The sequence below is a fragment of the Ascaphus truei genome, chromosome 2 (assembly GCF_040206685.1).
Source record: "Ascaphus truei isolate aAscTru1 chromosome 2, aAscTru1.hap1, whole genome shotgun sequence".
In the NCBI taxonomy this organism is placed as follows: Eukaryota; Metazoa; Chordata; class Amphibia; order Anura; family Ascaphidae; genus Ascaphus; species Ascaphus truei.
The window spans coordinates 172,643,936-172,932,293 of record NC_134484.1 but is presented as its reverse complement, the minus strand read 5'-3'; the positions used below and the strand labels follow the sequence as shown (position 1 = coordinate 172,932,293).

The 288,358-nt window shown below is 42.8% G+C and overlaps 1 protein-coding gene and 4 non-coding genes across 5 annotated transcripts; 1 reads left to right on the top strand and 4 right to left on the bottom strand.

Annotated features, from left to right (window-relative positions):
- Nucleotides 1-100,178: 100,178 nt before the first annotated feature.
- LOC142488604 (cytidine monophosphate-N-acetylneuraminic acid hydroxylase-like) lies at nucleotides 100,179-259,079 on the bottom strand. The gene is made up of 15 exons (XM_075589053.1): nucleotides 258,963-259,079; nucleotides 224,096-224,299; nucleotides 212,061-212,152; nucleotides 200,640-200,749; nucleotides 198,912-199,102; nucleotides 187,903-188,050; nucleotides 187,254-187,335; nucleotides 173,059-173,196; nucleotides 161,706-161,841; nucleotides 157,992-158,132; nucleotides 154,652-154,826; nucleotides 126,567-126,683; nucleotides 121,884-121,999; nucleotides 117,752-117,875; nucleotides 100,179-100,535 (listed from the first exon to the last, which is right to left on the bottom strand). Exons 1-14 carry the CDS (start codon nucleotides 258,971-258,973, stop codon nucleotides 117,764-117,766), a joined length of 1,773 nt encoding a protein of 590 aa, XP_075445168.1. The 5' UTR covers nucleotides 258,974-259,079; the 3' UTR covers nucleotides 100,179-100,535; nucleotides 117,752-117,763.
- TRNAL-UAA (transfer RNA leucine (anticodon UAA)) lies at nucleotides 240,644-240,727 on the top strand. Its single transcript has one exon. It is a non-coding gene; the product is annotated as a tRNA-Leu (tRNA).
- TRNAL-UAA (transfer RNA leucine (anticodon UAA)) lies at nucleotides 248,513-248,596 on the bottom strand. The gene has a single exon. It is a non-coding gene; the product is annotated as a tRNA-Leu (tRNA).
- On the bottom strand, nucleotides 257,600-257,683 carry TRNAL-UAA (transfer RNA leucine (anticodon UAA)). The gene has a single exon. It is a non-coding gene; the product is annotated as a tRNA-Leu (tRNA).
- A 6,026-nt stretch (nucleotides 259,080-265,105) lies between the features above and the next one.
- On the bottom strand, nucleotides 265,106-265,189 carry TRNAL-UAA (transfer RNA leucine (anticodon UAA)). Its single transcript has one exon. It is a non-coding gene; the product is annotated as a tRNA-Leu (tRNA).
- Between the last annotated feature and the right edge of the window lie 23,169 nt (nucleotides 265,190-288,358).

Sequence of the window (288,358 nt, the reverse complement as noted above, 5' to 3'; positions counted from 1 at the left end):
GCCAAGACATTGTTCAGAGAGAGGTGTGTGTCCACATTCTGTCACCACCGTTCTGCGGGCATCAACGTAGTCTTGCCCGTGCTCTTTGTTGGTGCACGAGTTGCCCACTATTACACATCCTAGGTCAAGTCTTTGGGTGTATGGCGCGTTGTGGGGTCCATTATGCTGTTTACGGACTTTATGTACCCTCATGATGTCCCTACCGAGCAGCAGCAGGATCTTGGCGCCTTGTTCTACCGGCTGGATGTGGTTGGCTATTCCTTTGAGGTGGGGGTAATGGAGTGCCATGTCTGGTGTGGGAATCTCGTCCCTGTTTGTGGCCATGTGGTTGCACTCGATGAGTGTGGGAAGGGGCATGTTCACTTTGCCGTCTATTGAGCATATGGTGTAGCCATTCACTCTTCTCCCTGTGGTCTCCATTTGCCCTGCGCACGTTCTGAGAGTGTAGGGGGAAGCACCGTCTTGTATGTTAAACATGTCGAAGAACTCTGACCTGACCAGCGATCGGTTGCTCTGGTCGTCGAGGATTGCGTACATCCGAATAGCCTTCTCAGGTTGTCCCTGGGGGTGCACTGCGACAAGGCATATTTTGGAGCAGGACATTTTGTCACCTTCTTTTCTGCATACCTCAGTGCGCTGAGATGTGTCGGATGTTGACTCTCCTTCTTCTTTCTCCCCGCCATGCTCCGCTACGGAGGATGGGTTCTTGAGTTGGTGGAGTGTCATCGCCTCTGGGTGTAACGCTGTCACGTGCTTGTCACTTTCGCACACTGTGCATTTGATCTCTTCCTTACAGTCCCTGGCTAGGTGAGTCGTGGAACCGCAGCACTTGAAGCAAACTCCGAATTCTCCAAGTAACCTTTTGCGTTCCTCTAGGGACTTCATCCTGAACCCAAAGCACTTGTTGAGTGGGTGTGGCTTCTTGTGTATGGGACATTCCCTGTTTGGGTCCCTTGGTTCCTTGTCTCCGGCGACCGACTGATCGGGAGTAGTTTGGGCCGTGAGGGGCACGTCCGTCCTGCGAGTCGAGATGGGTGTTTGGGGGTTACCATGTCTTGTCGCTGGTCTCTCGTTCCTCAGGTTGCTTGCACTGTATGTGGTTTGTGCACCTAAGAAGAAGCTGGGGTCGTTCCTCGTCCTTGCTGCTTTGCGAATGAAGCTCAAGAAAACGGAGAATGGGGGGTAGACGACTTGCTTCTCCCTTTTGTATTTGGAGCCTTGTGAGATCCATTTTTCTTGGAGGTTGAAGGGTAGCTTCTCCAGGATGGGTCTCACTCCACGAGCTGAGTCTAGGACGTTGAGACCTATTAAGGAATGGTCTTTCCTTGCGAACTCCAGTTCTTGCAGCAGGTCTCCAAGATCTCGTAACTTCGAGTAGTCTTTATTTGTGATCGTGGGGAAGCTGTTGACTATTTTGAAGAGCGAATCCTCGACTGCTTCGGGGCTGCCGTAGGACTCTTCTAGCCTTTCCCACACTAGGTCGAGACCTACTTGGGGTTGATGCGCGTTTGCTGCCCGCAGTCTTTTTGCATACTCTCTGGATTCGTTCCCCAGGAACTTGACTAACAGGTTGAGCTCTTCCCTTGCTGAGAAGTCCAAGCTGTTGATTGCATCTTTGAATGTGAACTTCCACGTCCTGTAGTTCTCAGGGCGGTCGTCGAAGCTGATGAGTCCTGCGTGCACCAGGTCACGGCGGATCATGTACTTGGCCATGTCTGTCAGACCTGAGGCATCGGCGTGTTTGTCCCGTTCTGAGGTAGTTGCTGGGACGGTCTGTGCGGTCGCCTCTTCCTTGGCGTGGACGTGTGATGGCTGCTGGCTAGTATGAGGGGCTGTTTTCTCCCACGTGGGTGTACCTGGATTGCGAGCCTGTTGTGATGCATCCGTGTGCGCTCTGGCGTGTGGATCACTGTTGCGGCTGTGGCTATCCCAGGCAGCATGTGCCATTGACGGAGCAGCGTCTTCTCCTCGTGGTACTAGCGAGTCTTCGGTGTTTGTGGAGTCGCTCCATCCGTGTTGAGATGGTGCGCTGGTGTTCACACTGAAGAGGCTCCTTACGTAGTCTTCAGTGCGTTGGACTGGATCCTCTGAGGCGATCCGTCTGTACGGTTGCTCCCCGCCGTCCTGTTGCGCGGCTGCTTCTAGGACTTCAGCTTGGGCTATAGCGGCAGCAGCTTCTCTTTCTTGATTTAGGGCCTCTAGGTTGACGTCCACCTCTGCCTTTTTCCGTGCAGCGGTGGCAGCGGCGGCGGTGGCAGTGGCGGTGGCAGCGGCTGTTTGCTCCTCCTCTTCCAAGAGGGCCCTTTCTAGTTTCATGACTGCCTCTTTCTGAGTGTATTCGGCCCTGGCACGTGCGGCCTCTGCGGTTTGCGCTTGCGCTAGACGCGTGAGATTGCGCTGATCTTGCTGACCTTGATGAGTGTCTGGATGTGCTGGAGCGCTGTGATGCAGTTTCCAGCAAAAGGTCTTTCCTCTTACTCTCGGCTTCCGTGATAGAGGTTCGCACGCGGCTGTCACGTGTCAAGTCTTGCAGGCTTTCACCGGTGTTAGCCCTGGCCAGGTAAGTGACGTATGCCTCTGACAGTCTTTGGTAGCGTGCGTGATCTATTTTTAATTGAGTTATTGCCTGCTCGAGCTGTTGTACAGAATTGCCAGCGCCGACGACATTGCATACCTCAAGTGCGGTTGTTTCCCAGGCCAACTCTAATTTGGCGCGGTGCGCTTCAATGTCAGTCTCATATTTTTCGCGGGCCTTTTGTGTCAGTGTGACTGTCCGTTTGGGCCTTGTGCCTGCCTGCGCCTGTTGCGGTTGCGCGGCATTCTCTGTGTCTGAGTGATCGCTTTCCTGCGTGATGTCTGGTGAGGCTCTGAGTTGTGCCATGCTGTAGGTGTGTGTAGGCCTTTTGCCAGTGCGTGTGGCGTGCAGTCTTTTACCTTGTCAGCGATGGGCGTCTGTCTCAGATGATGCCGAGCGGTGTCCTGCAGCGTGCAGCGTAGGGGTAGCTGTACTCACAGGTGTCTGGTGGCTCTGACCCGTGTCCTGGCGGGTGTCCGGCGGCGTGGCCCTTGATGGCGCTGGCCGTGGGAACATGCGCAGGGGTAGGTGGGAAGGTGGCTCCTCACTATGGGGCTGTGCAGAGGGTGAACTCAGACAGAGAAAAAGGCAGTTAGGTTTTGTGTAAGAAGCACTGTATGTTGCAAGGCTGCTGTGCAGTGTAGGCTGCTGCTTGTCTGTTAAGGCTACAGGCTACTTGCAGTTTGAGCTACTTGGTGCTTCCTTTGTGTGCTGTAGAGGCTGCTCTGTATTAGCTGTGTAAGCTGCTTGCTTGTACTGCAGTAGAGGCTGCTCTGTATTATCATGGAGTCTGGAGTAGCAGCTCCTGTAAGTGTCTGTAAGGCACACGATATCTTTTCACTATTCTGGAAGAGAGAGGGTCACGTGGTGATGACTTAGCTCAGATAGTGTCAACTCGCCCTCTTTTCCAAGCACGACAAGGTCTGTTTCTTTTCTAACTTTATTTTGGAGAAAGTAGGTAAATACAGTTTCTTGTGTATAGGTTTAGGTCTAAATCTCTGTGTGTGCTTAGTAGTAAAGGGAGGTGAAAAGATAATCCTGCAGCACCATTACAGGGGTTACAGCGAGGTACTCACGAGTCCAGGGAAATGGTGGAAAGGAAATGGCAATGTATGCTGGGTAGTAAGATAGTCTGGGGACAGACCATCTGTGGGCAGAGCAGAGGGGGAGAAAGCAGACTAGCCCATTAGAGAGAAAGGCTGGGGCTGCCATGGCAACTCACAGGAGTGTCTGGGGAAGCTACAACATGTAGCAATAATGTTGCATCTTTAATGCAGCAAGCTGTTGGGAGAGGGGAAATGGCACTGTATTTATCACACAAGCACTGAGTTTGTGTACAGAACCAAACACATACAGCTGGCACTAATAAGCTGACAAGCAGGGCTGCGAGAAAAAGGGGGGGGGGGTGAAACAGAAGTGTAGACAGGGGTATACCTGTTCCATGACAGCAAATATATAAAAAAAAACTGCAGCTACACAAATGTCTATGAAATGTCACACAATTGCATTGAGTGTGTACATGATGCAAATAATCTGTGCATCATATAACACTATGCAAAATATATGTAACAATAAAATACACTATGAACAATGTCCCCTAACCACCAATGCCATCCTGAAAATCAATTAGAAAGTAACCAACATCAATACAATTAGCATCAATCAATTAATCCATTTCCTCAAACAATTAAAATACAATACAAATCAATTATACAATTCCCTATTCAATTGCTAAAGCCAAACCATTGCCAAAACAATTCTAATTTAAAGTAACCACCATCATTCTACTCTTACTACCATAAAGAAGCCTTTAGCTACATACAAATTACATTATTCACAACAATGACAAAATAAAGATGCTAAATACATTATCCATACTTGAAAAGAACCTAAACATGAGGCAAACAATCAATTATTATCCCTGTATGTCTATCCATACAGATAGATAAACATAACATACAGGGGCAATAATACAGCATAAAATACAATGCATTTACATACAAAATTCACATACAATACACCCATTCAGTGTCCGTGAACATAGATACATTAACGGGCATTAAAGGGGATGAAAAAATAAATGACACGCATGAAAAATCATAAATACCTGTAAAAGTAAAAATAATAAACTTTTCTTTTGTTTACTTACCATTAGATGTCCACTCTCCGAAATCCAAGCGACCCGGAAGCACAGGAACCAATCCACAGGTAAGCCATAAAATAAAAAACCATAACAAATCCACTGTGTCTTCTTTCTTCTTTGGGGTCTTCTGGGGTCTTCTGAGGTCTTCTTCCATCTTCGTCCGGCTTCTTCCGTCTTCTTCCATCTTCTTAGGCCACGCTCTTCTTCTCTTCTTAGGAGGGGAGATGTTCCCTCCTCGGTGACTAGCTTCAAAATGAGGCGACATAGTTTTTTTTAGGCCTTTAGACCGCATTGATTTCTGCCTCAGAGACCCCCTGCTTCTTGAGTTACAGGCCCCGGTTTGGGGCATTGGTGCCAGTGCGGACGCCATCTTTATAGAGCCCACGTCGCGTCTTGGACGCTATAAAGATGGCGGCGGCACTGGCACCCGAGGCCCCATACCGAGGCCTGTAACTCGGGAAGCAGGGGGTCTCTGAGGCAGAAATCAACGCGGTTCAGCTCAGGGGACCCCCTGCTCCCGCACACTATTATTTAAAATACATTAAAGCAGCTTCATTATCATAGCGGATAGCCGCTACGGTAATGAATTATTGTTTATTGTTATGTGTGTTTTAATACTAGTGTAGATGTGCAGGGCAGACTTTCCTAGCTTCAAAACGAAGCCGGTTGCTCTGCTCTTTGGGACAGAGCAACTTTGAAAAGCCCACCAAGCTTCATCCACTCAAGCCACAAAATTGTCTGGTTCTATGACTGGTTCCTTACATACCCTCCGCTGAGCTACAGTATGTTCAGCATGGAGGAAGGAGGAGCAACCAATCAGAGCATGGGAATTCCGCCCACCAGCCAATAGAAACAGGGGCTTGTCTCTGGGCTGACGTCAGAGGAGGAGGCGTGCCAAGCAGGCTTGAAATGCCGAGTGAGCTGGAAATAGTATTTAGCCAATGGGAGAAGCGCATACGAGCTGTATCTCCCCCAGCTATCTCATTGTCACCTGCTGGGCAGGCTCCACCATGTCTGGCAGAATCAAAAGCGGCCCCACAGGGTGCCTTTTGTTCTCCGGACTTGGCAATTTGCCCTTCCTCGCCCACCAAACGGTCTTCTCACCTCTGGACATCCTCTCCTCTTTGAGCTACAGACTCTATAAAGACATGCCGGCGTCTATGCTGATGCCCTGGCTGACTGTATAGAGTCTTATAGCAAATGTCTATGTAGCGCACTTTCCCCCACCCCCTGGGAGATGTGTGGCTACGGTGTATGTGGTGCGGTGTGATACCTGTGGCTCACAGGAAACCTGAGCCTTGCTGCTGGGAACCTGGGGTGTACCTGAGTTGGTGATCGGAAGCGCCTCCACCTATATGGGATTCCGCTGTGTGTAATTACCCCGTTACAGGACACATATAAACAATACACAATCGTATAATAGAACAAGTTTACTACTGTCATAAGGATGATCATAAACCATATACAATAGTGCCACAACTGTAAGACTGGCCTCGCAGGGCCGTAACCCCTCACCATGCCTCCCCAACACCGTATCCATATCACTGTGGGGTTTACCCCAATATACTGAGGAGCTTCCAGCACCGAACCATCCCAGTGTCCCCCCAAGAGCCAACCCACCCCAAATGTGTGAGACAGCGCTGCCCCACTAAAGTGTTGAGTTGGTGCACTGGTGAGTTGGGTACCTACCGGGTGCTCCCACAGCCGGGCGTGCCGATGATGCAAATGGGATCCATGGATCCGTTGATGAACCGCGATGCCTCCGCCTCTACGGTGGGTGGTGTTCCGCCTGGACGGTGTCACCATGAAGAATGTCCTTTGCTGTAGGTGATGGTCCGGTCCCAGATCACCTTGACGCCAGAGCGCAGCCACGTCCTGTCTGTGTCCCTATCTCTGGTGCTACAAGGGCAGTGTCCCTAACTACTGGGCCTATCCCTGCAGCAACCACAAGCTGAAAGGGGAGTCTGGGCCTAGCTGGGGCCTAACAGGGGGTATCTGGCCTAGTGCAGGTGCCACAGACAGCTGCACACACAACCTACCCCTTTTGTGTCCCAGCTCTGACTGGCGTGGTGCAGACGCGCCAAAAGTAACAATCTCAGGGAGCAGGGGATTGCTGCAGCCCTATTAGCCCTGTCACGAGAGGCCACTAAACGCACATACTCATTGGCTGGGGCAGAGCAAGCAGGGAAGCTTGGGTGGAGAAGCGATCTACGCTACTGGTGCAGTCACGCTTTTCTGGTTAGTAGCTGTTCCCCTCAATGTTGTTTTCATCACCCTGTCTTTGCATCACACTATACATTTTGTTGTGGTATTGTGAGTCAAGTGGGTTTGGAGACTTTAGTGTCTCATTATATATGTAATTGTGTTTGTTTTGTATTTACAGAGTGGGTATATACCTTCCTCTGATTGCGGTATCGATACTGTGTGTGTGTCACATTTTTTTTTTTTATAACTTTGTTTTTATTGGGTGATACATTACATACGTGATAACACTGCCCATTGGCTTAAACAAGACCACCGTATTTTCTTCTCCGACCGCTGCCAAAACAAAAACTGACCGGCAAGACTTACAAGAGTGACAGGGAGACGGGGACACGGGGAAATTGAGAAGGGGAGGGGAGGGGAAGTGGGATAAGGAGAGGGCGACCTCGCCGGAGGGAGCTGCTGTTCCAACTACCTGCTTTTCCAGTATGTGCTCGAGTTTCATTGTAATTGTAATGATACTGGCCTATATCTCTACCTCTCAGAGGAACCCCGTTATCTGTGGTTTCTAGAATACCGTCCGTCGTATGAGACCCCTACAGTCCAAGATCCGTTTAGTCACTGGAGAACGCATCTTCTCACTATTATTGCAGTATAGTGGTACTGTCCACTCCTGGGATGTCTGTCTGCGCCAACCATGGTGACCAGACTTTTAGAAAATTTGTGCCGGAGTCATTGACCAGACTCGTCAACTGTTTCATCCGGCAAACAAACCAAATTCTGTTTCTGATTTTGGGTATAATTGGAATATCTGTTTGCTTCCACAACACTGCGATCTCACATCTGGTGGCAGTGGCAAAATGTGTAATTAATTTATGCGTTGCGTTAGAGAACCCCCGGACCCGCCTGCCCAAAAGGAACAGCCACGGGTCAAGAGGGATCTCCACCCCAATCAGCCTCTGCAGCCACTCTTTAATTTCCGCCCAAATCGGAGCCACCTTTGTGCAGGACCACAGCCTGTGGTGCAGGTCCGCTCTTTCTCCACACTGCTTGGGGCAGAGCGGAGAATAGCCTCTCACAAATTTAGATAGTTTAGTTGGGGTGTAGTACCAGCGCATCAGGACCTTATATGCGTTCTCCTTTAACGTGGTACAGATACAGCTTTTAGCTGCTGCCTGCAGGATCTTATCCCAGTCCTCGTCCTCTAGAGTCTCCCCCAAGTCCGCTTCCCATTGTCTCATGTAGCTAAGTCTGGGATCGTCCTCTGTCCCGGAGCAGATCACTTCCCTGTACATTCTAGAGGTTAGTCCCCTCGTGTCCGTTCCTCTTGAACACAGCTGCTCAAAATTTGTTCTCTGGGGCCAAATAGGGGCCTTGTTATAGAAAGCCCTGATCTGTAGGTATCTAAAGAATTCAGCGTTAGGAATATTTTTTTCCTCTTTGATATGAGCAAAGGTTTTGACTACCTTCCTTCCTTCCAGATCATTTAGTCGGAGATACCCTGCTTGAATCCATTTTGAGAAATTAGAGCTATCCAGGCCTGGAGCAAAGTCCGGGTTACCCCATATGGGGGTCATCAAGGAGTTTTGCGTTGTAAGAGAACTTCTAAATTTGGTGGCCTCCCAGACCTTCAAGGAACTCAGCATGGCCTGCAGAGGTGTTTGCATTCTAGACCGGCTAATCTTGGGCAGCCAGATCAGATTTCGCAGTTCTACGGGTGCACAGCACTCTCTCTCTAGCGCCACCCATCTCCGGAGAGTCGGGTCAGCATGCCACTGCAGAATCTGCGTTAATTGAGCTGCTTCGTAGTAGGCGAGCAAACACGGCACCCCAGCCCTCCTCTCGAGGTCGGCCTCCTCAAGATATCTTTTCTAATTCTGGGGCCCTTTTTATTCCAGATAAACTTCGTTATTGCGGACTGTAGCGAGAGGATCTCATCTTTTGGCAGGGGGATCGGGAGGGCCTGGAAAAGGTATAGCACCCGTGGAAGGAGATTCATTTTTACGCTATGAATTCTGCCTATCCAAGGGATGCCATACTCCGCCCATCTCCTGAGATCTTCCCTTAAAGTCTTAAATAACCTGGGATAATTTGCTTTATACAAGGCTTTGTAGTCCTTGGTTAAATATACCCCTAGGTATTTGATCGTGGAGGGCTGCAATTTAAAGTTAAAATTTAGTCCAATTAGTTTTTCCACTGGTTTAGGTAAATTTAGATTGAGGGCTTCCGACTTGCCCTGATTAATTTTGAACCCCGAAATTTGGTTGAATTTCCCTAGAATTGAAAACACATTGGGCAGAGAGGTAAGAGGCTGAGATAATGTCAGGATCACATCATCTGCGTACAGTGCCACTTTGTGTGACTGCTCTTTTAATGTTATTCCCGTAATATCCAGGCTGATCCTCAGATGCGCCGCCAAGGGTTCTATACAGAGGGCGAACAACAAGGGTGACAACGGGCATCCCTGCCTTGTGCCACTGCGGATCTGGAATTGTTCTGATGGAAACCCCTGGTGTCGCACCCTTACCGCTGTCCCCTCGTACAGTGCCATTAAGGCTCCCAGTAGGCATCCCTCAAAGCCAAATGCCCCTAGCGTCTCTCTCACGTAGGGCCAGTCGATCCTATCAAAGGCTTTTTCCGCGTCCAAACTTAACACCATTGACGGAATGTTTTGCTTTTGAGCCAGATCAATCAAATCGATTATTCGTCTGGTGTTGTCTGTGACGCTTGCCTTCCTCCTATGAACCTCACCTGATCTGGATGTATCAACCTGGGAAGAACGATACCCACTCTATTAGCTATAAGCTTAGAGAAAATGTTTATGTCCGTATTGATTAACGAGATGGGCCGGTAGCTCTTACAGTCTGCCGGGTCCTTTCCAGGTTTATGGATCAGAGAGATCGACGCCTGAAGCATTTGTGCTGGGAACGAGGCCCCTTGTAAGACCGAATTAAATAGTTTCAGCAAATGCGGGGCTAGTATTTTCACATATTTTTTGTAGTATAAGTTTGAGAAGCCATCTGGGCCGGGCGCCTTGGCTGGCTTAAGGGACTTTACAACTTCCGTTAACTCTTCTAAAGAGAAGTCTTTCTGTAACGCTTCTCTCTCCGTTCTGCTCAGTGTCGGTAGGTTAGCCTCTTTTAAAAATTCTCGGAGATTGTCCCTCGTTCTCTGATTGTGTATGACCTTACCCCTATCATAGAGCGATTCATAGTAGTTTTTAAATTCCGCTACGATCCGCTTAGGATTCGAGGTAAGTTTCATCCCCCCTGCGTGCGAATAGATTGAATGTGGTAGGTTGGTAACTTGTTTCTGAGTCTATTGGCTAGAAGGGTGTCCGGCTTGTTCGCCTTCTCAAAGAATCTACGTTTAGTCCAGCTCATCTCTTTTTCAGCCTGGGAGGCCAGTCGTATATTTAACTGTCGTTTAGTATCTAAATTTGTTCAAGGATAGATTCACTTTTGGAGCTTTTATGTTGTGCGGTGAGGGATACCAATTTCTCCCACAGCTCTTTGACCTGGCTCTCTTGTTCTCTTTTGCGTCTAGCAGCTAGCCACATAAGAGATCCTCTGCGGGTAGCCCTATGGGCCTCCCACAATGTGGCAGGTGATGACACACTACCCTCGTTCTCCATAAAATACTCCTTCATCTTATCTGCGATCTCTATTTCCAATTTTGGGATTTTTAAAAGCAACTCATTTAGTATCCAGCCCGCTCCTGGTCTGTCTAGCAAATTTAGTGTGCACCACAGCTCTATAGGTGCGTGGTCTGACCACGAAATGTCGTGTATTCCCGAGTGGGAGACCACTGGGACCAGTCTATTGGAAACAAGGAAATAATAGATCGGTTATGGGGGTGGGAATAAAACGTATAGTCCTTGGTCTGTGGATGTTGCTCCCTCCAGATGTCCAGTAGCTGGCAGTCACGGAGTCCTTGGGTAATGTTTAGAACGTCCTGTCTGAGGGGGGGGGGGGGGGGTTAGGTGGTGTGCAGCGGTCTAACTTAGAGTTTAATGTCCTGTTCAGGTCCCCTGCCACAATCATCTGTCCCTTTGCTTCCTGCTGCAACCGCCGAAAGAAAAGGGAAAAAAATTCTGCTGACGGCTCACACGGGGCATATATTGAGACCAGTGTGAGGGAATGACCCTGTACTGACCCTACAAGTATAATGAATCTGCCCTCTGCATCCACCACCCTCTTGTCTAGTTTGAACGGTATGCTATTATGGATAGCAATGGCCACCCCTCTCTTTTTTTCGTTTGCCGATGCTAGGTGTACCGTGCTAAAATCTTTGTCTAAGAATTTTGGGAAGCTAGCTTTAAAAAAGTGGGTCTCTTGGAGAAAGAGAATGTCAACTTTGTGTCTTTTGTAATCCTTAAAGGCCAACTTACATTTTGCGGGACTGTTAAACCCTTTAACATTGTGGGAAATGGACCTGATCTCTATTCATTGTGTTTGTCTCGAGGTGACTCTCTCTCGGTGCTCATCCAGTTTGTTATGGTCTTCTGCAGCGGTGCGCTGTTCGTGGCCCCAGCGTGTCCATTATCGCCTCTTCCTGCTTTGGTCACCCTTGGGGAAGGAGGGGAGGGTGTAGGATGGAGGGGTGTGACACAAAAGGGAAGACCAGAAGGGAACACAAAGGGAAAAACAACATGTAAATACATGCACATCAAAAACATTATGTACTCTGCTCCAGGACCGCCTCGCCCTGTAGCAAAGTCCAGCGCCTTTGGGGTGTTGATTCCTGTGGCCTCCGGACCACTACCCTCTATCACCCCCCAAAGGACTTTGACATGCTCTAGGGGGACCCTCCGCCTCTGGCCCCATCTGCAGCGCATGCCGACCCCGAGGTATGAAACTCCCTCACCACCCCGTGCCCGTGCTCTCTGTGTACCCCATTTAACTTTATGAACCCATAATCTGAACCTTGATTGCCCTAAGTTGCCTGTTTGAGCTCTAGCCTGAGCTGCAACGGGACTCGAACTGCCCCGCTAGCGTGCCTCTTGAATAGCCACTCTCTAACCCCGTCTCTCTACGCCTATGTGCTCCTATCTCCCCTGTCCTCCTGCCTCTCTGCAGGCTCCCTCCGTGTACCTACTCTCTCTTATCTGCTCCCCTCCTCAGTCGCTTCTCGTCTTACTTTCTTCCTCTTTTTCCCCTCCCAACACTTTCCTAATTAATGAACCCCATAACTTCTCCCCTTCCGGGCGGCCCGCTGTCCGTCCCTAACCCCCCCTTTTTACCCCCGGCCCTCCAACCCCCCTTCCCCGCCCTTCTGCCCATGTCGCACTGTCCGGCGCCGGGCTGGGGTCTTGCGTTGGGATTGTCTCCTTCCGATGACGCTTGCCGGTGCACCCCCGCCTGCTGATGGTGTCATCTGCCCCACTCAAGATGGCGTCAATCCGTACGGCTCCAGATGACGACTTCCGGTTTCCGGTGGCCGCCATTTTGGATTGTCTTTTGCCTTGTGCAGGTCGGAGCGCGCTCTCTCCTCCCGCCTGGTTACCTCTTCCTTGTTCTGCGCTTCACGCTGGATCTCGAGGAGCGCCATTTCGCCCGCCATCTTCCTGCAACCTCCTGGGCCGGAATCAAAGGTAAGTTTTTCTCTTTTCTTTATCAGGAGCTGCAGCGAACTGTGCTGTTTAATGAGGGGTATTCGAGCCTCGTCCTGGGGCTTCCAGATTTCCCTTTCGACGGGGCATTACAGCTACTATGCCTTCTCGTTCCACAAAGGCCGGCAACCTATCTTGGCACTTTAACTGGACATCTTTTAACTTGTTACTGTGAACTTTGCATGAGCCATTCTAGTGGCTGTTATCTTCTTTCATCGCTTTCTCCCCTTGGACTTTGGTGAGCCCGCTCCTCCGCTCCATTCAGGTTCCAGAGAATCTGCCTCGTCTGCTGCCCTTCAGGCCCAGTTTGGCTAGAAACTCCAGCCCCTCTGTAAGGTCTTTCATCGTGAGGGACCTCCCATTCCGTGCCACCTGCAACAAAAAACAGGAAGGTCCAACGGTACCTCACATTTTGCTCGCGTAACACTTTAGTGACCGGCAGCAGGCTGCGGCGCCTCATTAGGGTGACGGGGGACAAGTCTTGGAAGATAAGCATTTTATTTGTTTCGAATTCAACGAAAGGCAGGGCCCTAGTTTGGCGTAAAACCGCCTCCCTTGTAGTGTAGAAATGCAGCCGGATAATAATGTCACGCGGCTGTTCGCTTTGGACTGGCCGGGAGTGCAGGGCTCTATGGCAGCGATCCATAGCGAGCGCCTCCTTGCTACAATCCGGCAGCAGGGATTCCAGCCAGCGTGCGGTGTAGGCTTCGCAGTCTCCCACCTCCTCGGAGACCCCCCTTATTCTGATATTGTTCCGCCTGTCGCGGTTCTCCGCATCTTCCTGCCGCTCCTTTAGTTCATCTATTTGTCTTTGTAAATCTTCTGTCTTCTTCTCTGTCTTTTTCCCTGCTCGGATGGTGAGATCCACTTTATTTTCCAGGTCGTCTGTTCTGGTCCCCAGCTTTACCACTTCTCTTTTGACTTCCTTGATATCAGCTTGTAGTAGTAATTTGAGATCATTATATAGTCTCTCAAAATCACAGCGCCTTACTGGGAGCAGGGCTTGACTGTTCATTCCTTCTTCGTCTCCTTCTTGCTCCGTGTCAGTATCCGGATTTGAAGTCGGCGCCATTTCTCCTGCTTGCTCACTCGCGCCCGAGCCTCCAAAGTAAGCCCTGACATCGGCCAGCTTTTGTTTTTTTTGCCCTACCGGCTTCTTCGGGGCCACCCTGGAATGTTTATACGGGAGTGTCCGTAGATAATATCAAGATTCTGCACTTTTTTGGGGTGTTTTAACGTTATCTTCTTCGAACGCGGGACGGAGCTAAACACTTATGCTTCCATACCCCCATCCGTCGCGCATGCGCCTCCGTGTGTGTTACATTTTATTATGGTCTGGTAAGATCTTCTATTAAAGGGTTGTACTTCTAGTCTGACTGATTTGGATTTTATTTTATTTTCATATATTCTATGCTGAGTATATGTAGTAATCCCTGGTGCGCTTTGTGTGTAACTTGTTGTCATTTTTCTGAGGCTTCCTAGCTGTGAAACCTCTTTCTTAGGAGCCTTTGGTGAGGTGCTCCACACACAGAGCTGCAAGGGGATACTAACAAACGAAGGTACCTGACAGCACGAGAATCTCTTGTTGTATTCACCTTTATTTTTGTTCTATTTTTGTGGAATAAATCGTATGTACTATGAGAGTTGTCTCTGTGTGCTTTTCTATTTTTAAATTATATATACTGTGTATATATATATATATATATATATATATATATATATATATATATATGGAAACACAAAAAAGAAAACCTCTAAAGTAGCACTCAGACAAATGTTTGCAAAGAATAAAAGGGGTACTTTAATTAAATTTGAAAAAAATAACAGACATACAAACAACTAACTGGAGAGCCTGCCTGACTAACGAATAAAGAGAAAACCAATGGACAGGAAAAAGCAAAAAAGCATAGAATGCAACACAAAATAATAGACCCAAAAAAATGAAAATATGATGCCCTTAAGAAACTGGCTTTCTGTGGGAACAAAAGTTCCCGCAACAAAGCAATATAGACCGGCCGGTCACCACATGTATAAGAGACTAAAGAATATCACAGGTCTACATATATAAGCATAAAGAAATACACAAAAAATAACGTAAGTGTTATGCTGATAGCAGTAAAAAATGTCACTAGCAAAGTATAAACCTATTGCAACTCAGGTGATGCTAGGGCAAAGGAGACATATAAGTATGTATATTTAGTGACCCAAATACATATATTAAAGCAGATGGGAAACAAAAAACAGGGAGGGATAAAATAACCCAAGATACTCAGCTCCTTGATGTAAAGATACTGCATACATAGATCAGCACAGCACAGTCCACTGAGAAAGTCCAAAGATATAGGACTTGATTAGTTGTCCAAAATAGGGCAAAGGCAGGCAGGATCAACAGCAGCAAAAATTAAAATTAGCCCACTAACGCGTTTCGGCAACTAAGCCTTCCTCACGAGTGGTATTAAGGCTATGTGGCAGGGGCATTTAAATAGTAAGCAGACAATTACAAAATTTGCGCCAAAGAATCATATATAACACATGAAATCAATTACATTACTTAATACATGCTCTTAATTAGTATCGGCGGTGTTCTGGCAGCTGTGTGGTAAGGTGTATTAGTGCTGGGGTAATCCCAGTATCCACTTCCTGAAGCGAGGTGTCCTCTCAAACTCCCGCGAGAGTTGTGCACCAAGCTCCACACATGCGCACTGTAATATAGCTGTTGCGCCCGCCATCTTTGTTATGGTATAAGCTTTTGCCATTAGTGACGTCATTGTAACGAGTAAACGGTCTCACGAGACTTGTCCCTTGCTTCCCGCACATGTGCAATACATATTGCTCTATTGCGGCGGCCATTTTTGAAAGGGTGAAGTAGCCCTCAAAAGAGTTCTGATCTTCATTGAACAGTAACATAGGGGCAAGTCCTCGCGCATGGGCAACATGTATTAAAGTGCCCAGACACCTTATTCAAAGTGTCACATCAAAAGAATTAGACCACTTTAGATAGCAGTGGCAGCGTCCTTTGTGTCTTCATAACACCTTTAATTCACAGTGCAGCAGCCACCTATTAAAGTATTTGTTTGGTGCATCCTTGATAGGAATTTCATCCTTAAAAATATCCTCTTTAATTGGTTGGGATCCTGGTCTTTTTGTAGGTGGATACCCATACACATGGGGGGAGTAGTATAACATCTGGACAATAGGGTAACACCTCAAGCAAGTACAGAAGCAACCTGCATATAGGGAATAAAGGCTGATCTATGATGATGAAAAGAAAAAACGAAGGTTAAAGCAATGTTTACAAAACATCCAGCAGCTTGGTCAAGACACATCATTAATAATATAGTTGGGAAACAGAGAAATAAAAGAAAGTGTTAATATACCAAAAGTATCCAAAAGTATAATAAAAGGAGGACGGTAATCACGGAAAACTGTCGAGACAGCTAATAAATTAATTATAAAAAACAAATCAAAACCTAATTCCTTTAAACCAAGAAACCTCCATAAAACGTATATACCACTTTTACTTAAATGTTTCCATAAAAAATCCGCAGTAACTCCTATATTTGAAAAACAAAATAATTGTTTAACATGCAGTGAAGACAGAAATGGTAGATGATGTAATAAACAGGTCACATTATAGGAACATAGAAAAACCCAAATAGTCATTAAGACCATTTGGGAGCATTGAACCTAGCATGACAATCCACCTGCATTCGTGTTGTAAGAGTGTTCTCTCCAAATCTCCCCCGCGTATTCCCAGGGATACACGCTCTATTGCAAATGCAGAAAGAAGCGAATTGTCTGCGTTGTGTTCCTGCAAAAAATGTTTGGCTACCATTGTGATTTTTTTAAGAGATTCTAGGTCCCTATGGGCTGTCTTAATGTTCCTACTATGTTCCATTATCCTAAAGCGCACCTCCCTAGTTGTCATACCTACATATATCTTATTGCAGGGACATGTAAGGCAGTAGATTACTCCTTTTGATCGACAATTCAGAAATTGCTTTATTGTGAACTCCTTTATGCCCTTGCTATCCTTAAAAGTGGGTGTGGATTTTGTAAACTTACAAGCAGGACAGCCACCACATCTAAAGAAGCCCTTCTTATCAAAAGAGGACAAAAATGTGGTAGTGCTCGATATGGAGTAGTGGCTGTGAACCAATTTATCTTTTAAATTTGGTGATCTTCTGCTTGTAAGTTCCACTTTGGGGCCTAATTTCTGTTGAAGATCTGAATCGATCATAAGAATGGGCCAATGTTTTTGAAGGATTTCACGCACCTGATTCCATTGTTGATTGTACGTGCCTATAAATCTTATTTTGTTGGAATCTTGATGTTTTGATTTTGGTTTCAAAAGAGATACCCGGCTCATACCTTTACTACGTTCGTATCCTTTCTTGATAGTAGAATGGCTATATCCTCGATTCTTAAATCTACTTTTCATTTCAATTGCTCTTGATTCATAAACAAGGGGATCAGAGCAGTTTCTGTGTGTATATATATATATATATATATATATATATATATATATATATATATATATATATATGCATATATATATAATGTATGTATGTTTGTGTGTATATATAATGTATGTATGTTTGTGTGTATATATAATGTATGTATGTTTGTGTGTATATATGTGTATATATAATCTCTTCAGCCATTGTTGATCCACGGCTGGATGAAGCTTCTTCATGTTGTACCAACAACGTTTTTTATTTCTTCCTACCATCTTTTGGTTTCTTGCTCTTTTGATATTCCTTGGAATCCAGCTGAATATCATCTTATTCCAACAATGGTTATTAGTTCTTGAAATATGTCCGACCCACTGCAATTTTAATATCTTCACCCTTTTGAAGATGTCAGACATTTGGGATTAAGGCGTTCGTGAGCGCCACGCGAAGGACACAATAGAGCATAAAGAGACTCTGGACATTGTGAGATCGTATGAGGAAAACTGAAGACTACAAATTGGCGATTTTTGGGGGCGGATTTGGATTGGCTGGTTCCTTTGGTCTGTGGATTTCTGCTGATCAATCTCAAAACAGGCGATTCGCCTTTTCTGGATTTTTTCTATTATTGATAGAACAATCCGCGGATTTTAAGAACCCAATGCACGATTCAGCAATAGGCACGCAGATTGGATTCTTAAAATCCACCAGCGGATTGTATCCAATGATGTTTTTTGATTAACAATTTGTCAACCGATTTTACACAGCGGAATGGATTTTGAATGGAAAGCTGGGGATCTCTGCGAAACTGATTTCGACAGTTTCACCCATCTCTACTGAAGATGCAGGGTATATGGAACCTTTTTTCCACGATGGCTAACATTTATTGGAAAAGCATAGCACCTAAATAGAATTCTATACACAAGCCAACTACAGCTTGAATAACACGGACACATGGAAGAACCTTAGGGTTGTATAATGTGGAGCAGGGGGCCCCTAACAGCCTGGACGTGGGAGCGATTATTCATAGATTCGACATAGTTACATAGTAAAAATGTTCTGTTTGCCTGCTTAAAACACTAATTTCGTGTTTCCCATTGTTTATCTCAATTTCTGAGCAAAATCCCGTGCGCTGAACCAACCCTCCATTTCCACTGCTGCTACAAGAAGATTCCGGGCTTTATTTTCTCTACTGGTCCAGCAGCAGAAAAACAACAAGGGCAAGTATACACTTCCCCTTTTTTTGGTTATACATTACCTTACAGGCAGTATTACAAGCTTGAATAAATAGGGAGCGCCCCAGCCTTTCTCTTTTTGTCAAGATTGTTTTATGCCAGTAATTTTTTATTACACTTTATTATGCCATGTTTATTTCTCTTCTTTTTTTATCAAGATATTGCTATCAACTAAAAATCTGAGAGTAGAGACATAACCAACTATAGAACGTGTACGTGTCTTACATTTATTTAGTGGAGCTTGGTATTTATTAGCCATAATACACTGCTGTGTTTTCTATTTTTTCCATGTCAGGAATCATCACCTGAGTCTACGCGCCTGAGGACATCTTCTCTTTTTCTGCAGGCCTTAAAGGTTGCTGCAGCACCCGGGAGAAACACTCTGCCAGCGGCTGCAGTCCATCTCTACACTCTCTCCTATCTCAGCCCAGCACAGAGAATAGAGTGGAAAACAGATTGCAGCCTCATCGCCGTGAATGTGGAGTGTGTGGAGGAGGAGGGTGAGCGGAATGTCATTTGGATGTAGCACTGGGCACCTCCTGTGTTTGCTATATTCACTTGCCACAGCCCTCTTGCACTCTTTGGGGGTTATGCACAAATCAGTGATAAGTGTTTTTAAGTGAGATAAGTGCTTTATGGCGCAATTTATGGCGCATTTTTTTTAGCAATGACTGTGTTTTGATGATAAAAAGCATTTTAAGTGTGATACTGCAGTGCTATCACTGGTTTGCGAATCACGCTGCACGCAATATTGAGAAATAAAGACATTTATCTCACTTAAAAACACTTATCACTGCTTTGGGCATAACCCCCTTTGTGACATAACATATAGTCAAGATTAGGTGGGTGTGGGCGTTTGAGCTTGCTGGGCTTGTGTGTTAATTAATGTATAGATGTAGCAAGATTTACTGTTTTCGATAGTGTTGGACCGGGTCCTACTTTAAAAAAAAAAAAAAAAGGGTAACGGGTACCTGGCCAAAATCAAATGATCTACCCGGCCGGGTACCCGGTTACCCAATTGGCACTTACCTGGGGGTGGAGGAAGATGGCGGCACATCTAGGCAGGACAGCAGAGGTCCTGCAGAGGTCATGTGGCGTTGGCTGTCCAATAGAAGTGCTTCTGGTCATGCTCCGGTCACATGGTTCCCAGCTCACACTGCTTTGGAGTCCTGCAGCTCCACGCGGGCTGAACACACACTGTTGATGCTGCAACAGGACCTCTGCTGACCTGCCTAGATGTCGCCACGGGCTTCCTCACGGGTCTTCCTCGCCTTCCATCGCTAACAGCAGGTAAGTAATTATGTATTTTTCAGCTACCCTGACATTACCCGGCACCGGGCATTACCCGGCGCCGGGCACACTTCTCAGTTGCCGGGTCCGGGTAATTTCCGGGTAGCTAAAAATCCGCCGGGTAACGCCGGGTAACGCCGGGTAAGGGGTAGTTTTCGAAGTAGCAATAAACCAAGTGTAATCCTCTGGAGTTTCATTGCTACCGTAGTACGTACTTTGCAGTAACAATAGGTGGTGCTAGTATGTCTTTAAACTAAATTCAATGTAATTCACCACTGATTCCCATACACTTTTTCACTTTTTCAATGCAAAAAAAAAAACTTCAGGTGACTAAAACTTATTGAGAAATTATGACATTTTATTAGAGTAAATTGTAGAAATAAATATACTTTGGATACAATCATGCAATCGTCTTACAGTAATACAAATAATACAATCTCCTTTGACCAAAATCATCTTTTGGCTGTTTCTTGCACAGTTTCACCTGTAAGATAATTGAGAAGAAATAGATGCATTAATTAGACTGTGCTGCTGTGTCGGTACACTGTGCGCATGCGCGATCTATGTGAACTGTATGGAAGGTGAGTGAGAGGAAAGAAAGAATCCCATTGGTATGGCACTAGAAGAAATACACCCTAATTAAAACTTAACTTTATTATAACTGATTAAAATAAATTGTTTGGAGAAACCACATACATAAAACAAACATACAAAAAATATTTAAAAGACGGAGAGGTGTGATAGGGTGTTTAGTGGAGGTGAAATTATATATAAATACCTCTCTATTAATACTTAATAAACCCTAGGGAAGGGGGTGGCGACGGTGAGGAAGATGGAGCTTTGATTTCTGAGCTCCTCTCCCACCGGCATTAATAAAGCTAATTACAACAACAGATCCCATGTTATAACTATATAAACTACAAAGAAAAACCTATAAACACCCGAGGATGCCTGCAGGCAGAGTGGCCCGAGCTAAGAGTCAACCGGTCACTACATATTTTAGAAAGAAGGCAGAGATACCAGCGGAGAAACCAAAGCTTCCCGCTCTGCTTGCTAGCATGGACCCCGACAGTGATCCTTCTCAAGAGGATGACAGGGACGAGGAGATGGTCCGACGAAAGGACATGAAAGAATTTTGTGCCCAGATGCAAAAATTCTTTAAGACTGAATTATGGGCTCTTAGGAAGGATGTTGACGCACTTGGGGAGAGAACTGACACCCTGGAGAGAAATGCGGATGAAACTACAGCCACCATTGCACAGACACAGGATCAAGTCTCCACAATGAATGACAGAATCAAATTTCTGGAAGATAAAGTGGAGGACGCAGAGAACCGTGACAGAAGGTGTAATATAAGGCTGAGGGGTATTCCAGAGAGTGTCCTCGACCCTGAGGATTTTACAAATAGCTGGCTGGAACATATCTTTCCTGATAAACCGGATTCTGAAATCAAACTGGACCGGTGCCATAGAGCTCTCCGTAGCAAGCCTCAGAAAGGTGATCCCCCAAGAGACATTGTGGCCCGCTTCCACCATTTCCGTACTACGGAAGAGGTATGCAGGCTTGCCAGAGAGGATAACTCCCTAGCATTTGAAGGAGTTAAAATACAAATATTTCAAGATCTGGCACCAGCCACCTTGGTCAAACGGAAAGCCTTTGCACATATCACTAAGGCCCTCAGGGATAACAACACGAGGTATCGATGGTTGTTCCCTTGTGCCCTTCTATCCATTAAAAATGGAGTAGCACACATTCTGCGCAGCCCTGAAGAAGGTGAGGGATTTTTGGCCAAACTTGGACTCACCGGAGCTAATCATAACCCACCCTAGGCCCCTCCGACCCGTTCCAGCATCCCAACACCCAGCTGGAGTCGAGCTGGCACCTCTGGCATCAGAAAACCCACCAAAGACGGCGCAGCTGAGATGTCACCTAGATCTGATAAAGAATAACCTGCCCTGCTTACTCTATCATATCAGATCCCGCACTCCCATATCCTTGCCCTGCACCGGAGGAGCCGTAGTACCACAAAGATGACGCCCCGACAAAGACCAGCCTTACCTGGATGTCTCCTGGCTGAAGGAAATCATATCCCGCTCGGAGCAGACGCACACCCAACTTTAGCAACGCAGCCATCTTGCCAGGCTCCTTCCTGGTCTCACGCGGGAAGCGGAATAGCTTTCGCGCGCTTTGGAAGATGACGTCATTGCCGGGCGCTCTCCTCTCGCGAGAGCTCGGACGCCCCCGGATGACGTAGCATTAGAATACATCAAGACCTAAGATGGAGGTCGGGGGTTTTCCAGGGCGGTCGCGAGGGGGCCGGAGAGGTGCTAAAACCGTGGAACACCCCTCCGACCGCCCTAACCATCCCTGAAGTTCAGCGCAAAATCCACAATAGTCTAATTTGCCCTGTCTAGGACATATAGGTATATGTATATTTAGTTACAAGATGCCACATTGAATAAAGAGTTCCCCCTGCCCGCCCTTTATTTCTCAAACACCTATCAAACTGTGCCTCATGCTTAATAATTCCCCCCCCCCCCAATATATATAATTGACGTGGTGTATGTAATTGATTGTATTATATACTATATATATATATTCTATATTGCTTATATTATATTATATGGATTTTATATGATTATATATAATCAATTAATATGGTTAATAGTATAATTAAATATGATATACTATCTACAATATATACATTCCTGGGAGGGGATACAGGTATTAAGCACAGTTGTTATATTATAAGCATGATATATAAGGGATGTATAGTATAGTAGTTGTAGATATATAATACAATATACATAAGTAAGGGCATATTGCTGACGTATAAGCTATATATGTTATCATATATGATATATAGGCGGTTATATGTATTTTTAGGACTATGGTTATGGGTATATGTATGTATGTATGTATGTATGTACGGGTGTATGTATATATGTATATAAGGGTGCGTATGTATACGCGTATAGGTATATATGTATGTACGGGTGTATGTAGGTATGTGTGCGTGTATGGATATATATGTATGTGTGTATATGTGTGTCCATATACAGGTTACATACCTGCAGCAGCGACTACATATATCCGTGATACATGTTATGTGCCATTTGTATATGTATGAGTATATTTTACTTATTTAGTTAGGGATATAAATCATAAATCATATTGACTTCATAAGATTTATGTTATATGGATGTCACAGAGATACATATACATATATGGTTGGGCTGTATAGTAGGCTATAGAGTTGATAGAATGGTTAGTTAATCTAGGACAACAAGAAGCTCCAGCTCTAAGGGATGTCCATACAGTATACCGAATGGAAACATCACATCCCACCCCATAATAATTTGGTTCACTCCGCAAGATCAAGAGAGAGCGATACTAAAGAACCAATAGGCATATACTAGGTTCCACGGACATGAATATAATATTATATTATTAAAGGCATATATTTAGTCACAGTTATTCAAATGACAAGTTATATAAATTATATACTAAGAGACAGTGGACGGTCTAGACAAATCTGAAAGCTGACGGGTGGAACAAACAATAAAGTTGACAAGTTGGACGAGTATGGAACATTGACGGGTCTGACAAGGTTGTTAAATTAGTTTGTTAAATTAGACAAGACATATAAGTTATATATGAGTTATATATATGTGATACCAGTTTTACAAGTTGTACAATATTAATATAGTGCCGGGGGAGTCACTCTCCTTCGCGCATGTGTCCCCTTTTTTGGTCCTCAGATCTGAAGGACCGTTTCCAAGACCCAGGGTGGTCGATCTCCACATTAGGAGACTGGCTCAACATTAAGTCGGAGTCAGACGTCCCACCCTCTGGGCGCAGGAGCTACTCTCGGGGGCCCCCGAGATACGCTCTTGTATCCTATGTTTCTCTTTTTTATTATTTATTTTTTTCTCACCTTTTATTTTCCCTCCCTACCCTTTTCTGTTACAGTCCTCTCGTTACTTTCCATGTATTGTCTACCTATCCCCACCCTTTCCCTCACCCTTCCCTCCCTAGGATGCATGGTTTCCGTCCACCATATCAAGCTGGCATAGCAGGTATGAATACAGCTATAAGAAACCCCAGGAATAACATCAAGAGTAAGTACATTGTTCACTATACATATTTTCTCTTACACATAGAAAATGGCGCTCACATGTATTTCACATAATGTAAAGGGCTTTAATAGCCCGATCAAAAGAAAGCTCGCTTTCACCGATTATAAGAGAAAAAAAGCGGAGGTGTTGTTCTTGCAGGAGACGCACTTCAGCAAGAATAACTCTCCTGGGTTTCTAGATAAAGGCTTCACTCAATTTTACACAGCTTCGGCATCTGTCAAGAAAAGAGGAGTGGCCATTTTATTTAATAATACTATCCCTTTTGTAGCCCAGACAATTAAGAAAGACGCGGAAGGTCGCTATCTCATTCTCACAGGAACAATTCACGAGCAGCCCATCACATTGGCCTCCCTATATGCTCCCTGTGTACAAGAGGCATCTTTTTTTGACAGGTTCTTCCGCTTGTTGAATTCAGTAGCTAAAGGATATATCATATTAGGAGGAGATTTCAATATTGCGATGCAATCTTCCCTAGATAGATCAGGAGGGGGCGACTCTGATAATAAAAGAGCTCAGGACACCCTACGCAGTGCCTTGAAAGACAGTCAATTAGTAGATATATGGAGGGAGTTCCATCCAACATCTAGGGACTACACCTTCTACTCCCACCCACATACCTCATACAGTAGAATCGATTATCTCTTCGTTTCATGCCACCTGGTTCCAAAGGTCACTAATACAATGATCCATGATATTTCATGGTCTGACCATGCACCAATTGAGCTCAGGTGCAACAATATTATGACCAATCGACCAGGCGCAAATTGGAAACTCAACTAATCTATTCTTAAAATACCTGAAATTTGTACTACAATAGATCAGGAAATAACTCAATTTTTCGAGGTTAACACAGGCTCTGTGGAATCCCATATGGTCCTATGGGAGGCTCATAAAGCTACTTTACGGGGCATAATAATCAGTATTACTGCCAAAAGAAAACGAGTCAGAGATTGTAAAATTCGGATGCTCCAATCCAAATTGCATTCCCTGTTATCAGACCATAAAACCAACCCAGATCCAAATACAGCACGGGAACTGAAAGACACAAAAATCGAATTAAATATATTATTGACTTCCCGAGCAGATAACTCCTTATGTTGGTCAAAGAGGAAGTTTTATGAAAAAGCTAACAGGCCGGATACGATGCTAGCTCGAGCACTAAAGGATAGGCAATCTAAGTTTAATATCCAAGCTATACGCTTAAAATCAGGTATACCCACGGCCAACCCTAAAAAAATAGTAGAAGAATTCAGTTCATTCTATGGTTCCCTATACAACGGAAAGAAAGTGGCACACAATAATAACACGAGCAGAGCACTGAGAGATTTCTTGGCCAACTCAAAACTGGAGAGATTGACAGAGCATGACAGAGAAGCTATGGGCGCTGACTTCACATTGGAAGAAGTGTCGCAAGCCATCAAGGAACTGAAACCATCAAAAGCACCAGGTCCTGATGGCTTTTCGGGGTTGTACTACAAGAAGTTCTCTGAATCACTCGCCCCACGGTTGCTCCATATGTTTAATGCTATTTTAGCAGGAGCCCCTATTCCCGAGGATATGCTATGGGCGTCTATATCACTAATAAATAAACCTGGTAAGGATCCGCTCAATTGTAAAAGCTATAGACCAATTTCTCTAATCAATACCGATATAAAAATATATGCCAATCTTCTGGCCAATAGATTGAGTCTAATCCTACCCAGACTAATACATCCAGATCAAGTTGGGTTTGTTAAGGGGAGGCAGGCAGCGGATAACACCCGACGATTCATTGATCTGTTAGAATTGGCAAACAAAAATAACATAAAAAGCATGTTGTTAAGTCTGGATGCAGAAAAAGCTTTTGATAGGATAGACTGGCCATATCTACGAGAGATGCTCGCGACATTTGGCTTCGGAAATCGGGTGAGTGGAGCGATTAAGTCGCTGTACTCAGGCCCATCTGCCAGAGTCTTACATCAGGGCTTCCCATCAGACCCTTTCCCTATCCAAAGTGGCACGAGACAGGGGTGCCCATTATCTCCCCTCCTGTTTGCCCTATGTATTGAACCCCTTGCGGCACGTATTCGAGAAAATCCGGATATCACAGGGTTAAACGCATACTCCCAATCACACAAAGCGGCCCTGTATGCAGATGATATCCTATTAATCATATCAAAACCCCTCACATCATTGCCCAATCTATTTGACCTTTTAGATAAATTCTCTAAGGTCTCTGGGTTTAAGATAAACCAATCCAAGTCTGAGGCTCTGAATATCAATCTCCCCGGACATATAGAGAAACTACTGAAATTGAACTTTAATTTTAACTGGCAAAAGAATTCACTCAAATATTTGGGGATCCATATCACCAAAGATGCAAAACACATCTATAAGGCAAATTATCCCAAACTAATCCGGACTCTAAAACAAGACCTAATCAGATGGTCCTCCAAGAAGATTTCTTGGATAGGAAGGATACATAGCGTGAAGATGAATTTACTTCCCCGTATCCTATACCTCTTCCAGACATTGCCTGTGCCACTCAAACTGAAGGATATACTCTCACTTCAGTCTAAAATATCCAACTTTATCTGGGGAGGTAAAAAACCGAGAGTAAATAAATTAAATATGAAGAGACCTACCTTAGCAGGGGGCTTAGCGGTACCCTGCCTGTTGTCATATTTTAGAGCAGCTCAATTAAGCCAGATCATTCAATGGCATTCCGACCCTAAATTAAAAAGATGGGTGGAGCTAGAAACTGCTGCTTGCTCCCCATTAGAGCTTAATAATCTGATTTGGCTACCTAAGTCGTCAAGGAAAGACACTTTGTTCCCACTCACCTCAACGACTAACTCTTTATCTATTTGGGAAATGTCAAGACTGAAAAACTCACTCACATCAGCAAGCTCGTTGATGTCACCTATTTGGAACAATCCTAATTTTGCGCCGGGTGTTATTGGTCATAATCACTCAATCTGGAGACACAAAGGATATGATAGACTCAAAGATCTGGAGGGCTTCGATCTAAAAATTAAATCATTTGACCATCTCCGATCAGAAAATGATATCCCCCATGCTGAATTCTACAAATACCTTCAGATCAGAGCATTTTATAATAAATTCGCCCCATACCCCCGATTGACGAATTTCGAAAAGCTCTGTCAGGCAGAAACCGACACAAAGGGACTCATATCTACAATATACGGAGAGGTAGTCGAACCTGCAAATTCAAAGCAACAAATGCCCTCATTTCGTACCCAATGGGAGAGAGACCTTGGGGAGACCTTAGAGGACGAGGAATGGAATACTATATTCTTAGGAGCCGCAAAAAGCTCGATGTGCACCACACTGAAGGAGAACGCATATAAAGTCCTCATGAGATGGTACCTCACCCCACTCAAATTATCTAAGTTCATACCAGGGTCCTCTCCATTGTGCCCTAAACAATGTGGAGGAACAGCTGACCTGTTACATATGCTGTGGTCCTGCCCGCAGATATCCCCGATATGGGAAAAGATCAGAAATTGGATCCAGAGAATATTTGATCTCACTATTCCCCCAGACCCATGGCTGTTTCTCCTAAACAGACCTCTAAAGGGCCTTTCAAAATCCAACAACAAACTAATTTCACACTTCGCAATCGCCACGCGGTGCGAGATCGCAGCATTATGGAAACGCCCCGAAATTCCAATTATCCCAAAGATTCGGAACCGTATTTGGTATATCTGCCAGATGGAAAAGCTAACAAGCTTAGTTAATGATACTGGCGACAATTATCTAAAAGTTTGGGCCCCATGGCTAGCTCAGACAGACATCCCCGGGGTAGAGCGTGACACAATTTGGCTATAATAGTAATAGATGCGTTCTCCTTGGGTAGAGTGGAAACTAAGTTTATATTTAGAACAGCACTTCCCCCTTTGAGTAACTATTTATATTTCCACACGATCTTATACGAGGTCCCACAGCTCATGAGCCGTCTCAGTAAACCCCAGAAACCATTACATCCTCATCCCTTCCCTCTCTCCGTCCCCTTCTGCCCCCCCCTCCCTCCTTTTTTTTTTTTAAATTTTAATTTTCCTTTGTTTGTAACAAGTATTATTTTACCTTGGATACACATAACACAAAAGACGATCTTCACCCACGCGGTTGAGTAGGGCTCGAAATTCCGCATGGGCTCAATAGATATGTTATGCTTATGTCATTGTGTGATCTATGCTATCCTGTTCACCATGTATTGGATATGTTTTTTATGTATACGATGTATTTACCAACAAATAAAATACAAGTTAAAAAAAAAAAAAAAAAAACCTAGGATGTGGGTGATCTCTATACTAAATAGGTATAGGTACATATATCTGGACCCCTAAAACCAAAGCAATGGAAAGAGGTAGAAGCAGGTGAATGTGCTTAACTGCTGAATGGAGAGGTGAGGCTGAATATAATGGTGGCTGAGTTGAAACAGCCACTACACACCTCACTTAGTATATCAAAATACACTGTTGTAAGCTCTATTGCGACCAGTCTGTTGTAAGACCAGCCACATTCACTGCTGATATATACTAGATCAACCCTGAAGTCTGAGGGTCCCGTTGCTATAGCAGCAAATCTCAGGTCTCTCCTGATTGGGTGCTTCAGCCGGCCTATCGCGCGGCTTGGTGCGCTGACGCTCCCACCTGTGTGTAGGGGAGGAGGCTGTCTTCCTCTGTTATGCTGGCTTATTGTCTGATTGGCTGCTTGGGAAAACCTAACAACTCCTCCTCATGTATGGGGGCGGGAGCTGATAATGAATAGAGACGAAAATCTTTAAATATCATAATAAGAAACCACAAACCCAAGAACAAACTACTGTTCCGAGTGATTATTCAACTGATTGGAACTTCTCTGATACAGACAGTTCATCCCAACTCAAACAACATCAAAAAGAATACACAAAAACACAAATTACTACTAGATCCAAAAAGGCACAAGAATTTTCCAACATTACACCCTCCACCTCTTTTTTTAAGGCAGGAACCTTTGTCAGGTCCTCCAGACCCACATTTAAGAGAACGAGGAGGGGCCAGGGGGGGAAGAAGAAGAGGGCAAAAGAACAGAAGGCAATGGGGTTTCAACAGAGGGGGCTATCACTAAATCAGTTGATGAGTGATAACTTTATCCGTGCACCCCAAAACTGGAACAACCTACCAGAGACTCTCATAACCACCACCAGCTTAAGTTCTTTCAAATCTAAGGCTGTCTCACACTTTAATCTGGTCTGTAACTGTTTCATACGCTCATTCTTTAACTGTGCATGCAATGTCTTGTATATAATGTATACGTTGTTCATTTATGTAACTGTATTTGTAACCATGTATTATTTTGTTTTACTCTGTGCCCAGGACATACTTGAAAACGAGAGGTAACTCTCAATGTATTACTTCCTGGTAAAATATTTTATAAATAAATAATTAACCTTAGCCCATTCACCCTTACTGATTCCCACATTAGAGTCCTAAGAAAGGGCCTCTCCTACTCCCCCACGACCAATATGGATCTATTCGAAACTGCTAAAGACACTCATTTATTTGCAAGAAAACTCCTACTACATAAACATTTCAAAAGGTTTAAGCTCAATCAAGCCATACAAGCGGGAATGGAAGATCCAAGTGATCTGGATGCAGCCTGCTATGATACACTCCTAAACCTATGGGAAGAGGGTGATGTCACACCAGGGATGGGACCATACACAAAATTAAGACCATCCAGCACATTTACACCAGGAATGTATGGGAACAGTAATGTCGATACTTTTGTCAAACTTGTCATACAAGATCTGAGTAAAATACAAAACACCAGATATAATGGGAATATGAGTCAGCAAGAAAGGACAACTTTGAAAGAATTGTCAGAAAACCACAATATAACGATAAAACCCTCTGACAAAGGGGGAAACATCGTTTTGATGGAAACTGACAACTATATCAAAGAAAACATGAGGTTATTAAGCGATGTCTCCTGCTATCGTGTCCTTAATAAGGACCCTACTGTCCAGTTTCAGACCGAATTAAAATCAATTCTGGATAGAGGTCTAGAAAATCAATTAATATCTCAAAATGAACATCAATTTATGTTCAACAGGACACCTCAAATAGCGACCTTTTATACAATCCCCAAGGTACACAAAAATAGATCCCATCCCCCCGGACGTCCTATTGTATCCGGGATAGGGAATATTACAGAAGGACCAAGTGTGTACCTTGATAAGGTCTTTAGACCTTTTGTCCTAACTCTCCCATCCTATGTAAGAGATACCCAAGATGTGCTAAGTAGATTAAAGGGGGTAACTGTGGATAAGGGCACCCTTTTGTGCAGCCTGGACGTAGAATCATTGTACACCAGTATACAACATCCGGTTGGTGCACAAGCTACATCATATTTTCTACGGACCAGGGGCACATTACACACCAACCACAACCAGTTCATTTGTGACCTTTTGAATTTTGTGCTAACACACAATTATTTCTTGTTCAATGATAAGGTTTATCTCCAGGTACATGGTACCGCCATGGGGACAACGTGTGCCCCCACGTATGCGAACCTGTACCTGGGGTGGTGGGAGAAACATACCATCCTAAGTGATACATTACAGGAATACACAGATAACATCATACTATGGCTACGCTATATTGACGATGTGTGTATACTATGGAAAGGGAGCCAAACTTCATTTAATAAGTTTGTGGAAATCCTCAATACCAACACACACAATCTGAGACTCACACATGAGATTAGCAATAAAAGTATTGTATTCCTAGACTTATGTATCAGCATTAGTAGTGAGGGTGTAATCACCACCTGTACTCACACCAAAAAAACTGCCACCAACAGCTATCTCAGAGCAGATAGCCATCATCCTGTTTCCCTTATTAAGGGAATACCGACAGGACAATTCCCACGTATAAGAAGGAACTGCTCTGAGATAGCTGATTTCAAACTACATGCAGAGGCTATGCGCCAAAAATTCCTACAACGGGGGTATAGCCATAAAGTCATTAAAAAAGCATACCACAGGGCGCTCGTGACACCGGGAGAATCCCTTTTGCATGTAAAAGAAAAACCAGAGGACAAGAAACTTGTTCGTTTCATAGGCACCTACAATGCACAATGGAGGAGTATCAAAAGCATTTACTCTAAGTATTGGCATATACTAATCCAAGACCCAGATCTCAAAGAGGTTTTGAATAATGAACCCATTTTGGTAAGCAGACGAGCAAGAAATTTGAAGGACACTTTGGTCCACAGCCACTTTGTCAAACCTAAGAGTGCCTCCCCGAGTACATGGCTTCCATCTAAACCACAGGGAACGTACAAATGTGGTTCATGCAAGGCATGTCAGTATGTAAGAACAAGCAAAACCTATACAAATAATGGTAAAGAGTAAACCACACGGGGTTTCTTCAATTGCAAATCAATGAAAATTGTGTATCTTATTACATGCTACTGCAACCTACAATATGTAGGAAAAACAGGCAGGGAATTCCGCCGCCGGATCCTAGAGCACATCAGCTCCATTAAAAACAGTGCAGACACCCCAGTATCAAGGCACGTGAGAGAGCATCACAAGGGTGATGTCAAATCAGGGCATTGACAGGGTTATCTCCACCAACAGAGGGGGAGACTGGAACAAAAAACTCCTGCAAAAGGAATCAAGATGGATCTTTACATTATCCACCCTAACTCCAGGAGGACTCAATGAGGGGTTTTTATACACCCCATTTCTATGAGTAACATCCTGCATTTTTAAGCCTGCAAGGATATTTCCTTTCCCTCTGGATAGGTACCCTGTATGTAGTCATCTATGTGGTTAACATCATAGGAGCACTTGGTGTGCAACGCATCCATGTTTATCCTACTTTCCTTTTAAAAGGTTTTGGAGATAATTTTCCTAGTAGGTAATAATGAATCACACAGAATTACATTTACATCAATGCTTTATTAACCCCACCAATATACCTTTGCTATGCAACATCACCAATCCCTATGGGTACTATCATATAAGCATTAACTGTGTAACATCTATCCTATTCCCTGGATAAGGTCTTTGTAGATACCTTTCCCAATAGGTAATAATAAATCACACAGAGTTTCATCTTTGCTTTATTAACCACAGGAACACACCTTTATCATGCAAGATCCAATTCAAACTATACTTACCTTATTGCATGGATCGATAGGTAATTTGAGATGCAGTACCCTTCAATGTGTACGTGCAGAGATATATGTATACAGGAGTTACTCTACACATATGTCTTTCCAACATTTTGGTTAACATATCTGCACTCTATTAACCATTTATAGTAGCCAAGGGATCCCTGACCTCAATTTGGCAAGGTTCGAACGGCTCAGGAACATGACACATACCTTGTAATATATATTTTTCAATAGGATGCCGTCTCTATTCATTATCAGATCCAGCCCCCATACAAGCCGCGCGATTGGTTGTTAGGTTGTTAGGTTTTCCCAAGCAGCCAATCAGACAATAAGCCAGCATAACAGAGGAAGACAGCCTCCTCCCCTACACACAGGTGGGAGCGTCAGCGCACCAAGGAGCGCGATAGGCCGGCTGAAGCACCCAATAGGCCGGCTGAAGCACCCAAGACCTGAGATTTGCTGCTATAGCAACGGGACCCTATAAAAACACAGCTAGACCACTTGGAGCCAGCCCCCGATGAAGCCAGTTACGGTGAAACGTACGTAGGGTACGTCTGATGTCACAGTCACATGACGTCAGCTCATCGGTGAGGTGTGGGACATACACTGTCTGAGTGCTTCGTAGACTGCGTCCGTGGGCAGCAAGAGCACTCAGACTTCAGGGTTGATCTAGTATATATCAGCAGTGAATGTGGCTGGTCTTACAACAGACTGGTCGCAATAGAGCTTACAACAGTGTATGTTTATATACTAAGTGAGGTGTGTAGTGGCTGTTTCAACTCGGCCACCATTATATTCAGCCTCACCTCTCCATTCAGCAGTTAAGCACATTCACCTGCTTCTACCTCTTTCCATTGCTTTGGTTTTAGGGGTCCAGATATATGTATCTATACCTATTTAGTATAGAGATCACCCACATCCTAGGGTTTATTAAGTATTAATAGAGAGGTATTTATATATAATTACACCTCCACTATCACACCCTATCACACCTCTCCGTCTTTAAAATATTTTTTATATTTTTTATTTTTTGTATGTTTGTTTTATGTATGTGGTTTCTCCAAACAATTTATTTTAATCAGTTATAATAAAGTTAAGTTTTATTTAGGGTGTATTTCTTCTAGTGCCACACCAAAGAAATTCTTTCTTTCCTCTCACTCACTGTGCATATATTCCCTGTGAGCACCCCCCTCCCAGCAATTGTTTGGATTAAATTCCCTCCCCAGCTTGAGCAGAGTTAAAATCTGCAGCTTCCAACTGCGTGCAGATTCCCTTTCTGTGAACTGTATGGAACGCATATATGCGTAATATTGACTTTATGTGCATGCATACTACAGGTATATGCCAACTGAATATAACACATACGTTACCTTAATTATCCTATAGTGATGTTCTGCGTTTCTGGATGTGGTTACTACAGGAATAAGGTGTTCACGTTGATCAACCTGCAGAATCTGCCAAAGAAAGATGCGAACAAGGATTAAAACAAGGATTAAAACAATGACAAAACAATTGCACACAATTTAACAATTGCACACCACCCAACTTATTATTAAAAACTGTATGTACACTCAACCAGCACCCACCCACCCACAAGCACCCACACCCACCCAGTGCCCCCACTTACCTACGCACCCAAATAAAATACATACAGTACTGTATAGTATGAGTACAGCTGTGAGTAGCTTCAAACGTGAAAAAAACAAGACAGTGCTCCACATGGTACACAATGGTTAGCTACATATACTGTATACATATGCAGAAACAAGGGGGGAAATGGTAAACACTAAGGGGCTGGTTCTATACTGTATGTGCCGAAGTAGCTGGTCAGGCTGTTTTCAGCCAAAACTCCTCTTTGAAGTCAATGGGGAATTTGGGCTGAAAACAACCTGATTGTATGCTCCAACACTTATAGAATTATAGGAATCTTATGGGCTGATTCTATTTGTGACAAAGCCGCTGATCGGGTCATTTTCAGCCAACACTTCCCCAATGCAGTCAAAAGCTGGCAAAACTGGAGCAAAGTAGGGATAGAAATAGATACAGTCACACACAATAGTATTTGCCACAGGTGTGTTGTATTTCAAGAATAAATAAAAGTAATACAGGCACTCCTGCGGGCTTTTGAAAAACTGGGGTGTAACTTTTTTCAAGGATCGACGTTTCGGTCCCCACATGGACCTTTGTCACATCTTGACAGTTCTTGAATCAGGCAGATCTCAGAATAATGGAAAGGTAACGGACAAGAGTGCATGCAGTCTATACAACTTTATCTCAAGCAAAAAATATTACAATACATCAAAATGTGCACTTACAATTTGCACAGAGATAATATGCATATATAAAATTCGATCCACCTGAAATCCAGTTTTATATATGTGTGTAACGGGTTTCCCCCCCTCCCCCAATCTCACATTGGCCCGGGTACTCTAACAACCAACCCCCATTACGTGTGTGTTTGGTGGTGCACCTGTAGGCAACAGAACTCCTGAGTCTCCCGTTTGATGGTATTAGGGGATTTCCAGCAGGACAGGTATCTGAGGTAGTGGGTGCGAGTTCAACTTACATCATGTGCAGCGCTTCCACCTCATCAGGGTCTATGCTTCCGCAGGGAGATGGTCCTGGTGAGGAACTCCTTCTCAGTGGTGCCATCCACTGTTGAGTAACTTCACACTCACACAGTGGGGGTATCGTTAACAAGGTCATCTTTATTGTAGACGGTGATGTAGCAGACTGCCACATGCAGCTGCCGGCTCTAGCCGCACATCTCTCCGTGCTGTCCCTTCGCCAGGTACGCCCTCCTGAATTGAAGTGGGATTCCCCCTTCTCCTAGGGAGACCCTCTCTGTGCCAGGTCCCTGGTCACAGAGTGGCTTAGACAGGCTGATTGGTCAACCTGGACCACTAGTCACGTCACTAGGGTCACAAAGTGTTCCTACAATCCCTTATGCAGGACAATACAACTTCCCAACAACTTCCCACAGCTTCTGGAACACACTGCTAGAACACCTATAACTAACTGTGTTGTGCCTTATATACTTCAGGAGGCAGGCGCATCCCTGATGTCACTATCCAGGGACTCAGAGCATACAGCCACTCCCCTTCATACATAGGGCACATCACCATTGGATGAGGGAAACCTCCATAACTACTGCTGGCATACCTGTTCTTAACAGGACTTACTGCCAACAGAGAGGAAAGCAATATACCATTATTATGCATGGCTCTATACTCCCCCTGGTGAATCCCCACCGTCCCGGCTGGGTCCTAAATTTGGTGTACCTTGCTCCAGGAAACACTGAAAAAGAACACACAAACTTAGCATTTACTGCACCGACACACTTTATTCGAGCAAATACCCAGTATGTACCTGGCAGATACCTGGAATGCGCCGCTCCTCACCTCTGACAAGCCCCGTTGCGTTTGCCTTCCCAGCCTGGGTTCATGCCTGGCTGACGGGCGGCTGATCTGTTATATGATAATGATTAGGATTTAATAGGCTGCAATGCTTCGCGTGTCTACCAGATGGCATAAATTCATGAATTGTAATGCAGTATATATATATATACTGTGCAGTATTGCAGCCAGCGGGAATAAAATGCTTCAATCCCTGCCTGGAAAATACCTCAATGCACTCGGGCAGAAAACAGTCACAAACCTCAATACACCCGGGTATACCCGAATTCGTGGGACTAGCCGAGCTCGAATAAAATGTGTCGCCAGTGTAAACATTGTCCCATCCTCATAATAATGACAGAACATCCGCTCACTGACCAGCAGTAAGCAGCAAAGAAAAAGGCAGACCACTCGTTGACGGACCTAATAGTAGTGCCAAGGGTCTGGTTTCTTCACCTCCCGCCCCGCTGCATCATGAACGGTTACACTATACTCTCGTGGCAATCCCCGCTCATTACAGTATACCACCTTGTGCATATACACGCTGTGCCCTATCTTCCAGACCCGCATAAGTTGGGAGACCCTCTGCTCAGCCTGAACTCCCTTAATGGCTCCTCCCTTATTAACTATGTAATATTCAATATCATTTCGGAGCCACCTCTCTCGATTCTCCTCTCTTTTCCTCATTAGAGGTTCGGGGACATAGGGGTATTCGAGCCCATGTCACCTCTTATATTTGGCTGCAATAGCCCGTTCAGCTCGGCAAGTCCTGGTCAATTTAGTTTGCCCAGCCTTTCCCGGCAACACCCATGACAGGGGCTCATCTGACTCCACCGGATCATCTAACCCTTCAGATCCCTTTGGGGTAATAAAACCCCCTTGTATTCCGTCCCATCTTACCCTTAGCGCTCTAAGGTATGCCTCATTGTCGAAATCTCCGGGAGCCCACCAGTGGTCAACCACCCCCTCCCTTTCTAGAAGAAAATGGGTGCGGTCGAGCCAGGCGACATAACCTTCATATAACGGTGCCCACCACCTAGTTTCCCGTACTTCCTCGGAGTTAGGTTCTAGTGGCTCCTCCTCATCATCAGGCCCGCCCGAGGATACCCCTGAAGTACCCTCAGATCGCATAACCTTTCCCTTACTTTGTGACCAATGTCCACCCTCACGACTCAGCGCGCTAACAATCGACCCTCGTGGTGAAATCCTCCCTCCACCCTCAGATCCATCATCTGAAGTTCCCCAGTCCAGACTTCCAGTCCGTTCTGTGGTAGGACCCCGGGAATCCCCTGACATACCCAGACTAGAGGTAGACCCGAAGGAACAGGTGACAGGGACAGGGGCTTGAACTAGGGCCTTGGGGCTAACCCTGGGGATGGACGGGGTTGGGGGACGGGACTGGACGGTAGGTTCCGGCAGGGTCACGGCAGGGTCACGGCCTGCTCCTCCGCAACACCAGACTCACGTTCGCCACAATGTTCACTCTGTCCTTCGGTAGTGGATCCTCTCGTTCTCCGATGCGAGCGCCCACTCCGTCTGCTGTCCGTAGGGTATAGACTCCCACTGCTCGACCGTAGAGGCGCAATCGCCTCCCACTCAACACCGCTCAGGTTGTCCGGAACTGCCTCGGGATCCGCATGTGCTGTGACGCCATCTTGGGTTGGGTCCCCAAGCGAGACCTCTTCCTCCACGAGGATATCCGGCAACGGCTTTCTGCTACGCGGTCCAGCTTGACCCCGGTTCCGCTCTTCGCTCACCTCCACTTCCGGGATCTGCGATGAGCATAGAGTTAACCTACTGCTCCGCAGGGTCGGGGTAGATCGACCTCCTTCCGACTCGCTAGTCACCACGGCAGTGGGACTCCGGCGATCGGGTTGTCGCGGCACTGGAGACACTCGACTCCGTGTCTCCACACCACAAGGAATAGCATCTCGCCACGGAATACCAGTAGCATGGTACTCCTCTAATAAGTCCTGTGCCTCTGCCAGCCTGGCACACTCCTCGTCCGAGGACTCTAATTTACAGTTCGGTCGGGGTATTCCAGTAGGGGACCGTCTATGGGCTCCTTTCCGGTCACCTCTACGATGACTGGGTTTCTCCTGTTTGAGAACCCGGCCGGGTTCCTGCTCAGCGGGATCTGCACTCTCCCTCCACAGGGCACCCGGAAGCTCCGCTGCCAACGTCGGGGTAGGATGTCTCATCCCTACAGCTTGTACTGGCACAAAAGTCGTCATGGGCCACATGTACTGCAGGCTACAGTGAGGGCATCGAGCCTCACTGCCCACGGCTCCACCAGGCAGTCTGCACTGCAGGCAGAGACAGACCACTGTCTCCACACCTTCTACTCGGATAATCAGGAAGCCTCCTGGAGCCGAGTAGGGGTGGGTTGATATCAAGGGACTCTGTTCCACTTTCTCCGCTTGCTCAGCCATGGTCACCAACGGGAGCACTCGTCCTAGCGGTCTGTAGTGATCAATGGCTCTTCGCAACTGAAGTGCAGGGGATGGTTGAGAAATCCTTCCCCCCACTTCCTCCATCGGCATCCGGTGAAACTTTAGACCACTCCCCCTGGTTGAAACTAGGGGGATGTCTCGCCGCCTTGTAGGCTGACCCATCACAGGGGCTGAGTGAGTCATAGTCCATGAGGGCGCGGCTCCAGCTTTCGCGCCAAACTCCCCAACTGGGTGGAGTTCTCTCTTTGCCGCCAATCCTGGCCAACAATTTGCAAACTGCAGAGTTGCAAGACTTTCTGCAGCTGGCCCACGCCGTGCCCCGGGAATGCCCATTTTGGTAAGCACTGTCCTTCTTTGTATTTGAGGTAGCGTCTAGCTGTTTGTTAATTGGGGTGTAACAAAGTCCATTTCGTTCCTCATATCTCGCAAGGCTGTCATCCTCACTATTCTCAGGGGTATCATCCCGAGAACATAGGCATGACAAACACGGCGCAGCCACGGCTTTCACGCCATTCAATAGCAAACACACAAGAGTCTCTCCTGTAGCTTGTTCTCCTTCCTCATCCCGGCATCCTGGACCTTCTGCTCTTTGCAGATCCTCAATTCCGACGGTCACTTCTTGCTCACGGTATACTGGATTATTGTACATGGAGCTCCGCTCTGCGGGGCAGCTACCACATCCGTACAATAAACATGCCTTGTGCACCGCCTCGTGTACCTAACATATGTTTAACTCGTGTTTGCACTACCTCAGGCTAGGCTCACTCTCTCAGTGTCTACTGTATCTCCTTCCTCCCAGTCTGTGCTCCCTTCGGTAAGTGATCTTTAATGGCTAGAGTACTCTGGGGCTTCCATGCAGTACTTGGGCGTCTACCTCTCTTAGTCAGCCTAGTGCAGACCCTCTCCAGGACACCTGACCTAGTTAACAAGCTCTTCCTTCTGGCGTCATACCCCTAGCGCGACCTCAAGGTGATTCGGACAGCTATAGCCCCTCTCCAGACCCACTAACTCCTCTCAGGTTCCCAGGCTACTCCTGCGGTTCCATCCCAACGCAGCACAAAGTGGCAGCATACACTTTCCCTGTTTCCTAGCGTGTGCCTAGCAAAAGCCTGTCCTGTTGAACAGATATATATATATCTCAGCAGAGCCTCCAATTGTAACGGGTTTCCCCCCCCCAATCTCACATTGGCCCAGGTACTCTAACAACCAACCCCCATTACGTGTGTGTTTGGTGGTGCACCTGTAGGCAACAGAACTCCTGAGTCTCCCGCTTGATGGTATTAGGGGATTTCCAGCAGGACAGGTATCTGAGGTAGTGGGTGCGAGTTCAACTTACATCATGTGCAGCGCCTCCACCTCATCAGGGTCTATGCTTCCGCAGGGAGATGGTCCTGGTGAGGAACTCCTTCTCGGTGGTGCCATCCACTGTTGAGTAACTTCACACTCACACAGTGGGGGTATCGTTAACAAGGTCATCTTTATTGTAGACGGTGATGTAGCAGACTGCCACATGCAGCTGCCGGCTCTAGCCGCACATTTCTCCGTGCTGTCCCTTCGCCAGGTACGCCCTCCTGAATTGAAGTGGGATTCCCCCTTCTCCTAGGGAGACCCTCTCTGTGCCAGGTCCCTGGTCACAGAGTGGCTTAGACAGGCTGATTGGTCAACCTGGACCGCTAGTTACGTCACTAGGGTCACAAAGTGTTCCTACAATCCCTTATGTAGGACAATACAACTTCCCAACAACTTCCCACAGCTGCTGGAACACACTGCTAGAACACCTATAACTAACTGTGTTGTGCCTTATATACTTCAGGAGGCAGGCGCATCCCTGATGTCACTATCCAGGGACTCAGAGCATACAGCCACTCCCCTTCATACATAGGGCACATCTCCATTGGATGAGGGAAACCTCCATAACTACTGCTGGCATACCTGTTCTTACCAGGACTTACTGCCAACAGAGAGGAAAGCAATATACCATTATTATGCATGGCTATATGTGTAACCCCTCCGCCCCCCTTTGGGATTACCAGGGCCTTACGGGGTTAACTGTGTAGGCCCACACAGAGTAACGCCCCTTCCCTATCATATGGTGCTGGGGTGACTCAGCAGAAGTTAAGCGCCTCTTTGGAGCACTGTGACATCCGACTGGGCTATAAATAGCCAGTGGGATGCTTCTGGAATTCAGATCCCAGAAGGAGTTGAGGAAGAGGGATCTCACTGTGAATAGTTACAGTTGTGTGAAAAAGAAAGTACACCCTCTTTGAATTCTATAGTTTTACAAATCAGGACATAATAACAATCATCTGTTCCTCCAGGTCTTAAAATTAGGTAAATACAACCTCAGATGAACAACAACACATGACATATTGCACCGTGCCCCTTGTGTGTATACACGTGTTTGTCCCCCTTTTTACAAAACAAACACTAGACGACTGTGTCAGGAAGAGCCTGGGCAAGCGGCAGCGCTACATAAAGGGAGCAGTTTGCCACAATACATAACGTACGTACATTACACTGTGATCATTGTATATTGACACACACACATATATATATATATATATATATATATATATATATATATATATATATATATATAGTATATATATTATGTGGTATGGTTTTAATAAAAATAATTTTTTTAAAGGTTATTGTGATTATATATTTATATAAATACAATTTTAATATTTTTGGTTCTTTATTACTGATCCCATTGCATTGAGTGCAATTTTGTGGGGTTTCTTTCTGATTCTTCTTGGGTCAAATCTGAGATATAGATATATTGTACACCACAATGCACCTGCTGTTATGTATTTTAGGACTAAATCCTAGGAGAGCGGTCTGATTCATCTGTTTCAATGTTAAAATATTTCAACAGGACTCATTCAAACTAACAATGTCATTGTGCACCTAATAAAGTAATCTGACTTGTTTGCATTTGAAATGTATTCATACTCTTTTGTTACAAGACAATGCAAAATATATAAAGTGGACAAGAATTCACTCAGGCCCTTAATGAAAGGTCTGCAAGTTTGTTTAATACAATGAATCTACAAAGATGCCATTTCCCCCACTCCACGCTCCCCCAAATTCATTATTTTGTTGTTACTCAGAAAGAAATACAATATACTGTAGAGAGAAACAATTTTGGATAGTCACAAATGGGTTATGTATATTAAACAATAAAAACAAAAATTGTGAAAGAGAAAAATAATAAAAGGAGGCACGAAAGCAAAGTTATGGTCGAGGGGTATACCCTCATAATAGTATGGTAATAGTATAGTTAGACTGTGTGACAGCATTCAGATCCTTTAATGGTATATAGAGTGGCAGATGCCGGAAATCAGGAAGGACTGGCGCATGCTCCTCCTAGGCCGTTGTCCTCCTCCTCTGCTCTTGCAGCCCTTTTCGCTCCAACCACTGCCGTAGTCCTCCGCTCCCACCGTCCCCTAAAATGTTTTGCCCTCAGCGATCGTCTATGTCGCCTAGTCGTTGCACTGGCCTTGGACCCTGGATGTATAAATCTGCCATGAGAGTCAAGTCTCCTCAAACCTTTCAATGTTGTTCTGCGACAAACTAGCCAATATTTCCATAGTATATATGCTCCATGTTTTTGTTAGACAGCTGTTTTTATGGGGCAGTTTGCTGTTCTTCCAAAATTAGGGTATTAGGCATCTAGCTGCCTTAAATACATGGAGGGACGATTATTTCTTCAGTTTATATCCAGGTCTCTGTTAAAGAGTATGATCCATGGATCCTTATGTATTTTGAGTTTAAGTATGTGATGTATTGTTTTTAGGACTTGGCTCCAGAAAGGTCTGAGGAGTGGGCCATCCCACCAAATATGCAACATTGTCCCTTTATTCCCACATCCTCTGAAACATAATTCAGAGGCTGTTGGAAACATGTTGTGTAGGTTAGAAGGGGTATGGTACCAATTAAACACAATTTGATATGTGTTTTTTTTTTAAGTTTGACTGATACAGAGGACTATTTGAACGTTTCCCAAATAATTGACCCTTTCTTTGACTCCAATTGTTCCCCTAACTCTTTTTCACATATTAATGCATATTTGGGTTTTGCTAAGATTCTGTATTTTTCTCTAACAGTATTCTATAAATGGCAAAGAGGTTGTGACCATGGAACTTAGATTGAGAAAAATTGTTTCAAAAACCGTATTCTGCCGTAAAATTGATTTTTTTGCTTTATGTGAATGTAGGAAATGTTTAATTTGCGTGTAGGGCTAAAACACCCTGTTAGCCCACTACAAATTATCTTGTAAGAGTGAAAAAGATTTGTTGATCCATAAACATAATGTTTATGACTCTGCGAATTCCCATATCACTCCATTTGTGAAATTCTCTGTTAAATAGCCCATGGGCTAGAGGTGAGTGGTAAAGCTGAAGTTGCATTCCTTGGCATACAGTACCCTACTTTCATTACATCTGGTATCAGAGGGTTATTATTCATACATGTAGGATGATATGCCCCTTCTAACCAGTGAAAGATATCCAGGTCGGTTGGCTCAGAAAGGCTTCTCTCAATTTGTACCTATAACTTATGTTTATCATTTGCGTGCTAGTCGATCAAACTGGTCAATAGTGTGGCTTCATGGTGTAGCCTGAAGTCCGGCATACCTAGACCTCCAGTTTCTTTAGTAGGGGTTAGAACTTTGTTCTGAGTTCTGGGCTGTCTGTGACACCAGATAAATCTATTCACCAGAGTTTGTAGGATCCTGAGGAATGAGAGGAGTAATCCAATGGGAATCATTTGGAACAAATAGAATAATCCTGGTAGAATGTTAATTTCTATAACGTTAATCCTCCCTATCCATGAGATAGTTAATTTGTGCCATATGCGCAAGTCTGGTTTTATGCTCATCCTGCCACGACCATGTCCCCGCCGACGTTTAGCTGCAGGGGGACCCTCTGGTCCAGCTGCTCCGCCCCTGGTCGCTTCTATGAGAAGGTGCATTTTAAGGTAGGGGCCGGGGATTAAATGGAAAGGTTTTAGTGGTTAGGGTAGGGGGTTAACTTTAGGGATTTCAGTAGTTAGGGTAGAGGTTAACTTTAGGGTTTTAGTGTTTAGGTAGGGGGTTAAGCTTTAGGGGTTTTAGTACTTAGGTAAGGGCTAGGGTAAAGGGTTAAGGTTTTCAGGATGGGGGATAGCGTTAGTATTAGGTGTTAATATTCATGCATCAAATACACAAACACACACCATGTATGTATGTATATCTTTATTCATATAGCGCCATTAATGTACATAGCGCTTCACAGCAGTAATACACATGACAATCATATAAATAACAAATTATACAAATAACACATAAAAGTGAGAAGTGCAAGGGGTCCTTGCCCCGAAGACCTTACAATCGAATTGGTTGGTAGGAAGAACGTACAGAGACAGTAGGAAGGTGTTCTGGTAAGTGCGTCTGCAATGGGCCAAGGTTTATGTACGAGGTATAAAGTATCCGCCACAGAGCTACTCATATGCTTCTTTAAGGAGGTGTGTTTTATGATGGGTCTTAAAGGTGGATAGAGAGGGTGCTAGTCGGATATTGAGGGGAAGGGCATTCCAGAGGTGTGGGGCAGTCAGTGAGAAGGGTTTAAGGTGGGAGAGACTTTAGATACAAAGGGGGTAGAGAGAAGATATCCTTGAGCAGAACGCAAGACTCGGAATGGTGTATAGCGAGAAATTAGGGCTGAGATGTAAAGAGGGGAAGAAGAGTGTAAAGCTTTAAAAGTGAGGAGGAGAATTGAGTGTGTGAAACGGGATTTGATAGGAAGCTATGAGAGGGATTTCTGCAGGGGAGACGCTGAGACAGATTTAGTAAAGAATATCACATATTTATGCACACACCATTCATGCATCAAATAAACAAACACACACCATGCACATACGCACATAACATTACCAGCAGCATACTGCAAAAAGGAGCCAGCCCAGGACAGGAGGAGCTTCTGGGATCTGCAGCGCCACCTTGTGGCCAGTGTGCCGTAAGGGGGTAACCAGGCTATACAATAAAGGTTAAGCCCATCTGGTTACCCTTGCGAATCGTGGGTCCCTGGCAGCTACCTAGCACCGTAAGCCAGGGGCCATGTATCATCACATCTAAACGTTAAAGTGTCCCTTGCTTTTCCACTTTTCATGTTACCTTTGCTCTAGAGCAGGCCTGCACTCACTGTGCGGCCCGCGGCAGCTTTCTGCTCTCCCCTCCCTCCCGAGTCCACTCTCCCACGCCGCCCCGCGAGCCCGCAGTCACCATTCCCCACGAGCCCGCTTTCACCGTCCCCCGCGAGCCCGCTTTCACCGTCCCCCGCGAGCCCGCTACCACCATCCCCCGCGAGCCAGCTGTCACCATCCCCCGCGAGCCCGCTGTCACCCTCCCCGCGAGCCCGCTGTCGCCCTCCCCCGCGAGCCCGCTGTCACCATCCCCCGCGAGCCCGCTGTCACCATCCCCCACTAGCCCACTGTCACCACCGTCCCCTGCGAGCCCATTGTCACCCTCTCCCGCGAGCCCGCTGTCACCACCTCCCGCGAGCCCGCTATCCCCCTCACAGGGTAGCAGCGCGCTCTAGCATTGAGGCACTTCCTGCCTGCTGCTTGCTAGAGCGTGCGTGCACTCCTGCTTGCTCTTACGCCGCCTCCTCCACCTCAAACCAAGGTAAGGTAGGGTAGGGAAGGGGGAGGCGATTTGAAGCGCAGGGGGGGGCGATTTGAAGTGCAGGGGGGGGCGATTTGAAGTGCAGGGAGGGGTGATGTGAGGTGCTGGTTGGTTAATGTGAGGTGCTGGGGAGCTTGATGTGAGGTTCTGGAGGGTTAATGTGTGGTGCAGGGGGGGTCGATGTGATGTGAGTTGCTGGGGGGTTAATGTGTGGTGCAGGGGGGGTTGATGTGAGGTGCTGGGGGTTGATGTGAGGTGCTGGGGGGTTAATGTGAGGTGCTGGGGGGCTTGATGTGTAGTGCAGGGGGGTTTTATGTGAGGTGCAGGGTGGTTGATGTGAGGTGCTGGGGGTTGATGTGAGGTGCTGGGGGTTGATGTGAGGTGCTGGGAGATTGATGTGAGGTGCTGGGGGGTTAATGTGAGGTGCTGGGGGGCTTGATGTGTGGTGCTGGGGGGTTAATGTGAGGTGCTGGGGGCTTGATGTGAGGTGCTGGGGGGTTAATGTGAGGTGCAGGGGGGTTGATGTGTGGTGCAGGGGGGGTTGTGTGGTGCAGGGGGGGTTAATGTGAGGTGCAGGGGGGTTTATGTGAAGTGCTGGGGGGTTAATGTGAGGTGCAGGGGGGTTGATGTGAGGTGCAGGGGGGTTGATGTGAGGTGCAGGGGGAGGTTATGTGAGGTGCAGGGGGGGAGTGATGGGAGGTGCAGGGGGAGAATGATGGGAAGTGTAGGGGGGAGAATGATGGGAGGTGCAGGGGGGAGAGTTATGGGAGGTGCAGGGGGGAGAGTGATGGGAGGTGCAGGGGGAGAATGACGGGAGGTGCAGGGGAGAGAATGATGTGAGGTGCAGGGGGTTTAATGATGTGAGGTGCAGGGGGAGAGGGATGTGAGGTGCAGGGGGGATGGGATGCGTTGATGTGGAGGGGGAGTATTATGTGTGTGGGTGAGGGGGAGAGATGGGGGTATGAGAGTTATATAGGTAGTATAGCAAAGGTTGATAGTGAGGGGTTCTGGGGGAGATATGAGGATGATGATGAAGGGTGCTGGGGGAGATATGAGGATGATGATGACGGGTGCTGGGGGGAGATATATGAGAATGTCAGCGTGTTTCCCATTGGTCAATTCATATGTCCCAGCCACGGGGCATCCCGAGCCGACTTGGCACGCCCCCTCCTCTGACGTCAGCCAAAGGACAAGCCCCTAATCCTATTGGCTAGTGGAAGGGAATTTCCACGCTCTGATGCTAAACATAGAACAGCGGAGGGTATGGAAGGAGGGAACTGTCTCAGAGAACCAGACGATCCTGTGACTTGTGTCGATAACGCGAGGGCGGGCTTTTCAAAGTTGCTTTGTCACAAATAGCAGAGCAACCGGCTTAGTTTTGAAGCTAGGAAAGTCTGTCCTGCAGAGACTTAAGTCAGGCGTCAGGACTAAGTTCTGAGAATTGAACACAGCGGTCGCAGCTAGGCTCTTTAGCTGAAAAGAGGACCAGGAAGCCCGGGTGTATATCCTGGTCAGGGTAAGCAGGCACCTGCACCTTTTTGAGCCTAGATTTCACCCCCAGACCCCTAGTAAGTGTGTTGTATCTGTATTTTGTGTAATTCTTTGTGTTGTATGCGGGTTTACCCGAATAAACTGCATTTTGTTTTACTACCTTGTTTGGCCTAGTGAATGATCCTGGTACAAATATAAATAAGTTTTAAAAGTCCTGGTCTCCCGTGACAGCCAAAATCTACAGCGAGTCACACACAGCTCCCTGCTGCCTAATGGACCATTTTTTTAAAGATATGACTGGCCCAGGGGGGAAACTTCCCTCCTGCCCCCAGACCAGCCCTCCTTGGCTATAGTGTTCGATTTGAGCCAGATCAGCTATTTTAGTAATGCTTCTTACCCCGAAAATTACTTTCTCAAGGAAGTACCTATAGTAATAAACTGAGTGCCCATTCCAAGCTTTAGCTAATGCTACCATAAGTTTTTATATTAAATAAATCTGGAATGAGTATAGTTTGCATCTAAAACACTAGATAGTGTAAAGTGACAAGGCGTCCCCTTACAATTGAAATGGACCTCCTCGGACTAGAGTGGATGTCGCAATGACATCATCCACACGACCTATTTTATAGTCCAACAATGAGTTCATTTTGCCTCTGAGGTTAGCCAATATTGTATGTGTGGGTTTGTCTAAATGGCTTTTTTTGTTGTACTGTATCTCTAACTTTTGTATTTGATTTATCTGGTCACGTGTCTCTTTAGTTCATTGTTTCTTTTTGTGTAAAGCTACTATTATTAGTTTACCGCTGATAATTCATTTATGAGCTTTGCATACATGTCTCAGAAGCTAATCTAGATTCATTGTTTTTAAAAAAAACCTAATCAATCATACTGTAGCTAACATTTTGATCTTTTAACAAAGATTCGTTGATTTTCCAATTCCATACTGGTCCGACCAGAAAATCGGGCCAATGTGTGTTTGTTTGATCAAATGAATATTAGGTTGGTCAATGGAAAGTTCAATCCTTGTGTATGAGCCATGAGGGTGAGAATATAAAGTAAATTTGTAAGAGACATGTGCAGAGGTTCAACCAGGGAGACAGATTTGAGGAAATTAAACCATGGCTTTATTCAGCCGGTCACTTTAAATAACATTAGTGTTTGGGTCTGGGTTGGTGTCCATTGAGGGGCCTGCCTCTGGTGTGTTCCAGAGTACGCTGTGTCCTCAAATAGAGGTCTGCAGTCGTTGTGTCTTGATGTCCGCTCACAGTCCTCCTGTGTGTCAAGTCTCCCTTTCAGTTTCCACAAGGAGGCTTTTTCACTTGTCTGATTAACCAGGTGGAGACTGGATAATTGTCTAGCTGCAATTAACCATCTGCCTGCTGGATTACTCAGACCACTGAAGATTTCTATTGAAGCCTCTTTGAGACAGGGTTAATTCCATTTTACAATAATCCTTAGAACTGAGGTTGGAAATTCTCCAAGAGTCTAGCGACTGTGATTCACGTAATAATAGATTTAATTTGTTTGTTCATTTAGGTCTCCACCCATGAGAACTTTCCCTTCCTTGAAAACTGGTAATTGTAGAAGAGTATTTTCTAAGACTAAGGGCTCTATGCAGTAAGCGCCGAAAAAGTGCAATCGCCAAGGGTACCTTATCGGCATGATTATGGCGATTTTCCATCTCCATATGCAATAAGTGCCGAATCCCTTCCGAATCAAGCCGAAAACATTAGCTCCCACTCTGCCGATGATTTGCCGATCACACACAGGTGTATCGGCGTGCATGGCAGGGTGGTGTTAGGTTCCCCAATTAAACTTCTTTCCGAATCTGGCGAAGCAAGCATGTTTTGGATTGAGCGGCCCATTTAAAGGCAGCGTGTATTTTTATTCATTCTCTGTGTTGTTGGGAGTGAGAGAGAGAGAGAGAGAGAGAGAGAGAGAGAGAGAGAGACACACACACACAGAGCTGGCCGATTTGCATATTTCATATTGACTAAGACAGTTGTGCTGTATTGTGAGAGGTTTGTCCTGTGTTGTTTTTTTTTTCCAACTTTATTTTCATCGTTTTCCAAGCATACAGCAGTGTAATGACATTTTTTGGCCAATATTAGCTGAGGTTGCCACATAACTTGCTGATTCTTTTACACATAACACGTCGACTCAGGGGGGAAAGGGTAGTGACACATCGGGGAAGACACATGTGGGAAAAGGGGGGAGGGTAACACTAAGGGGGGGCAGAGGTGGGGTAGGAGGGATGGGAGGGGGGGTTGACCCGTATTCCACAACTTCTTGCAACTCCTTGGAGCTCTTGGCTCATGTTGTGCAGCCCAGTTTGGGCTGTTCTTGCCACGTCACCTCTCTGGTCGGTGTCTGGGGCTCGTACTCCCCCTGTTACCGTCCGGACCACGTCGAAGGAGAACTCACCTTCCATTATTACAGCCAAATGGTGGCATTGCTCACCCCTGTGATGTCAGTCGGTACCAACCAGGGGAACCAGACTTTTTGGAAATTTGCGCCAGTGTCGTTGACCAAACTAGTCAACTTTTCCATCTGGCAAACGAACCAAATTCTATTCTGAATCTTTTCTAACGATGGAGTTGCATTTTGCTTCCACAATGCTGCCGTCTCACACCTCACTGCCGTCGCAAAATGAGCGATCAATTTGTTCCCTGCTCTTGACAGGCCCTCTAGTGGCCGATTCAGGAGAAATAGCCAAGGGTCTAGAGGAATTTCGAGGCCCAAGATCCTCTCCAGCCAATTCTGAATCTGTTCCCATATTGGGCGCAGTCGAGGGCAAGACCACAGCATGTGCAGCAGGTTTCCGGGCTCTCCACATTGTCTAGGGCACAAGGGGGAGTAACCCGCGACAAATTTTGATAATCTAACTGGGGTGAGATACCACCTCATTAACACCTTATATGAGTTCTCCTTCAACGTCGTAAAAATCGATGTTTTTGCTGTCGCCTCGAGTATGTCTGTCCAGTCCTCGTCCTCTAAAGTCTCCCCTAAGTACCTCTCCCAGTGGGTCATGTAGTCAAGACGTGTGTTGGGGCCGGTCTCAGGATTGACTATCTCTCTAGATGTAAGTCCCGAGATGTTGTGCCCTCGTGCACAGAGCGGTTCGAAATTCGTCACTTTAGGACGGTTCTTGTATTTGGTGTAAAATGCCCGGATCTGGAGGTATCTAAAAAATTCTGTGTTGGGGATGCCTTTGTCAGCCTGAATTTGCGTGAATGTGTGAATAGTGCTTATGCCCTCCAGATCCCTCAACCTCCCGTATCCCTTCTGCTTCCAGACTATAAAGTGTCCCTCGTCCAGCCCTGGAGCAAAATCTGGGTTGCCGAATAATGGTGTCATCAGAGAGTATCTCTTGGTTAAGGCGCATTTAAATTTAGTAGCTTCCCAAATCGAGAGTGAGTTAGTTATTGAGGATAGCGGTCTCGAGATTTTCTTTAGCATAAGTTTTGGGTACCAAATAAGATTCTGAATATCCAATGGGGCACACAGCTCGCTCTCCAGCTTCACCCATCTACGGCGCTCCGGATCTAAGTGCCATTGGATAATTTGGCTCAATTGTGCCGCTCTGTAATATCAGAACAAGCAAGGTACCGCCAGTCCGCCTGCTGTTTTGGGTTTAATCAGTGTTCTTGCTGGTATCCTAGCTTTCCTATTGTGCCAAATAAATTTAAAGATCTGAGCCTGCAAGTCACTGATCTCCGCTCTATCTATGGGTATGGGGAGTGTCTGTAAAAGGTATAAGAGTCTGGGCAGAAGGTTCATCTTTACGCTGTAAATTCTTCCAATCCAGGATATACCGAACGTCGCCCACTCCTTCAGCTCCCTTCTCAAAGATTGTAAGAGTTTGGGATAATTTGCCTTATATAGTGATTTGACCTCCTTCGTGAGATTAACTCCCAGGTATTTAATCATCTTGGATTGCCAATTCAAATTGAAGTTAATCTCTACTAGTTTTTCGGTAGTTTTGGGGAGGTTCAGGCTTAGCACCTCTGATTTTGACTGGTTGATTTTAAACCCCGAAACTGAGTTGAATTTGTCCAAGCGGTCAAAGAGGTTGAGTAGGGAGACTAGGGGCTTTGACAGTGTCAGGATAACATCATCGGCGTATAACGCGGTTTTGTATTCCTGCGACTGTATGTGGATTCCCGTGATGTCTTTAATACTACGAATGTGGTTTGCAAGTGGTTCCATGCATAAGGCGAACAACAGTGGCGAAAGGGGGCAGCCCTGTCTTGTACCACTTTTAATTTGCAGCGAGTCTGACGGGTACCCTTGATGGATTACCCGCGCTGTTGGATTAGTGTACAGCGCTCTGATTGCCCGTATCACTGTGTCCCCCATTCCAAATGCTGCAAGCGTGGCATCCAGGTATGGCCAGTCGATTCTGTCAAAGGCTTTTTCTGCGTCTAGGCTTACAATCATCCCCGGGATCTTGTTGGCATTTATGTAATCTATAGTATCAATTATCCTTCTAGTATTATCGGCCACTTGCCTACCTGCGATAAAGCCAACCTGATCTGGGTGAATCAGCCTAGGCAGAATCGAACTCAATCTATTGGCCATTAATTTGGAGTAAATTTTAATATCTGAGTTAATCAAAGATATTGGCCGATAGCTTGGACAATTGGTGGGATCCTTGCCCTGTTTATGGATCACTGAGATGGACTCCTGAAGCATCATGTCTGAGAAGGAGCCTCCTGTCAAAATATGGTTGAACATCCTCAGCAAATGCGGGGACAAGATTCCTATATATTTTTTATAATACAAGTTAGAAAATCCATCTGGGCCTGGAGCTTTAGCAGGTTTAAGGTTAACAACTACCTCTTTTAGTTCCTCCGCTGTGAACTCCTTGCCTAGGAACTCCCGCTCCAACCTTGTCAGTTTTGGTAGGTTTGCTTTGGCTAAAAATTCGCCTAAAGCCTTACTTGTTATGGCTTTATGCCGAACCTTCTGGCCATCGTATAGCTTTGCTTAGTATGCCCTTAACTCCTCGACTATGTGTTTGGGATTGGCTGTTATCTCTCCCGTTCTAGTCTTAATCGCATGTATTGTGTAGTTGTGTTGTTTATTGCGAATTTTCCTCGCTAGCATGGTATCTGGCTTGTTCGATTTTTCAACAAATTTCCTCTTTGTCCAACTCAGTTCTTTCTCAGCCTGGGAAGTGAGGAGGAGGTTAAGCTCTATTCTTATGTCCTTCAACTCCTTCAATGTGTCTGCGTTCCCGGATTGGGTATGCTGTATAGAGAGCTCATGGAACCTCTCCCTTAATACTTTTGTTTTAGCTTCCCTCGCTTTTTTCTTACCCGCTGCTATGTTTATCAGGACCCCTCGCATAGTAGCCTTGTGAGCCTCCCACAAGGTGACGTGGGATTCCACACTGCCGGTGTTAGCTTTTAAGAATTGTGAGATCTCGGCTTTAATTTGTTGCGCGGTCTCTGGGATCTTTAATAAAGACTCATTTAGTTTCCAGTTCGCTCCAGGGCTGATCAGCTTGATCTGGGAGCACCTCAGCTCAATCGGTGCATGATCAGACCATGAAATATCATGGATCTCTGAGTAAGTGATCTGGGGGACCAGTCTAGCTGACACCAAAAAATAGTCGATCCTGCTGTAGCTGTCGTGTGGGTTTGAGTAAAATGTTTAACTCCGCTCCCCAGGATGTTGTTCCCTCCAAATATCCACCAGCTGATTCTCTCGGATTCCCTGTCGGAGTGCTGTGACCCCTTCCGCTCTGTCTCTATGTTTCGTCTGTGTTCTGTCCATATCTGGGTCCAATCGTTTATTAAGGTCCCCAGCAAGTACTATACTGCCCTCTGCGATCCTGTTTAGGATAGCGAAGAAAGATCTAAAGAACTGTGGGTCGTTCTCGCACGGGGCATAGATTGAGGCCAATGTCAGTTTACTGTTTTGTATTGTCCCTATCAGAATAAGATATCTGCCTTCCACATCTCTTTTAATCTTATCGATTTTAAATGGGAAGTTGTTGTGTAAGAGTATAGCCACCCCTTTCTTTTTTTCCCTTGCTGGGGCTAAATAGAACTGCCGGTATTGGGCATCTAGATATTTGGGGTTGTGTCTGGAACTGAAGTGTGTTTCCTGTAGGAACAAAACATCTATCTTCTTTTTCTTATACTCAGAAAAGGCAACCCTCCGCTTCTGTGGACTATTAAAGCCTTTCACATTTTGAGATAACCAGGTTACAGACATTGTGGTGTGTGTATAGATCTGCTTACCCTATTCTGTGCACTGATACGGGTGATTTTGCCAGATGATGACTGAGATGCCGTTAGACCGTTTGGCTCCGCCTGCTCCTGTAGTCGCTCCATGTGGGGGGTCGGGATAGGGGGGAGGGGCATACGCACAAAAACAGACAGGGGAGACAACATAACATGTGGTATAGACAGCATCATAATTGACAACAATATCAAGTGTTCTGAGCTTTTACCAGACCTTGCTGGTCTGCGCTCATGGCCTTGCATCCACCGCACCATTCGTCACTGCAAGGCTCCAGTTCTGGAGAAAGTCCACATTCCCCGGGTCTTGCCCAACTGACTCCAATGTACCCTGGTCAGTGTGGTTGAGGCCCATGCCTACTGCCAGGAGAGCGGAGCTACCTCCTAACCCCCCGCGCTTTGGAGCATTATCCTGTGTAAAACTAAATACTCTTATTGTGTATGCCATTGCGTAACTCTTCCACCCAGCTTTCCTGGGAAACCCAACTTGTTGTGAAACTTCAACTTAAAACTTTATCTTCTTTCCCCCCTCCACACCTGTGTATGTATTAATTAATTAAGTAACCTGTTGCTCTAACCCTGTGTTAACTCGTTTAACTGCCTATCCTCTTTCCTGTGTTGTTATTTATTTTTTATGTTGTACCTTCTTTTGTAGTTGTACTCCTCCTATGCTTTGTCTTACCTCCTCCTTCCTTTCGGTCGCCAATCTAACTGTGCCCTCCCTAGTCTCTTGTTGGTCCTCCCCCCCCCGGTAAGCTCCTCTTCAAACTCCCCTTCTACTCTACTTCTCCCTCCCTACTCTCCTTCCACTCTCTACCCCTCTGCACCCTCGTCGTGCCCTCTCTCCCCCCTCTTGTACTCTCCTCAGCTGCCCCCTTTCTTGTCCTCCTTCCACCTCCCTTCCTTCTCCACCCCCTAGATATGGAGCCTAATGCCCCGTATGATAGCCGCTTCCGCAATCGCAACCTACTATAATATGGGGTTGCCTTGTTCATCTTGCCGCCAAGCCTCTCCTCTGGCCCCTTCTCCCCTTGTCTCCACACCCCTCCCCCCCCCTCCACTGTCCGTCGGGACCCTCGGCTGAGGAATGCGCGTACCTCTGCCTCGGGTCCCCGACAGTTCCCCTCTTCACTTCCGGGTGGCGCGCCGATGACGTCATATGCGGGCGCACCAATGACGTCATATCCGGGTGCCCTGCCTCCGGCCGACGTCAGATCCTGCAGCCTGTGGATCGGGTAAGTGGGGCCTCCCTCTTCCTCCTCTCCTCCCGGAACTCCGCCCCGCCTCCTCCCCTCCCGCCCACTTGCCTGGCAGCAGTCTGTTCGCGCCATTTGCAGGGGCGCCATGTTTACTGTCCTGTGTTTTTTTTTTTATATCTTTGTCTTGTTTTCACTTTGTAAGTGTTCAGTGCGATTGTCTTTAAATTTCTTTTCTGTTCTTTGTGAGTGCTAGAGGTATGGCCGCAAGGCGTGGGAAGAGTGATGCTGGTGTGAGTGGTACTGGTAGTCGTGCGAGTACGCATCTGAGTGAACGTAGGATTCATGGGAGTGCTGTTGCTGCGAGTGCGAATGGTGTTGCTGGGAGTGCGAGTGGTGTTGCTGTGAGTGTGACTGGTGTTGCTGTGAGTGCGAGTGCTGCTGGTGGCTCTGTTGCTGGTGCTGCTGGGGTGTCTGGTGGTGGGGTGGTTGCTGCTGGGCCGCTTTTGGAGTCTCTTCCATTGGAAGAAGGAGAGTCCAGTCAGCAGCAGGCAAGCTCTGGGCCTGCACGTATTCGGAAGAAACGTGTGGAGCGGCCACGTAATCCTCGGTTCAATGAACAAGAAAACACAGTTCTTGTCAAAGGGATTCTGGAGCACTATGACTGTCTGTATGGCCATTTACTAGGTAAGTCTATCTTTGAATTAATTCTTCAAAGACATGTTATCCTACGTCATGTGAGATGTATTAATATAAAAATATTACTCAATAATATCTATCAATAAAAGTTAATTGTTACACACATATTCCTTCATGCTTTAGAAAGACCATAACAATCAGTCTCAAAATGTTGCCAAAGTTCATACAATATTCATGCAAGCTTCCTTACATTTCTATGTTTACACGTACAGTAAATGCTCATGTGGTACACATATTACACCTAAACCAGCATGTTTGATATCTCTTGGAACAGGTAGCAGTTTAGGAAACTGATCGTTTTTATAATAAAAAATTCACGTCATATATTTTGTATGTATTTCAAGGGCGGACAAGTTCAGCATCAAAAAAAGAAATGTGGAATCAAATAACATTGGCTGTGTCTGCGTGTGGGAATCATGTCAGGGACCGGACGAATTGTCAGAAGAGATTCGATGATATCAGGGCAAAATTAAAGAAAAAAATACAAGCACAACGGATGCATGCTTCTGGCACTGGAGGTGGACCGCCAGCACAAGCTCTAATCTTAACACCATTGGAGGAGCAGATGCGGGAAAAATTTCTTCCTGTCATCGTGGAGGGTTTGGCCGGGGACAGAGATATCGGAATTTATTCGGCTCCATTTCCACCAGGTGACAAATGTTACTGTACTAGGCGTGTCGTAGGTTAAAATTCTTATCTATATTTCCACTGCTTATTATACTTTCTTACCAATATAAGCATACCTACATATATATCTGTATATATGTCTCTCTCTCTATATCTATATATCTATCTATATATATTTATATCTAGTTGTGCTACAAAAAGTAACAATTAATATATATGGTGGCAAAAGGTGGCACTGAGTGCTCATTTGCATGTCATTTCCCAGAATACCTTGCTGCAGTGGAAGCGCTGTATGCTGGCCAATGATGGGGAAAGACAGGGTTGCAGACCTGTCAAACACATGCAAATGAGCATACAGTAATATTTACAGTTGCTATATATTGCTATAATTATATATACATAATTTAGTGATAATCTATGTTACACCTATAAACAGGACATTACTGCCTCATAAAGTCTTGCATGGAAGATAGTGCATTCAAAGGCGAACATACATAATTTGCACTAACACATGTCGTTATGTTTAATTAACGTTTGTTTTTTGCTTCATGAGAGCATAAATAGGAACATGTAGCATATGTTATTTAATTGTGTTCATATGTAGCTCACTTCAGATTCTTATTTCGCTCATGTACCAGTGTGTGAAACCAGCTGCAATTAATATGTAATCACAGCATAGAGGAGAACACCGGAGGTGGGGTTGGGCACCGAGCCACATCACAGGGTCATGTTACGGTCAAGTTATTTGGGACGCCATGTGGTAGAAACAAATAAAAGGTCAGGGTGCTCTCACGTCTTGGGGGAGGGACTACAGTTGTTAGAAGCTGACAAGGTGAACAGAAGTTCATCACATTCATTTGAAATGGTAATTCTATGTAGATTTTCACCCACCAGCCCACTATATATGAAAACGTACGTTAGTCATTCGTTCACTCATATCTTCTTTGAAGCTTATAGAAACACCACATTATCACACCAGTAGCATCTGTGAGTGACACACTGCATGTGTTGATGAGTGTCAGGCACAGTGAGCGCTACACCTGCTTCTCTTATTTGTTCATACAGATCACTAAAAACATTCATTCACATTTCCACTATTAGGTACTGAATTTTAAGCACAGAACTTTGCTGTCATGGTACTGATGTACATTATTATTTTTAGATTACTACACAACATATGCAGTGTATGTACAACAGAACACTTAATTTAGCAACGCTTTCCTGCATGAACATTGTATGTTGTATGGTGTATGGTTTTTACAATAAATGTGCCAATTAGGTTCAGATGTACCTTGATGTTAAGATGGATAATGAACAGCTTGCCAGAAACATCTTGTCATTTCATTAAGTGATGCTGATATTTATCCATAAATACTCCAACTACACAAACTTTATGTTCATTATGTACACATGTCAATAACATTCTTATGTTATTCTTCTATATAGTTGCTCCTGAAGCTCATGTGTCACCTCACACTGAACAAGTCTCATCACCTGGCTCATCCAGCCCATCATCAAGCCTGGAAGATGAGTGTATGAGGTGCAGGACATCTAATGTGTACATTTCTAGATGTTATTTTGCCATGCTAAATAAATGCCTTTTACATGTAATTAACTTCACATCAATTTTTGTCACAGAAAATGTTGTTTGTAATGACAGCATGTATTGTGTGTGATGTAAACTATCAGCTAGGAGTTGTGAGGTTACAACAAACTTTCATTCATTTTTCTTTCACACTGAGTCGAAACATCATTGTTACTTCAAGCTAAATTTTAATTAGACACAACAGAAAACGTATGGAAACATGTTATGTGTTACACTGTGAGAACAACTCTTATTATATTGATAAACAACAGAAAGTTCCATGCCAGTTCATAATATCTTCATTTATTTGTAGAAGCAGATGTTGCCACTGAAGGACAAATTCACTCAAGTGACCATGAAGATGTTCCCAGTCGTCCATTAACCCACCATTCAAGTCCGCCTGCTCGTGACACCTACTCAGCTATTGCAGCTTCTGAAGAAAGAATTTTGGTTGAAGACAATCGTCGCCATTCAGAAATGATGTCAGTGCTTGAAAGGATGATATCACAGCAGGAAAGGATGATATCACAGCAGGAAAGGACAATATCACAAATGTCACAACTAGAAAGAGTCATCATCCAAGTTCCTAAAGAAATAAAAAATGTTAATAGGACATTACAAGCAATAGTTGTGAATCTAAGCCAAGCTAATCAGTTGAGAATGAGTGCAAGAGAACAACAATTCCAATTTACCCCATCTGAGGATGGATCTTTACATGCTGCTAGTTTTTCTCCAGAGTCATCAGTTCTTCATTCCCCAGTTCTGGATGATACCGGTACAGTAGGTGCAAGTTCTGTGCAGGTCCCTGTCAACATCCAACTGCTTACATCTGTTCAAAATCTGGAAGGGACACCTACAAATGAAACACGAAAAACAAAGTTAGCCCAACAATTACTACTAACCAGCTTTTGGAACAAGGTTAAAACACCAAAACAGGAAACGGCTCCACCATCAGTCGTGCAATGTTTACCAACTGGTTCACAACTGCCACAGGCCACACCCAGTGCCCCTGAAGTGTTCACAGCCCACACCCAGTGCCCCTGAAGTGTCAAAGCCCACACCCAGTGGCACAGAAGTGTCACAGCCCACACCCAGTGCCCCTCAAGTGTCACAGCCCACACCCAGTGCCCCTAAAGTGTCACAGCCCACACCCTGTGGCACAGAACTGCCACAGGCCATTACAAGTTGTACAGTTAAGGCCAAAGTCGTTGGTAAAAGGAAAAGGAAAACACAACAGCCAAAAACCAGGCCTGTGACTCGCTCTCAAAAGGATAAACAAAATTAAATAATCACATTCACTAAATGTGCTGTTGTCCTGGTGGTGTTTACTGCATAATATTTCATGCACACTGTATGTATGATCATGTACAGATACTTCAATACATTCTAGTATGTCCTTGTACACATGAAGGTTTATACATGTTCACTGTCTGAATTAAGGCATCTTTTATAACATATGATTATGTATTAATCATCAGTTGATTAATGGTACAACATTACACAGTTGCCATGTTTATAGAAGCTGACATTCACTTAGCTGTAGTTCAACATTTTATGTATGTGGGTTTGTTTGGTAATGTAGCTAGTCATTGCATGGTAATATTATTTACATCCAACTTTAAATAACTATCTATATAACAGCATACATGTTTAATTTTTGTTTTCTGGTGTATTAAGTCTGTAACACATAACTTACCTTAATCTTCTTTCATACTTCATAATGTTGGCATGTCATCATGTATGAGTTGTGGTTAGAATAACAGATCTGTTAGTGTGTATTAATATATCTGTAGTCTGTATGGATATATGTACACACACACACACACACACAGTGTGTGTGAGTGTTTGAGTATATGTAATATATATATATATATATATATATATATATATATATATATATATATATATATATATATATATATATATTTGACTCTGCCAATGTTGTCAGCAAACAGGCCTTGTGTTAATGAGATATATATGTTAGGACAATTGTTTATATTATGGGATCAGTATGATTCAGCCCATAATTCACTCACCGGTATTAAACTTTGATTATGATTACAACAAGGCCTACTTACACACATCAATGGCTTCAGTTCAGCACTCTATAAAATATATATATTATCAGAATTAACAGAACAGGCCTTCATGGCTCAAAAGAGGCCTTGTTTGCTGTTAACTGCTACTTATACACAGCTGACTCAAATAGGCCCTCAAACATACTCACCCAGTCATTTTAAAAACTGTAATGGACTGTGAAGATAATTACACAGTTTGCATAGAAGGCCTTCAATGTACACACATATATATATATATATATATATATATATATATATATATATATATATATATATATACACATACACACACACACACACAAACACACAATATATATTTTATTATATATATTTTTTTATATATATATATCTATCTATATATCAAGAGACTGTCAAAGAAAGAGAGAGACAACCAGAGAGAGAAAGAGAGAGACAAACAGATAGGGAAACATAGAGAAACAGAGAAACATAGAGAAACAGAGAGAGAGAAAAACAGACAAACAGATGTGTGTGTAGGTCATTATAGGCAAGTGTAAGGTGAAATCTGTTCATTCTACCACTGTAGAAGATTTCACACACATTGTTATTGTAATTATAATCCTAAACTTGATTTGCACATGTTGATTGACTAAGCCGAAATAAAAGTTTCGTTTACTGTGAAAAGAGTATCTTAGAAAAAGAATTTCTGCCAATAATTGTAACACATTTATAGTGGGAGAACACATGGGCGTATAACAGTGAGGTTATATTGTAACCTTGAAAGAAACCACGAAGATAACATGTAACTATTCTCACATTCAGCAGACATCCGTATGCGCTCAACTTAGACACTGTACAGTTCTACAGAGAAGAAATGGCAGAAGCTTCCACATTGCACAGCCATCCACGTAAATCATACAAATTTATGATTTCAGAAGCAATCGAATCAACAGATGAGAAGAGGGCAACTGTGGGCCAAATATATGACTTGATCCAAAAGAAATATCCATACTACAAAGAACCAGCCAGACAATCTAATTTTAAAACTTCTGTACGATTCACTTTATCAGCAAATGAATGTTTTGAGCGTGTCCATGATCGGCTAGATCAACGATATGGATGTTGGCATGTTGCGCCATCATTTAAAATTACCATGGAACATATCTTCTGCTAAAAAGCATATTATTGCCTAATACCAGTTACAATGAAGCCGCACCGACTGTCGCGTCTGCTGCTATACCTGCACCCTCCATTCATCAAGCCCACATGCAAGATGCACAAAACTACTATGATATGTATCCAAACTTATATGGCCAATACCAATTTGGATGGGAAAACAACCAAGAACTGTACGTACCTCCGGACGTCTTGTTTGAAGAAGCCACTGCAGATCCATATGACCACCTCATGGAGATGTGTGTGATTCAGGATTCAACGGTTGCCTCAACCATGGATGATACTGTTGTGCCTTCCTGGAGCGAGCAGTTGCAGCCAAACCAGTTTTGACTTCTACAAGAATGGTAAATATAAAATTCGTTATGCCTTTACTCACATTATATATGTGTACATTTTTAATATACACCATTTGTTAGCCAAATGTGTGGATACAGCGTAACATTGCAGACAGGCTTACATGTAGCGTGCACTAAAACATTATTCCTTATAACAATATAATACATGACGAAGCATTACTACACATTGTTGACGGACTCACAAAACCAATATTATTATCACTTTTAAAGTATAATTTCAACATGTTACACTAACTGTAACACACACACCTCATAGTTTAGCATGCAACATAGAAAAACAAAGTGTCGCCCACATATGACATTGGGACGGTTGTCATGTCCCAAGGTGTCCTTAAAAAGGTTTACGGATGCAAGCCCCGCCCCCAACCGACGTGCGCGCCTTCAACCGTATTGGCTGTGCCGTAGCTTATTGTTACGGTCAGTGCAGTGTGTCATGCGCGTGCGTCGGTGGGGTGGTGCGTGCACAGCGCTGGAGGTCAATGTTAATTCAGTGGGAGGAGGGTTTGCGTGCATTTCACGGTGCCTTAACATGACGTCACACGTATTTTGTGTGATCAATGGCTGATCGTCCGTTGTTTCCGTGGACACACGTCCGTTTAAAAAGTTTAGATATGTACGTGTGTAAAAGTGAATTAGTTTCGCTTCCATATCATAACTTCCAGCCATGATATGCTTACTGCTAGCAGCACCATGGAGGGACATGTATAGAACGCACAGCGTACACATCGTTTAGCGCATGCGCTAAGACTTAGTCCACACAATCGTGAAGTGCGCGCGCAACACACATTGTGCGTGCACATTATTATGTATACAGCCACCGGAAAAATCATATCCGTAGTAATGCCAGCAACGCAATTATAATAATGACAGTTCAGTATCTGTGGTTTTAACCTTGCACTTTAAACATATACGTTACTTATGCGTGAATATCCACAATCATATAGAGTTGTGTTACGCATTGTCATGCTGAGACATATATAAATGTGCCATCTTTGAACATCATGTGTTTGCTGTATTTCACAGATGTCGCGGATGAATATATGGGACCAATGTATGATTTCAGATGAGCCAATCGTTATATTACATGATTGTGACGACTACCGAACAACTATTATAATACATATGTAACAATGCTTTCAATGCTTGGTGCGCAGATTAACAATAAATACATAATGTTATCATGTTATGCCAATATTTACTATGCACTTAATTAACATAATGATGTTGCTAAGCACTGAATGTAGAAATGTAATTTTTTTTTGATTATTTTCTACTAACATTATATGTCTTGCTCTGTGATATATGCAACCAACATTCACACTCAGCAAACAAATTTTTCTACTATATTGTATAATCTGACGTGTAACTTGACAAAGAATGTAAATGCTACATAACAACTCGTAGACATTCTATCTGAACGTACACAATAACAATAGGGAGGTTAAAGAAAGTGTTTAGTAGTGTGAACATTTATTTTTAACCTAAGTTGTAGTGCTAACCTAACATGCATGAGCTAATGAATGTTATTTAAAGATCATGAAAAGTTTAACATTTGTGTGTAAATTTGATTCTCACGACTAACTATAGATTAGTGTTTTTAGTAAACGTTAAACACATACCCTGTACATAGCGAAGTGAGTCCAATTATACAATCAACATTGTAAATCTTAGAGATTTACATTGTTTAAACTTTATATATCTCCGAATATCAATTGGGATATATATTTAAATGACACTGTTGCTCAATACTTTCAATGAGGGTTTGTTATTCAATTTTTTGTTTTATAGTTTTTATTACCATCTTTTATTGTTTTTCATTTATACACTTTATTTGGTTTAGACTATATTATTATTATTATTATTATTATTATTATTACTATTGTCCTAGTTTTTCACTTTTTGATTTAATCATAATTTTTTCATGTTTTATTATTCAGTATTATTATTTATTTATTTTGTATTTTTTATTAGTTGTCACGTTATTTTTTATTTCTTTATGTGTTTGATTAAGATTGGTTCACTACCCTTAAAGTGGATACATAAAGTGTATTTGTCTATCTTTAGATATGCTGCATGTTTGTTATGTTATGTGTTTTTAACACAGTTCTATTCCTGACTGAATAGCGATCAGCTGTGAAATGGCAACCCTGGGCTTAAGGTTTGATATATCTGTTGCTCAATTTATGTTGTCTTTGATCTTTTGATTATTTAATTGAGACCATTTGTTTAGTAGGTGTGTACTCACATTAAGATCACTATATTATCAGTCAGGTAATGAACACTAGCACTCTTTGATAAAGTGCCTCCACGGCGGGAAACGCGTCAGAGTTTCTTTTTAATTGTGTCTGTCTAGTTCATGGCATAATGGCCCAATAAAATAGTTCATTTTTTTATTACATTTTTTGCCTCCAGCGCTTTGTTTCTGCAGTGCTCTACCTCTATTTCCATTTTTCCTCTACCCATCATGGTATTGTAGCACGCTTGTCCGGACTTTTTTTCAGCTATTCCAGCAGGAAGATTTCCTCCAGAGCTGATATGTGGTGCTCGTGCAGCTGGTGTGTGGTCTGCGTTCACTTCCCATCTACCTCCCTCACAGCGAGAATATAGTGCTGACCAATGGGACCGGTTTTCAGCTGCTGTCGGTGGCCGGTCATCCCTCTATCTCCACCCCCTGCACGATTGTGGTTTCATCGCGCGGGGGTGTTCACGGCACCTGAGGGGGGCAATAGGAGGCTCATCCTCCAGGTCCCTACCCCTTCTTCCAACTGGGGCTGCCCAGGTTGCCATCCCCGCAGACCGAGGTGGGAGGTTCCAACTCCCTCGGTTACCACTCCGAGGTGGGAGAGGTTGCTCCCTCGGTTGCCATACCGGGGTGGGAGTGTTACTCCCTCGGCCACAGTACCGAGGTGGGAGCTAGGCTCCCTCGGTCTCTGTGTGTGCAGGGGAGACGGCCAGCTGGAGATGTGAGGATCTTTACAAAGAGGCACAGGTGAGGGGGTTGCAGCGCAGACTGTACACTTCTTGGGCTTCCCTGGAGGAGCCACGGAGTTTATACATATTTATTCCGGCATTAACCATTAACTATTATTAACTAATTATTTATTCATTTGTCCTTGCAGTGTTGGAGCATCAGTGTGGGGGCTTCTCCCCCATTTTTCTCTTTCTGGACTTATTTACATTTGGTGGCTCACACTAGCCTGGATTGTGATTTATTCAAGATTTCATGTGATTTATGTGCAAAGGACTGGGGAGGCTTTATATGTAAATTATTGGTATTGTTATTGATTATTGAACTTTCAGTCACATTTACACCCCTTCTTTTAACTTTCATTTAATTTTTTTCTCTCTTCAATATGGAGGACACTGAACAAATTTACATTGAGGATACACATAGTAATATTTTTGTACAAAATTGTAGTGATAACACTAGAAGAACTAGGCGAGCACAACATGCTTTTGACAGTTCCACAGAATTTATATGTGAAGAATCAGGTGATCTCACTGCACATTTTATCAAATTGGAGAAACTTCTAACACAAAATATTAGACTCTGGTGGGACATCACTACTTTAGAGAACTATGTCAAAGTAAAGAGAATTCCAAGGGGATTGAGAATTAAAAAAGCCCCAACTTTTGGCTTTAGTAGTAAGGAATTTGAAAGTATGTGGAAAACCACACTTAATGATTGTTCTTTTAAACTTATAGATCTGATTATAGACCATAAAATGAAGGAACGAGTAGTACTGGGCACTGATATTAAAATGTTACAAACTAAACTCCAAGCTTTTGAAAAAATGGAGCATTTTGCCAACAATGATCAAGTTTTACTATCAAATATAGAAGCTATGGAGGATGTTTTGATGGAGAAGAAACAGTCTAAATTTGATAGGTATCTCTTAGATTATGAGCGTAACCAAGTTTACGCATGGGAAAAACCAGGGTTCACAACTAACACGAGAGGGAGATCTAGAAGCACCTCATGACCACATGGCCACAGGGAGGAAACATCTAGCACCCCCAAAAAATCTATTCTTAAAACTAAATATACGGATACTTCAAGCTTTGAATCAGACAATTCTGAAAATGAAAATAGATTTCCCTCGGTATCATTTGATATCACTTCTGATACGTGGAGGGGAAGGGGGGCCACAGGTATTCAGTCCCGAGATCGAATCATCCCAGGTACATCAGGACATTTGTCCCAAATTAACACCCAGGAGTGAAAAAACTACACAGGACGAGGAGGTCAAAGAGGAAGAGGGGGTACAAGAGGGGCAGAAAAACGCAAGAAATATGCTTAGATAATAGTGATGACAATGTGATTAACATCTCAGATAAATTATTAACGGAAGGACAATTGTCATTACTTAATAGAGGTCTAAATTTTGCCCCGCTAAATGATTTCCAACTCTTTGACACCTTTATAGATTTGCAACGTTTCACTCGCAAACTGAACCTAAAAAAGTTTTTTGTAAAAAAACAGAATATTGTTACACCATCATTGGGAGATTCATTAGAATCTCCAACCACTGCTTCTAGGGATGACACGTTAAAATCTAACTGCCAGGATTCAGAATTTACATTTAAAGAGGTCTGCACCATTTCAGATTTGGATGACCTTTATTTAGAACAAAATGTTGAGGATGAGTCACAAGAGATATCACTGTCCAATTTTGTAAGTTTTGAGCACACAATATTTAGGAAAAAAAACAATTTCTGTCCCTCAGGTCTTAATAGTCCACATATTACAACTTTTGAAAAATTGGTGGAAAGAGATCTAAAAAATTTGGCCGAAACTTCTATACATAATTCATCAAGATATAACAATCTTACCCCTTTGGAATTGAGGGAACTACAGACCCTTAAACAAGATAAAACTATTATAATCAAAACCGCCGATAAAGGGGGTGCGATTGTTATACAGTCAGCTGATAATTACAAGAAAGAAGCCATAAGACAACTTTCAGATACAATGGCCTATCGGAAACTCAATTCAGATCCTACCACCAATTTTTCAAAACAGTTGCATAGATTACTTGATATGGGTAGAGAACTCTATGTGTTGAGTAAGAAGGAATATGACTTTTTGTGTTCCCCCAGTCCAGTGGTACCCATCTTTCACCATCTCCCAAAGATCCATAAATCACTTACTGACCCTCCGGGGCGCCCGATTGTGGCCAGAATTGGATCTTTGGGAGATGGTCTCTCTCGCTTTATCGATGTATATTTACAACCATTGGTACAAACATTGCCTTCTTTTCTTAAAGACTCTAATCAACTATTATTTGATATCAGGAATGTTCGGTGGCGAGAGAGTTACAGATGGGTAACAATGGATGTTACATCCTTATACAATATCATCAATCATGAGCAAGGTATCTCCGCGGTACAGCATTTTCTCAGATTATCACATTTGTCACCAGCACTTTGCATGTTTTTATTAGATTCCATCACTTTTTTATTAACTCACAATTATTTTTCTTTTGATGCACAATTCTATCTTCAGCTTCGTGGCACTGCTATGGGCACATCGTTCGCACCTTCATACGCTAATCTTTTTATGGATCTGTGGGAGTCCATTTTTATTTTTAGTGATCACAATACCTTTAGACACCAAATTATATTTTACAAACGTTATATAGACGACCTCTTATTCATTTGGGATGGGGAGCTTATTTCACTTAATACATTTATTCACCAATGAAATACTAATATTTACAATTTAAAATTCACGTTTCAAGAAAATATTAATCACATTTATTTTCTAGATCTCATGCTGTACGTGGATATACAGGGGAACATACAAACCGACATATACAGAAAACCCAATGCCCGTAATTCATATCTAAGAGCAGATAGTAACCATCCAAGATTTTTGAAAAAAGGCATTTTGAAGGGACAGTTTATTAGACTGAAAAGATTGTGCTCCACAGATGAGGCCTTTGAAATACAAGCGAGAGATTTAATTTCTAGATTCAAGGCTAGAGGTTACCAAGAGTCTCATATCAGGGATGCTTTTGATTCGGTCAGACATTTGGACAGAATGGATTTTAAACTCAAACCTAAGAGAAATTCCAGACAGAAATTATTCAAAGATGAGGTTACAACTCCTTTATTTATTACACAACAAAGCAGACAATCGGATCAAATTAGGTCCATAATACATAAACACTGGGACACGTTAAAATTGGACAGTGATCTCAATACCATACTTGATAGTAAACCTAAGTTCGTTTTTAGAAAAGCCAAATCCTTGGGTTCTTTTCTTTCACCAAGTCTATTCAATTCCGGGACACAGCAAAGGCGTATACACACTATCCCCAAAGGCTTTTTTACATGTGGTCAATGTGTTATATGTAAGTATGCCACTCCCATCAAACAAGTGACTTGTATTTTTCCCAAAACTATTCGAAAAATTAAAAAAATTCTGAACTGCAATTCAAGTTATGTGGTTTATGTCTTGAGATGTGGGTGTGACAGGGACTATGTAGGCAGAACCATTAGACCATTAAAACAAAGAATTATGGAACATGTTCGTGCCATTAAAAGACAAGACCTGTCACACCCAGTCTCAAGACATTTCTCTATTTTCCCAAAAGGTACTGTTCAGAATTTTTCTTTCTCTGGCATAGACCAGATAGAACCCCCAGTACGGGGAGGTGACAGATTACAGATGTTGAATAAGAAGGAGATGTATTGGATTTATACCTTAAACACTTTACACCCATCAGGCATCAACATAGACTGGGAATTTAAACATTTTTTATAGACTGATTATTTTTCATTATTTATCATTATTATATATGTTTATATAGTATTTTTTTCCCAGCTGTTGCTTTTCAGGTGTCCTTGATTTTTCATATTAATGCATTTGACTTATTAGCTATGATTACCAATATACTCCTTCTTGTTCAATATCTTTTCATTATTTGTTGAACAATCTGTTTAACTCAAAATGTATGTGTCTATTATATGCAATGGTATTCCTCCTTCATGTTTTGTTTGATGAATTAATATGATGTTTATTTATATATGTGTCATTTATTAGGCTTTATATGTAGCATTACAATTACGGATGTATTTCTTTATACCAATTGTTATGATATCATTATTTTTCTTAGAGATTTACATTGTTTAAACTTTATATATCTCTGAATATCAATTGGGATATATATTTAAATGACACTGTTGCTTAATACTTTCAATGAGGGTTTGTTATTCAATTTTTTATTTTATAGTTTTATTACCATCTTTTATTGTTTTTCATTTATAGACTTTATTTTGTTTAGACTATATTATTATTATTATTATTGTCCTAGTTTTTCACTTTTTGATTTAATCATAATTTTTTCATGTTTTATTATTCAGTATTATTATTTATTTATTTTGTATTTTTTATTAGTTGTCACGTTATTTTTTATTTCTTTATGTGTTTGATTAAGATTGGTTCACTACCCTTAAAGTGGATACATAAAGTGTATTTGTCTATCTTTAGATATGCTGCATGTTTGTTATGTTATGTGTTTTTAACACAGTTCTATTCCTGACTGAATAGCGATCAGCTGTGAAATAGCAACCCTGGGCTTCAGGTTTGATATATCTGTTGCTCAATTTATGTTGTTTTTGATCTCTTGATTATTTATTTGAGACCATTTGTTTAGTAGGTGTGTACTCACATTAAGATCACTATATAATCAGTCAGGTAATGAACACTAGCACTCTTTGATAAAGCGCCTCCACGGCGGGAAACGCGTCAGAGTTTCTTTTTAATTGTGTCTGTCTAGTTCATGGCATAATGGCCCAATAAAATAGTTCATTTTTTTATTACATTTTTTGTCTCCAGCGCTTTGTTTCTGCAGTGCTCTACCTCTATTTCCATTTTTCCTCTACCCATCATGGTATTGTAGCACGCTTGTCCGGACTTTTTTTCAGCTATTCCAGCAGAAAGATTTCCTCCAGAGCTGATCTGTGGTGCTCGTGCAGCTGGTGTGTGGTCTGCGTTCACTTCCCCTCTACCTCCCTCACAGCGAGAGTATAGTGCTGACCGACGGGACCGGTATTCAGCTGCTGTCGGTGGCCGGTCATCCCTCTATCTCCACCCCCTGCACGATTGTGGTTTCATCGCGTGGGTGAGTTCATAGCACCTGAGGGGGGCAATAGGAGGCTCATCCTCCAGGTCCCTACCCCTTCTTCCAACTGGGGCTGCCCAGGTTTCCATCCCCGCAGACCGAGGTGGGAGGTTCCAACTCCCTCGGTTACCACTCCGAGGTGGGAGAGGTTGCTCCCTTGGTCGCCATACCGGGGTGGGAGTGTTACTCCCTCGGTCACAGTACCGAGGTGGGAGCTAGGCTCCCTCGGTCTCTGTGTGTGCAGGGGAGACGGCCAGCTGGAGATGTGAGGATCTTTACAAAGAGGCACAGGTGAGGGGGTTGCAGCGCAGACTGTACACTTCTTGGGCTTCCCTGGAGGAGCCACGGAGTTTATACATATTTATTCCGGCATTAACCATTAACTATTATTAACTAATTATTTATTCATTTGTCCTCGCAGTGTTGGAGCATCAGTGTGGGGGCTTCTCCCCCATTTTTCTCTTTCTGGACTTATTTACATTTGGTGGCTCACACTAGCCTGGATTGTGATTTATTCAAGATTTCATGTGATTTATGTGCAAAGGACTGGGGAGGCTTTATATGTAAATTATTGGTATTGTTATTGATTATTGAACTTTCAGTCACATTTACACCCCTTCTTTTAACTTTCATTTAATTTTTTTCTCTCTTCAATATGGAGGACACTGAACAAATTTACATTGAGGATACACATAGTAATATTTTTGTACAAAATTGTAGTGATAACACTAGAAGAACTAGGCGAGCACAACATGCTTTTGACAGTTCCACAGAATTTATATGTGAAGAATCAGGTGATCTCACTGCACATTTTATCAAATTGGAGAAACTTCTAACACAAAATATTAAACTCTGGTGGGACATCACTACTTTAGAGAACTATGTCAAAGTAAAGAGAATTCCAAGGGGATTGAGAATTAAAAAAGCCCCAACTTTTGGCTTTAGTAGTAAGGAATTTGAAAGTATGTGGAAAACCACACTTAATGATTGTTCTTTTAAACTTATAGATCTGATTATAGACCATAAAATGAAGGAACGAGTAGTACTGGGCACTGATATTAAAATGTTACAAACTAAACTCCAAGCTTTTGAAAAAATGGAGCATTTTGCCAACAATGATCAAGTTTTACTATCAAATATAGAAGCTATGGAGGATGTTTTGATGGAGAAGAAACAGTCTAAATTTGATAGGTATCTCTTAGATTATGAGCGTAACCAAGTTTACGCATGGGAAAAACCAGGGTTCACAACTAACACGAGAGGGAGATCTAGAAGCACCTCATGACCACATGGCCACAGGGAGGAAACATCTAGCACCCCCAAAAAATCTATTCTTAAAACTAAATATACGGATACTTCAAGCTTTGAATCAGACAATTCTGAAAATGAAAATAGATTTCCCTCGGTATCATTTGATATCACTTCTGATACGTGGAGGGGAAGGGGGGCCACAGGTATTCAGTCCCGAGATCCAATCATCCCAGGTACATCAGGACATTTGTCCCAAATTAACACCCAGGAGTGAAAAAACTACACAGGACGAGGAGGTCAAAGAGGAAGAGGGGGTACAAGAGGGGCAGAAAAACGCAAGAAATATGCTTAGATAATAGTGATGACAATGTGATTAACATCTCAGATAAATTATTAACGGAAGGACAATTGTCATTACTTAATAGAGGTCTAAATTTTGCCCCGCTAAATGATTTCCAACTCTTTGACACCTTTATAGATTTGCAACGTTTCACTCGCAAACTGAACCTAAAAAAGTTTTTTGTAAAAAAACAGAATATTGTTACACCATCATTGGGAGATTCATTAGAATCTCCAACCACTGCTTCTAGGGATGACACGTTAAAATCTAACTGCCAGGATTCAGAATTTACATTTAAAGAGGTCTGCACCATTTCAGATTTGGATGACCTTTATTTAGAACAAAATGTTGAGGATGAGTCACAAGAGATATCACTGTCCAATTTTGTAAGTTTTGAGCACACAATATTTAGGAAAAAAAACAATTTCTGTCCCTCAGGTCTTAATAGTCCACATATTACAACTTTTGAAAAATTGGTGGAAAGAGATCTAAAAAATTTGGCCGAAACTTCTATACATAATTCATCAAGATATAACAATCTTACCCCTTTGGAATTGAGGGAACTACAGACCCTTAAACAAGATAAAACTATTATAATCAAAACCGCCGATAAAGGGGGTGCGATTGTTATACAGTCAGCTGATAATTACAAGAAAGAAGCCATAAGACAACTTTCAGATACAATGGCCTATCGGAAACTCAATTCAGATCCTACCACCAATTTTTCAAAACAGTTGCATAGATTACTTGATATGGGTAGAGAACTCTATGTGTTGAGTAAGAAGGAATATGACTTTTTGTGTTCCCCCAGTCCAGTGGTACCCATCTTTCACCATCTCCCAAAGATCCATAAATCACTTACTGACCCTCCGGGGCGCCCGATTGTGGCCAGAATTGGATCTTTGGGAGATGGTCTCTCTCGCTTTATCGATGTATATTTACAACCATTGGTACAAACATTGCCTTCTTTTCTTAAAGACTCTAATCAACTATTATTTGATATCAGGAATGTTCGGTGGCGAGAGAGTTACAGATGGGTAACAATGGATGTTACATCCTTATACAATATCATCAATCATGAGCAAGGTATCTCCGCGGTACAGCATTTTCTCAGATTATCACATTTGTCACCAGCACTTTGCATGTTTTTATTAGATTCCATCACTTTTTTATTAACTCACAATTATTTTTCTTTTGATGCACAATTCTATCTTCAGCTTCGTGGCACTGCTATGGGCACATCGTTCGCACCTTCATACGCTAATCTTTTTATGGGTCTGTGGGAGTCCATTTTTATTTTTAGTGATCACAATACCTTTAGACACCAAATTATATTTTACAAACGTTATATAGACGACCTCTTATTCATTTGGGATGGGGAGCTTATTTCACTTAATACATTTATTCACCAATGAAATACTAATATTTACAATTTAAAATTCACGTTTCAAGAAAATATTAATAACATTTATTTTCTAGATCTCATGCTGTACGTGGATATACAGGGGAACATACAAACCGACATATACAGAAAACCCAATGCCCGTAATTCATATCTAAGAGCAGATAGTAACCATCCAAGATTTTTGAAAAAAGGCATTTTGAAGGGACAGTTTATTAGACTGAAAAGATTGTGCTCCACAGATGAGGCCTTTGAAATACAAGCGAGAGATTTAATTTCTAGATTCAAGGCTAGAGGTTACCAAGAGTCTCATATCAGGGATGCTTTTGATTCGGTCAGACATTTGGACAGAATGGATTTTAAACTCAAACCTAAGAGAAATTCCAGACAGAAATTATTCAAAGATGAGGTTACAACTCCTTTATTTATTACACAACAAAGCAGACAATCGGATCAAATTAGGTCCATAATACATAAACACTGGGACACGTTAAAATTGGACAGTGATCTCAATACCATACTTGATAGTAAACCTAAGTTCGTTTTTAGAAAAGCCAAATCCTTGGGTTCTTTTCTTTCACCAAGTCTATTCAATTCCGGGACACAGCAAAGGCGTATACACACTATCCCCAAAGGCTTTTTTACATGTGGTCAATGTGTTATATGTAAGTATGCCACTCCCATCAAACAAGTGACTTGTATTTTTCCCAAAACTATTCGAAAAATTAAAAAAATTCTGAACTGCAATTCAAGTTATGTGGTTTATGACTTGAGATGTGGGTGTGACAGGGACTATGTAGGCAGAACCATTAGACCATTAAAACAAAGAATTATGGAACATGTTCGTGCCATTAAAAGACAAGACCTGTCACACCCAGTCTCAAGACATTTCTCTATTTGCCCAAAAGGTACTATTCAGAATTTTTCTTTCTCTGGCATAGACCAGATAGAACCCCCAGTACGGGGAGGTGACAGATTACAGATGTTGAATAAGAAGGAGATGTATTGGATTTACACCTTAAACACTTTACACCCATCAGGCATCAACATAGACTGGGAATTTAAACATTTTTTATAGACTGATTATTTTTCATTATTTATCATTATTATATATGTTTATATAGTATTTTTTTCCCAGCTGTTGCTTTTCAGGTGTCCTTGATTTTTCATATTAATGCATTTGACTTATTAGCTATGATTACCAATATACTCCTTCTTGTTCAATATCTTTTCATTATTTGTTGAACAATCTGTTTAACTCAAAATGTATGTGTCTATTATATGCAATGGTATTCCTCCTTCATGTTTTGTTTGATGAATTAATATGATGTTTATTTATATATGTGTCATTTATTAGGCTTTATATGTAGCATTACAATTACGGATGTATTTCTTTATACCAATTGTTATGATATCATTATTTTTCTTAGAGATTTACATTGTTTAAACTTTATATATCTCCGAATATCAATTGGGATATATATTTAAATGACACTGTTGCTTAATACTTTCAATGAGGGTTTGTTATTCAATTTTTTATTTTATAGTTTTATTACCATCTTTTATTGTTTTTCATTTATAGACTTTATTTTGTTTAGACTATATTATTATTATTATTATTGTCCTAGTTTTTCACTTTTTGATTTAATCATAATTTTTTCATGTTTTATTATTCAGTATTATTATTTATTTATTTTGTATTTTTTATTAGTTGTCACGTTATTTTTTATTTCTTTATGTGTTTGATTAAGATTGGTTCACTACCCTTAAAGTGGATACATAAAGTGTATTTGTCTATCTTTAGATATGCTGCATGTTTGTTATGTTATGTGTTTTTAACACAGTTCTATTCCTGACTGAATAGCGATCAGCTGTGAAATAGCAACCCTGGGCTTCAGGTTTGATATATCTGTTGCTCAATTTATGTTGTTTTTGATCTCTTGATTATTTATTTGAGACCATTTGTTTAGTAGGTGTGTACTCACATTAAGATCACTATATAATCAGTCAGGTAATGAACACTAGCACTCTTTGATAAAGCGCCTCCACGGCGGGAAACGCGTCAGAGTTTCTTTTTAATTGTGTCTGTCTAGTTCATGGCATAATGGCCCAATAAAATAGTTCATTTTTTTATTACATTTTTTGTCTCCAGCGCTTTGTTTCTGCAGTGCTCTACCTCTATTTCCATTTTTCCTCTACCCATCATGGTATTGTAGCACGCTTGTCCGGACTTTTTTTCAGCTATTCCAGCAGAAAGATTTCCTCCAGAGCTGGTGTGTGGTCTGCGTTCACTTCCCCTCTACCTCCCTCACAGCGAGAGTATAGTGCTGACCGACGGGACCGGTATTCAGCTGCTGTCAGTGGCCGGTCATCCCTCTATCTCCACCCCCTGCACGATTGTGGTTTCATCGCGTGGGTGAGTTCATAGCACCTGAGGGGGGCAATAGGAGGCTCATCCTCCAGGTCCCTACCCCTTCTTCCAACTGGGGCTGCCCAGGTTTCCATCCCCGCAGACCGAGGTGGGAGGTTCCAACTCCCTCGGTTACCACTCCGAGGTGGGAGAGGTTGCTCCCTTGGTCGCCATACCGGGGTGGGAGTGTTACTCCCTCGGTCACAGTACCGAGGTGGGAGCTAGGCTCCCTCGGTCTCTGTGTGTGCAGGGGAGACGGCCAGCTGGAGATGTGAGGATCTTTACAAAGAGGCACAGGTGAGGGGGTTGCAGCGCAGACTGTACACTTCTTGGGCTTCCCTGGAGGAGCCACGGAGTTTATACATATTTATTCCGGCATTAACCATTAACTATTATTAACTAATTATTTATTCATTTGTCCTCGCAGTGTTGGAGCATCAGTGTGGGGGCTTCTCCCCCATTTTTCTCTTTCTGGACTTATTTACATTTGGTGGCTCACACTAGCCTGGATTGTGATTTATTCAAGATTTCATGTGATTTATGTGCAAAGGACTGGGGAGGCTTTATATGTAAATTATTGGTATTGTTATTGATTATTGAACTTTCAGTCACATTTACACCCCTTCTTTTAACTTTCATTTAATTTTTTTCTCTCTTCAATATGGAGGACACTGAACAAATTTACATTGAGGATACACATAGTAATATTTTTGTACAAAATTGTAGTGATAACACTAGAAGAACTAGGCGAGCACAACATGCTTTTGACAGTTCCACAGAATTTATATGTGAAGAATCAGGTGATCTCACTGCACATTTTATCAAATTGGAGAAACTTCTAACACAAAATATTAGACTCTGGTGGGACATCACTACTTTAGAGAACTATGTCAAAGTAAAGAGAATTCCAAGGGGATTGAGAATTAAAAAAGCCCCAACTTTTGACTTTAGTAGTAAGGAATTTGAAAGTATGTGGAAAACCACACTTAATGATTGTTCTTTTAAACTTATAGATCTGATTATAGACCATAAAATGAAGGAACGAGTAGTACTGGGCACTGATATTAAAATGTTACAAACTAAACTCCAAGCTTTTGAAAAAATGGAGCATTTTGCCAACAATGATCAAGTTTTACTATCAAATATAGAAGCTATGGAGGATGTTTTGATGGAGAAGAAACAGTCTAAATTTGATAGGTATCTCTTAGATTATGAGCGTAACCAAGTTTACGCATGGGAAAAACCAGGGTTCACAACTAACACGAGAGGGAGATTTAGAAGCACCTCATGACCACATGGCCACAGGGAGGAAACATCTAGCACCCCCAAAAAATCTATTCTTAAAACTAAATATACGGATACTTCAAGCTTTGAATCAGACAATTCTGAAAATGAAAATATATTTCCCTCGGTATCATTTGATATCACTTCTGATACGTGGAGGGGAAGGGGGGCCACAGGTATTCAGTCCCGAGATCCAATCATCCCAGGTACATCAGGACATTTGTCCCAAATTAACACCCAGGAGTGAAAAAACTACACAGGACGAGGAGGTCAAAGAGGAAGAGGGGGTACAAGAGGGGCAGAAAAACGCAAGAAATATGCTTAGATAATAGTGATGACAATGTGATTAACATCTCAGATAAATTATTAACGGAAGGACAATTGTCATTACTTAATAGAGGTCTAAATTTTGCCCCGCTAAATGATTTCCAACTCTTTGACACCTTTATAGATTTGCAACGTTTCACTCGCAAACTGAACCTAAAAAAGTTTTTTGTAAAAAAACAGAATATTGTTACACCATCATTGGGAGATTCATTAGAATCTCCAACCACTGCTTCTAGGGATGACACGTTAAAATCTAACTGCCAGGATTCAGAATTTACATTTAAAGAGGTCTGCACCATTTCAGATTTGGATGACCTTTATTTAGAACAAAATGTTGAGGATGAGTCACAAGAGATATCACTGTCCAATTTTTTAAGTTTTGAGCACACAACATTTAGGAAAAAAAACACTTTCTGTCCCTCAGGTCTTAATAGTCCACATATTACAACTTTTGAAAAATTGGTGGAAAGAGATCTAAAAAATTTGGCCGAAATTTCTATACATAATTCATCAAGATATAACAATCTTACCCCTTTGGAATTGAGGGAACTACAGACCCTTAAACAAGATAAAACTATTATAATCAAAACCGCCGATAAAGGGGGTGCGATTGTTATACAGTCAGCTGATGATTACAAGAAAGAAGCCATAAGACAACTTTCAGATACAATGGCCTATCGAAAACTCAATTCAGATCCTACCACCAATTTTTCAAAACAGTTGCATAGATTACTTGATATGGGTAGAGAACTCTATGGGGCCTATGCAGAGAGCAGCGCTATTTCGAAATTCGCCATTTTTTGGAGAAAATCGCGCAGAAAGCAGCAGAAAATGGCGAGTTCCGAAAAACGCGCCAATTTTTCTTTTCTATTTGTAAAACTCGCCTCGCGGCTGGCGAGAACCTCAATCTCGCCAGTTTTAAAAATATCCGTATGCAGAGAGGCGCGAACGGCATCTAGCGGCTGTTCGCGCCAATAAAATGGCGCGATTGTCTCTGTTTTGCCTCGCCAGAAAAAACTGCCGCTCGCGGCCATTGCAAAGGGAAAAAAAAAGGCGCGAATTTGTTTTAACACATTTCTGAAGCGCGCATCTCGCCAATTTAAACTCGCCACTCGCATCCATGTTAAACATAGCAGAATTCGCACTTCTCTGCATATGGAGATTAAAACTCTCCAAAAAAGCTACTTTTTAATAAATTCGCCAATTTTAAAATTCGCTGCTCTCTGCATAGGCCCCTATGTGTTGAGTAAGAAGGAATATGACTTTTTGTGTTCCCCCAGTCCAGTGGTACCCATCTTTCACCATCTCCCAAAAATCCATAAATCACTTACTGACCCTCCGGGGACCCGATTGTGGCCAGATTTGGATCTTTGGGAGATGGTCTCTCTCGCTTTATCGATGTATATTTACAACCATTGGTACAAACATTGCCTTCTTTTCTTAAAGACTCTAATCAACTATTATTTGATATCAGGAATGTTCGGTGGCGAGAGAGTTACAGATGGGTAACAATGGATGTTACATCCTTATACAATATCATCAATCATGAGCAAGGTATCTCCGCGGTACAGCATTTTCTCAGATTATCACATTTGTCACCAGCACTTTGCATGTTTTTATTAGATTCCATCACTTTTTTATTAACTCACAATTATTTTTCTTTTGATGCACAATTCTATCTTCAGCTTCGTGGCACTGCTATGGGCACATCTTTCGCACCTTCATACGCTAATCTTTTTATGGGGCTGTGGGAGTCCATTTTTATTTTTAGTGATCACAATACCTTTAGACACCAAATTATATTTTACAAACGTTATATAGGCGACCTCTTATTCATTTGGGATGGGGAGCTTATTTCACTTAATACATTTATTCACCAATGAAATACTAATATTTACAATTTAAAATTCACGTTTCAAGAAAATATTAATCACATTTATTTTCTGGATCTCATGCTGTACGTGGATATACAGGGGAACATACAAACCGACATATACAGAAAGCCCAATGCCCGTAATTCATATCTAAGAGCAGATAGTAACCATCCAAGATTTTTGAAAAAGGCATTTTGAAGGGACAGTTTATTAGACTGAAAAGATTGTGCTCCACAGATGAGGCCTTTGAAATACAAGCGAGAGATTTAATTTCTAGATTCAAGGCTAGAGGTTACCAAGAGTCTCATATCAGGGATGCTTTTGATTCGGTCAGACATTTGGACAGAATGGATTTTAAACTCAAACCTAAGAGAAATTCCAGAAAGAAATTATTCAAAGATGAGGTTACAACTCCTTTATTTATTACACAACAAAGCAGACAATCGGATCAAATTAGGTCCATAATACATAAACACTGGGACACGTTAAAATTGGACAGTGATCTCAATACCATACTTGATAGTAAACCTAAGTTCGTTTTTAGAAAAGCCAAATCCTTGGGTTCTTTTCTTTCACCAAGTCTATTCAATTCCGGGACACAGCAAAGGCGTATACACACTATCCCCAAAGGCTTTTTTACATGTGGTCAATGTGTTATATGTAAGTATGCCACTCCCATCAAACAAGTGACTTGTATTTTTCCCAAAACTATTCGAAAAATTAAAAAAATTCTGAACTGCAATTCAAGTTATGTGGTTTATGTCTTGAGATGTGGGTGTGACAGGGGCTATGTAGGCAGAACCATTAGACCATTAAAACAAAGAATTATGGAACATGTTCGTGCCATTAAAAGACAAGACCTGTCACACCCAGTCTCAAGACATTTCTCTATTTGCCCAAAAGGTACTATTCAGAATTTTTCTTTCTCTGGCATAGACCAGATAGAACCCCCAGTACGGGGAGGTGACAGATTACAGATGTTGAATAAGAAGGAGATGTATTGGATTTACACCTTAAACACTTTACACCCATCAGGCATCAACATAGACTGGGAATTTAAACATTTTTTATAGACTGATTATTTTTCATTATTTATCATTATTATATATGTTTATATAGTATTTTTTTCCCAGCTGTTGCTTTTCACGTGTCCTTGATTTTTCATATTAATGCATTTGACTTATTAGCTATGATTACCAATATACTCCTTCTTGTTCAATATCTTTTCATTATTTGTTGAACAATCTGTTTAACTCAAAATGTATGTGTCTATTATATGCAATGGTATTCCTCCTTCATGTTTTGTTTGATGAATTAATATGATGTTTATTTATATATGTGTCATTTATTAGGCTTTATATGTAGCATTACAATTACGGATGTATTTCTTTATACCAATTGTTATGATATCATTATTTTTCTTAGAGATTTACATTGTTTAAACTTTATATATCTCCGAATATCAATTGGGATATATATTTAAATGACACTGTTGCTTAATACTTTCAATGAGGGTTTGTTATTCAATTTTTTATTTTATAGTTTTATTACCATCTTTTATTGTTTTTCATTTATAGACTTTATTTTGTTTAGACTATATTATTATTATTATTATTGTCCTAGTTTTTCACTTTTTGATTTAATCATAATTTTTTCATGTTTTATTATTCAGTATTATTATTTATTTATTTTGTATTTTTTATTAGTTGTCATGTTATTTTTTATTTCTTTATGTGTTTGATTAAGATTGGTTCACTACCCTTAAAGTGGATACATAAAGTGTATTTGTCTATCTTTAGATATGCTGCATGTTTGTTATGTTATGTGTTTTTAACACAGTTCTATTCCTGACTGAATAGCGATCAGCTGTGAAATAGCAACCCTGGGCTTCAGGTTTGATATATCTGTTGCTCAATTTATGTTGTTTTTGATCTCTTGATTATTTATTTGAGACCATTTGTTTAGTAGGTGTGTACTCACATTAAGATCACTATATAATCAGTCAGGTAATGAACACTAGCACTCTTTGATAAAGCGCCTCCACGGCGGGAAACGCGTCAGAGTTTCTTTTTAATTGTGTCTGTCTAGTTCATGGCATAATGGCCCAATAAAATAGTTCATTTTTTTATTACATTTTTTGTCTCCAGCGCTTTGTTTCTGCAGTGCTCTACCTCTATTTCCATTTTTCCTCTACCCATCATGGTATTGTAGCACGCTTGTCCGGACTTTTTTTCAGCTATTCCAGCAGAAAGATTTCCTCCAGAGCTGATCTGTGGTGCTCGTGCAGCTGGTGTGTGGTCTGCGTTCACTTCCCCTCTACCTCCCTCACAGCGAGAGTATAGTACTGACCGACGGGACCGGTATTCAGCTGCTGTCGGTGGCCGGTCATCCCTCTATCTCCACCCCCTGCACGATTGTGGTTTCATCGCGTGGGTGAGTTCATAGCACCTGAGGGGGGCAATAGGAGGCTCATCCTCCAGGTCCCTACCCCTTCTTCCAACTGGGGCTGCCCAGGTTTCCATCCCCGCAGACCGAGGTGGGAGGTTCCAACTCCCTCGGTTACCACTCCGAGGTGGGAGAGGTTGCTCCCTTGGTCGCCATACCGGGGTGGGAGTGTTACTCCCTCGGTCACAGTACCGAGGTGGGAGCTAGGCTCCCTCGGTCTCTGTGTGTGCAGGGGAGACGGCCAGCTGGAGATGTGAGGATCTTTACAAAGAGGCACAGGTGAGGGGGTTGCAGCGCAGACTGTACACTTCTTGGGCTTCCCTGGAGGAGCCACGGAGTTTATACATATTTATTCCGGCATTAACCATTAACTATTATTAACTAATTATTTATTCATTTGTCCTCGCAGTGTTGGAGCATCAGTGTGGGGGCTTCTCCCCCATTTTTCTCTTTCTGGACTTATTTACATTTGGTGGCTCACACTAGCCTGGATTGTGATTTATTCAAGATTTCATGTGATTTATGTGCAAAGGACTGGGGAGGCTTTATATGTAAATTATTGGTATTGTTATTGATTATTGAACTTTCAGTCACATTTACACCCCTTCTTTTAACTTTCATTTAATTTTTTTCTCTCTTCAATATGGAGGACACTGAACAAATTTACATTGAGGATACACATAGTAATATTTTTGTACAAAATTGTAGTGATAACACTAGAAGAACTAGGCGAGCACAACATGCTTTTGACAGTTCCACAGAATTTATATGTGAAGAATCAGGTGATCTCACTGCACATTTTATCAAATTGGAGAAACTTCTAACACAAAATATTAGACTCTGGTGGGACATCACTACTTTAGAGAACTATGTCAAAGTAAAGAGAATTCCAAGGGGATTGAGAATTAAAAAAGCCCCAACTTTTGGCTTTAGTAGTAAGGAATTTGAAAGTATGTGGAAAACCACACTTAATGATTGTTCTTTTAAACTTATAGATCTGATTATAGACCATAAAATGAAGGAACGAGTAGTACTGGGCACTGATATTAAAATGTTACAAACTAAACTCCAAGCTTTTGAAAAAATGGAGCATTTTGCCAACAATGATCAAGTTTTACTATCAAATATAGAAGCTATGGAGGATGTTTTGATGGAGAAGAAACAGTCTAAATTTGATAGGTATCTCTTAGATTATGAGCGTAACCAAGTTTACGCATGGGAAAAACCAGGGTTCACAACTAACACGAGAGGGAGATCTAGAAGCACCTCATGACCACATGGCCACAGGGAGGAAACATCTAGCACCCCCAAAAAATCTATTCTTAAAACTAAATATACGGATATTTCAAGCTTTGAATCAGACAATTCTGAAAATGAAAATAGATTTCCCTCGGTATCATTTGATATCACTTCTGATACGTGGAGGGGAAGGGGGGCCACAGGTATTCAGTCCCGAGATCCAATCATCCCAGGTACATCAGGACATTTGTCCCAAATTAACACCCAGGAGTGAAAAAACTACACAGGACGAGGAGGTCAAAGAGGAAGAGGGGGTACAAGAGGGGCAGAAAAACGCAAGAAATATGCTTAGATAATAGTGATGACAATGTGATTAACATCTCAGATAAATTATTAACGGAAGGACAATTGTCATTACTTAATAGAGGTCTAAATTTTGCCCCGCTAAATGATTTCCAACTCTTTGACACCTTTATAGATTTGCAACGTTTCACTCGCAAACTGAACCTAAAAAAGTTTTTTGTAAAAAAACAGAATATTGTTACACCATCATTGGGAGATTCATTAGAATCTCCAACCACTGTTTCTAGGGATGACACGTTAAAATCTAACTGCCAGGATTCAGAATTTACATTTAAAGAGGTCTGCACCATTTCAGATTTGGATGACCTTTATTTAGAACAAAATGTTGAGAATGAGTCACAAGAGATATCACTGTCCAATTTTTTAAGTTTTGAGCACACAACATTTAGGAAAAAAAACACTTTCTGTCCCTCAGGTCTTAATAGTCCACATATTACAACTTTTGAAAAATTGGTGGAAAGAGATCTAAAAAATTTGGCCGAAATTTCTATACATAATTCATCAAGATATAACAATCTTACCCCTTTGGAATTGAGGGAACTACAGACCCTTAAACAAGATAAAACTATTATAATCAAAACCGCCGATAAAGGGGGTGCGATTGTTATACAGTCAGCTGATGATTACAAGAAAGAAGCCATAAGACAACTTTCAGATACAATGGCCTATCGAAAACTCAATTCAGATCCTACCACCAATTTTTCAAAACAGTTGCATAGATTACTTGATATGGGTAGAGAACTCTATGTGTTGAGTAAGAAGGAATATGACTTTTTGTGTTCCCCCAGTCCAGTGGTACCCATCTTTCACCATCTCCCAAAAATCCATAAATCACTTACTGACCCTCCGGGGACCCGATTGTGGCCAGATTTGGATCTTTGGGAGATGGTCTCTCTCGCTTTATCGATGTATATTTACAACCATTGGTACAAACATTGCCTTCTTTTCTTAAAGACTCTAATCAACTATTATTTGATATCAGGAATGTTCGGTGGCGAGAGAGTTACAGATGGGTAACAATGGATGTTACATCCTTATACAATATCATCAATCATGAGCAAGGTATCTCCGCGGTACAGCATTTTCTCAGATTATCACATTTGTCACCAGCACTTTGCATGTTTTTATTAGATTCCATCACTTTTTTATTAACTCACAATTATTTTTCTTTTGATGCACAATTCTATCTTCAGCTTCGTGGCACTGCTATGGGCACATCTTTCGCACCTTCATACGCTAATCTTTTTATGGGGCTGTGGGAGTCCATTTTTATTTTTAGTGATCACAATACCTTTAGACACCAAATTATATTTTACAAACGTTATATAGGCGACCTCTTATTCATTTGGGATGGGGAGCTTATTTCACTTAATACATTTATTCACCAATGAAATACTAATATTTACAATTTAAAATTCACGTTTCAAGAAAATATTAATCACATTTATTTTCTGGATCTCATGCTGTACGTGGATATACAGGGGAACATACAAACCGACATATACAGAAAGCCCAATGCCTGTAATTCATATCTAAGAGCAGATAGTAACCATCCAAGATTTTTGAAAAAGGCATTTTGAAGGGACAGTTTATTAGACTGAAAAGATTGTGCTCCACAGATGAGGCCTTTGAAATACAAGCGAGAGATTTAATTTCTAGATTCAAGGCTAGAGGTTACCAAGAGTCTCATATCAGGGATGCTTTTGATTCGGTCAGACATTTGGACAGAATGGATTTTAAACTCAAACCTAAGAGAAATTCCAGAAAGAAATTATTCAAAGATGAGGTTACAACTCCTTTATTTATTACACAACAAAGCAGACAATCGGATCAAATTAGGTCCATAATACATAAACACTGGGACACGTTAAAATTGGACAGTGATCTCAATACCATACTTGATAGTAAACCTAAGTTCGTTTTTAGAAAAGCCAAATCCTTGGGTTCTTTTCTTTCACCAAGTCTATTCAATTCTGGGACACAGCAAAGGCGTATACACACTATCCCCAAAGGCTTTTTTACATGTGGTCAATGTGTTATATGTAAGTATGCCACTCCCATCAAACAAGTGACTTGTATTTTTCCCAAAACTATTCGAAAAATTAAAAAAATTCTGAACTGCAATTCAAGTTATGTGGTTTATGTCTTGAGATGTGGGTGTGACAGGGGCTATGTAGGCAGAACCATTAGACCATTAAAACAAAGAATTATGGAACATGTTCGTGCCATTAAAAGACAAGACCTGTCACACCCAGTCTCAAGACATTTCTCTATTTTCCCAAAAGGTACTATTCAGAATTTTTCTTTCTCTGGCATAGACCAGATAGAACCCCCAGTACGGGGAGGTGACAGATTACAGATGTTGAATAAGAAGGAGATGTATTGGATTTACACCTTAAACACTTTACACCCATCAGGCATCAACATAGACTGGGAATTTAAACATTTTTTATAGACTGATTATTTTTTATTATTTATCATTATTATATATGTTTATATAGTATTTTTTTCCCAGCTGTTGCTTTTTAGGTGTTCTTGATTTTTCATATTAATGCATTTGACTTATTAGCTATGATTACCAATATACTCCTTCTTGTTCAATATCTTTTCATTATTTGTTGAACAATCTGTTTAACTCAAAATGTATGTGTCTATTATATGCAATGGTATTCCTCCTTCATGTTTTGTTTGATGAATTAATATGATGTTTATTTATATATGTGTCATTTATTAGGCTTTATATGTAGCATTACAATTACTGATGTATTTCTTTATACCAATTGTTATGATATCATTATTTTTCTTAGAGATTTACATTGTTTAAACTTTATATATCTCCGAATATCAATTGGGATATATATTTAAATGACACTGTTGCTTAATACTTTCAATGAGGGTTTGTAATTCAATTTTTTGTTTTATAGTTTTATTACCATCTTTTATTGTTTTTCATTTATACACTTTATTTGGTTTAGACTATATTATTATTATTATTATTGTCCTAGTTTTTCACTTTTTGATTTAATCATAATTTTTTCATGTTTTATTATTCAGTATTATTATTTATTTATTTTGTATTTTTTTATTAGTTGTCACGTTATTTTTTATTTCTTTATGTGTTTGATTAAGATTGGTTCACTACCCTTAAAGTGGATACATAAAGTGTATTTGTCTATCTTTAGATATGCTGCATGTTTGTTATGTTATGTGTTTTTAACACAGTTCTATTCCTGACTGAATAGCGATCAGCTGTGAAATAGCAACCCTGGGCTTCAGGTTTGATATGTCTGTTGCTCAATTTATGTTGTTTTTGATCTCTTGATTATTTAATTGAGACCATTTGTTTAGTAGGTGTGTACTCACATTAAGATCACTATATAATCAGTCAGGTAATGAACACTAGCACTCTTTGATAAAGCGCCTCCACGGCGGGAAACGCGTCAGAGTTTCTTTTTAATTGTGTCTGTCTAGTTCATGGCATAATGGCCCAATAAAATAGTTCATTTTTTTATTACATTTTTTGTCTCCAGCGCTTTGTTTCTGCAGTGCTCTACCTCTATTTCCATTTTTCCTCTACCCATCATGGTATTGAAGCACGCTTGTCCGGACTTTTTTCAGCTATTCCAGCAGGAAGATTTCCTCCAGAGCTGATCTGTGGTGCTCGTGCAGCTGGTGTGTGGTCTGTGTTCACTTCCCCTCTACCTCCCTCACAGCGAGAGTATAGTGCTGACCGACGGGACCGGTTTTCAGCTGCTGTCGGTGGCCGGTCATCCCTCTATCTCCACCCCCTGCACGATTGTGGTTTCATCGCGCGGTTGAGTTCACGGCACCTGAGGGGGGCAATAGGAGGCTCATCCTCCAGGTCCCTACCCCTTCTTCCAACTGGGGCTGCCCAGGTTGCCATCCCCGCAGACCGAGGTGGGAGGTTCCAACTCCCTCGGTTACCACTCCAAGGTGGGAGAGGTTGCTCCCTCGGTCGCCATACCGGGGTGGGAGTGTTATTCCCTCGGTCACAGTACCAAGGTGGGAGCTAGGCTCCCTTGGTCTCTGTGTGTGCAGGGGAGACGGCCAGCTGGAGATGTGAGGATCCTCACGACGAGGCACAGGTGAGGGGTTGCAGCGCAGACTGTACACGTCTTGGGCTTCACTGGAGGAGCCACGGAGTTTATACATATTTATTCCGGCATTAACCATTAACTATTATTAACTAATTATTTATCCATTTGTCCTCGCAGTGTTGGAGAATCAGTGTGGGGGCTTCTCCCCCATTTTTCTCTACAATCAACATTAGTATGTTTTTCATATTATTTGACATAGAAAATCATGCATCACACAAAAACTGTTGCTGAAATGTTTGAATATGCAAATGTCCACGTCATTTACGTTCATATGTTGACATTAGTTGTAAAGGATCATGATCATTATGAATAACTAACGTGAATGAAATTAAAATTGTATTAACAACATTGTCATTGTGTCAAATGAATTTGGAAAAGTTGAGAATACAAATAACTATAATTTGGAATGGTGTTAACATTTTGACACATGTTACATGTACGTCAAATCAACACACATCTTTGACTTATACATACACATGTGACAATGTAGTAATCAACATGAAGATGCAGTGATACAACAACTAATCACATACATTGCAATGTAAATGATGGAGAAAACATTGGTGTGTTTTCAGGCAAACATGCATTGAGTGTTAAGATCGCTCATGTGCATCAGTGGATGTTCTCCTCCCATAATCAATAGCTGAGCAGGGTTTACCACCTTCTCTCCCCCACCCCTATATTAAATGAATGAAAATTGTAACGTTTGATACATTACATGTTATGTAATGTCCCTAATGATTTTAACATACACTGCACATTAACCACCAAGTGTAGCTAAACGCACGTACACTACACAGAAACGACATGTTTCAAAAGTCACATTTTTAAATACGTTCTGTTTATACATCCTGTAACTATACCTGTATCGAGGTTGGCACATCTTATGACAGATGTGAATTGAAATACATACCATGAGCAGTCATTGAAGTGATATACCTTTAAAAAGAAAACACGAATGAATATAAATCATTGTCATTACATGTTCATTAAGGTAATCAACACACAAAATGTACCATTTTGTTTTACATATGAAACTCCAGGTAGAATTCCTTAAATATGATATGAAATAGACACTGGTGTACACATCATTGTGACTCACATGTCACACTGCACAAATAACATTGTATGTAACCATACTGCACTAACTAATGACTATGGACATAGTAGGTTTATTGTGTATGCATAACCAAAAAGAGCATGTACATAAAGTATAACTTTAGTACACAATTTTTCTTCACGTACACACAACAACTGTTATTGATAAGAAGTATAATACAACCTGTGGATGAATGACATACCGGTGCCACATGCATTTGTCCACACAGCAGAGAAGAGAAAGGTGTGAGAACCATATTCATCTGTTTCCTAAGTGAATGGTATTTGGACAAATGTATTCATCATAACAAAAAATGAATACATATATGTAGTACTATGAACATATATGTATGTGCTTACATGAAAAAATGTGTTTTTGACATTCAGACGTGTCTCAACACCACTGGCTGTTTGCTCTGTGTCAGCTGGTAAATTGACAGGATGCTCCTCCTCCAAACCCTGACGTATTTCTGTTTGAAAATTATTTCTGAGTGCCACATTGTGCAAAATGCAACATGCAATTATAATATCAGACACTTTAGCAGGCTCATATTGAAGTGCCCCACCAGTTCTATCGAGACACCTAAATCTTGTTTTGAGAAGCCCAAATATCCTCTCTATGACGGATCGCGTAGATATATGGGCAACATTGTACCTCTCCTCTGCTTCTCTTTGAGAGTTTGGCACCGGGGTCAACAGCCACGGCCTAATTCCGTATCCTGAGTCACCTATAATCCATGGTGCACACATATGAAATAATTAGTGTTAACATTATAACATACAACATTTATTAGAAAAACAATAGTTCATTTTTACACATCATAATATGTACTCACCCACCAGCCAACCAGGTCCAAAATAGCCTTCTTCGAAAGCATGGAAGACTGATGAGTTTCTCAGGATAGAGGAATCGTGACTGGAACCAGGGAATTTGGCACCACATGCGTAATCTTCATCGTGGCATCGCATACCACCTGTACATTCAGGGAATGGTAGTGCTTACGGTTGCGGTAAGCATGCTCACTCTGACTAGGCGGGATCAAAGCAACATGGGTACAATCTATTGCACCCATCACACATGGTATCCCGGCTGTGGTATAATAGCCATTCCTGATTTCCAGCCACTCTGTGTTCTCTGTAGGAAAATGAATATAATTCCTAGCGCGTCTATTGAGTGCACATAGAAACTGGTAAAGGCCCGCGAGAATGTAGATTGCGAGACCCCACCCACTATGCCCACAGTTGTCTGGAATGAAGCGGAAGCAAGATAATGTAATGAGCACTGCATTTTAACAAGCCCAGGGACTGCACGACCTCTGGCTGTCACAAAATCTAAATCTCCCCGTATCTTTTCATAAAGAGCTAAGATTGCTCCTGAACTCAAACGATAGCGACTTACAATCTCCTCCTCACTCATCCCATCTAACAGGGTTCTCTCCCTGTACAAACGAGGACGAGGCACAACTTCTCTCCTCTCTCTTCTCCTCTCATCTCCTTGCCCTCTCCCTCTCCCTCGACCTCTCCTTCTCCCTCTCCTGTCCGCGTGCCTGTCCCTGTCACTGTCCCTGCCACTGTCCCTGCCTCTGTCCCTGTCCCTTCCTTGGCCTTTGACATCCTCTCCATCAGCAAGCCTCTCGTGCAATAGAATGTTCCTCCGTCTCATAAACATTCGCATCATTTTCAGGTCTGTAGCTGTGAATGCGCAGGTAATTGTCCTCCTTTGAATACCTATGTGATGATGTCAGGTGACTTGCTAAAGTGCTAGATGTTACATTAACATATCCAAGTAGTTCACTCCCAACGTATATCCATTTGCAATTACAAGTATTATTTATGTGTGTTCACAAGGCAATCATGATATTTGAGATTGATGTAACGTTAAGCTTTGTACAAACATTTATTGGAAAGTATTTGTGGAATGTGTAATGCATGTACCACTTCTGAACGCAACATTCAGTCATCTAATTAGTATACAACCATTACATTGACGTTGAAAAACTTCGTTGCAACATGTCTAATTTGGCATGTTATTGTCACATGTTCACATGAAGTAATTCTACTGTGCATATGCATCATTTAATGGCATCAGGATAGTTGCTATTGATTCAGTTTCAATCGTGTAAAAATGAGTAACTATTCTACATGTGTGTATAAGTTAGCATGAAGTGATTGTAATGCTTTGTGTACAATGTAAACATGCAATGTGATTGAGTGTCCAATTGCGGGCGTCATCAAAAGAGGGAGGTCACAAAGTACATGTAAACATGAAAACAAAAAGCTACATTTACGTTTGATCATGTGTTACACATTCAAAGCATTCTCTAATGTATAGCAACATTACTATACGCTGGTTGTGTTAGATGTGTGAAATGTGTTACATCTATCTATATATTTCTGAAAGCGTCTTATGTGTCTGTGTCTGTATGTGTCTCCCTGTGTCCCTAGCGGCAATCACATTGGACCTTGGGCCAGGCCAATGAGATTGCTCCCTGGGCCCGCCCGCCCCCGCACACCTCTCATTGGCCTGAGGCGGAGTGACGGGCCAAAGGAGACACGGAGACACGGAGACAAACACACACACCTCTGTCCCTCCCCCTGTCCTCCCCCATCACGTGCGCCACCCTGCACCGGCTCCCGGACGGAGGGGAAGCGCGGCCCTCCTGCCCCTGCCGCCAACTTCAGGCTCCTCCCCACTCGCTCTCAACCGGCTCCCGGAAAGACGGAGGGGAAGCGAGGCACGGCCCTCCCACCCCAGCCACCAACGCTCCCTTACCTCCCCGCCGCTAACTCCCCAGCGCTAACTACCCGGCGCTACCTCCCCGCCTCTACCTCCCTGGCGCTACCTCCCCGCCGCTACCTCCCTGGCGCTAACTACATGGTGCTACCTCCCCACCGCTCCCTTACCTCACCGCCGCTACCTCCCCGCCGCTAACTCCCCGCCGCTAACTCCCCGCCGCTCCCTTACCTCCCCACCGCTACCACCCCGGCGCTACCTCCCCGGCCGCTGGGGGGCCAAGCAGCCTCCTCTGATATGCGCCAGTCCCACTCTCCACCACCTCTCACTCCGTGTGTGTGTGTGTGTGTGTGTGTGTGTGTGCCCTTCACCCCCTCTACCCCTGCCCTTCACCCCCCCTACCCCTGCCCTTCACCCCCCCTACCCCTGCCCTCCACCCCCCCCCTACCCCTGCCCTTCACCCCCCCTACCCCTGCCCTTCCCCCCCATACCCCTTCCCTTCACCCCCCCACCTGCCCTTCACCCCCCACCTGCCCTTCACCCCCCCACGCCTGCCCTTCACACCCCCCCACGCCTGCCCTTCACACACCCCCGCACCTGCCCTTTGACTGACGCACGCACACAAATCCTGACAGGTGCACACAGACACACCCTGACTGGCGCACGCACACAAACCCTGACTGACGCATGCACACACACACACTGACTGACGCACGCACACACACACACTGACAGACGCATGCACACACTGACTGATGCACGCACACACACACTGACTGACGCACACACACACGTACTGACGCATGCACAGAACCCCTGACAGCCACACGCACACACACCCTGACGCACGCACGCACACACACTGACACACACACACACACACACTGACTGACACACACTGACTGACACACACACTGACTGACACACACACTGACTGACACACACACACTGACTGACGCGCACACGCACACACCCCTGCCCTTCACCCCCCCTACCCCTGCCCTTCAACCCCCCTACCCCTGCCCTTCACCCCTCCCTACCCCTGCCCTTCACCCCCCCTACCCCTGCCCTTCACCACCCCCCTACCCCTGCCCTTCACCCCCCTACCCCTGCCCTTCACCCCCCTTCCCTGCCCTTCACACCCCCCTGCCCCTGCCCTTCACCCCCTCTGCCCCTGCCCTTCACCCCCCCACCCCTTCCCTTCACCCCCCCACCTGCCCTTCACCCCCCCCCCACGCCTGCCCTTCACACACCCCCCGCGCCTGCCCTTTGACTGACGCACGCACACAAATCCTGACAGGTGCACACAGACACACCCTGACTGGCACACGCACACACACACACACTGACAGACGCATGCACACACACACTGACTGACACCCCTGCCCTTCACCCCCCCCCCTACCCCTGCCCTTCAACCCCCCTACCCCTGCCCTTCACCCCTCCCTACCCCTGCCCTTCACCCCCCCTACCCCTGCCCTTCACCACCCCCCTACCCCTGCCCTTCACCCCCCCTACCCCTGCCCTTCACCCCCCCTACCCCTGACCTTCACCCCCCTACCCCTGCCCTTCACCCCCCTTCCCTGCCCTTCACAACCCCCTGCCCCTGCCCTTCACCCCCTCTGCCCCTGCCCTTCACCCCCCCTGCCCCTGCCCTTCACCCCACCCTGCCCTTCACCCCCCACCCCTACCCCTGCCCTTCACCCCCCTCCCCTGCCCTTCACCCCCCACCGCTACCCCTGCCCTTCACCCCCTACCCCTGCCCTTCACCCCCCACCCCTACCCCTGCCCTTCACCCCCCCTAACCCTGCCTGTCACCCCCCCTACCCCTTCCCTTCACCCCCCCCTACACCTGCCCTTCACTCCTGCCCCTACCCCTGCCCTTCATCCCCCCCTACCCCTGCCCTTCATCCCCACCCCTACCCCTGCCCTTCACCCCCGCCCCCTACCCCTGCCCTTCACTCCTACCCCTGCCCTTCACCCCCGCCCTACCCCTGCCCTTCACCCCCACCCTACCCCTGCCCTTCACCCCCTACCCCTGCCCTTCACCCCCCTTCCCCTGCCCTTCACCCCTCCCTACCCCTGCCCTTCACCCCTCCCTACCCCTGCCCTTCACCCCCCCTACCCCTGCCCTTCACCCCCCCTACCCCTGCCCTTCACCCCCTACCCCTGCCCTTCACCCCCCACCCCTACCCCTGCCCTTCACCCCCCCCTAACCCTGCCTGTCACCCCCCCTACCCCTTCCCTTCACCCCCCCCTACACCTGCCCTTCACTCCTGCCCCTACCCCTGCCCTTCATCCCCCCCTACCCCTGCCCTTCACCCCCTACCCCTGCCCTTCACCCCCCACCCCTACCCCTGCCCTTCACCCCCCCTAACCCTGCCTGTCACCCCCCCTACCCCTTCCCTTCACCCCCCCCTACACCTGCCCTTCACTCCTGCCCCTACCCCTGCCCTTCATCCCCCCTACCCTTGCCCTTCATCCCCACCCCTACCCCTGCCCTTCACCCCCGCCCCCTACCCCTGCCCTTCACTCCTACCCCTGCCCTTCACCCCCGCCCTACCCCTGCCCTTCACCCCCACCCTACCCCTGCCCTTCACCCCCCTACCCCTGCCCTTCACCCCCCTTCCCCTGCCCTTCACCCCCCCTATCCCTGCCCTTCACCCCTCCCTACCCCTGCCCTTCACCCCTCCCTACCCCTGCCCTTCACCCCTCCCTACCTCTGCCCTTCACCCCTCCATACCCCTGCCCTTCACCCCTCCCTACCCCTGCCCTTCACCCCTCCCTACCCCTGCCCTTCACCCCCCCTACCCCTGCCCTTCACCCCCCCTACCCCTGCCCTTCACCCCCCCTACCCCTGCCCTTCACCCCCCCACCCCTTCCCTTCACCCCCCCACCTGCCCTTCACCCCCCACCTGCCCTTCACCCCCCCATGCCTGCCCTTCACACCCCCCCACGCCTGCCCTTCACACCCCCCCGCGCCTGCAATTTGACTGACGCACGCACACAAATCCTGACAGGTGCACACAGACACACCCTGACTGGCACACGCACACAAACCCTGACTGACGCACGCACACACACACACTGACTGATGCACGCACACATACACTGACTGACGCACACACACACGTACTGACGCACGCACACAACCCCTGACAGCCACACGCACACACACCCTGACGCACCCACGCACACTCACTGACTGACTGACTGACTGACACACACACACACACTGACTGACACACACTGACTGACACACACACAGACTAACTGACGCGCACACACACACACACACAGACTAACTGACGTGCACACACACACACACTGACTGACACACACACACTGACTGACGCGCACACGCACACACACACACTGACTGACACACACACTGACTGACACACACACTGACTGACACACACACTGACTGACACACACACTGACTGACACACACACTGACTGACACACACACTGACTGACACACACACTGACTGACGCGCACGCGCACACACACACCCCCCCACACACACACACACACAGTGACTGATGCACGCACACACACACACACTGACTGACTGACGCACGCACGCACACACTGACTGACGCACACACAAACACTGACTGCCGCACACACGCACGCACACACTGACTGAGGCGCACACGCACGCACACACTGACTGAGGCACACACACATGCACACACTGACTGTGTGTGTGTGCGTCAGTCAGTCTGTTTGTGTGTTTGTGTTTCTGCGTCGGACTCACTGACGCGCGACTGACGCACACACACTGCATGAAGCTGTAAAGGGGGACAAACAGAGCTGTAAAGGAGGGAGTGGGGGGGACTGGATTGATGTGAATGGGGGACAAACAGAGAGAGTGGGGAGGAGAGAGGAGAGAGAGGAGTGGGAACATTACATCCCGGGCAACGCCGGGTCTCTCAGCTAGTCATATAATAAATTGAAGCACACTTAAGTTACATTTTGGATATGATGTGAGCTGCTCCTTTAAGAGTTGAGTATAGAATTTTCCCTTGACACATCATAACATGAAGAGTAATGTGACATGCAAATCATCATAACATATAAAAGTACAATGTTATGCAAATAATAAACGTAAAGGGTGACACGATGAAGTGAATGACCTCGACACTGTAATGGCAAGCACATTTGTATTATGAGCAATAGAACGTAAACACTACTATAATGTTATAAGTCCCTGCTCCATTGATGTAGAGATGAGGTTTTTTTCTAAGTGCCGTCTCGGCAACCTTGCCGATCGTTCTCCCCTCCAACTTGCCAACTTTAGTTGGCGGGACCAATTGCCGATGAAATCTCCATTTCTGAGTGCCGATCAGCACCGAAAAGCTGATCGGGGCTACTTGAATACAGCCGATTTCAAAAAGTGCCGAAAAGTCCCGATAAGTGGCTTATCGGCAGCCGCGTGCCGATAAAAAAATTTCGCCAAGACAAACTGCTGATTTTGAGCACTTTTTGGCGCTTACTGAATCTCAAATCCAATTTTGGCGGGAAAATGCCGAAAAAAGCCTTATCGGCGCTTACTGCATGAGGCCGTAAATCCTTATTTTAATTTGCTGAGCATATACTGTATTTGCTAAAGTGACCTTTTGGTTGTTAATTGTCCCATTAGCAAAGAGAAACCTTCCACTCAACTGTCTTTTGAGCCAAGAATTTAGAAGGTACATTTGTATGTATTAGTAGGGCTACGCCACTTTTTTTTTGACTGAGCATAAATAGCTGATTATATATCTATGTCAGCTAGCTTTGGGGAATTGGTTCTCTGAAAGTGTTTCTTACACAAAAATAATGTAATCCTTCTTTCTCCAAAATTCAGTCAAAGTCAGTTTTCTTTTCTTTTACGGACACTACTCAGGCCTTTTAATTTTAGGGATATTATCTTTATAGACACCATAGGTGGGATGCAAGAAAGAAGTTTAGCCTGTCTAAGACCAACCTACCTGAGACTGAAATATGTTGGTGAAAAGTGGTATACAGTGCAACCTTTTGTGTCTGATGTGAGACCCTATCTGGCAGTCTCTGATAGAGGGGTCCTATGCTCTAGTGCACATCCTTAAAATATAAAAGGGTGAATAACATATTTACAATAGAATAGTGGAAAAAGGTAAAAAAAAAAAAAGGTGGGGGGGGTAAAGACATAAAGACCAATAATAAGTCCAACATTGCAGGGTTACTGCTTTCAAACCCTGCAGGGTATGGTAGTAAAAAAACGTCCACTATTTGTAAGTAGGACCCATTAGTGAGGCTTTAATGGAGGTAGCAGCCATACACTTGGTGCCTCGGTCCGCATTTTTAATAAACTTGTAACGCTTTCCATTTATGTTCCATAAAGTTTGGTCTTTCAATTATTACTTGAAATATGTATCACCTGCACTATACACTGTTAAAATATTTAAACAGGATCCATTCAAACTACAGTAACATTGTCATTGTGCACTTAAAGTAATTAAACTTGTTTGCCCTTGAAATGCATTCATACTCTTTTGTAACAACACAACATATATAAAGTGAACAAGCATTCACTCAGCTCCTTAATGAAAGGTCTGCATGTTGGTTTAATACAATGAATCTACACAGATGCCATGTTTAACCCCTTTAATACAAGGAGGACCTGCAACATATTGCAATAAAAGCAATATATTAAAGCATCTGCCACTGCCGGTGTTAAACAAAATAAAAAAAAATACTAATTGGTATCTGATTTAAATAAATTTTGAAGATATAATGTGAGACCAGTTAGCTGATACATGGAAGGGCTTTCACTTTCTTGAGATGCTCACAAACGTATGTGTGATATCAAACACCTGGTTCAGAGAGTATTTTTACAAGTATAGTGAAAGACCTTAAACATGGAATTATAAAGACACTGTGAGGCAATATGTTATCTTTCATTGCCATCAGGCATTATACCTGAGGACTGGGAAATATGAAACGTAACCCTAATCTTTAAATAAGAATCCAAAGTGGACTCAAAAACACATTTATTACAATGTAAGTTGGTAGAAATGATGAGAGATGCTCACATGAACTGGTATTTAGTTTTTCTTTAAAGTTCATTGGTTTTGGATTATGGAGTAAATGTGAATTTAATGAACAAAAAATCATAATGCCATGTTAGCTGGAGTCAAGACCTGTTTGTTCTAAATTTCTATGTTTTTCTAATGTCTGACCCAATGAGGTCTCATCTTTGTGCCTTTTACTGTACCTCTACAGCCCTCTCATATTAAACCCTTTTCAGTCACCTTTCCCTACCTCTCTTCCACTCAACATTCATAAAGTATCTTTATCTTTCCATTGTTTAAATCCCAGTTGAAAATGTACCTCTTAAAAGAAGCATCTGATGAAATGATTTACCCTCATGCTACTGACCCGAGGCACTTGACCTCCCTACGAGCACTTTTATTAAATACACTTTTACTCCTGTGTCTAAGTCTCCCAATATACCACTTTAATTATAAACTCTTACATTGTTATTTACTTGCTACTCATATGCCAAGGGTAATGTTGTAAAGCACTGTGTACACTGCCTCTATATAAATGTATACATACTGTACACAGGGTACAGCACAGGGTGGCAGCTTCTGTGAGGTGGTAAATGTCAGTGGCTGCTCCCTGGTAATCAACGGAGGAGAGGGCAGCTGGAACATGCCACTGAGGAATGGTGGGGGGCTTGGTTTTGTGGCCTGCCACCCACATGTGCTTTATGGAGTTTACCACCCATCTGTCCTTCGATGGTGGTGACCTTGGTTTTGCTCTCCGGGAAAGGGAGGAGTGGGGCTATGTGATACTGTACATACATACTGTGCATACATACAGACAAACACCATCAAATCAGATTCTTACATTTTATTCATTTTTCAGTGCTAAATTTACAAGTTTATTTTTTTAATTGATGAAACTGTTAATTTTAATTGAGAAATCAAAAACAAACACATCATCAGAAAAAAAAGTATTGCTTAAGTTTACATGTCCTATTCTTATAACCCACAGATAATTCCAACTGTATATAGATATTTTATCAGTTCTACCCAAATGAAAGCAATAACACCAACCCTATACAGTACTTTAAATTAATGTAATTTACTAGTATGCTCATGTATTGACCACTCCCGCTAAAATAAAATAATAAATATATATTTAAAAACATGATTACTTTATAAAAACTCCTGAGATTAATCATTTCCCAAAGCAACAATCAATATAGGAAAGTAGATGTATATTTGAAACTTAAAGGCTGAAGGCAGTAGCAAGGCAATATTCAAAGGGATCCAGTGTCAGTATTAACCTGTTTAATTCCCAACCACAAATTCATGATAAACAACCAAGGAAGAAGTGCACTCAAACAAGATCATGTAATGTTATCAGACACAATAAATCTCTAGCCATGGATCCACAACCCCTGAGGAAGCCAAACTGGAAAGTAGGCGAAACGCGAAGGGTTTTTGGCCCTCTGAAGACTCCATAGCTGGTGAGGAAGAGTCCAGTCCCTCGTGAGCCACCGTACCCTGCTGTGCACGCAGACGTGGAAGTGCTGACGGTCGCCATTGAACAACGTGGATTGAGTATCCTGGCGGCAAACGGGGACTTACACCGTGACTCTGTCAGTTCCAGAGGCAGTCCCAGAGTGGCGAGAGTGTGCCCTTAAAGCACTCATTCTGATTTACTTTTCGGGAGAATGTGAGTGTGTCTATCCGTTATGTAAAAATAACTGATAGTAAACCGCTCACCACATAGTAGTATGATAGCCGGTGCAAAGGGATAGTACTGGCATAGCAAGTGAATAAGAAGACATAGAAAGTCTCCCACAGATCCCTTTTACCACTGCACAAATAGGCTGATGATAAGTGTTAACATGGGTATAGTGCTCCCTGACATATATCGAAGGGCTGTAGGAGATACCACTTGTAATCGCACCCAATTCTAGGAGTGAACAATTACCACTAAAAGGCCTAAACTAGGCAAAACAAAAAAGTTTTATTTATATATTTACCATAGCGACGCATAATCAGTAAGCATAAAAACATCTAAAACACGAGGTATGGGTGATAACAGGAGGCTAATTGGTATATACTTGAATTTTTAGTTCATTAGTTGAACCCTCCTGATGGTGCTGCTCAAGATCGGAGAGAGGGGAAGGGAATGGGGTAGGAGGTGGATATATGGATATATAAGGTAGGAATGCCAATATTCAATATCACCTACATCATCACCAACATATATAGTGGCCGCCTCCTTAAGTAGGTTAGAGGGTGTAGCAATGTAGCATGTATTATAACCGCAATGCGCGCAGAGACCCGTGTGTCAGCAGTATAGTAGTCTCTCCGATCTTGAGCAGCACCATCAGGAGGGTTCAATTAATGAACTAAACATTCAAGTATATACCATTTAGCCTCCTGTTATCACCCATACCTCGTATTTTAGATGTTTTTATGCTTACTGATTATGCGTCGCTATGGTAAATATATAAATAAAACTTTTTTGTTTTGCCTAGTTTAGGCCTTTTAGTGGTAATTTTTCACTCCTAGAATTGGGTGCGATTACAAGTGGTATCTCCTACAGCCCTTCGATATATGTCAGGGAGCACTATACCCCTGTTAACACTTATCATCACCCTGTTTGTGCAGTGGTAAAAGGGATCTGTGGGAGACTTTCTATGTCTTCTTATTCACTTGCTGAGTGTGTCCATCCCCCTTGAATGTAATCATTTGTGCATTAAAACTGTATTATGCTACTGTATGTACTCCTGTTTGTTTTTTAAGAGAGAGTCACGCGTGATCAAATCATCTTAATGCAGACATATATGAGTGATTTGTTCTCTTAACCACTTTCACACCACTTTCACTGGGTCAATCTTAGTATAAGTTCATTATGTGCCAGCACTCTATTGCGCTTTATATTTTTCCACGAACACTTTTACACGATATTCTAGATATTGTTTATTTAAAGCTGCACAGAGAAGCTTATTTTGTTTTAGTTTTGAGCTTTTCTATATCACTTATAATTATTACATTATAGCTGTACAATGGTGTACTTGTATCTTTGAGACCGGTGTTTCTGAATTCCCGGAACAGGCAAAACTTTTTGTGGCCTAGTCTGAGTTGACAAGCGATTCGCCAAAGACTAAGCCAATATGCATTGCAATTCCTCTTAATTTGCCAATTTGCTAAATGGCTAGATTCCCTCAATGCTGAGATGAATAATAGGCACATACTGAACACCATGTTTCACTCACTGCCTGGTGATATTTTGCTGAAAGTCTGAGAAATGGCTAAATCTAGGACTCACTTTGCGACATATTATCCCATTGAAGCTTGGCTAAAAGTTTCTCAAACGCGCAAAAAAAAAAGCTTGCTGCTGCATTTTAATAGTATAGCATGTGTAAAAACAAGGGCAGATCATTTGATGACACCAATCCTAATATTCTTGGGTAGGAAAATACACTTAAAAGTTACTGTCCATTTTATTCTTTCTGTGAAGTCACCTAGTTTAACTCTTCTAATAATATCACTGTTATTAGTTCAATTTGTTTTTAATTAATACTTTCATGTGTTCCATAATGGTATTAAACCTAATTTTTCTATGTATATCTCAACTATTATATACAGAGGAAAAACTAGCTCCTTTTTCCTGTCTGATCAAAATCTGCTAAACATGAATCTATTGTTTAGGGGAGGGAAGGCGAGGTGCTGATATAAAGAAGCAGTCCCTCCTAGGATAAACTTGAACTAAGGACAGTGGTGTGTTTAATAAGCTACTGTACATACTGTAAAGCTCAATGAGAACTTTTTTTTAAATTGGTAAACATATTTGTTCATAATATTTTCCTCTTAACTTTTCCATGGCAAAGAATCTTTTTGGAGGGCGGGGGGGGGGGAGGGGGGCAAATAATCTGCACCACATGGATGAAAATGCACATTTCCAATCTCTCGTAGTGATTAATCTGGTGATATATCTGCAGTTGGAGCCTTGATAAAGAATCTGTCAAATCTCATTGTTGTAGCAGCTCTCAAATAGCAGCAGGTTACTGAAACTAAAACATTAAAGGGCCTATGTATCAAAGCAAAGTTGATTTCCATGGGACATTTTCCTTGATGCATAATGCATGGTGCAGTTATTTTACCTCAGAATTGCTCCACCTAATCCATAAATCGCTTTAATTTTCACCCCATTATGGCAGCAGTGAAACGGATAAACAGCCTCCTAAATCTATTTATTAATCCTTTTTAGGCCCAGATTCACAAAATGGTGCTAAGCTTTGTCCCGCGTTTCCTCCCATTCATATGCCTGGCAGTTCAGGCACTAAAGCTTAGCACCAGTTTGTGGATCTGGGCCTTAGTGTCATAGTGATTACATTTTGCACCGAAGCCTCTCGGCTGCATAATTGATGAACAGAAAACAGCCAGTAATTCGTGTAAACCAGCAGCATTCTCCTTACTTGCTAAATGTGTACGTCAGATACTCCATTTTCTCTCCCCATGCAGTCTCTGCTTAATGCAGTGTCCCGAAATCAACAGATGCTCAAAAATTCAAAGTAGCAGCACGACAGGAATGGCGCCCAAATATACAGAAACCGTGCAGGTTATTAGATCTTATGCAGAGTAGGGAAACAAGCGCTACTTTTCGGGGGGATGCAGCCTCCCTCCGTCAGGTACACTGAGTACGTAGCGCTTGTTTTTGCGCTCTGCATATGATCTAATAAACAGCGCGGATTGTGCATATTTGGACACTATTCCTGACGTGTTGCTAGTGTGAATTTTTGCCTATTGAACAGAATATAGAGCTATATTTAAATTATTTATTACTTTTAGTTGTATTTTTCTTCTTTAATTAAATTTTTTTTTTTGCCATTTTCTAACTTACAGACAGAAGTGTTTTATTTATAAGACTTGGGGAGTTATTCATAGGTTTGCCATTTGGAAAATTGGCCCAAAATTGGTGCCAAGACTTTTTTTCTTCTTTTTTCTTGCCCCCGTTTTTCATCTAGGAGACATTAATTTTGATGAAATAAAGAATTATAATAGAAACTATCATTACTTTTTTTAGTGTGTAAAACAATTCGTTATCTAAAAGTATTGTGTGGAGATGAGAAATTTTTGAGTTGATCTTAATATAAGAGCCGCTAGAAAGCAAGTTGCTTATCTGGAAACACAATGAACAAAAACTAAAATGTATCAAAAGTAGTTTTTCGACATGGTTTTTCTTTCTTTTTGTAATAGATTATGTATTGTGTAAGGCAGGGTTCTCAACTCCAGTCCTCAAGACCCCCCAACAGGTCAGGTTTTCAGGATATCCCTGTTTTAGCACAGGTGGTGCAGTCTTCGACTGAGCCACTGATTGAGCCACCTGTGCTGAAGCAGGGATATCCCGAAAGCCTGACCTGTTGGGGAGTCTTGAGGACTGGAGTTGAGAAACGCCGGTTTGAGTACTAAGGTGGTTAAAGCAAAATCCTCATTTTCAAAGCCACAAACAGATGTATACTGCACAGTCCATAACAGTTTGCCATATCTCTAAATGAATCATGTGGCTGGTGAAACAAATGGTATTCCTCATATTTGATTTGTGTTATCTCTTGCACAGCAGCTCCTAGTAAATATGTGCCCTGACACTTATTAACGTCCTCTTTTAAATACAATCAACAGCTGTAACATTGTCTTCAAAGTAAGATTAACTCCAGTTTAGGTTCCGCGAAGATTCTCCATTTTATTTTGTAAACATTGTCCTCTTCTTTACACAATTTCTGCAAGATAAATAAATGTACATTATTATGTAACCTAATACACGTAAAACATTTCTGACCTAACGAGTTCAACAAAAGGAGCATGCTAATACGGGTAATAAAAAGTATGAATCTCATACAGGGGTTATTTACTGTACAAAATTGTTTTCCCCCTAAAATGCAAGCACATGACTGATGATTACAGGACAATTGTTGAAGGGATGTCATACAAAGAAAAGGAGATATGTTTAATTTATTATAAACACTAGAATATGTTCTGAAGATCTTCTTAGATGGATAATGTCAAATCTTCTGAAGATTTACTGTAGTTACAAGTGAAGTATTTTAAAAAGAGATGTGGTTACTACCCCTCCATCTTTGAGCCAAATAAACAATAACATATGGCCTATAGTTTATATGGAAAAACTTTCAGCATATCTGAATGACTCCACTATTCAATTCGCAGAGGTTTGGGACCCTTGGTTTCGCAAAGCCGGTTTATCCCCATATCTAGACTAAAATATTCTGAATGTTGTGATTTATGTTGTATTAAAAATGCTATTCACTATGCTATATATGAACAAATGCTGTCCCCTTCCCCCCTTCCCTTAACCTTCCCCCAAATGTGATATTACCAACTATCTGTATCTTTGCATCCACCCTCTCCCCTTTTTCTTTTATGTACCCTTTCCCCTTAATCTGTGAAAACTATTAAATAAAAAATTCAAGTGATAAAAAAAAAAAAAGGAGATGTGGTTAACCTATTCCAACCACCAGAATAGACAGGGAGGTCTTAAATTGCTTGCTGAGGGGGCCATGCGGGGACATTTGGTTTACAATTGACAGCCATTGCAATAGCTGATGAAACCATTCCTGGTAATAAGCTTGAGTTCCTTATACTGTATGTACATAAGCTAGATATTGTATGACATCAGTATTAAGATGGAACAACATATGTACCTACCATGTTAGGACATAATGCTTAAAGTTAAGATGGCTGACTAGGTAATTTTGTCTGGATTAATATCCAGCAGTTTTAGCTGAGAGAGAGACCGAGTTAAGACCAGGCGAGATGAGGATCTGGATTTAAAATCACGATATCAAGATCCCACAGAAGGATTCTACTCAATAAGAAATCTATGCAACCATCTTTGACAATATCCTAACTTATTTGGACGTCATCGCCATTTTGTACTGTTTTTGCATGTGAGTATTTATCTTCAAAATAAGCGTTTCTTTTTGTGTGCAAAGACCAAAATTGCTGAGTTCTGTAATGCTGGAGTAATATATGGAAAAGACAAAGGACATTTAACATTTGACTAAAGTCACTTAACTGCAAAACTGGGGCAAAAGTAGAGCAAGAGAATTGCATTACATTTATTAAAGGAAAACATGTAATTGATTAATTTTCCTTGATTAAATAACTGGTGCAATTTCTGCACAGATTTTGCTTTTGTTTCGCAGCTGGGAGACTGCATAAAATAGACTCAAAGAAAGGCAGTCCGATAAATGAGTAGGATTATCTATAGTGAATATTGACCAGGTTCAATAAAAATCAGGTTGCAAATGGGCTAGAAAAATAAACTTCTAGGCCCAAATGTATTGAATCAGCCAATAAAAAGGCCCAATGTTTGATCATTCCAATTACAGTGGCGGCCGACCTGAGTCTAAAGCGGCTAGATCCGCGGCTCTCAGATTATCCCGGTTAGGTGCGGTTTTCTGTTTGTTTCGCCCGGAGTGAACTGCGTTATTTTAGCGCTCGTGATTTTAGCATTTTATTCTCGCTGTCTGCAATACTGCAATGCCGTGTAAAAACTCAGGGGGGGCGTTTGCGAGCTGTTGTCTTGGAAGTCTAATACCTTCGCGTTTCAACCTACGTTAGTACACAGTCTGTGTGTGCGCACGCAGTAATTGTAAATTTGCATATTTAAAGTATACAGTACATGCATTTGCAGTGCTGTACTGTACAGTATGTCTCATTTGAAAATTGTTGAAACGCATAGGCGTGTACAGTACTGTAACAGTGTCACATTTCGGCATATACAGTGCTCTCCCCTCGCTCAGGATAATTAACTGCACTGCAGGGTATTTCAACTTCTTATCTTCTCTACAATGCAGTACATCTCTCCCACACCATTCCTTTCAACGTGTGTCTGATTTCAATCACATTCCTGCTTGACAGCAGGTGATTACAATGCATGCGCCTGTAACTTCGCCCACCACTGCCTGCTTGCTTGCTTGAGTGAGTGACGCAAACAAATCAAACCAAAATTTTTTTTATTACAATTTTTTTTTTCTCCACAAGTTTGCAAAAGCCATCTTGATACTGTATTACGATATTCAATCTGTGCTGTAGCTTTTGACTGCGACCCTGTGCATTTGACTGCACATTGTTGATTTGTGTGCTTTTTACGTACTGCATTTGGGGGTGTATTATTATGATGAATTTTCTTTTGAAATTAAAGTATGTCTTTATCTATGAACTTCATGGAGTTGTGCCCTGTAGCCCCCTCCCCCACGAACACACACAAGGCTACTGTAGCTCACGGAGTCGTTAATTTTCTGAATCTTGCCATTGTGTTCTTAATCCGTTCATAGCCGAGCTACAAAGCCTCACTGCGCCTGCGTGTAATCCTTTTTCAGATGGGAGCTAGCTGCTTACTGCGCATGACTATCCCAACCCCCCCCCCCCCCCTCCACAGAGTCATTAATTTTCTGAATCTTGCCATTGTGTTCTTAATCCGTCCATAGCCTAGCTACAAAGCCTCACTGCGCCTGCGTGTAATCCTTTTTCAGATGGGAACTAGCTGCTTACTGCGCATAACTATCCCAACACCCCCCCTCTCCACAGAGTCGTTAATTTTCTGAATCTTGCCATTGTGTTCTTAATCCGTCCATAGCCGAACTACAAAGCCTCACTGCGCCTGCGTGTAATTCTCTTTGGGATGTGAACTTTGAGGGTTTTTTACGGCGATGCTTTGGAAAATACCTTCTCGAATTTGATTTGCACAGAGCATCACCTCTCTACAGTATGCGCCTGTGCAAATCACATCTTTCGGATGGGAGCTAGTTGATTCCTGCTCATGCTTAAGTGCCCCCCCCAAAATTTTTTTTTAATTATGATTTTTTAACTGATATTTTATCCACAAGCCTGCAAAAACAATCTTGATATTACGATATTCAATCTGTGCGTTTGCCTGCACATGGTTCATTTGTGTGCTTTTTATGTACTGTATTTGGGGGTGTAGGGATCAAATTACAGTATTATGATGAACTGCCTTTTGAAATTACTGTACTGCACCCTACTCTATGTAATTTCTTTGAACTGCTGCCAAGTAATCCTTCATCCCTCCCCCACGCACACACAAACTCTTGTCGACAGACACCTCCACACAGAGTCATTGATTTTCTGAAGTTAGTCATTGTGTTTTTAATCCGTCCCTAGCTGAGCGTCAATCACCTCACTGCATCTCTTTGAGATGGGAGCTTGCTGTTTACTGCGCATGAGTCACCCAACCCCCCTCCACAGAGTCGTTAATTTTCTGAATCTTGCCATTGTGTTCTTAATCCGTCCATAGCCGAGCTACAAAGCCTCACTGCGCCTGCGTGTAATCCTTTTAGAGATGGGAGCTAGCTGATTACTGCACATGACTAACCCAACCCCCCAACCCTTTGAGGCTTTGTTTACGGTAACGCTTTGGAAAATCCCTTATCGAATTTGAAATGTAAATCTGATTTGCACAGCATTGTGAGAATTGGGAGTTAAAAAAAAATATTCACTGATTCATAAACAAAACAAAAAAGGTAGCGCTAATAGAGTAACCTGGTAATTGCCCGCAGCCTGGGATATAACTCTGACACCCACGGTCAGAAGACAGATGCAAGATATGTTATATCAATGGCGCTGGGCCCCAGGAGAAGGAAAATAAAGAATCACAAAAATGATATATAGCTGCCTGCTGGAAGTAGATGTCCACCAGTGCCCTCCTCGTGTTGTGGTCAGATCATGCAGACAATAAAGGAATAAAAAACAAACATAGTGTAATACAGTATATCATAAATAACACCACTAACACACACTGAAAACTAACAAACACTGCAACAAACATATGCTGAGACACACAATAGACTGAAAGGTAAAAAACACATTTAATATAATAACTTGTTGTACAATACAACTAAAATCACACTATGTGAGAAGTCCCTATTATCCTTCAGCTAGCTGAAATGCCCGCTTACCGGAGCCCAGCTGGTAACAGGCGGTGGATAATCTGAGAGTTTCCCCTCTCTTGTGAAACCGGTTTGGCTCCTGCCCGTCTCCTAGGTGCCAGCCTCGTGCGATCAGCCGGCTGCCGGGGAGTGGATCGATGCAGCAGCTGTCTCAGTTACGCCGGGGCAAGATCATCTGTCCCCACTTCCTCTCTCCGTCCTTCGGGATGCACGCATGCGCAGAGGAGCTCGGCGTCTCGGGGAATACACCGCCGCAACTCCAGCTCCTCGCGGTGAAGGGGAAGACTTTAGGCGGCAAATTCGAAAGTGCTCCAAAGCAGGAGCTGCTCAGCTTAGCCTGGGGCGCTCGGAAACGTGGCGTGTAGCGTTCAAAGATAGCAGGGACCACCCTACGCGTTTCGGAAGACTGCGCTTCCTTCCTCAGGGGTAAAAAAGTAGTGCCTCAGTCTCTTAATGTCTGCATATATATAGTCCGATTTAAAGACACAGTGGCCAATGCAATAAAATGGACATGCGCACTGACATCAAAGACTGGTATCTCAGCATTTAACTACAACAATGACAACGTGAAACACAAGACAAAATGCATAAAAAACAAATAAATAATTATATCTTAACACTTATAAAACATATATGTCATTAAATAAATCTGAAGGAAAAGTATATCTAAATTCATATGTACCCACAAAAATTACACATAGCGGAGGGCATTTATCTAGATGGATATATAAATCATGATAACTGATTGACTAGAATGATCTATATTAACCCCTTAGTCTACTCTCGTTCAAGGAAATTTACCAATATGTACATGAAGATTCATATATAGAGCAAGCCGGAATATAATCCATATATAAACACAATATTGTGTGGACAAGTGTAAAATGGGCAGCATGCCAAAAGGAGATTAGACCCAGAGTGCCTTAAAATGTAAACAACGCCCTCACACGGCAAAATGTCCCGTGTTCTACAAACGTAAACAATGCGCGCACATGACAAAATGTCCAGCGTTCAGTGCAATATCCTCCATAGCCCATAAGTGAATAGAAAAAGTGGATATATAAGTGTGATGAAATAATATTATTAACAGATATTCGATTAATGTAAAAGTTAAAGTGTCCCAAAGCTGCAGGATAAATAACTACCCATACGTAAACTAATATACACGTATATTCGTGCTCGAATATTGTACATGTACATACATATATGCAAAATGCATATGTACCAAATAGTGATAAATATGTAATGCGAACTTATAACCAATATATACGCTTATCTATCCCAAATGTATAGACGTGCATGTAAGTGACACAATATACCAAATTGTGATTTAATCTGTGATGCAACTTGCATAGTGGATACCTTATATAATATAATAAACCCCTAAATGTCAATTACTTAATAAGAAAGGCCTTAAGGTCGAACTCTATGTTTTGACCAAGTGGCATGAGCGTCTAGAGTTCGTATATACAGAAGGACTCCTTTTTGCCCAGTAGGCTGTTAATATTGCCTCATCTCCAATTTGGTGTAAGTGCCTCTATGGCTAAACATTTGAGTCCTCTGGGGTCTTTTTGATGCACCTGAAGAAAGTGATTAGACACACTGTGTGTGACCAAACCTTTAGTAATGTTATAGATATGTTCATATAAGCATCGTTTGATGGACCTTGTGGTCATTCCCACATATTGCAGACCGCAGGGACATTCCAAAAGGTAAATAACGTTTGTGCTATTACATGTTATATGTTGTTTGATATCATAAACCTTAGAAGTAACTGATGAGGTGAATGTTGTTTTTTTTTATACTGTATTTGCAGGATGTGCATGTATTACAGAGGAAATAGCCCTTAAGTCCAAAGTTATTTTGTGGTTTTTTTTCGCATTAGTGGACAGCTAGGAGCTAATTTCTGTCCAATGTTTGGCGCTTTCGTAAATATTATATTCGGTCTATCCGGTAATATGCTAGCCAGATCTTTGTCCTTTTTAAGGATCGGCCAGTGTTTGTACAAAATCTTTTTGATGTTAGAGGCCATGGCATTATATTGTGTTGTAAATGGTATGTTAGTTGATGTTTTTGTCTTGTTTTTGTATTGTAGAAGAGTGCTCCTATCTATTGATTTGACCTCTGATATGATCCTATCTAGATCGTTCGCTACATATTTTCTGTCAATGAATTTATTTTTTAAGTCTAAGGCTTGTGAGTGGAAAGTTTTTGCTGTTGAGCTGTTACGCTTTAATCTAATAAACTGTCCCTTTGGTATGTTCTTGATCCACGCAGGGTTGTGATGGCTGTTGGCATGTAGGTAATTGTTGGCCTGGACGGTCTTAAAAAAAGTTTTGGTGTGCAAAATGTTATTTTTTGTGTATATACATAAATCCAAAAATTCTATATAAGTACTGCTAGATGTGAAAGTGAATTTAAGATTAAACGGATTGTTATTCATGTAATCTTGAAATAATATTAATTCCATTTGTGTGCCTTACCAAATAAATAAAATGTCGTCGATGTAGCGCCGCCACAGGACCAAGTTCGCTCCATATGGGCAGCCTGCCCAAATATACTTTTTTTCCCAGCCGCCCATAAATAGATTGGCGTAACTGGGAGCGAACTTGGTACCCATGGCGGTGCCACATGTCTGTAAATAATAAGATCCATTAAAATTAAAAAAATTATGTGATAAGATAAACGTAATACTTGTAATTAAAAAGGATTTAAAAGTGTCAGAAACCATAGGGTCACCGTCCACGACTTCGCCAACAGCCTCGCAACCCTGAACGTGGTCAATAACTGTATACAGTGATAAGTCTGCTGTAACAAAAACAAAATGTGGTTGCCACTGAACGTCCCTGAGGGTCTGCAATATGTGGGTCGTATCTCTCAAATAGAATGGCAGTAAAGTAACATATGACTGCAAATGAAAATCTATAAATTCCGATAAATGAGAAGTGAGTGATTGGATGCCGGATACAATCGGCACTCCTGGGGGGTGATACAGATCTTTGTGTATTTTGGGTATTATATAAAAAATAGGAATAACTGGATATTTGTTATATAAAAAATCAAATTCATGTTTGCTCAGAACTTGTTGTTCCAACCCTTTGTTTAAAAATTCCATTAATTCTTGCTGGTATTTCACAGTGGGGTTAGAGGGGAGGGGCTGGAATTTGCCGCCTAAAGTCTTCCCCTTCACCGCGAGGAGCTGGAGTTGCGGCGGTGTATTCCCCGAGACGCTGAGCTCCTCTGCGCATGCGCGCATCCCGAAGGATGGAGAGAGGAAGTGGGGACAGATGATCTTGCCCCGGCGTAACTGAGACAGCTGCTGCATCGATCCACTCCCCGGCAGCCGGCTGATCGCACGAGGCTGGCACCTAGGAGACGGGCAGGAGCCAAACCGGTTTCACAAGAGAGGGGATACTCTCAGATTATCCACCGCCTGTTACCAGCTGGGCTCCGGTAAGCGGGCATTTCAGCTAGCTGAAGGATAATAGGGACTTCTCACATAGTGTGATTTTAGTTGTTTTGTACAACAAGTTATTATATTATATTAAATGTGTTTTTTACCTTTCAGTCTATTGTGTGTCTCAGCATATGTTAGTTTCAGTTTTTGTTAGTTTTCAGTGTGTGTTGTTAGTGGTGTTATTTATGATATACTGTATTACACTATGTTTGTTTTTTATTCTTTTATTGTCTGCATGATCTGACCACAACATGAGGAGGGCACTGGTGGACATCTACTTCCAGCAGGCAGCTATATATCCTTTTTTGTGATTATTTATTTTCCTTCTCCTGGGGCCCAGCGCCATTGATATAACATATCTTGCATTCACTGATTCATGTTGTTTTGTCATTCATTCTTATTCATTGGTGTGGTGTGAGGGAGGGGGTGGGGTGTTGTCAATGATTATGATTAGCAGGAATGTAAATAAATATTTACTTTATTTTATCAGGAACCAAAAAATACAAATATAAAAATAATCATGAATAATACATAATGCAGTCTTTATTAGGTTCTTCTGGCAGATTGAAATTGGATAAACATTTAGAAAACATTTGTAAAACATGGATAAACAAGAATAATGCACATTTATATGAATATTATTTAATAATATATACTGTAATGCATAATATATATATAGTAATATTATTTTTTCCGTCTGTATCTTGTTCCTCATTCTGTGAACAGTACAGTAGTTCATTGAGAGAGGAGATGTTTTGTGTACATCATTACTGCTGTTTATATACTGTACATTTGACTGTACAAACAGATTAGACTGGACACAACACCCCACCTCCCCCCAGACCACCCATTTTCTTGAAATGACAAGAAAACAAAAAATTAGTGCAGTTATGTGCATACTGTATTATGGCATTGTGTGATGTGTAGTACTACTGTAGATGGCTGGTGCTGCTTTCTCTGGAAAGAAAAAAACTGGGCAGTTCAGTTAGTAGGCAGTTACTGTACTACTGTCAAACTAGTCTATACTGGAACTACTGTATACTCTGACTACTGTTAAATACTATGTAACCAGATGGCTGGTGCTGCTCTCTCTCTAAAGAAAAAACTATAACTACTGTATACTCTGACTATTAGGAACGACAAAATCTGTGCCATATTTACCTGTATCAAACTGTACTTACAATACTACAGCACAGTACTACTTTCCTGATACTTGCCCATTACGCGCGATCACAATGGGCAACACAGTCGCAATATGGTCTATATATTTATTGCAGCGTTCCACGGTCAGTACATCGTTCCAAAAACTCATTATGCCTTTCAACAACTCGTCCTTTTTGGAGGGTTTCACCACTTTCCGGATATGGTCCTTCAGCTGATGCCAGACCATTTCGATCGGATTCAAGTCTGGCGATCTGTCATTGGAAAAAAAGGACAATTAGTTTAAGAGATACAGTACACAGTAAAAACAGTGGGAAAAAATGAGACACGGTCTACTGCACTTACTCCGCTGGCGTCTTCACCCAGTTGATACCGCGCTCAAGGATATGCGCTGTTGACGAGGTGTGCTTCGGATCGTTGTCCTGATAGAAACAGTGACCATCCGGGAACTCGTGTGTGATGTACTGCACTATCTCAGGGACAATGTTGTCTTGGAAGAAAGCTTTATTCATGATTCCTATAGCAAGAAAAGAAAATTGCTCAAAAAACTGCACAATAGTACAGTACAGTGCATACAGTGAGGCTACACTAGTAAAGTACAGTGCATAAGGCTACATTATATTTTATATATTTTACCTTCAAAGATAACAATGCATCCTGTCCACGCCTAGAGATGGCACCCCACACATGCAGCTTTATGGGGTGTTTTGGCCGCGGCTTCAAAGATATGCGGCCTTTTTTGTTGAATGCAAAGGTTGCAAATCTCTCCAGCGACACAGTAGACTCGTTAGTGAAGATGCAATCCTGGAAAGTTTCTCCACAGTCGATCCATGCCTGGGCCTGGACCACTCTTTTTATTTTGTTTATGTCCCGTATCATGGGGTACGCTCTGTAATGACAAGGAATAAATAATTTTAGCGGTACAGTACAGTTTCCTAAACAACACTTTTACCTCATGTACTGTCCAGTACTAACCTCACACGTCCATATTTCCATCCAATGCTGCGTCTCATCTTCTTTATGCTGGTCTCGGACACAGTGAGATTGTGATTTTCCTGCAGAGTGTATTTGACCCTTAATGCACTCTTCTCATCATTCTCCTCACTTATTTTGTCCACCAGAAGAGTTGTCTCCCTACAATGTAAAGAAAAACAAACTATTAATATACAGTAATATAAAAATATACTGTATACTGTTGTAATATAAATATAAATATACAAAATATATATACTGTTGTAATGTAAATATAAATATGCAAAATACAGTATATACTGTATACTGTTGTAATATAAATATACAAAATATATACTGTTGTAATATAAATATAAATATGCAAAATACAGTATATACTGTATACTGTTGTAATATAAATATACAAAATATATATACTGTTGTAATATAAATATAAATATGTAAAATACAGTATATACTGTATACTATTGTAATTTAAATATGCAAAATATATATACATACTATTGTAATATAAATATTAATCTAAAAAATATTTATACTGTTGTAATATAAATATTACATACAGTATATAGATCTAGAGTACAATATTTTATATGAAAAAAAAAGTACATTGAAGTTGTATAAATATACTTATGCATTAGTTACCCTTGGTGCCCTTTTGCGTTCTCTGTTTTTACCGTGTGCATGATACCTCACGGAGGTTGCTGGCACAACGATGCCAGAAGTAGCTAACCAGCGTTGGATAGCAGCAATTCGGTGTCCGCTCGTGTACATCTCCTTAATTCGCATGCTGAGCTCCTTGGAAATCTTCTTAACAGGCATTGCTGCGAGTAGAAAGAAATACAAACACAAGAATGTATATTCGATGTTTAGTCGATGTGTATTCAATGTGCAGTAAATCCACAAAATGGATGGTGTATTTGTACGTTAATGACTCACATTAGGGTACGCCCACTTTCAAGTGCACAGCAGGAATCAGCTCAGCATGATACATACCCCTATATAACGCCTCGTCGCCATGCATAAAAGGTTACACACTTTGCATACTGTAGCCCACCACTCGATGATCTTTATCTGAACTTGCCCTTGTCCATCCAGATACTGCATTATGCCATCTGCTTCCATGGATCAACCCCGATTCTACGGACGCAAGAACCCACTCGCCTCTGCCGTGCCTGTCATGCAGAAAAAGCGAAAGGCGGTTGCCGTTTCCATGCCAAGGCAAAAGCGACAGGCTAAGGCAAATAAAGAAAAGCTTCTGCTGACCCCAAAGGCTAAGGGTTTTCATAGACGTCAGCCTTATTATGTCAAGAAGAAATACGGTGAAGTACTCTCAACCCAAAACTAATGGGACCCAACCCATCGAACCCGCAGACCACTTCCTCGCATACGCTTGGACGACTCTGCCGCCGCTTTCCCGGAAATCTTCAGCCCGTCTTCTCCACTCCTCGTCCTCGACGCTGCCGCGCCCTCCCGGAAACCCACAGGCCATCTTCTCCAGTTCTATCCGACGACGCTGGTGCCTCTGAAATCCACGGGTCACTTTCTCCTTTACTCTTAGATGACTCTGCTTCTCGCCCGGAAATCCAAAGGTCACTTTCTCCATCCCTCTTCGACGACGCTGCCGCTTCTCCTCTACCGGATATCCACAGGTCATCTCCTCCACCTTATTCGGGGATGCTTCTGCTTCTCTCCATGGAACCCCCATCTCATCCTCCGTTGCACCCATCCACCCAGATGTCCAGACGCCATGCACAAGCAGCTCGTTAGACCGGATGCTGAATGGGATAAGTGTGGATGTCCCCGGGAACTCTATTGTGCTGGCAAAAATAGATTTGATTCTAGAGACCATGCTAAATGTGGAGCAACGGATGCTACATATGGATCAACGGATGCTAGATATGGATCAATGGATGGATCGCCGGATGGAGAAGATAGAGGCTGACATAGCAGGTATACATCATTTGCTCGGTGTTCATGGCCCTGTTTCCCCAACGCCGGAGCCGGAGGGTGGCATGGATGTGCTGAATGGGAGCATCGACCCCCTTCCATCACCAAGCACCCCCTCCACCAGAAGATGTAGTGTACATTTATGCCATTGAGGAGGACATGACAACCCCGTCAAGACCACGCCAGGAGACAACATGGTGACCAAGACCGGAGGAAAGCTTCCTCCCAGACAACCTACCATCGCCCGTCGCCTCAATCACACCCGCTCCCAGAAGACCTACATTTGCGCGCATCGATACGGTGCCCGACATCACCCTGTGCGATCTGGCACCGGCGCTCAGGGAGAAGTATAAGGTGATGAGTGCTGGTGCACCCCACAAGTATGCCTTGTTACTTTTTAAGCATCATGTGTCCTACTCTTTGTACTGCGACTGGGCCTTCAGAGTGAACTACAAAGGAAATCGCGTAATCCTGCCAATTTAAGAAAGACCATTCTGGAGGAATTGCGGCGCTTTTATGCAGTTACAGATCCTGTAATGAAAGGCGTCCGAGACTGCATTAATGGCGTTTTGCGCCATGCAAGGAATCGGCCATGGACGGACAATCTGGCGGACTGTGTGGTTTAATCACGGGAACTGTAAGACCATACTGTTGTGCTGAACTGTGCTGTACATGTTTTGACCTGCTGCACTTAAACAAAGGAGATGTTGTTGTGTGTTTTAACTTGCATTTATACAGAAATGTTTTAACTTGCTGTACACACACACAGGACATGCACAGGATATGCACAATTCCAGTCCCTAAGTGCCACAAACAGGTACGGTTTTCAAAGGTTTGCCTGAAAACCTGGCCTGTTTGCTGCCCTCGAGGACAGTGGTGGTGCACGGCTGACTGACAGTTTTGCACACCATCCCACACCATCCCACTGTACTGTATATGTTTCTTTAATAAAGGAGATTTTGCGTTTTGTAAACTGTATTTTATGAATAAAGATTTTTTTTTAATCACAGGTAAGACCATACTGTTGTGCTGAACTGTATTGTACATGTTTTGACTTGCTGTACTGTATTTATATAAAGGAGATGTTGTGTGTTTTACTGTAACTGGTATTAATAAAAAAATGTTTGTACGTTTTAACTTGCATGTATACAGAAATGTTTTAACTTGCCGCAAACAGGCACGGTTTTCAAAGGTTTGCCTGAAAACCTGGCCTGTTTGCTGCCCTCGAGGACTGTACTGGTGCAGACTGTTTTGCACACCATCCCACTGTATATGTTTTGCCTTGCCGTTCTTTAATAAAGGAGATGGTGCGTTTTGTATATTTTATGAATAAAGAATTTGTTTTTACTTTCTATGCATAAATGTTTTCACTATTGTAGCAGTAAAACATACACCTGTTGATGTTTTGAATTGCTGTGCACTTAAAATGTTTCTACATTTTACAGTATTTGTAAATAAATGTTTTTGTACTTACTCCACAAATAAAAGAACATGTTGATTTGTTTTACATTGTTCCATTGGCTCCTTTGATACCGCAACAAAATACAGTGTTTCTAGAATGTACACTACTGTCCAGGCACACTGTACTGTATACTGCAGGCATGCTCAGTACTGTAATACATGTAGAATAAATGCATAGTTTTTATTTTTTTTCGGGTTTATTACACGGTATACTGTATATAAAAAAGTATTGTATACTGTACGGCCGGAAAACATCAGCATACTGTTTCAGGTCCATTATTCTATCCTAATCAATAACAACGGCCACTAAACTGTAGACTCCGGTACGAGGTTTTTTAAATCCGATTCAGCAATGTGCAGGCATTGTTACACAAAGCGATATTATCCATCGAAATCCCTCCATTTGCCGTTTTCCCCAAAGTTTTCTTTTCTGAGGAAAAAAAAAAGTTAAAGTTTTACTGTAATGGTCCGTCCCACAGCCAGTCCCACCAATAATTTTCTCGGGGGGCGTCTCCTGCTCACATGCGCATGCACCTACCGTCTATGTGATGACACGCATATGCGTTTCAAGAAGGTTCCAATGCGCATGCGCCTAGCGTTCCACCAATTGTTCAGTATCTGCAGCACAGTACTGGAGAAGCCACTCAGCCAATAATATTGCTTACAGGAGAATCGCTTGACTTTTGAATCGCGCTGATATTGATACTGTATTGTCAAAATAAAAAAAACACAGAAAATAATACGGCAACAATACTCACGATAGAATTTCCCATTCAGCTGGCGCCGGCGCCGGACCACTGCCAGTCCAGTGTTCTTGATCATCCACGTCGATAGTTTGCAGCGGGACTAGTCCACCTGTAGTCAACTGATGAGGCTGGAAATTGCTTAGGTACATGCAAGCTTGATCAAAACTGCACGCGAAATCCGGCTCAGGCTTGCTGGATAGACAGCAAGGGTTGTCACTGACGGTGGGACCGTTATTGGATGCCGGTGCTGGTGCATTGCTTGGCAGCGACTGTCGTTTCTTATTTGGATTTAAAACGACCTTTCGCCTTTTGCCGTCTGCATGATCATAGATACAGGAAAAAGCCGGTGCTACACACCAATACCCTCCAAAAAATTGTGGCTCAATACGATAAAAACAGGGATCGCTACATAACCTTTTCCTTATTGCACGCATCCACGTATGAGGAGCTGGCGAAAATTTGTAAAAGTCATAGTTTTCGATAAAATACTGATAAATTTGAACAACTGTTGCCATCTTATTCTCTGTTGCATTAATCGCAGCCCATATCAAATACGCGTAACTTCTGTCGGGTTTTTGGAAAACGGGCTGCACTTGAATACTCATGGCGACGGCTCTCTGGAGAATACTGTAACCGAAACTGGTCTTTGTCTTTCTTTAATATGAAAAGCCTAAATTGATACATTTTTGTAACCTCTTCCTTCAGTCTCAAGGCCAATTTACAATAGCACACTGTGGTACAGTATCTTTTTTAAACGAAACACCTGCAAGTTGACACATTACTGAAGCGCATGCGCATTACAATTCATGAATATCTGCCATCTGGCAGACACGCGAAGAATTGCAACCTATTAAACCCAAACCATTCACAATAAACGCGTCAACCGCGCATGACCCGCGAATGACCCTCGGCTGAGAACGCAAAATGAATGCGACATGCTCCCGTTGAAGTGCGTTGCATTCCAGGAAAAAGCCAGGGAAAAAACGGTGATGTGTTAGAATAAAATGAGCCGCAGCAGTAAATGTCAAAAAGCAGAAACACAATCACATAAAATTGCATTATCTGGTGCGATTCCTCTAGACACCTACAAATGAATGGGCTAATGTGTGTGGAATAGCACCACTTAGTAAATATGGGCCGTAACACACAAAACAAATGTTAAAATACTCACACCTGTGCTGAAGCAGGGGTGTGAGTAAAATCTGACCTATTGGTGGACTTTGAGGACTGGAGTTGCCCGTCCCTGCACTAACGTCACTACTTTTAACTCACTTTGGTCCTAGGAAGGCATCTCACCTCATCCATACCATATAAAAGGGCTGTAACTCCTGAGACCAAAGTGAACAAAATCCAGGGACATGTTTAGTAGGTTAAATACAAGCAACTTCTACTTTAAAAATATATATTCAGAAGTGTGTGTGTGTGTGTGTGTGTGTGTGTGTGTGTGTGTGTGTGTGTGTGTGTGTGTGTGTGTGTGTGTGTGTGTGTGTGTGTGTGTGTGTGTGTGTGTGTGTGTCTATATATGTCTATATATATATATATGTACCGCACTCAAATGAAGCTAAACGAAAGCTCGCACAAATAAAAGCATTTCGTTAGCCACAGAACGGTATCATCTATTTATTTTTTGATTATTGAAGCTCGGCTAACACGGTACTGATACAGTACCTCTACATGTAAATATGGAAGATACCACATTGTACCGCACTCAAATGAAGCTAAACGAAAGCTCGCACAAATAAAAGCATTTCGTTAGCCACAGAATGGTATCATCTATTTATTTTTTGATTATATATATATATATATATATTTTTTTTTTTTTTAATGTCTCTATAGTAACAATATGTGACAATCTCTTTCAGACGGTTTGTAAACTCTTGTATGTACAGGCAAATAGTAAATTCACATTTCTTTTTTTTTCTTTTCTGTAAACTAATTACAATATGCTGCCTTCTTTAGCCAATAAATAAAGGGGAAGAGCAACCACGTTATGAAGAAAATAGTAACATATTTGTCTTTTGCAGAGGCCAAATAAGTAACACAATGTATGTAAGGGTGATGTAATATTGTAAATGATGTCAATAACCTTTACAGGTGAGACTGTCCCTTTAAAAGTCTGCCATTCATATTAACTATATGTGTTATCAAGGCTACTGGAAGCTGTCTGTTCTCAATATGCAGAGAGAGAGAGAGAGAGAGGCAAACAGACATACTGCTAGAGGAGGAGGCTTGAGTAAGATGTCATTCAGAAGGCATGCTGTGGGTGTGGAGTAGCCACTGCCCAATTATATGGAAAATTGCATGAATTTCCATATGGAGAGATTCACAAAGTGCCAACGTGAGGTTTCACCCCTCAATCCCATGCAAATTGCTAATTCAAGTCAATGGCAATAAATGCCTGCAGTGAAATAGTCGAGGGTTGCCAGGTGTCCAGTATTGAACCGGACTGTCATGTATTTGGACTCTCTGTTCAGTACAAAATGAGAGGTAATACTGGACATGTACATTATGTGTTCGGTATTACCTCTCTGGACATAATGACCTCACCAGCTTGGGGGACTGCAGGCTTTCCCAGAGCAGGGAGAGAGCAAGGATGCTGCGAGGGGGCTTGGCAGCTTCCTCCATCCTAATTGGCTGCTGCTGGGTAATTCAGCCAATCAGGAGGAGGTGTCAGGAGCCTGGGGCCAAAGAGAGGAGGAAACAGCATGGAGCGGAGGAGGTGTGTGGTTGTGTATCTCGAGCGCGTTGCACCTTTCACTACTGTGTCCAGTATTTTCGGGGAAGCCTCCTGGCAATCCTACACACCGGCACCTATTGAATCCCAGCCACAGTTAGTTAGGTGCACTAAGAAACTTTAGCAAACACAGCCGTATGGCATCTGCCATACTCAAACAAAGAAAGAAGGGAGAGCCCCAAGGTGAGTGTTTAACATGATATATTAAGACCATAAACTAACATATGGCATATCTGCTATACTCCACAATACAGTCTGGTCACATTAGGCCTTATATTATGAGTTTATTTAATCTACTACGGTAGGTCAATAGCATCAAAAGTTCCATTGAAAGGTGTCATCCCAAGGCACAGACAAAAGGGAGATCCATGAAGAAGAACATGGCCATATTTATCTGACATTATTCATGTCTAAATAAAGTAGCCCATGCATGCTTAGTCACTCAAAAGAGGAATATTACTTTTCATCAAGGTACAAAATACATATTTTTGGTTCTGGATGATCCATATTGGTTGAAATTTCACACCTGGCCAGTGATCTACATCACGCTGCACTTTTGAGCCTGTACTCCATCCTGTCGCTCTTGTTCCAAGAATGAATCCCAGTCAGGTGGTGATGTGGGCAGCAAGATTTGAAAATGGTTCCAAAATCTAGATTACAGAGAGAAAGATTAAAAGGCAGTGGCAAGTTTAAGGTTATAAAAATAGGTTTAAATCCGACAGCAACTATGTAAATGTTATAACGTATTTTTTAAAACTTCTTTATCAAGGTCTACCAGTGGAAAACTTGGGGTAACACTGGTGCAAACAAAACTGCACTAGAATTATTATGGACAATTACTGCCATTGAATGCAGTGGGATTGTTTCCCTTGTATTTCTGCACATGATATGCTCCAGTTTTGCAGTCGGCAATTGATCCCATAAGTGAAGAAGGAAGCGAGTATGAATTTATTGGGGTATGAGTATGAATTTATTGTGGTATATGTATGAAAGTCTCCTGGCTGCAAAATCAGGGCACAAGTGGAACAAAAAACTGTACTAGATATAAAGTACCAAAGAAAATGAATCCCATTAAAGGCAATGGACTTTTTAGCGTTGTTAAATCTACATTTTTTCTCTCCTCTTTTGTTCTGGTTTTGCAGCCGGGAGACTTACACAGATAGGCCTCACCGTGTTTATTATCACCCTAACTAAGAAGTAAAGTTCTGTACTTTTTAATTCCAAAGAAAAAGGAAATTATGGCTTTAAAATAATGACATTTTTTTTTTAAGGCATATCAGTTACATTGCTAATCTGGCATTGGAAAGGTCACATTTATAATCTGAGTTTGGACACCGTGACCAGTAATGGGTTAAGTTTTCTCAACTGTCCATAATAATTAAGATTCTCAATGGCCTCACTTGTGGGTCCCGATAAGGAAATCAGTGAGAAAATACTTTGGACTCATTCAGACTCAGGCAGCTGTTTATGAAACTGTTTGTCGTGGCCACTGAACAGATATCTAAATGTGTTATTGTGGGCGAAGCAACTACAATGATAGTCGTGAAAGTTTGAATAGAGCCAGATCCTAAAGGTTACGCAAAAGACAATTATATCTTTGTCATTGCAGAGCAACGTGAATTAGAATTGTCGCTTATTAGTGTGTGGCTATAATCGGGCCTTATACAGCAGTAACCGATATGGCACCACTGTGACAACTAACAGAGAATTAATTTCACCATCAAGGTTCCAAAAGTAGCCTATGACATATGTGTACGACCGGGACTTTATCTTAAACATAAGGTTGTGCAAATTTACCCAAAATTTGGTTTGCCAATATTTTTTATTTAAAAAAAAAAAAAGTTTAAGAATTTGCTAAATGTCTACTCAAACTTGACAGCCAAAAAAGTTCAGGCAAAATTTGTCAATTTTGCTCGGACCCTGCCAATTTAGAGCAAAATTTTTGTATTTTGATTTGGGATATCTACATTCAAACAGCACCCAGAGGCTGAAATGTGGTATTTTCTAAGGGAGGGGAGAAAGGGAGAGCCCTTCTGCAACCGGAAATAGGCACATTTTATCAGGTTCATGAAAAGTGCTATCCAAACATTATACCTCTGGTGAAATTAATCTGGTAAATTGCTGGCCCGGGAGAGAGATAATGCATATTTTATATTCTCTAATTTAAATGAAAAATAAAATAATGGTCCCTTACTAGAGGGGAGCTACAGATGACTGTCAGGACATGCCCCAACAAGCTTTTACATTCTAGCTTTGACCAAACTCGAATTGGGTATAAAAATGTATGTCTGAGACTAACACAACTAGATGCACCTAGGGTAAACACTCCATGTGTATGAATCTCACATTCTCTCCCCAAGATCCAATGGGGAACCTATAATAAGGTATCTGAGGTGCATATTACAAGGTTTCATTTGGTAAAGCATACAGTACGTTTTGGGATTATTCCATTTTATTTCATAAACTGGAGACAAGGGGATCAAGGACTCCTTAGTAAGCTCCTAGGGCTACCATCAATGTATTCTTGATGGTGGCAGTGTAATTGGGGATTAAATATAAGCAAAGTTTCCCAGCACACAATCTAAAGGAGAATCAGACAAATGTCAATTTGAAAATAAAGAATGTATTGAAAATAGATGCAACACAGAATTGCCCCTAATAAAGGCACGGAGAGAACAAGAGTAAAAGATTTACATTATTTTTTATTTAACATTGTATGCATACTATAGGTGCTACATTTCGGTGCTTTTGAGTCACCAGATATATTGTGCAGGTTTTCATTGTCTAAATCTTGTATAACAAGTTCGTGCAGTGAGCATATCTTAACCACAGTGCCTTATTTAGATGAGAGGTTTTGAATTGAGGTGCATAAGGGAAGTACTATAGACTCAAAAGGTCTGTGGGAACGGGCATGAAGAAGGAGCAATTTAGGCCCCGAAACGTTGCCCCCCTTGTATTTATCACCTTATCCTTTATGTTTGTTTTATGTAGTTTTTCCCTCCCCCCCCCCCCTTTATCCTTGTGTTTTTCATCCCCCTTGTTTTTCCTCCACTCCTCCTCTCCCCTCAATTTTTTTGATATTGTATAGTTCTGCTTGATGAGATGTACTCTCCATACCTTTTTTAGGGACAATTCTGTGTTGCATCTATTTTCAATACCTTCTTTATTTTCAAATTGACATTTGTCTGATTCTCCTTTAGATAGTGTGCTGGGAACCTTTGTATATATTTGTGACATTTTTGGGGGGTCTGAGGTTCCTCCTTGTTCTCTTGCACCACTATATCAGTTACTTATTGTTAAACTCTTATCTTGTGGAGTACTACCTAACACACATTCTTTTTGTAATTGGGGATTGTTTCAGGGTGTGCAAGATTATTTCAGTACTCTGTGGGGAGGTGAGGGAAGGCCAGTTTGTGGCTATCCCCTTTCACACACAAGTCCACGTGAGAGAGCATGTATGGGACAGCCAAGTTACAATTATAAAAAAGGCAGTTTGCTAATGAAACAATGGCAGTGGTGAGAATGTAGTTGTAATAGCCTGTGTATTCTTGTAATTTCCTGTTCAGCAATCATGTTAATGCAAATATTTATCCAGAAAGGTTTAAGCAACGAGAGACCTGGCAAAGTTTTCTGATGCATAGAAAGGTAGAAAAAACAACGCCGTGCAGAATTTTATACATCCCTTTATAAGAGGTGCAACTCTTCACTCCGCACCGACGCCTCCTCATTGTGACACTCATCATACAGTCAGAGTGGAAAGAAGAGACAGGTCCAAAAGGGAAGTGAAGCCTAAGAAGGTTTGAGGGGGAATAAAAGAAGCAGGGGCACAGATGAAACAAGTGAACAGAGAGTAAGGGAATACTAGGGGGATAATTGAGGGGAAGGAAAGAAATGAAAGTGGTTAGATTACCAATACAGATGAGTGATAAGTAAGAGGATTGAAGAAAACACAAACGAGAGCACTGGGATAGGGAGAAGAAAATAAGAATTGGAGAATCCCAAAGTGCAAGAACACTGTATGGAAATATGATGTTGATAGGTAGGCAGAGTAGAATGGTGGTTGCGAGGTAGAGAGAGTGGAAAATGGAGGGACAGATTTGGAGGGACAGACATTTAAGATCTGCACAGGTAAGTAGAGGGAGAAGATTCGTTGTGAGGAGGAAGAGAGAGGAGACGGGAAGGTAAAAAAGAAGTAAGAAGGGGGAAGTGTAAAGAGAAAAGGAATGTCGAGAAGGAGAAAAAGATATGCCACAGGGGAAAAGATTTAAAGGAAAGAAAGAAAAAGGTAGAGGGAGCAGAGGAGTTAGAATTGAAATGTGTGTATGTGTAAATAAATAATCTTTGCACAAGTATCTAAAGCTAATGCTCGCACAGTTCATTTATGGCATATATGTAAAGCATAGCATGCACATATTCCACTTTATTACTTCCCATGAAACAAGCACTAATTCCCCCAAATATTACCCCTATACATATGGGGGTATGCCACCTCGTCAAAGGGTGAGCAGAGGGCATTGATGAAATATTACATAGTCACAAAACACATTGCAGGTGAGCCAATTTCATGGGAAAGAGAATATGCTATTAAAAATAGTTAACGTTTTTAAACGTATCGACCTGCATTATATCAAGTTTGTACGTAAAACATAGCAACTTACTGATGGTGGTAGATGTCTGGATTCCGTTGTAGTCGTGTTTGAAAGCCAATGTACAAATCATCCCACAGCAGCCCATTCTTCACTACATGTCTCATGACAGTAGCTCGACTGCTTATCTTTTACAAGGCAGGAAAAAAATGATTTAAATCATCATTAAGGTGTCATTGGGAGTATGACAATTGCCGTTATGCTATTGATCCAAGTTCAATTGTACACAATTATTTTCATTTCATAACTCCATCAATAGGGAAATTAAATACAAGTAAATAATAAAAAATGTGCCAATTTATCCAGCTTCTGAATCTTGACACCAGCGCTGATTTTTTAAAAACTGGACAAATGAAGCCCACATTCCTGGACCTTTAATATTCCTTCTCCACCAAATGCAGCCCTATTTTAGACCAACCAAATTAAAAAATATATATTTTCCATAAGAAACACTAAATAATATGGTTTACAATAGCACATTTCGTCCTTGGGGAAAAACAATAGCAGTTATGAAAACTTCAATATACTTTCTGTACTCGCTGTTAATTATTACAACAGCAAAGGAATACACAATGATGATGGTGTTACATAGGGCTGCTGACAGGGGGGGAGAGCCGGGGCAGTTGTCCCGGCACTGCTCCGTGTCCGGTTGCCGGGCCCCAGATTTCCTCCCCCCACTGCAGCAGGCACCTCGCTCCGCTGTCATTGCAGCCTCCCCCGTGCAGGCCCACCCCAGTGCCGGAAGTGTGAGGTATGGGGGGGGGGGGTGGGAAGTGATGTGAGGTACAAAGTGGGGGGGGGGTGATGTGAGGTACAAGTGGGAGGTGATGTGAGGTACAGGGGGGGGAGGTGATGTGAGGTATAGGGAGGAAGTGATGTGAGGTACAAGGGTGGGAGGTGATGCGAGGTACAAAGAGGAAGGAGGTGATGGGAGGTACAAGGGGGAGTGATGTGAGGTACAAGTGGGGGAAGTGATGTCAATGTACACCGGGGTGTGTGTTGCATTTTGTGTGTGTGTGTTACATTTTGTGTGTGTGTGTTGCATTTTGTGTGTGTGTTGCATTTTGTGTGTATGTGTGTAGCATTTTGTGTGTGTGTTGCATTTTGTGTGTGTGGGAGTGGGGGTAATTATTGTGGGGGAGATTGAGGGAGCGAGATTGAATGATAGGGGGGTAATTAAGTGAAAGCGGAGAGAGGGAGTGGAAGAAGGAGGTGGGGGTGGGAGAGTGAGATAAATACACGTAGAGAGGGGAAAATAGAGGAGGTGGCTCATGAGGGTGCGAACGGTGGAGGCTCGTGCAAGGCCTCCGACACTTGGGGGGGGCCCGGTCTAAACTGTAGTCCAGGGCCCCATGAAACCTGTCGGCGGCCCTGGGGCTGGTATTAACCGTTTGTATTTGATAGATTAAATTGCAATAGGGAAGTTGAAAGATTTCTGTTTGATAACTGAAATGATTAACAAATGATATTCAATGGCACTTCCTTGGATGCTGCTTTTCATATGATTTAAAGAAAACATTGGATCCAATATAGAATATGTTGTTGATTTGCCAAAAACAGATGTCCGTGCAGGAGACAATGTGAGGGGTCGTTCCAATGGCTTATGACCTGATTAACAGTTCGTACCCGTTCTATTGACTGTTCATGGGCGTTCCATGATTTTTGGGGCTGTTTATTATATTTGCAAGTTTAGAATATTGAAGATGATCATTTATAAAATATCTAGGTGATTGGAGAACAAGTCTACCAGATGCTTTGTAATAACTTTAAAGCAGTTTTGGGATGGCTTAACAATCATATATGATAATGCTGCCCCAAAGTTCTCATCCTTACCTTTTAAGGCTCCCATCATCTTCTCCTTCCTACATATCAGCTTTGATCTCTCGTTATGCCCCTGCTCGGCTCCTACGCTCTACCCATAACTGTCTTCTGTCCGCCCCTTTCACCTCTACTGCTCTCTCTCACCTTAACAATTTTCCCCTCACTGTACCTTACCTGTGGAACTCTATCACACTCAGTATATGCCAAGCACCCTCTCTCCTCACCTTCATGACAAACCTTAAAAGTCATCTCTTAAATGAAAAATTTCAACAGCCGGGACTCATGGCTCAGTCCAACACTCAGCCACTCCTTCCAACCACTGTGGCCAAGCACTACCATATACTGAACTCATTCCCTCACCTGCTGTCTCTGCAAGTATCACAACATACCACTTAGATTGCAAGCTCTCCGCGGCAGGGATATCCCATTCCTATTGACTGACTGTGTTGCACACATTGGAGCACACCAAATGTATTAAAATAAAAAATATACAAAAATCTAAAACATACAACATTCAATAAGACTTCATAAAAAGGGAGACATGATATAGTTCTCAGAAAGAGAGGAGAAGAAACACAAAAGGTGAGAGACATTAGTGGGATTCACGGGTTTGATAAATACGAGTGTCATAAATATGGCATTTATATACATAATCTGACAAAAAGCTTGATATCTGATTGACATATCAAAATTGGAAACACATAATAGGTAAAACATGTTCCAAATCGCATATGCAAACAACCATACACAGCTGTCAACTAAAACACAGACAGAAGATATTGAAAGACGGATGTAGAGCTTAATCATCCTATAAAATAGGGTGACCAGATGTCCCGGTTTAGCCAAGAAAGACCTGGTTTTTAGTCGTTTGTCCCAGGTCCTGACTTTTCTGGCCACTGTCCCGGGTTTTTCTCTGCGCTGGCCGTGATTGCAAGATTGGCACTTAACGAACTGGCATGCACGATCGGCACTTGACGGCCGTTCATGCGCGATTGCCGCTTGCCAGCACTCACGAATGTGCATGCACAACATTTGTCCCAGTTTTTGTCGCAACAAATATGGTCACCCTATCTATAAAGCAATTTATATCTATATTAAGCCCCTTTGAGTTTAAAGTCTTTAGTTTATAGATCTATAAGGTTTCTCTTTTTGAAACAGCCTTAAGCCTGCAGGGGGGCGGGAGATTTGTCTGGGGGGGCGCGGGCAGTTGCAGAGGTCCCGCGCTCCTCCCCAAGGCATTTAAATGAAATGCCGGGGATCGCGTGAGGCATCTGCAACAGTAACACTTACCGGGATTCAGATGTGTCTCCATGGCAACACGGCATCAAATGAAGCTGTGGGGTCATGTGACGTCACCGACGTCAAATGACACTACGGATCATGTGACGTCATGCGACCCCGGGGCCTCATTTCACGCAGCTGGCAGGTAAGAGAGGGGGCGCGAAACAGCGGCAGGCAAGGCAGGGGGACGCAGCTTCAAAAGTTTGCCATCCCCTGACCTAAGGAATGGTAAAAAGATATTGAGACCAGCAGATTAAAAAAAGCTAAAAATTAACAAAGGAAAAGGGTGAGAAAAAAGGTCTGCCAGTGACCCATATTGTTAAAAAGACACTTCAATGGTTACTAGTTCCTATACCAGAGGATGAAATAACTGGATTCAAAAAACTTTATAAAATAGTCTAATAAGCAATAATTTATTCAACTAATAAGGTATCACAGAATATATGCTGCAGTGTGCACACACACCAGCCCTCTTACATGTATGTGCACTTACATAACAGACTGAAAGCTATAGTAATTATACTCTACCTATCACTCCACACTCACACCCTAAGAACAATCCCAGATAATCAGGTTGCTGTTTGGTAAACAACTTCCATGCCATGTCAGCAATATAGAACTTCATTATTCATCTGTTCTGCTAAACAGATCAATTAAGATCAGTAGGAGTCACTTGTTTCCTAAATACTGGACAATGTATATATAGTGTGACCATATTTTTCCCAGTACAAACGTCGCACATGCGAAAATGGTGAGCGCAGGCCATGCTTGCGCCGATACATTTGGGGATAGCTCTGTATCACTGCAGGCCATTCCCCAGGTTACAACCTCCCAGCACCGTGCATGTGTGGCCGGCAGAGAACCAGGACAGTTGGTTACATTTCGGGACACCGGGACAGAGGACAAAAAACTGAGACTGTCCCGGCTAAACCAGGTCGTATGGTCACCCTATGTACGTAGGGCCTATTCTAGTAGCTTCGAAATGTAAAATATCATTTCTAAAGTACACTTTAGAAGCGAGTTTGCATGTTTTGCTATTCTGTAAGGCCTTTTCACAGGTCCAAACCATGCAACAAAATGCTTTTTTAGAAGCTTTTAATTCTGGCAGTGAAATCCTCTTCCCCTTTCGCCTTCCCCTTCGCTTTGGAGGGAGTTAACACCGCATTCAGGTTATTTTTCTTCTAAAGCAAGTAAAAATCGCTATTTGCAATAGAAAATATCTTTTTTTCACACATTTAATTCCACTACTTGTGAACATGCCAAAACGTTTGATTTGGTATTGACCTTCTAGAATAAGCCCCGTACTAACTGCTCGGCCTCTCCCACTTATCTTGAAGAATCATGTAGCAGGACTTCTCCTTTACTTGCCAGAGAATCAGCAGGAAATGTCAGGAATACAAAGTTGGCAATAAATGTTACAGCAGAAATTTTTCACACAGATCCAATTCTGTATTACACACAGAATACATATTTCTTACATTAGTTAAGAAGAAAAGAATCTATTTGGAATTAATGTTGCTTTAAGTAACAATTACATTCTGCATCAAATAAATGGTAAAGCAAAGAAAGGTAAAGCTCTCTGAAAAACCTTACTTCCTCATATGGATGCTCACGGCATGGCCTTTCTGTTGGAAACGATAGATCCAAGAAGTCTACTAAGTAGTTGTATCCTCCAGAAAGAGCAACAAAATTTTCATCAGTTTCAATCATCTATAAAAACAGATCAAACCAGTTATTTATATTGTCTGAAAAACAAATATTAAAAGGCCTTTTCATTCATTGTCCTTTAAGTATTTTTGAGTAAGTGACACACAACTAAAATGAGGCGGCAGTCATTTACTGTAATAGGATTATTGATTTTTAATCTACATGAGACTCTATTAGTGGGTACATGCCCGCTGAGAGTCAAGCTAAAGACTGTAAACACCAGGGACTGTAGCCTGAAAGATCGGGTGGAAACAGCGAGGAGAGTTCCAAGCATCCAGTAGCCCGCTCCGTGATACCGGAAGTACGCAGTGGAGTGGCAGGAGGGAGAAAGCTGACCCCCAACAGGACGCCAGGATACCAGCAGCCGAACCCCAGATGGCAGCGCAACACCCCCCGAGTGGGAACACCCGAGGGACGAGTGCAGCACAGGGAAGATAGTGGCAGTACCATCGGTTCCTGAATCGGCTCCTGAGGACACGTGCAGCACCGGTGAATCGGGGGGGGACCTACTGTTTGCTTCATAGGACAGCCCAGGCTTACATCTACATTGGGCCATCTCCTCTCAACACCCACACAGGCAAAAGTTTTTTGGTTCCTTACTCATGTTTAGTTATTAAGTATAGTTTATTGTCACATACATTGTTGTCTTTTTTTAGTGTATCACATTCGTATTGCTGTTTGTACATTTCATGTCCACTATTACATCTGCTGCATACTACAAGCTCTCCTGTTTTCTTTTTATGTTTGTTTTGTTCTACATCCAGGATTGGTGATCGGTGGTTTTGGGGCAGTTTCTAATCAGCATCTTGGACTTGAATTTAACTTTTTTCACATCCACATCAACCCATAGGCATTGAACCTTTTGTCCTGTTACATTTGTGGACAGTGGACTACATCTTTAGACTCTTTGTGTACTTACACATTTTTTTTACAACTCATTTGTCAACGGCAAGGTTAGCACTGGTTCTGATCACATCTGCACCTCCTTAGGGACTGGTCCATGTCATTGACACCTGCTTTATGGTGCTATTGTCTGTTGAACAACTGTTCACCTGCTCTTCAACACACTAGCACCATACAGCTCAGTATTCCAGATAGGGGTGTGTGCTTTGAATAGTCCCTCTTTACCGGCTGTGGTTCTGTGTAGCACACTTTGTCCCATCCCCCATTCCCATTTTTTGTAATATTGCCATTTAACTTATGGTCACCGTCAGTGGTGGATTTCAAAATCCGCCGCCCCCAGGCACTTAGCTGTTGCGTCCGTCTCCTTACGTGCCACCGCCCTCCTCCTTCTGAACAGCAGCGTCAAATAATGCCGCAGATGTCACCAATGGGACATCACATGGCGATACGTTGCCATGGTAATGCGACATCATGACGTCATTTGACACAGTGATGACACGTCATGTCTACGGCGTCATTTGACGCTGCGGTTCAGAAGGAGAAGCAGGGCAGCAGGTAGGAAGGCAGCCACAAAAGCTAAATAACTTCCCATCAGGCCCCATAGGCCAGAGAGCGCGACAAAAGTATATTGGAGTGGACATTTTTGCCACCCACCAAATTTTGCCGCCCTGGGCCCGGGCCAAACGCCACTGGTCACCGTATAAAATAAGTGTCAACAGCATTTCATTCTTCACTTGTGTTTGGGCTCTTCTGCCATCAGAACCTTTATTGAGAAGACACATCTATGCATGGGTAAGGGTTTAGGAGGCATTGCTTAAAAAAAGAAAAAAGTACATTCAATTCATTTATTTGTATCTTTGATACATTTGGTACAGTTTTGGGGGCCCATAATTGCACCACATTTGCCTGGATACCCTATAATTTAACTCCGACACCATGTGGTCAACAGAGGTTGGGGAATGATGAATCAGCTCCGAGAGACACCTCGGTTCAGTTAGCATAAACCTCCATCCCCCACCCCCAAAGGAAAAAATGAATAGTAGTGCTGCCTGCTTTAATATTCATATTTGTATTAATATTGCACTGACCATTTGTACAATGCTTACAAAAATAACAAAGCCAACCAGATTTGTCATCATTTTAAAATGTAAAACATAGATTAAGGGGATTAGAAAAAAAAATGGAGAGATTTGGAAAAAGGGATCCGTACAATTTAGATGATTCAGGTCACATATAAAGTATGAGTACCTGTTGGTGTATTAGGTTTACAAGTTAAGGCAAAGATGTATTATAGCAGTGTTTTTCAACCAGGGTTCCTAGGAACTCTTTGGTTCCCCGGGCAGCCTTAAAGGGTTCCTGGCAATTGTCTGGTCATTTGAAAATTGTATAAAATACAGAAGAATTTACAATGCATCTGATCACAGACACGATAATAGAGAGGGGTGGGTGTTCCTCACAATTTCACTAGGAGTTCCTTAACCAAAAAAAGGTTGGAAACCACTGTATTATAGGCAAAGTTTTTAGACTTTTAGAAAAAGAAGCCAGAACTTGTTAGTCCTCACTGTAAGAAAGACGTTTCAGAGAGAGGCATTGTGTAAATGTATCAGGTGCATGGCTAGAGTTGTAGTAAAGGAAGTGCAAGGGCGGCATGACTGTGGTTCTGCATGATATGTAGCCATGCCAAAAAGGATTATGTTTAAGGGGAAATATATTGTAGATCAAATGTGACAGGAGAAATCCGGGGAAAAGCTGCGTAATGCAGCGACATAAGCTTATAATAGTTCTATGTAAAAATGGATTTGAGGCAAAAGGTGACTCTGTGTGCTCATTTGCATGTAATTTCCCAGAATCCCTTGCTGCAGTGGAAGCACTGTATGCTAGGTGATAATGGTGAAAGCAGGGTTGCAGACCTGTCTAAGACATGTGAATGTGCTCACGAGTGATCTTTTTATTATATATATATATATATATATATATATATATATATATATATATATATATATATATATATATATAGTAGAGGCAGCGATTATTCTAACAAAAACCAGTGGCAATTCCCCAAAAGACCCAGGTACATTCTGAATACATGCCTTAAACTTTCCTTAAACTAGCCCCAGCATTTCTGCATTGATTAATGGCCTATCAGATTAACAGCAGGGGTCCCTGGCAGTCCCATTAAAACTGAATTGGACTGCCAGGGATCCCTGCTGTGTTAATCCTATGGGTTGTTAGTCAATGCAGAAATGCCTTAAACGTGCCTCAAACTAGCCCAGAACATACCCAGCACATACCCAGCACATACCCAGAATGTAACCCGGCTAGTTTACAGCAAATGTTAGAATAATCGTTGCCTCTACTGTATATGCAAATACAACTGTATGCTCATCTGCATGTCTTAGGCAGGTCTGCAACCCCACCTTTCACCATTATCACCCAGCATACAGCACTTCCACTGCAGCAAGGGATTCTGGGAAATGACATGCAAATGGAGATGGGGGGTAGGCAAATAGCATAGGCAAGGGATAAAGGAATGGTGAGACCATTCCTTTATCCCTTGCCTATGCTATTTGCCTACCTCCCCCCCATCTCCATCTATAGAGGTCATTATCAGCCTGATTTTTCCACGTTTGCATCCGCAATCTATCATCTGACGGGTCAATTACCTCTCCCAATTTGTTGCTCTAGTAATTTGCTACCTATCGAGTGACAATTCCTCCCACATCTCACTGCCTCCTACATTTGCGCTATTGGACATTTTTTGGTCACATTTCCCTTCTTTTTTATTTTCAAGAGTACTCTTGTTTTTTATTGTCATATATTGTGTTCATTGTGTCTACTGGCATCATTATGTTTGTTTTAATCTGTTCAATCACCTAGCCTTCCTTGCTTAATTAATACATTTTCCTGTTTTTTATTGCTACACAGGATTGCGCCTTTTTTCTTTCTTCCATTTAATCAGGATAGGCACATCCTCATCAGGGCTGCATCCTGTTAGCTCATTTTACCTGGGTCAGTGCATTTATTAGTCACCCATTTATTCACTTATAATATTTCATTTGTGTTAGTCCTAGCGCTGATTTCTATCTGTTTGGTATATATATATATATATATTTTGTGACAAACTGCTTACTCAGGGCCTCCGCCGTCTGTCCGGGACTGCTAGAACACGGTCTTTTAGGATAGGTTAAATGACGAGGCGTAACGTGCTGTTCCTTTAAACAGGCTACTGCCTGGTTTATTCAGTCCCAGGCACTGAGACTGCCACACTGAATACAAAAGCAAAACACAAGCAAAACTAAACCCTGCTCATCTGAGCAATAACTTAACCGAGGTACACCCTGACTGGGGTTGGGGTGGCTTGCCCGCTTCCAACAAACAAAAATAAGGAACTTTACAATTTGAGAAAGGAACAGAATGATTTAACCTGTTTTGGGAGAGGCTTTCCCCCTTTCTGCTTCCAGCAGCATTCCTGCCTCCAGTCTCTTGGGGAGACGGGAGAGGAACCAGGACATCAGCCTTAAATACCTGATTTCTATCTAGCAGGACAGGTGACAGAAATCAGGCAGCAGACAAACTCTGGTCTGCATCCCTCATCCCTCAGTTCTAGCAACTGCCAAATTGTGGGATGAGTGCATGTATTATGAGGCTGCACTTTCCAGCCTAAACAGGATAGAAGCTGTCCAGTATACTGGGAGCCCTATATATGGCATTTATTACCAACCCCTGGTTTCTGTCACAATATATATAATGTAACACCCTCCCCCTCCCTAAGGCAGACTCGTATGCTACGGATGTTATGGTGCTAACCAGTCAGCTCACAGCAGACATGGGCCTCCGCTATTTGGGGAGCTTGGGGTGCAAGGTGCAGCGCCTCCGCCCATGAGGATCCTAGCATTGGCGGGATGTCTCCTCACGGGAATATGTACAGCAAATAATACAACAACATGGCATTAATAAACAATACTCTTTACCGGCTGGTCCAATCCTGATACAGATACAGCAAAACACAAATACAGTAGTTAAACAAAATCAAGGGTGGCTCAGGGCGTAGCTCGAGCCTACAGGGGTTCCTGACCTAGTCCCAGGCAGCCTTACTGGCTACCCGGACACAACCTTCTCCTCCGCGGTCTCCAGCAGAACTGCCATGCTGTCCCTTGCACCAGAGGATATCCTGTCCCTGGAGGGGATATTCTCTCTCTCTGTCCTTAGGAAATTCGAAGAGCTGCATCAGCTCCCCCTAGAGGTGCGGCGGACTACCCAGCTACATCCTCCCCCTGTCGAAAACCCTTATTGCCCTCGCATGAGAAACAACGCAAACATTAACATACAATGCAAACGACATAATATCTTTTAACAGCAATACGCTTAAATAGCATGGTACACCTGTCAACACCAACATTCTTGATGCAAACATGTCCCTAGATGACTTCTAAGCCTCGTAATTGGGTTACCCTATGCAATCGTAAGCGATTCTAATTGGTGGCCTGGTGACTCTTTGACTTCGTAGTTCTGGTATCGTCCGGTCCACTACTTCTGAGACTTCTTCGTCGGCTTCATAGTCATAGAGGTTTCCAGTGGCTTGAGGCCCTGGCCCTCTCATAGAGCAATTTTTATGGTCACTTTCAGGGTGAACACCGGACTCCCTGAATCGAGAGGCCTGTTGGTGGCATTTGACGGTGTAGACATGGGATTGCTAGAACCAGGATCAGACCCTACTTCACTGAGAGCTTGATTATATTTGACACTTTCCTTTTCCTTGACTTGTACATCTGAGGGGAGATCCACTTGATCAGTTTTCTCAAATTGTGGAATAGGCAGCAAATGGTTCTATGCCATACCTTTAATTCTTCCCTCTGAATCCCTTATGCGGTATACAGGAATCCCAGTTAACTGTGAATCCACTTTGAATGGGCAATCTCTCCATCTATCAGCCAGCTTGTGCTTTCCTGGCACTCCCAGAGTTCTCAGGAGGACCTTGTCTCCAAGCCGAAGCTCTCGATAGTGCACTTTACAGTCGTATCGTCGTTTATTATTTTGGTTCAAATAAGCGGTAATCCCTTCGGCTAACTGATATGCTCTGTGGAGATTGGCTTTTAGTCTCAACGTATTGGCAGTGAGCCACATTGGGCACTCCATCAGTGGAGATTCCTAGATGGATGTCCACCGGTAACCTTGAAATATGGGCAGAACCCTTTGGACTCATGCCGGGTGCAGTTGTAAGCATGCAACATGTGTTCTACGTGCTTGCTGCAACTCACTTTTTCTGTGCCTTGTAAGGTACCCAACATGTCAAGCAAAGTCCTATTAAACCGTTCGGCTAAGGCAGGGGTGCGCAAACTGGGGAGATTTGTTTGGGGGGGGGCGTGGGTGGTTGCTGAGGTCCCATGCTCTTCCACAAGGCATTTAAATTAAATGCCGGGAGACCGCGCAAGGCCTCTGCAACCTCTACTTACCGAGGTTCAGCTGGCTTCAGGATGCGTGACCATGGCAACGCTGCGTCAAATGACGCAGCAGGGTCATGTGACATCACATGATACCACGGGTCACATGACCCAGTGAGTCATTTGATGCCGCACCGAGGTAAGGGGGGGGCGCGACAATAGAAGAGAGCAGGCAGGGGGTGCAGCAAGAAAAGTTTGCATACCCCTGGGGTAAGGCATCACATTCAGGGTGATAGGGAGTGGTATGGGACTTCTTGATCTGAAGCAATTTCGACAATTCCTTTATTAATCTGCTTTCAATGTTTCGACCCTGGTCAGAATGCATCCTGTCAGGCAGTTCATAGTGAATAAAGTATTTCTCCCACAGTACTTTAGACTGTCATGTATGGCGCAGTCCTACAAAGTAACGGTATGTTAACCCTCATTTGTTCATCTTATAACGTTATTGTGGATGCAATTATCTAGCACTAGGTCCAATATCTTGCTGTGTTCGTAGGCTGACTTCCTGTTTATGGACTCTATTACCTATTCAAGTTCAGACTTAGATTGAGCACTGTATTGGGGACCTACGCCCCATAACTACATATTCAATTGGATGTACAGTAGCTCATCTGAAGACGAAGATTACTATTATTAAAGGACTATATGGTGTTTAGAGACCAGCTTAAGTCACTACGACGGTGTTATTATAATTTTTTCAATTTTAATATTGGTTTATGGGGGATTAGTTTCCGTAATGGAGGAGGACATAGAAGGATCCGAATCAGGAGATTCTGCGAATGATACATTTGTGCACAAATGTGCAGACAATTCGGGGAAAAAACGCAGGGCGGCCCACCTTTTTGAGAATGTCCCCCAAGATATGGTCGAAGACCACGCTGACCTGGAAATCTATTTCACCAAACTTGAAAAAATCCTACTAACCAACATAAGACTCTGGTGGGATATCACAACTTTAGACAACTATATCCTCACGAAGAGGATCCCTAGGGGTCTTCGTGTGAAAAAGACACCATCGTTTGGATTTCCATCAAAAGAGTTTGAGCAGGAATGGACTAACACACTTGATGAGTGCTCCATGAAGTTGATGGACCTAATCATAAAAACTAAAATCCAGGAGAGGATTACTGTGAAGAAGGGTATAAAAGATATTCAGCAGAAATTAAATACACTCAAAGATATGGGGGACTTTCAATCATTGGATAAAAAGTTATCAAAAAATGTTGAGAAAGTTGAAGCGGAGATCATGTTAAAAAAAACAACAAAAATTCGAGAGGGATCGTATGGACTACGAGCGCCATCAGGTCTACGTCTGTCAGAGACCACCCCCACCGAGAAATGCCACACCTCAGGAGTCTGGACGGAGAGGAGCCCAGAATAATAACAACAAGAAAGACAGATCTAGAAGTTCAACACCTAAAAGATCCATCTTGAAGAAATCTGCAGAGACATCAAGTATGTCGGACATCTCTGATGGGGAGAATCGCCAGCACACAGTATCGTTCTCTACTGATGAGGACACGGATAGATACAGTGCAAATACCGATTATGAAGCCCGGAACACAAGACAACAGAGTGAAGCATCAACATCTTATGATCTAAGGAGCCAGAGAATGGCAAAAAACTCAACAAAGGGACAAGGCGCTCAAACAAAAGACGGGGCACAAAAGAAAAGAAAAATCGACCCATGATGGAAAGCCATAATGTTGTTAATATCTCTGGGTTCACCATCTCTGATGGAGAGATAGCCGTGTTGTATAGAGGCCTTAATTTTGCACCAATGAATGATTTCAATTTATTCAACACGGTTATTGATCTGCAAAAATATGTTCGCAAACTTTCTCTTAAAAAATGTTTTGCACCTACGGACAAAACTGTCACTGAGCCTCCTCCCCTGGGTGAAGGGGGTCTCTTTGACCCCTCTCACACAAGTGATGAGCCTCAGGGAGATAGATTGTCCTTCAAAGAATATGTAGCTATTCAGGACTTGATAGATTTGGACACAGACAATACAGTGTTAGACTCCGTTAGTGAGGAGGAGCAGTTCTCGTTCTTAAGTGGCACTAAACACACACACTTTAGGAATAGATCCATCTTTTGTCCATCCTTTTCGAAGGGTCCTCATTTACAGACATATGAGCGGCTAGTTGAGAAGGATTTGCAGGCCTTGGCTAGAGGCTATATGTTCACTGCTCCCTCTTTTGACAATCTGTCTAGAATAGACAGGATGAATTTGAACACACTCAAAAAGAGATCTGATATCATCATACAAAATGCAGATAAAGGGGGAGCTGTGGTCATTATGCATACATCAGCCTATCACACAGAAGCACTAAGACAATTGTCTAATACACAGGCATATTGTAAATTGGACAAAGACCCTACTCAGATGTATCTAAGGGAAATCCATGACCTGTTCGATCTGGGCAGAGAGTTGGGAGTGATTAATAATCGTGAGTCAACTTATTTATACAATCCTTTTCCAGTCGTACCTATTTTTCACCATCTCCCAAAGATCCACAAGACTCTAGTCTGCCCTCCAGGCAGACCCATTATATCGAGTATTGGATCTTTGGGAGATGGTCTATCTAGGTACTTCGATTATTTTTTACAAACTTTGGTTAAAGAATTACCTGCTTATCTAAGAGATTCTGCAGATTTGCTTCAGGATATTCAAAGAATCAAATGGCTTAATGGTTACACCTGGGTTACTCTGGATGTAACTTCTTTATACACAATAATTGACCACACTTTGGGCACGAGAGCAATTAGTCACTTTTTGAATCACTCCAACTTAAATATGGCACAAACCACTTTTTTGTTAGACTCAGTCACTTTTTTGTTACAGCACAATTATTTCATGTTTGATGCACAATTTTATTTACAGTCACAAGGCACAGCCATGGGCACGTCATTTGCACCTTCATACGCAAACCTGTTTATGGGATTTTGGGAGTCCACTCACATTTTTGGTGACCATAACCCCTTTAGAGAGAATATTGTTTTTTACCGTCGTTTTATTGACGATCTATTACTTATTTGGAATGGGGACACTGACACCTTACACGAGTTCTTTGAATATCTTGAGGCAAACACATATAATTTGAAATTTGCACATTCATACAGTGACTCACAGATTGATTATTTAGATCTACATTTATATATAGATGTTGAACAACAAATTCAGACCAGCATCTATAGGAAAGCAAACTCCAAAAACTCTCTACTCAGATCGAACAGTGCCCACCCGAGACCCCTCATAAAGGGCATACCCAAAGGGCAGTTTTTAAGACTGAGGAGATTATGTTCCACTAACGAGTCCTTTTTGGTACAAGCTGATGAACTCAAGGGAAGATTCAGAGAGCGTGGTTATGAGGAGAGGGACCTGGAGAGTGCCTTCCAACATGCTTTACATGTTGACCATAATGACTTGATCAAAAAGAGGAAATGTAAGAAATCCATCAAAAGGGACGATGCTGCACAGGTCCCACTCTTCATAACCACCTTCTCAAAACAAGCAGAGCAAATAAGGCACATCTTGCAAAAACATTGGGGAGTTCTGAAATTGGATTCAGAATTGGATCCTTATACTGTACAAAAACCAAGAATGGTATTCAAGAAAGCCAAGACCATCGGTAACTCTGTATCTCCCAGTTTATTTAGCTCAAAAAATAAAAATAAAAACACCACACAGCTACCAAAGGGATTCTTCAAATGTGGCAACTGTAACCTTTGTAGATATGCGGAACCTGTGAAATCCTTGAGGGATATCTATACTGGTCATAACTATAAAATCGAATCCTTTATGACGTGTAATACTGATTTTGTAATTTACCTATTGAAATGCGCATGTGGCAGTGGCTACATAGGCAGGACGATTAGATCAGTGAGAGTGAGAATTGCAGAACATATACGCAGTATCAAAAATCAAGATGAACGTTTCCCAGTAGCGCGCCACTTTAATACGTGTCAATCTGGATCCATCAAAACACTCACATACAGTGCCATTGAGAATATCTCTCTACATCCCAGAGGAGGTAATAGGGAGGCACTATTAAATCGTAGAGAAATGTTCTGGATTTATGCCCTTGGGACAATGGCACCCAGGGGCATGAACCAGGACTGGGAATTGAAACATTTCCTCAATTAATTAAATAAATTGTGCATATTTAATTCAATCTAATCTAGTGGCACGCAAACTATATATATGTATAGACCTTGAAGAATCCAGAAATTAACCTTTAGCAACCCCATTGCACAAATCTATAGGAATATAATTAAAATTCAGTCTAGACTTTAGTAGCTTAGGGGAGCTATACATCTCTGAATTCATGAACTTTATAGGTCACATAGTTCCCAGATGAATTTGGTACTCGTGTCCCTTGTTAAGTGCTCTCTGCCCAGCTTCTCCCAGGAATATTTATGATACAAATATATAGTACACTAACCTTAACAGTTATGAGCAGAAATATGTCCACATTTAGAGTACAGGAAGGGCAAATGCTATATCACTTATGACAAAAGTATAGTAATTATATATATATGATATATTTATTACATGATATTGCCCTTTGCAGTACCTTATGACCTCCACTGCGGATATAAGATTCGCAACATAATTTTTAATCTTCAATGTCTAATGTTCACTGTTTTTGTATGTCATGTATGTTATTAATGTCATTGGACATGTTACATCATGTCAATTGTATTTTTCTTCCCCCTTGTCTTATTGTTCCCTTTCTCTTTTTCCTTGCCCCCCCCCCCTTGCCCGATCCTCCCTTTGCCCGATCTCCTCGCGCATCCACTATATGGTATTTACCAGCTTACACAGAGATATGACAGGAAGATCACTGTTATTGTTTATAGTGGTTGCATAGCAACGGCGCGGCTTACACGGCCTGAGGGGTGTGTGCACGGTCTATTACCATACGCGTTACACTCCAACCCACGAGATTGGACATTTGATTGGAAAAGAATACCAACCAATGAGGCCCCTTACCGGCGATTTTCGCGCCAAAATACACAGCGCGATGATGCAAGGGGGAGGGGTTTACGGCATAAGACAGGGGGAACGAAGGACGCGAGTCAGCTCTATGATTAAGGACTACACAAGTCCGAAACGCATCAGAGTGTATCCCCCATACCATGCTTTTTCATTAAACATATATTTTTAATCAACACCTTGCTGGTCTTCTATTCCAATGAGCTGTGCACCGCTGGAATCCTTGGATCTCTTCTACAACTATATAGCCCATTGAGCGTGGATGCACACACCCAGGGAAGCTGCCTCATGTGAGTATTGTTTGTCTCCTTCCTTTGAGACTTGATTACCGGTAACAGTGCAGCAACATAAGGGTCATGTATGGCGCAGTCCTACAAAGTAACGGTATGTTAACCCTCATTTGTTCATCTTGTAACGTTATTGTGGATGCAATTATCTAGCACTGGGTCCAATATCTTGCTGTGTTCGTAGGCTGACTTCCTGTTTATGGACTCTATTACCTATTCAAGTTCAGACTTAGATTGAGCACTGTATTGGGGACCTACGCCCCATAACTACATACGTTTTTAATAGGGCCCTGTAAAAATGTTTGCCCGGGGGCCGCTCATGTCTAACTATGCCACTGGTCGCATGCATCGTACATAGGGTTACATACATATAGATACTTGTTCATTAAAAATATGTTACAGAACCTTATCTTTAATTGAGATTATAGTGTAACAGAAGGGATAAACTATCCTATTACCAATTAAAAACAATGATTATAAATATGTTCATAAGGTTCTGTAACATACTGTTAATGTATTTTTAATCAACAAGTATCTATATGTATAGCATCAGCTAATCTATAAATATGTATAATATACAGTGATATATATATATATATATATATATATATATATATATATATATATATATATATATATACAGTGATATAGATAGATATACATATATATATATACATATATATATATATATATATATATACACACATGAAGGTCAGTCAGCACACTGTAGTAGAAAAGGTTGTAATAGCAGATGCTAGTCCCATAGAGAATAAGTATGATACGAACCAATCCAAAGACCAGTAAAGAGACAGCAGACCGCACGGGGTTAATCCAAAAATCTATATTCACAACATGAAATACACGTAAGCCAACGTTTCGGTCCCACAGAGAGACCTTCCTCGGCCCTGAGGAAGGTCTCTCTGTGGGACCGAAACGTTGGCTTACGTGTATTTCATGTTGTGAATATAGATTTTTGGATTAACCCCGTGCGGTCTGCTGTCTCTTTACTGGTCTTTGGATTGGTTCGTATCATATACATATATATATATATATATATATATATTTACAGTGATATAGATAGATATAGATATATATATTTATATATACACATATATATATATATATACATACATACATACATACATACATACATACATACACACACACACACACACACACACACACACACACACACACACACACACACACACACACACACACAACCCTCTACTTTATGATACATACAGTAAGATGAATTACAACCACCAAAGATCTAACTCTAGGATCAATAACTTCAAATATAAGACACTACTGTATTAGAATGTATATCTCTATCAAATTGTATATATATATTGTGATGTCCACACCACGTTGCAGTCTCTTGTATCCAGATCAAAGGCAGGGAAACGTAGTGTTGATGCACAGGGGGGTTTATTTGCCAGGTACAAAGCAGGAACAGGGTTAACTTATAACATAAAACAGAAACAAAAACCTAACTCCTTTTCAGAGTTCTGACTAACTCAGCTTAGTCCCTAACTAACAGTGGGGGAAACTAAGCTCTTTCCCCACTTTAGACACTGTACCTGCAGCTTCCCTTTGCAGTATCTCACAGGGCTGTCTGTGTGTGTGACTTCAGATCAGCACAGCAGCAGCCCAGGAAGCTGTCTGTGCTGCCTTTTAACCTTGAAGCTCATTAATTAGGGCTCAGGTGAGAGTGAAGGGAACACACCCTGGAAGGTGCTGGGTCCTATGTAACTCCCCTCAAACACCTTTTGCTTCAATATATCACAATATATATATATAGATATATCTAAATAAGAAGATTCCAACTACATTTTGCATACATCCCTATCTATAGATATATGCTGTATACAATATGCTAAAGAAGGGAATAAGAGATACCCATTCCCAAAGTTAATGACATTATAATCACAAGTTTTTTCTCATACAGTTAATATGGATATTTTAGTTCAATCTTCTGGTCAAAACATATTAAGCCTGCAACCACGTTATCATATACCATTTCAGCAGCTACCTACACTACCAATTGTATACTGTCTTTTGTATTTCCTCCACTGCATAGACAAGAGAGGAAACAAAACAATTATGGTCAATAGCATCAGATGCGTGACATGTATTACGGTGCCTAAGGGGTTAAGATTCAGGAGCACTGTATATGCTGTGTGAGCTACATTGCCGTTAAAACGTATTCATATGTAAATGTATACACTATATATGATTTTCATTACTGCTGTATAGTTGCAGATTAGAAGCAGATTAATGAGTACACTTAATAAAATCATGTAATCCAGGATGCTGATGCGAAGCAATGTATTCAGTTACATCTTCTGCTATGGGTAATGTCGCTTATGTTACATGCTAAAGTAACGGTCACAAATAGGTTCAACACTCAAATACAGTATACAGTATGTGCAATCATCTGCATAGCACATGCAGAACTGGAGCTTATATACAGTATGCCAAACAGAAAGACATTTCAGCTGGGGAACTCAGGTCTAAGGGGAAAGCATTTATTAAAGCTCCAGAGGGAGGAGGTGCACAGATTTGAGAGGCTATAATGACTGGCATAGACACATGATAGGGTGGCTGCTCCAATTTTGCAACACGTTACAAGTCCCTACATTTTGCAGCTGCCCTATGCATGTGTGGAATCTCTAGCCCCTTCAGAGGTTACTAATTCCTTCTGGCAGACAGGGTGCCATCCGGCATATCAGATCAGGAACACCCGCTTTGGCTGTTCCGACTCCATACATAGCCATATGTATTATCTGCAGCCCGCAACACTATGTACTTTGTTTTAATATTTCCCCACCCCTCACTCACTTTGTTCCCTCACTTATTCATTTCAAGACCACACTGCCTACATGATGGCTCTCCTGCTGTTGGGGTTGCAGCTCATGTCCCTGATCGTCCCACACTCTGCCTGCACATGCACAGGCTTACCTACAGTTGTCTCCAATGGTGATTAGATACAAGGACCTGGTTAGTATGCAATGAAGGACGCCTCGCACTACAGTAGCAGGAATGACTTCTCATATACGCATGCGCAGATAGTACTACGAGTGGACTGATCACAGCTGTTCAAAATGGCCACTACCCATCACAGGGGATCCCTTGTGATATGCTGTCTTGTGATTTCCTGATTAGTTCATTGGCATTTTCTGATTGACTACACTGGGGTCTCTTTGGGTATAAATATATTTCACTGCTATTGTCCTGTTGCACCTCCCTGAAGAAGGTCCTCTTGGATTGTGTGTGCCATCTATTCCTGATACAGGTTTTTGGCACCTTACAACTGAGTGCTGTTTCTCGATTTCTTTTTTGGGGATCATCTTGAGAGATTATATATAGGATTCTAATTTTGGGGAATACAAAGATTTGTTTTCTCACTTTTCTTCGAACACATTTGGTCTGGTTTTTACTTCTGTTGTTGATCCCATCTCCATAATATTTTTGGATTTCTGCCTTAAGACGGATGTACATATTAAGAAGGTGGCAACAAACAGCTACCTTCATGCTAACAGTAACCATCACCAAGGTTGGCTGAAGAAAATTCCATTCAGCCAATTTGGTAGATTAAAACGAAACTGTTCTACCGATTTGGATTGTGTTGCACAATGTAATTCTATGAAGGCAATGTTTATTGAGAAGGTCTTTGGAGAGTCACTTGTAGAGGAATCTTTCCAAAAGGCGGCATGTCTTGATAGACAAGACATCTTAAGATCTTCTAGAGAGAAATATTAGGCCAGGCCCTCTAAGAAAATAAACTCTACGTGTCAGGATAAAACAATTTTTTCAACCAAATTCAGTCAGTCTCACAGATCTGTGAGAGCGATCTTTAATAAGCTTTGGGGAATACTGACTCATTACCCTGTTATGAAGAATCGTTTGGAACCACAACCCTCCATTACATATAGGCGGGCTGATTGCAAAAAAACCATACTAGCCCCAACCAGATTACGATCTCATGTGCCCTCTCCATTTGGTTCCAGGCGCTCAGGGAATTTTAAGTGTAATAGAGGAAGATGCATCACATGTTCCGTTATAAATACACAAAAAAAAATGTACCTCAAAATCAAATGGTGAGGCCTTTTTAGTTAACGGCTTCATCAACTGCCAAACTACTTTTGTAGTATATCTATTTACTTGGGGTTGCTGACTACAATATGCAGGCCACACCACTAGACCATTGGCCACTAGGCTTTTGGAACATACGAGGAATATTTTGCATGGTATCACAAACCATTACCTTTACAAACATGTCACAACAAAAGTATTATTGGTTTAAGTGTGATGGGTCTGGAACACATATCTCCACCTATACTGGCACGGGATAGGAATCAGGTCCTGTCTCGTATGGAGGCCTTCTGGATCTTTAAGCTTAATTGCTTGGTTCCAGAGGGTCTAAATGAAAATTTGGACACTAGTACAATAGTCTAGTGTCCAATTTTTCTTAATTAGAGGTCCCAGTTTTTCATGAAGTTTGCTTCTTGATTGGTCAGTCCCAATCTGTTAGTGTTTTTTCTAAATTTTGTACATTTATGTGTACTGTATGCACAGAATTGTGTGTGCTTATATTTAATATTATTTATATATGTATAGCCATGGTAAGAAATGGGGCTATAGTTCTATCCTCCTCCTGTGTGTAAACTCTGCTAAGGGCAGATTGCCAGGAGTTGTCATGGGTTTTCCCTGCTTATGACACTGGGTTGTGTAAGTGAAGGGAGGTCACGTGACCCTGTGTCCAATCAAGAGATACAGAGGCGGTGTCTACTGGAGGCTTCATAGAGCAGTGTCACTTCCTATTTAGTCTGAGTTAAGAGTGAGTAAGTGTTAGGGAGGAGAGGAGTGATCAGCTCATGAGTAGAGCTGATATAGCTAGTGAGTGGACCAAATACCTCTCACCCTGCTTAGGGGGTGAGGGAAGAGCTAGCCCCACTCTGGATGCCCTTTGGTCCAGAGAAGCGGCAGGGACCATCACAAGGGAGAACAGTTAGTGGACTGTGCATCAACTGTACCTGTCGGCTGCTGCTGCCCAAGAGAATAAAGAGATTGCTGCTTTAAAGAGAACCTTGTGTGAGACTGGAATATCTCAATCCCTGAGAGGGGGATTTCTGTGGTAGGGATTCCACCCCACATCCCTGGGGCTTACTACAGATGGAGGCACTGCACTATTGAACAAGAACGAAAGCATTCACCCCAGTAACCTGTTTCTGTTGTCCCCCATGTCATCGCGGGAGACTCAGGCCCTCCTGTTGCCAGCAGGTATGCACCACACAGAGACATATAGCCAGACCCCAGAACATCTTGGGGGGGGGTGGGGTTATAGTTGGAGGTGCTGCTGAGATAAACAGGACAGGTTTTCGGCGAAGCAGAGCTAAAAGTAATATGTACACTTTCAAAGCAAGTGCTGTAGAAGGATGGGCATTTTTGGAGACTAGGGGTAGTCAGGAGAGACAGTCCTCTCGCACAGTATGCCCTAGGTTCCCTAAGAGGGTGATGTAAATTTGGGTACAAGTGGCTATAGCTGTTCTAGTCACCTTGAGGCAGATAGTGTAGGATTCTGTGGGGGTAGCCTGTTAACAGAGGTCAGGGACTTCAGCATAGAGTCTGCACTATAAGTGGCCAAAAGTAGGTTGATGCCAAGTACTTAGGAAAGCCAAGTACACTAGCCAGTATCCAGAAAACACACCACAGAGTGCTTGTAATGAACCAGCATAGGGAGTAGGTGATCTTCCGATCACTTCACGTCGCTGCTGCTGCTGCACGCCAACCCGACTGTGTCTCAAACAGCCGTCACGTCACTTCCGGGATTCCGGCCGGTTGGAGATGACGTCACAGGCTCAATGTTCTCTTTCTCTCTCAGTCGTAGGGTCACGCTTACGCTCTACGCGTTTCGACGTTCTAAATGACGTCTTCATCCTGATGTGCAAGGGTTTGGCGCCAAAACCAGAACCCCAGCCAAAAGAAGGGAGCGGCGAAAGACAAAGCCGCACCGACCTGTGCAGTGACTGGCCGACGGGCCGAAGCCACGTCACCCAAAGAGAGAGAGTGCCCCTCTTGTTTCCACCAGAGGGAGGGGGCACACTGAGAACCAATCCCAACAGTCCTCCTCAGCGGAAGGAGGGACAGGAAGTGAGGCTGAGGAACTTCACTTCTGCTTGACTGATGAAGGAGAAGGAGCTGATTGTCAAACTAGTAAGCTGAGAGAATCAACCCATGCGCAAAAGATGGCTGACTTAAGCGTGACGACTTATCAGCTTCCAGGAGGCCTCCTGTTGTGGAGGTTGATGGCCACGAATATCTGCGGTGCCTGTGTGTTCAATGCAGGCCACCCGGACCGGCCCCAAGTACTACGGCACGGTGCCAACAGTGTGGCACGTTCTACCTCTGGCCTATCGAGCCATGCCCAACAATAGTGACCCCGCGAGATGCCTCTCAGCGACGCTGATCGAGGTGGAGGAGGCGGATGCGAAGGCTGCCTTGGTCCCATATGTCACCCCTGCGGTAGGGACCCAGGCCCAGCCACCAATAGATGCCCCGACGGAGGAGAGCGCGACCGCAGTGGAGGTACCGGAGCGAGGCCGTTTCGTACCCATATCCACTTGCGGTGCAGCAAGGACTCGAGGTGATTCCCCAGTGGAGGAGCCGTTGCAGTCCTCGTCGGATGATGAGAGAGACAGCCTGTCATCGGTGGTGACGCGCTGGCCGGCGGACCATCCCAGCTGTAAAGAAGAGGTTCCACTTACCCCTGAGATGGAGCAGACTAGTCCGGAGACCCCCCAACGGCGAGCGCTGGTGCGGCCTGAATTGCGTAGAAGTCCCACGGCCGTGGCGACTCCCAGTGCGGTGGAAATGGGACCTGAGATGGCTCCGGAGGAACCAACGAGCATAGCAAGACAGCGGAGTGGTAAGAGGACACAACCACCCCCTTATTCCCGCCAGGTGAATGAGGAACCTGTGGAGAGGGAAGGGCTTGAGGACTACCTGCCCGTCTGCGACCCTGATGGTCCTTCCGGTCCTCAACGCACTTCCGGTGCAGGACCAAGGAGCGGATGGAGATTCCGTGACAACCAACGATGACGTCACTTCCGGGTTGGACTGGCGCAGAGGCCCGGAAGCTTTGTTTGCTTCAATAAGGTTGAGCTGGGCTTGAAGCCAAGTTCAAGGAGTTCAAGGCCCAAGTAGCCAAGCGGGGAGCCTGAAGCGCTGCCGCAAGAGACAGTAAGAGAGTACCTACCGGTCGTGGCATCGCCCGACTCAGAGACAAGGTAATGGACTATGGCAATCATGTGGTCACCGCCCCTAGCGCCATTGCCCCGGCCATTGCCCCTGCCCTGTCACGTGCTATGCCACCGGGTCCTAGTGGGTGTAAGCTGGATAAGACGCCCAAGTTTTCAACTGATTTGCGGGATTGGGTGACAAGTGATGAGGGTTCTGAGGGGGGATACCATTGTCAAGTGTTGTACATGTACCTAACTCCACTGCGTTTAATCCTGTTCCTAGAGGTAGGGCCCGAGGGTCCCAGTCTACTGCAAAAGCGGGTCCCATAAGTCCCAAACCACCTAAGATGAACCCCACGGTTTACAAGAATGTCCTTAGAGGGAGGCGTAAAGGCTCGCAGAGTCTGAGGAAGGTATGAGTGTGTCATCCTCATATGAGCACCGAGATAAATGGTGGGCACTGCTATTCACAGGGTATCATGAGGGGATGGACCGCACCAGATTTGTGTTAATAAAGAAAGATATTGTAGATCACTGGTGGGACGCAGGCACCTATTCTCCACAGGAGGTTGCCGATGAGTTAGATAACAGGTGGAGAGACATTTTGCAAAAAGTAATCACCCCCAAAGGCTCATCTATTTTGTATGATGATATTCTGGGTACTGCCAGGAAAGGCTGGGAACCGGAACCTTACTAAGTTAAGTAGGGCAGATAGAGCCATAGCGGCGAGATACCGGCAATCTCATGGATATGAGTTTCCATACGTGCCAGAGCCGATTATGCAGGAGATCGAGGACCAGAGAGACACCTGGCTCCGAGATGCAGTCCTTGAGCACTTGAGAATTAAGTTTGGTAGCACTGCCTACATAAGGGAAGACAAAATATGTTCTGTAATGAAATCTTGGATTACAGGCAGGAACATATTCATGCATAACATATTGTACAGACCGGAGAATGGGCCTGTGCAACCTTTCTTTGTCAAGATTGTGGATCACAATGGGCAGGAAGTGAAGAAGCCTGATCCCCATCATTATTATTGAAGTTAAGGGTTCTCCATGTTGCGAGTTTCCCGCTGTTATGTCACCATCATGGGTGTTACAGTCTCGTGTACACAGTATTAACTAATTATGTTTTGTATGTTCACAGATTGTTCACCTGCAGGATGGTCCAGCAAATTAGGTCCAAGTGGGGACCATTGGATTTCCAACTGAGGGAGAGTGTAGCCCTGGTAAGAAATGGGGCTATACTTCTATCCTCCTCCTGTGTGTAAACTCTGCTAAGGGCAGATTGCCAGGAGTTGTCATGGGTTTTCCCTGCTTATGACACTGGGCTGTGTAAGTGAAGGGAGGTCACGTGACCCTGTGTCCAATCAAGAGATACAGAGGCGGTGTCTACTGGAGGCTTCATAGAGCAGTGTCACTTCCTATTTTGTCTGAGTTAAGAGTGAGTTAGTGTTAGGAAGGAGAGGAGTGATCAGATCATGAGTAGAGCTGATATAGCTAGTGAGTTATAGGTGGACCAAATACCTCTCACCCAGCTTAGGGGTGAGGGAAGAGCTAGCCCCACTCTGGATGCCCTTTGGTCCAGAGTGGTGGCAGGGACCATCACAAGGGAGAACAATTAGTGGACTGTGCATCAACTGTACCTGTCGGCTGCTGCTGCTGCTGCCCAAGAGAATAAAGAGACTTCTGCTTTAAAGAGAACCTTGTGTGAAACTGGAATCTCTCAATCCCTGGGAGGGGGATTTCTGTGGTAGGGATTCCACCCCGCATTCCTGGGGGCTTACTACAGATAGAGGCGCTGCACCATTGAACGAGAACGAAGGCATTCACCCCAGTAACCTGTTCCTGTTGTCCCCCATGTCATCGTGGGAGACTCAGGCCCTCCTGTTGCCAGCTTGTATGCACCACACAGAGACATATAGCCAGCCCCCAGAACACCTTAGGGGACCTGATCTGCAATTGGATGGGGGAGCATGGGTTATATATGTTTATTTTTTTATGATTCTCATTATTTTTCAAGTATTATATATTTTTTCGTATTGATAATATTTATTATTATTTTATTTCATGTGTGTATATACTTTCCATTTATGTGGTTTTGTTGTACACCAGTATTAGATTATGTGATTGTTTCTGTTTACCATACATTTTTTTATCGGTTGGATTTTTCACAACTTATGTTTCATTGCATCACTATAAAAGATCAACAGCTGCTGCACTTTAGACACACACCTGATGAAGTCAGTACCCTTCTGACAAAATGCACAGGGTTATGTTCTTAATTTAATTACCCATCAGCTGCACTAAGTACTTTCATACTTCAAGCACTGAGAGACGGGAGAATCCTGCATGGTGGTTCATTTATTTACAAGAGGAGCGGAGTAAAGAGTGAGGTGGCCAGTTTGCTGTTTGCACGGAGTCTGAGGTATACAGTGATCTCTGCAAGAGGGAGAGTGGGGTCTTCGCGTAGGAAAACGCTGACGAACTGGGGATCAGCTGTGTGGCTTCCTCCTCCCTCCACCTTCCCCCATGTCCATCGGGGCTTCCGTTTGTTTTGAGTGACGACGCCAAACATAATCCGGATCGGCATACTTGTAGTCTCCCGGACGAAGGAGACTAAGCAGATGGGCTTTGCAGTCACCCTTTACATCTACGAGTGGGTGAGATCTATCCTAGCCTCTATATACAGCACTGGCTTTTTACCTTACCATCTACATCTTTGGATGTTATATATGAACTTCCATTGCTACACTTCACATGTGAACCTTCTCCCTTGATACAACCTAACCCTCTCTGGTTACATGATTGCCCTATGAAATAACCTACACTTAGTTGCAGGTTAGTGATGGGCCTTCCATTTGTTTTTTTAAACATTGCTGGTTCTCATATACATATTTGATTCTATGTTTTTACATTTATCTCTTTGTTATCAACTTGGGGGCATTATTTGTCTTTTTTAATAAATCTGTCTATATTTTATCCTGTCTTTGGAATATTTTCGCTCTTCTTTTTTGTGTGTGTATATATATATATGAAGAAAATATCATGATAAAATATCAGTTTATTCTCAATTCTCACAGTGCTGTGCACATCAGATTTACATTTCAAATTCGAGAGGGGATTTTCCAAAGCGTTACCATTAACAAAACAGGCCTCTAAGGGTTGGGGGAGGGGGATGGTGTGATTAGACACAGGCGTACTGAGTCTTTGTAGCTCGGCTATGGGCGGATTAAGAACACACTGGCAATATGCAGAAGATTAACGAGCCAGTGGAGAGAGGGGGTTGGTAGGATAGGGTGACTCAGCCGATTGACGCTTGGCTAGGGAGGGATTACAAACACAATGACAAAAGTACTGCAACTGCAGAAAATGAATGACTCTGGAGGTGTGTGGCTGAACTAGTTAACAGCACTGTAATTTCAAAAAGCAGTTTATCATAATAATTTGATGAATAAACCCCAAATAAAAACCCCAAATACAGTACATTAAAAACAAGTCACTTTAACTCCCTGTGCCCCATGAACCAAAAACAAACAGTAGATTTTTTATATACTGTATATATATATTGTTTATACTGTATATTATAAATTAATATTCATACAGTATAAACGTCCATTTTTCATGTATCTCCATGTTTTACAAATGTTTTGTAAATGTTTCTCCGATTTCAATCTGCCACAAGAATTTAATAAAGGCTGCAGTATGTATTATTGTGAGTTTTTTTACACAGTACATGCACGACTCCAGTCCCTGAGGGCCGCAAACAGGCACGGTTTTCAAGGTTGTCCTGTACTGTAGCAGTAAACCATACACCTGTTGATGGTTTGAATTGCTGTGCACTTTAAATGTTTCAACATTGTACAGTGTTTGTAAATAAATGTTTTTGTACTGACTCCACCAATAAAAGAACATGTTCATTTATCTCACATTGTTTCCATTTGCTCCTTTGACAGTGTAACAAATGTCGAGGCTTTCTGCACTGTTTTTTTACTGCCTGACCGCAAAGCCGCAAGATCAGCAACATTGTAAAAAAAGAGCAATGAGCGCGCAATTGGCGTGGGAACTAGGTCAATTGGCGTGGGAACTTCTGTTCTAGAGCACCTAGAAATACAATTCATTTTGCCCCTAGATGATAGGAACCCCCTCACTTGACCCCAACAGGGTTCGAGCAGTAATGGTGACGTGAAAGGGTCACGCCGGCGAGGAGGGTCCTATCATTGAGCGTAATGGCGGAGAAAGCTTTGAAACGGCTAAGTCAGAATGAGCAGAAACCTGGAACCCACAACTCCGGTTCTGTTCAACCTAGAGGGCTCAGATTCGGTCACCATGTAGTCCTAGTTGCGGTAGGGTTGCATGGCAAATTGCGACCCTCTCATGGCAACAGAACTGAGTCAGGGTAATGGTAAAAATTAGGTTTCTGCCATTGACTTGCATGGCAGAAAAAAAAGCCACTTTGATAATGTGCTTTTAAACTGTCTTTTGGTATCTCCGTTTCCGGGGGTCGTGGAAGGCTGATATTTTGCCACTATGGCAAGGGTCCTTCCGCAAGAGGACCAAGCGAATTTCAACCCGCTCAGACCCACAGAACGGATTATTTTACATTATATTCTCGCAATTGGCGTGGGAACTACTTAGGGTCGGTCAAGTTCACGGACAATTGGCGTGGAAACTTCTGTTCTAGGGCACCAAGAAATAAAATTAATTTTGCCCCAGATGTTAGGCACTGTATACCACTGTACAGTATACTGTGGAAGACACATAATGAAACGATACTGAACATGTAGAATAAATGCATAGTTTTATTTTTTCGGGTTTATTACACAGTATACTGTACGGCCGGAAAACATCAGCATACAGAACAATATTATCCATCGAAATGCCCCCATTAGCCGTTTTCTTTTCTGAGGAAAAACAAAAAGAAAAGTTTTAATGTACAGTAATGGTCAGCCCCCTAAAGAAGTACCCAGCCAGCCCCACCAAAATAATACGGCAACAATACAGTACTCACGATAGAATTTCCCATTCAGCTGGTGCCGGCGCCGGTCCACTGCCAGTCCAGCTTTCTTCATCATCCACGTCAATAGTTTGCAGTGGGACTAGTCCACCTGTAGTCAGCAGGTGAGGCTGGAAATCGCTTAGGTACATGCAAGCTTCATCAAAACTGCACGCAAAATCCGACTCAGGCTCAGGGTTGTCACTGACGGTGGGACCGTCATTGGAAGCCGGTGCTGGTGCTGGTGCATTGCTTGGCAGCGACTGTCGCTTCTTAGTTTGTTTTAACACGACCCTTTGCCTTTTGCCGCCTTCATGATCATAGATACGGGAAAAATCCGGTGATACACACCAATACCCTCCAACAAATTGTGGCTCAATACGATGAAAACAGGGATCGCTACATAACCTTTTCCTTACTGCACGCTTCCACGTATGAGGAGTTGGCGAAAATTTGTAAAAGTCATAGTTTTCAATAAAATACTGATAAATTTGAGCAACTGTTGCCATCTTATCATCTGTTGCATTAATCGCGGCCCATATCAAATACGCGTAACTTCTGTCGGGTTTTTGGAAAGCGGGCTGCACTTGAACACTCATGGCGGGTGGGTCTCAGGGGAATACTGTAACCGAAACTGGTCTTTGTCTTTCATTAATATGAAAAGCCTAAATTGATACATTTTTGCAACTCTTCCTTCAGTCTCAAGGCCAAGGCCAAGTTACAATGGGACACTCTGGTACAGTATCTTTTTTAAACGAAACACCTGCAAGCCGACACATTACTGAAGCGCATGCGCATTACAATTCATGAATTTCTGCCATCTGGCGGACACGCGAAGCATTGCAGCCTATTAAAATCCAAACTATTATCAATAAACGCATCAGCCGGGCATGACCCGTGGCTAGGAACGCAAGGTGAACGCGGCATGCACCAGGTGAACAGCGTCGCATTCCAGGAACAAGCCAGGTAAAAACCGGTGATTTGTTAGAATAAAGTCTGCCGCAGCAGTATATATATCTCTATATGACTTGGGCTGATAAATAGCCTGGGTTGTGGAGTCTTTCCTGAAGGCAGCGGGATCAGACCGGAATGGTCTCCTTTTGGAATCCAAGAATAGACAATTGATTAAAAGACCTGTCAAAAATAAAACTGATGGACGTACTGTCTTTTCCACCAAATTTAGTGGGTCATCAAGCCCTATGGAGGCCATTATTAAACGACATTGGCCTATTCTTTTAGGGGATCCAGTATTATCCAAGGGTTTGGAACCTAAGCCGACTATTATATACAAGAAGGCAGATAGTGTTAAACACATACTGGCCCCTACTAAAATTCGAACTTATTCAGTATCTTTCCTTAGACCCTCAGGGAACTATAAATGTGGGAGAGGAAGATGCATTACATGTACCTTCATTGATTGTAGAAAAGACTTTCATTCAATTCCAGGTAGCCTCCCCTTTTTCAGTTAAAGGATTTGTGAACTGTCTTACCACACATGTAGTGTACCTCCTCACTTGCAGTTGTGGCCTACATTATGTAGGTAGGACCACAAGGCCATTAAGTACCCGGTTCTTGGAGCATAGGAGAAATATACTGAATGGGGTTACAAACCACTATGTGTCCAAACACATTCTTCATGTTCATAACAAATCCCCTGACAGTCTGAGAATTATGGGGTTAGAGGTTATTCCTCCTTCAGTATTAGCTGGAGATCGGTTTAGACTCCTTTCTAGAAGGGAGAGCTTCTGGATTTTCAAATTAAATTCTTTGGTTCCTTATGGGTTAAATGAGATCCTAGACATCAGCACCATTGAGTAATGTATAGGTCCTCAGTTTTAGCAAATCATTCTTTTTTTAATTAAGTTATATTTTTAACTTTATATTTTAAATTGCAATTTCATGTAGTCATTGCATGCCAATTGTGCTATTATATCTTACGCAATTTGAACAGTAGTGTTGTTAATGCTCTAAATTTATTCACCTATTTAATGTTTTTCTTTTCTGTTATATGCCTCTCTATAATCATATGTATTCTTAATTACATCAGCTGTGTTTTCAAGAGCTGTGACCAATTAAGATTCACTGTGAGTGTATATATATCCTAGTACTCCCTCATATGTCATTATTCCCTGACGAAGTCGGCTTAGACCGACGTAACGCGTAGGACTGACATCACCACGTCGATCACGTTGCGTCTTGAGATCATTGTGGACACTAATATTGAATGTCTACTGAGGTGGTATGCCGTGGTGAATAGATCTGTTGGACTGTAACACTACCTTGAAAGATCTTGACATCGGTTCCTGCTGGCACAGTTTGTTACTGTTATCTACAGGCTTTTGGCGGTGCTCCACGGGTCTGCAGAGGTGTGAGTATTGGCTGATGCCCCTACCCTCTGTCACCCGGCTAATCACACAAGTTACCAAAGAAACCTTTATGTGAATTTATTCTATATCTATCTTGTAAGTATGCACTTTTATCACACATCTATTTTATTAAATAATTTTATTTTATGTCCTGGAAGTTATTGCACTAGGGGGTGCGCTTTTTTCCTTTCTCTTTTCTTCATAGTTACCAGGGAGTGATTCTCCCTTGGATCCAGCAGCCCCCCTCAGCAATTATTCAACTGGCTTTTGAGTCACCACACTGCTACCAAAAGATTTTGATGACATTTTGTGTCTGAACACTTTAGACTGGACTTTGTTCATTTTGTGGTAGATTTTTATTCATTCATCATCAGATTTATGTGTTAGCACTGTTTTCTTTTTCTTGATATATATATATATATATATATATATATATATATATATATATATATATATATATATATATATATATATACAAATATAACTGTATGCTCATCTGCATGTCTCAGGCAGGTCTGCAACCCCGCCTTTCCCCATTATCACCCAGCATACAGCACTTCCACTGCAGCAAGGGATTCTGGGAAATGACATGCAAATGAGCACACAGTGTCACTTTTTGCCTCAATAACCATTTTTAACATGGTTCCCTATAGGCTTAAGCTTGCTGCATGGTCACAGCTTATATATATATATATATATACACACACACACACACATACACAAAAGAAAAGCGCAAATACGCACACACACACACCGTCACACTCAACTGGAAAATTAACTGTATGGGTGCAGTCAACTGATAAAAATTTGAGCTACGAATAGAGGAGACGCAGGCACACCGAGATATATGGAAAAAGAAAGATGTCCTCCGGCGCATAGACTCAAGCAAGAATTGCAAAGATTATATATACCGTATATATGGTGGTGTTGGTGTGGTTGGTTGAGGGAAGCGGTTTCATGTGCTAGCTTTGATGTGGACCTATAAGCTAGGCCAGTTTCTGTTAAATTATGAGAATTGTTTCGGTTGCGGACGTTAATTATAGCATATTATGAATATAGGGAGTGTAGCAGCGTGATAGTCATAGCATTGACAGACATTTGCAGTCATGATGGATATATAATGAAGCACTTCAGCTTATATGATGGCCTTTATTATATCTTGCAATGGTTATGACAAGAGACAAGTTCTTGTGACGTTATGAGAGGAAATCAAGTACAGTGAAACAATGACTTTGGGATTTGATTGTCTATAGTTACGGGTTATTAGAGGACATTATTTTATTTGGTGGGGGACGAGCCCGATTCAAGTTATTTAATGGACACGCTGGTGGTGCAAGGACCTTGCCAGAGAAATTATTATAATTATTATTTATTAATAAAGCTCCAACATATTCTGAGGTCCTGGAGACCTGGAGTTCGTCAGAAAAGAGACCCTCCCCTGCCTCCGCTTGGTTTATTGATTGGGAGAGGCGCTGCTACCAGCCGTGCTAGATAACTGGGTGTGGTGCTTGGTGGTAGAGTTTGGTGCTGTCCTCTCTTGGAGCTAGAGGCAGCATTAATACTCAATGGTGAATGGCAGGCGTGGTCATGTCCTCTCACGGAATGTTGGTTATGGTGGAATGAGGTTTATATTCTAAGATGTACCACTTTATATTTAAATGGAGGAAGATAATATTCCTTGCCATGATTTTCTTTGAATGTATTGCTTACATTAGATGACCCGACATTCTTACCCTTATCACAAGGTCGTAGCCTTTAAATCCAGCCCATGTGAAGTATTCTTTAATCCAGTCCGGATAGCAAAAGATCTCATCTTCAAATGTAGAAGAAATGGCATTCAAGTATGTTCCAAAGTCCCATGAATCCTTCAAGATTTTAGTTCCAGATGGTGGATCAACTATACAGTTACTAAAGTAAAGAAAAAGAGCTTTACCATATCTATCTAGAGATATAAACATAAACAACATACATTGAGTTAGTTGCTTCTTCTGTATGCACTCTAAGGGGGTAATTCTATATTGTCTGAAGAAGCCGTTTGGGCTGTTTTCAGCAGAAAATACCCATAGACTTTAATGCGTTTTTTCGGCCTAAAAATTGACCTGAATAGTTGGCTTATACAGATGTAACAGCCGTTATTGCTCCCACAGACGCATTACAGCAGGACACACATTGCACGTGTTACATCTGCATAAGCCAACCATTCAGGTCAATTTAGGCCGAAAACCGCATTAAAGTCTATGGGTATTTTCTGCTGAAAACAGCCCAAACGGCTTCTTCAGACAATATAGAATTACCCCCTTAGAGTGGAGCAGGAGCAGTCGCCATTCTAAATGCATTAGCCACACATGAGAAAGGGGCAGGGCCAACGCACTATTATGCTGCTGGCACGCGTCTGCAAGTGTAATAACGCCTGCTACATCTGTATAGAATTAGGCACTAAATATAAGTTTAATATCCAGTCCCGTCTGGGTCATTGTTATCCCACCATATACAATTTATGCCCAGTGTTCATGCCTCTATTATGTTTTCTGATTTATGTTTTTTTTAGGGGTGTGGTATTAATTTGTAGGATTGTTATTCAGTATTTAAACACTAGGAACTTGCATCACATAAAACTACATACATTTTAAAAACACTTTAAATATGTCTCTTTAGTACTTTGCCGGTCTATCAGACACAATTTTTTATTTATAACATATTTGACATAGAAAATTTTACTTTAAGAGTTACCTCTTGGTTTCAAATATGTCCTGGGCACAAAGCAAAGTTGACAACATTACAATTTACAGCTACAAACATGTTTAAAGTAGGAAATACTATACAATACTATATTATACCAATGTAGCCTTATAGTTGGTCGCGCTGCCCTCGCGAAATCTGCCACGGCAACACGTCTAAGCACGTGTGTGCTCGCGGAGTGCCAGTAAAGAGACTAATGGCCCAAAAGGATTAACACAGCGGAGGTCCCTGTTTCTGAATGGGACTCCCGCTGTGTGAATCCTACTGGACAAGTGTAAGTCTGTAAGAGATGCGCATTGAGAGTAGATAGAGGCACGCCAGGAGAGTGGCTGATTCTAACAGGCGATTGGGCGGCTTTTATTTTAATACCACTGTATTGAAGCAGATGGGTCTCCTGAGCAGAACCGTATTACTTTCAGACTCCCTGCTTCTCGAGTTACAGGCCCCAGTATGGGGTGATAAATATGCACGTACAAGAAATCAATATATGAATTTTGGCACGTTAACAGCACGAATCCGCATCCCTGCAGACTGCAAGGGTAAGGTGAGTAGACCAACAGCTTGGGTAGTGTGTTATATTCCCAGGTGTCCTCTGTCTTGCACAGTTATTAATCCTCTGATCTGCCAGCCATCTGAAACACCGTAGCTATTGCTGCTCCGAATCTCTCACAGACTCACTTCCTGGTGTGACGTCACTCGAGTCGCGTCATCGGGGCTGTACGGAGGCTCCAAGGCTCAAATCGGCATACAGAGGCAGACGATTGTGTGTGCCAAAATCTCAAAATGTATAACTTCTAGCTTGTAGAAAAGTTTGTATCGATGGAGGTATATTAAATATACCCCTTAAGTGAATGCAATAATCAATGTTCATGATCATGAATGAGATTCATGTCCCTGACAAAGTTGTTTTTAACACGTAGGATATTAAACAAAATTGACAAGGTCACTTGACCATTTCTTCACTGCAATTTCTGTATAATTCTGGCAAAAAAATTCTGTAAATCTCGATATACAGTATATGGTGCTGTTCAGTTCTATTATCTTTTGCCTTATTGCATGATTAGACAATTAATTTGTATATGTTTTTACCTCAGTCTCTTTGCACCCATGTTCTATATGATAGCATTAAAAAGATGTTACATTGCTTTATTTTTGTCATTGAATAATACTATAAGCCAGGGTTTCACAAGCTTGTCATTATCACGGACAACTTAAATATTAATAATCATTTGGAGGACAACCAAACTAGACTTGAATCTGTTCAGCCATATATTTATCTTTGTGTAATATACATTTTAAATAAATACTGCACCAGGATGTCAATTATAGCTCTCAGCAGTGATGGAAAACTACAGGAGAGCGCTGCCTTAAGTGAAGTTTGTAAGGGCAAGAGCACACATGGCGCTTTGCATCAGACGGACGGAATGATCCTACAAGTGGCGACATCCAGATTCCCGGCGGGAGAGAGAAGCACACACACTGCAAGGGGCCCGCCCGCCGCCATAACGCACAGCTCGGTGCACATTCTGCAGGCGGGGATTAATAAAGTTACAGGGCGGGAGTGACACGTCCTCCCGCATACCCTCCTTCCCTCACACTGAGATGTTTGCCTTGGTGCATGGGGGGGGAGGGAGAAGAAGGATTGACAGCTGCCTGACAACAGCCGCAGCGGGGACCGGGGTGGGAGGTGTGCAGCGGGGACCGAGGGGAGGGAGGGGGAGATTCTGCCCCAGCTCTTATTGCAGTTTTGAAAGACTCCAGCTACAGCAGCGGTGACAACGCCGTGCTTCACAGCCAATGGTAGTTTCAACAATGAACACTACCATTGGCTGCCAGGGGTCGGTGACGAGCGCACGTCATGTAGTGCGGTGTGTGCTCCAGCCCTAAGGCTTTCGAGTACCACCACTAAAGTCTTTCGAGGCTACTGTTGGTCAAGAGATAACACTTTGATAAGTACCTTTGGACTGGAAATAGAGCTCCTCAAAGACATTGCTTGATGAAACAGAAGTATAATGTTTAAAAGAGATGTGTGAATTTTTTGCTGAAGTTTGTTAACCATTGGAAATTTAATTTCTCGCAATAAAAAAAAAGCATATTTCCAGAAACGAGCACAACTGTCATTTTTGCATATTTTTGTGTGTTTCATGCATTTTTTACATTTCTGAGCACACACGAAACACATTTTGCAAAGCACATTTTAAGATATTTGAAAATCTTGAATGATTCATAAATTGCAAGATAATGTAGAACCTACATTACTATTGAATAACACATCAGGCAGTAAATTAAGTTACTTTATATCAAGTATTGTATAAAACATTCAGAACACCTTACCTATCAGATGGGTCTTTTAACAATCTCCCCAAGTCCAGCATTGCTCCAGGTTTTGGTGTCCATGTAAGGACGTTACTTATTTTACCAATAAGCTTATTGAGTTCAGCAGCATTGTTCTTGAAATTGGTCTCCTTTATGTATCTGTGTTGTAGACATGTTTAAAGATACAGATAAGTATGCTTGTCAGTTTCAGTAAGCTGCTACGTATTTGGGCCAGATTTCTACTATTACCTGGGTACTGCAAATCAGATTCTAATTTATTGTACCTTCAATCAAAGATCCCAAATTATAGTAGTGAAGTGGGTCACCTGAATTGTGCACAAGACATTTGGACACATTGAGACTCCCATATTAGAACTGCCCACTAAGTAGAAAGATTCACATACTGTATACAAGATGGAGCTATAAATATGAAAAAGTTGGCGCAATTTAAGCATAGGAGAAAAGGAATCGGATGAGCACTGCTGTGAATGAAGCCTGGAGGCAGGGTGCAGCAAAAAAATAACAATTCAGGCATACAAGCCCAGGTAAAAACACACGAGGAGGATCCTCTGACGCGTTTCGTCCTTATGGGACTTTGTCAAAGAGTGATCTGAGGTAACCGGAACCTGCTAAATATAGCCACTTCTCCCCTACGCCGGTGCATGGCCCCTCCCCTCAAGTAAAAAACTTAAGCTGTGTGTGTGTGTGTGATTATCTTTATTTGTATAGCACCAGCCATTTACATGCGCATCACCGCACTAATACAGCACATGTGACATAATAGGAATAAGCACTTCAGACAATAAAGTAAACATAAGGAAAATGAGTCCCTGCCATAAAGAGTGTACAATCTAAGTGGTAAGTAGGGAGAACTTACAGAGACAGTAGGAGGGTATTATGGTAAGAACATATGCAAGGGTTCCTGGTAAATGAATATGAAATGTATAGTAGCAGCCAAGAGAACGACAGTACACAAATGCTTCAGTATAGAGGTGTGTTTTAAAATAGGCCTCAAAGGTGGACAGAGGGTGCTTGTTGTATATTGAAGGGAAGGGCATTGTAGGTGAATCGAATGTTTGAATTGTGGCCACTGGCAGTATTGTACAGTAAACATTCAAACAAAAGTGGGCAAATTTAATTTTTGAAATAAATCCAAGAGTATTCCCACATACTGTATTTGCAATATATTTGTAGGTCTGTTATGTCGATTAACGCTATATAAGAGGCACAATGTAGACAATTAACTGATACCAAGTACCAGATACATTGCGGTAGGTTCGTGTCCATTAAACAAGAAATAGAAGTTTTTCCTTCCTACAGTAGCTCGTAAATGTGTTAAACTGCTGTAATCTAATCTGAAACATTAAGGCTGAGCTCACACACTCCGCTTGATTGCGAGAGTGTGAGCTCCATCTGTGCCGTGCTGTAGCACAGGCGATCTGTGCTCAGTCTTGCAGGCATTTGGAGAGCGTGGCGGAGGTATGGCGGACACGTCACAAACTGGTTTGCCCTCATTGACAGAACCATCATTCCTCAGGACTTTGCCGACTATTTCAAGGAAAAGGTGGAATCCCTACGTCAGGCCATCCCTTCTGTATCCTCCTCCCATCCTACACCTCTTCCTAACTCTCCTCCTGCCTTCCTTGACTGTTTATCCGCTGTCACGGAGGAGGATGTGTCATTGCTGATCTCCTCTTCTCCCTCTACCACATGCCCTCTTGACCCCATTCCCTCCCATCTCCTAAAACCTCTTGCTCCTACTATAATCACTACGCTCACACACATTTTTAACGCCTCCCTCTACTCTGATATCTTTCCATCCTCCTTCAAGCATGCAACAGTTATACCATTACTCAAAAACAGCAAGCTTGACCCTTCCTTTCTTTCTAACTATCGACCAGTCTCCCTCTTGCCTTTTGCCCCTAAACTCCTTGAACGTCTTGTATTCTCTCGCTTGCTCCACTTTCTCAACACCTATTCTCTCCTAGACCTCTACAATCTGACTTCCACACTGCTCACTCGACTGAAACAGCCCTCACTAAAATAATGTCCTCCATGCTGTCAAAGACAGAAGTCATTACACTCTGCTCATATTACTTGACCTCTCTGTAGCATTTGACACCGTGGACCACCCTCTTCTCCTTCACATTCTCCATACTCTTGGTATTCATAACAAAGATCTATCCTGGATCTCCTCTTACCCCTCCCATCATACTTTCAGTGTCTATTTTGCTAACACCTCCTCCTCTATCGATCTCTCTGTGAGGGTACCCCATGGCTCTGTCCTGAGACCTCTTCTCTTTTGTCTGTACACACTTTCTCTAGGTGACCTAATCACATCTCTCAGGTTTAAATATCACCTCTATGCTGACGACACACAAATCTACTTTTCAACCCCCGACCTTACACCTGCTGTACAAACCAAAGTTTTTGAATGTCTCACTGCGATATCATCCTGGATGGCTCTCCACCGCCTTAAACTTAACATGGCAAAAACAGAGCTCCTCATACGTCTTCCCAAACCTGGCCCTACTACCTCCTTCCACATTACTGCTGGAAGTACTATCATTCACCCAGTAGCCCAAGCACCCGGCCTAGGGGTCACACTCGACTCCTCTCTCACATTCTCCCTTCATATTCAAAACGTTTCTAAAACCTGTTGCTTTTTCCTTCGCAATATTACAAATATACGCCCTTTCCTCTGTTGCTCGACTGCTAAAACCCTGACTCAGGCCCTCAGTCTCTCCCGTCTTGATTACTGTAACTTCCTGCTGTCCGGCCTTCCTGCCTCTAACCTGCTGTCTCCCCTACAATCTATCCTAAGCGCTGCTGCCAGAATCACTCTACTTTTTCCTAAATCTCCCCTGCTGAAATCTCTCTCCTGGTTTCCGATCAAATCCCGCACCTCGCACTCAATTCTTCTCCTCACTTTTAAAGCTTTACACTCTTCTGCCCCTCCTTATATCTCAGCCCTAATTTCTCGCTATGCACCATCCCGACTCTTGCATTCTTCTCTTCTCTTGCGGTCTTCTCTCTACCCCCTTTGTATCTAAAGCCCTCTCCCGCCGAAAACCACTCACTGACTGCCCCACACCTCTGGAATGCCCTTCCCTTCAATACCCGACTAGCACCCTCTCTATCCACCTTTAAGACACACCTTAAGACCCACTTGCTTAAAGAAACATATGAGTAGCACCGTGGCTAATACTATACGCATGATACATCAAGCTTGGCTCCCTGCAAACACACTTCCCTGAATTCCCTCCTACTGTCTCTGTTTGTTCTTCTTACCTACCAATTAGATTGTAAGATCCTCGGAGCAGGGACTTCTCTTTCTAAATGTTACATTTATTCCTGAAGCACTTAATCCCATGACCTGTTATTTACAGTATATTATGTTATTTATATGATTGTCGCGTATTACTACTGTGAAGCGCTATGTACATTAATGGTGCTAGATAAATAAAGACATACAATACAATACAACTATGCAACTATGTAATGACGCCTACGTTAACCTTGGCATATAAATTGGCACCAGTTTTACATAAATTCTTCCAATACAAACTAAGGTTCTACAACGTAAAATCACTAACATTATGAAGTTTTTAAAGCACAACAATGAAAAGAATGTTACAAAAAGATTAAAGAATTGTGGCGGGTTAAACAGTCTTTTCTAAATTTGGTAATAGAAGATACTAGAAGACAGACATAAAGTTCCAACCAACATACTTGTCTGATGGATGAGCTTCTACAAAGTAACCAGCAAAAGGACAATAGATACAAGGGTTCAAGTCCTTTACAAGTTGTGCTTTATAGTTCAGTAGCTTCTTTCTCTCAGTTTTAATGAACTGTGACTTCCATTCCTCTGCAAATACAAAAGCAGAATGTTATAAACATCATTAAAAAAAAACTAACACACACATTCCCAGCAAGCTCAAACCTCATAAAAAAAACTAAACTGACTATATATATACATACAAGGTGGTCGACAAATCACTAAAAAATCTACTCGCCGAACAAAAAAATCTACTCGCCACCTAGTACCACACGTGTGCTGCTTGGGCCAATAGGAGCTCGCCACGATACCATGGGCTGGTGGCTCACTCTCAACTGGTATTGATACATATCCACGCAGCATTACTGTTAAGTGGTATTATATGTGTATGCTAAATGTAGGGATCTTTTGCTGAGGATCACGGGTTGTTGAATGTGGATAGTGATAATATAAAAGCAGTTGTACCACACATACACCTTGTACTTGTTTCTCGCCATTTGACCGTAGGCCACGTGTAACATATTAAGTATTCATATAGGACTCAAGCCCTCACCTCAGCACTGGGTATCAGTCTGGGGTCTATAAAAAAGAGGGGTTACCGGGGTGTGTATATATATATATATATATATATAGTATATATATATATTGTATATATATTGTGACAAACGGCTTACTCAGGGGCTCCGCCGTCTGTCCAGGACTGTTAGAACACGGTCTTTTAGGGTAGGTTAAATGATGAGGCGTAACGTGCTGTTCCTTTAAACAGGCTACTGCCTGGTTTATTCAGTCCCAGGCACTGAGACTGCCACACTGCATACAAAAGAAACAAAAGCAAAACAAAAGCTTGCTCACCTGAGCAATAACTTAACTGAGGTTTACCCTGACTGGGATTGGGGCGGCTTATCCGCTTCCAACAAACAAAAATAAGGAACTTTGCAATTTGATAAAGGTACAAAATGATTTAACCTGTTTGGGGAGAGGTTTTTCCCCTCTCTGCTTCCAGCAGCCTTTCTGCCTCCAGTCTCTTCGGGAGAGGGGAGAGGAACCAGGAAATCAGCCTTACATACCTGATTTCCACCTAGCACGACAGGTGACAGAAATCAGGCAGCAGACAAACTCTGGTCTGGATCCCTCACCCCTCAGTTCCAGCACTTGCCAAACTGTGGGATGGAGTGCATGCATTCTAAGGCTGCACTTTCCAGCCTAAACAGGATAGAAGCTGTTCAGTATCCTGGGAGCCCTATATATGGAATTTATTACCATCCCCTGGTTTCTGTCACAATATATATATATATATATATATATATATATATATATATATATATATATATATATATATATATATATATACACACACACACACTATATACATACACATACACACACATACACACACACACACACACACACAGTATATATATGTGACAAACTGCATAGGAAAGTTGCACACATCATCATGCTAGTAGAGGAGCACCAGAGGTATTTGGAAGATGCCTGCAGGAACTCGTTGGAGTCTACCTACTATAAGTGATGGGTCACGAGAAGAAACCAACCCCCGTCTACAGCCAACCAAATTCACTTAGCTCGTGACATGAGAATTATTCTCAACATGCGCATTGACACTCTACTCTTGTGAGTATATCAGTTTTATCCTTGGTCTTGATTACATTTTTACACTATGGAGTGTGCACTTTTCTTTTTTGTTATGTAACAAGGTATATCCATATTACCTTTCTTTCCCCCTGTTATCTCTGTTATGCAAGTCCTGTTACCTGCAGGCCGTAACAGGTTAAATCTATGGGCTCTTGACCCCCCTATGCCCCTCTTGTCAGTGATGGAAGTAAGGTGGTGACTCATGGCCTGTGTAAGCCTATCAGGATAGGTACAGTCTATGAGCTCGCCCCTTCTTGAATCTTCCAAGTGAGAGTAGCAAAGTTAGTCAGTCTGCTTCCTGCTCTGGTGAAGAGAGGAAGATAGAGCTATTTGTCTCTCCCATGGTGGGATGAGCATGCTCACCTTTATTCTTTGGACTGAGGGAACATCAGGCTCAGCCAGCAAGGCCTGTAAGACCAGGGCCTGCATCATCTAGAAGTCTGGGACTTCCAAGACTCTGCACCACTGAAGGGAGAACTGCAGTGGATGCCTGCCATGTATGATAATAAAGATCCTTGTTCTACTATACACTCTTGTCTGAGTATCAGTCCTTGGGCAGTAGGGAGAATAGTGCAGTAGTGGAGACTGATTTCTGGATACCCTGGGACCCACTACGACTGGAGGCGCTGAACACCAGAGAAAAAACTACAGAACAAGAACCCAAGCCTGTCCAAGTCTCTACTCTACCGCAGACAGCTCAGTATCTCCTGCTCCAAACAGGTAGTGCACCACACCCAGAGACAGTAACTAGCAGTGTATCTCCCGGGGGGGGGGGAATACATGTGTTACAGTTATATGTACAGTATATATAGTGGCGGAAAAAAGTTTGTGAACGGCAAAGATAATTATGGAAATTGCATAGTTTTTCATGATGACCTTCTGTAATCAAAACCAGTCTTATCCCAAATATCAAAAAGGGTTTATATTACCCAATTCCATGTCTTTTGAAACAAAATGATGTATGAATTAGACAGACAATGAGTAATGAAGAGTCAGAGTATGTGAAAAAGTAAGTAAAACTCTGGTTTTAATCAGCTAAATTAAAGGAAATAATTAGAATCAGGTGTTTAAATAGGTAGATCTTCAGGTGATAGTTTGGAAGGCCCCACCTTATATAAAGATCAGAAACGTTGTGCATTTTGTCTTCACCATAAAGTTGTGTGGAAACACGTCATGCCACGTTCAAAAGAAATAGCTACGGGCCTCAGAAAATAAGTTATTGATGCACATCAGTCTAGAAAGTGTTACAAAACCATTTCTAAGGATTTGGAGGTCTCCCAATCCACTGTCAGACAAATGGAGAAAGTTCAAGACCACAGTCACTCTACCCAGGAGCGGTCGTCCTACTGAAATCTCTCTAAGAACAAACCGGCAAATCATCCAGGATGTCACAAAGAACCCCAGAGTAATATCATTTGATCTGCAGGCCACTCTCGCCTTGGCTTATGTGAGTGTTCATGGCTCAACTCTCAGAAAAAGAATGAACAAGAATGGTGTTGCTGGAAGGATAGCCAGGAGGAAACCACTGTTCTCTAAAAAGAACATTGCTGCCGTCTGAAGATAGTGTACTTGGCTCTCTAAGCAAGGTTATGCTTGGATTCACTGAGCGCCGATGCAGGTTATATAGCACCCAGTTCTGGCATTAACTGTCATTGATTGGAAAGGCAGTTAACACAAGATCGGGATGCAATACCCTTCATCAGTACTTAGTGAATACCCTTCATAGGCTGTTATTGGAAGTGAGTATTGGGCCAGATTTAATAACCAGAGGTTTGAACTGCATTGTACAACATTGGCACAGCGCTCTGATGTCATGTAAAAGAAGCAGCATGGTCATATTTACGAAGCTGCATTACTATTTCCATACTGTGTCATATAGAAATAGCTGCATGACGCTTCTAGCAATGTTGCATCTGTACCACTTCTGCAGCATGTGATCTGGACCACCCAGGACCATTCCTGCTGCCATAAATAGAACAAAACATGTTTCCATTGTAACGTGGGCTCATTGTATGCCTGGGCCAGGAACAATGACTACATACCAGGCATACACTAGGAACAAGGTTTGTTTATGGTGGGACCAGGTTCTGTGTGCTCAATTGGCAATTGAGACTGTTGGGATGGATGCACCCATTTGTTGGGGAAGCACACACTCCTAAAGCTGTGTATTGTTCTTCCACAGCAGAAAGGTGACAGACCCTGTGGGTCCTCTGGAATGGACATTGGAGTTTTGGCATTTGGTTCCTAGACCGTTGGTGTTGCCACCATTGGTCTATGCTTAGGTCTCACTCATGCACTCCCCTCCACTCAGGCCCGTCCTACAGCACTTAGCTCCACCCCCCTCAGATTGGCCAGTTCTTGCTGCCCCCCTCTGTCCGGATTGGTTGACCCAATTAACGGGACTGTCTTAATTGGTCGGCCCCAGATTTTCATGGTTCTGAATGAGAACCGGGAACAATACAAGCAGGTGCCGACCCTTGTATCGGAGCTGGAGAGACCACAGGACAGTCTTCCCGTTTAAGTTGGTCTGTGGACTTTATTGGAGGCAACTGGCCTTGGCAGTTAGCATTCATCCCTACAAAGCCTACCCGGTTTGGAGACCCAAGATATGGACTATTCTGTTCTTATGGTGTCATATTCTCTAGCCTGCTGTACCTATGCTTCGCCACCGGGACTGCTGCCACTCTAATGTCTTGTTATAGCCTGCAGTACCTAAACTTGTCCACCGGGATTGCTGCTGCTAAACTAGGAACATTCCAGAACCTGTTACCTGACACCTCTGCACCTGTGCTCCACCTCTCAGCCTGCCTATATAAACCTCCCTTTCCTGTTCCTCCTTGCCTGTTTATACTGGTTCCTTAGCACCTGCAAGGTTCTTGTGTTTACTGCTGTATTAGCTTTTGCTATCATCCTGTTCCAGTTTCCTCGTTGCCGACCTCTGCTTGTTTCCTGACTTCGCTACCTGCCGCCTGCCTCGGACCCCTGCTTGTTACCGGACTTCGCTACCTGCCACCTGCCTTGGATCTCTGCTTGTGACCCCTACTTCGCTCCCTGCTGTTCCTGCCACTGGGATCCACTTCAGCCGAAGTTCAATCCTTGACAGAATAAACAGGCCCTACCATGGATTCCGCTGGAACAGACCCGACTCAGGCTCAGTCACTCCATGACTTGCAACATATCATGGTTGGTTACCAGGAACAACAAAGACACGTGTTTAATCGTCTTGGCCGCTTAGAAGAAAAAGCCGCCACTGCGGAAGCTGAGAATCGTGAACTACGTGCAGCCTTAATCACCTTGTCTGGTCAAAACACTGTGACTGTGCAAACCGCACCCCGTGTAACCCTTCCAGAAAAATTTGGAGGAAAAAGACAATCTTTTCGGGATTTCCTTAATCAATGCAGACATGTGTTCAAGCTTCAGCCTACCATCTATAATACCAACGAAGCCCGGGTTGGATTGATCATAACCCTGCTCAAGGATGAGGCCCTTGCTTGGGTCTCCCCTATGTTAGAACAGGATAGCCCACTACTAAGGGACCTGGAGGAGTTTATCGATGCCATGAGTCTTATTTTTGATGACCCAAATCGTAGTGCAACCGCTGAGGCAACTCTGAACAATCTTCGTCAAGGAAGACGCTCGGCAGCTGAGTACGCCGCTGAATTCCGCAGATGGGTTAATGATACTGAGTGGAATGAGGCCGCGCAGAAATATCATTTTCGGCAGGGTCTCTCGGAGCAAGTTAAAGACGAACTAGCCCGGGTGGAGACCCCAGAGAGATTTCAGGACTTTGTCCGTTTATGCATCCAAATTGATCGTAGGCTTACGGAAAGACGATTGGAGAGACAGGGGTTCATGCCAAGCACCCCCGGGTTTAGAGATGTCAGTACCCCAAGACGTTCCAGGGAGACGGAGGAGGAGCCGATGCAAGTAAATACACTGCGGGGACCCATCTCAACCGGGGAAAGGAATAGACGCCGAACAGAAGATCTCTGTTTATATTGCGGAAACGATGGGCACTATCTCGCTGATTGCCCAAACAAGTCCAGGCGGTCTTCTTTCCAGAGCCCTAGAAGAAATCAGCTGCACGCTATTTCAAAAACTGTTCTCTCTGCTTCTCAAAGGAAAGATAACCCTCCTTCGCTACACCCTCACCTCCTGGTTCCTATTATCATCGAGGAAGGAACACATCGTTTTTCAACCACAGTAATGGTCGACTCAGGGGCGGCAGGGAATTTTATGGACATAGAATTCGCCAAGAACAATTCGGTATCATTTGTAGCCAAGGAATCGCCAGAAAGGATGGAAGTCGTTGACGGTTCTCCCTTGAGCTCTGGACCTGTTACCCATGAAACCAGAAACTTAACACTAATCATGGAGCCCAATCACCAGGAGAAGATTTCATTTGGTCTCATTCCATCACCTTTGTTTCCAGTGATTCTGGGAATTCCATGGCTCATGATCCATAACCCACTAATCGACTGGAAGACCAAGACACTCACGTTTCCCTCGGAGCACTGTCAGCTAGCCTGTCTACCTAAAACTCCTATACCAGAGTGTGTAGGAATACATAAGATTTCCTCGTCTCAAGAAAATCTTCTGCCGGCTCTTTACTCTGAGTTTTTAGATGTGTGTGACAAGAAGAACGCGGATACGCTTCCCCCACATCGCTCTTATGACTGTCCCATTGAATTATTACCGGGTGCTGCTATTCCGTTTGGAAGAATTTATTCCCTCTCAGAACCGGAATTGAAGGTCCTCAATGACTACCTACAAGAGAACCTATCAAAGGGTTTTATCAGACCCTCTACTTCTCCAGCAGGCGCTGCGCTCTTCTTCGTGGGAAAAAAAGACGGTTCTCTACGCCCCTGCATTGACTATCGGGAACTAAATAAGATAACGGTGAAGAACAGGTACCCATTACCTCTGATTCCTGAACTATTGGAAAGAATTCGGTCAGCCAAGATCTTTACCAAATTAGATCTCAGAGGAGCGTATAATTTGGTCCGCATTCGACCCGGTGACGAATGGAAAACAGCCTTCCGAACCCGTTATGGGCACTATGAATATCTGGTGATGCCTTTCGGACTCTGTAATGCCCCTGCTACCTTCCAGCATTTAATCAATGATGTCCTCCGAGAGTTATTGGACCAATTCGTAGTGGCATACCTGGATGACATCCTAGTCTTCTCAGATAACATCATGGATCACCAGAGACATGTCCGAATTGTCCTTGAGCGTCTCCGTAAGTACAATTTATACATCAAGTTAGAAAAATGCGAATTCGAAAAAACCAGCATGCAATTTCTCGGTTACATCATCTCTCCCGAGGGTTTGAGTATGGACCCAGGCAAGATTCAAGCTGTGGTGGAATGGCCAATCCCTCGGAATGAAAAGGACATTCAGAGATTTGTGGGTTTTGCCAATTTCTATAGACGTTTTATTAAAAATTTCTCTGGCATTATTGCCCCAATCACCCAACTCACACGGAAGGAATTCCCCTTCAAATGGTCTCCTAAAGCGGATGCGGCATTCGAACAATTGAAGTCACTCTTCACATCTGCCCCTATCCTCATCCATCCAAATCCAGAATTACCATTCATCTTGGAAGTGGATGCATCCGACTCCGCTGTTGGTGCCATTCTGTCACAAAGAATTGGACCCAAGATGCTCCTTCATCCATGTGCTTTTTATTCATACCAAATGTCAACAGCTGAACGAAATTATGACATCGGAAACAAAGAACTCTTGGCTATAAAAGCTGCATTCTCTGAGTGGAGACATCTACTGGAGGGGGCAAATCATCCAATTACGGTCTTTACGGATCATAGGAACTTAGAATTCATTCGATCCGCAAAGAGACTGTCTGCGCGACAAGCCAGATGGGCTCTCTTCTTTGCAAGATTTCAGTTCCACATTTCATACCGCCCTGGCTCCAAGAATGGGAAAGCCGACGCCTTGTCACGGTCCTTTCCGAATCCTAGCTCAGACAAAGAGCAAGAAGAAACTATTCTTCCAAAAAGAAATTTTTTGGGCGTCACATTCTCTGCCGATCTCCTCACACGAATAAAGGGAGCCTACTCAAATGACACTTTTCTTAAAAACCCTCCTCCGGAAGCAGAACTATTTCTATGTGATGGTCTCTGGAACTGTAATGATCGTCTGTTCGTTCCTAAGGAGGTAAGATTAGAGGTGCTCCAATTAATGCACGACTCCCGACCCGCGGGTCACCCAGGTGTCCTCAAGACACAGGAACTGTTGTCTCGCTCTTTTTGGTGGCCTAAATTAGCACAAGATGTTAAAGACTATGTCCTCTCCTGTGAAACTTGTGCTAGGACCAAGACCCCTCGAGCATCACCCGTGGGTTTACTGCAGCCTCTTCCGGTTCCAACTCATCCTTGGGGGTCCATATCAATGGATTTTATTGTTGACCTGCCACGATCAAATGGACATAATACCATCCTGGTAGTGGTGGATCGACTTACAAAGATGACTCACTTCATTGCAGCACAGAATCTTCCTTCTGCAGACCAGACAGCCAAGTTGATTGTGAAAGAGGTGTTTCGGCTTCACGGGGCTCCTGATGAGATCATATCCGATAGAGGGGTACAATTCACTTCAACATTTTGGAGGACCTTCTGTTCCTCTCTAGGAATTCGTTTAAATTTATCGTCTGGCTATCATCCACAATCCAATGGCCAAACAGAAAGGACCAATCAGACTTTGGAACAATACTTACGATGTTTTGTTTGTCATCTCCAGGATGACTGGATTGATTTCCTACCATTAGCTGAATTTTCATACAACAACTCACATCATTCATCGACTCAGAAGAGCCCCTTTTTCTCAAATTATGGATTTCATCCAACCTTTATTCCTCGTTTTCCATCTTCGGGCCCCATTCCGGCAGTTACAGAGAAACTGGAGACTCTGCGAGACATCCAGGAGACCCTCAAAGAGACGCTTCGTGAGACTCAAGTAAAGTACAAAAGAGCAGCAGACCAACACCGCAGACCCTCCCCAGAATTTCAAGTCGGGGATAAAGTCTGGCTTTCTACAAAAAATCTACGTCTAAAGGTTCCAACCATTAAATTGGGCCAAAAATACATCGGGCCTTTTCGCATCTCAGCACTAATAAATCCAGTGTCCTTCAGATTAGAGCTTCCTGAGACCATCAAAATACACCCTGTGTTTCACTCTTCTCTGCTGAAACCTTTCCGTGAGAACCCATTTCCTGGACGGAGACTTCCTCCCCCTGAACCCATCCTCGTGGATAACGAAGAGGAATTCATTGTGGAAAGAATTTTGGATTCCAGGTTACACCGAGGGAAACTACAGTACCTGGTTCACTGGGGGGGCTATGGCCCAGAGGAGAGGTCTTGGGAACCCAAAGATTTTGTACATGCTCCGCGACTAGTCAAAGCTTTCCACCGACGATATCCAGACAAGCCTAGCAAGGATCATCCGGAGAACGCTCTTGGGAGGGGGGAGTAATGTCATATTCTCTAGCCTGCTGTACCTATGCTTCGCCACCGGGACTGCTGCCACTCTAATGTCTTGTTATAGCCTGCAGTACCTAAACTTGTCCACCGGGATTGCTGCTGCTAAACTAGGAACATTCCAGAACCTGTTACCTGACACCTCTGCACCTGTGCTCCACCTCTCAGCCTGCCTATATAAACCTCCCTTTCCTGTTCCTCCTTGCCTGTTTATACTGGTTCCTTAGCACCTGCAAGGTTCTTGTGTTTACTGCTGTATTAGCTTTTGCTATCATCCTGTTCCAGTTTCCTCGTTGCCGACCTCTGCTTGTTTCCTGACTTCGCTACCTGCCGCCTGCCTCGGACCCCTGCTTGTTACCGGACTTCGCTACCTGCCACCTGCCTTGGATCTCTGCTTGTGACCCCTACTTCGCTCCCTGCTGTTCCTGCCACTGGGATCCACTTCAGCCGAAGTTCAATCCTTGACATATGGTAAGCTAGCTCTGGCAGCGTCCTGCAGCTAGAGGGTAAGGGTTCTTGTGAGTATCCCATTGATTGTGTATTGTTTTGGTTTGTGCTAGTTGCTGTGGTGTATAATAAATATAATATAAATGTGTATAATAAACTACTTCGTTTATTCACCCCTGTGTCCTGCCTGGTGTATCTGATCCCAAATTGTGTTTGGTCAAGCCTGTTACGTGACAACCACAATTCTTTATTTATATTATTTTCCGGATTAAAGGTTATAGTTATTGAAGTCACCGAAAATATGTACAAACCAAATACCTGACTATGACATGCAAGATTAAACATGAAGTATGTGTCTTCAATGACAATAAACTAAATATATGCACCCATAGAGTCCTCACAACAGCGGATTCCTATGGCAGCAGAAGAATAGCTGATCATTGAACCCATGCCTGAGATGGTAGAGGAGAAAGATGAGGGAGATATGAGGTATGAAATGAGGTCACAGATGGAATACAGGGAGGTGAACTTAACTTCCGTGACATATATTGGAGTCAGTACCTATTGCTCCTATATCATCTGTATCACAGCAAACTATTCCTCCAAAGGTATCTTCTTCAAAGGGCATCACAGACCTGACACCAGCCAATTTGCAAAGAAGACAGTCAGGCCAATTGACAGAGGGCATCCTGCTATCCCAGTAAGATAGCGACAGGCTGCCAGAAATTAGTATGGAATCCTTGGCACAAAGTCAGATCCACATGACTCACCACATTCAGCACCTACATATGTTAGTGATATACTCAGAAATGACACAGGAAGCAATGCTGCAAGAGATGTACCATACTAATGACCATCTCAATTACATTAGTACCAAACTGGGAGATGTTGTTCAGTTCATCACTTAGTGAGTCTTCCCCATTGTCCCCTGATATTGTTTCCTTATTAGAAGAATTGCAAAAAGATTACAAGTGTCTTCTATTTCTAAGGCTAAGGCCCCGCTACCTCAGACCACGCACCCGCACTGCACACAGGCGACGCATGGAGAGGCACTTGACCGCTATATGCGGTCTGTAGGGAGCGGGAGCGGCGGCCGGGGGTCGTGGTTTGAGCGGAGGGACCCCCCACATGCCCTCTGCTGCTCTCCGTTCTACTCCCCCCCCCTCCCTACACATGCCCTCTGCTGCTCCCGTCCGATCCCCCCTCCCCCCTCCTCCTCCAGCGGATGGCTGCAGTGGGGGTCGGTCTCCCGGGCTGCAGGAGGGAGCTGCTGCCGGCTGTATGCTGGAAGGTAAGCAGCTCCCTCCCCCCACAAATGCCCTCCTCTCCGTGCTGATCCCTCCGGACACACACACACACACCTTGTGGAGGAAGCTCTCTGACAGCTCCAGCTCCTGCCCCCGCCGCTGATAGGCTAATCAGCGCACCACGTGACGCGTCACCGCTCGGGATCTCAATTTTCTTGCATCCCCTGGCAGCTCACGCGTCACAGCGCGTTGTGAGCCGTGCAGCGAGGGGGGCCTGGGACCGGCTCGGAAGGTTACCCCTGCTGGTGAGGAACACCGCCGGACGCAGCGGGACCAAAGCCTTAATCTGTTAAAGTTGCATTAGCACTACAAGTGATTTCAAAACAGTTCATGACATTTGTAAATGGTTTTTCTTTTCTATGTTACACATGCAAAAAAAAAAAACAAACAAACAATGAAACTACCTGTAAATTTTCCACCACTGAATGTCATTGGAAATCCAGATGCACCACCGGCAAAATCACTCATCATAAGATCAACATTTGTTGGTAACTTTCCACCATTTGGTCGAGTGCAGTCTACTGTATTGAGTAATTTGTGACCTGTGGATTAAAGATGAGTGTTATCAATAAGACATAAATGACTTACAAGTACTCAACTGTGACTGTCATCCACACAGTATACTTTTTCAATTGATTCTGACTCCTGTTACTCTGCATTGGGATGCATGGCAAAGTGTTGGAGGTTCTCACATATCAAATAGTTTATTAATTGAAAGTTGCCATGCATAAATAAATGTTTGCAAGTCACATACAACATTACTTTATTCTGTATAGGTGGCATTCAGCATTCTAGTTTGCAGCACTTGTGACATTCTTCTGAATGAGGAACATCAAGGGTAAACATTGGAGGCTATAATAATTCATATAATAAATATATTTTACTGATCTGTCTGCATGTCATCTTCTCCACCTACATCCTATACCCTCCTGTCTAAGCAAAATGCACTACTTCTGTGTACAGTACTCTCTAGGAGTTATATATCCGAGCCTATTTTGATGCACGTCAAATACAAGGAGCTTGTTAGTCAAGTTGCTTACATTGTAAGCCAGGGCAACTAAAGAGAAAGGTACTAAAGTATGCTGCACTTAGTCAACTAATAGTACAACAGAGGTAGGATAAAAAGTAACTTTAATTCGGTATAAAATATATGCCAAATAGCTGCGAGACCCGGCGTTGCTCGGGATGTAATGTTCCCGCTCCTCTCTCTCTCTCCCCCCTCCCTCTCTCTCCCTTACCCCCCCTCTCTCTCTTCCCCTGTCTCCCCCCTCCCCCCTCTCTCTCTTCCCCTGTCTCCCCCCTCTCTGTTTGTCCCCCGTTGATATCATTCTGGTCCCCCCCTCCCCTTTACAGCTCCGGTCCCTGCCCCCCCCTTTACAGCTCCGGTCCCCCGCCCCCCCTTTACAGCTCCGTTCCCCCCCTTTACAGCTTCATGCAGTGTGTGTGTGTGCGCGTAAGGCAGTGTGTGTGTGTCAGCCAGTCAGTGTGTGTTTGTGTGCGTGTGTCAGTCAGTATGTGTGTGCATGCGTCAGTCAGTGTGTGTGTGCGTCAGTCAGTGGGTGTGTGTGCATGCGTCAGTGTGTGTGTGCTCACGTCAGTTGATGTGTGTGTGTACGTCAGGCTGTGTGAGTGTGTCTGTGTGCGCGTCAGTCAGTGTGTGTGTGTGCGTCAGTCAGTGGGTGTGTGTGCGCGTCAGTGTGTGTGTGCACGCGTAAGTGTGTGTGTGTGCGGCAGTGTGTGTGTGTGCACGTCAGGCAGTGTGTGTGCGTCAGGCAGTGTGTGTGTGTCGCAGTCAGTCAGTGTGTGTGTGTCGCAGGCAGTCAGTGTGTGTGTCAGTAAGGGTGTGTGTGTCAGTCAGGGTGTGTATGTCAGTCAGTGTGTGAGTCAGTCAGTGTGTGTGTGTGTGTGTCATTCAGGCAGTTCGTGTGTCAGTCAGTGTGGTGCGCCCCCCACCTCTCCCCTCTCCCCCTCTCCCCTCTCTCTCGACTGTTTCCCGGCCAGGCCCGGCTGCGGGGGGGGGAGTTCTGTGTGTGTGTTCTGACTCTTTCCCCGTCACCCCCCCGTGCGGAGCTGCTGATTGCGGGGGTGGGTTCGGGGGGGTGGTACCTGCTTGCGCCCTCCGGCGCTCCCTGCGGTAATACGGGGGCCCACGGAGAAGAGCCGAGAGGGCAGGCGGCGGCGTGTGAGAGGCGGCATCGGCGACTCGGCAGGAGGCGGCGTGAGCGTGCGCCGCTGCTCGTGGGTAGCGGTGCTGGCGGCGCCGGGGAGGCTGGGGTTTGCTGTGAAGGGGGGTGAGGGGGTGTGGGGACAGGTGAGGCAGTGGCACCGAGGAGCGTACGCCGAAGCCCGTGGGTAGTGGTGCTGGCGGCTCCGGGGATGTTGGGGTTTGCTGTGAGGGGGGAGGTGGGGGGGTGTGGGGAAAGGTGAGGCGGTGGCGCCGATGGCCGTGGGTAGCTGTGTCAGCGGCGGTGAGTGTGACCAATGAGAGGCGTGGGGGGGCGCGGGGGGCTGACAGAGCAATCTGATTGGCCGGAGGCTGAGTGACAGACCAACGGACCAATCAGATTGCCCATAGGGACACCAACATACAACATTTTCAAAAATATATATAGATAGATAGATAGGGAATGTAATTACAAGGTTGAGATATACAATAATTAAAAAATACAGGTGTTAAAGTGTGACAAAATCCAGGAACAATGGAAGTATTGTTGTCCTCTCTGGGTACAGCTGTGCTACAGTATATATCCAATTCCTATCCTTATTGTATGAGCTACTATAAATAAATGTATATTGTAAAAATTTGGTCTATCATTCTGATGTTTGCAGACTAGAAGTTACTTTTTATCCTGCATCCATTATACTATTAGTTGACTGAGTGCAGCATACAGTGCCTTTCTCTTTAGTTGCCTTAAAATATCATTCCTGTTTTTGCACCATGTCACCTAAATACTACTCTTTTATACTACTATCTAGCTGAGCAGTCAAATTAGTGGATCGTAGTGAACTTTTGTCAATTAACAACAATAAACTTAAATGCAAACAACGACATTTCACTACTCCTTTATTTATCACGCAACCGAGTACAATCAGACCGCATATGCCAAATTGTTTCTAAACATTGGGACACCTTAAAGCTTGACAATTTACTTAATCCATCCATCAGAGAGGGACCTAAATTTGTGTTTAGAAAAGCCAAATCTTTGGCTTCCTCCCTATCCCCAAGCCTTTTCAATTCAGAACAAAACTCAGGCGGAATTAGGAATATTCAGAATGGATTTTTTCCGTGTGGAAATTGTATTATGTGAAATACACAGATTTCCAACAAGCTCTGAGAAACCCCAACCATTACCATATAATATATATAATGCATATAAGTGTCAAAAGGAGTGCTAGTGGCCGTGGCTAAATGTATACAACAAAGAACAAAAATGCCCAAAGCTACTTCCATTGTGACAAAAATACACAGTGCAATACCTATATATCTCTTGTAAAAAGGGTCATTTAGTTTAACCCTTTGGCCAAAGCATCTTAAGCCTGCTGCCACCTACAAGGCATGACCGAAGCAGGTCCTAACACTAACCTGGGTTAAAATTCTTATTTACCTGTATAATTACAGGAAGAATGATCACATTGGATCTGTCGTAACCTGGCAAAATGAAACTGACCTGCAACTTGGAAATCCAATGTGATCATTCTTCCTGTAATTATACAGGTAAATAAGAATTGGCCAAAAGGTTAAACTAAATGACGCTTTTTACAAGAGATATATAGGTATTGTACTGTGTATTTTTGTCACAATGGAAGTAGCTTTTGTTCTTTGTTGTATACATTGTATTATGTGCCAATATGCTATCCCCACAAAAGTGATGAACTGTTTAAAAGAAAAACAAAATGTTAACAATTCAAACATTCATAAATTGCAACACTAGCCATGTTGTATATATTCTTAAATGTGGCTGTGGAAATTAAATCCTTAAAAACAAGGATTGTGGAACACGTTTGTTCCATTAAAAAAGGTGAGTCTCTTGATTCAGGTTTTATATATCCATATCTATCATATTACTAACAATTTGGTTATTATATTTTCCCTGCTCAGAGGGTAGTTTTCATAATTTAGGTGTTCTTGTATATTCTATCATCATTTATATTTTTATTCATGTCAGTGACTTGAATAACTATGTTTGTTCCATTACTTTATGGTCCTTTTTTCTAGTATATAGAGTATCCTTTACTTTTTAACATCTTCCAAGTTAAGTGATATTTGGATATGTTAAAAGATAGTTCGCATAAATCTATCTTAAAAAATGGACATGAATATGGTTTGATTAATAAGATATAAATGGGCTTTTCTCCTTTACTTTTTCTCAATATCTGAGACAAGCATTAATTTATGACTAGGCAACTTAGATTATTGTGTATATGCTAAGGAGATTTATACCTTGAGACACTGTTTAGACACCCAGAAACCTCAGGAAGGGAACTATAGAATCACGGTCCAAATGGGTGGCGTTCACAATATGTGTGGGTAGTGTCCGGGGAAGGGGCTCCTGAAAGTCAGGAGTCCAGAACCTCCATTTGATGAGCTGCAACAATACTCATAGCGGTCTCCAGCACAGGGAGTCACAGTGTGTTCTAATTGAACTGTCCATGTGAGCAGCTGCCTGGGGGGCGGGGGCTGCCGAGCAAGGGGCACTTTCTCTGCCAGAGAGGAGCTGCAGCGTGCGAAAGGAATGGCTCCTGCCAAAATCAGGAGGACTGCATGGAGGAGTTTGCAAGTTGCAAGCTTTTCCTTTGAAAAATTGTGCAGGGTTTGGCGCGAAGCCAAGCCACACTACACCCTGAAACGGGTTCACTTCGCCCCCAAAAGCCACACCCAGCTGCAATGTGCCTGTACTTCTGGATCCACCAGGAGAAGGAGGCGCTGTGCTACCGAAGAGGGTGTCACCACTGGGGGACGTAGCCGGATGCGTGCTATCGCACCCTCAGTTCCTCGTGATGAGCTAGCAGAGCAGGAGCTAATCCCCAATACTACCGTGCAATTCCTCATTATGGCCGAGTGTACTGTGTCTCAATATCAGTTACCAGGAGGCTTCCTGGTAGTTCAAGTAAACGGGGAGAGTTTCCTGAAATGCATCTGCCCTTGCTGCGATTTCCCGGGCGGAGAGGTGAGCCTGACATCCAAGTTAAAAAATGTAAGGAAAAACGGGGGCACTCACTTGAAATCCACAGTCAATTGAAAGCAGAAAAATGGGTAGCCAGGTACACTGAAGCTCGATAAAAAAGCCTTTATTGGAACATTGGTAGGTGAACTAAAAAGGAAAAAAACTCCCACGCATTTCACGCCAGTGTTGCTCTTTCTCAAGGAGCAATGATTTACCGTAAGTGAATACATACATATACATATATATTATATATAATATATATGGGAAGGACCAGCACAGATAACATTCCAAGAGACACTGTTTTTAAGTAATCCTTGCTTCATTCATTGTAACATCGCCGGAAGAAGAGATCAGTGTATGTCGAAAGCTCGCACAAATAAAAGCATTTCGTTAGCCACAGAACGGTATCATCTATTTATTTTTTGATTATATATAATATATATATATATATATATCAGGAATGTTCAGAGCACTCAAAAGGGAAAATAAAAGGAAATAAACTTATCTGATCAGTCGTGGTGCTGCCAGGATAGATAGATAGGCTCATAACACAAAAAATCCGCAGCACTCACAAATTCCAAAGATTAACTTTAATAAAGCGACACAAGCATCAGGAGGTAACCACAGGAAAAAGAAGAGACGTTTCGGATCTCACGGTCCTTTCTCAAGCTCCCCCACATAACATGACATACAATGGGAATACATATAGTGCTATCAATCAACAAATTTGGCGCCACAAAATCCTCACCCAGGCTCCTACGGTGGCTCATATTGGACAAAAAATGCAACCAAAAACAGAAATAAAACTAAAAAAAACTGCATACTAAAATACAGGAGGGTCGTATAATGCTCAGTATAATGCTAGCACATATATAGGTGCCAGGCAATATATTATGGCTGTGTAATTAGCAATGTACAGACAAGGGAACAAAATGATCGTACCTGCAGTGAGACTTCATATTCTAATAGTTTATATGTCCGCATGCATGCGAGCTAGCATCAGACTATGTGGGGATAAATCAACAGTGTTTAAATTCTACTTCCCCTACATCCGGGACATAGCAATGCCCGCATGTATCAAAGCCATCCTCACTCACCGGATCCCCTCTCCGTATCAGCAGTACCTTCACACAAGGCTCCAATCGGCACTGAATGTGCAAATGCAACGGCATACGAACACACAGTCTTGTGTTGTACTATGCCTGGCAGTGTCCCCGCATGCATGCGCATTCAACAACGTTGGGCTTAGAGTAAACCCGTTCCGATGCATACCCACACCCAGAGTATACCATGTATCGTGAGATAAATAATACAGCAAGTGTATACATAAATGTATGCCTAACACTAAACTCCATGACGTCAGGGATAATTAATGCACAAAGGCAGAATAATAGAGTTCAAATCAAACCCCTAAGTAATACTTATGGTGGTGATGCTATACACAAGTGGCCCCTTCCCAATCATATTTATATATCTACCACATGATATGATCAGCAATCTGTATCCTATTAATACTAGTCAACCCTTACTATATGCTACCAGATAAAACCTCGCATATGAAAGAAGAGGGTATAAAGCCTCCATCTGATATCCCCTTGTCAGGAGAAAAAATCATCAAACAGAAAGATGATAAAGTCCATCTGTGGAACCACTGTGATGTATACAGATCTCGGATGACCAATGGCCTGTAAGACAAGAAATGTTAAGTGTAGCCATGGATAAACATTCCTATACGACCACGTCAACTAACTTGTCATCTAGGGTGCAAATTAAGGTCCAAATAAGGCACTAATGTGAGAAACTATGTGTCTAAGATATAATTAAAACTAGTTCAACCAACTGAACTGGTTAAAAAAATGGATAGCCTCTCAGATTAGTCATTATCCGTACAACAAAAATATATATACATATATATATATATATATTTACACACGCCCGCATATATACATATATACACACATCTAGTCAGGGTCAGAGGACCCATGGCGGAGCAACGAGAGTAGAAGCTATCATGTACAGAGCACAAGAACACCTGTACATGATTGTATACATATTGTATACAAATAGAGGTGAATCAGATACAGACTATGCCTAGGCTGAACAGTTCATAATGCTTGAGGCACACACACACGAGCGTAAGTAACATCTTAACATTACATTATATTAGGTTTCTCCACTCAATCTCATGTTCTTTACTTGCCATTCTATATCCACTTATTTTATTCACCATCATCAGCTCCCTAAACAAATCAGGATGTTGGTTTGACTATAAATATGTCAAGTGATAGTTTTATTTACCCCTTCTGGTCGATTAACATCATTTAGAAGAGAGTAAGACAGGGGGGTTCTACAAATATGTTTTCTTTGTTAATTTAAGTTTATTGGTTTTAATATTGTTATGTGGTTGTACTTCACAGTACACTATGTGGTCACCTTCTGTGCTGCGCATAATTCTGCGCTCTGGCTTTTCATTCTCCCACCCTGCACTTGGGGTATTCTGTGAGCCTCTGACGCGATGGTCGGTATTGCGCAAGCGTACTCCGCCGATGGTCCGGAGCTCACTGTGTCTGCTCCCACTGCGGGGAGAGACTAGTGTCTTGCAGAGCGCAGTTGTGCGCGCACTTAGAGCCCCAGTGAGGTATACAGTCAGGGCTATTTGATGACGCACTTTCCTCGCGCCCCACGGCCTCCATTGACATGGAGGACTCTCCCTCAGCTGGTCACTGCGCAAGCGCGTACTACTGGGGGTTGCTAGACCACGCATGTCTCCGGATTGGTAATTGGGGGCGGAGTTAGTCACTGTCGTGTCTGTGTCTTAATATACTGATTAGGTGTATACACATCAGAAGACCATTAGCAATCAAAGTGGGTGGATCACATGTGAGCTGTGAGTATTGGCTGGTTTTGTCATTCTGTGTCTATATATATATGTTAATAAAGTTGTGATATGTATACCTTGAGAAAGCGCTCTGTGAAGCGTGAAACGTTGGTAGGGCTCTCCATTGCCCTGTTTTTCCATGACCAATAAATAATCTAAATGGGATACGCACCCTCCTTTCTACTTTTTTGATACCTACAGCAGTGCTCTTCCAGTTTCTCCTTTTCCACAGACCTTGCCCAGGACAATCAAAGGGTACTTAACTCTACCCAAGACTGGAGAAATTGGGATGGATTTGACGATGATCATCCTGGGGGTGGGGTGCATGAGTACCTAGCTTTCTCCACACAAGTGTAAGAAAGGTCAGAGAGATTGGAAACACTATCTAGAGCAACGTCTGAATCTAATATGTCTGAGTATAATGCAAATGTGGGGAAGGTATTGCCATGGTGGGACTCCATGTTTCAAGGGTATGTCCATCATATGAACTGGACACGGTTCTTGCTGTTTAGCGGGGACATTGTGGATCATTGGTGAGAGGAAGGAGAGTTGTCTGCGGAGGAGACGGCGACGGCTCTTAGAAGTAGAGATAGGGACATTAAGTTAGGGTTGATATAACCAAACGGTTTAACCATCACCTATCAGGAACAACCCTCTCACGAGCCACTGTTTTGGGTGCTACTGTGCCTGTGGCCGTAAATTAACTAAACGCAGCCGACTGAATGTTTAATAGTTCAAAGATACCGTCAGTCCCATGGGTACGACTACCCCTATGTCCTTGAGCTATAATAAGGGAGATAGAAGTCAACCTAGAGGAATGGTTGAGGAAAGGAGTTCTAGAATACTTAGCTTCTAGGTGTAGCTACCCTAAGTATTTCCCAGAAGATAAAATATGTTACTTTATGTGAGTATGGAGGGTAGGGAGATACATCTACCTGACCAGGTAGAGTATATACCTGAGCGGGGTCCTTAAAGAGTGTACTATTTCAATGTTCTCAAAGGCGAGGGTAGGTTAGTTAAGAAACTTGACCCAAAACATTATTATTGAAGGGAGTATGGGTCCTCCATGTTATGGGAGGGATCTGATATACTTCAGTGTTTAAGACTGTATGCTATCAACTGTTATGGTATACATTGAATGGTATAAATTGTTATTCATTGCTCCATGTTGTCCAATTTAAGGATGGCAATAAATGTAGTTCTCAGCGGGGTCCATGAGATACCACCAGGGGGAGTGTGTAGCCATGTATCCTCTTGGCTACTATTTTGCCTGCCTAACACATAAGCCCCTAACACATTTGCCTGCCTAACACATAAGTACCAGTGCAGGCAGTGTTAGGGTTAATCCGGGGTTTCCCCTGCAGTAAGCAGATCCCTTGAGTGACAAGGGGGAGGTAGGCCTAGGGTCTGTGTTCTGCCCAATCAGGGACTCAGACCTGGGACCCTCCCCTTAGGTACATAAGGGGCTGCCCAGCCTAAATTTAGAGTTTTATGCTAAGTTCTAGGAAGTGGAGTCAGGGCTCTGCCCACCTTCCTTCCCCTCCCTTAGTGGGGTGGGACAACTGCCCTTTATGCCACTAGGGCATAAGGGAAGAGCTGAGGATAGACCCTTGGGGCCTCAAGCTCTCTGGGTTCAGTCCAGGGTCCAAAGGAATAAGTATACCGTTGTATCCTGTACCCTGTTGTAAAGAGAATAAAGACTGTTCCAGTTTTATATACTCCTGCCTGAGAGTGCAGTTATTCAGGGGGAGTACCAGAGAGCTTTCCTGCAGGGACTGCACCCAATTCTGCTGGGGCCTGCGGGGAATGGAGGTGCTGCACCAGTAAGAAAGAACCACCCAGCTATGAAAGCATGTCCTGTTTGTCCCCACTAACATCGGCAGACGCTCGATATTTTGTGAGCCAGCAAGGGAGCAGCACAAAACTCCCTGTAATAGTGACATCTCCCAGAGGGTGGGGGAAAACCTGTTTCACTACTGTAGACAAAATCAATTTCTCTATGACCACTACCTATTTATGACTTTACTTCATTTTTTCTTATCACTTGTCTGTTACTTATTTAAAAAAAAAAAAAAAAAAAATCTTTAATTGTATTTGCTTTGGCTGTTGTATCTACTTCTGCTATCTTCTCTTATCCATTTTGCTTGTATTTTTACGACCTTGAAATGTAGTTATAAGCAGGTGTAGAAGTTAATAAGAAGCAAATTGCATGATATACTGTATACATAACCTGGAGACCAAAGTACATTCTCTACATGAGGTTGTACCAAAATATATATTTTATAGACCTACACAAATGTACTTTTATGTATGTACAGTATATCTTTACTTATATAGCACCCACAATTTACGCTGTTTATGTATGTATATCTTTATTTATATAGTGCCATTAATGTACATAGAGCTTCACAGCAGTAATACACGTGACAATCATATAAATAACAAATAATACAAATAACACATAAAGGGAAGAAGAGCTTTCAGACATAAAAGTGACATTTAAGAAACAGAGTCTCTGCCCCGAAGAGCTTACCATCTATTTTGTAAGTAGGAGGAATATACAGAGACAGAAGGAAGGTGTTCTGTTAAGTGCGTCTGGTCGATGTATGAGATATACATAGGGGGATCCTCCGGTGCGGTGTTTCACTCAGATTTCCAGGACACATGCAATATAAAACAGACAGAGGGGCCACAATCATACACTTGTGCCTCTCATACATCTCACTCCCCAACATACCATTGTGATTTAACCTTTCCTGATTGTGGCCCCTCTGTCTGTTTTATATTGCATGTGACCTGGAAATCTGAGTGAAACACCGCGCCGGAGGATCCCCCCCCCCCTTCTTTTCTGTGACTAATACAGAGGTTGGTGAATCACCTCTGAAAGAAACTCTGGCAGCAGGACTACACTCTATGAGGGACTGAAACTTTGAACCCATTTTAATACGGTTGGCGCAGTTATTTTATTTTTCTTTGTGGATGTATGAGATATATAGTATCAGCCACTGAGCTACTCATATGTTTCGTTAAGGAGGTGTGTTTTAAGATGGGTCTAAAAGGTGGATAGAGAGGGTGCTAGTCTGGTATTGAGGGAAAGGGCATTCCAGAGGTGTGGGGCAGTCAGTGAGAAAGGTTTAAGGTGGGAGAGGGCTTTAGACACAAGAGGTAGAGAGCAGACATCCTTGAGCAGAACGCAAGAAAAGCTGTGCTTACGAAGAGAGACAATACCGTATAAGGAATAATACATTAAGTACAACAACATCAGACAATAGGAAAGGAAATCCCTACCCTGGAGAGCTTACAATCAATGTTTTATGTGCCTTTTCTTTTTTTGTTACTATTTTATTCTTTTAAAAACTATAAACTATGGGCTTCAACTCACAATTTACAGTATAATGACAAATATGAAAAATAGATGTTCCAGGGCACTACGGATGTCAAAGAAGAAGAATTTATTTAATCATTAAACACAACGTTTCAACCAACTGTGTGGTATTTCTCAAGTGAAGATAGAATACCCATAATCGCAAAGTGTCCACTATAAGTAGTCCCAAACACAGGTGAAATTACTTAAAATCTTGTCCGGTTCTCCCACGTGTGTCTCCCTCAATCTCTTCCGGATTCCGGCATGTGCGCGCGCACATCATTCTGGATGATGTCATCACATCGCGTCCTCGGTCCTGGATCCCGATTGGCCCGTCCTTCTCGTGATACTTCCACTGGGGCATCCATTGCTGCGGAGAGTGGAGATCCTGGCATCCCATCCACAAGTGTCCATGTAGTGATCCTTCTTCGCGCATGCGGAGATATATCAGATATGCAGATATGTCTGCAGATATGCGAGAAGGACGGGCCAATCGCGATGGGCCAATCGGGACCCTCGCATGGATGCCGCTTGGGCTGATGGTGTCAGTACAGGTTAAACATCACAGCTTTTCTGTAAAATCCTTGTGAAATAACTATTTCAGTCCACAAAGGGACAGCAATAAAACTGATTACAAAACAGTTATTACACTTACAGCTTACAATGACATATTGGGCCTCATGCAGAGAGCAGCGCTATTTAGAATTGGAGAGGGGAATAAAATTTAGCTTTATTGGAGAGTTTTTTTCTCCATATGCAGAAAGGGCATAAAACTGCATTTACAATCCTTTCTGCATATGGAGAGTTTCAAACAGCGCTATGAGCACTGTTGAAACTAGTGGGAAAGAAATCGATTTTTTTTTTTTCTCCTCCACCGGCCGCGGAGCGCCAGCTTCATGGTGGAGAGGAAAAATGTTGAAAATCGCGCCATTTTTTTGCCGCGAACAGCCACTAGATGGTGTTCGCTGCTCTCTGCATACGGCCGTTTTCAACACTGGAGAGATTTCTGTTCTCTCCAGCCGCGTGGCGAGATTCTGTGAAAAAAAAAAATGGCGCTTTTTTTAAAACTCGCCATTATCTGCCTTTCTAAAGGCAGATTTCGCCAATACATGCCGCTTTCCCTGTTAGCGCTGCTCTCTGCATGAGGCCCATTGTCTCCAAATAGCTTGAAATCCCTACCAGAATATCTCTAGGAACAACAGCAACAGTAATCAATGAGTTACCAACAAACGTCTTCAACAGTTAAACACCAGGGGAAAGTCCATCATAACAGAAATATATACTCACACAGTAAGCAATACTGTATATCAGAGACTCTATTTTAACACAGGATAACCAAAAGAACAGACGTGAAGAATATAAAAGATATGTCATATACAGATAACAATCCCTAAAATTTTAAAGGTTAAAAGAGAGGATACAAGTAAGTTGATATACTTCAAACAGGATACACTCAGAAATACAGAGGGTGTAGAACCAGTAATAATACACAATATGAAAAATACCTGTAAAAAAAAAAAGATGTATAACAATATGACAACAACAGAATATATCTAACAGTCATATAAAGACTTTCAGATACTCACCAGGATCTCAGATTCACTAGTTACTGTTACCATGGTTTTTTAATGTACAGTAGTTGTTTTTAGTGGGTGAAGCTTACGTTATGTCCGTGGAGGCTAATAGCAGCAAAGGCTTAACACTGATGGTGCTGATTAGTGTGCGGCAATACAAGTACTGTACTCGCCAGCAAGGCAACCCTATACTTTAAAAAGCCGACACCGCACGGAGCATAGCCCCACCCCAAACCAAAAATAGTTTGTGAATTGAAAATGACTACAGGTACAGATTAAATACAACTACATGGGTTGAATTATTCACTTGCTATTAGTTGGGAAAAGCGGATCTTTATGTTGGTATGCATCATGCTTCATTTTACCAACAAATAGGAGTGTACGTGTTTTCTGTGGAGTTGCCTTATTGCCAACCCTTCGTGCATGAGAGTGAATTCAATTAGCATTACTAAAACACCAAGGGGTGTTAACATTAGCTCTCTAACATGAGTGACAGCCAGTCCTTCTAGCTTTCAAAATCTTAAGATCGTACAATGGCAATGCATTTTTCATGTGTATTTGCTAATTAGTTCTCTTTGTCAAAGGGAGGTTATGTGATATGTTCCCCTTTGAATATTTATGACACATTTAACACAACAGTTTGTCCTTAATTTTCAAGGTAGTTTTTAAGAAGCAAATTTGAATGATGTCACACATTTTTGTCAGAGTTGAAATACCATGTACAAGTCACTACAATTTTATTTAATTTAGAACGCAGTTAATGCCCTTAAAGCTGCAGAGCAATATCCTACATGTATTTTTGTTATAAATCAGTTCTGTACTATGAGCAAATACTTATAGCATTTTTTTTAACAACTCTGAATGACATTTTTTATGTATTATCATTTAACAGGCCTTTTTTGTTTCTATAGCAGCCATTTACAAAGTCACCGTCAATACTCCTCTGCAGTCATTTAGTGAACCCCCTGAGCCGAATCTTCACCGATCGGTCGGCAATTTAGTTAATTCCTTATCATTGTGTGGATTGTATTGATGCACATATTAAAGAGAAAAAATAAAATAAATAAAAATAACGGCAGTTTGGACTGCTGCTTTAATCAGGAATGTAAAATCAGAATACTGTATATTAAAGCGAAAGCTTACAGCACCGGATTTGACAAATTGGATTTATCACTTACAGCTCTGCTTTTTGTAAAGGAAAATGAATACTAATGCACTTCAATATAGTGATGGCTAAAACAATATGTCGGAATGCATCCATGGATGTGCAAACAAAAAAAGTTTAAGAAACAACCACTAACTTACAGTACATCGTTATTCAAAGTTTTGTAAAGCATAATATCAAAGTTTCTTGATGCCAACATCCAATCTCTCCTGATCTTTAGCAAGGAATATTTATTTATCACAGTGCGAGCTATGTAACCCCTCCCAAGTGTACTGAGTTACAATATGCATCACAATATGCAAAGGGGTCCTTTTTCCTGACCAGGGATAAATAACATTAGTGTGTGATTTCCGCACGTTATTTTGAGACGGAGCATAGTACTTGTACACACTGTCACTATCCTTAATATTCCACCCATTTACAGACAAAACATATACACTTGGTTGTTGTTACCTTTGTACTCTACAATGATACAAGTATCCATTTCAGGGTGAACTCCATCCATAAGTATCATGAACCTAAGGTGCTCATCCACCTAAAACAAGAACATCATGTTTATATGCAGTTATTGTTCTTGTGTATAATAGTCTCTCCGCTCTATTTTATTGCCTTTTCATCATCATCTGTAATAGCATAAGCTACCAAGCAGGAGTCCCTAGATTAGCTGACTAATTTATGAGAGTATTTTATCCCATTCTACCACGTACAAGTAAATTATATGTTTGATTTTGTGTTTATTGTTTTCACCCCTTTGTAATAAATGTTGGAGTTTTGTTTAGAAAAGGTAAATAAAACAGTTTACCATAAGGGCTATAACGTTAGCCAAACATTTTTTTTTCTTTTCCCCATAATAACCTGGGAGATTAGGCAAAGGAAATATGCTCCAAATTGTCGAAATAGAAAAGAAATCCATATGTTTGAAAGAAATATGGGCATACAGTATTTTATATTACAAATGTATGTTTTATTTGATTTAGCTTGTGGGTGTGATTTGTTTGTTGATATTAATGTAAGAATATGTATGTGCCTATATATATATACCCAGTTTTAACAAAAATTGTTGTATTAACAGGCAAAAAAAACAATTAAGGGGATAGCTGACCTGTTGCCAAATTCCAAAAGGAACAACATTAATGTTTGTCAGTTTAACGCCACTCTTGTCCAGGTACCAAAAAACGGGACGTTCAGTCTTTCCAACATATATTGGTACATCTGGTCTTTTTTCACAAAGCTTTTTCAGTGTAGGATAGCTAGATATCAATAAAAAGATAATGATGATAAAAGGAAACATACATTTTTTAGTAATATGGTTAAAGCAGGAATGCTTTTGCTTTCCGGTGGTTTCTGGGATGCATTTGTTAGATTACAATATTATGATGAAGATGTTCCTGATGAGATTGATGGGGACATCAACTTCTTTAGCAGGAGGAGGATTAACCCCTTGTAAGTGCAGGCAGTTTACACACATATGTAAAATAACTGGTAGTACACCGCTCACCAAATAGCAAATAATGTAACCGGTGCAAAGGGATAGTACTGACATCGCAAGTAATCAGGAAGACAATAGGTAAATCTTCCACAGATCCCAGATAGCTGCACACAGGCTAATAGAATATATTGTACAGATAGAGTAGCTTGTATTGCTACAGGGGGTGGATTGAGGGGAGGGGGATCCTGGTAATTGTACCCAAAATTGGGATAGAACAATCACCTAAAATGCCCTATGGGCAAAACAATAAACTTTTATTAAACATCTATGTAGACGCACATTGTCACGACGCAAAAAGTGTAGTGAGTAATAAAAACAACTAAAACACAGGCACGGATGTATAAGGAGGTGGTGGTAGGATTAATATGAGGTATACCACTGCTTAAATAGATACCTCCATAGGTGGCTCCGATAGGGGTAGTGGGCGGTGAGGTAAATATGCCTAATTGAGAACTAGCAATATATGCTGATGAATCACCTAAAGCCCTGGGAGGGTGTAATGGGTATCTATTATACAACTAGTGTAATAGTACCGGAGGAATGAGCCTCAGTTAAGGTGGATCAGAAGTGCTGCAGTAAGATACGGGTGCATTACCCACTGCTCTGGTGATTGCAGTGTCACCTCGTGCAGTCTGTACAGCACCTGCTCTCCTGTTACATAGAGTGGCAAGTGCCAGTATGGTGCTCAATTTCAGGCAAAGTAACTGTAGTTAGGAGTAGCCAGTACAGCACCAAACACCCTCCCTTCCCTGTCAAGGAGCAATCTCTCCCGTGACCTCCGACGTCAGCGTGATGACGTCATCCCGACGTACGTTTCGCGCTCGGGGGCGGCGCTTTCTCAAGGTAGGAGGTCCCTATTGAGTCATGGTGACTCTTATTTATATACATATGAAGGGGCGTGACTGGAAACCTCCCCAATCACACTCCACTGTGGTGATGGACAATCTAATGAGCATATCATAGTGCTCGAGGGGTAATAGAGGACTATTGATACTTTGAACCCTAATATCTTGTGATAGGGAAAGGAAAACGGATCAAGTACAGTGGCACACAATAAAAAGTATAACATATGCCTAAATGTGGCTGTCTCTGTCTTCCTTTTTGTGTCACCCTTTGGATGCTGCAAACTTGCCAGATAAGTGGGTTGTCAGTTGGTAAGACATGAAATCCATATCCACATAGCTCACTAGGCATTTAGTTAGCTCTATGTGCATAGCCCTCAATCGATGGTGAGTATGGCACTAAATACCCCAAGTATGAATATAGATAGGGTAATTAGTTGGAACAGTGTATTTAGCATCTAGGGCTATGATGTATATAAATGAAGGAACACACAGGTAGGTATAGGTATAATATCTCCATTTATATATTTTTTTATTTTTATATGATTTCTGATTTTCTGACCTGGGGCCAACCATTAACTATAAATATATTGTGGATGTAAGTGGGCTGTGAAGTTATGTACGGTGGTGCGTAAATGGGGGGTGTAGGACTGTTCTAACCTATGGCATCCGCCCCGTAAGTCAAAACGGACTCTAAGTTTAAACTGTATACCTAGATCCCCATCCTGTGTAGTGTATTACAGAGGTTACAGGTATGACTTGTAAATAAACCCCTCATTGAGGCCGATGGGACTGAGTGTATTGAGCATGTATATCCATTTACACTCAGTCTGTAGTAGTGCCTTGTCCCAATCACCCTTACGTTGGCCCCATGGGATATGTTGTATGCCAATAAAGATTAATTGGTCACTGTTTCCATTGTGTTCGCTTATTACGTGACGTGCCACAGGGGTGTCTGCGGCATTCCGAATAGAACCCAGATGTTCAAGAATTCTCTTTTTAAACTGCCTGAACGTTTTGCCTACATATAACTTGCCACATCCGCAGACTAACAGGTATATCACCCCCTCAGTAACGCAGTTTATGAACTCGTTAATTTTAAATGTTCGCTGTTTATTAGAGTCCATGAAGTCTGTTCTCTTAGGTACGTGTCTACAGGCCTTACATCGGCCACATGCGTATGATCCCGTAGGTTTTTTAGCTAGCCATGTGGTGTTTGATTTGGCTTGGTAGTGGCTTTTAACAAGAATATCCTTCAAGTTACGGCTTCTTCTGCTTGTAAGTTTGGGTGTGTGTGATATAGCCCCTTGTAGATCTTGGTCATCTAATAGTAGGTGCCAGTGTTTATTGAAAATCCTGTAAATTGAGCCCCATTGGTCACTGAAGGTACCGATGAAACGAATTGGTTTATAATCGTTAGTCCCATCATTCCGCTTGGTGTCAACTAGGAGTTGTGTTCTGTTCGTCATAATGGCCCTATTGTAGGCTCTTTTTAGATTTGTTTTTGAATGTCCTCGTTCAATGAAACGTTGCGTCATGTCTTTAGCTTTGTCCTTGTATTCGCTAAGAGTGGAGCAATTACGTCTCAGGCGGGGATACTGGCCTGTGGGTATTGCCTTCACCACATGTTTGGGGTGCTGGCTGTCAGCTCTCAGTAAACTGTTGGTGGCTGTCGGTTTCCTAAAGATGGTAGTGTCTAATTTCCCAGTACTGTCTTTAGTGATGGTAATGTCAAGGAAGTCAAGATGTGTTTCACTTGAAACTAGAGTCAGTTTGAGATTGTGGTGATTGGAATTCAAAATATCCACAAATTCTCTTAGGGATGCCAGTGTGCCTGTCCAGAGGACCATGATATCATCAATGAACCTTACCCATAACTCAACAAACTTAGTGTATTCGTCCAGGGCCTCAGTGAAGACCACCGTCTCCTCCCACCAGCCTAGGTATAAATTGGCGTAGGTGGGAGCACATGTGGTCCCCATAGCAGTGCCCTGGATCTGGTGGTAATATTTGTTGTTAAATACAAAGTAATTTTTGGTCAGGGTAAGGTCCAATAGCTGAAGAATAAACTGATTATGCATCACTAGATCTTGGCCTCTGGACATAAGGAAATGTGCCACTGCTCGCATGCCTACCTCATGGGGTATGCTCGTATAAAGGCCCTCAACATCCAAGCTGACCAGTAGTGTATTAGGATCTGTAGTGATGTCATCCAATTTCCGCAGCGCATCCTTCGTGTCACGAAGATAAGAAGGCAATGCGCTGACAAATGGACGGAGTAGTTGGTCAACATAAATGCTGGCATTTGACGTTAAGTTTCCAATGCCAGACACTATTGGTCTGCCAGGAGGTGGGAGCCTACCCTTATGTACCTTGGGTAGGTGGTAGAAGGTAGATATCCTAGGTTTTTTAATATATAGGAAGTCTGCCTCTTTTTGTGTGATGACTTTATTTGTTTTCCCTACCTCTAGGATTTTGAATAGATCAGTCTGAAAGATCAGAGTGGGATCATTGTCTAGTATGCGATAGCAGTTGCGATCTGACAGTAGTCGGAGGCATTCAGTAACGTACATGGTACTATCCATCACAACCACGTTGCCCCCTTTATCTGAAGGCTTAATGGTCAGTGTGTCGTTATCTCTAATCTCCTTTAGGGCAGCGTACTCCTGTATCGTAAGGTTAAATTTACTGGTTTTGTTGCTAAGTTTTTCTAGGTCGTGGGTCACACAATCAGTGAATACCTTCACTTGGGCACTGATCTCAGATGGTGGTGTGAAATTGGATTTAGCTCTAAATTGAGTAAAGGGGCCCTCCCCTGGAGGTCTATTACTCTCTACCAGGAGTTCTTCTAAGGTTTCTACATTCTCTAAATCTATGGGATCTAGGAATTCAAGAGGGGTATTAAGTATATCTCTCTGTTTCTTCCTCATGAAGAATTTGTGTAACAAAAGCTTCCTTGAGAAGAGGTTAACATCTTTGACAGTTTCGAATAAGTTCATTCTACTTGTGGGACAAAAGGACAGTCCTTTGGAGAGGACTTGTAAATGGTGTGCATTCAGATCCATAGAAGATAGATTTATGACCTGTGATTTTGTTTGCTCTTTTTCTTGTATGTCCCTCTGCGTTCTCTGTCCTTGTATCCCCAAACTTTTCTGTCCCTTAGATAGTCTCCCCGATCCCCTCCTGGTTTTCCTCCTATGTTGCTGAGGTAGGAGGGCCCCTCTAGTTCTAAAAAATTAATGTCGGTGTTAGCGGGTTTGGGAGTTATGTTAGATGAACCAGGCTCATTACCCTTATCGTGTTCTAAGTCACTGGTAGAACCCTCCCATTCTGTAGATGAATCATTGGTCTCTTGGTGGCGTGTATTCCTATATTGGCGTCTGTTTTTGAAGATTTTGTATTTGAAAATACGATTGGCATCAAAGTCGCTTTTGTCTCGAATGTATTTAATATGCTTCCTTTCTTTAATGTCTGCTATAAACCCATCAACACGGGATTTTAGTTTAGATTCATATTTATCAAAATTACGATACAGGAGTACGCTGCCCTAAAGGAGATTAGAGATAACGACACACTGACCATTAAGCCTTCAGATAAAGGGGGCAACGTGGTTGTGATGGATAGTACCATGTACGTTACTGAATGCCTCCGACTACTGTCAGATCGCAACTGCTATCGCATACTAGACAATGATCCCACTCTGATCTTTCAGACTGATCTATTCAAAATCCTAGAGGTAGGGAAAACAAATAAAGTCATCACACAAAAAGAGGCAGACTTCCTATATATTAAAAAACCTAGGATATCTACCTTCTACCACCTACCCAAGGTACATAAGGGTAGGCTCCCACCTCCTGGCAGACCAATAGTGTCTGGCATTGGAAACTTAACGTCAAATGCCAGCATTTATGTTGACCAACTACTCCGTCCATTTGTCAGCGCATTGCCTTCTTATCTTCGTGACACGAAGGATGCGCTGCGGAAATTGGATGACATCACTACAGATCCTAATACACTACTGGTCAGCTTGGATGTTGAGGGCCTTTATACGAGCATACCCCATGAGGTAGGCATGCGAGCAGTGGCACATTTCCTTATGTCCAGAGGCCAAGATCTAGTGATGCATAATCAGTTTATTCTTCAGCTATTGGACCTTACCCTGACCAAAAATTACTTTGTATTTAACAACAAATATTACCACCAGATCCAGGGCACTGCTATGGGGACCACATGTGCTCCCACCTACGCCAATTTATACCTAGGCTGGTGGGAGGAGACGGTGGTCTTCACTGAGGCCCTGGACGAATACACTAAGTTTGTTGAGTTATGGGTAAGGTTCATTGATGATATCATGGTCCTCTGGACAGGCACACTGGCATCCCTAAGAGAATTTGTGGATATTTTGAATTCCAATCACCACAATCTCAAACTGACTCTAGTTTCAAGTGAAACACATCTTGACTTCCTTGACATTACCATCACTAAAGACAGTACTGGGAAATTAGACACTACCATCTTTAGGAAACCGACAGCCACCAACAGTTTACTGAGAGCTGACAGCCAGCACCCCAAACATGTGGTGAAGGCAATACCCACAGGCCAGTATCCCCGCCTGAGACGTAATTGCTCCACTCTTAGCGAATACAAGGACAAAGCTAAAGACATGACGCAACGTTTCATTGAACGAGGACATTCAAAAACAAATCTAAAAAGAGCCTACAATAGGGCCATTATGACGAACAGAACACAACTCCTAGTTGACACCAAGCGGAATGATGGGACTAACGATTATAAACCAATTCGTTTCATCGGTACCTTCAGTGACCAATGGGGCTCAATTTACAGGATTTTCAATAAACACTGGCACCTACTATTAGATGACCAAGATCTACAAGGGGCTATATCACACACACCCAAACTTACAAGCAGAAGAAGCCGTAACTTGAAGGATATTCTTGTTAGAAGCCACTACCAAGCCAAATCAAACACCACATGGCTAGCTAAAAAACCTACGGGATCATACGCATGTGGCCGATGTAAGGCCTGTAGACACGTACCTAAGAGAACAGACTTCATGGACTCTAATAAACAGCGAACATTTAAAATTAACGAGTTCATAAACTGCGTTACTGAGGGGGTGATATACCTGTTAGTCTGCGGATGTGGCAAGTTATATGTAGGCAAAACGTTCAGGCAGTTTAAAAAGAGAATTCTTGAACATCTGGGTTCTATTCGGAATGCCGCAGACACCCCTGTGGCACGTCACGTAATAAGCGAACACAATGGAAACAGTGACCAATTAATCTTTATTGGCATACAACATATCCCATGGGGCCAACGTAAGGGTGATTGGGACAAGGCACTACTACAGACTGAGTGTAAATGGATATACATGCTCAATACACTCAGTCCCATCGGCCTCAATGAGGGGTTTATTTACAAGTCATACCTGTAACCTCTGTAATACACTACACAGGATGGGGATCTAGGTATACAGTTTAAACTTAGAGTCCGTTTTGACTTACGGGGCGGATGCCATAGGTTAGAACAGTCCTACACCCCCCATTTACGCACCACCGTACATAACTTCACAGCCCACTTACATCCACAATATATTTATAGTTAATGGTTGGCCCCAGGTCAGAAAATCAGAAATCATATAAAAATAAAAAAATATATAAATGGAGATATTATACCTATACCTACCTGTGTGTTCCTTCATTTATATACATCATAGCCCTAGATGCTAAATACACTGTTCCAACTAATTACCCTATCTATATTCATACTTGGGGTATTTAGTGCCATACTCACCATCGATTGAGGGCTATGCACATAGAGCTAACTAAATGCCTAGTGAGCTATGTGGATATGGATTTCATGTCTTACCAACTGACAACCCACTTATCTGGCAAGTTTGCAGCATTCAAAGGGTGACACAAAAAGGAAGACAGAGACAGCCACATTTAGGCATATGTTATACTTTTTATTGTGTGCCACTGTACTTGATCCGTTTTCCTATCCCTATCACAAGATATTAGGGTTCAAAGTATCAATAGTCCTCTATTACCCCTCGAGCACTATGATATGCTCATTAGATTGTCCATCACCACAGTGGAGTGTGATTGGGGAGGTTTCCAGTCACGCCCCTTCATATGTATATAAATAAGAGTCACCATGACTCAATAGGGACCTCCTACCTTGAGAAAGCGCCGCCCCCGAGCGCGAAACGTACGTCGGGATGACGTCATCACGCTGACGTCGGAGGTCACGGGAGAGATTGCTCCTTGACAGGGAAGGGAGGGTGTTTGGTGCTGTACTGGCTACTCCTAACTACAGTTACTTTGCCTGAAATTGAGCACCATACTGGCACTTGCCACTCTATGTAACAGGAGAGCAGGTGCTGTACAGACTGCACGAGGTGACACTGCAATCACCAGAGCAGTGGGTAATGCACCCGTATCTTACTGCAGCACTTCTGATCCACCTTAACTGAGGCTCATTCCTCCGGTACTATTACACTAGTTGTATAATAGATACCCATTACACCCTCCCAGGGCTTTAGGTGATTCATCAGCATATATTGCTAGTTCTCAATTAGGCATATTTACCTCACCGCCCACTACCCCTATCGGAGCCACCTATGGAGGTATCTATTTAAGCAGTGGTATACCTCATATTAATCCTACCACCACCTCCTTATACATCCGTGCCTGTGTTTTAGTTGTTTTTATTACTCACTACACTTTTTGCGTCGTGACAATGTGCGTCTACATAGATGTTTAATAAAAGTTTATTGTTTTGCCCATAGGGCATTTTAGGTGATTGTTCTATCCCAATTTTGGGTACAATTACCAGGATCCCCCTCCCCTCAATCCACCCCCTGTAGCAATACAAGCTACTCTATCTGTACAATATATTCTATTAGCCTGTGTGCAGCTATCTGGGATCTGTGGAAGATTTACCTATTGTCTTCCTGCTTACTTGCGAGTTTACACACATACACTGCTCCCTGGATGCAATAGGAAACTACAACTTCAAGGTTGCTGTGCTGCAGCAAGGAGTAATTTCTGATATCAGAGGGTGTGACTCTTAATGGACAGAGAAGCAGTAGAGCAGGGGTGGGCAACCTATTTTTCAATGTAGCCACAGGTGTGCGAATTAGAAGTGATAATAGCCACACCATGTATAAATAAGAGGTCTTATGTTGCGCATGCAAAAAATTTAAACAACACACACTGTTTGAACAAGTTTATAAATTCTCAGACCGCAACCCCCCTCAAGTTCCCTCCCACCCCTACTCATCCTCTCAACCCCCTCATACTCATCATCTCAACCCCCTCTTCCTCTCACACCACTACCCTCCCCCACATCATCATCTCATTAAATCCCCTCATCATCTTCCCCAGCACCCTTCATCATCTCCCCCAGCACCCTTCATCATCTCCCACAGCACCCTTCATCATCTCCCCCAGCACCCTTCATCATCTCCTCCACCACCCTTCATTATCTCCCCCAGTACCCTTCATCTCCCCCAGCACCCATCATCTCCTCCAGCACCCATCATTGCCCCTGCACCCTTCATCTCCCCCAGCACCCTTCATCTCCCTCAGTCCCTTTCAGCAGTCCCCCACATCATCATCAACTACCCCCCCATGCCTACCTATTGTGGCGGCGGAAGAAGCAGCGGTGGTGGTGGCGGCAGAGGAAGCAGTGGTGGCGGTGGCGGCAGAGGAAGCAGAAGTGGCATGGGAAGCGGTGGCGGAGTAAGCGGTAGTGGCGGGGGAAGAAGAAGCAGCGTGGGAAGCGGTGGCGGAGGAAGCGGTAGTGGCGGCGGGGGAGTTCAGGAGGGCGGAGGAGTTCACACGGACCACACAGGGAGTCCCGGTGGCCCGTATTGTAGTTACTCAATTCACCACACTTTGACTGCCAATTCGCCACAAGTGGCGAATGGCGACAGGTTTGCCCACCCTGGCAGTAGAGGCTGTAGAAGAGGCAGGACTAAGGAGAGAGGAGCCATTAAAGGGGCTGGGAAAGCACATGGAGTTAGTCCTTGGGAGATGTCTGCCTCAGTGATGTCTGGGCAGACTGACTGGGACTCAGGGTCAGTTCATCCTACAAGGAGGTACAGCAGAGCATTTAAAAGCAGAGAGGACTACAGAGACTCAAGTGGTAACTGTCCATGAGAGAGCTGCGATAGGTAATTGGAGGTCTGGATGCGAAGCAACCTATCGGGTTATAAGGGCTGTGAGTAACGCATGAGGGGATCATCATTTCAGGCAATTACAGACATCATGACAAAGGAGGCTTTGGCGAAGATAAGGCCTGCCATGATTACACCAGCAGTTAATAATAGCGCCAACATTGTGCTGGCACCAACACACAGGCCTGAATACCCAGGATTGGGTGGCCGCAGACTCAGACTCTGACATACATTTGTGCAATGTTTATGGGGATTGTTGTATTTGTGTGGTATGATATGAATATAGTGATCTCTTGTTAAGGGTCACAAGGTACCTTGAATCTTATCCATGCTTGCTATATATATATATATATATATATATATATAATCTGCACTATTGGATTCTCTATTTTTCTTCCTATCCTACGAGACCCCGAAGGAAGATCCCTGCCTGCCATACAAGGAAGAATTGGTTCATTAGGAACATCACAATGTTTACGGCTTAATATCAATATTTATTTTTTACCATATACATCCTTTGTATATATCACATATAACACTTTGCACTCCCTATTATTCTCACTTTATTTAATATATATATATATATTAAATAAAGTGAGAATAATAGGGAGTGCAAAGTGTTATATGTGATATATACAAAGGATGTATATGGTAAAAAATAAATATTGATATTAAGCCGTAAACATTGTGATGTTCCTAATGAACCAATTCTTCCTTGTATGGCAGGCAGGGATCTTCCTTCGGGGTCTCGTAGGATAGGAAGAAAAATAGAGAATCCAATAGTGCAGATTATATATATATATAATTTGCATGTCATTTCCAGAATTCCTTGCTGCAGTGGAAGCGCTGTATGCTGGGCGATAATGGGGAAAGACAGGGTTGCAGACCTGTCTAAGACATGCAAATGAACATACAGTAATATTTACAGTTGCTTTATGCTTTACTGTGGAGGGTTTTTGTCACTTTTTTTACCCACCATAACCTTAATAATAGTGGTGATTACCTAGTCTAGTCTCAAACCAGTTTAGCCATTAAGACCAACCTCACACTGATGATACCCATCAAGGTTGAAACATGTCTGTGAGTGGGTTTAATGGCTTTGCATCTCATCCCAGCCTCTGTCTAAAAGCTGTGTTTAAAACAGCATGCATTGGCTTGAGGATTTGCTTGTGTAATACGAGCTTGAGACAAAAGGTGGCACTGAGTGCTCATTTGCATGTCATTTCCCAGAATCCCTTGCTGCAGTGGAAGCGATAATGGGGAAAGACAGGGTTGCAGACCTGTCTAAGACATGCAAATGAACATACAGTAATATTTACAGTTGCTTTATATATATATATATATATATTACAGTTATATTGCAAACATCATTATAGTTGGACTCAGGCCCCCACGTCAGCTCAGGTATTAGTCTGTGTGTATAAGAAAGTGGGGTTATATAAGAATATATTGTAATATTATAACATTAGCTTTAGAAACCCAGGTGAAATTTTGGAAAGCTCCTACCCTTACCTGTATTTTGAGGACCCTAAAAATACCTTCAGTACATTGTTTTTTGCCCAGATTTTAATACCTACCTGAGATGATCAGAGTGCATGTGACTTATGTAGATCAAGTCAGCATGGCACAGTCTTTCCAGCCAATCAGATGGAGGCTCATGAAGCAACCACCAACCTCTAGCAAAGGCAGGTCCTGTCAGCCAAGGATCAAAAAACATTCGCTTGTTCCCAAGCTTCAGATCCATACATGCATGCGTCAAATATGTAATCTGCAAAACCACAAAGCTTGAATCTCAATTAATTGATTAATCTGTAACACAAATCAACTTTAAGATGATCTGATGCAGTATTATAATTAGTGAAATCTTATTGAGGATATAAATCAACCATCTATTTACCTGGAAGCCAGCTCTATGACCCCTTCCCTCTCCCTTATTTAGCCGGCAATGATTTTCTCCCAGATTATTAGGACTCAAGCAGTTTTTGTTAGGGTGAAGAATTAAACTGGCATATTAGAGTTAGGGCTATGCTGGCATATTAGAGTTAGGGCTATGCTGGCATATTAGAGTTAGGGCTATGCTGGCATATTAGAGTTAGGGCTATGCTGGCATATTAGAGTTAGGGCTATGCTGGCATATTAGAGTTAGGGCTATGCTGGCATATTAGAGTATGGTTTGGGCTGAACTAGTACCTTATTTATCTGGCTACCTGTTAAAAAAGGGGATTACGTGGTAAATTCTTATATGGAGTGAAGCAGCCCTTTTGACCATTTTTGGAATGAAAAAAACCCCATTGAATCCCCCTAAATCCCTTATTTATTTGGCTCCATTGTGTAAATGGCCTCCACAATAAATGAAAACTGTTGTTTATTTTGCAGCGGGAGGCAAAGCTATAAATGCTGTGGCTTGAATAATGTAATCATTCCTGCATTGTGTACACTTTTTGCTGGTTGTTTCTTCTGACAAGGTTGTGACCTTTCTTCTATACCCTGTGTCTATTGTTGTGTCCCCTGTCTACCCCCTGACCCTTACTGTATATTTATTTGGCTCTATGCAAAGGAAATATAGGTCAAATTGAATATAAACACTTCATTGACAAACCCTTTCCCAATTATGTGGTCCCAATGAAACAAACAAATGCTTAATTTCCAATGAAAGAAAAGTATCCAAATATTTGCTTTATGCATAAATACATGAGTTTTGGGGTCATGTACCACCTTTACGTATGCTAACTCATTGCCTGAAGTTTAGTAATTTTCTAAGCAGTGGGAAAATGTGATTATAGCTGCCGTGAGAATCATATCTCTGAAGAAAGCAGCCTAAACTGTGAACCAAATCACCTTTCCAACTCTCACCTCCCAAGTTATGCTAAAGTAATTTGTGTTGTTAAGGATAAAAGCAATTAAAATGACATTTAAGATGGCTACATACAGTACTCCAATTAGTAAGATATTACTAACAAGATCGATTTCAAATAGCAACATGCAGCTTAAAAATCTCACCAGTATGTAAACTAATGGTTTAGTTAAAAAAGTGAACACTCTTTTATGGACCGCATAATCTGCAGTATCTACTGGGAACTCATTTACTGTATGGCTGGCATGAATAAATTACAGACATTCCAATCATACCACTGTAACATGGACAGCCCAACACTAAGATTTTACTGTAAAGTGTTACTATTCTTGTGATTCCTTTAATGCAAAGACAAAATTGGCTACAATAGAAAGGTATCAGAATATCATTATTCTGTGAATAATTGTACACATTGCAGTGATTAGTGTGCGTTTCATTATAAAAATCTTACCTGCACCTCCCCAACTTCTAAATTCTGTGCCGTTTGAGGATCAGTGTCCCATGGGTTTGGAGGATTCAGCTCAACAAGTGAAAGGCCATTTTCTTCATCTCTTTCAATGACTGCAACACAGTCATGCAGAAAATAATATTGATTTGTGCATTATAAATTAGCATATTTTTCCATAAGGATTTAAGTACTACAAAGCATGTACACTTTATGGTTATTATCCGAGTTCTAGATTCACTAAACTCTAGAAGTATGTTCAATTAGTAAATTATAGTAAACTTCAAATATAGGAAACAGTCAGCCTTTATAACAATGCATCCAACTTATGCAGCATAGTAAAAGATAAAATTAAGATGTAAAAAAACATACTTTTATGACTCATTCTGAAACTATGAAAAGCGCTAATTCGATGTAGTCTTTTGTGCAGCTTATGGAAAATGTACGATGTACGATGGTCGCTTTAAAGATTAAAGGTATCAGATGTTTGGAACCCTCTGAGATAACATGGAATCTCACAAAATACAAGAGACCAGAATAAGTAATAACTGATAGTCTTTAATGTTCACACTAAAGTAATAAAGCTGGGACAACAAAATGGAATCTGCAAAATGTGCACAGCTACACCAAAAAACTATGGTAGCTAGAGACAATCAGAGAAGCGGAAGGTCTCAAGAAGTCCAATGTGAATATCAAAACAAAAACAAGAAAGTACCTGTAAGTTCAGCAAAACAAGAAGCCAGGTAAAGGTAAACAGGGACAGACAAAGTACAAGGGACCAGAGTATAGGCACTGCAGCTCTTTGAACAAAAAGTTGACAAATAAATAACTATCCGACTGGTTGGGGTTTATAAACCCTAACCTAAGATGGACGCTGGCATCCTGGAAAATTCTAGTTCTTACCAGTCCTGGGCCTGAACTTGACTCCTCTGTGTGCCCTCTCTAGGTCTCCAGGAAATACTGCGGGAGGGAATCTTGACTGTACTCCTGCTTTTAGGCCTCCCCCTACTAACAGGCTTTTCTGTGTGTCTATTGTGAAAACTAGAGATGAAGTTGTGGTTAGGAACCAGAGTGGCCAGTTCCCATGTTCTTTCCTTTGGCCTCTAACCTATCAAATCCACCAAATAAAATAATTAATTAATGGAATCTTGGATGTCCTGAACCTCATACTCAGGACTAGAGTCTGAGACCTCAGGCTCGGGGAGGTTTATCTTTAGTTGCCTGTGGTTATCAGCACGATTATTGAAATTCAATCTGTTGTCGTCTTGCTCTTCTAATTGAATATAATGTTCATTAGCATCAAAAACATTGTGAGCATTGATGAAGTTGAGACATTAGGGGGTCTGACGTAACAGCATTAGGGTCAAAGCAGCCATTTTGTTTAACTATTTTTAGTCTGCCATCTTGTCTTTGTGAATTTTAATGTCATCTTTCTATGTGAAGAAATCTGTGTGAAAGAGAGAATGGAATGTTTTCGCTCCTAGCTGACTTTATTGATCTTTCCTCATCCAATCAGCTTCAAATTGAAAGTGTAAACAGGCCAGATATTATGAGAAAGCCTCGTTAGTAGTCTAAGATAAACTGTTTCTCAAAAATGTGCCAAGTGGCAGAACTGACATCACATTTAACCCCATAATGATTTTTAGCTTACATACAGTTATTCAGTATTATTATGTATTACTAAATGGCATCAGCTTTAGTATGTTTATATATTACAAAATGAGGTAATATTTAGTGACGTGCAAGCCCCCCCCCCCATAAAGGGGTGGAGCTTTAGGTTTTAGGGTATAAATATATGCCATACCGTGTTATCGGGGGGAGAGCTTTTTGCTTTCAAGCTGTCTCCGCTGTGTGCACTTGAAATAAACTCATTTGATAACTAAATCTTTGTTGTAACATTTTTACTGCTTTTACAGGAAAATATATTATCATATTCAGACTCAGGTGTGTCAAAGTCCATTTTCTTCCTTGATCTTGGTGAATTACGTTCACGGTGAACAATAAATTCTAAAAGTTCATCTTTGTTGTTTGAGTTGAAACTATGCAGATAAAAGCTCTTAGATCATCATCTGAAATGTCACTATTTTCATCAATTTTATCTGCTGATGAAGCAAAAGGTCCTCAAGAACCAAGGTGTTTCCCTTCCATATCGCTCGCTTTCAACTTTTGCCCTTCAATGTTACTCATACACGATCTCCCATTCTGTGCATACATTCTGCTGCAAAGAATATTAGTGTCGGATTCTGCATCAATTTGGCAATAAAAAGGGCAAGGGGGCAGGGATTTGGCATTCTTTTGATTGAAAACTACTTTAAAACCTTGATATATCTCTGGTAATGAGTCATAGAAGGCACTTGTACAGTGGCTCTCTGAAATTCCAGACCAAAGACAGACTGCCTTATGCACCTATTGTTTCTCGGGTGATTCTGCGAAACACTGATCTGACAAAAAGTGGACAAGAACTTCACAGAATTTGTCTCCCAGTCAATGGTTGGATTATGTTACGTCAACCAGGGCATACGTAGGAGAATAACAAGCTGTTGCGCATCAATGAGATCAAACTGTAGGATTTTCGAATGTCCGTTACTGCAGAAAATTTTCAACAGAGGAGTATACCACTTCAGAGGACCCGAAGTAAGGATTCTGCTTTGACAATTTAATCCTGTTTTTGTGGTGCCTAAAGGATTTGCCAAATAAGTTCCCGGTACCTCCAAGATCAATAAGGACTCAAACGTCAATAGGGTCATGTGACAGGATAATACACAAATCCCAGAGCTAATCCACAGCTTTTTAGACTAAATAAAAATCATATAACTTTTGTGATACAGTCACTGTCTAGTCTGGAGTGGTGCAGCTAGTGTGCTTTCCAACCTACTGGGAGTTAACCTCCCTTGGAGAAGCTAGAAGCAGCTGCAACTAATCAACACACAGCACTTCTTATTGAACAAGAGGTGAAAATGGCAGACAGAGCACAGCACACAGGGAGATTGCTTACACTGATAGGTTGATTTTTCCCAGGAGAGGGGAGAGAGATTTTGGTCTGGCCTCCTGTTCCAGAGCCCACAGATTGAGGCCAAGAGGCTGTGGGGACTGCCCAGAGGGATGTGCCTGGGACCAGCAGGGGGGCAAAAAGTGGAATAGGAGTACCAGACAAAACTAAAGTTATCTGCAAGGTCTGCAGAGCTACATACGAAAGTAATGGTGGCCAGGGGAACACAAAATAACAGGTGGCAAGAAATGCAATGGGAATAACAAGCCAAAAAACAACAAGGACACGTAAAATCTGTATTACATGCAAGTTGCTCCCACTTATAGTATGGTGCAGACTCAGAACTGATCTTTATTGACATTTGAAAAAATATGTTTAAATGTATTAATGCTATAGCATCTTCTTTCATTCCTATATGTTACTCAGTTTTAGCCAGTGTTGTTACAATGTATTTATCTATTTTATTAGTTGAAAGTCTGGTATAATGGTATTTTGTTACTATACTACAACAGGTAAAGGTAACCAGGGAAAGACGAAGTGCAAGGGATGAGAGTATAGCCAGACTATTGCTCTGTGAAGAAAAAGTTGACAAGCAAAGAACTAGCAGACTGGGTGGGGGTTTATAAACCCTAAACTAAGAAGGCCGCTGGCTTCATGGAAAATTCTACTTCTTAGCAGTCCTGGGCCTGAACTTGGCTCCTCTGTGCAACCCTATATGTCTATAAGAAGTAGTGCGGGATGGAATCTTGACAAATATCAAGTATCAAGGCAAAATCGGTGCTCTACATGTATGTAAGAAAATCATTTTAGTTTCAATGGTATGTTTATCTTTAATACATCTTGTGCATATTTTCTTCCCCAGCATTGCACCACTTCTGCCTTGATACATATGGGCCTAATATTCAAATTATTAAACATTCACATTTCAATAAGATGGATAGGACAAATCGCTCAAAATAGTACAGTGCACTAAAATGCATAGAGATGGAGGACTATAAAAGAGAGAACATATGTTTCTGTATCCCTTAAGCACATCAGGCCTGATTCGGATATATCATCATTTCATCTGTCTGTACCTGTGGGCAAAAAATAGATTGTAATCTTTTTGGGGCTAAGGTTTAATATTGCCAGTATTGTTCTTCCTTTTGCAGCTTTTGTACACTGTCAACGTAAAAATGAGGATTCAGATGTATTATATCTATAGAGTGGAATACTGTAGACGATATTGTCACTTTGTGGATGATCTTTCTGCTCTATGGCAGTCTCTCACTGTACTATTACATGCAAGCTGCTCCCTGTTATAGTATGGTGCAGACTCAGAACTGATCCTAATGGACATTTGAAAAAATATGTTTAAATATATTAATGCTATACAGTAGCATCTTCTTTCATTCCTATATGTTACTCAGTTTTAGCCAGTGTTGTTACAATGTATGTATCTACTTTATTAGTTGAAAGTCTGGTATCATGGTATTTTGTTACTATATTAAAATTCAATTTGTTTCACAAAAGAAAAAAGAAATAAAGAAAAATAATATCAGATCATCAGTTACTGATACAGCAGGTGCTCGTTCTTCCGAAAATGAATATGCTGCTTTAGAAAAACAATAATAGGTGTGATTGCACAGTACACTACTACCGGTATCTGAAGATTCATCCTCTTTTAGAAGAAAGAATTGGGAACTATTACTGATACTGACTCCATCCACCAACAGGGAACATAGTATGAATGAAAGAATCTGGGTGAGGGGCTTTGGCACAACACATCAACTTGGGAAACCTGTCCAGGGTCTCTGTACTGGGTCAACTTCCGTTCCTTAAACTAGTGCTGGAAATAAGTAGGTCGAATGCAGCTACACAATATGGGAGAGAGGAGAAACACTTGCTCTGTACTGAGAGTGGTGGGACCCCATGGTTAATAGTATCCAGACAGAGACTTTGAATATTGGATATAAAGACATACAAACATAAAGAATATCCCTTTATGTGGGTGCACTCTTTCAAATAATGACAGGCTTTTATAGTGTTATTTCCACTGTACAGTAGTTTATTTAATAGCAGTATTTTGTTGTGACAGCCATTAATAATGATAGACACTTTGAAAGGGTAATTAGAGTAAAATTTTAGGAAGTGTTGTATAAATACATTAATAATTATTTGCTACTTCCTAAATACCATAGAGACTATATGTAATTAGCAAAAGACACTTTTGAAAAAAACCGTGTCTGCACACAAATTTTTAAATTTTATTTATAACATATAATTTTATTTAAAAAAATAATTTAAAAGATCTAAATGTATGCTGCATGGTTATTTTGTACTTAATATAATAGGCAATTTGTTCTTGGACTATAATTAGTCCCTTTGAGGGCTTGCTAGAGGTATTTAAATTAGTCGCTCTAAATAGTGAACAGTGTATCTTCTGGTGGCTGCCTTATTGTTAGCAACCAACATTTAATTAGATACAATTTAATCAAAGCACCTTATAGCCAGGGGTACACAGACAGAATTTACCCAATGAAGATCTAACAATGTTGTGGCAATACTGGAGGTTTAGAATTACATGATTATATCTCGCAAATTATGTGAAAATTGTGGTTATAACTGATGCCATGGTTTCAGGGCTGCCAACAGGGGTGTCTGCCGCTGTTGGCGTCCCGGGCCCCGTGAGTTAGTCACCCACCCAGGCAATCACTCACCCACCCAGGCATTCACTCAGTCAAAACTCACCAACCCAGGCAGTCACTCAGTCACCCACTAACCTCACCCTGCCAGGCAGTCACCCACTCACTTACCCAACTCACCCACCCAGGCAGTGACCCAGTCACCCACCCAAACTCACCCACCCATGCAGTCATTCAGTCACCAACCAACCCACCATCCTAGTCACTCACCCACCCGCCCAGTCACTCACCCAGTTACCCAGTCACTCACCCAGTTACCCAGTCACCCACCAAGTTACACAGTCAGTCACCCACCCAGTCTCCCACCCAGTCACCCACCCACTCAATCACCCACCCACCCTGTCACTCAGTCACCCACCCACCCAGGCAGTCATTCAGTCACCCACCCACTTAATCACCCACCCACCCTGTCGCTCAGTCACCCAGTCACCCACCCACTCAGTCACCCACCCACCCAGTCACTCAACCAGTCACTCACCCAGTTACCCAGTCACTCACTCAGTCACTCGCCTACCCACTTAGTCACTCGCCCACCCACTCAGTCACCCACCCAGGCAGTCACCCACCCACCCAGGCAGTCACCCACCCACCCAGGCAGTCACCCATCCAGGCAGTCAGTCACCCAGACAGGCAGTCAGTCACCCAGACAGGCAGTCAGTCACGCAGACAGGCAGTCAGTCACCCAGTCACTCAGTCCCCCACCCACCCAGTCACCCAGGCAGTCAATCAGTCCCCCAGGCAGTCAATCTGTCACCCAGGTAGTCAGTCAGTCACCCAGACAGTCAGTCAGTCACCCAGGTAGTCAGTCAGTCACCCAGGTAATCAGTCACCCACCCAGGCAGTAAGTAACCCACCCAGGCAGGCAATCACCCACTCACTCACCCACCCAGTCACTCACCCACCCAGTCACCCACCACCTCAGTCACCCACCCAGGCAGTTAGTGGCAGTCAGTCACCCTCCCACCCAGGCAGTCACTCACCCAGGCAGGCAGTCACCCACCCAGGCAGTCAGTCACCCTCTCACCCAGGCAGTCACTCACCCAGGCAGGCAGTCACTCACCCAGGCAGGCAGTCAGCCACCCACCCAGGCAGTCAGTCAGTAACCCACCCAGGCAGGCAGTGACCTGTCTTTTGTTGAAAATATTAAAATAAACAGATTGCATTGTAATGTTTTTTCCCATATTACAATAAGGAGAAAACAGTTAAGTAAAAGTTGCGCGCTAAAAAATATTTTTCCGTGGTAGGTGCGCTATGTGTTCGGGGGCGGGGGTGGCACCTGCTCCTTTCATTTGTCCTGGGCCCCATGATTTCAGCTGGCGGCCTTGAATGGTTTCTTTCAAAAGACTCGGATACAGTGTACAGCAAAGTATTGCAACTATAATCACTACACAGAGCATTACATTGCAACGGCGTATCTATCTCGTAACTATGCTCTATTGAAAGCTGTAGTGAGTGTGTTATCTCTGCAAAGGTTGATATAGGCCTATATCTACAATTAAGTTTTCAGTATGTCTTTAAACACCAAGTGTATGATACAACGGCTTCCATTCTGAGTACTGTATTATCTGGAAGTACTACACTTTAAAAATGTGTTCAACTGGAAACGAGTTAATACGTTGGGACTAACTATGGCTCGAATTAGCTTACACTTTCAATTAAGCTTTGAGCACTATCTACGCCTAGTGTTAGTGATTAATTGTAATTGGTCACACATATAGAACTTATCCTATCAATGCTGCCCTATCAAGGGTTAGACTTTCAAATATCAGACAGGGCGTCTATTTCTATTTGAAAGCTGCCAAATTGAGTGTACATAAATTACACAGTTCATTTAAACCCCAAACATTGTTACATCTTCAATGGGTAAATTCTGTCTATGTTCTCTTGGCTAAAACGTGCTTTGATTCAATTGTATCCAATTAAATGTTGGTTGCTAACAACAAGCAAGCAACCAGAAGATACAACGCTTACTAGAGTGGCTAATTTAAATACCTCTAGCAAGCCCCCAAAGTGAGTAATCATAGTCAAAGGACCAATTACCTATTACATTAAGTACAAAATAACCATAATGTTGCAATCATGCAATTGCTCTAAACCTCCAGTATTGCCACAACATTGTTACATACTGTATTCATTGGGTAAATTCTGTCTGTGTACCCCTGGCTAAAAATTGCTTTGATTAAATTGTATCTAATTAAATGTTGGTTGCAAACAACAAGCAAACCACCAGAAAATACAACGCTTACTATTTAAAGCATCTAATTTAAATACTTCTAGCAAGGCTTCAAAGTGACTAATTATAGTCTAAGGACAAATTGCCCATTACATTAAGTACAAAATAACCATGCAGTATAAATTTGGATCTTTTTAATAATTTTTTTTTTAAAGAATTAATTTTTGAGTGTTATACTGTATGTTAAAAATAAAAGTTTTAAAATTTGTGTGCAGACACAGTATTTTTTCAAAAGTGTCTTTTGCTAATGACATATGGTCTCTATTTAGGAAGTAGCAAATAATTATTAATGTATGTATACAACACTTCCTAAAACAGCCACTCCTGCACTTCTGTTTGTACCATGACTGTGAACAGCCTCCCCTTTCCACTCCTTAACCCAATCAGGCTAATTGTTATCATCAGAGTGTGTCTCTTGCAAAACAAAGAACATTTAACTTTTTTTTGAGTAAAATACTCAAACAAAGTTGCTCTCTTATTAAAATCTCTGCCACCATTAATATTTAAATGTCCCAATTTGGAGAATTTGCATTGCAAAAGAAGAAAAAACACACAGTGAGCAAAAACCGACAATAACAAAAAAAAAAATGAAATCCAAAATAGCCATGATTCTTTCGTAATTCAAAAAAAATCGTTTTTTTACCTTATGGAATAACTTATTTAAACGATACCGTTTTTGTTTATCAATATCTATCAGAGAAGCCTGCCCTTAGTCTGGTTAAGGAAATCCTTAATCTCAGTCAGACTATACTGAGAGCCCTTAAAGGCCTGACTAGAGGGAAGGTCGGAAAGCTGTGAGTTATCAGTAGCATACTCATATTCTTCATCGTCCGAAGACTCGGACACGTCACTTTCTGCTCCCACAAAAACTATTTTTGAAGCATTTGATTCATTTGATCCTGCAGACAGACTTACTGGAGGACTGGGCTGTGCAAACAGACAAGGCTTAGTGTCCAATTTAGATCTTTCCTCCACACCAATGCAGGGCCGAAGAGCAAAACTAGAGGGTTTGAATTTTCCTCCATTCTCAAAGCATTTTCAGGCAGATTATCAGTTAAAACATTCACTGTTTTAGAAAAACAATTCCCCGTTGGCCCAGACTCATCTGAAAAGGTGGCCTCAGCAACTTCAGCGTTCAGAACAGTACTTTTAGTTACCTCGAGAATTCTTTCATCTTCCTCAAGTTCCAAAACTCTCTATTTGCTAGTCTTTTCACACTCCATGTCCTCACAGTCAGCTGCATGCTGCCCTCTTGCACCAGTCCGTGCTTTTTCACACGCCATTTTTTCAATGTCTTTTCCATGCTGCCCTGTAACAGCAGTCTGCGCCGTGGCACCTTCCACGGTGTCCACCTCACTGTGTGCAATAACAGCAATCTGTACATCTTCCACAGCATCCTCCTCACTCTGCGCTGAAGCAGCAGCCTCTGCCTTCTCACCTGCCACAGCATCCTCCTCACTCTGCCCACAAGCAGCAGCCTCTGCTTTCTCACCTGCCACAGTATCCTCCTCACTCTGCCCAGAAGCAGCAGCCTCTGCTTTCTCACCTGCCACAGTATCCTCCTCACTCTGCGCTGAAGCAGCAGCCTCTGCCTTCTCACCTGCCACAGTATCCTCCTCACTCTGCCCAGAAGCAGCAGCCTCTGCTTTCTCACCTGCCACAGTATCCTCCTCACTCTGCGCTGAAGCAGCAGCCTCTGCCTTCTCACCTGCCACAGTATCCTCCTCACTCTGCCCAGAAGCAGCAGCCTCTGCTTTCTCACCTGCCACAGTATCCTCCTCACTCTGCCCAGAAGCAGCAGCCTCTGCTTTCTCACCTGCCACAGTATCCTCCTCACTCTGCGCTGAAGCAGCAGCCTCTGCTTTCTCACCTGCCACAGTATCCTCCTCACTCTGCGCTGAAGCAGCAGCCTCTGCTTTCTCACCTGCCACAGTATCCTCCTCACTCTGCGCTGAAGCAGCAGCCTCTGCTTTCTCACCTGCCACAGCATCCTCCTCACTCTGCCCAGAAGCAGCAGCCTCTGCTTTCTCACCTGCCACAGTATCCTCCTCACTCTGCGCTGAAGCAGCAGCCTCTGCCTTCTCACCTGCCACAGTATCCTCCTCACTCTGCCCAGAAGCAGCAGCCTCTGCTTTCTCACCTGCCACAGTATCCTCCTCACTCTGCCCAGAAGCAGCAGCCTCTGCTTTCTCACCTGCCACAGTATCCTCCTCACTCTGCGCTGAAGCAGCAGCCTCTGCCTTCTCACCTGCCACAGTATCCTCCTCACTCTGCCCAGAAGCAGCAGCCTCTGCTTTCTCACCTGCCACAGTATCCTCCTCACTCTGCGCTGAAGCAGCAGCCTCTGCTTTCTCACCTGCCACAGCATCCTCCTCACTCTGCCCAGAAGCAGCAGCCTCTGCTTTCTCACCTGCCACAGTATCCTCCTCACTCTGCGCTGAAGCAGCAGCCTCTGCTTTCTCCTCACCCGCATCTTTTTTGTGACTAGTACCATTCTTTCTCTGACCTTTTATAATATTCAAAATAGGGCAAGCACTCTATTTCCCCACACTCAAAGCACTTCATTGACTCAGTGCTCGCATACATCACATAATCAAGGCCCTCAATGTTATGTTTCAAAACCAGGTCTAAACTTTTCACAGATTGATTTAAAATCATAAACACCTGCCTCCTGAAAGACATAACATGTTTCATTTCAGCTTTTTTGCACCCCAAAGGAATAGAAGAAATAATTCTACCATAGCAAGATAAATCCTGCATTAACCGCTCACTACTTAGAAATGTGGGAACATTAGACCGAGTAACTTTAACTGATGGACTGGATAAAGGCAGAACATTAAACAAACAGTCATTAATCTGTAACCCTTGCTCAACAACTGAATGTACAAGTACAGTACAGTACTACTCAGAAAAACTACTACAGCTTTATTCATTGGGGAAGCTGATTTAATTTTCTCAAAACCTACAATTTTACCCACAGCAAACACGCATTCCTCCATCGATGTATGTAACCATCGACCATACATTTTAACCCATGCCTACGGGTTAAATTCCCAAAACTAATTGGCGGAGTCCCCATAGGGACCAAGACCACAAGCTGACGCAAAGTCAGCTATATAGAAAACAACCCCAAAATATATGAAATATATGAAACTCCAATGCTCATAATAATGGAATACTCTTCTTTAACCATTTTTATGTGATTTAGTGGGGGGGGGGACTGGTAACTAGAACTACTCAGGAAATATGGAGTTAATTGCTTTATTGTTTTCTTTGGCCACTTGGTTCTATACCCTATTAGTATTATTTACCTTCAGAAGACTTCAGGTCGAGTAATGAGAAGTTACCAAAAGGAAGGAAGCCTAGTATAAGCATTTCGACTTTCAGTGCCTGCGTTAAAAACCGTTCATCATCAAAACAAACAGATCAAAAAAAGAGAAGCACTGAAAACGGGCAGAGATTTGGTTAAACAAGCATGTAAAGCATTATATTTGAGAATGAATCATTTGTGAATGGATTACCGAGCTCGTCCTGGCAGAAGCTGTCTGGGGGATTGATGTATTTCATCGTGCTCACATCCAGCTTCCAGTTGTGCTTTGTGCAGCGTACACTCCTGAGTTAAACAAAACAAAACACAAACAGAATGTACGGTACGACAGCAATAGTTATCATGCAACTCAACAGTATACTGTACATAAAGAAGAGTATTGTGAAGTTTCAAAAGCCAGTGCATGATTAAATACATGTACATGAACGTTTAGGAGCAATCCAAAATTGTATAGATGGAAACATAAAAAATAAATGAAAAATAGACTTTATTTTGGGGGGTGCACATATCCATAAAAGGAGTTTCCTTCTTAAAATCTCCAAAACGGCACCACAATGGATACCTATAAAAATTTAGTAGACTTCATAAAAACATATGTAAAGTCCAAAAGAGTTAATTCTTATAAAACCATATGGAAGTGTAGCACCCCTGTGGAATACTATTTAAGGGCCCTGAAGGGCTAACTTCAGGTATAGCTACAATGTATCGCCACTATCTATCACACAGGATAGGATGACTATGCAGAACCTAGCCACACCCACCTAGTGATGTCATTTAGTAATGCTACTAAATAGAATATCTCATCATTCCCCTAGTAGGCATAGTGACTAGTGATGTCACTAGTGGGTATATGTAGTCGGGATGAAACATTCTAGGTTCAGATCCAAGGAGGAGACCAAGATGGGGGATCTGGTTGTACTTAATGTAAATCCTGTTAGTCTGTAACTACATGTTTTAGTATTTGGGTCACTTTGTTGTTTTCCAGGTAGGGAAGTATCAATCCTAAAGAGAGTGCCCCTCTATATGGGCCGAGGCATGTTCCAACCACATAGGGGATGGACAGGTACTCCAAAGAAGGATCCTTAAGTATCACCCTAGAATTACTAGGGGGTAAGAATCTCCTTGCTTCAGCCAGAGGGAATAGGGTGTAATTCCTTATGCAAGAGGGCACCCTGCCTAGGGATCCCAGTGGAGGTGAAACAGCCATCATTTGAGCAATGCAGTGCCACTTGACAGTACTGTAAAGAGATGTGCCTCTTGGGGGGGGAGGGGTTGCTGCCTGAGCACCCCTAAGTAAGAAGTTTATATGTGTTCATGTAAATAAAGTTAAAAGAAAAGTTCCTGTCGCCCTTCTCTTATTGCTTACCATACCAGTCCTGCATGAATGCTGGCACCCTAAGAACAAGGTGACAAAGACACTGAGCAACACCTGAATGAAGATTGGATCACTTTGGTGTGGCCCTCTTCTGATGGACGGGGGAAGAGGTGTTACGGAAGTAATAAAGGTTAGGTGTGTTGCATATCATTCTCTTTACAGCTCCTTAAAAGCTAAAATAAAACATAATTACAACCTGTAAGTAAACCTAGAGTTATCCAGGACTTATATAGCTACCAGATGTCTGAATTTCTGCTTAATCAAGCTCACACGTATAGGGTCTTTGTATCAAAAATTGAATAAGATCAAAAGAATTCTTACATTTTTATGCATATGAATGCGTGAAAAAAAACACAGCCATATGACAGAAATACACCAGGAATTAGAAAATAGCTAGCAGACTTCCTAAATATGAATGTGGAAGATATTCTATGGCAATTTGAAAAGTCAGTCAAGCTTATCCCATCCTCAATCTATCAGAAAATGCACTGCAACATCTTGCACAGAGCCTACACCACTCCTACATTCAGACTGATAGCAAAACTCACCCCTGATAGAAAATGTAAAAGTGGGGACCCGGATGCAGACTGCTTAGTTGCCTATGGAGCTGCTGTGTAATCCAGCCGTTTTGGACACAAATTAACATATTCAGTAGAGACCTACTACACACTAACTACACATTAAGCCCAGAATATGCAATCTTTAACTTCATAGACCAAGTACTGTATAAATGAAACTGAGGTCGAGGGAATAGACCCTAAACGTAGCAACAGATTGAGACAAATTAATCCCATGGCTGCCAGGAAAATAATATTACACCAGTGGATACACCATAACCCCCCATCCTTCCCCCTCAACCCTCAAAAAATATTTGGCTGTACACATTGGACTGGGTAGAAGCAACCACAGACAAAGAGATAAAGGTAGGCAAATTGTTCCAAATGTGGGAGAACTTCATTGCCACACTATCCCAAGAAATAAAAAGTAAAAACAATTTCCAATACACAGCATGGTTGGTAACACGTACTAGTAATTCCCTAGATATGGTGCAACAGGAAAGAACCACAAAATAACAAAGAAAAGATAGGCAGATCAGACCAGGCTAGATACTCCCCCAAAACTTAATAAAAAATGTGTTACTAAACCCTGACATATATAAACACAGGGATACAAGTGGGCATCCAATCTAGAAGACACAAGAAGATAGACACGAGGAGAGTCAGGAGGGAGATAGAGCAAACCCAGCATCTAAAGTGAGGGAGGCAAAGACAACCGACAAACAAGCTGACAAGCAGGAGGGTGGAGAGACAAAAGTTCAGGGAGTTATCAAGACTGACAGACAGTAGTTGGGGAGAAGACGGGATATACTGTATCAAACAATTCATTTGAATCGCGGTTCGCTGCGGTGTCAAAAGTAAGACACGGCTGAAAGTACCAGAAGCTGACAAAACACAACTAACCCAATCAAAATGTTATTATGTTAAAAAGTTAAAAAAAATATTGGAACTTACAAGAACAGAAGTACTAATAATAATAGCATGTTCTTGTATAGCGCTGCTAGTTCTACGCAGCGCTTGACAGAGACATTTTGCAGGCACGGGTCCCTGCCCTGCGGAGTTTACAATCTATGTTTTTGGTGCCTGAGGCACAGGGAGATAAAGTGACTTGCCCAAGGTCACAAGGAACCGACACTGGGAATTGAACCAGGCTACAACAATCTCAGTGTCAGTCAGTGTCTTTACTCACTGAGCCACGCCTTCTCAAAGGACACAAAGGCAAAAACAGAGTCAAATGTATATGCAATGACCAATGGGACCATGTGTACAGATGTAAATGTATGAGATGTTTGATTAGAACATCTCCAATTAAAAGATAATGCAAAAAAAAAAAAAACAATTGTTCCCATGGGTGTTCCAAACTGTGTGCAGTCTGTAGCTTACTTTGCTTCCTTAATGTCTATTGCATATCTTTGAAAAGTATGCCAACATTTATTGTATGAGTCATTATGCTGAACGTTTGTGTCCTATACAAATTGGGCACATTTTTTTTTTTTTTAAAGGAAACAAAACCAATATACTGTAGTACATGATAAAGTATTTTTAGCATATATTGGTTATCTCAGGGGTGCGCAAATTGGGGGCGCGAGATTTTTTTGGGGGGGGTAGGAGGTTTCTGTAACTCACCTGAATTCAGCCGGTTCGGGCGATGCATCGCCATGGCAACGCGGCATAATTTGACGCCAGATTAAAGGTAAAGGGGGGTGCGACACTGTGGGAGAGCAGGCAGAGGGGGGCTGCGCAGAAAGTTGCGTGCCCCTTGGTTATCTTACAGTATTTCTATAGAACTTGGACCAGCATGTGGCGAAAATCATATAGTCTCTGATGTGATTACCCATTTACTTATTACTTTAAAAGGGTGCCCCTTACTTTTATACTCTGGTTTTAATGATCTGAGAAATGACAAATGGTTTAGCAGAATTTCCAGGTAAAAGAAAAAAAGCGGAGCACTGCAAAAATACCGGCGAGGAAGCTGGACAAAGGTAGCCATAAAAAAAGATTTATTGGAAATATAACACCCCCACAGTCGGCTCTGACGCGTTTCGTACCTGTTGGTACTTTGTGAAAGTGACGGGAGGTAGATCTAGTGAACTCTTTAGTAGCTGCTTCTGGGAAAAATATTGATTAAACGAGTCATTCCACGTGCAAAATACATCTGGACTGGTATATCATTAGCTTGAATTTGCATAAGAAGCAGCCAATAATGATATAACAGCATCTTCAAGACGGCTTTGGCTGGAGCACGCCCCCGACGGGAGTTATCTGACACTGCGAGACCGTTTACGGGGACTATGGAGAGACAAGTATGTGAGTCTGCGCGATTCCTTCATTTTATCCTTCATCCCCAGTGCCCTTGTGACAGCAGGATTATTCTGACGAGTGGTTCCTGTGGGGATTTGTGTTTCGTTAGTGAGAGCTCACTGTTTGGGCTTTAACTGCGGGGTTCTCCCCCTATCACTCCCTCCTCTATCTGCATGTTCAGTCCATTCATGCACGGGCGTATTTAGTACAAGCAATATACAAACAGTGTCGATCTCCTGTCAAGCAGCTTATTTAAGCATTCTATGGACATTTATATCAGCCATGGACTTTATTTTTAGTCATTTCAGTCTCCATAATATATCTAGAGCATTGGCACAGGGGTTTCCCTTTTTCACAGTTTAGCAGAATTTTACTATCATGAATGTAGATCCAAGAACTCATTCAACAATTCTTGTAATTTGACAAAACATTTCCTCTCTTGAAAGGCTAATTTCTCTAAAACAGATGCATTATGAGAAAAATAAAGCTGATCATGAGCACCAAACTTGAGCAGAAATCTGGAGATATCTGTGAAATGTCAGAGACCTGTGGTTCATGGGGTGAGCAGTATCCAATAACCTTGCAGGCATCAACAACATATATGGTTGTTGGTGTACAGTATATGGTTGTTGCTACTTTGATAGGAAGGGATGGTGGTTAACGTTAAAATAAAGTAGACGTAATACCAATCCAATATGAATGTACAATTAACCCCAAAATTTCCATGTATTCCTTTCAATATATTATGATTCATATTACATTCTGAGCATTAAATATTTTTTAGATTTTCCCACTAATTGGTGGCAATAGGTATATTGAGTGCAGCTATACTTGCATATACAGTATAAGAAAAGCTCACATAGGAGACATGCAGAAGCACATTGGCTATATGCAAAATTAAAATCACCTGCATTCAAAAGAAAAAAAATTATATCACAGAATAAAGTCCACTAATGTAAGTCAAACAAAAAATGCTATGATCAACTGTGCTTGTCCAGTCATACCTGAGAAGATTATGGTTATTGATTTTAATTACCGTTTATTTGTTTTTTGAAAGAAACATTAAATCACGTGTAAACCATATTATAACGTATGCAATAACAAGGATTAGAGAGGGGAAAAAGTAATCAAAAAGGTAAAGTGGGTGGGAGGGAGAGTCCTGTGTTATAATTTGGCTTCATCATTTTTACCTACAGAAAATCTTAGGCACGATTAACAGCCTTAGAAAAACGTTTCTTGCTCATTTACATGGTACCTGTGTAAGATGTAAAGCTTGGATGGAGAGATCTCCAAGAGGCATCTATAATCTCTCTAAGGTAATGAGCTCTATTATCCCGGGAGCCTGGGATGGGTTATATGTGAGGAATCAAATTGTTTGAATGTAAGAAGCATGGACCTCATGGTCGCCTCACATTTCCATAGCGAATCTTGTAGGAATGCCGTCAGTTTTTCTAGGTAGGCAACTTTCCATATTGTAGAGCACATTTGCTTATAAGATAGAGGGGCGGCTTCTTTCCATACTTTTGCTATAGAACAGCATATGGCATTTGAAATGTGTGAAATGTACAGTATTACAGTTCTGATTTACTGATATTTGGAATAAGGCTACCCAGTAGGATGATTAGGAGGGCTTGAGAAACTTTAACATTTGTTAGATCTGTAATTAGTTGAAGACTAATATGACTTGACTCGTATAGGCTTTATTCTTGGACATTACAACCACATGTACATTAACGAGCCTCGGAATGTACATCCCCACAAATGGGTGAAATATTAACCTGGAAGGAGTCCAGTCCCATCTGTATACAACCTTATATATAATTTCTTTAATAATGATATACAGATGTAGCGCAGGTTATTCTACCCACTGTGCAATAGCGCAGAAGCCCAGACCCTTTTTTGCACGTGGATAATGCATTACAATGTGCATGTCCTGCTGCAATGCACCAACGGGAGCATTAACGGCTGCCACATCTGTAGATGGACTTCTTAGAGGCTGGTTCCCAGATCTCCTGTCATTCCTCTAGATCAATGGTGCGTAAACCATGGGTTGGACCCATTTGGGGGTCATTGGAAAATGTGTGGGGTTTGCCAAAACAGATGATTAACTCTGCGGGGGTCCTTGCTTCTGGATGGGACCCCTGCAGTGTTAATCTTCTGACTGCAAACTACTTTACAGCAGTCCAAGTCTCCCTCCCTCTGTGCTGCGCTGTCTCCATCTGGCAGCCTTCATCTATCATTATAGATACCCGAAAATAGAGATGCTCATATTTGAGCATCTAAGAAGTCATCCAGGCTGCCGGAGGGAGGGAGACAGCAGGGAGGGAAGCAGGGAGAAAGCATGGAGGCAGGAAGAGAGACAACAGGAAGACAGATAGCAGGGAGAGTGAGAGTAGGGAGGCTGGAGACAGGAGGAAAGAGAGCATGGAGGCAGGGAGCAGAAGGAAAAGAGAGAGCAGGGAGGCAGGGAGTAGGAGGAAAAGAGAGCGGGAGTAGGGAGGCAGGGGGAAAAGAGAGTGCAGGGAGGCAGGAGGAAGAGAGAGAGCTGGGAGACAGGGAGCAGGAGGAAGAAAGAGAGCAGGGAGGCAGGGAGCAGAAGGAAGAGATAGAGCAGTGAGGCAGGAATAGAGAGAGCAGGAAGAGAGAGACAGCAGGGAGGCATGGAGCAGGAGGAAGAGAGAGAGCAGGGTGGCAGGGAGCAGGAGGAAGAGAGAGCAGGGAGGCATGGAGCAGGAGGAAGAGAAAGAGCAGGGAGGCATGGAGCAGGAGGAACAGAAAGAGCAGGGAGGCATGGAGCAGGAGGAAGAGAGAGAGCAGGGAGGCAGGAATAGAGAGAGCAGGAAGAGAGAGACAGCAGGGAGGCAGGGAGCAGGAGGAAGAGAGAGCAGGATGGCAGGGAGCAGGAGGAAGAGAAAGAGCAGGGAGGCATGGAGCAGGAGGAAGAGAGAGAGCATGGAGGCAGACAGGCTGTGAGAAATTGCAGGGAGGTAGGGATAGAAACGTCAGGGAGAGAGAAATGACAGAAAGAGAGAAACGGCAGAGAGAGAGAGAGAGAGAGAGAGAGAGAGAGAAACGACGAAGGGAGAGAGAAATAGCAGGGAGAGAGAAAGATGAGAAAGAGAGAGAGGGATGACAGGGAGAGAGAGATGGCAGGGAGAGAGAGACAGCAGGGAGAGAGAGACGGCAGAGAGAGAGAAACAGCAGGAAGGCAGGGAGGGAGACAGCAGGGAGGGAGACAGCAGGGAGGGAGACGACAGGGAGTGAGGGAGAGAGACAGCAGAGAGGAGGTGGAGAGACAGCAGGGAAGGAGGGAGAGGGGGAGAGACAGCAGGGAGGGAGAGAGAGACAAAAGGTAACCGGGAGCTTCAAGCGATTAAACTCGCGTTACAAAAGTGGGAACATCTACTTGAGGGCACCGACAACCCAATCACAATTCTCACAGACCACAAAAACTTGCTTTACATAGAGAGCTCCCGACGCCTTGGAGCCCGCCAGGCCTGCTGGTCACTTTTGTTCTCAAGGTTCAACTATATGAATTCTTTTATTCCTGGCTCAAAAAACTTGAAAGCTGATGCACTGTCCCGCCAATTCGTAGTAGAAGACAAATCAGAGGATGTACATCCAAATGTACATCCAAATGTATTCTTTCCGCCAATTCATTTGACATCTTGGACGACATCTTGGCTACTCAAACACACATTCCTAGAGGTCTAGAGGTTCAGGAGGGTTGTTTTTACTCCGCACCACAGTTCCACAAGAATATTTTAGAATGGGCTCATTCATCCAAATCTGCCGGTCATCCTGGTATCAGAAGAACCACAGACATTATCAGACGAACCTTTTGGTGGCCCACCATGTTAAAAGACATTGAAGAATTTAACAAATCTTGCTCCACCTGCGCTCGAAACAAATCAGCACGCTTCAAACCACCGGGCCTTCTACGTCCTCTACCCACCATACCGGATCGCCCCTAGAGTCATTTGTCTATGGACTTTATTGTTGAGCTGTCCATCTCCATGGGAATGAACACCATTCTGGTCATAGTCGACAGATTCTCGAAACAATCGCATTTCATCCCTTTGAAAGGACTACCTAATTCCGCTACCCTGGAGGATGTCTTCATCATAGAAATTTTTCGCATCCACGGAGTATCACTGACCATAGTCTCCGACCGTGGATCTCATTTATCTTTAAATTCTGGCGCTCATTTCCTCAAAAAATGGATATCTCCCTACACTTCTCCTCTGGATACCATCCCCAGACCAATGGACAGACCGAAAGAACTAACCAGACCTTAGAGCAATATCTATGGTGCTTCATTTCTGATGCCCAAGACGACTGGGTGGACCTGCTCCCCTGGGAAGAATTCGCTCACAACTCTTTAAAGAATGAGTCCACACAGGAATCTCCATTTTTTTTATGAATTATGGGTTCCATCCGGCATGCCTCCCCATCACCTCCTCTTCTTCCGGGATCCCTGCAGCGGACAATAGAATCAACTTCCTACAAGAATCATGGAGGAGGATTCAAAGGGCCCTCAAAAAAGCCACGCTCAGACAGAAAATCCAGGCGGATTGTCATCGCCACAAGACCCCCTGAGGAAGTGACGCAGATTCATTGAAAGGCGTAGGGAGGAGGAGCTTAGTGTTTTGAGCCGGTCCTGATACCATAGTCAACCTGACGCTGTGAGAGCGCCCTGCACCGCTACACCGCTAACGTCACCGGTTCGTGAGTTGCAGGCACTGACATCCAGTAGGTCTCTCCAATTGCTGATCAGGCTGTTGACAGGTTGCGGACGGCATTCGTGAGTCACAGTACTATCCCCCATTTATTGTAAGTGTGGGTAGTTTGTGTTTTTAATTTATTAATAAAGTGTATTACGTATTACACCATCTGTGTCAACCTTCCCTTCCTGCATGGGCATGCTGTATCCGCTTTCCCTGTGAGTGCGAATTGCCGTATGGAAGGAAGAATCACAGCGGTCGGTCACGTGGGATCCGTGAACTATCGGGTTGAAGTGATGACATCAGTACAGATTCTCTCCCCTGTATGAACAAGCTAACATCTTGTAAGTGGGGTTTCTATGTCCATTGTTCTGGTTAGGGGCAAGAGCTGTTGCATACTGCGCAATTGGTGTGTTTCTTTTCTGTCTCTACAGAATCACTGTGGACATCGTTAAGGAACTTATCACCTACCTGGAACTTTGTCTACATTCCACCTACCAATTCTAAGAAGCCCCCATCTGAGACTATTTCATTTGGATTACGGTATCTTGGACATTAATTCTAGCGCCGGGAACTCTTATTTTGTATTTGCACTTTTTGTTAACAGGTTTGGAATTGTCTGTTTTAATAGTCCCCTTGGCAGCTTCAATCACCACCACCCAAGTGGTGACTATCAATCACATATTTGTGTATGTTTATCATGTTCACTTTGATGTAGGTTAGCGCTTGTAGTGGGTATTATTGTTGTTTGTTTGGACAATAGAATCAACTTCCTACAAGAATCATGGAGGAGGATTCAAAGGGCCCTCAAAGAAGCCACGATCAGACAGAAAATCCAGGCGGATTGTCATCGCCGCAAGACCCCCGAGTTCAAACCAGAAGAAAGAAGGTGGTTATCTTCGAGGAATATCAGGCTCAAGACATCAACTCTCAAGTTGTCTCCTATATTTTTGGGTCCCTACCCAATCCTGGAGAAAATCAACCCGGTCGCCAACCATCTTCAACTCCCACCTTCCATGAGGATATGAAGATCAGTGTTCCACGTATCACTCTTGAAGCCTGTCTTTCAAAGATCCCACTTCCCGGATCCTTCATCCATACCACCGGTTTCTGTGATCGTACAAGGACAGGAGGAGTACGAAGTACAGTCCATTATTGACTCCAGAATATCAAGAGGAGCGGTACAATATTTAGTTCATTGGAAAGGGTTTGGACCAGAAGAACGGTCCTGGATACCCAATCACCAAATACATGCTCCCAACCTAGTAAGGTGGTTTCATTTGAAGCATCCCCTCAAGCCATATTGGAGTCGTCCAGAGGCCGATCCTCTGCGGCGCGCTCCCTCCTTACCCGACATCCCGCCCGCAGCTCCCGCAACATGAGCGCATGGAGGAGCCCCTCTGACGTCATGGGTCTGGCTCCGACCCCGATTGCGGTGCGTTCCGGAATCACGCAGCGCACACGTGACACGTGTGCACCACTCCCCAACTGCGAGTCACCTCTCCCAGCCTATCCTTGCCTCTGCTGGGTCCGCTCCTTCCTTCCCCCTGCCTCATTGGTCGTCCTTCCCTACTTATGCTCAGCTGTCCCACTGGGACTTTGGCTGAGCATAGTTCCTTGTAGCCTTGCTTTTACCACCTCCCTGTTCCTAGCTGCGTTTGCCTTGCCTTACCTTGTTTTGCTGTTTGACTTCCTGTGTACCGACCCGGCTTGACCCTTGGACACCGCTTCTCTGGATTACTTACCCTGGCCTGCCTCTGACCTTCCTCGTCTCTCTACCCCCAACCATGGCACCTGGACATCAACTATCCTACTGGCTTCAACCCCTGACCACAGCACCCCAGATATCGACTATTCTACTGGCTCTGACCTCTGACCTCAGACAAGTATCAAGATTGTTCTCCTTTCTCCAATCCTGACCCCGGCTACCTTGACTACCCACTCTCCAGACATGCCCTCACTACTGTGGGTGGTGTTTATACCCTTTCCCACCTCAGTACCGGGGTCCCGTCTTGTTCGTGGTGAGCACAAGCGTTACACATGTCCAAAGGTTACAAAGCTATGGAAGGTCACCCATGATATGGCACAGGCGATCCTCGGTTTTGCCTTCCCCTTAGACCCATGGACGGCATTGCTGTGCAGACCCATTGAAAATATGGAAAGAAGTGAAACTAAACTAATGATACATATATATTCAGCAGCAAGGTGCGAAATAGCCAATGCATGGAAACAGAAACAACAATCAGCCTTAGTCGCAATAAAAGCGGGACTCTGGAGGGTTCGTCTCATGGAAAACTGACAGGGATACAACATGACACTGTCCAGAAATTCCTAAAAGTGTGGAACCATGGAGAAACTAAATAGGTGATAGATATTTAACTAGGGGAACTCTCCAAATTTGAAGAGCAAAAAAGTAGAAAAGCCATAAAGACCCATAAATTAAAAATACAATTTGAAATTAAAGGCATTAGTATGGAAGCAAGCTAGTGACGTGGTTTGAATCTAAACATAACATTGCAGCAGTTTCTGGACTGTGTCATTTTGTATCCCTGCCAGTTTATCCATGAGACAAACCCTCCTTGTACTGTCCCCGGATATATTTGTATATAGTTATCATATCCCCTCTTAGACTCCTCTTTTCTAATGTAAATAAATCTAATTTAGTTAGCCCCTTCTCATAAATTAGATTGTCCGTCCCTTTATTCATTTGGTGGCTCTGTTCAGGAGATACAAGCGGTTGAAATATTAAGTGCCTGGGAGGATAAAATGGAGCTCACCCCAGATCCCAATGCCTTCTAAAGGTTTTCATTGTAACCCTAGAAGTTAGAAATTGGGAAAACTATGATTTTTAATATTTAAAAAAAACTGGACATGCTTAGAGGCAAGATACTTACTAATAGATAAGATAATAACAAATCATATGAATGGAATTCACATAGGCTTCTGTGGGGGGGATTGCAGCTTAAACATTAACATTTTTCTAGAACTATATTGTGGGAGAATTTCTCAATACATGGGGAGGATGAGACATGGAACATAAGAGAGAATTGTACTACTGTAAATTAAAATTGGAAGCATAGTAATGTAAAAGGAGAAGTTAAAACATTAATAATACTGCGATAATAAGTCGACCTTGGTTGCTCAATTAAAAACAATCCATATGCTCAGGGAAATGCCAAAAGCAAAGAAGTCAAGAACAATGTCTAGTATTACAGTAAGTATTCATGAAACTATGTAGCAATAAAAGTTGATGACGTTTTAGCATTGTTACCTGCCATCCAGGTCCTCTATATCTTTGATAAAAGTCCCCCCTTGGTGTTTGCACAGATTCTTGCATGCCTGCATTGTGTCCCCATCCTTAAATATGATGTAATTTTTCCCATCTTCCTTATTCCTTAGGAAGTTGATTCCTTCTTTGAGATTTGCCACTTCTGATGGTGCAAGATTCAGAAGAATCTGTGTTGTTTGCTCCACACTATTTATAATAAAAAATAAAAAAGCATACAGGATGAAAGATCAAAATCAAGCATAAGAAAAATAATAAATGTATTAGCAATGAAAATGTGCACTATGCAGTTCTGTGTAGTAGTTAAAAAGATATTGTACAGCCTACACTAGATTTTTGCTAAAACCAGTTATTGGAACAATAGGAAAATTCTTCCTAGATGTTGCATACCTGAGCGTTCCAATCTCCATGTCATAATACTCCGTTCTCGGGATGCCTGCTTCACAGACTACCAAACTGTCACTTTTCCCCATGATATCAGATATCCCAAGTTATCAGTTTACTTTAACCATTTAGACCTGGAGAATTCGTCATGCACTGCAATGCTACTTCATCTCCAGTTACAGGATTTCAAAGAAACACGTTGCAGCTATAAAAGCCACTGTCTTTATTCAGCATATCCTGTACTTTACATGGGGTTGGCAACCTGCGGTTCTTTCGCACCTACATGCGGCTCTGCTCCGTCCGCAGGTTGCCGCTCCCCAGCTGCTGCCTCTCTCCCTCACTGTGCTGCGGGAGGGCTGGCCAGCGCTGGTCGGGCCTCCTGTTGCCGCCCAGAATCTCCCCAGCTGCTGGACTGCCTCCTACACTGTCCGACGCCGGGCCTCACTATGACGTCAGCGTGCGTCGGAAATTGCGGCGTGCACTGGCATGAGGCAGGGGGGTGCTTTGGAGCTGAACCACATAATGTTTGTAGCTAGGGGGCTTCCTGTTTCCTGAGATACTCACCGGTGTAGGTACCAGTGTCTCTGTTTCCTACCGTGGGAAACAAAATGGCTGTACAATCTTGCCGTTTCCACTAGCCAATAAGAAGCTGCATAAAACTGCCGGGAAATGTAGATTTATTATTTCTTGAGTATTTTATATTTTTACTGTATTCTTCTTAATTTCCATTAGGAAATACCCCTCCCTTGATCTATGTGTAAATATTGCTTCAACAATACAAAAGTAAAAGTACATTATTTTTCTGTTTAAGTTACCCTTACAGGTAATTTTGTTAGCATTCAATCATAGGTAATATACGTCTATTTACAAAACTGTGTAAGGCTTTAGAGATTGCACCTGTTAGTCGCTGCAAGGGAAACAGCAACTTACAGTTTTATGACATCCATTATCAGATGTCCTTATACTGTATTTCGAACAAGTATTAATTAGAAGATCAGGTGCTGCCTTATATATGTCCATTCCAGTGTGGAATGGAACTGGGACAACTTTCTGGTGCAATATTCCTAGATTTTGCAAAGGCCTTTGAAACTGTTGATCATGTTATCAAGCTAAATAAACTCCAGTACTCTGGAATAGGGAAGCATGCTTTAAACTGGTGTAACAGGGTATGTCTATCTGTACCTGTTTCTCTCCACCTAGTGTATCTGCTATGTAAGTCCTGTTAAGATCCAGGCATTAGCAGGTTAATCTATGGGTCACTGACCCCCCCTTCTGCTTCCCCAGAAAGTGAAGGAAGTTATGTGATGCCTCATGGCCTGTGTACAGACCCTTGTAGGTGGGTAAAGTCCATGAGCCTGCTCCTTCTAGAGTTTTCTATGACAGTAGTCAAAGTTAGTAGAGAGTTCCTCTGAGCTCCTCAGGGAATGAGGAGAGAGAGAGTGTCCCTCTCTGTGCCCTGGCTTGGGTGAAGAAGGGTGAACAGGGCGGGAGCTGCGAGTCTTCCCCATGGCAGGGTAAGCTCGCTCATATTGGGCTGGCTAGCCTAATTACCAACTGGAGCAGAGCACCAATGAAGAAGATGCACCATCTAGAAAGCCTGGGGCAAGTGGAGTGCAAAATGCTGCTAGAAGAGATGCTGCAGAATGTCTTATAATAAAGTACCTTTCAAGATACCTCTGCCTAAGGTGTCAGTTCCTGGGCAGGAGGGAGGTAATTGTGTAGTGATGGGGGCTGACACCTACACTCCATGTGATCCATCACTGCTGGAGGTGCTGACACCACCATGATGAACCCAGAGATCTACATGAGCCAGTCCTGTTCCTGTCTCCTTAACATCATGCAGACAACTCAGACCTCCTACAAACCAACAGATAGAGCACCATCCAAGCGAGGTAATGCTCCCACTTCCATACACTGGTCCCTAAGTGAGGTTGGGGGGGGAACACGTGTTACACTGGTTTCATTCCTACCTATCAGGTTGATCCCAACTTGTTTATCTCGGCCACTAACTCCAACCCCTTGGATATCACCTGTGGTGTCCTGCAAGGCTCTGTTCTAGGGCCCCTACTCTTCTTCGTGTTCATTAATGATCTTCCTACAGCTTGTAAGGGAGCCTCAATACACATGTATACGGATGACACAATCTGATATGCAAACAGCCCTAACCTCTTCGACTTTGTACACATACTTCAATCTGACTTTTTGAGACTTGAAAATTTGATTTCCCAAAACAAACTGTTTTTAAATACTGACAAGACTGTAACACTGGTATTGGGGACCAAGGCTAAATTTCTAGAGCTTCTAATGAATGAGCTCCAGATTAGAACTAACTCTAATACCATCCTAGCCATTGTTACTAATTTCAAATATTTGGGCATATGGTTTGAATCCCATTTAACATTTGGGTTGCACATTGATACCCTGATATCCAAAACCAATGCCAAACTAGGTGTACTATATAGGAACAAATCCCCTTTAAGTCTGCTGTCAGAAAGTGCATTGCACAGCAGATGCTGATGCCAATTGGGGACTATGGGTATATAGTATATGGCACGGCACGCCAAACCCACCTTGGCAAACTTGATACCCTCTACAACTCAATATGCAGCTTTGTCCTTCAATGCAACTACTGAACACATTACTTCAAAATGCTCAAAGAACTAGATTGGTCATCACTTGAGTCTTGGCGCAAAGTTAATATCACCTGTCTTGCCTTCAAATACTTTCTGGGCAAGCTACCGCCAATCTGAACAAGCTCCTCACATGGCCAACAGTATTTTTTTTTCTGCATTTGCACTAATACATGTACTGCTGTCTGGGTTTGCAACGTATATCAGATGAATGCTACTGCGTGAAATAGGTATGGACTGTACAGCAGGACTCCCGTGCGCATCCCCAACGGCAGACCTCTGAAAGGGATCCCCAAGAACTACTCCCCACTGCACAGAATCAGCGTGCTAAGGGTTGACATCTGGGATTTTTTGCTACTACAGTATGTGTTTAGTCAATTCCAGTCCCTTCTGTGTTTATGACTGGACAAAGGAATTTCGAAGCCCAGTTGAATTAATTCAGAACCCCTGCAGTCTACATCTGCATTGCCCCATAGGCGGACAGCCAAAGGGTGCTAACTGTTTGCTGCCGTTCGCTGCTGTTTGGTAATGTTACAGCTGCTCTATTGCAATCTGAAACTCACTAATCTTCTCATCTCCTGTACCCAATGTTTACTTACTCTGCCTATAGATTGTAAGCTCCTTCAGGCAGGACCTCTTCTAACACATTGAATGACTATCCCAGGGGTCTGTAATTTTTCAAAGAAGAAGAGCCATTTTATAAAAAATGTCTTTGTCCAAAATATTTCGGGAGCCACAACACATGCATGAATATTACACCCCCACAAACACATACATATACTTTACACACACTAATAAGTATATACTGTATAAGAATTAACATACGAAAAACTTACTTTAATCAGAATTAAGGGAATTAAAATTATGTGAGGGAATGTAAGAGATGTGTGCAGAGGTACACTAATGGAGATCGATTTGGGTGACATTAAAACATGGCTTTATTGAGCCTGTCCCTTTAAACACTGTACAGCATGCAAAAACAAAATAAACAAACACCTACTCCACATTGGAGGCTAAAGAGACAGTACATGCCCTAACTATCTGTGACTGGCTGGATAGGCCAGTTCCCAGTCCAAAAACATATAACATATTTATCCGGGAGCAATATATAAGAAAGTCTTATCTGACTGTACTGGTCCGGCATCTCTGGTTTCTCCAGATGCAGGCGTTTCAGTCCTGCTGCTCTAAGGAAGTCTATTGTCCGCACACAGCCCTGGTGTCTGCTTCAAGACTCTCTCCTCTGTCTTTTATCTCCTTTGTCAGCACAGTTGTGTGTTACGGAGTCTTTGTGCAGGCCTCTCTGCTCTCCTGTGTCAGCACACTTATGTGCTAAGTTGTGTTTCATAGAAGTTTCCTACAGGAGGCTTTTCTAAAGCTCTGATTAGCCAGGTGAAGCCTTGTTAACTGACTGGTTGCAATTAACCAGCTCCCCGCTGGACTCCTCAGACAATTTAGAGGCTGTCTTATTTACACAGGGATAAGTCCCTGTTACAGGGAATAAAATGCATCTCACAATAATAAGTCTCCTTATTTTGTTTTCTTTTTCTGCATTGTTTTCCCGTGCAAAACAGTTTCTCATTTTCAAATACACATTACATTCATACATACACTACCCCCCAAATACACACACACACACACACACACGCTACTACACCCTGTGACAGAGTGAAGTCAACTCCTATCAGTTACGCCTGGGAGACATATGTCTGAGTGCTTCATCCAGCACTCATAAGGGTTAACTCAGGTGGAAGTTAGGTAGTCAGGATGTAATCTGACGCCTGAGAGCAAGGTAGAAAAGGATGTTGTTACTAGCAGTATCTGGCTCTCTCAGACCAGAGCACATGGATATATGTGCTGCTAGACAGACGGATACAGCACATTACTTACTGCAGCTAAAGTAAGATTTGTTTCATTTGTTTCATGACTGCTTAAAAGACTCTGAAGGTTTGGTTATGGTTTAGCCAGCCAGCCTGATAGATAGGTCTGCTGTGTTAGTTAGTTTTTCTCCCAACATGGAGCATGATTTATTTGTTTAAAGGGACAGTGTACCCGCATGTTATGTTGTAATGGAGAAATAAAGCCATTGAACGTTTTTCATTATCCTGAAACTACACGTGTGGACTGTTGCCTGACCTCGGCTACAGGCCGTCCTGCCACAAGTGGTGTCAGAAGTGGGATGTCGGACGGCCCCTGTATCTGAAGGGCCACACAGGAAAAAAAAATGGAGACAATTTTTTCTCAGTTCCTTGAGCAACAGCTCCAGCTAGCAAAGAAGCAAGCTGAGCGACAAGCCCAGCAAGATGAGCAACAGGCCCGGTGAGAGGAAAAGCTACTCCAATTGCTGGCCGAAGGCCCAGCCCCAGGCAGACCAGGGATTCCAAATAACCCACCGGTGATGCTGCCTAAAATGAAGCCAACCGAAGATCCAGAGGCATTTCTCCTCACTTTTGAAAGGGTAGCCATGGCCCACGGCTGGACAGTTGATTGCTGGGTAACGACTCTGGCTCCACTCCTCATAGGGGAAGCTCAAGCAGCCTATCAGGCTCTTCCAGCGGACGAGGCCATGGACTATCAGAAACTAAAGGCTGCTATTCTGGATCGCCTAGGCCTCACGCCAGAGACCTACTGACAGCGGCTCCGGACAGTCAAATATACAAACAGAGACAGACCCCGGGTCGTAGCCCACCGCTTAGTAGACTTATGTACCAGGTGGATACAACCGGAGAAGCATACCAAGGCAGAAATCCTTGAACAGTTTGTGCTCGAACAGTTCATACAAATACTGCCCCCTCCTCCCGCTCCTGGGTAAAAAGACACGCTGCATTTTCCCTGGAGTCAGCAGTCCGCTTGGTGGAAAACTTCCTGGGCGACGACACCCAACAGGATAGCTGGGAACGGCCGGTGCAAACACCAGTTGCTTCCGGTGATGCTAGAGGCAGGAGAGCAGACAATAGAGGGTTCTACAACCCACCAGCTCGGGAGATCCAGTCAACCCGATCGGAAGACCCTTTCCAATCTCGGAGGGTTGCTGGTACAAACTCCCGCAGAGACGCCCGTCCCGGGTCCGAGGCCACTGGATCACTCATGGGAGGCCGCCACCCACAGTATCCTCCGAGAACCTGGACTCCTCTGTCACCCACCCGGTGGAGAGGAAAACCCCACCACCCAGAAGGGAGGATCCCATCCAACAGCGGAGAGGTCCAAACACCGTGCCCCGTCGAGAGCTTCCACTGACAACCGAGGTTGCGGACTCAGGAGATGATGAGATGGACTGTTCATATGGCAGAACCACTGCCACAGCTTGTCTCCGAGGGGACCACAATCCGTGGTTAGTCCCAGCATCTCTGCAGGGGACAAAAGTAAACGCCATGCTGGACTCGGGCTCTGGAAAAACCCTGATCCTAGAGGGCCTAATTCCAAGCAATAGACTATCTTATGACTCTCCTTGGAATATCGAGTGTATCCATGGGGATACAAAGAGATACCCGACGGCGAACGTTCTACTGCGTATCCAGGATCAAGAGGCTAGCCTACTAGTGGGAGTTGCTCCCTGGCTACCTGCTCCTGTTCTACTTGGCCGAGACTGGCCCTACCTCGAAACATTGTTGGCTCCTACTCCTACGGAGCCTACTTCTCTGGTACCGGAGAAGCCCGGAGACTTGTTCCCTTTTTCTCCCACACTCCCAAGCTTCCAGGCCCACCCACACCTCCCGTCCAGCTTCCAGGCCCACCCACACCTCCCGTCCAGCTTCCAGGCCCCCCCACACCTCCCGCTCAGCTTCTAGGCCTCCTCCCCGCCCGGTTTCCAGGCCTCCCCCGCCCGGCTTCCAGTCCCCCCCGCCCGGCTTCAGTCCCCCCCGCCCGGCTTCAGTCCCCCCCGCCTGGCTTTCAGACCCACCACCCGACTTTAACACCCTCCTGCCCGGCATCCTGACCCCCCACCCAGCTGCCCAGCTGGCCGCATATGGAGGACAAGCAAGCCCTGGATGAACTGCACAGGTGGGCCCCCTCCCTTCCAATGAATACCCACCAGTCACCCACCCAGTGTGTGTGTGTGTGTGTGTGTGTGTGTGTGTGTGTGTGTGTGTGTGTGTGTGTGTGTGTGTGTGTGTGTGTGTGTGTGTGTGTGTGTGTGTGTGTGTGTGTGTGTCTGTGTGTGTCTGTGTGTCTGTGTGTGTGTGTGTGTGTGTGTGTGTGTGTGTGTGTGTGTGTGTGTGTGTGTGTGTGTGTGTGTGTGTGTGTGTGTGTGTGTGTGTGTGTGTGTGTGTGTGTGTGTGTGTGTCTGTGTCTGTGTGTGTGTCTGTGTGTGTGTCTGAGTGTGTATCTGAGTGTGTGTCTGAGTGTGTGTCTGGGTGTGTGTGAGTATGTGAGTGAGTGAGTGAGTGAATGTGTCTGTGAGGATGTCTGTGTGTGTGTGTCTGTGTGTGTGTGTGTCTGGGTGAGTGAGTGAGTGTGTCTGTGAGTGTCTCTCTCTTTCTCTCTCTCCCACTCTCTCTCTCTCCCACACTCTCTCTTTCCCACACTCTCTCTCTCTCCCACACTCTCTCTCTCTCCCACTCTCTCTCTCTCCCCCACACTCTCTCTCTCCCACACTCTCTCTCTCTCCCACACTCTCTCTCTCCCACACTCTCTCTCCCTCCCACACTCTCTCTCCCTCCCACACTCTCTCTCCCTCCCACACTCTCTCTCCCACACTCTGGAACTGGATACCTTATTTACCCTATATATCTTAACTGCCCTATAACTCCACCGAAATAACCTATACTGCTTTCTTCCAGATCTAACTCTCGAGCTTCACACAGGAGACATCTGAATCCCCCCTAACCCAGAAGATAGGTGGGGAACACCTCACCTCCAATGTATAACATTGCAGGAATGAGGGTTGCTGGACATTGAGGGACTGCGGATCAGGTAAGATCCCAGGCGGGATTGCGGATTTAGATATTGTGACGCGGGTGCGTCCAGGCACTGGTTAAGGGGTTCAGGAAACTAGTAATTCACATCTGGCATTTTTTTCTAGATCTGACATTTACACACACACATATGTACACATGTAATTATGTAACAAAGACTAATTGTAGTAAAGTATAAATGTAATACAATAAATAAATTGTTATGTCAAAAATGAATGATGTTCTTACTAGGAATTTATTAAATTAAAAAAAAACAGGACTGGGGGCAGGGCTAATGGTGGGCTGGGGCGGGGCTAATGGTGGGCTGGGGGCAGGGCTAATGGTGGGCTGGGGGCGGGGCTAAGTGGCGAGTAAATTTTTTGGTGATTTGTCGACAACTGTATATATAGATAGATAGGGCTCGACAAATGCACTCGCCCGCACGCCAAGGGCAAGTGTATTTTGGCCGCTGTCGAGTGCTTACTGTGGGGTCCAGCGATCTCCATCTTCTCCCCTGCAAATTGTACTCTTTCCCCTGCAGGTCCTGAAAATTGGCTATGCGGCGGCAAATGACACCGCATTGCCATGGCAACGGGGCGCTATGTGACATCCCATTGCGTGTGGCTATTTTTTCAAGACCTGCAGGGGAAAGAGTATAATTTTCAGGGGAGAAGACGGCGATCGCCGCACCACGCCGCCGGACCCCAACGCAGGTAAGAGTCATGAGGGGGGGTGACTTACTTTGGGGGGGGGTGAGCAAGTGGGTTTTTCCCTCGTTTGTCGAGCCCTATATATATATATATAGTGACAAAGTCACTGACTCAGTAGGCTGGAATGGAGGATATATGTACCATCCAGCACTCAACCAGAACCTACTGCATGCACCTGCAGCCTGATTAAGCAGGATTCTTGAGAGACTGCAGGTTCAAAAGACACAGGAAGCTGGCAGACTGTGAGCCAGAGCCAGAGAGAGAGACTGTTTTCCTCAGAGAAGGGAGGAGACAGGTGTGCACCCCAGCTACCAGAAGCTGGTTAAAGTAGCTGGAAGAGAGTGAGAGACACTGCTGAGAGTCGTTCTGAAGCAGTGTAAAGAAGCTGGTAAAGAGTGAGTGACACTGCTGAGAGAGTCGTGCTGAAGTAGTGTAAAGAAGCTGGTAAAGATTGAGAGACACTGTTGAGAGAGCCGTGCTGAAGCAGTGACGTCTTCGCCACATGGACTAAGATAAGCAAAACCCTTTCTATTGTATACAAAGACTGTGCTGTTACTCTATTGCCTATGCCAGGGCATGTTTTGGGCTGACAACCGGCTTAGCTGGTGGCCTTGATAGTAAAGGCCTGAAGAAGTCAGTTAGTTCCCTGACAGGGATAGGTATTTATTTATGCTTTTGATTTTGGTTTGGTTTTCTTAAAGGGACAGTGGGCCTGCGAATACGTTACTTAACCGGTATAAATAAACCCCATGTAAATAGAAATACAGTGATTCCAGTCTTATTTTGGGATTAAAGAGACTGCAACGTGGTGTGGCCATCACTATATATTTATACATATATATAAATATATATATACAATCCACAGCTTGCACTCAAAGTACTTGCATATAAAACAGGTGCTAGTCTCAAATAATAATGTAAACAATATTACCATCCTTGCGTCCGGTAAAGAAAGACTGCACTCATATCCAGTATATCACAAAAAACTGTAATAGGCATAGGTACAAAAATAGGACTTATGCCAAATACAGTTTTTGTATATATGTGCAGTACTCGACAAATGCACTCGCCCGGTCGCCAGGGGAAAGTGCATTTAACCCCCTGTCGAATGCCACTGCTGTGCTGCGGCTCATTTCAGGATGCCAGGATGCGATCAAGCGGGTTACCTAGCAACGCAGGATGCCGGAAGAATAACCCAGCCGCAGATATACCTTGGAGGCACTGCAGTGACGCTACGCCACGTACCAATGCAGGCGCATACAGGCACGCCCTCCCGCACTAATGATCTCCTATCATCTTCTGGTACCAGAGGCGTGAAGAGGCCTGGAGATTGTTACTTTGGCTGGATGTGTCTGCGGAGCGGCGCTGTGTGGCTGGAGGAAGTGCTGCTCGTGTTGCTGCTGCCTCCGTGTGTATCGTGGGTGAGGCAGACGGAGGGAGGCCCCCCCCCGGTGGGATTCCTTCACACTCATGGCAGGTAAGAGAGAGAGAGGGGGGTGAGGGGAGAGAGAGATGCAGCATACCACTGCAGTGAGCCGGCTTCAGCCATAAGAGCAGCCGCCCGGTAACTGCTATATTTCATCTCCTGTCGGCACCGCTGATAAGAGGGAAAGAGAGGAATTTGAGAGGGTGGATGCTCGCACTCGCAGAGGGGGTTGGTGTCTGTGTCGGTGTGTATACGTGTGTGTGTGTAAGGGGGAGAGTGTCACCCACCCCCTCTCTCTGTCTCTCTTTCAACCTGTCTCCACCTGTCACCCTGTCTCCCCCTGTCACCCTGTCTCCCACTGTCACCCTGTCTCCCTCCATCTCACACACACTCTCTGTCTCACACACACACAAACACACACACACACACACTCTGTGTCTCTCACAAACACACACAAACCCTCTCTCTGTGTCTCACACACACACACTATCTTTGTGTCTCTCTCACACACACACACACACACACACACACACACACACACACTCTCTGTGTCTCACACTCTGGATCTGGATATCTTAATTACCCTATATATCTTAACTAACCTATACCTACACGAAATAACCTATACTGCTTTCTTCCAGATCTGACTCTCAAGCTTCACATAGAAGACATTGGAATCCCCCCCAACCCAGAAGACAGATAGGGAACACCTCCCCTCCAACATATAACATTGCGGGAATGAGGGTACCTGGACATTGAGGGACTGCGGATCAGGTAAGATCCCAGGTGGGATTCCTGCTTTAGAAATTGTGAAGCGTGGACATCCAGACACTGGTTAAGGGGTTCAGGAAACTAGTCATTAACATGTGGCTTTTTTTTCTAGATTAGTGAGGTCATCCGATATTTGCACACACACACACATAACTATATAACAAGGACTAATTGTAGTAAAGAATAAATATAATACAATAAATAAACTGTTATGTCAAAAACAAATGTTATTATTAGTTCATTCTAGGAATGTATTCAATTTCTTTTTTTAAAGGCGGGGCTGGGGGCGGGCTAAGTGGCGAGTAGATTTTTTGGTTCGGCAAGTAGATTTTTGGGTGATTTATATATATATTCTGTGGCAGGACGGCCTTGCGGCAGGATCAGTAAGACACTAGACATGCTATGAAACGTTAACTGTAGTGGTTTATTAGCCACAAACAAATAAACTCTGGGTGCACTGTCCCTTTAAGAAACCAAAATCATACAAAATAAACACCTATTCCCTTTAGGGAAAGCAAACTACACCATAGCTTTCGCCCTCACTAACTGCATGGCCAGCTAAGCTGGTTCCTGAGCCAAAACATGCCCTGGCATATGCAACAGTGTAACACAGTCTCTACATACAACAATAAAGTGTTTTTGCTTATCTGTCAGTCCTTTGGAGCAGCCATCCCTGCTTCAGCATGGCCTTGTCGTCCTTCTTCTTAGGGGAACTCAGCCGCACCTTGAGCCCAGAGAAACTCCTCTGTAGGTCCTCTTTACCAGCTTCAGAAGCTGAGGAGCAATTCTATCTCCCCCCCAACCCCCTCCTTCTCTGGGGAAAACAGTCTCCCTGTCTGGAAGCTTCCTGTGTCTTTTTAAAATACTTCCTCATTCAGTTCATTCAGACCAGACTGATTAATTAGGCAGCACCTGCATTAGCCATTCCAGTGAGGATTAACTCTCTGTGAGCTGGAAAAGTACACTTACTGCACTGTTCCAGCACATACATACATATATACATATATATATATATATGGCCTATGCTAATTCTGGCATGATGCTCTCCCTGCCCTATTAGCATAGTAGATGGGGGTCTGCATTTTCAGAGCAGAACCAAAATTCCATATACACTGTAAATAACTTCATAACTTCAGTTACTTACTGGCACGCGAGACATATTAATACATTCTGTCACGCATGACGCTCCCAATGAGACTAAATATTACTGTGTAATACTAAAATTAAGAGATATATTAATATCTGTCTGTTAGGACCGGCTAAACATCAGGTGTCTGTAACCGTTAGTTGCGGATCAGTCCCACGAATACACATATGTAGCTTTTAGCACGTTCAGCCGAGGACATCTCATAATATTCTTATATTTAATAAGGTCACTCATTCTGTAGCCCCACTCCTAAATCAGAGGCGTTTGGCCAGTCTACCACATGGGGGGTCTGGCAGGATACTATGGTTTGTAAGTGTGAGTTATAACGCTCACAAACCACTCCAGCTTCCTGCAAACAGGTAGAGTGGCTGAGCCTTTAATCAGGGGGCTGCTTCCTAAACATTTGGTTGATCTCCTGACCATTTGCATTTAGTAGGCAGGCATCTTTGAGGGTAACTTAAACAAAGGGCTAGAATCACTGTTCAACTATTAACCCTTTCAGCCCCAGTGTGTGTGTGGTGCAGACACTGGCCCAGAAACAATACATTTTTACAGGGGAATAAACAGTTGGATGGCTGAAGCAAGGCAAAACCACATTACTGGACCCCAGTCCAGTTAACCCCTTGCTTCCCAGGTGAGAGTAGAGGGTGGCCAAATGGGGTGTAACCCCTTTAATCCCGGGCCAAATCCTCTCTATCGTCACATTGTGCCCCCTTTCTGCTGCCCCAGTCTGCACATGCGCAGTATGCTACTTCCGTTTCATAAGAAGTCACAACTCAACCCATTTTATCCCATGAGATATTCCAATGAGCTACCGTCAGCTAAGAAGAACTTTTTAAAAGTTTGCTGGTTGTTTGCCAAATAAAAGTATCCAGTATGAAATATGGGTTTTGCTGGAGAGGAGAAAAGAGGAAGCATAGAAAAGAAAAACACAGAGTGCACCAAAGGTGAAGAATTAAATGTATTCTAGCAGTACAAAATAAAGTGAATATGGCCTTACATCTAAAGTGTCAGCAATTCAGCGGATGGTTAAAAAGATATGTCCATGCTGCCTAATTCTTGATCCAAGAGGGTAAGAGACAGAGTGAGTCTTAGAGCTGTATATCCCGCATGCTGGGATCAGCTGTTACTCAGTGAGGAAGATAAGAAAATGAAAGAGAGGAAAGAAGAGTGATACATGTGAACACACCTCATATACCTGGGGAATAAGCCAAGACCAAAATAAAACCACACAGGTCAATAGCCTGTCAAAATACCAAATCAACTTAATTGCCAGCAGAATGAAGGAACAATACGAGATGGTCTGAACAAAATGAAACCAGCTCTCAAAGAAGAAACTGACACCTTCCTTCCTTCACAGAAACTACACCCTGGCACTAGCTGCTGAAGGTAAAAGACCCAAAGCAGAGTCAGACTCTGTTCCAGTACAGACTGAATACCCACAATCTAGAAATAGAGACAGAAATGGAAGCTCAGAGAGAGCCCAGTGTTCCAGTTTTATGAGCAGGGAAAGGTGGAAGACACATTTCCTGTGGGACGGCACAAAATACTCCAATGTGAACAGCGCTCAATTCCACAAATTCAGCTCAGATCCAAAATGTTACCAATATAGAATAGAAACAAAAGAAAGGGATCCTCTTAGGAGAAGGAGAATCTACAGCACATTATATCAGCACCTATCACAGACAGAGATACCCCTTAAATTCTGCGTCCCTATTTTTAACTATTGAGCATGGGCCTTTTAAATAATGTAACCTGTCCCCCTTTATTACATGCTTTGGCAATACTGGAATGCATTCCGTTTTGCCAATAAAGCTAATTTCACTTTCCAATGGAAAACTCCCCCTATCTGTACAGCTTTATTGTACAGGGAAGCAACATAACCTTGTAGCCTTGAGCCCCCTCACCATTCTTCTCCCTTCCCCACCACAACCTTCCACCAATAGTATACAATAACCACGGACACCGACCTGCAGGTAAAAATGGCCACAGCTTTATTCAACCAGAACGTTATACAAACATTTAACAAACTACTTTACCCTGCCAGAGTCCCCAAACCTATTCACAGACCAGCAGCACCCAGCTGTGGCCACATCCTCGCTGAGCACCTGGCTCATTACAACTTTGCAGACCGTAATCAGGCAGTTCCCTGTACCCACCGCCCAACAGATACAGCTCCCTCTCACCAACTGCCCCACAACAGCTTTCCCGACCTAGGACTAGAGTTTCTACTGGGGTGTTTCCCCCCTCCCACCCCGACCACCCGCCACCCATGTCGGCCACCTTGCGAGCCCCCTTCCTCAGTCTTTCAGTGCTTGCGCTGCCTCCGCTGCTCCCCTCTGCACACCCTCCCTGTGCCCCCTACACTGCTGCGCCCATGGGCAGCTGCTCCACTCCCCCCACCCCACCCCCCTCTAGTTCCACCTCTAGGCAAAAAAATTTTTGACATATAATGAACACTATTTCCCATGCTTTAGTTCAAGGTTAATAAGTACCATAATACAGAAAATAATTAAACCAATTAATTTACCCATTAATCACGTGTAATTTGATCATTTTTTAGTGATTTCAATTAAAGTAGCATTCGAAGCAGGGGGGTACTCTGGAGCTAAAACACATTATTATTTTATCTAGGGGCCCTCCTGTTTCCTAAGATACTAAACAGTGTAGTTACCAGTGTCTCTGGGCCCAATAGGGGAAACAAAATGGCCAGGCAATCTTGCCGTTTCCATGTCCTACAAAAAGCTGCATAAACAGCCTGGAAATATAAATTTATTAATATTAGTATTTTATATTTTTTACTGTATTTGTCTTAATTTCTAGTGGTAAACACCCCTCCCTTATTAATAATAATAATAATAATAATAATAATGCCTCACAATTACAGGTTAGTGCGCGGTACGCAGCACATAGGATTGTTACAGATACCCTGCCCAGATGAGATTACAATCTGATTTGGTGCCTGAGGCACAGGGAGATAAAGTAACTTACCCAAGGTCACAAGGAGTATGAAATGAGGAGTGTAAAAGATAAAATTCACTGAGAAAAAGTGGTAAGGTAAACAATATATACAAATATTACACTATAAAAAGGAATCCAAAAATACAATTATTTTTAAACCTTCTGCATAGTTTGTAGATTATCCCATAAGGGACAAAAAAGAACGATGCACTGCTCTTTATTCCCTTATAGGATATCTACAAACAAAAATAGAAACAGTGCAGAGCACTGCCACAAATAAATCTGGAGAAGGCTCACATTAGAAAAATGAAAAAGTTTATTAGATCATAATAGACCCCCTGATACAATAAAAACGCACTGACGTGTTTCGGGCCGTGCACAATTTATCAAGGTGACACTGTCTCTGGTTTTAAATATTATGACTGGACCAAAATTTCAAGTGTAACTCTAAAGTGTGTGTTCTCAGTATTGGGTGGTTTGTCCGTGATCGCTACTTACCTAGTGGCCACAGTCACCCCCTAGACACAAGCTAAATGAACCCCTGATTTTGGAGTATTATTGACTCTATAAGGATTACCCCAGCATAATAAGAGGTTCTCTCCTTGAACCGGAGGAGTAGTTGTGATTATATGTCCGTAAAACTATTGCATTTATAACATATTAATAAAACAAACTGATACCGTGTGAATACTCTGGAACACCGGAATTGAACTACGGTTCTCATTTTTTAAAACCCCTGCATAGTTGGCATGGTATTATGAAAAATTATATATCTACCAAACTAGACATGGACTATATTGCATTTTATACTTTTTTTTTAGCATTATTATTATTTGTGTAATCAACCAAATTTACAGCCCAATTGTAATTCTATCACACGAATGAAAAATGTTTTAAACGTTAGTTCACGCAACTGAGTACCAAATATAAAGAAATATGTTTTCCACAAACAGCTGAAGGTGTTTTTCAAAGGTGATGTTGCTGCATATTTGCACAACCACTGTATGGGTGCGCACTGCTTCTTGTTTGCATCTGACTTTAATAGCACTAGAGTAGTAGGGAGGCATACATTATGTCAAACTTTTTTTGACAGGTACCACGCCCCCTTTTCCCCTAAGCCCCGCCCCCTTTTGGCCTTAAACCCGCCCTATGTCCCGCCCCTTCCGTATCCGGTCCCGCCCCATCCGTATCCGGCCCCGCCCCCTGCGCATTTTTTAGGTTGCCGCCCCCTGCGCCAAAAAACCGCGGTTGACGCCCCCTACGCCAAAAAAACGCAGTTGACGCCTCCTAAGCCAAAAAACCGCGGTTGACATCCCCCAGACTCCATTTTTTATTATGATGTGCATTTTTTTATTCTTTTTTGTGATTGGTGCGTACTGTTGACGTAGATTGGAGGGGGCGTATACATACGCGGGGCATGTCCGGGCATGTTTATAGGCTTTTGGGGCATGCCCGAACATGTTTTTTTTCATACTGAGGCACGTCTGGACATGTTTATTCTGAAATAACGCAGTGCGCATGTCAGAAAAGTTCAAATGACGTTGAAAAGAGGGCGTAGCATTTTTTTTTAAATTCAGACAGAATACGGCTTTAAGAGGCTAAACCCTCAAGTGTCAGGGTGGCCGAGTGGTTTAAGGCGTTGGACTTAAGATCCAATGGACGTATGTCCACGTGGGTTTGAATCCCACCCCAGACATAATATTTTTATATATTTTTTTTATTTGTATATATTTTTTATTTGTATAGAGACGGTACAGGGATTAGCCGCAACAGTCGGGGGTTACATATAAATAAAAAGCACAATTGTATGAGTCAAAAATTGCTTATTTTATTTTTTAAAAGATAACACAGTTTTCACCAGGAAATAATTACAAGACGTATTTACAAGTAAAAAAGTAAAACGGCTGTTAAGGCCTTAATAGACTAAAATCATCTAGAGGCGTTGAGTTAGTACGATACATAGTATAGAGGGACAGCAATACAATGTCTTATTTTACAGAGGGAAAAAAAAAAAAAAAATTAAACAGCTTATTTACAGTTTCAACCAGTCAGCCGACGGCAATAATAGACTACCCCTCCTCTTGTTTAGTAAATAACCCGGCGGGGATGTTAAGCCAGGGGCACTTAAAGAACTGTAACGCAAATCAGAGGTTCTTTTCTGAGGAGTTAAAAGGGATGATGAAGGAGGGGTCGTTGTATCGGGGGGGCAGTATTTTTAAGCGATCCAGGCTTTCTCTATTTGTTGCATTACCCACAACCGATGAGGGGATATTCAGTTCAGCCATCGCAGCCAGAAAAGGGCTCCAACCCTGTGGTATTTTACGCTTTGTAACAGTGTGACTTTGTGTAACACCGCGTACCAAAACCAGTAAATTAGAGCCCGGTATAACCTGTTTTTTATAAATAAACTCCCCTTTGTCATTCCAGCTTGTAATATGTTTAGCCTGAAACATTTTACTGAGCAATAACTCTGCATTTTTCTTGAAGCGGACATTCACGTTAGTAACAACCTCACGAATCAAATTGTCAGGCGTATCTGATGATGCAATATCCTGGAAATGTAAAGGGTGAGAGGCTGTTTCATCAGTGGGCATTAAAAGGGTTAGGCGGTTCTTCTCCCCGTCGCTCTGTTTAGCATGCACCAAGTATTTCTGCAGTACAGTAGTGTATCTTTTTATCTTTTCATCCTCTGATAAATTATTGCTATTTAAGATCGCATTAATGTCTGTATCTAGGCGATGCATGGCAACTTCACGTATGTCGCCCACTCGTTGTGGGGGGCGCTGTAAACGATCCATATCTTGTTTGGGGACCAGGTACATTTTCTCAGCATATTCCATTAGCGGTTAGTGAGAAGGCCAGTCAGCAGCGGTATAGCAAAACCCAAAAGAGAGCCAATAAAGCCGCCGGACTGCTTCACCAGGCGTTTCTTTTTTACAATTGTAAATTTTTTGTCGCTCAGCTTTTTTATAATTTTACGCCACTTTTTAAGTATGCCAATTTGCCGTTTTGATAAAGGTATTTTACCTTTTAGAGCATTGAGGGCTATCTCGCATATGGCGGTGACTAAATCATTAGATGCTGAACACAGAATAACTTTTCTTTGCTTTGGTGAAGCCCTTATTAATGCTTTTAAAGTATGCCAATTGCGGCGTAGTCGGTTAGACATGTTTACAACGGCGGAGCGACTACAAGTAATGACAATTTACAGATAGTTATCTCTTTTTAGAACCGCTTTTTTTTTTTTTAAACATAAACTGTGGGGTTGTCAGGCGGAAAGATACCGGTTCTTAAGCGGTACTCATCAGGGGTCGTGGCTCTTAAATCTACTAACAAAAAACCATAGGGGGACCGTGTGGCATCTTCAAATGCCTCTAAAAAGAATTGTGATTTACCAGGATACATTTGACGAGCTAAGGTGTTAATTTGTAATTTATCCCTTGGATTTTTAAAAAGAACCATATATTTAGTGTTTAAATTTATGGTTCTGCTTTTTTTACCCTGGCAAAAAACATTTTGTACGAGGTACATGATACTGAGGTTTCTGTGATGCACATACTTGGTGAATGCTTTTTCAATTTCAGAGCTCTCACTGGCTGCTTCCATCAAGTCATCAACGATTGTCAAATTCACTTTACCAGGGGGAAAAAGAGCATCATCATTAAATGTAGCGGGTATACCCTCAATAAATCTAATGTGGGGCATAGTGCTTAACAGTTCATCATAAAGATATTGCCAGCATGCATAAAACCATACGATATTATCAGGCCGGTGCGACAAGTGAGTGCTAGAATGCTGCAAAAACTGTTTAACAAAATAGCTTTTCCCTGAATTTGACGGCCCGGCTAAAATACACGAGAAAGGATGTTGAAGCCTGATATCCATTACAGATTTATAATTAGTAACCAAAGGGTAGGGTTGTGAAGTCGTTGGTCAGCTGTCGTTTCGTGTACACACACTTTTGTGTTTTCTGTAGAGGACGAGTCTCAATCTGCCAGTAACGTTTATTTCGGACAATCCCAGCCTGTTGTACCACAATCTTTTTCTGATCTTCAGGATCAGAGTGTAAGGGGTAGTCCAGGACAATATCTTTTAAAGTGTCAAAGTTAATCAATTCAGCGTTTGCAGCGTTCAGTGTTATACCTTTAACTTTTAGACACGTTTTACCAGTAGAAAGCTTGTAACCGTAAGTCTTGGGACCGGCGGAAACAAATTCTGTAATGTGTGCACCATTCGGTAGTTCACTAGTCAGCTCCCCTAAGTAGTCACCCAGAGGCGGATTCCAGTCACCTGTTTTGCTAACAAAAATGACAGAGTCAGTGTCATGGTAGAGACACCGCTCTTGTAGCTTGTCCAAAACATTGTACAGTTCAAGACGGGCATAGGCCGTCGTAAAACAGGCAATAAAAATATTGACATTACGACCTACAGTGTATCCCTCCTTTGTATACTTCCAGCTAACCATGGCCGTGTCATCATCTAGGAAGTCTAAAGATGACACATCGTATTGCGTTGAAAAGGCGTAACCAAAAAGTTCATCAGGGCTTGTTACAATGCTTGTATTTTGTAAATTAGTCTTTTGACCGAATTTACCCCACAAAGAATTTAGAAACAGTTTAGAAATTTGTCTTTTTGCCGGGTTAATGTCTATTTTATCAGCGCGTAAACGTATACCCTCTTTTGAAAAATACTCGCTGATGTATTTTTGTTTTTTGACCTCGTCTGTACACCAGCAGGGGTATCCAGATGCCTCCTGTTTGTCCCTGAGGTGCACCTTAATGTATTTAGCAAACAATTTTTTTGTATAACATGCAAAGTGCCAAATTTCAAAAATTTTACACAGCCGGTACCCTTTCTTCAACGCTGCCTGGATTTCAACGGTACACCACGTACCGGTCAATGAACGCTCCTCATCCGTATGACAGCAAGGCGTCGTCTGGTTGGTGACGGCGCATGTGCTGCATAGCGGAAACATGAGCTTGCCATTCATTTTAACAGGAAGGATGGGGAAAAATAAGCCTCTAGGCGGATAGACTTTTACTTTAGCAATCCCAAAGTACCTGTCAAAAGAGAGAAAATTCTCATAGATGATCTTAGGGTGACCGGTGGGGTACATTTTGGTTTTGTTGATAAAAGGATACAAGCTGGTAAAATCATAGTAATGTATACTCTCACCGGGCGCCGCTTTGTGGTACAGCTTAATAGCGTTTGTGCGGCCGCCGTAAAGTGCATCACGGGGGTTCATGGGTTGTGGAAAATCACTTTTAAGTAGAAACGCCTTTAGGTCCGTATCAGTCTCTAACATGTGTTTCCACTCGTGCTCCCACAGCTCACGCACCGCATAGCCACATTTGGTTTTTAGAAAATGTGTTTTGATGGCTGTTTTGTGGTACAATTGACCATATGTGAGAGATGTAACAGTGTTTGTATCTTTTTCATTGTAACACATGGGACAACCATGGTAAAAGCAGCCGTTGAATTCAAAGGCTGTTTGAACACCATTAATCACCGCATAACCATCCAGAAAATAGTTACCCACCATCTTTTCACCGCCCCTTAAAGCATGTTGTATGACTATATTCTCCTTGTAGGCCACATACAGTAGCCACTGTGTGGCGGGCGTAGAGAAGCGTTTTTTTGTGATGTTGTAATTGTCAGGGGGTACAATGGCAATGGTGTTACTGGGTAAAAATTTGAGCCGATACATAGCCATGCACACAGAGGCGAGGGTTGTCAGCTGAAAGGGGTCCACATTATAGACATCTTCCTCACCAATCTGAGACTCACGGTCGCTCATTACCGTATGCTCTATCATTTCTATGACACTGGTTCTAAAGCAGATACAGGCTTTCTTCAAAATTTTTACATCCTCAATGCAATAGCTTTTAAGCTCAGCCTGAAAATTGAAATCACAATGTTTGTTCGCTTCATACCATGTCATGAACCCCGTTTTCTCGTCGGCCATCATGTACTGGGGGCCGTAATGCTCTATAGAGGGCATAGAACCGCTGTAATTTTGATTCTGTACTGTGTTAAAAAAGTGTGGGAAATATCCTTTACTGCCTGTAAACCCCAGGGCCTGTGGCAACTTACTGAGCTTCATGGGGAGAAAATTTAAAGAGTCGATAAATCTGATATTCAGATCAGGTATTGTTACACATAATAATTTACCGCCTTGTGCTAGTAATTCTATTTTTATCTTCTCTTTAAGCAGCTGTTGCACCACAAAATAGGAATCGTAACGGCCTGCATTATGTGCGATGAAAGTGTACTCCCTAAAGGGCCTGTCTATGAATTTTTTTACAAAATCAGCCAAACACTCTGGACCCTGGAACTCCCAACCCACAGAGCCGTCTAAAGACTGGGTACAACCTTTTTCTTCATCATCCCTTAAAGGCATGGCGTAGACATAATTTGGTATGTGTACGCCCGTCTCCTGCATGCACTCAAAGTCATAAAAAATGTAGTTGTCAGTGAGGACCGGTGGTTTGTATGGGCGCATGTAGCACAGGTGATTGTCAAAACTGGCGATGTAAGCATAACAGACTCTACACTGCAAGCCTCTGCATTCCTCATGATCGTCATCTGTGTAGCGACCGCAACGGTCGCAGTATTTCTTGCATTTACAATCTATTTTAGCAGCTTGGGCTAGTTTCTTGTGTTCACTCAAACAATCCTGTGAACGACAAAATGCCCGACACAGAGGACACCTAGGCATGTCTGCTATGACCTCAACACAATTCCGTCTGTGGCACGATCGGCAAAAATAGCGGCATGAATGGTTATTTTTGTGAGCGAATGGAGTATGACAAAAATCGCAAAAGTAATTGGCACCGATGAAAGCGTTTATTTTTTTTACGCCAAAGTAATGTGTGTCTTCATGGTATATAAATAAAACCCTCTCTTTGCAGGGCTCACTTGTATTAAAAAACTGCCATTCTCCCCGATTGTGGTAGAACACTTTAATGGTTACATTCAAGTGCTTTTCAAAGTCGGGTATGTCGCTAAAACTGACTAGACGATCATCAGGAATACCCAGGGTGCGATGTATCAAACGTGCTTTCTCCAGTAACACAGCGTCAGCCGTATCTCTCTTTTCTAACAGGGCACAAAGACTGGCTGCTAGACACAAGTTATGGCTGTCGTTATTTAAGTCAAAGAGTAATTGTCTTTTTTTGTTTACGATGCGACTGTAAGGCGTTGAATTAATGCGTCTACGGTGCAACACACCACCAACTCTGTTCTTAACAGTTATGACCAATAGTCTTAAAGTACCGTCACCAAGAACCTCCGCGTTGCTTTGTAACATGTTTGCCACATGTTCCAAAAACGTCTCAGCGCTTAAGGCGTCCTTAGAGCGTTTAATAGAGTATAAAGCTCTATTTAACGTGTCACCGTCTAGACGTAATTGCACCATGTCATGGGGTCCTATGTCAGGCAGTAGTCTATTCAATGTACACTGTATAGAATCGTGTACCGCCTGTAATGCCACTGAAATTCACCTTTTAAAATAATGGGCTTGGCTAGTTTTGTCGTATAATTAGAAATGTCATTTTGGGGGAACGTTTCGTATGACGCATTACTAGGCAGCGTTACATAAAAGGCAATATCCTCCATGGTGACGTCTTTTTACAAACGAGTTAGTTGTGCTTTTTCTATCCAGCTGTTGAATTTTGTAGGGTATCCACACCATTTAACGTAGTAGACGATTTTACGCCTTACGCTTTTTTGTTTTAATATCTTCTCAATTCTGTAAACGCGATTTAAATTCTTTGGTATTTTTTGTATCTCTTCAGCGTAGAATGAGCCTTCTATGGCCTCACCAGCGCTATCTGTGATCTTATACAGAGGTTTTACGCCTTTCGTGCGTACATCAGCAATAATAAATATTTCATCTGTAAAGCACTGTTCATAACCCTTTGTAAAAACTCCTTTATATTTTGATATCCGAACGTGGTCTCCAATTTTTAAAAGTGGCTTAAGTTTCTTAGAACACACATGTGACCTATAAATAGTATTCCAAACGGTGAGAGAATTCGCTTGTGTTACATCCTTTGGCGCACACTTAATGGTGCGATGTGGCGTGTGGTTATAGCTGTATATTAGGTCTGATAACACATCGCTGTACCTGTGCGTATTATGTGCTGTGAAAAAACGCCACATTTTCGTTTTTAATGTCCTATTAAAGCGTTCAATAATGGCTGCCTTAACGGCGTTGCCGGCGATGAACCTGTTAACGCCATATTTTTGGAGCAGTAAATTAACATTCTTATTCAAGAATTCTTTACCCCCGTCAGTTTGTAACTTTTGAGGCACCCTTCCCTCTAAAAAAATCTCTTGTAACGCATTAGCGACGCTTAACCCTTTTTTATTTTGCAACAATTTTGCCCAGGCGTATTTTGACAAAATATCGATAACGGTCAGAATATAACGATTTCCGTCGTTACACTTGGCAAAATCAATCATTGATACGAGGTCGGCCTGCCACTGCGAATCGATATTGGACACTAAAATCATATTCCTTTTGAAATTTTTTCGCGCCGGTTTGTATAACGTATAGACATCTTGCTCTGAAAGATAATTTTTGACCGTTGCGTTTGAAATACCGTATTTTTGTGCTGCATTATTTAAACTCTGTATGCCGCCAAAGGAACCAGGCGTTTTCGGCGTGTAATATATTTTTCGTAATTGTGCATCCGCTTTTTTTGAGCTTGTATGGCTATGCATTCTTTAATAGTATTTCATAAAACAATATAATGCTTCTATGGTGTTTTCAGCCTCTGTTTAAAACAATCTCCCGCAGTTCAAGGCTCTTCCAAGTCTTTTGAAATGCCTTATTTACCGCTGTTAATGAGGCTGTTCCCACGACACCTCTGCTCTCAGTTAACAACCATGGTGTTTGTCTAGCTTCTTGTCATTATGCCCCCACAACATCTGCTAATGAGGTTATTGCGTCAATTGCTATGACACGCTTTTCAAAGACTTTTGAAATGACTTATTTACTTTTTTTACTATGGCCCCACAACATCTGCTAATGAGGTTATTGCATCAATTGCTATGAAACGCTTTTCAAAGACTTTTGAAATGACTCACTTACTTTTTTACTTGTAAATACGAATTGTAATTATTGCCTGGTTGAAACTGTAAATAAGCTGTTTCATTTTTTTTTTTTTTTCCCTCTGTAAAATAAGACATTGTATTGCTGTCCCTCTATACTATGTATCGTACTAACTCAACGCCTCTAGATGATTTTAGTCTATTAAGGACTTAACAGCCGTTTTACTTTTTTACTTGTAAATACGTCTTGTAATTATTTCCTGGTGAAAACTGTGTTATCTTTTAAAAATAAAATAAGCAATTTTTGACTCATACAATTGTGCTTTTTATTTATATGTAACCCCCGACTGTTGCGGCTAATCCCTGTACCGTCTCTATACAAATAAAAAATATATACAAATAAAAAAAATATATAAAAATATTATGTCTGGGGTGGGATTCGAACCCACGTGGACATACGTCCATTGGATCTTAAGTCCAACGCCTTAAACCACTCAGCCACCCTGACACTTGAGGTTTAGCCTCTTAAAGCCATATTCTGTCTGAATTTAAAAAAAAATGCTACGCCCTCTTTTCAACGTCATTTGAACTTTTCTGACATGCGCACTGCGTTATTTCAGAATAAACATGTCCAGACGTGCCTCAGTATGAAAAAAAACATGTTCGGGCATGCCCCAAAAGCCTATAAACATGCCCGGACATGCCCCGCGTATGTATACGCCCCCTCCAATCTACGTCAACAGTACGCACCAATCACAAAAAAGAATAAAAAAATGCACATCATAATAAAAAATGGAGTCTGGGGGATGTCAACCGCGGTTTTTTGGCTTAGGAGGCGTCAACCGCGGTTTTTTGGCGCAGGGGGCGGCAACCTAAAAATGCGCAGGGGGCGGGGCCGGATACGGATGGGGCGGGACCGGATACGGAAGGGGCGGGACATAGGGCGGGTTTAAGGCCAAAAGGGGGCGGGGCTTAGGGGAAAAGGGGGCGTGGTACCTGTCAAAAAAAGTTTGACATAATGTATGCCTCCCTACTACTAAACCCAGTAACACCATTGCCATTGTACCCCCTGACAATTACAACATCACAAAAAAACGCTTCTCTACGCCCGCCACACAGTGGCTACTGTATGTGGCCTACAAGGAGAATATAGTCATACAACATGCTTTAAGGGGCGGTGAAAAGATGGTGGGTAACTATTTTCTGGATGGTTATGCGGTGATTAATGGTGTTCAAACAGCCTTTGAATTCAACGGCTGCTTTTACCATGGTTGTCCCATGTGTTACAATGAAAAAGATACAAACACTGTTACATCTCTCACATATGGTCAATTGTACCACAAAACAGCCATCAAAACACATTTTCTAAAAACCAAATGTGGCTATGCGGTGCGTGAGCTGTGGGAGCACGAGTGGAAACACATGTTAGAGACTGATACGGACCTAAAGGCGTTTCTACTTAAAAGTGATTTTCCACAACCCATGAACCCCCGTGATGCACTTTACGGCGGCCGCACAAACGCTATTAAGCTGTACCACAAAGCGGCGCCCGGTGAGAGTATACATTACTATGATTTTACCAGCTTGTATCCTTTTATCAACAAAACCAAAATGTACCCCACCGGTCACCCTAAGATCATCTATGAGAATTTTCTCTCTTTTGACAGGTACTTTGGGATTGCTAAAGTAAAAGTCTATCCACCTAGAGGCTTATTTTTCCCCATCCTTCCTGTTAAAATGAATGGCAAGCTCATGTTTCCGCTATGCAGCACATGCGCCGTCACCAACCAGACGACGCCTTGCTGTCATACGGATGAGGAGCGTTCATTGACCGGTACGTGGTGTACCGTTGAAATCCAGGCAGCGTTGAAGAAAGGGTACCGGCTGTGTAAAATTTTTGAAATTTGGCACTTTGCATTTTATACAAAAAAATTGTTTGCTAAATACATTAAGGTGCACCTCAGGGACAAACAGGAGGCATCTGGATACCCCTGCTGGTGTACAGACGAGGTCAAAAAACAAAAATACATCAGCGAGTATTTTTCAAAAGAGGGTATACGTTTACGCGCTGATAAAATAGACATTAACCCGGCAAAAAGACAAATTTCTAAACTGTTTCTAAATTCTTTGTGGGGTAAATTCGGTCAAAAGACTAATTTACAAAATACAAGCATTGTAACAAGCCCTGATGAACTTTTTGGTTACGCCTTTTCAACGCAATACGATGTGTCATCTTTAGACTTCCTAGATGATGACACGGCCATGGTTAGCTGGAAGTATACAAAGGAGGGATACACTGTAGGTCGTAATGTCAATATTTTTATTGCCTGTTTTACGACGGCCTATGCCCGTCTTGAACTGTACAATGTTTTGGACAAGCTACAAGAGCGGTGTCTCTACCATGACACTGACTCTGTCATTTTTGTTAGCAAAACAGGTGACTGGAATCCGCCTCTGGGTGACTACTTAGGGGAGCTGACTAGTGAACTACCGAATGGTACACACATTACAGAATTTGTTTCCGCCGGTCCCAAGACTTACGGTTACAAGCTTTCTACTGGTAAAACGTGTCTAAAAGTTAAAGGTATAACACTGAACGCTGCAAACGCTGAATTGATTAACTTTGACACTTTAAAAGATATTGTCCTGGACTACCCCTTACACTCTGATCCTGAAGATCAGAAAAAGATTGTGGTACAACAGGCTGGGATTGTCCGAAATAAACGTTACTGGCAGATTGAGACTCGTCCTCTACAGAAAACACAAAAGTGTGTGTACACGAAACGACAGCTGACCAACGACTTCACAACCCTACCCTTTGGTTACTAATTATAAATCTGTAATGGATATCAGGCTTCAACATCCTTTCTCGTGTATTTTAGCCGGGCCGTCAAATTCAGGGAAAAGCTATTTTGTTAAACAGATTTTGCAACATTCTAGCACTCACTTGTCGCACCGGCCTGATAATATCGTATGGTTTTATGCATGCTGGCAAAATCTTTATGATGAACTGTTAAGCACTATGCCCCACATTAGATTTATTGAGGGTATACCCGCTACATTTAATGACGATGCTCTTTTTCCCCCTGGTAAAGTGAATTTGACAATCGTTGATGACTTGATGGAAGCAGCCAGTGAGAGCTCTGAAATTGAAAAAGCATTCACCAAGTATGTGCATCACAGAAACCTCAGTATCATGTACCTCGTACAAAATGTTTTTTGCCAGGGTAAAAAAAGCAGAACCATAAATTTAAACACTAAAAATATGGTTCTTTTTAAAAATCCAAGGGATAAATTACAAATTAACACCTTAGCTCGTCAAATGTATCCTGGTAAATCACAATTCTTTTTAGAGGCATTTTTGGAACTGCATTAGGCAGTGAGGCATTTAAAGTGAGGTTTTTAAGTGATACAGTTAGACTACAGTTAATATATATATATATATATATATATATATATATATATATATATATAGTTAATATACTCACCTTCTTCATGCAAGACCAATAACCAATAACCTCAGCTGATATGACATGGATCTAATTGCATTCTCTTCACAGGTATGTTCCTGATGTTGAAACCCTGTGTATAAGACTGAATCTGGCCTTGTTGAATTGATATATAAGTATGTTCCTGATGTTGAAACCCTGTGTATAAGACTGAATCTGGCCTTGTTGAATTGATATATAAGTATGTTCCTGATGTTGAAACCCTGTGTATAAGACTGAATCTGGCCTTGTTGAATTGATATATAAGTATGTTCCTGATGTTGAAACCCTGTGTATAAGACTGAATCTGGCCTTGTTGAATTGATATATAAGTATGTTCCTGATGTTGAAACCCTGTGTATAAGACTGAATCTGGCCTTGTTGAATTGATATATAAGTTAGTATGTTTGAATGTAAAAAGTTTTTTTTTTTTTTTTCCTTTCCTCTTAACTCTGTGCTGTTAATTGAACAAATGGAACAAGGTGACTGATTGGGGAGGGGGAGGGTCATGTGACCTTTTTTTGTGTATAATACTAACAGCTCAGCTGCATTGGGCAGGAACTGCATTAGGCAGTGAGGCATTTAAAGTGAGGTTTTTAAGTGATACAGTTAGACTACAGTTAGACTAGAGGTGACTGGGGACTGCTTCTTTCTGCAAACTCTTTAACTCAAGACAACAAATGGTAAGCTATTCAGATCACGCTATGATCCCATGCTTGTTAGCCTGCATAGTTTAACCCCCCACCCCTTTACAACTTCTTTCACTGCAGCCTCTCCCAAAACTGATTGCACAATACACTGAAACCCTGACTTGACCCTTGCATTGCAATGCAGCAAAACACATGACAAGGTACAGGTTCACCCCTGCTGTTTAGTCTGCACACACTCACTCTGCTCATAACAGCTCCATGCAACACTGCCTACCTCTGGCATCATGAACCTGCTATGTCTTCTAACTTTTTTCTTTCTCCTGGCCTCATGGAGATGTTACTCCCTCTATCCACTACAAACTCCTCCATCCTGGCCCGCACCCAACATCACCATACACCCTGGACTACTCAAAAGCCTTGCACTATCTACTGAATGTTGGTGGAGAACTCTAAAAACCAGCACACCAACCACTGCTCACTCTAATGGAAAACACCACAAATTTACAACTTGTAAACAACTACCCAAATTTCTTCTCATACTATTACTCTCTCTAGCAGGTGATATTGAAACTAACCCAGGTCCTCCCATTTCAGCTCTGTCCCATGCCCCTGAGAATTCCACCTTTAAATTCCAAAAAGGGCTATCTGTCGCCCATATAAACATCCGGAGCCTGCTGCCCAAACTAGACGAACTAAGGGCATGGTGCCTTATGCATAAACCCAAAGCCATCGTTCTTACAGAAACATGGCTATCCTCTAAAACCCCTGATGCAAATATCGCCATTCAGGGATACTCCATTTTTAGGAGAGATAGGTCAAAGAGAGGAGGAGGGGTGTTATTTTATATTGCAGACACCTTACAATTTACACTGTTAAATTGCCCACCAAGTCCACCCTCTTTTGAAACTCTAGTTGGCAAAATCTGCCTCCCCTTTTCTAAGCCCATCTTGCTTGCTGGCATCTACCGCCCCCCTAAAGCCCTTCTACAATCCTTGACTGATATCACCCAATTTCTTGCCTCCATTTCCTCTCTGAATGAGAAGAGTGAGCTGCTAGTTCTTGGGGATTTCAACTTCAATTGGCTTGACCCTAAAAACCACAAAATCCAGATACAACTCAAGTCACTTAACCTATCGCAACTCATTTCCCAACCCACACGAATAAACCTGAAGTCGCATAACCATTCCTTGCTAGACTGGATTCTCTCCTCAAACCGCAGCAGAATCCAATCCTCTGGCATCCTTCCTGACATTTTCAGTGACCATGCAATAGTGTACTGTGTAAGGAAAATTAAACCGCCCCATTCAAGCCCCAAAGTTCTCCTCACTAGAACATTTAAAAACTTTAACCCACAACAGTTTCTGGATGACCTTACCAACTGCCCATGGCACAGAATCGATTTAATTCCCGACCCTGATTCTGCGCTCGACTATTTCCAATCCGAGTTCTTAAAACTCTGCGATACCCATGCTCCACTACGCAAAATAAGGGTACGGGGGGCCCACCTTCCATGGGTTACACCTGACCTTATAGCACTCTACCAGTTCAGGGATGCCTTGTGGAAAAGCTACAAAGTAACTGGCACTACCAAGGATCTCAATCACTACAGATGCCTGCGGAACGTGTGCACAAGGCAAACAAGGCATGCAAAAGCACAATATTACTCTGACAATCTCCTCCAGAATACATCAAACCCAGCTAACTTCTGGAAGGTTATCAACAATATATTCCAGCCTCCTAACCATCAACAACCAAGTAATATCACTAAGGGGGATATTACTCTGACAAACCCCACTGACATTGCAAATGCATTCAATGATTACTTTGTGGGGTGTGCCACTAACTTATTAGCGAAACGCAGCACAAACCCCAAACCTGAATCTCATCCTGGGAGTACCCCTATAGTCCCACCCCCTCCCAACACTGCCCACAATTTTCAATTTAGCCCAGTATCTGAAGAGGAGATTACACAAGCGCTCCTCAAACTAAAACTAAGCAGCCAATGTGGACCCGACTTACTACAATCTAGGTTCCTACGACTTGGTGCCCCAGCCATTGCCAAACCAATTGCGTCCATAGTCAACTCTATCCTGTCTGCAGGCCATATCCCTAAGACCTGGAAAACTGCCAGAGTTGTCCCAATCTTCAAAAGTGGGGACAAAAACACTGTCTCAAACTACAGGCCAATCTCACTTCTCCCAATTCTATCCAAAGTTATGGAAAAATGTGTCCACTCCCAATTAAGCGAGTTCTACACCAAGACAAATTTCCCTAGCCAATTCCAGTCTGGGTTTCGTCCCAAACACTCCACCGTAACTACCCTGCTAAAAGTTTGCAATGAAATCCAGTGTGGAATGGAACGGGGACAACTCACTGGTGCAGTATTCCTAGATTTTGCAAAGGCTTTTGACACAGTTGACCATGCTATCCTGCTTAACAAACTCCAGAGCTCTGGAATAGGGAAACATGCTTTAAACTGGTTTCAGTCCTACCTATCAGGAAGATCCCAACATGTGTCCATCTCAGGCTCTAACTCCAACCCCCTGGATATCACCTGTGGTGTCCCGCAAGGCTCTGTTCTGGGGCCCCTACTCTTCTCAGTGTTCATTAATGATCTTCCCACAGCTTGTAAGGAAGCCTCAATACACATGTATGCAGATGACACAATCCTGTATGCACACAGCCATAGCCTCTCTGACCTTCAACACATACTTCAGTCTGACTTTTTGAGACTCGAAAACTGGATTTCCCAAAACAAACTGTTTTTAAACACTGACAAGACTGTAACAATGGTATTTGGGACCAAGACTAAATTTGTAAAGCTTCCAGTGACTGAGCTCCTGATTAGAACCAACGCTAAAACCACCCTAACACCTGTCACTAGTTTTAAATACCTGGGCTTATGGTTTGACTCCCACTTAACATTCGGGATGCACATTGATACCCTGACAACCAAGACCTATGCCAAACTAGGGGTACTTTACAGGAACAAATCCTCCCTAAGTCTCCTGGTCAGAAAGCGTATTGCACAGCAGATGCTAATGCCAATTATTGACTATGGAGACATAGTATATGGCTCGGCTCCTCAAACCCACCTTAGCAAACTTGACACCCTCTACAATTCAATTTGTCGTTTTGTTCTCCAATGCAACTACAACACACATCACTGCGAAATGCTCAAAGAACTAGATTGGTCATCACTAGAGTCTAGGCGCAAAGTTCACCTTTCCTGTCTCACCCTCAAATACTTTCTGGGCAAGCTACCCAGCTACCTGAACAAGCTCCTCACCCCTACCACATGCAGTACCTATCACCTGAGATCAGACTCCAAAAGACTATTCATGGTCCCAAGACTCAACAAAGTATCCGGACGTTCCTCCTTCTCCTTCCGTGCACCCCAAAACTGGAACAACCTACCAGAGACTCTCATATCCACCACCAGCTTAAGTTCTTTCAAATCTAAGGCTGTCTCACACTTTAATCTGGTCTGTAACTGTTTCATACGCTCATAATATATATTTTCTTTAACTGTGCATGCAATGTCTTGTATATAAATGTATACCTTGTTCATTTATGTAACTGTATTTGTAACCATGTATTATTTGTTTTACTCTGTGCCCAGGACATACTTGAAAACGAGAGGTAACTCTCAATGTATTACTTCCTGGTAAAATATTTTATAAATAAATAAATAAATAATAAATAAGATGCCACACGGTCCCCCTATGGTTTTTTGTTAGTAGATTTAAGAGCCACGACCCCTGATGAGTACCGCTTAAGAACCGGTATCTTTCCGCCTGACAACCCCACAGTTTATGTTTTAAAAAAAAAAAAGCGGTTCTAAAAAGAGATAACTATCTGTAAATTGTCATTACTTGTAGTCGCTCCGCCGTTGTAAACATGTCTGACCGACTACGCCGCAATTGGCATACTTTAAAAGCATTAATAAGGGCTTCACCAAAGCAAAGAAAAGTTATTCTGTGTTCAGCATCTAATGATTTAGTCACCGCCATATGCGAGATAGCCCTCAATGCTCTAAAAGGTAAAATACCTTTATCAAAACGGCAAATTGGCATACTTAAAAAGTGGCGTAAAATTATAAAAAAGCTGAGCGACAAAAAATTTACAATTGTAAAAAAGAAACGCCTGGTGAAGCAGTCCGGCGGCTTTATTGGCTCTCTTTTGGGTTTTGCTATACCGCTGCTGACTGGCCTTCTCACTAACCGCTAATGGAATATGCTGAGAAAATGTACCTGGTCCCCAAACAAGATATGGATCGTTTACAGCGCCCCCCACAACGAGTGGGCGACATACGTGAAGTTGCCATGCATCGCCTAGATACAGACATTAATGCGATCTTAAATAGCAATAATTTATCAGAGGATGAAAAGATAAAAAGATACACTACTGTACTGCAGAAATACTTGGTGCATGCTAAACAGAGCGACGGGGAGAAGAACCGCCTAACCCTTTTAATGCCCACTGATGAAACAGCCTCTCACCCTTTACATTTCCAGGATATTGCATCATCAGATACGCCTGACAATTTGATTCGTGAGGTTGTTACTAACGTGAATGTCCGCTTCAAGAAAAATGCAGAGTTATTGCTCAGTAAAATGTTTCAGGCTAAACATATTACAAGCTGGAATGACAAAGGGGAGTTTATTTATAAAAAACAGGTTATACCGGGCTCTAATTTACTGGTTTTGGTACGCGGTGTTACACAAAGTCACACTGTTACAAAGCGTAAAATACCACAGGGTTGGAGCCCTTTTCTGGCTGCGATGGCTGAACTGAATATCCCCTCATCGGTTGTGGGTAATGCAACAAATAGAGAAAGCCTGGATCGCTTAAAAATACTGCCCCCCCGATACAACGACCCCTCCTTCATCATCCCTTTTAACTCCTCAGAAAAGAACCTCTGATTTGCGTTACAGTTCTTTAAGTGCCCCTGGCTTAACATCCCCGCCGGGTTATTTACTAAACAAGAGGAGGGGTAGTCTATTATTGCCGTCGGCTGACTGGTTGAAACTGTAAATAAGCTGTTTAATTTTTTTTTTTTTTTTCCCTCTGTAAAATAAGACATTGTATTGCTGTCCCTCTATACTATGTATCGTACTAACTCAACGCCTCTAGATGATTTTAGTCTATTAAGGCCTTAACAGCCGTTTTACTTTTTTACTTGTAAATACGTCTTGTAATTATTTCCTGGTGAAAACTGTGTTATCTTTTAAAAAATAAAATAAGCAATTTTTGACTCATACAATTGTGCTTTTTATTTATATGTAACCCCCGACTGTTGCGGCTAATCCCTGTACCGTCTCTATACAAATAAAAAATATATACAAATAAAAAAAATATATAAAAATATTATGTCTGGGGTGGGATTCGAACCCACGTGGACATACGTCCATTGGATCTTAAGTCCAACGCCTTAAACCACTCGGCCACCCTGACACTTGAGGGTTTAGCCTCTTAAAGCCGTATTCTGTCTGAATTTAAAAAAAAATGCTACGCCCTCTTTTCAACGTCATTTGAACTTTTCTGACATGCGCACTGCGTTATTTCAGAATAAACATGTCCAGACGTGCCTCAATATGAAAAAAAACATGTTCGGGCATGCCCCAAAAGCCTATAAACATGCCCGGACATGCCCCGCGTATGTATACGCCCCCTCCAATCTACGTCAACAGTACGCACCAATCACAAAAAAGAATAAAAAAATGCACATCATAATAAAAAATGGAGTCTGGGGGATGTCAACCGCGGTTTTTTGGCTTAGGAGGCGTCAACTGCGGTTTTTTGGCGTAGGGGGCGTCAACCGCGGTTTTTTGGCGCAGGGGGCGGCAACCTAAAAATGCGCAGGGGGCGGGGCCGGATACGGATGGGGCGGGACCGGATACGGAAGGGGCGGGACATAGGGCGGGTTTAAGGCCAAAAGGGGGCGGGGCTTAGGGGAAAAGGGGGCGTGGTACCTGTCAAAAAAAGTTTGACATAATGTATGCCTCCCTACCACTCACTAGTGTTATAAATGATATTCTCTGTTTCCACTTTTGTGGAATTAATGTGTTTTCTTGATCTGATTTTGATATTTGTGATAATGTTGCAGCAATAACACGTTTAGTTTCAGCACACATAGAATATATCGCTTTCCGTATTGCACCGGATTTAAAGAACACAAATGTCGGAGTACTTTTTGAGTACAGTACTTCTCATCAACATGTTAATAGAGGACTTTGGTGCAAGTTATTACTTTTATTTACATTACATTGAAACTATACTACCCATTTACATGACCTGCTAGGATCGCACAAAATTCCTTTAGAATCAGAAATAAGTGCTGTTGACAATATTGTCCAAAATAATATAACACATAACATTACATTTGGCCCATAAAGTAAACATTGTATCTCATGAACCTTTGATGCACTAAATTATAAATGATTATATCTGTATTAGACCACCAGTAATGCTGTGCCCTGTCAATCATTTCAGCAGAGTGACCACATGCCACAATTAGTATACTGCCAGAGTAATCTGCCTCTGTTTTTCGAATGTGTACAAGTTTGAGCTTTACATAAAAGTAAATTCTATGCAAATGGTATGTAAACATACAATAACTTTAAAACTGTTGCAATAAAAGCTATATATCATTAATATCATTAAGAGAAACACACAACCTAATGTACATGTATGTGTCTCAATACTTGCCCCAATTGATTTAATTAACACGTACCTTTTTAGCATAGCAGAGATATAAAAACAGTCAATCTTAAGGGGAAATGACCAATTCAGCAGCTACCAGCTTTGCAGAATGAGCAGTACTGTAAAGTCTCCAGGTTGTGCAAGGTTGTTCCATAAATGCTTCTTGAAACTAACTCCACCTCTACCAGCCTGATCTCTATCTTTAGGTGTAAATGCATGTCACAAACAGATAACAATATTAACATGGTGGTTAAAGAGCGGCCCCATGAAATATGTTCTTCAGGACTATAACATCCCTATATTGGACTAAAGGGCTTATTCTATATCCGCCGAAGTGGCTGACTTCAATCGGAAATTGAAGCTGCAAAACTGCCGCACTGGCGATATTGCATGGAAACCCCCATTTAAGTAAAGGGTGCTTTGCCTGCAATAGTGCCTAAACAACACTCTTACAGCTAATACAAAAGGCCCATAAGACCCCAAAATATAAAAGAATTCAGAATGTTTAGAGCAAAAGAATTTAAAGCTACTTGACAAGTGACAGTTCTACAGTAAGTAAACCCTGACACATTTGCCAAACCTGTAAAAAAGAAGGAAACTGGATACAATACTACAGGTGTTGATTTTGAAAAACAGCAAAGGATGTCCAGTATGAATTGTACTACAGGGAACAGAGCATTTCTTGCAGCGCATATACATAGTAACTCTATACAGGCATTGGATGGCCCTCCGCTGCCTTGAAATCAACATGGCTAAAACAGAGCTCCTCATACTTCCTCCCAAACCTGGCCCTACTACCTCCTTCCACATTACTGTTGGAACTACGATCATTCACCCAGTAGCCCAAGCACGCAGCCTAGGGGTCACACTCGACTCCTCTCTCACATTCGCCCCTCACATTCAAAACATTTCTAAAACCTGTCGCTTTTTCCTCCGCAATATAACAAAGATACGCCCTTTCCTCTGTTGCTCGACTGCTAAAACTCTGACTCAGGCCCTCATTATCTCCCGTCTTGATTACTATAACCTCCTGCTGTCCGGCCTTCCTGCCTCTCACCTGTCTCCCCTACAATCTATCCTAAACGCTGCTGCCAGAATCACTCTACTCTTTCCTAGATCTGTCTCAGCATCTCCCCTCCTGAAATCCCTCTCCTGGCTTCCGATCAAATCCCGCATCTCACACTCCATTCTTCTCCTCACTTTTAAAGCTTTACACTCTTCTGCCCCTGCTTACATCTCAGCCCTAATTTCTCGTTATGCACCATCCAGACTCTTGCGTTCTTCTCAAGGATGTCTTCTTTCTACCCCCTTTGTATCTAAAGCCCTCTCCCGCCTTAAACCTTTTTCACTGACTGCCCCACACCTCTGGAATGCCCTTCCCCTCAGTACCCGACTTGCACCCTCTCTATCCACCTTTAAGACCCACCTTAAGACACAATTGCTTAAAGAAGCATATGAATAGCACTATGGGTATTCTGAACACATGATACATAAAGTTTGGCCCCCTGCAGATGCACTTACCAGAACTCCCTCCTACTGTCTCTGTACGTTCTCCCTACCTACCAATTAGACTGTAAGCTCCTCGAGGCAGGAACTCCTCTTCCTTAATGTTACTTTTATGTCTAAAGCACTTATACCCATGATCTGTTATTTATATTATCTGTTATTTATTTGATTACCATATGTATTACTACTGTGAAGCGCTAGGTACATTAATGGCGCTATATAAATAAAGACATACAATACAATACAATACCCCGCATTAACGTACGCAATGGGTTCAGAGCATGTACGTAAAGCGAAAATGTACTTAAATTGAAGCACTACCTTTTTTCCACTTATCGTTGCATGTGCTGTACTGCAATCATCATATACGTGCATAACTGATGTAAATAACGCATTTGTAACAGGCTCTATAGTCTCCCCGCTTGCGCACAGCTTCGGTACAGGTAGGGAGCCAGTATTGCTGTTCAGGACGTGCTGACAGACGCATGCGCAAGCTGCCATTTGCCTACTGGGCGATATGTCCTTACTCGCGAGTGTACTTAAAGTGAGTGTCCTTAAACCGGGGTATGCCTGTATTGTATTTTACACAGAAACATAAGAAATATGAGACAAGAAACAAAGACACAAGGGATGTGCAGACTTTTCCCCAAAAAACATTTGAACTTTGCAAAAATTTGGACATTTTTTCTATTAGCCAAAAAATGAATTTTTTCCTGGTAGTTTTCCAAATAAAAGTATCCACAGCCTGAAATATTGGTTTTGCTGGAGAGGAGAAAAGAGGAAGATAAAAAAAGAGCCGAAAGAGAGAGAAAGAGAGAGAGAGTAGTGGAGACAAAGAAAGCAGGAGATGGGATATAACGATGCTCAACTCAAGACAGGAATTGGCCCAGAGGGCTGAAGTAAGAGTCCTGAATTAGGTTTAGAGTAGTTGGGGTCACAGGCTGGGATCGAAACAGGTGGCAATGGAGCAAGGTCGGGATCATAGACAATGGTCAAGGCAGGTAGCAGAGATACAAGGTCAGAGGCACAGGCTGGGGTCAGCAACAAAGAATCCACAGGAACAGGGCACAGGAACAGTCGGCATCCGGAAACACATGGAAATAAAAATCATGCTCGGGCAGGGGCTGGGAGTAGCTGCCTATTATTTAAAGCCATGGGACAGGTGTAGCCAATAACTAGCTCTAGAAAAAAGTTTGCCAGGAATCAAGATGGCTGCAATGGCTACCTAGGGGCAAGTTCTTTTTCTGTTTTTCAAGTTCTGTTTTACGACGGCCTATGCCCGTCTTGAACTGTACAATGTTTTGGACAAGCTACAAGAGCGGTGTCTCTACCATGACACTGACTCTGTCATTTTTGTTAGCAAAACAGGTGACTGGAATCCGCCTCTGGGTGACTACTTAGGGGAGCTGACTAGTGAACTACCGAATGGTACACACATTACAGAATTTGTTTCCGCCGGTCCCAAGACTTACGGTTACAAGCTTTCTACTGGTAAAACGTGTCTAAAAGTTAAAGGTATAACACTGAACGCTGCAAACGCTGAATTGATTAACTTTGACACTTTAAAAGATATTGTCCTGGACTACCCCTTACACTCTGATCCTGAAGATCAGAAAAAGATTGTGGTACAACAGGCTGGGATTGTCCGAAATAAACGTTACTGGCAGATTGAGACTCGTCCTCTACAGAAAACACAAAAGTGTGTGTACACGAAACGACAGCTGACCAACGACTTCACAACCCTACCCTTTGGTTACTAATTATAAATCTGTAATGGATATCAGGCTTCAACATCCTTTCTCGTGTATTTTAGCTGGGCCGTCAAATTCAGGGAAAAGCTATTTTGTTAAACAGATTTTGCAACATTCTAGCACTCACTTGTCGCACCGGCCTGATAATATCGTATGGTTTTATGCATGCTGGCAAAATCTTTATGATGAACTGTTAAGCACTATGCCCCACATTAGATTTATTGAGGGTATACCCGCTACATTTAATGACGATGCTCTTTTTCCCCCTGGTAAAGTGAATTTGACAATCGTTGATGACTTGATGGTAGCAGCCAGTGAGAGCTCTGAAATTGAAAAAGCATTCACCAAGTATGTGCATCACAGAAACCTCAGTACCCTAAGTCTCCTGGTCAGAAAGCGTATTGCACAGCAGATGCTAATGCCAATTATTGACTATGGAGACATAGTATATGGCTCGGCTCCTCAAACCCACCTTAGCAAACTTGACACCCTCTACAATTCAATTTGTCGTTTTGTTCTCCAATGCAACTACAACACACATCACTGCGAAATGCTCAAAGAACTAGATTGGTCATCACTAGAGTCTAGGCGCAAAGTTCACCTTTCCTGTCTCACCCTCAAATACTTTCTGGGCAAGCTACCCAGCTACCTGAACAAGCTCCTCACCCCTACCACATGCAGTACCTATCACCTGAGATCAGACTCCAAAAGACTATTCATGGTCCCAAGACTCAACAAAGTATCCGGACGTTCCTCCTTCTCCTTCCGTGCACCCCAAAACTGGAACAACCTACCAGAGACTCTCATATCCACCACCAGCTAAAGTTCTTTCAAATCTAAGGCTGTCTCACACTTTAATCTGGTCTGTAACTGTTTCATACGCTCATAATATATATTTTCTTTAACTGTGCATGCAATGTCTTGTATATAAATGTATACCTTGTTCATTTATGTAACTGTATTTGTAACCATGTATTATTTGTTTTACTCTGTGCCCAGGACATACTTGAAAACGAGAGGTAACTCTCAATGTATTACTTCCTGGTAAAATATTTTATAAATAAAATAATAAAATAAATAAATGTACCTCGTACAAAATGTTTTTTGCCAGGGTAAAAAAAGCAGAACCATAAATTTAAACACTAAATATATGGTTCTTTTTAAAAATCCAAGGGATAAATTACAAATTAACACCTTAGCTCGTCAAATGTATCCTGGTAAATCACAATTCTTTTTAGAGGCATTTGAAGATGCCACACGGTCCCCCTATGGTTTTTTGTTAGTAGATTTAAGAGCCACGACCCCTGATGAGTACCGCTTAAGAACCGGTATCTTTCCGCCTGACAACCCCACAGTTTATGTTTTAAAAAAAAAAAAGCGGTTCTAAAAAGAGATAACTATCTGTAAATTGTCATTACTTGTAGTCGCTCCGCCGTTGTAAACATGTCTAACCGACTACGCCGCAATTGGCATACTTTAAAAGCATTAATAAGGGCTTCACCAAAGCAAAGAAAAGTTATTCTGTGTTCAGCATCTAATGATTTAGTCACCGCCATATGCGAGATAGCCCTCAATGCTCTAAAAGGTAAAATACCTTTATCAAAACGGCAAATTGGCATACTTAAAAAGTGGCGTAAAATTATAAAAAAGCTGAGCGACAAAAAATTTACAATTGTAAAAAAGAAACGCCTGGTGAAGCAGTCCGGCGGCTTTATTGGCTCTCTTTTGGGTTTTGCTATACCGCTGCTGACTGGCCTTCTCACTAACCGCTAATGGAATATGCTGAGAAAATGTACCTGGTCCCCAAACAAGATATGGATCGTTTACAGCGCCCCCCACAACGAGTGGGCGACATACGTGAAGTTGCCATGCATCGCCTAGATACAGACATTAATGCGATCTTAAATAGCAATAATTTATCAGAGGATGAAAAGATAAAAAGATACACTACTGTACTGCAGAAATACTTGGTGCATGCTAAACAGAGCGACGGGGAGAAGAACCGCCTAACCCTTTTAATGCCCACTGATGAAACAGCCTCTCACCCTTTACATTTCCAGGATATTGCATCATCAGATACGCCTGACAATTTGATTCGTGAGGTTGTTACTAACGTGAATGTCCGCTTCAAGAAAAATGCAGAGTTATTGCTCAGTAAAATGTTTCAGGCTAAACATATTACAAGCTGGAATGACAAAGGGGAGTTTATTTATAAAAAACAGGTTATACCGGGCTCTAATTTACTGGTTTTGGTACGCGGTGTTACACAAAGTCACACTGTTACAAAGCGTAAAATACCACAGGGTTGGAGCCCTTTTCTGGCTGCGATGGCTGAACTGAATATCCCCTCATCGGTTGTGGGTAATGCAACAAATAGAGAAAGCCTGGATCGCTTAAAAATACTGCCCCCCCGATACAACGACCCCTCCTTCATCATCCCTTTTAACTCCTCAGAAAAGAACCTCTGATTTGCGTTACAGTTCTTTAAGTGCCCCTGGCTTAACATCCCCGCCGGGTTATTTACTAAACAAGAGGAGGGGTAGTCTATTATTGCCGTCGGCTGACTGGTTGAAACTGTAAATAAGCTGTTTAATTTTTTTATTTTTTTTTCCCTCTGTAAAATAAGACATTGTATTGCTGTCCCTCTATACTATGTATCGTACTAACTCAACGCCTCTAGATGATTTTAGTCTATTAAGGCCTTAACAGCCGTTTTACTTTTTTACTTGTAAATACGTCTTGTAATTATTTCCTGGTGAAAACTGTGTTATCTTTTAAAAAATAAAATAAGCAATTTTTGACTCATACAATTGTGCTTTTTATTTATATGTAACCCCCGACTGTTGCGGCTAATCCCTGTACCGTCTCTATACAAATAAAAAATATATACAAATAAAAAAAATATATAAAAATATTATGTCTGGGGTGGGATTCGAACCCACGTGGACATACATCCATTGGATCTTAAGTCCAACGCCTTAAACCACTCGGCCACCCTGACACTTGAGGGTTTAGCCTCTTAAAGCCGTATTCTGTCTGAATTTAAAAAAAAATGCTACGCCCTCTTTTCAACGTCATTTGAACTTTTCTGACATGCGCACTGCGTTATTTCAGAATAAACATGTCCAGACGTGCCTCAATATGAAAAAAAACATGTTCGGGTATGCCCCAAAAGCCTGTAAACATGCCCGGACATGCCCCGCGTATGTATACGCCCCCTCCAATCTACGTCAACAGTACGCACCAATCACAAAAAAGAATAAAAAAATGCACATCATAATAAAAAATGGAGTCTGGGGGATGTCAACCGCGGTTTTTTGGCTTAGGAGGCGTCAACTGCGTTTTTTTGGCGTAGGGGGCGTCAACCGCGGTTTTTTGGCGCAGGGGGCGGCAACCTAAAATGCGCAGGGGGCGGGGCCGGATACGGATGGGGCGGGACCGTATACGGAAGGGGCGGGACATAGGGCGGGTTTAAGGCCAAAAGGGGGCGGGGCTTAGGGGGAAAGGGGGCGTGGTACCTGTCAAAAAAAGTTTGACATAATGTATGCCTCCCTACCACTCACTAGTGTTATAAATGATATTCTCTGTTTCCACTTTTGTGGAATTAATGTGTTTTCTTGATCTGATTTTGATATTTGTGATAATGTTGCAGCAATAACACGTTTAGTTTCAGCACACATAGAATATATCGCTTTCCGTATTGCACCGGATTTAAAGAACACAAATGTCGGAGTACTTTTTGAGTACAGTACTTCTCATCAACATGTTAATAGAGGACTTTGGTGCAAGTTATTACTTTTATTTACATTACATTGAAACTATACTACCCATTTACATGACCTGCTAGGATCGCACAAAATTCCTTTAGAATCAGAAATAAGTGCTGTTGACAATATTGTCCAAAATAATATAACACATAACATTACATTTGGCCCATAAAGTAAACATTGTATCTCATGAACCTTTGATGCACTAAATTATAAATGATTATATCTGTATTAGACCACCAGTAATGCTGTGCCCTGTCAATCATTTCAGCAGAGTGACCACATGCCACAATTAGTATACTGCCAGAGTAATCTGCCTCTGTTTTTCGAATGTGTACAAGTTTGAGCTTTACATAAAAGTAAATTCTATGCAAATGGTATGTAAACATACAATAACTTTAAAACTGTTGCAATAAAAGCTATATATCATTAATATCATTAAGAGAAACACACAACCTAATGTACATGTATGTGTCTCAATACTTGCCCCAATTGATTTAATTAACACGTACCTTTTTAGCATAGCAGAGATATAAAAACAGTCAATCTTAAGGGGAAATGACCAATTCAGCAGCTACCAGCTTTGCAGAATGAGCAGTACTGTAAAGTCTCCAGGTTGTGCAAGGTTGTTCCATAAATGCTTCTTGAAACTAACTCCACCTCTACCAGCCTGATCTCTATCTTTAGGTGTAAATGCATGTCACAAACAGATAACAATATTAACATGGTGGTTAAAGAGCGGCCCCATGAAATATGTTCTTCAGGACTATAACATCCCTATATTGGACTAAAGGGCTTATTCTATATCCGCCGAAGTGGCTGACTTCAATCGGAAATTGAAGCTGCAAAACTGCCGCACTGGCGATATTGCATGGAAACCCCCATTTAAGTAAAGGGTGCTTTGCCTGCAATAGTGCCTAAACAACACTCTTACAGCTAATACAAAAGGCCCATAAGACCCCAAAATATAAAAGAATTCAGAATGTTTAGAGCAAAAGAATTTAAAGCTACTTGACAAGTGACAGTTCTACAGTAAGTAAACCCTGACACATTTGCCAAACCTGTAAAAAAGAAGGAAACTGGATACAATACTACAGGTGTTGATTTTGAAAAACAGCAAAGGATGTCCAGTATGAATTGTACTACAGGGAACAGAGCATTTCTTGCAGCGCATATACATAGTAACTCTATACAGGCATTGGATGGCCCTCCGCTGCCTTAAAATCAACATGGCTAAAACAGAGCTCCTCATACTTCCTCCCAAACCTGGCCCTACTACCTCCTTCCACATTACTGTTGGAACTACGATCATTCACCCAGTAGCCCAAGCACGCAGCCTAGGGGTCACACTCGACTCCTCTCTCACATTCGCCCCTCACATTCAAAACATTTCTAAAACCTGTCGCTTTTTCCTCCGCAATATAACAAAGATACGCCCTTTCCTCTGTTGCTCGACTGCTAAAACTCTGACTCAGGCCCTCATTATCTCCCGTCTTGATTACTATAACCTCCTGCTGTCCGGCCTTCCTGCCTCTCACCTGTCTCCCCTACAATCTATCCTAAACGCTGCTGCCAGAATCACTCTACTCTTTCCTAGATCTGTCTCAGCATCTCCCCTCCTGAAATCCCTCTCCTGGCTTCCGATCAAATCCCGCATCTCACACTCCATTCTTCTCCTCACTTTTAAAGCTTTACACTCTTCTGCCCCTGCTTACATCTCAGCCCTAATTTCTCGTTATGCACCATCCAGACTCTTGCGTTCTTCTCAAGGATGTCTTCTTTCTACCCCCTTTGTATCTAAAGCCCTCTCCCGCCTTAAACCTTTTTCACTGACTGCCCCACACCTCTGGAATGCCCTTCCCCTCAGTACCCGACTTGCACCCTCTCTATCCACCTTTAAGACCCACCTTAAGACACAATTGCTTAAAGAAGCATATGAATAGCACTATGGGTATTCTGAACACATGATACATAAAGTTTGGCCCCCTGCAGATGCACTTACCAGAACTCCCTCCTACTGTCTCTGTACGTTCTCCCTACCTACCAATTAGACTGTAAGCTCCTCGAGGCAGGAACTCCTCTTCCTTAATGTTACTTTTATGTCTAAAGCACTTATACCCATGATCTGTTATTTATATTATCTGTTATTTATTTGATTACCATATGTATTACTACTGTGAAGCGCTAGGTACATTAATGGCGCTATATAAATAAAGACATACAATACAATACAATACCCCGCATTAACGTACGCAATGGGTTCAGAGCATGTACGTAAAGCGAAAATGTACTTAAATTGAAGCACTACCTTTTTTCCACTTATCGTTGCATGTGCTGTACTGCAATCATCATATACGTGCATAACTGATGTAAATAACGCATTTGTAACAGGCTCTATAGTCTCCCCGCTTGCGCACAGCTTCGGTACAGGTAGGGAGCCAGTATTGCTGTTCAGGACGTGCTGACAGACGCATGCGCAAGCTGCCATTTGCCTACTGGGCGATATGTCCTTACTCGCGAGTGTACTTAAAGTGAGTGTCCTTAAACCGGGGTATGCCTGTATTGTATTTTACACAGAAACATAAGAAATATGAGACAAGAAACAAAGACACAAGGGATGTGCAGACTTTTCCCCAAAAAACATTTGAACTTTGCAAAAATTTGGACATTTTTTCTATTAGCCAAAAAATGAATTTTTTCCTGGTAGTTTTCCAAATAAAAGTATCCACAGCCTGAAATATTGGTTTTGCTGGAGAGGAGAAAAGAGGAAGATAAAAAAAGAGCCGAAAGAGAGAGAAAGAGAGAGAGAGTAGTGGAGACAAAGAAAGCAGGAGATGGGATATAACGATGCTCAACTCAAGACAGGAATTGGCCCAGAGGGCTGAAGTAAGAGTCCTGAATTAGGTTTAGAGTAGTTGGGGTCACAGGCTGGGATCGAAACAGGTGGCAATGGAGCAAGGTCGGGATCATAGACAATGGTCAAGGCAGGTAGCAGAGATACAAGGTCAGAGGCACAGGCTGGGGTCAGCAACAAAGAATCCACAGGAACAGGGCACAGGAACAGTCGGCATCCGGAAACACATGGAAATAAAAATCATGCTCGGGCAGGGGCTGGGAGTAGCTGCCTATTATTTAAAGCCATGGGACAGGTGTAGCCAATAACTAGCTCTAGAAAAAAGTTTGCCAGGAATCAAGATGGCTGCAATGGCTACCTAAGGGCAAGTTCCAGGAAAACCCTAGACCGGAACCCTTACACTTCCCTCCTGGGTGACACCGAAATTGTTTCCACCGATCAGTCCGATCATCCTCTTTTGGTACTTTTTCCATATAGTGAGCATGATCTCCGGCACTACGTTGCGGGGTTCTTCCAGTCCGCTCTTCACTACCCCACTTGGGCATTCAGAATCGCAGCAGGCCCTCTTCCATTGGTCATACCTCAGCAGCGCTGTCTCCCAATCCCCATAAACTGCTAGCGCTATGCCTTTGGTTGGCCTCGCACCAGAGGGCCGCAGGGCTATCTTTTCTTCCTCATTCGTTATCTTTCTTAGAAGCTGGTTGGTTAATATCAAAGGATAGTTTTCCTTTTATTGGCAGCTGTCCGAGACCAGGACGATGCTGAGGGACGGAATATGTTCTTATGTTAAAAAAAGGCAGAGGTTATATGAAAAAATATTTGGAAAGGTGATTAAAAATTAGAAGGAAATTGTGATTACAATTTGGATTTTTAGGTCACTTGATAGAGAAGGTTTGAGATGTGTTTTTTTTTTTTTTTTGTTTTGTTATTAAGATTTCTCTGTTTGAATGGAGGACAGGACAGGTGCTTGTTTATTTCTCTAAATGAAATGTCTCTGTTGCGTTTTCAAACAGCAGAAATGTTGCATTTCACCACAACAAAATGGCAAATTTAGAACACAGTTTGTTGAGAGGGGAATGGCAAATTAAGATTAGTAAGATTTGATATGGTTAGGCAAATTGAGAAGGAATGTTTTTTTGTTTGTTTTTTTTACAAATTTAAAGAAATTTAGCAATACTGTTGTTACTATAAAAAGTTTGTAACACAGAATTCAAGATTTTATTTGTATGTACTGTATACTTTGAACCACTTGAGATTGAGAATGATCTAAATCGCACAATTGAACCTGCTGTTCCTGAGATTGGGAATGAACTAATTGGATTTGTGAATGACCCAGATCACACAAATGAGCCCGATACTCCTGAACGTGCGGAGAACCTGATTGTAGTATAGGCAATCCAAAGGCTGATGTATCCAATGGATTATATGAACTGGAATCCTGTACCTGTGTAAAATGTTGTGTAAGTAAATCCATATTTAGACTTGACTCGATACCAGCACTATCACCCACCAGTATATCAGGAATAGGGGATCCTGCTGACAACAGTGATGTCATTGCTTTGATGCAATTCCTTTCCTGTGTGTTAAATAAATCTTCACTCTCCTTGTTTTTTTAAAGTAAAGTATCTCATCAGGATAATCTTTCTGATGTATCTATTTAGATCAACAAATAAGTTGAATTTATTAGGTGCACTACTTGGAGAAAATGAAAGACCTTTACCTAAAAGTGAAGTGATATGTGCTGATAACACAAAGCTTGACAAATTGAAAATACCGTGACTCTCCGGCATCAATGTCCTTAGTCTGTTCTCTTTCTTTCTTTGCTGGCGCTGCCCTGCTCTTCCTCCTCGTTGCTTATTTTTCTGCGTTGTGAGATGAAACCTTGTTGTTTTGGGTGTCTGTCCCACAGGGGATATATCTTCCCTTTCTCTTTGGTTTCCTCCTGATTGACAATCTTTAAAAAAAAGAAGCAGTATGAGAGGTCGCTTGGGTAGAACTTAATATTTGTTTGGTATCCTCTCTATTTTGAGTTTTAGGTATAGCTCCATTTATATGATCTCTATCCTTATTGCTCGATTTTGAACTAGGAGAATCCTCTTGCAATATTTCAAATCTACTATCTGTATTGCAATTATAAGGAGATATTTGGGCATCCTGTTTAACCCTTTTTTGGTTATCCTTAGAGAAATCAATGATATCCTGTACTTTAGGAGCCTGAGTATGGTACTGATCTCTACTTTTCTCTCTTTTTTTCAAATATTTTTGTCCACGTTTGTGTGGAGTATAATTACGATAAAAATAGTGTGTGCGGTCCCAAAAATCTTGTAATGTCCCAAAAGTGTGAATACAATTCTCTCTGCAGCTCCTCACTCTCCCGTGATCAGCGGGGCAAACAACCGAAGCAATAGAACCATACAGCTGCGGCTAAGCTTATTCTAAAGCTTAACCGCAATTTTCTTTGCCTTTTTATTTTTTGCGCCGAAATTGGCCGCGCGCCAGCCGCATCTTGCAGCCGTTTCTCCCGATCAGCGCTAATGGCGCTGAACAAAGGAAGCGCCTGCGGTGCTGGAAAAAAAAAGCCCGCGTCTGCACGCGTTTTAAAAATAGCCGCGGTGGCGGCCGCTTTAGACTAAGGGCGGTCGCCACTGTATAGCAGGGCGCAAAAGAAGAAAAAAACACACTATTAGTATAAACTTAAAAATGATTAATATTTATAATAAGCATAGGATAAAAATAATACACTTACATAATAAAACAGGATCACAATAAATCCAACCATCTGTAGGTAGGCTCGGGGTAGGTGGTGTAATCAGGCATAAACTGACACAGTGGCAAGATGAAAACAAGCCTCAATGTCCAGTATAATCAGATCTCCCGGCTCAGGAAACAACACACGCAGCAGAGGGTAAGCGTTACAGCGTTTCTCACGGCAGCTGTTGATGTTCCTTCTTGTGGGTTTCTTCAAGTGCTGGGTGCAAGTGTTGCTTCCTGAGCCGGGAGATCTGATTATACTGGACATTGAGGCTTTTTTTCATCTTGCCACTGTGTCAGTTTATGCCTGATTACACCACCTACCCCGAGCCTACCTACAGATGGTTGGATTTATTGTGATCCTGTTTTATTATGTAAGTGTATTATTTTTATCCTATGCTTATTATAAACACAGTATTAATCATTTTTAAGTGTATACTAATAGTGTGTTTTTTTCTTCTTTTGTGCCCTGCTATTTGGGAGTATAATGACGTGAACCATCTCTCTTATTCCTTCTCCAATCCGTCACCCTATTGGTGGCATAATCATTAGTATCCCTATTATACAGTACCTGTTGTTTTTCCTCTCCGAAATTTCTTGTTCAAAAGCTAAAACTCTTCTATTTACCAAATTATCTAGTTCTTGAAATTCCTCACCTTCCACAAAAGGCATTAATACCTTTTGCAACGTATTCAATGTCCTTTACTCTATCTTCACGATAGGAAATGAGCAAACGGATCAATGAAAAGGAACATTTTTTCCAAAGTCTCATTCCATTTGGATGAAAATTCTTCATTAGTATCAAAAGTAGGTTTTTTTTTTTAGAATTCTTAACCCTCTTGGGATTAGTTTTTTCATCTAAATATCTCTGTAATGATAAAAGATCTAACCAATGTTTCATTTCTTCCTTAGCTAACTTCTCAAGCCTGTAGAATTTAGCTTTCAGATCAACATTGTCCTCCATATCCTCAACTACTGTACATTAGTTTCTATAGGTATCAAATATTTCTGTCTTCTAGCCAGTCTTTCTTTACTGCTAGACATCATTGTTAAAAATTGGGTATAGTTACTATTGTCTCTAGATAATGCTGCTGTCCTTGATGTTGCAAAGAATATATCAAGGAAAAAAATGTAAAATAGGACAGCGCAAAAAAAATCCCAGTGACAATATATGTAACAATAAAATAGGATCAAAGATACAGTGTGGAGAGGTGGAGAATAGGAGAGGACTGCAAGTTGCGGACGGAGCATGAGTATATCTCATACATGCTTTTAATTCAAATTTGTTTGTGAGTTTTAAATTGTGAGCTTTTGTGGATTAAATATATTCGGTTTTCAACAATGATGCATTAGGTTTTTGGGTGCTTTTTTCTTTCTTTTCTCCTATACAGATTCCATAGGGAGTTCGTTGTACCCTGTCAAGAGAGCAGCCTGATCCATATACTGTTTGGACGTTTTTTGTTTTTTTTTTAACTTTATACTCATATTTTGGATATTTTTTATTCATTTTTAATTAAGTATTTGTACTTTTAATGTATTTGGGTTTGTAATATGATTTAAACACATATATGTTTCACATTGATTAGATATACACCTTTATTTTATTTTTTAGTAATCCAGAGTCCATTGTTTTCAATTAGTACTAACACACACAATATTCACAATTGCAATACACATTGATTATAAGTTCTAGTGTGTCACACACAAAGATTTTATATATTATCAGCATCACATGGGTAATTGATTATTAGCTGCTTCACATCAGGGGCTCCACAGTTATTATTTACTTATTATAGTTATATATTTGTTTTATCAATTAGACTTTGGGGTCTGAGGTATTTTATTGTTAGATATATTGTCACTGGAATTTTTTTGGAGCAGTCCTATTTTACGTTTTTTTCCTTGATATATTTTTATATATTCAATGTAAATTATACAGGAAAGTCAGATTAATCTGAGCAAACAGATATCCCTGCTAAAGACTGACATTGCGCTTTGATCTTTATCTCCCCCAGGTCAATTATGGATTTGGATGATTGGAAGAGACTTCTATTTGGAACTCCCAAAACGTTATTTCACCCTTTCATGGTATCTGCAACGCGTTTGGAAGCCAGAGAAGTCCCATATGCAAAAGTAGTTACAGTGGCATCCGCCTTTATCCTAATGCGGCCGATTCAGCACAACTTTGATAACCGCGTGCAGATGCATTTTTTTTTTTGGTCCGGAATGTATTGCGGTAATTTAGCGCTCATAATATTAGCATTTTATTATCGCTGTCTGCAATACTGCAATACCGTCTAAAAACTCAGGGGGGCGTTCGCGAGCTGTTGTCTTGGAAGTCTAATACTTTAGCAGTTCAACCTACGTCAGTACACAGTCTGCGTGTGCGCGCGCAGTAATTGTAAATTTGCATATTTATACATGCATTTGCAGTGCTGTATGTCTCATTTGAAAATTGTTAAAATGCATAGGCGTGTGCTGTAACAGTATCACATTTCAGCATATACAGCACTTTCCCCTCGCTCGCCCCCGCACACTCACAGGATAATTTACTGCACTGCAGTATTTCAACTTCTTACCTTATCTACAGTGCAGTACACCTCTCCCACACCATTCCTTTGAATGTGTGTCTTTCTGGTTTCAATCACATTCCTGCTTGATAGTTGATGATTACTGCGCATGCACCTGTAAATTCACCACTGCTTGCTTGCAAAGTTCAAGAGTGAGTGAGTGACCAAAAAAAAAAATTCTCCTCATTTTTTATTTTTACTTTCTCCACAAGCCTGCCTAGACCAACTTGATATTACGATATTCAATCTGTGCTGTAGCTTTTGACTGCGACCCTGTGCGTTTGACTGCACATGGTTGATTTGTGTGCTTTTTATGTACTGTATTTGGGGGTGTAGGGATCAAATTATTATGATGACCTGCCTTTTGAAATTATGGCATTTCTTTCAACTGCAGTACAGTTAATCCTTCATGCTGCTGTACCATGAACCCCCCTCCCCCACGCACACACAAAAGGCTCGCTCAAGGATTTGAAACGGTTATCGACAGACACCTCTACAGAGTCATTCAGTTTCTGAAGCTTGCCATTGTGTTTTTAATCCGTCCCTAGCCGAGCATCACCTCTCTGCTGCACCTGCGTGTAATCCTCTTGGGATGGGAGCTAGTTGATGATTACTGCGCATGCGCCTGTAAATTCAACACTGCTTGCTTGCGAAGTTCAAGAGTGAGTGAGTGACCAAAAAAAAAAAAATAATAAAATTCTCCTCATTTTTTATTTTCTCCACAAGCCTGCCTAGACCAACTTGATATTACGATATTCAATCTGTGCTGTAGCTTTTGACTGCGACCCTGTGAGTTTGACTGCACATGGTTGATTTGTGTGCTTTTTATGTACTGTATTTGGGGGTGTAGCAATCAAATTATTAGGATGACCTGCCTTTTGAAATTATGTCATTTATTTGAACTGCAGTGCAGCTAATTCTTCATGCTGCTTTACCCTGTACCCCCCTCCCCCACGCACACACACAAGGCTCGCTCAAGGATTTGAAACGGTTATCGACAGACACCTTTACAGAGTCATTCAGTTTCTGAAGCTTGCCATTGTGTTTTTAATCCGTCCCTAGCCGAGCATCACCTCTCTGCTGCGCCTGCGTGTAATCCTCTTTGGGATGGGAGCTAGTTGATGATTACTGCGCATGCGCCTGTAAATTCACCACTTCTTGCTTGCGAAGTTCAAGAGTGAGTGAGTGAGTGAGTGAGTGACCAAAAAAAAAATTCTCCTCATTTTTTTTTCTCCACAAGCCTGCCTAGACCAACTTGATATTACAATATTCAATCTGTGCTGTAGCTTTTGACTGCGACCCTGTGCGTTTGACTGCGTTTGACTCATGTGTACTACCTCAGGCTAGGCTCACTCTCTCTGTGTATGCTGTGTCTACCTTCCTCCAGTATGTGCTCTGTGGTAAGTGTCCTGGTTACTGGCTAGAGTACTCTGGCTTCTCCCATGCAGTACTAGGGCGTCAACCTCTCTTGGCTACCTCTAGCGCAGATCCTCTCCAGAATTCCTGACCCGAGTTATCCAGGCTATCCCTTCAGGCATCCTACGACTAGCCGCCTCACGGTGACTAGGACAGCTATAGCCCTGTCTCCAGATCCACTTTACTGCTCTCAGGTTCCTAGGGTGTACTTTGTGATGTCGCCACGACCTTCCTGACTACCCCTAGGTCCCGTCCCATACACAGCACTGACTGGCAGCATACACTTTCCCTGTTTCCTAGTGTGCCTAGCAAAAGCCTGTCCTGTTGATACAGTATCTCAGCAGCGCCTCCAAAAATGTAATGGTTCTAGGGCCCCCACCCAATCTCAGATTGGCCCCTGTAGTCTAATCGGCCCCCATTACATGTCTGTGTGATGTGGTGCACATGCTGGTAACAGGACTCCTGAGTCTCCCGCTTGATGTTAATGGGGAATATCACCATGACAGGCAGAGGTAGTGTTCTGAGTCCTACTCACATTAGGTACAGCACCTCCACCCTATCAGGATCCCTACGGCAGCAGGAGGAAGTATCTGATGGGGAACTCCTTCTTGGTGCATCCTTCTGTTGGATAACTCCACACTCACACAGAAGGGATCTTTTGAACCAGGGCATCTTTAATGTCATCTCCTCTGGCAGACTGCCCATCATAGTGGTTGTACTTAGCCGAGCATTATCAGGCTGACCATCTTGAGGAAGGTTCCTTCTGCTCCTAAACTCTAATCAGCTTGGTTATTCCACCTCTCCCCTAAGTGAGACCACAGCTGTGCCAGATCCCTGGACACAGTGTGTAAGCAGCTTGTCTTTCTGCCACTTCAGCTGCACAGCCTCACAGCTCTTGCATCAGACACCTGCACTGTCTGGATCTCATCTCCCACACTGCAACACTGTTGCAGACACTTGAACAACTCACTTCAGGAAGTGCTGTGTAATATATCAGCTTCCAGAAAGACCCACCTCTGTGTCACTAATAGTGGACACAGAGCATGCTGTCACTTCCTTTGCTACTATCTTACACATCACAGGGGTTGAGGGCAAACTTCCATGATGACTACTGGCAATCCTGCCCTTTTAACAGGAGTTACTGCACAGCATGAGAGAGATATGTACACCAATTTTACACGTGGCTTCAGTAGCAATAATTAATATACAATAAAATACGGATATTCGTAATTACATTACAGTATATTCATAACACAGAGACAACAGGTATATTCTGACTGAACCATCTAGATGAGACACTCAGTGCATATGGACATGTTGCATTATTATCCGATTTTTTAATAAAAATATTATTTGTTATTGATATGATTACCGTGTGTACTGCTACTGTGAAGCACTATGTACATTTATGGCGCTATACAAATAAAGGCATACAATACAATTCCAATACTGCTGGAGTTTTCAATATTTAAAGCATATGAAAATATGCGAATCTCATCCACGTTATCAGATATATACAGTGGTGGGAAAAAGTGTGAGGATTCGCTATTCTGGCGGCTGGAGACCGTCTCCTCACCTGAAGGCTCCTGCAGCGACAGACACTCTGGAGGTGCAACCTCAAGGCCCCGTTACACGTGCGCGTGGATCTTGCGCGTCCTCTCTGCCCGCCCGCGGACGTCATCTCCGCCCCCTGCTCTGGCACGCAACGAATGCGCTCATCCAGCCTCCTCTCTGACCCACGCCCCAGTCTCCGCCCCAGTGACTGACAGGACCGGCATGGGAGTGACTTGCGCTCCAGGCTCCGCCCTCTGATGAGTGCGGGTCGACATGCGCTTAGTCCCGCCTCCGTGCATGATTCGGCTGCATCATAGGGCACACCTGTGTGCACAAGCAGCCTATGGGATTCTGTTTCCTGGTTCCGTCCTGGTTCTCAATTGGAGGGTCCTCCTTTATATACCCTCTTGTTCCTGACACACATTGCTGAGCATAGTCTTGTGTGACGCTGTGCCTTGCTGCATTCTGTTCCTGTGTATCATGCCTTGCCTTGTCTGACCTTGTCTGTTGATCCTGCCGTTGCCTGATCCTGCTACGTACCTTGGACTCCGCTACTCTCTTATGCTGAATTTGGCTACACACTCCAACGATCCACTACTCTCCTATACTGAACCTGACTATGCACCCCGATGATCCGCTACTCTACAATCCTGATTCGGTAAGTACTCACTACTACTCTCACATCTATACTCCTGACCTGACTTGCACGACCAATCTACATCCTAGACGCGCCCGCATGGCTGTAGGTTGGCGTTACTCAATTCCCTACCTCAGCACCACGGTCGCGCTTTGTTTGTGGTGAGCTACGCATAATAAAAAGAAAGTATACCCTCTTTGAATTCTATGGTTTTACATATAAGACATAATAACAATCATCTGTTCCATAGCAGGTCTTAAAATTAGGTAAATACAACCTCAGAGGAACAACAAAACATGACATATTACACCATGTCATGATTTATTTAACAAAAATAAAGCCAAAATGGAGAAGCCATGTGTGAAAAACTAAGTACACCCTTACTGCTTCCATAGGAATTAAGATGATAAGTAGCAGGTAGGTGCTGCTAATCAAATGCCCTTGATTAATTGATCATTAGCAAATGTGACCACCTCTATAAAAGCTGAAGTTTTAGCAGTTTGCTGATCTGGAGCATTCAGGTGTGTGTTAACACAATGCCAAGGAGGAAAGACATCAGCAATAATCTTAGAGAAGCAATTGCTGCTGCCCATCAATCTGGGAAGGGTTATAAGGCCATTTCCAAACAATTTAAATTCCATCATTCTACAGTGAGAAAGATTATTCAAAAGTGGAAAACATTCAAGACAGTTGCCAATCTTCCTAGTAGTGGACGTCCCAGCAAATTCACCCCAAGGTCACACCGTGCAATGCTCAGAGAAATTGCAAAATACCTAAGAGTTACATCTCAAACTCTATAGGCCTCAGTTAGCATGTTAAATGTTAAAGTTCACGACAGTACAATTAGAAAAAGACTGAACAAGTCATTGAGTCGACCATGAACTCCTCTGTATCCCAAAGTATTCTAGAGTCAAATGTGAGGCCATCTGTCCGACAGCTAAAGCTTGGCCGAAATTGAGTCATGCAACAGGACATCGATCCCAAGCACACCAGAAAATCTATAACAGAATGGCTGGAAAAGAATCAAGGTGTTGCAATGGTCCAGTCAAAGTCCAGACCTCAACCCGATTGAAATGCTGTGGCTGGACCTTAAGAGAGCTGTGCATAAACAAATGCCCACAAACCTCAATAAACTGAAGCAACGTTGTAAAGAAGAGTGGGAAAAAATTCCTCCACAACGATGTGAGAGACTGATAAAGTCAAACAGAAAACGATTACTTCAAATTATTGTTGCTAAAGGTGGTTCTACAAGCTATTCATAAGGTGTACTTGGTTTTTCACATACGCTTCTCCATTTTGGCTTTATTTTTGTTAAATAAATCATGACACGGTGTAATATGTCATGTGTTGTTGTTCATCTGAGGTTGTATTTAACTAATTTTAAGACCTGCTAAGGAACAGATGATTGTTATTATGTCCTGATATGTAAAACCATAGAATTCAAAGAGGGTGCTTTCTTTTTCACACCAATGTATATATTCACAATCAATTAATAGTGAACTCTTCTCTCAAAAAAACAGTTGGTTTAAAGACATACTATACAGAAGTTATGTTTAGATAATAAACTCCCCATATAGGTGTCGCAAAAAATGGAGAAAAAAAGACAAACAGGTAGGTTAGATATGCAGCATCGTTGATGTTATCAGTACGAGAAAGCACATTTGTATTGTGAGCATATTTATATATTCAGGCATGCTCATTTCCATATATAAGCTCAGCCTTATGACACCGTACCCAAGAGATAATGTGTGATCTGGGTGAAAAATATGGACTACTTGGTCTTCTTTAGTATTAGATGTTTATGAGAATGGAATATAATACATCATTCTTTCTATATTGCTTCTGCATATCAATTTGGGCAAGAAATAGTCCAAATTGACTCTATGTTTTTCCTTGCATTATATATCATTAGACCAAGAATGCCAATCTTTCACCTCATCATACATACAATTCTATCAAGTGAGGAAGGCTGCTAATTCAATTTCTAAATTGAGGCCATTCGGAATCAAGGTTTATAAATCCAAAAGGTCTCCCTTTTACTCAATTATTTACCTCTTTCTCCTCCGCTCTAATGTTGCATAACCTGCTCCACTGTTTTCTCGGTGGTAAAGGATAAAGTGATGCAAAACGTGAACTAACCGGGCGCTCTTATGGTGTAGGTGACATTAAAAAAAAGTGAAATGGGATATACTCCCAAAATCTTAAACAGCATAAACTCGCTATACTCTGTTCCAGCAGCCATAGTAAAAATGAATAACTCCTTGTCTGACCCTTTCCCAATATCGAACGGAACCAGAAAGGGGTGCCCACTGCCCCCCTTGTTGTTTGCTTTGGCAATAGAACCATTAGCCTGCCAGATAAGAATGAACCAGAATATCATGGGTATCCATGTTGGACAGAAGGAATTCAAGATACAGTGGCGGCACGTTTTATTTGACTGCGGCTAGTTCCGCAAGCCGGGAGATGTCCCGGCTTGCTAGCCGAATCCCCTCGGCGTGCCGCGCGTCACCGATGCGCGGTCACGCTTCATCGGGAGCCTGCGCCCCCTGCGCGCGTGCCCAGGGTTCCCCGAGGGAGCCCTGGTGTCCCGCGATGTGGGGGACGGCGGTGGGGGGTTCCGGGGGACCCGGCGGACCCGGAGAGGAGAGGGGGAAGCCCCGATCGGAGGGCCGCTCCTCCGAGGCTTCGGCGCGCGCTCGGGACACCCCAGCACGCGCCCGGTTACTGTCGCGGCCGAGACCGGGCAAACTTGGCCGCGACAGTAGCTCTCTATGCGGATGACATACTACTGACGCTCTCAAATCCACTTATTTCACTCCCCAACCTTTTCCAAGCTCTATCTGTGTTTGGCTCCCTTTCAGGATACAAAATTAATCACTCTAAATCTATGGCTCTGAGCTTGAACCTTCCCAAGGATATGGTAAAATTACTTCAACTTAATTTTGACTTCAAGTGGAATCAGACCCACATTAAATATCTAGGGGTCCAAATAACAAAAGATTACTCATCCCTATACAAAATAAACTTTAAGCCTTTATTCGACCAAGTTGCATAGGACTTGTCCACCTGGAATCAATACATCATATCTTGGCTTGGAAGGATTGCCACTATAAAAATGAATATCTTACCTAGAATACTGTACCTCTTCCAAACTCTCCCAGTAAAGATTTGTTAGAAGGACCTAAATAATATTTTTTTTAAAATTCTGACATTTGTATGGCAAAATAGACGTCCTAGAGTCCGCAAAGATATCCTTTATAAACCTAAATTAGAAGGAGGCTTAGCCCTTCCAGACCTAAAAAAGTACTATAGAGCCGCACAACCAGGGCAACTAGTTAGTTGGCATTCAAACCCAACCGAAAAAAGATGGGTTGAACTAGAAGGATTGATCTGCTCCTCATTCGAAATTAAAACTCTCCTCTGGCTTAATAGAAAATCCAGACCAGCTGAGGTTTACACAAACTCGGTGTTATCTTTTGCATGTAATCTTTGGGACTCCCTTAAAGTTAGGTTCCAACTGGCTGGTACCCCATCCCTCATGCAACCCCTGTTTTCAGATCCCTCCCTCCCTTTTTACACTAATAACCGACAATCCAACCTTTGGGTCCAAAAAGGACTCCTAAGAGTGAATGATATTCTCAACAAAGGTAAAGTCCCTCTGTTCGCCTCATTACAAACGAGCCACGACATTCCCTCCTCTGAATTTTTCAGTTTTCTCCAAGTTAGGCACTATATCCAATCCATTTACAAGCCAAACCAACCACATGTGTTAACGCTATACGAAGACTGGTGTGTACGTCAGCCTCTTATGAAGGGTATTACTTCCAGACTATACCATAGTTTGACTCCTGTCAAAAATTGCCAAACTCCTGATAAATATATGGGGTCCTGGGAGGAGGAGCTAAATACCAATTTGGACCTTGATGTCTGGAAAGATGTTTGGGAGGCCGCCTTCAAAAATTCTTCCTGTTTGGTGATTAAGGAGAATATTTACAAGCTAATATTTAGATGGTATATGACTCCTACTAGGTTGAACTCTTTTCTCCCAGGTGTCTCTCCTTTATGTTGGCGTGGTTGTGGCGAAATGGGGAATATACTGCACATATTCTGGTCGTGTCCAAAAATTCAGCAAACATGGAGGGAAGTGTTTGCTCTAATACACAGGATTTTGGGAATCACTGTTCCCCAGGATCCAATATATACAGTATTGGGAAAACCAATGGCCAATCGTAACAAAAAAGAAATTAAAGTTATCTCCCAAATTCTAAATGCTACTAGATGCACCATCGCCAAAAACTGGAAACAACCGACTCCCCCAGCCTTAAACCAAATAAATAACAAAATCTGGCATATAGTTGTAGCCCCCTGTAAACAGCTCAGGCTATACCTACCTTCCTTCTACTGCGGTAAGTCCTGTTAAGATCAGGTGGCAGTACTCATTATGGGTTTTCCCCCTTCATAGCCCTAACCTGAATGGTAGACGCAGGCCTGGACTCTGCTGCAGGCGTGAGCAAGAGGGGAGGTTCTGCTGAGACCAGGAGGGGAGGGGCTAGCTCTAAATTTAGCAGCCCCCTCCGGTGAGTGAGGAGTTGTTCTTCGTCCTTGCTGTGTGCCGTGTTCCTCTCTTATTGATGGTTCTTCAATAGAGAGAGTAGCTTAGGAAGAGTTAGAGTGAGCAGTGATATCAAGAGTCTAGATCTGCTGAGTATTATGCCGTGAGCCACGAATCCTGCGGAACGGTCCGAGGAGTATCGGGAGGCTACGGGCTCCCCGGCGCAGTATGCTGGTTGAGAGCGAGAGGAACCAAACCGATCAGCGTCTATAAGTAGAGCTGATAGAATTATAGACTGGTGGACCAGGAGTGATGGGGAGAGAATTCAAGACCCACCTGGAGGCTAACCTTGGGGGTGGGCCACGGGGTATTGCAGCCCCAGCTCAGACCATCCTGTCAGCAGAGTGACTTGGAGGGAAGGAGAGGAGGAAGTCGTGGGAGTTGAGCGGGTTGTACCTCGCACTGGCGATTGTATTGTGGCTGCTGGAAGCCTTATCGTTGGGATATCGTTGCTCTGTCAAATAAAGAGACTGTTCTGCACCCGTAAAGACTGTGTGTGATTTGGAGAGTATAACCTTGGGACCTGAGGGGTTCTTCTATACCGGTCCTGTCCCATTACCCTGGGAGTATAGAAGATGGAGGCGCTGCACCACTAAGATATCATGGAGGCTATCACCCCAGAAGCCCGATCCTGGCTCCCCCACAACATCGCGGGAAGCTCAGGCCCTCCTGTTCCTCACAGGTACGCACCACACTGCATGTAACCAGCCCCCATGCACCCCTCACACTCCCGTAGAGACTGGGGGGGGGGGGGGAAACAGGGTTACATATCTATATGGAAAAACTCACTGCCTACCTAACTGGTTCCACTTCAAAATTCTCCGAAGCATGGGCTCCTTGGTTTAGACATGCAGGTATATCCCCATATTTAGACTAGATTATTCTGAACAGAGTGATTTATGTTGTATTTAACCTGTTATTTAAATATGTTACATGGTTTCAAATGCTGTCCCCTTCCCCCCTTCATATACTCTCATCCCCTCCTAATGTGTAATCAGATTATTTGCAATACTGCACCGTTGTATTGTTCCTTCTTTTTTTCTTTTTGTACCCCTCTTACTTTTGGAAAAATGATTAATAAAACATCTAAGTAATAAAAAAAAAAAAAGTGACAGTACAAAATTACAAGATAAAGTAACAAAATATAAGTGACTAGTGAATATGAAGTATATAAAACCATAGATATGATGCTCTAAACCCCCAAAAAATGTCCTCGTGGTTCTTGTTCAGTGAATCTTCTTGGCAAAGGGGAGTGCAGAATCAATAGATAGTGCCCCCTCTGTCAAACCCCACTCGTTTGATATGTTCATAGATGCAAATACATTTTTAAGAAAATTAACCCTTAAAAGTTTTTTTTTAAACCAGGACTGTTTGAGCAGGAAAATGTTAATAGATAGAGGATCTATGCATAATACACAAATAAACATCACAGATGATTACATACAGTACAGTACAATCTAATTTAAAGGTGAGATTGAATTTCTACCCTAGTAATAATAAAAGACAATACCTTGAGATCTTCCAAATGATGATCAGTGATGATTTTGAAGAACTTAGCTGTCTGGGTCTCCTACACATCCTGCTCCTAGCCATAGTTCGTTTCTCTGCCCACCGTGTGTGCTGGTGGTTTCTGTCTGCTCTGGGGTTTCTCTGTCTGTCACTCTCCTCTTGTTGCTCCTGTCCTCTGTCCTTATAGTTTCCTGTTTCCTGTTTCTCCCTTGCCTTTGTTTTGTATCAGACTCCTTATGCCCATGCTTCTGTCTTTGCTACTGTTCCTGTTCTGTGTTGGAGTCCTGTACATTATTAAAGGCCCTTGCTGGTAATCTGGCTTGTCCCTGTTTGTTCCTGCTCCCTAGTCTCAGTTCCTGCTCCCCTGCCCAGCTCTAGCCTTCCTGTTGCCGACCCTGCCCATGACCACGACAATCCTGCTAGCTGCCTGCCACCGAACACTGCTTGTGACCCTGACGATCCTGCTTGCTGCCTGCCACCAAACCCTGCTTGTGACCCCAACAATCCTTGCCTGCTCCCTGCTGTTTCAGCCACCGAGGTCCTACTCACTTCAGGAGTCTCCTCATGACAGAAAACAAAGGTAACTTCTGGACCTCGCTGGAACAGATCCATCACCTGCCTGCTACAGCAGACCCCTTCCGCTTGCGTTGGGGTGAAGATAAATACTTTTTTTTGGTGTTTGAAAATCCTATTTGGGATCCTGAAGGGTTTTGATGCCACAAAGGGTTCTGCGGGGTTTTTTGTGCCACTTTTCTCCTTGAGGAGAATTCCCTTTAAAAAAACATTCACTGCAGTACCTGTTATCGCCATTTCAGACTCTCAGACTTTCATTCCCTGGACAAGGCTTGTCTCTCCCTGCATTTCTGGGTGGGACACTGCAGATTTTCAGACTTGCATTTCTAAAGACAGACTTGCTTTTGATTTCCTTGCTTGGGTATACCACTGCTGTTTTACAGGATTCCATTTCAAAAGACATTGTTTTTTGCTTATGTCATGAATTCTCTGCAACCTGGGGTTTTTCTGTGCTTGATTCTAAAAGTTTCAGATGTTACTGCAAGCCCCTCTGGCTTTAGTTTCCCGCAATCTGTGATATTCCTATGCTTAATTCTAAAGTTTCAGATATAACAGCAAGTCTCTGTCTATGGTTTCCCCGGCAATTTGATATTTCTATCACTTATGGTAAGGTCTCAAATCTAAAAGTCAGTTCTCTTATCTTCTTGTCTCCCGGTTTATGCCTATTTCTGTTGTTCATTCCTATGTTTCTGCTTTAAATTTCCTGTTTACCGGTTTCTTGGGATGTTTGATTTCCCCAAGTCTGAAGCTATGGCTCCCACTTTGAAAACAGTCTTGAGCAATAAATGTGAACAAAGTACTGTACCACTGATTCTTCAGAGTTTCTCAAGGCAAAGAGAAAGAAGAAAAATAAATGTTTCTGTTCAATTATAGTAGAAGTTGCAGAAGGAATTAAAGATGACCCTTTAACCTCAGGAAAACCTGCGGTAGAAGAGAACAGAGATATGCTGCAGCCTAAGGCAACTCACAGAATCATCCTAGGAATAGTGAAAAAGAAAAAGGACGCATTTAACCAAAGTAAAAGAGCTCTAACCCAGGCACCTCAATCAACGGGGAATGAGATAGATTGCCTCTATGGACAAATAAATAAAGAGCAAGAGGCCAAGGCTGCACTTCCGAAGTGTCTATCCACAGCAATTGCTAAATGTGTATTACAGGAGAAAGAGAACCATCAGTTAAAGAGTGACCTGGTTATGTCAAGAAAGTTGCAGAAGGCATATACTGATGCTGCCCAGGCCCAGAGCTTAACATAATACAGCACTGGAGATCTCTCTGGAGGAAATTGACAGGCTTAATACAGAGCTCAAAGCCTCTCGGGATGTGATTTGCTACTTAAATAGAGCTTGAAGCCTCTCTGGAGGAGATGTACCACTGCTACAAAGAGATAAGTTCAATGAGAGAGACTATCAGAGGGTTTAATAGTGGTTTTAAAACTGTAAACCAAAAGTTAAATAACCTCTCTGTCCAAGCTAGTGAACGAGAGAAGACACTCCATCAATTAGAAGAGGAGAAGATACTATTGATAGAACAAACGTCAAGGATGCAATTGGCACTGGAAGAAGCAGAGGGTGCCTTGGAAAAAGAAAAGGATCAGTTGGAGAGTGACAGGGTGATCTTGTTACATAAGTTGGAGAAGGCATACGCTGCTTCTGTCCAGGACCAGAGTTTCATGGATCAAGTTGGCACAGTGCTGAAAGAGTCTCAGAAAGAAGTCACAGGCTTAGTACCGAGCTGGAACACTCTCGCCAGGAAGACCATGGTCTAAACACAGAGCTGTGTACAGTGAGGAATGCCTATGAGATGGTCCTAATGGTCATAGAGTCAGTAAAGAAAGAGAATATATACCTGAAGGAAGAGGTTATGAATTTGACTAGTCAGGTCAGTGGAGAGACTGAGAAACTTCACTAAGCCCAAAAAGTAAAGAAACAATTGGCCCATGAAAATTTAGACATACAGACAGCACTGCTGAATGCAGAGAAAGTAATGCCAGAAGAACGTGCCTCCCTGGAGCAGCGCATACAAGCAGAGAATATGATGCAGAGTCAGCTGCTAGATCTGCGTGTGAGTCTGCAGGACGCCAAGGAGAAACAGGTGAATGCTGAGGAGAAGCGGCAAGTGCTGCAGGAAGAAAGTATCCGGACTGCTAACAAAGTAAAAATACTGCAAGAGCATTTGAGTACCCAGTGTGTCCCCAGAGAGCAGCATGAGGAGCTGAAGGCCACACTGAGCATAACCAGAGCCTTGCTGGAGGAGGAGCTTAGAGGCCAAGTAACTCTGTATGAGAGGGAGCAAAAGGTGGTCCAAAGACTGAAGCAAAAGCTAGAGGAGCAGAGACACTGCTCCATCCCCAACAGTCCATACACCCAGGAGAAAGAAACCTGGAAAAGGCAAGTTGCTAGGACACTAGCAAAGGAATTGGCAGAGCTCCAAAACATAATGAAGGATGCATGGAAGCAAGCTCAGAGCGAGCACAGTGAAGATATGAAGGCCCTAAGAGGAGAATTGCAGGATGCACTCAAACAGGGGTCTCTCGCTGAGGAGTGTAACTTGCAGAAAAGCCTAGAAGTGGAAGAGCTAAAGCTGGCAGCTGAACAGACATCCCAGCAACTCACAGCACTGAGCTCAAGATACAGCTTACCAAAAAGGAAGAGAGAGAGGCGGTGTCTGTCTGTCAAATAGCCGGCCTGACACTGCGCTATGAGGTCAAAATAGCAGATGCCTGCGAATGGCTGTACCACACAGCCTGTGAGAAGGCCCGGCTGCAGCTAGAGCTGGACAAGGTCCGGCAGCTGCAGGTCAGAAATAAAGAAAAGGATACAAATTTAAGCCTTGCTCTGAGTCAGCTGGGAGATGTGGAATCATGACTCAATTACCACGAAGCTGAACTGGCAACTGCATTGAGTGTGAAAAGGACAGCTTCAAGAGCTAAAAACTCAAATAGCTGGTCTTAAATGCTTATTAAGTTATACCACGGAATGGCAGGAGACTAGGACAGTAGAAACAGATTCCGGACATCAGACAGAATTCAAAAGCAAGCTGGCAGAGGCTTTGCAAGACCAGAGCAAGGGTTATAAGGAACAGACATTTAGTGCTAAACTGAAGTCTGAAAAGATGAAGTTGGAGAAAGAGATTCCAAAACTAAAAGAGATATATTGGTCTCAAGGAGACACCCCAGAGAGTAAACTCAGTGTCCCCACTGACTCGTGTGGAGGGCCTGGTGCGCACGTTCCTAGTGCCCATGTTCCTGATGTCCATGCCCCTGCATTTAAGTTGGACGCACTCATCGGGAAGTTCCTTGCAGCACCCGATGTGCTGGTTGCTGATTCCTGCGCCATCGCAGTGGGACGAGTGTTTTGCCCGTTAACAAACCAAGGCCTCCGGGAAGAGCCTGGAGGATCACCCGGAGAATGCTCTTGAGAAGGGGGAGTAATGTCAGGGTCTCCTGGACATCCTGCTCCAAGCCATAGTACCTTTCTCTGTCCACCGGGTGTGCTGCTGGTTTCTGTCTGCTCTGGGGTTCCTCTGTCTGACTGTCTCTGTCTCCTCTTGTTGCTCCTGTCCTCTGTACTTATAGTTTCCTGTTCCTCCCTTGCCTTTGTTTTGTGTCAGACACCTTATGCCCATGCTTCTGCCTCTGCTTCTGTTCTTTGTTGGAGTCCTGCACATTATTAAAGGCCCTTGCTGGTAATCTGGCTTGTCCCTGTTTGTTCCTGCTGACTAGTCTAAGTCCCTGCTCCCTAGTCTCAGTTCCCGCTCCCTTGCCCTACTCCTGCCTTCCTGTTGCCGACCATGACAATCCTGCTTGCTGCCTGCCACCAAACCCTGCATGAGACCCTGATGATCCGGCTTGCTGCCTGCCACCAAACACTGCTTGTGACTACAACGATCCTGCTTGCTGCCTGCCACCGAACCTGCTTGTGATCCCAA

Excerpts from the sequence above, each read along its gene's own strand:
- LOC142488604 (XM_075589053.1), bottom strand. Across the intron at positions 212,153-224,095 it reads ATAGAGGACCTGGATGGCAG|GAGTGTACGCTGCACAAAGC; the intron begins GTAACAATGCTA and ends TGTTTAACTCAG. Across the intron at positions 187,336-187,902 it reads CTTTTGGAATTTGGCAACAG|GTGGATGAGCACCTTAGGTT; the intron begins GTCAGCTATCCC and ends TTCTTGTTTTAG.